Raw genomic sequence first — 236,373 nt, 5'->3', positions numbered from 1 at the left:
TATCTTGTTACTGCTTTCTTAGACTGCTAGAAACTTCGGAGCTTGCAGTCATCACTGGCAGTTGTCACGATTGTGTAGCCTTTGGAATGGTTCTTACCATCACGCTGCTGTCTGATCAGGTGTGGCACAAGTTGGTTGGGTTCTGAGGGAAGCAGACCAATTCATCACACTGTGCTTTTACTGATCATGTCTGCTTACTGTCACCTACTTTTTACAGGCATCATAATAAAAAAAAGCTAGACAATTTCTTTGGGGGAAAAGAGAATTATTTAATGTAATTTAAAGACTTTTCCTATAGAAAATGAAATATTATGAAAATAATATCTATTTTTTAGCTTTCAGCATTTGATGGTGCTTGTCGTGGTGTCTGCTGGAAGTCTCTGCCATTATATGGATTTTCATTAGCCTCACTTTGAAAGAACCTTGCTTGTTAGCTTCTTTAGATCTCCAAACAGTTTGTTAGTGATGGTAAATTCTGTAGGAGGGTCTACTCTGAGCCATTCACTTCTTGTAAGGGGAAAATGGGATGGTTACCAGAAATACCATTGAAGCAGGGTGGGCTGTGGGAGGAGGGGCTGGGTGTCTGTCTTGAGAATTAAAAACTACGAAACACTTTTGTATACAACTGAATTTTTAAAAAATAAACACATTTTTAAAGATGTTGAATTTTCCCCCTTATTGGGAATTCTTAAAAATAAATGCATGCACATTTCCCCCGGCACATGTTTTTATATCTTATTTCTGGGTCTTATGTTTAGGCAGGGAATTAATTCATCACATTAAACAAGCAGGTAGATGCCCTTGGCAGCCTCAGTGATGGTTCGGGTGCTAATAGTTTCTGTGAATTGCGTCAGTTTGCGAAGGGTTTAGATGTGTAGTCACCTGCTTTGTACTGGAACACTGTTGAGCTGAGAGTCCTGAGCCAATGATTAAGTTCTCCACTCCCTTGTGTTTGAGGCAACATTATTCAGTTTTCATGCTTGCACACAAGTTACGGAAAGTTCGTTTTGGACCATGAAAACCCTCAATGCTCTTGAAGTGTCATGGATTAATCTTAGCTTTAGTTTAAGATGACTAAACTGGCACTAGGTGTGGTGGTGGATATGATTTCAGTTATCGTGAGGCAGAGATCTGAGGCTACCCCTGTCTGTGTGTCCAGTTCGAGGTTTACCAAGCTACATAGGTAGACTATCATAAACAAAAAGCCAGTTTTGTTCTGACTCTGTACTTCATGTAGGTAAGTAGTCTTTTACTGTATTTGTAAAAATCAGATGAAAAGAGGCTACTGCTCCAATTTCAGCACTAGGGAACCTGAGGCCGCAGGATCAAGAGTCCCTGTATGTGCTTCGTACCTTAATTTGAACACCAATTCTTGGCCAAACAGATTCCTTTGTGTTCAAGCCCAACACAGCAGCAAGGTGTCATATTTAAAACTTTGTGGGTGGGGCCTTGGTAAAGTAGATTGACATAACCTGGTAAAACTGATGGTGGGGTTGGGGAGTCTAGCTCAGTAGCAGAGCACTTGCCTAAGCTGTCAATCACAGGACTGCAAAATCAGGTGTAACCAGCAACAAAACTGTTGCCTGGAGAGGGACTGGAGTGAGGAGAGGAAGTGCTTTTCCAGAGATCAAGGCTGCTGCTTTAAGTTACAAAGCAAGCTCTCATTCAGAGTAAGGTGGTCAAAAATTAAGGGTGTTTGTTTTGATCTTAGAGTAGTTCTCCACTGCATAACATGAAGGCAGGGCTATATTTGGGTGGGGTACTCTGCCCAGTGGTATAACCCTTGAGTATACTTGAGTCCCTAGTACTGACTGTGAAAGGTAACCAAACTAAGAAGAGTATATACCTGTAATGCTGACAACTGGGGGAGCCTGAGGCAGGAGAATTGCTATGATTGAGCTTAATGAGTTACATAGATCCTACATAGGGAGTAGGGCTTATAGTCTAAGATGAAAAAGTCAACTGCTCAAAAGCAAAATTCAGAAGAGCCTATTATATAACACTCTCACAGTTGTGTTTGCTCATGAAAGTTATTCCAAATGTTCACTTTTAGTTTTGAGAATCAGTAATAGGGTACTTGTGTATACTCTATCTCAGTACTCAGTAGCCTCAAGCATGAGGATTTTTTAACAAAAGATCTGACGGAAGTAACAATTTTCATTTTCAAATTCATAGGCGCTTGTGAGTGCGCCTATGAATATCAGAGGATACCAAGTGTCTTTCTCCTTTGGTCTTGGGTTTACTCCCATGAGAATGGGTCTTATGCTGCCTGTTAACTCAAGTGCTGAGATTACAGCTATGTGTGTCCTGCCTGTTTTGAGATGATCACGAGAGAGCATGCACTTTTGTCTGAACTATTCCCAGTATCACCATAGCTTTGTCTTCACACTTAAAGGAGGGCTTCAACGCTTAAATGAAGTGCCTTTAGTACTGGGGATCAGAAAAATACCAGTCACCTGGAGCAAGGGGTAAATTAGACACCCGAGGCAAGGAGATGCTGCACATGCCAGGCCCTGCAGGGAGGAGCGGAAGTGGGCAGGCGGCAGCAGGCATCCTGTGGAGCACGCGGAAACTTCCCAGCCCTTAGGTCATTTCTAAATTCGAAAATCCTACCTTTTGTCCCCAACCCTGTTCATGATTCATGAGCAAAGCTGGTCTGTGAGCTCAGGTGGGTGTGGCATGCTTGAGGCTGGATCCCACTGCCAGTGGTGTGCACCCCCAGCACTGTCCTCAGCGCATCACTTCACTAAGCACCTCTCTGGCCCGTGGCACTTGTGGGCTGTACTGGTGTCTGTACTTGAATTCACTTTCTGATTCATTATGCTGGCGCCCATCCTCAGTAATGGTCCCGTTTGAACATTTGAAGAGATCATTTTCATGGAGGGCAGCAATGGAGCGCTAGCGTGGGTCCTACATGAAGTGATACTGTACTGCCCATGTGCGAGGTTGCCAGCGGCACCCTTGCCAGTTCCCAGCACCAGGCTTCTTAGATAATTTTAAAGAGAAAATGTGCTCAATTACAGAAATATACCTCCTACAACTTACCGGTGTGGCTTTAAGATTATACTGTACAGTTGCTAATGTTCATGTTTTTATTTTAGTTTTTGTTCACATAGGGTTTCACTGGCCTGGAATATACTATAATGAAAAGGCTTGCTTCAAATTTGGGGGACATTTTACAGATTTCCACATCTACAGTAATCAAATTTGAAAAGTTTCATTATTCATTACATGGCCCTCGGAAGTCATGTTATTCGTTAATCATGACAAGCTCTAATGAAGTGTAGTTATGACTGTACTCCAGTGCTGCACAGTACAGGGTGTGGTGGCACAGACCTATAATCCTAGGTATATCCATTCATAGCTATATAGCCAGTTTATTTTTTTAAAGATTTATTATTAGCCGGGTGGTGGTGGTGCACACCTGTAATCCTAGCACTCTGGGAGGCAGAGGCAGGCGGATTTATGAGTTCGAAGCCAGTCTGGTCTACAAAGTGAGTTTCAGGACAGCCAGGGCTACACAGAGAAACCCTGTCGCATAAAATCCAAAAAAAAAAAAAAAAAAAAAAAATTTGTTATTATGTGTAACTACATTGCAGCTGTCTTCAGACACATCAGATCCCATTACAGGTGCTTGTGAGCCTCCATGTGGTTGCTGGGAATTGAACTCAGAACCTCTGGAAGAGCAGTCAGTACTTAGCTGCTGGGCCATGTCTCCAGCCCACATAGCTAGTTTATTATCAGTCGATACATGAGATCCTGTATTAAATAAGTGTGATTTCTGATACTCCTCACCCACATTGCTGTCCCACATGCTCAGATGCTCATCTTGTATTATTTAGCTTCTGCTGCTTATCTTCCATACAGCAATCATGCTATTTAATACAACAGGTGCCTGCACAAAATAGCTTTTAAAGAAATTGAGAATAAGCTCTATGTTCTTAATTATGATAGTATAAAAGACTTCACATTCCCACCAGCTCTCAGCTATCTCTCTCCCCTTTGTCATAGTGGAGAACTGTGTAGCCCTGAGTGGTCTTGAACTTCCTGCATAGACCTGGATGACCTAGAACTCAGAGGTCACCCAGCCTCAGCTTCCTGGGATTAATGGGTATGAGCCACTATGTGTACTAGGCTGCTCTTGCAGGTAAGACTACCTCTAGTTAGTTCTTTCATGCTTCCCCAGAAAAAAAGAAATAAAATACAATGCTGTTTACAGGATGACTTTGGCTTAATATAGTCTTTGCTAGATAATTGCAGGAGCAATAAGAGAACATGATCTGTACCTCACGTGAAATCTTGACCCTTGGACAAGCACCTTGAGAAATGAGACACTGCTCTCCTGTGCTAGAATTTGCACAGGAAAGAAGACAAGCAACCAGGTTATTTTTCTTATGGAAGTGTGCGGCTGTGTGCACATGCGCTATCTTGAAGCTCTGGGTTTTTTTTCCAGGTATAAGGCAAAAGCTTGTGTGAAGCTAGGAATTCCAACTCTTCAGGGGTAGAGTCATGAGGATTAGGTGTTCAAGTTCATCTGTAATTACACAGTGCCTTCAAGGACAACTTTGGCACGAGACCCTTCCTTAAAAAAAAAAAAAAAAACCTCTTAACTACATGGGATGGGGGTATAGGAGAGTTTAGAGAGTAAGAATACTTATTTTTGCAGAGGACCTGGGGTCAATTCCTGGGACCCACATGGGGGTTCACAATCAACTGTGCTTCCAGGGTATTCAACACTCTTGTCCTAACCTCCAAGGGAACCAGGCATACATGTAGTATACATGTGTAGGCAGTCAAAACACTCATAAATTCAAACAAATCTTAATAAAACAACAACAACAAAAAAATACAGGAAAAAAACAATGGGATGAGTGACAGAGGCTTGGCACCCTCCATTACCTGAGCAGCCAGCATGTTCAGTTGTCAAAGCTGTAAGAGACTTGAAGTAAAGACAGAGAAAGAAGTCTGGTCAATACACTGGTCCCTCACCATGGATATTGGTTGAGGCCTATTGGAGATATCCTCCCTATGTAAATGTTCTAGTCCCATATGAATGAGAGTAGTGATCACATAAGCCTGACTTATACTTCATCCTGAGAGTGCTGGTCTACAGTTTATATTAAAACTGCTAGAGACTAATGTGTAAAAAAAAACACAGTACAAATACAGACCTCCCCCCCAATATTTTCTGCCTTTAGCCTGTATTTGAGCCAAGTTATAGAAATCATGACAACCAAGAGGTCAACTTTGGGGAGCCTCAGACACAGAATGGCAAACCTATTAATGGTAAAATATAAAGCTGTCTCTTATACATCCATTATGTGACTGCAACTAGTGTATGATGTCCACCATTTTTGACACATCACACAACAGTAGGAAACAAAGATCACTTAAGTTCCTAATTTAAAGAACAGATTCGAAACTTTCCCAAAGGTCCATCACAATTGATCCCCTAGTATTGTGTGTTTCTGTGTGTCACTGTGATCTACATCAGAGGCCTGAAAACAGACCGTACACAATGGCGCTGTCTCAGCCAGCCTTGGACGTGGGGACATGAATATTCAGGTTTCCACACTTCTACATAATGCTGCATTTCTTGGTTTTATTTGAAACAGTGCATATTTTTAAGCATTTTATGGAAGGATTTTACACTTGTCATTTACACAAATTACAAGGTTCGGCTTAAAGTCTTTAAAAAAATTCTAAAAATCCAGCCCATGTGCAGCACAAGAATATGCAAAACTACTTTACATTATACACACTTTTTATCAAAGGAGATACAAAATTCTGGCTTGTAGTTTTAGACAAATACAAGAAGCTTCAAACTAGACACAAAGGGTTAACATTAATTCTCAAATATAAGTCTGCACTTTTGTGTTGTATTTCTCTGAGATGTAAATACCATATTCCTAACAGATTTTACATTTTCTTTTTCAAAGAAAACCTGGCACATTTCCAGTAAACAAGTCCCTGTCTCTTTGCTCAATCCCCAACCAGTTTACTCTTTCCTCTTAGTGCAGAGACCATGCGCCCATGAGGAACAGACCCTGACAGCAACTGTTTCAATGCAAAACTCCTAAGAGCTGTAGCGGACGGGATGGTTCTGCTCTATTATGATGAGTACTCTCAACACCTAGGAACCTCCTTCCTTACACTTTGTGACTAACTGCTCAACATAGAGTTCACTGGATTCCAGCAATGAAGTCTTGGTGGTGACAAACTGGTGGCCCTAAGTCAAACTTGTAAATAGAATATAGCACTGATTGAATGAGGGACCTGACTGACTGTATGCATAGATGCTCTGTCAGCAGATTGGAGGCAACAGGAAGAGCGGGGCTTTTATGCCCTTTCAAGAAAGGCATAAGTTTCCTTGTTTCTGTCATTGGTATTCACTGTTCTCTAGCCATCTTCTGACACCTAGACATGTACATGTAAAAATACTTAAAAGAACCCACCTTTCACCTAGAGTCAATTTATAGCCAACTCTCAATTATCTATGAGAATTTCATTCTGGAGAATTTTGATACTTCAATGATTTTACATATCCCATCAAGACCAAGTCATACTGCTAAGAGAGCGCAGCACATCCTACTGGGATTTTGGGTACAAGCCAAGTGGCAACAGTGGATACAGGTAAAACACCTGAAGAAGACAAGAGGAAATTAATTTTAAACATCTCCTCATTCTTGCACATGCCTCATTGATCTTAGGTCTACAGTCACTGAGCACCTGAGGCACAAGCAGTATTTGACAGAGAAGGGAGAGTTGGCTGTAGTCGGTCCTTCTGGGACATTAGCCCTTTCACAGAAAAATTCCTCAGGAATTAAAGTATGATAAAAAGATAAGACTTCCGGAAATAAGACATCTAAAAGCATTTATTTTATGCAAAAAATTAAATAGGATTATGTGCACAGAAAGTGTACACATTATCTATGCTGAACAATGAATGCCAAGGAATTCAACATTGTTGTAACAGTTATCTGTAACTTAAAAATAAAAACTGAGCCCCAATTATCAGACCAAACTAAAATGGCTGTTTCCCAGCAGCACGGTGGCAGGTGCTGCGAGCAGCTCTGCGTATCTCCGCTCCTCACAGAGCTGCCAGTGTCCATCCACTTACAGTTCTAAAAAAACAAACCAAAACAAACCCTAAAAACAAAACCAACCTCTTCTTACATTTATAATAAAAATCTGGTGACAAAAATTATAAAACCAAATCTGGATAGCCTTTACTCCCTGAAAACCCCAATTATTCTATTCCATCATAATCATAGGAGTAAAAACCATTTTAAAGTGATATGCCTTATGAAACAGTATGTACATTTATTGCAAATTATATTAAACTAAAATGGGAGAAATCATAATATGAAGTGTTTACTACTTGCAGATCAATAATAATTTTAATTATTTTCTCATTCTGATAAAAATCAGAAAGCAACATTTATAAAATTGCCACATTACTTTTCATAGCAGGGAACAGAAATCTGTACATCTCGTTTTTTTGCAGAAAAGTAGACAGGCAGAAAGAATAATACATAAGTTTCCAAAAGGAAAACAAAGAAATATGTCATCTGCTCTCTCTCTCTCTCGTAAAGCCTCAGTTCAGCAGACACCTGCTCTCCTGTGGCGGGGGTTCTTGGCTCTAGGATGGATCAGTTCTCAGCGTCAGTGTAAGGACACCCTGTTCCTCTCTAAAATGAAATCTGCAGCATGGAAAAAATGGTTACTATGCCTTTAAGTTCCAGAGATGCAGGACCTGGAACCAAGGGTTAAGCAATTTGCTTAATTATTGACTTTTCACAGGAAAAGTCTGGGGGAGGGGAGAACAGAGATGCTCTTAGCCTCTCCAGAGTCTGCTGTACATTTATTTCACCAGAGGACTGTGGCTGTGTAAAAAGGAAGGCTAGCTTCTTTCAGTTTTCAAGGCAGAAAGTGTGTATTTGAAGTGAGCTTCGTTTTCTGTTTGGGGACATTGGAATCCAAGTTTTTACAGAACCTGGAATCTGCTTCTGTTTGGCCTTCATTTTCTCCTTTTACCTTGGGAACAGAAGAACACAAGGTTAGAACCATCTAAGTTTGTGAAATAAAGCGTTCCTTTTCTCACCCTTCACTAAGTTTCAGGGGATCACCCATTAAGCTATATAAAACAACAATCTATCCCACAAGAAAGGGAGGGAGGGAGGGAGGACGGACAGAAGGACAGATGGACGGACGAAAAACCCCTCAAACCCAGCAGCAGAACATGCAGTCAGTTGGGTCTGTTACCAGGTGGGCAGAGTTAATGCTTCTGACTCACACAATCAGATCTCTAACCACATGGGGTGGGAACAATGTGTCTCTGGGAGAAAGAAGTGACCACCCATCTGGTAAGTGACCCATGGGACCTAATGATGACTATGCCCTGATGGGGACCTGTTCTTTTTCCCTGTGGGGAGCAGATTCCTCTGCTGAGCCACTGCATTCATTGTAGCTGATATAGATGGTTAAGCAGTCCAAGTGATGAACACAGGGCTTTGCACATTCCTGCCCATTACTCCCTCATATTTTTAATCCATTTAAAAGTCTATGCCTCCTTACACCTTGGAAATCAGATAGAGTCCTAACCTGTTAACTTTACAAAAGTGGATGCTAAAAGGCACCACAAGAATTCCCAGAAGCTTAGAGATTAATGTCGTGCTATTCAAGAGCCCCGTGTAAGCTCCCTTTACTATCCTGAATTTCCTGGGCTCTTGGGCCCTCGCTTTTGCAGTGACTTATGACATGAATCATTGGGGACTCCACCCAGTCTGTGTCCTAAATCCAAAATGTTCATGCTATTTTGATAAGATTATCTGTTATTGAATGTCTATTTATATCAAACTAATAAGCCTGGCATGGTACAACAAGCCTATCTGACATAAGTTTGAAGACAACCTGGGGTTGTATCTGGCATCACTGACTCCAATAAACAACTACTTAACAGGAGGTTATGCCATCTTCTCATTGCAAAGCAAATCAGTAAATCCTTCTGTTTAAGACAGACAGAAATTCCAGATCCTTGAACTAAGACCTATATTAAGCATGCCAGGCAGAAATGGATCTAAACAAAACTTCTCTTTATCTTTAAGTTCAAGTCTCCTGCAGATACTGTTCACCACTGTAGATACTATGAAGCCTGTTCACCACTGCAGATACTGACTATGAAGACTGGTCACCACTGCAGATACTGACTATGAAGAATGTTCACCACTGTGGTTACTGACTATGAAGACTGTTCACCACTGCGGATACTGACTATGAAGACTGTTCACCACTGCGGATACTGACTATGAAGCCTGTTCACCACTGTGGATACTGACTATGAAGCCTGTTCACCACTGTGGATACTGACTATGAAGCCTGTTCACCACTGTGGATACTGACTATGAAGACTGTTCACCACTGTAGATACTGACTATAAAGACTGTTCACCACTGTGGATACTGACTATGAAGCCTGTTCACCACTGCGGATACTGACTATGAAGACTGTTCACCACTGCGGATACTATGAAGCCTATTCACCACTGCAGATACTGACTATGAAGACTGTTCACCACTGCAGATACTGACTATGAAGCCTGTTCACCACTGCAGATACTGACTATGAAGACTGGTCACCACTGCAGATACTGACTATGAAGCCTGTTCACCACTGCAGATACTGACTATGAAGACTGTTCACCACTGCAGATACTGACTATGAAGCCTGTTCACCACTGCGGATACTGACTATGAAGACTGTTTACCACTGCAGATACTGACTATGAAGACTGTTCACCACTGCCTTGCCCACTATTGAACTTCTGCTACTCCTCCATCCAGGAGGACCACAGGGGTGGCGCTGTGACTCCTTAACTCAATGCCGAGCATCAGCTAGACCGCCGTGAATGCAGGTGATCATCTGTCAGTGAGGCTGGTGCTAGGCTCCTCCAATGATATTAATAACTTCTCCCTTAATGAAAGAATCTGGACTTGAGTGTAAGTACTACACTCAAAGGTTTACATTTTAAAATGCATCCTAACGGCTAGTGGGAGCTCTGTGAATAGGAGCACTGATTACTCTTCTAGAGGACCCAGGCTTGACTCCCAGCACCTAAATCGCATCCTCAAACATTATTCAGTTCTCGTACTATGTGGGATTTGGAGTCACAACTCAGTTGTCAGAGTTGGCAGGAAGTGCCTTTATAGGCTGAGGCATTAGCCTCATATTCACCAGTACCTTTTCTCTGAATTAAAAAAAGTTTTGAGTATGAGCCAGCCTTGAACTCTGAGCTCTGTCTACCTCTGCATCTCAGGTGTAGGAATAAAGGTATGAGCCAGTACCCAATGGCTTTGTTTTTGTTTATTTTTCAGAGAGGGTTTTGTGATGTAGCTCAGGCTGACCTAGAACTCACATTATTTTCAATGCAGAACTTACCGAACAGCTTGCCTTTTTAGTACCAGTACGTAAAAGAAAGTAATTCAACTAAAGAAACATAGTTCTTCAAGCAATTAAACTTAGAGCCAAGACAAACATCCAGCTGTTAAGATACTGTTGCCTTGCCAGACAGCAGTGCTGATTGGAAAGAGCCTGCTCAGAGTACAAACTATTCTAAATGCAGAATAAAATGACAGGACACTTACTCATTTACAGAGTGCTGTTGGAAAACCCTCTTCTGACCTATGTGCACACACGTGCATGCGAACACATGAACACATGAACACACACACACAGGCACGCACGCACGCACACACACGCCCCACAGAGACAAGCACACATGCACTCAAAAATGCAGAATGGCTAAAGAGATGGCTCAAAGATTATGGGTACTTCCTGCTCTTCTAGAGGACCTAACCTCACACCCACAGCATACAGCTTAAAAATGCCAACTTAAAAAACTCCAGCTCCAAGGAATTAGATACTTTAAAAAAAAAAGATTTATTTATTTTATGTATATGAATATACTGTGGCTGTCTTCGGACACACCAGAAGAGAGTGTTGAATTTCATTACAGATGGTCGTGAGCCATCATGTGGCTGCTGGGAATTGAACTCGGGACCTCTAGGAGAGCAGTCAGAGCTCTTCTGCCCCTTCTCTCCAGCCCGATTAGATACTTTTTTCCCTGACAGTTGTAGGCACCCCTACATGCATGGCATATAGATACATCCAGGTCAAGGTCAGGCCAGGCAATGAGAGTCTTAAAATAAAATAGGGCTGGAGAGAAGGCTCAGCAGTTAAGAGAGACCACTGACTGCTCTTCCAGAAGTTCTGAGTTCAATTCCCAGCACACATAATCAATCAATCAATCAATCAATCAATCAATCAACCAGCCAACCAATTAATCAATCAATAGAGAACTCTTTCAGGTGAGTAAGATGACCTGCTTATGCACTCAGCACTTAGTGAGGTTTGAAAGATGAGATTCAGAGTCATTCTAGATCACACAATGAGTTTGAGGGCATATTTGTTTTCTCCTAAATAAAAAGTTGGACATGGTTAGTCCTGTCTGAAAGTCTAGCATTTGAGATGCAGAGAAAGGCAAAGTGCTATGAACTAGAAGCTAGCTTGTCTACACAGGGATTTCCAAGTTAGCCAGTGCTACAAAGGGAGACCTGTTTCAGTAAGCTAAGTAAAATCAAGGGCGTGGGAAACAGCACAGGGAGAAGTAACAGAGCACCAAATACAGACAGGGGAAAAGGTTTTTCAAAGCAACTATCTGTAGTTACCACTGTGGGCAGCCTACTAAGGTGGGTTGAACTAATGGCCTCACTTCCTTATTCCTATGGTAAGGCTGGACTAATACACTTACAAAAACTTTTCTTATCATTAGTATTATTATTAATATATATTATGCATATTTATTTACATCAGGAAGGTACCCTTTATACCAGTGGTTTTCAACTTTCCTAATGCTGCAACCCTTTAATACAGTTCCTTCTTCCTTGTGACCCCCCCCCCATAAAATGATTTTGTTACTATTTCCTAACCGTAATTTTGCTATTGTTATGAGTTGTAGTGCCACTATTTTAGGGCAGGGGCCACCACCCGGCCCGCAGGCTGACAGCCCCACTGTACAGGTGACTAGTCGGTCTTACCACTGCTCGTTTCTTAGCTACTCTAGTTTGCCACGTCCCTGCTTTCCTTTGGTTCTGTTCACTGAACCTTAAATGGGGTTGTGTATGCTCAGAAGGAAACTGGCAACGTGCTGAGAGTCTAGTTTAATATATGATTATGTTAAATTCTTGATATTTTTTCTTAACAGTTACTAAACCTTCAAAGGACAGTAACTTAGATTACCACCCTGGAGCCACACTGTGTTCCATCCTGCGTCTTCACTTGTAAGCAAAGGATGGAAGGCTACTCTGGCCCTCTCAGCCTGAGAGAAGTCTCGAGAGCACCTGCCTATGGACAACTGTGCCATTTCAATGCACTAATACATACACGGAACTCAGCACCAGGCTTCTCTCACAGAAGAATTCTACTGGCATTTTAACAGGTTACACAATCCTGATCACAAAACCAAAACTATGGGGGGGGGGGCTAGAGAGATGGCTCAGCGGTTAAGAGCACTGACTGCTCTTCCGAAGGTCATGAGTTCAAATCCCAGCAACCACATGATGGCTTATAACCATCCATAATGAAATCTGATGCCCTCTTCTGGTGTGTCTGGAGACAGCTACAGTGTACTTACATATAATAAATAAATAAATAAATATTTTAAAAACCAAAACAAAACTATGAAGTGCTAAAAAGAACGCTGGCTATGGCAGATTATACACCAGCTCTAGGGGGAAAATGTGATCCAGAATACAGACCCATTAGAAACATCATAGGAAATTACCTTCTTTTTCTCTCTACCATGACTCTCTGTCTCTGTCTCTTGTTTTTCAAGGCTTATGTATGTAGCAGAGACTGGCCTCAAACCAGGCCCGGGTGACCTTGTCACAGTTAGGAAGGTGCCAGGAACAAAGCTAAGGATGCTGTGCCTAACAGGAAACCAGGCTCTCAAAGTATGGTGTCCCCCTCCCCCCATGTCTATAAGCCCAGCACTCGTGACCATACCCAAAAGACCGCCGAGAGTTAAAGGTCAGTTTTGACTAAAAGGTGATCTCCAGGACAGCATAGTTTAGAGTAAGACTATGTATCAAAAACCCCCCAGACAAGAGCAGCAACAACCACAGATCCAAAAGCAAACAAAGAAAAAAATCCAACCAAACATCCAATTAAAAGAAATCATCATCAACATCAACAACAGAAACCCTGAATTTTGTCCTTTCAATACTGGTTTATTTTTTAAAGACAAGGTCTTAGCTACTCAGCCCAGGGTGGCTTTAAACTCATGACCCCCTTCTGCCTGCAAAGGCTGGGATTCGAGGTATGCACCACACTTAGTCTTTACACATTTACTCTAACGATGCGCATAATGGCAAAGCTTTCACGTTCCTATGAAGTGGTACCGGGGAAGCATGCTCCTTCAGAGCAAGACCCCATCCTCCTTTCAATGTTTTACTATTGCCAACCTCCTCCATCCCCGACAAGATGAGGATGCGTAGCGTACATTACCTTTGTAAATCAATTTGTCTCTCTGCTGGAACTGCCTTTTTGGCTCCATCTTGTAGCTTGGGCGCTTTGGCATTCCCCGCCTCCAGACTTTCCTGGCTGCCTGCAGCTCTCTTCCTTCCCTTGCTAACTGGTTTATTTAGATCATCGTTTTTGGTTGCATTGCCCTGAGACTCAGATTTGGGGCGACGTCCTCTCCGGGGTTTGGAAGGGGCAGGGGGTCCTGTCTCATCTACTTTCTCATCTGGTTTTTGTTGGATATTCTCAGCACCAGCTGCTGTTACAATTCTTTTCTTTCCTCGGTCACTGCTGATGTTGCCTTGGGTAGATTGATCAGAATTAATTTCCTAAAAGAGCACAAAAACAAATTTGTAACCATAAATCCCTCAAATATTATAGTAAAAAAGATTATGAATTAAAAATGTAAACTGATACTCTTAATTTTGCATGTTTGTATGTGATTTAATTCATGTGTGTGGAGCCAAAGGTCACTGTGGTGTCTTCCCCAATTCTCAGCCATATTCCAAGTCTCTCCTGAACCTGAACACTGGTAGGTAGCAAATCCCCGTGATTCTACCATCTTCCCCTCTGCTGGGGTTTTACAGGTACACATGAAACCTGTGGATACTAGCTAAGTTTTTGTTGTGCAACAAATGCTCTTTACCCTTCTAGCTCTTAGAAAGTTCTTTAAACATCTCACTACATTTTGTCTCTCTATCCTGTGTGCGCACTGCATTCCACTGCACTTGTGTGGAGGTCAGAGAAGCACTTGCAGTAGTTGGTTCTCCTCCTGACCACAGGGACCTGGGACTCAAGTCAGATCAAGCTAAGGTGTTAATCAACGCTGTGAGTAGAGCCATGACAACAACTACCAGAGGATGCGAATTGTACCTGCAGCCTACCTTAGTTGTGTGTGAATTCACTGACACTGTGAGTTCACTGCACAGGCACAAGATCACGCAGACAAGATGAGAGCATACAGGTGAGCAGCACGGACTGGACTGAAAAGGTTGCAAACAAAACACTCCACTCCATGAAAGACAACATCTCTGATTCTACACACACACACTCCAGTAAACCTTAGAAAGACAATCTACTTGATTTTCCCATTATACTCCTTAGTTCCTTGTTTACTAAGGACATTCTCTAAATGTATCACTTTTAATGAAAGGGGTATTTTCATAACGCAACATGGCTTTATTATATTGCCTGTAGATAACCCTTATTATTAGCTTCTGCTCCATTACTGAGGCTTTTAAAGATGTGAAATCCATATTTAACCCAGTATTGTTACATTTTAAAATTTAACATTAGCCCATGTATAATTTTACAAGTAACAAAATCCTATTTCATCAGAACAGATGTAATGGGCTTCAGACAAAGCACTAACAGACAGCATGAAGTTGGCCTTCCCACAGTAACTTTAGGAACAAATAATTTTAGTTGTTCTAATTCTATTTAATTAAAAGAGAAGAGAAGCTTGACTTGACACACACTATATAATCCTAGCATGTCAAAGGATGTGCCAGGGAATGTCTATAAATCTGAAGACAGCATCAATTAGAAAGCAAGTAGCAGATAAACTCAGATTACAAACTGAGACAACAAAGCAAAAATCAACAACCAACAAAACAAAACAACAAATAGAAGAGAATGGTCACTCTGCAAAAAAATACACAGCTTTTCAAAACTTCATTTTTCCCAGAAAAACATTTCTAGAATGGGTGACATAAGTAATTTGAAGAAACAGAGAGATTCCTGGGGAAAACAAAATATGTCAGTCACACAGCCAAAGTTTCTATTAACTGGGGACTTCGAGTCCTATACCTGGGTAGGTCCTCTACTGCTGAGCTAAGCCCAAAACCAATCAATATGGTTACCTGTGTGGAATCTCAACACTTGGGAGGCTGAGACACAAAGATTTCATGTTTCAAGTCAATCTAGGCTATAAAGCAAATAGCCCCATAAGGCCACATTCACTTATGCAAATTAGGTGCACAAGCGTGTGTGAGGAAAGCAAGTCAGTAAAAAGGGAAATGTGGAGGGAGGCCGTTCTGACAATGCCCTCACCTGAGCCCATGTGATCGCGTTCTTTCGATACAGCCTGCCTCACCTTTATGTTACTATGTGCCGCACAGAGCAGATAACAAGAGCAAATACGATGAGTTGTAAATATGCACAGCTAAGTTGGATGTGTAGCATGTAAGCATGTACCCATAATCTCAGCATTTGAGAGACTGAGGCATGAAAATGGCCACGACCTCAAGGAGTTTGAATAGTGAGTACCTGGTCCGCTGGGACTATGAATTCAGACTGTCTCAAAAAAATCCTTCACCAAAACAAATAATAACATAACAACTCATCACAACTAGCCCCTCCCCCACACACAGGAAGGGATAGAGGGAGGGAGCACGATGTATAAAAAATTCACTTAAAGTAGAGGGTAATGAAATCACAAGGCCCCATGACTGTACTATGGCGGCCCTACTGTATGCGTGTGACTCAGTCTGCCGCAGTGTATGTACCTTCATGTTTTATGCCCAGCCTACTTAATTCTCTATAGGTTTGCCACAGTTAGCAGATCTATTTGTTTCTGTATTGCAAGAATTATGGCAGTGAGACAGTCCTGACTTTTATCTAGAAATATTCTCTTTCAAGCCATTCCTATCTGTAGTAGGAGATGAGCTACTTCTCATTAAACAAAATAATGGAAAGTTAATAAAGTCAGGCAATCGAAATCAAGTCAGCGAGCGGCAGAGCACATACTAACACAATATCTGATTCATCTGCTACTCTTTAGCTTCACTGCTTTCTTTCCTGTTAAAACATTGGTAAGGAAATGAGAGAGGGGCTGGAAGAGATAGGGCTTAAGAGCACTTGTTACTCCTGCAAACCATGTGAAATTCCAAGTCCAGAGGATCTGATACCCTTTTCTGATCACTGTGGGCACTTGTCACACATGTGGTACATTGACATATGCAGCAAAACAATCATACCCACAAACAAGATTAAATTTTTAACAAAAGGAAACAAGGAAGTGGGATTAATGCTTCTGCAGAGGACTTAAGTCCATTCCTGGCACCAACATGGAAACTCACAACCGTAAATTCAAAGCTCCAGGGATCCAAATTTTTCTCCCCAAAACTCCAAATCATTCGTACATACATCCTAAGTAACATACAATGAATGGATGGATGGGCTTACAGACGATGGAAAGCGAGTGAGTGTATTGGGTGCTGCAGTTTGAACGGCATGGTAGAACGCGTCCGTAATCCCAGTTAACTGGGTGGTGTGGCAGGAGGATCACAGGTCAGAAGCCCGCTGTGCCCATAGGAAGACTAAGGCCATGACTCAGCACTGCTCAGAATGAGTCCCGTGTCCAGAACATAAGCTGGAGAAGTCTTACCGCATGGCGGGCATCTGTAACCCTGGACGCAGAGACAGGCTAGAGCGCAGGTCCTGCCAGCCCGGAGTAAGCTGGGCAGCACAAATAAAAGGAGACTTTGCCTCCACAATGTGGAAGTGGAGAAAGGAGTAATGAACACAACCCCTGCCACGTAGCAGAGGAGTCCTGTGACAGACCAGCTAGTGCGTAACTGCTGCGCCGGATCTCCAGCCCTGCCTGTGCAGACCTCAGAAATCTAAATAATTGAATAACATTTACCTTATTCTTTACCGTATCAATATTCTTTACAGGTGTGACAGAAATTATTCTCACAGGATTCTCCTCATTTTCACTAACTCCAGTTTCTGATGCCTCTGAACTCTGTTCCCTACTAAAAAAACAGAAAAATAAATAAACAAAAACAAAACCAAGGCCTTTTCTTTTCAGAAATGAAATAAGCAGTTTTATTTATTGATTGGTTATATTACTACATATCCACTTGCCTGGGAGACCTCATTGGTGCTCTAGAATTTATTTTGGGGGTGTGCTGTAATGTAGTATTTAGGGTTGTAATTCCAGTATTCTAGAGGCTGAAGCCAGAGGCCTGCTATAAGCACAAAGCCTGAATACATTACAAGGCACTGGCTCATTGAAGCAAGGCATAGGATATATACCTATAATCCCAGAACCTGGGAAGCAAATGCAGAGGCAGATGAACCTGAGGCTAACAAAGCCTAAATATCAAGTTTCAGGCTAGACAGGGTTATATGGTGAGACCCTGTCTCAGAAAACATACACTATACTTGAGTCTCATTAAAAAATCCTGGGCGGCGGCGGCGGCGGCGGCGGCGGCGGCGGCGGCGGCGGCGGCGGCGGCGCACACCTTTAATCCCAGCTCTTGGGAGATAGAGGCAGGTGGATTTCTGAGTTCGAGGCCAGCCTGGTCTACAGAGGGAGTTCTAGGATAGCCGGGAATACACAGACAAACCCTGTCTCGAAAAAACCAGATAGATAGATAGATAGATAGATAGACAGACAGATAGATAGATAATCCTAAACGCATGAATAGTACCATACTTTTACACAAGTCCACTCAATGATACAATGCCTTGAAATTAAGGCATTAAATGGTAAACTGTTAAGCTAAGCAGTGAGTAAGAAAACAAGATGTAGTCAGAGAAAAATAAATTGCCTTGAACGACTTCCAGATGAAGGACTCAGCTCTGAATTGGCATTTATATTGCTTCCAGTCTCTGTGCCGGCGCTTCTAACGTAAGGCTTCCTTCCCGTTGCTGATAAAGGCTTGTTTACTGTACCTAGTACTCCAGTAGGCTTTGGCTGGGAAAAAAAAAAAAAGGGAAAGGAAAGGAAAAAGGAAGAAAAGAAAAACCACACTCTTGTTATTTCACACCTATGAGAAAGGAATATGAAAAAAAATTAGAGAGTTAAGCTATGTGCTTTAGTGTTGCGTAGTTCTGTTTGAGTGTTATCAGAAATGATAATTCTGAAAAAAGTATGCTTGGCTCTTTGAATAAAAGCAAATCCATTACCTTCTCTTAATAATGAAGAAATATTTGCTATCTATCTTTCTTTTTTCAAATCTATTTCTTAATTGAAACAAAGCATATACCTCCAAAATACACATAAAAATTAATGATACACTTAACTTAGAAGTAGACTATAGAATATATACTTTTACATCACTTTACTTTTATGAAATATGATCTTCCTATCATTTTAGCCTTTCCTACCCCCCATCCCCAAGACTACATAGCCCTGGCTATTCTAGAACTGACTCTGTAGATCAGGATGGCATCAAACTGACGGAGATAAATCTACCTCCCGAGTGCTCGGATTAAACTCATAAGCCACCAATGCCTGGCTTATTTGTCTTTCTTATCTACTTCTACTTATAAAATATGCCCTATGAATTTTAAATAAATTTGATATTCTCACTGCTTTTAAGACTAAGTGGGATTGATTCTGAACAGTGGTTAATTGCAAAGATTATCTGAGAATACTAATACTATAGGAATGCAAAATGCATGCCCACAAATCTGGGGACATATCGCAGAAAAAATACACATTAAACAAAAACTCCAAGCAAAAAGTACAATACAGTACCTTTCCTGTTAACAGAAGAACTCTGGTCTCTTCTGAAATATAGCTTTTGTCGTTACAGAAGTCCTATTAAAAAAGAAAAAAGAAAGAACAAAGCCAAGAGAAGGGAGCGGTGTTATCATGTCAGTGTCTCCAGGCTCTGCCTGAGCGGCAGTGCCCTCTGCTCACAACAGAGACTGAACAGAGGCGAGAGGGGTCCTTTCCAACCCATGGTGGCACTACCGTCCAGGAGAACTGCACAGCCTTGGCAAGCACTTTCCCGAGACCTTTCAACATTTTAATCCTTTATTCATTTTGAGACATGGTTTCTTTATATAGTCCTGACTATGTAGATCAGGCAGGCCTCAAACTCATTGTTGTGCCTTCAACTTGATGGGAGTAAAGGACTAGGCCTCCGCACCAGCAACACCTATTTTATTTTTATGTGTATGAGTATTTTGCCTGCATCTGTGTTAAATGCACTATGTGTTTATTGTGCCTGAGAAAAATCTCTTAAAAGTATGATTAACCCCCTCTAATATATTATAAAATCTACATTTCAGCTGATAAAATAGACAATACTTATTTATTAACACCTTAAATTTTTATTTTTCAGGCAATCCCCTGTAGACCAGCTGTGGGATTTCAGATCTTTCTGCCACACCATGCCAGGCTTATCCTAGGAACTTTTATTCATTAAACAACTCAATAATCAATACTTTTTTAAAAAAAGAAAATATTTGTAACCATAATTGTGTCTGGTGCTATAGTGTATAGTGACATTACTAGATTAAAAGCAATATGTTAAAAAAAGGTAAGAAAGCGGCATATAACAGAATCCGAGGGGCAGACAAGATGGATTAGTGGGTGGGGTTGGTGGTCAAGAGACCTTCAATCTTGAGTCCGATTCCTGAAACCCACTCGGGGGAAGGAGAGGGCTGATTCAAATCGTTCATTAACTAACATTTATTTAATAGATTCAAGTGAGAACTATAAATATTTTAATATCATTTCTTCCCCTCCATCTATCCACCCATCCATGCTCTGGCCTGGATGCTCCTGCCTCAGCCTTCCGAGTGCTGTCATCCCAGTGAGCAGCTCGCCTTGCCTGGAGACAGTCGAGTCTACACACAGGCTCTCTCGCCAGCTTGGACCAGCTTCTTGCCAAGCATATACAAGGCCACACATAGACACAATAAAAACTAACACAAAGCTGGGCGGTGGTGGCACATGCCTGTAATCCCAGCACTCTGCGAGGCAGAGGCAGGCGGATTTCTGAGTTCGAGGCCAGCCTGGTCTACAGAGTGAGTTCCAGGACAGCCAGGGCTACACAGAGAAACCCTGTCTCGAAAAAACCAAATCCCAAAAACACAAGTAGTATTCATTATAGTGAAAAAAGGATAAATTTAAAAGTCTAAAAGCTTCTTCTTACATGCAGAATGAACATCAGAACAACAGAAAGTTTGCCTGTCTTCCATTCCTCAATAAATTTAGAGGATTTTTTTTTTTACTCTGACCTTAAAACTATCTGACATTCATCACCCATATTAATTGATATATGAGTCACTTTTACTATGACAGAGTAATTATGTGAGGAAAATTACCTTTTCGGGTTGTGTAAAGAATTTCATTGGTAGGACGGGGTCCTTTGGTGAGTCTGCATTGCACAAAGCACTTTTACTATTTATAACACACAGAGCCACATCACAAACTGTATAAAGTTTCTAAAGAGTAAGAAAGAAAAATTACATAACAATCAAAGTACCAATTCCATCACATGTATAAATTCAAGTTGTAAAACACAAGTGAATACTTGTTTCTTAACAGTCCATTTCTGCTCAATATTCTTTAGATTACCAGTAAAGGTAATCCAAAAGTATCCATTTTCTCTCCCTAGAAGGAAGTTTCTACCAGAAAGTGCAATGTTTTATCAGTATGTATCTTGCTGTCTTTAAGTGTTAAAGCCTTTCTAGAATGTTAAGGGTTTCCAGAAAAACAAATTTTGTGGGTATAGACATTAGAAAGATTCAAAATCAGAAATGGAGATAAGGCTTAACAGCACTTGTTGCTGCAGTAGATATTGTGAGTTTGGTTACCAACACCTACATGATAACTCACAACCATCCATACTTCCATTTCTAGGGTATCTGTTCCTTCTTCTGACCTCCATGGGCACAAGAAACACACTTGGTACACATTCACACATGCAAACCACTCATATACACCAAGAGAAAAAAGAAAAAATATCTGAAAAAATTTAAGTTACAGAAATATATTTTTAAAAATCACTCTAATTTGAACTATTATATAATTGTGAAGAAAAAAGGGTTGGTTGGTGTATTCCCTAACACACCCATTGACGTACTTCGTTTGTCTTGGATTCGTCTGGAGACTGGGCATCCCTGGTGAGCTTGATATTTTCTGCCATCTTTTTCATAAAAGCATGGCTGTTGTTTTCATTCTTTGTCATTAAGACTTCAAGCATAAACCACAGGCACCTTTGTAGAAAACACATTAAAGAGGATAAATAAAGATGATTTTTTTTGCTCAATGGATTAAATCTTTAATGAAAAGTTTGGCTGTCAGCATAAAATAATAGCAAAAAATCAATATATCATTTCATTAATGATATCAATTCAACTGGATTTAAAGAAAAAAAAAGATATGGTCTCCTGTAACACAAACTGGCATGAAGACATAAGTTTCTTCTCTGGCAATACACAAACCAGGCGTGATGGTACACACAGGAAAGGTGCAGATTTAAGGTCATCCTCATTACACAGCTGATTTGAGCCAAGGCTAGGCTAAAATAAGCTAGTTTTGTTGTGGTTGTTTTTTTTTTGTTGTTTGTTTTTTTTTTTTTAAGAAGGTTTTAGATTTTAAATATGGGCTGGAGAGATGGCTCAGCAATTAAGAGCACTAACTGTTCTTCCAGAGGTCCTGAGTTCAATTCCCAGCAACCACATGGTGGCTCACAACCAACTGTAATGAGGACTAATGCCCATTTCTGGTGTGTTTGGAAAGGGCAGAGCTGTACTCATATACATGAAATAAATCAATCTTTAAAAAACAAACAAACAAACAAAACCCCAAAATTTGGATATAGCCAGGTATTGGTGGTGCACACTTTAGTCCTAGCATTTGAGAGGCAAAGGCAGGCAGATCTCTGAGTTCAAGGCTAGCCTGGTACAGAGAAACACAGTCTACTGCCTCAGCCTCCTAAGAACTAGAATTACAGGTGTTGAGCCATGCTCAGCAAGCACACATCTTGTACAAAATCGAACTGCTATTTATTGTATTCCTCAAAGCACATTTTTCTTTCCAAATCTTTTCACTGAGTTCCCTGAAATATACTATTTTAAGAAACTAGACATGCGTTGTTTCAAGCTCACAAAGCACTGGGATTAATGGTCTATATTACCAGCTACAAGGAGCCAAAACTTTTTTTTTTACTGTAGGCTTAATTTCATACATTTTACAAATAGAGGTATTATTACTATGGTGACATTGCAACAGAATGATGAACTAACAGGCCAATGCTTAAAGGTAATATAGAACATCTTTTCTGTTAAAAGTTTGACAGTATTTAAGTGACCAAAGCTGTAAGAGACAGATCAATGTCGAGTTCAATTTTGGCATAAGATTTGCTTATTGACATATAAAATTATAATAGTTTTAATACAAGCAAATGATATTAATTTACAAATGCAAAAGAAATTATAGCGATGGCAGTTCAGAGAGATGGCTCAATGTTTAGGGGAAATGGTTGTTCTTCCTGAAGACCCTTGTTCCAGTCCCAGGTCCCACATCAGAGCTGCCAAATATCACCAATTCTAGTTCCAGGGAATTCAACACCCTCTTCCAACCTTCATAGGCACTAAGAAATACACACATTTTTCCATGAAAGCCCGCAGAACAATGGGAAAAGTACACATTGCTACAAAGTTTCTTAAACTCTTTAGACACAATTCTAAGCCTCCTTAAATCCATTCTTCCTACAGTACATATGAAACATACCTAGAGATAAGAAAATATTTTGATAATGAACACATTTGAGACTATAATTACATCATGCCCCACTCCCTTTACCCCCTTCAAATTTTTTTTTAATGTGCAAACAACGATTACTTTTTTAATTTTAACCCATTGTATTTATGAGATGGTAAGTAGTCTAGCCTGGCGAGAATCTGACCCTTCTGCTTCTACTTTCAGTGGCAGGACCATAGGTACATGCTGGCTAGTGACCTTGGCTTCAGTGGGCCTGGGCTCCACCCCAGAGCCCCATGCACACGAAGCTAAAGCACCGCCTGAGCCATGTCCGTGTAGTAAAGATTACTATTTAGAAAAGGTGTGGTTTTATTTTTTAAAAAAAGTTATGTAAATGAACAAATAAGATCCCTAATCCGTGAAGAGAAATTTTCATCACGGACTTTTACCAAACTAAAGTCCATTGTAATATGAAAAGCAAAAAATATAAAACACAAAATATCTTATTAATCTATTTCAATACTTAGATAAGTATAAATAGTAAACAGAGAGCTAAGAACAAGATGGTCAAATGGGAATGGTTCTGAAAAAAATTTTAAAAACTTAAGAGTAAATTAAAAAATTCAGAATCCTAAGAAAAATTATAATGAGAATAAAAATTAAAAAAAATTAAGACTGAACACAATTTGTAGAATTCCTGAAACACATGACTTACTCTTTTATATCACGAAGTTGATCAACATCTTGTGATCTTGTAAAATCAGGATCGTGGGCTAGCAGGTGAATCATGTATGGAACCACATATTCAGGCAGCAATGACAATAATTTCTCTAAATGAAAACATCAGAGTTAACAAGAATAGCCTCTATAAATGCTGTCCTTGTTTGAGTTGAACCATTTGCTTCTATTTGCCTTAGCTATTAATACTTGTGCTATTACACAGCAGCTGATGGAAAAGCTAGGGGTGGATACTCCAACATCTGAGTAATGTACATATATTAAAGCACACCAATGCACACATAAGGAAACACAATTACCCAAAACATTTAAGCTAAATAAATGACTCTAATACAAGATTTCAGTTTCTACATATACTACAACTTCTAATACAAGGTTTCAGTTTCTACATATACTACAACTCTAATATCTTACAGAGTTAACCAGTTTAGTATAAACTACAGTATAAATCCAAATGCCCCTCTCTCTGACATACACTGTGAGTTATCAAGTCCTCACCAGTAGCCATAGGGTTCTGTTTAATGTACTCCCTGCGTATGCTGATGTTCTTCAGTAAACACTGCCGAGCGTGTGCTCTTCTTTCCTTCACAGGGTCTTTGGCACACAAAGCAAAGATCGCCATATACTCCAACGGGAGAAGCAACTTCACAAGGGCCTTATGAAGCTTTTGGGCAAATATCTGCCTTACTTGGTAGCACTCGTCCTGCATCGGCACAAAAACAAAGATGAATAAACAAAGATTGGCACAAATACAAAGATGCATAAACGTTTGCTTAAACACATACAAATACACATGCACTTTCTTTGGTAAAAAAAATTATATTGGAGGATAGGAAACAGTAATCTCTTGTGTGTATATTTATGTATCAAATGCATCTGTATTCAAAGAAAATACAATCAAACTGAAAAAAACCAGTTGAAGTAAGTTTTCCACTTACATTAATAACCAGTGCGCAGAGCTGGAACTGCTCTGGGGTAATAATCTCATGGTAGCAAGGCTCCTGAGCAAGCTTCATTATGGCACTACCAGCAGCTAATCGCAAGCGAGACATATCAGATTTACTATAAATAAACAAAAAGAAATAAACATTTCCTGTAACCATTATTACACATAAAATTCTGATTGCTTTTGAGTGTGAGATTGGTAGTAGGTAACTTAGTGTCAAACAAAGGCAGCTACTTTGTGCTTGCTGACTCAACTGAGAGAAAAGGTTCCAGTCACTGTGGCTCCTAACCAAGCTCTACCTCCAACCGAGCGAGTCGCCTTACTTACCCATCAAACTACTGACAGTGCTAAGGAAAGCCAGTTTCATCACAATCTTTATTCCCTAAGTCACTGTGGAGAATTAACAAACCAAAGCAAAAGCCAACCATCACGTTCAATCTAGTTTGTACATCATATACATTTATACCCATAATTTAGACTCTACATTAATTCTACAGATTTTATGAATGTCAGTGAAACAATTTAAAACAAAGAACCAGATATAGGAAAGGTCACAGAGATTAGAATATTGGTATATGTGTATTTTTAAAGGACTTTATCATGTTTCATGAATGTGGATGAATCAGAATTAACAGGGCAGATATAATAAACTATTTCACAGTCCTACAAAGATGGGACCAACTCCTATGGAGAATAAGGACAGAATTCATTTTATTTGCCAGTGAATAAACAAAAATTCCCTATGTTTTCTTTTCAATTTGATAAGAAAAAGATATTACTTAAGCTTAGATCACATCACTTCATTTACAACAAATAGATAAATATTTTCCCCAGGTCAAGTGATAATAGTATTTAGTCTTGAACTGCATCATGGATTGTGCACTAGGTACCACCAAGTTGAAAGACTTCATTACAAAGCACTTCAGTACACAGTTAAGACATGCTAAATAAGTTTTCATTACTGCCAAGCCAACTCTAATCATTTTGTTGACATTAAACTTCTGTTGCAGCCGGGCAATGGTGGTGCATGCCTGTAATCCCAGCACTCTAGGAGGCAGAGGCAGGCAGGATTTCTGAGTTTGAGGCCAGTCTGGTCTACAGAGTGAGTTCCAGGACAGCCAGGGCTATACAGAGAAAGCCTGTCACAAAAAAACCAAATCAAAAACAAACAAACAAACAAACAAAAACCAAAAAATTAACTTGTTCCTTACTCAACATAAAAATGTGGGTTTTGTTTATTTTTTGCTTATCTCTTCAATTTATCAAAGCATTAAGCATAATGAACTATAATTGCCTATTTATCTTTTCAAGTAGTTTTTTTTTCCTTTGAGGAAATAATGTTATCTTTAAATAACACAATAGTACCTAGAATCTAACAGTACTCAATAAATAAAAAAATAAGATTTTGTGTCCTCTTACATAAATTTAAGTAGAGATCATGATTTATTATTGCTGGTGCTCTGAATGTCAAGGATTTGAAAAAAACAAGGATTTTGACAATTTCTTCATGTAAGAAACAAAAGGGAGACAGTAATTTCACTACACTGAAAAGTGGAAATCAATTTATCAACGTTTTCTCTTTGCTTGCATGAACATTCCTTGAAATTCCTGCCCCCTTTTTGAGCAACCACTGTGAACCATTCCATTTGTTCAATCTGATCATGGGATGATCTTACTGCGTTACACTTCTCATAATGTTACAGAGTAGAAATTCAACAACTAATTGCTTATAAAGCAAATGTGGATTTTAGTAACTTATTTTAAGTAAAAATTTATTAGCAGCAGTTCATAATTTTTAGAAATGACAAAAACATACCAATATTCTTCAATGCATTCAATAGAGATAAATCCACAGCTTACAGTGCAATTAAAGCACTCAATATTAGAACCAAGCTTGGGTACAAGGAAACTAGAAGTCAGAGAACTCACCTGATCCTCTTTTGCTCTGTCAGGTCACCCTCACTAACCAACATTGCTGATAATAGCCGAAGAGTTGAGTTGGCAGACTTAGACTGGTTGTTTTTCATACCCAACAGCCACCTTACCAGAAGTTTAATTGCCTGTACCTATAAAATATTAACATGCTAAAAATGAAAGCAATGTAAAATTCTAGTTAAAAGGAAGACTAATTTAAATGAACGTGATTAGTGGAACAAGGCAAGGGGATAAGCAGAGTACCAATCAGAATGTTATCTCGGCCATGAGGTGGTGGCGCACGCCTCTGATCCCAGCACTTGGGAGGCAGAGGCAGGTGGATTTCTGAGTTCGAGGCCAGCCTGGTCTACAAAGTGAGTTCCAGGACAGCCAGGACTATACAGAGAAACCCTGTCTCGAAAGAACAACAACAACAACAAACCAAAAAAAAAAAAAAAAAAAAAAAAAAAAAAAGACTGATACTCTCCGTTCACCTGGCATGCACTTGTTCCATAGCACATTCTTATTCCCAACAGAGAAGCAAAAGGAATAAACATTCCATGCTTCATAACTCAATCAAGTCTTGCTCTCCAGATTTTTGATACAATAAGACTTTTGTAATTACTTAAAATACATAATTTAAAAATAAAAATTTAAACTACTAATTTTTAGATATCAGATAGGTGGGAGGAGGAAGAAATGGATGCTAACTGGTATAGCAGCATACATGTACAGATGAGGTAACTTTTATTTATTCATTTGTTTGCATATTGTTTGGGTTTGTTTGTTTAAAGACAGTGACTCTCTACAAAGCCCTGGCTTTCCTGAAAATCACTATGAAGACAAGGCTGGACTACAACTTAGAGAGACCCACCTGCCTGTGCCTCCTGAGGGGTGGCATTAAAGACATGCACCACCAGCTGGCCAAATAGCAACTTTAAATAAAGTCACAATTAATAATTACATTTTAATAATGATTACATTTCAAAGTAGCAAGTAGAGATAACTATGGACATTTTCAATAAAAAGAATGATATGCACTAATTATCCTGATCTAATCATACATTTTAATGTAACTCCAGAAATCTACACTATCTTCAAAACTCTTCAAAAATTTAAAAATAGCCACTATGCTGATTAAAAACAATTATTTAGATGAAATATAGTATCATATTTATTATGGAATAAATCAAGCCTGGCACATCTTGACTAAAATGTGGGAGATTACATAAGTATCTGTGGTTTTAATTATCTGAAAGATTGTTATCAATATATATGATGAGCTAAAGATCTAAGTATTATTTCATATATTTACTGAGAATCTGACAAAAATATATGAGGCTCCTATATTAGGATAGTGTACTCAGTGGAGGACCACTGACTGAGCATGTGGTTAAATCCTTAGTATCCCAGGTCATACCACCAAACAAAATGTAGCAAAATTCCAGAAACAACAAGAGCACCTGCAATTCCTTAGAGAAGTATTAATTTACAATGAATTTTAAAATAAAGCACACTGAGGCTGAGGACAAGGCTCAGCAGTTTGGGGCCCTCCTTACTCTTCCAGAGGACACACATGTGCCCCAACCCACATAAGGTGACGCAAAGTCATTTGTAACTCCAGCCTGAGATCTGACTACCTCTAGCCTGAGATCTGACTACCTCTAGCCCGAGGGATATATAACATATAACCTCCACGCATATGTGCACACACACACACATACACTTGATAAGTAATAAATCAAGGAGTCCACTAGAAAATGCTAATTAACTATAACATTAAAAAGTCCAGGATACCTACAAGCATTCCCTTTTTTCAACATAAAGGTCATTAATACCTAAGCAAATATACCTTTGCTAGTACTTCAGGAGAAACTTCCTCATCTGGAGACCATAATTTTCCATTCTTCTCACCTGTTGACTATAGATAATAGAAGAAATTTAGTTTTCCATCCTGATTACTACACAGTGTAAAAATATACAGGTAAAAGAACTTAGAAACAGAGAACAAAATTAGAGGAGTCACATTTCCCAACCTCAAAACATACTACAGACCTACAGTAACCAAGACTCTGAAGCAACAATGGAAATACACGACAATGGAATAGAAGAGGGGGGAAAACCCTTTTAATAAAAAAACAAAAAACAAAAAACAAAACACCAAAAATAACCCTTTCATTATATGGGTCGATTTATTTTGTCAAGAACACTAATACCACGATCTGGGAAAAGAGAAAACTAGGTGCCAACAAATGAATGTTGCTAGAAAGGAAAACCATCTACAAACATCACCTGAAAAGGAAAACCAATCATCTTTCAGCAGACAACACAGGACGAGATCTCCACTACTTTGCACTCAGAACATACTAAACAAGTGTTCACAACCCAGAATATACAAATGAACTTTGCTGGTACAGTAATGAATGCCTTTAATCCCAGAATTTAGGAAAGAGGAAGAGATGTAAGACCCAAAGACCAGCATACATAAGAGTTCAAATCCAACACAGGCTACAAAACCTCAAAACCATCAAGTTGAACCTCAACAGTAACAAACAAAAGTACTAAAGGATCTGAACAGTCCACTCTCCACAGACACACAGAAGGCAAATAAGCACCTAGAAAATGATTCTAATTAAAAAGGAGAGAAAAAAAAGAATACCACTCCCATTATACAATATCATTTTATATTTATTCTCTCAAAAAGGTATGGAGAAACGAACCTACACACTTGTTTGGTAAAAAGGTTAAAAAGGGACAGACACAATGTTAACCTGTTTGGTGGTTATCTAAAAAAATGTTCAATAATCATATGAATCAGAGATTTTACTTTTAGTACAAATTAACATTAACTACAATTGCCAAAACCCAAACTGTTAATGAACAGACAAAAAAAAAAGTGGAATATACAAAGGAGTATTTCTCAGCAGGGAAGAAAAATACATGAAATTTTCATCAATAATACAATAAAATGAATCTGGGAAACATGCCAAATAAGAGAAGTTATATTATAAAAGAACAAGACAATAAGATATGCAGAGTTCTGAGGGCATATATTAAGGGAATTTGAATACATTGCTTAGTGGGTAGAAGATTCTTTCAATTTGGGAATGTATCTCTCCTGAGTGTCAGGAAAGAGAGCTCAGGAGAAAAAGCATTCACTAGCAAGCCTGACAACCTGACTTCACCAGGATCCACATGGTAGAAGGGAGAGCCGACTCTATACAGATGTCCTCTGACAGTCACAAGCAAGCTGTCATGCATCCCCTACACTAAATAAATAAATAAATAAACTTTTTAAAAGGACTGGGCACAGTGGTGCATGTCTTTAGTATCGCACTCAGGATGAAGAGGCTGGCAGGTCTCCGAGATTTAGGCCAGACTGGCCTACAGAGTGAGTTCTAGAATAGCCAAGCAGAGGTAGGGAGGCAGGGAGGAAGGGGAGAATCAGGTTGGATATGGTGGCTCACTTATTCTAGTAACAGCAGTTGAGAGGCAGAGACTGCTGGGTCACTAAAGTGTTTAAGGCCAGCATGGGTTGCACACCCAGTTTCAGGCCAGACCAAGAAGACCCTGGCTTGGGGGGAGGGGGGCAGGGGAGGAAGGAAGGAAGAAGCATAGCCAGCTGAGGGCTGGTATGGTAGCTCACTCAGCTTCCTGAACAAGAACATAAACCAGGGACGGCTGTGAATGATTTGGTGTCAATTCAACCCCATCTTCTCTAACTTCATAAAAGAGGAGTGGAGAATGCTCAATGTAACACTAAAAATAAAGAAATTCATAGATGTGCCTTGTGTCTGCACCCTAATTCTAGATTGTGATATCCTTTTAAAAATACACTGTAGGGACTATAAAGATGGCTCAGTATTTAAGAAAAATTGCTATAACCTAGTTGATATTCTCAGCACTCATATGGGGCTCTCTGTAAGTCGAGATCCAGGTGATCCAATGACTTTTTCTAGCCTCCACAAACACGGTGCACAGAAAAACATGCAAGAAATACACTCATACAGATAAAATAAAAAGAATCTACAAAAAAAAAAGAAAGTATAATTTTAAAGTGACAGCAATATTAATAGGATGTAGTGTGGTCTTTCAAAACTTGTACAAAGGGACGAAAAGTTAGCCCCTACTGGGCCCATCAGTCACCTCGGACCTAATACGTGAAGCTTAAAACACACACACATAAACATACACATACACACACCCTCGATACTAAAAAAGAGATGCTTCCATGATAAAGATATAGGCAGTCTTAAACTAAAGACTCTAGATATAATTAATTTAGAAACTTACCCGGTCATTCATTAGAAGATCTTTAACAATAAAGTTTGCCACTACAGATTTCATTGGGGAGGCAAACTGATCTGGTGCTAACATGGAAATGTGGCCCAGGGAAACTAATGGAGTTATAAGTTGCTCTGGTACATCAGCATTCAGACTCCTACTGAGTGGCTATGAAAAGAAAACAATTATCAATGGCTTTGCAAGCATTTAGATATTCTACAATCCTAGTAATTTTAGCATTTTCAAGTGGATCTGTTTTACTTATACGATCATAATTAATTTTAACCATCTTAGATATTATTATTCCACCTACTGAAATATAATTGTGGTGATTCAAATGAGAAAGGCTCCATTAGGTTTCAATGTTAGGTCCCAGTTACTGGAACAGTTTGGGAAGATTAGAAGATGTGGTCTTTTTGGAAAGTCACTGGAAATGGCCTTTGAGGTTTCAAAAGCCCACATCAGACCGAGTGTATGTCTCTATTCACAACTCGTGGGACAGATGTGAGCTCTCAGCTACTTATGTCTGCCAGCTGCCATACTCCCTAACATGATCTTTGACACTATAAGCAAGCCTCCAATGAAATGCTTTCTTTTTAAGTTCTTTGGTCATAATGTCTTATCACAGTGATAAGAGTAACAAAGATAATAATAAAATTGAAAAGATATAGAAAACAGATAAAGCCCAAGTAAAACAAGCAGAAATGAGGACATCTGCATTATTCTCCATCTCTCTTCTTCTAATTTGGTGGATATAATTTTTTATGCTGAGAAGACACAGCTTAAATAACCTTGAATTGTAAAAATAAAAGTCTGTGGAAATATATCACTAGGAATGCCTTTCAAGAAGCGGACTCTGTCCAAAGATCATACACAGAGAACTGACGAGAAGAGTAGTATTCAGGGATAGTTGTAGGTACTCAAGCAAGGGCAGTTCCGTTGTCTAGTAATAAGTTAGTGACGAAAGCTAAAGAGAATCTCATATAGAACACAGGACTAACAGTGAGTATAGAGTGCTGAGCAGACAAGTGCTCGGGAATTACACATGCATGGAAGAAGGCATACGAACAGCCTTAAAACGCAGGCTCTAGCTTTACCAAAGCAAGAGCCTGACACACCAATGGAAACACACCTCAAAAATCTGTGCCAGCTGGACTTCCTTGTTGGAGAAGATGGCGTGGATGCAGTGCACAGCCTGCTTGGCTTGGTGTGGGGTGCCCCGCTTGGCTTTCTGATGTAAAATGGGGATCAGGGTTCTGCAGAAGTAATAATACAGTTGTCTTTTTCTGAAGCATGCAAATCCCTAAGTTTCTTCTTATCCTCATTGACCGTACTTAAATAAGCGCTGGTAGTGAAGGCTTTCCCAGAAATTATTTGATAGGTACAAAGATTTATTAAAGTTCCTTCTCTATCTCATAAACCAAGACATACAACAGTAAAGAATTTTCATTTTAAAACTAAATCATGAATATAAAAAAAAATTGCAGCCGGGCGGTGGTGGCACACGCCTGTAATCCTAGCACTCTGGGAGGCAGAGACAGGCGGATTTCTGAGTTCGAGGCCAGCCTGGTCTACAAAGTGAGTTCCAGGACAGCCAGGGCTATACAGAGAAACCCTGTCTTGAAAAAAGCAAATCCAAAAAACCAAAAAAAAAAAAAAAAAAAAAAAAAAAAAAAAAAAAAAATTGCAAACAAGCCACCCTTAGTTAATAACTTATGACTTGCTCTAAGGCATATATTTACATTTACATTCTAAGTAGACATTCCTAATTTTTCAGTTCCCTTTTAGAATTCCCTTCCATTATTTCAAAGTAGCCAAGGAAAAAAGTAGCAAAGGTCACATGTTATTAAACAGTTGCAATGATCCCAGCAAGCAGAGCACACTGGAATAGTTACATACAGTTTCGTAAAATCAAACTAAACGTTTCTTATAAGAATCTAGGATTTGTGTAGTTACTATTCTATGTATTTTTAAAATTGGATTAATTTGACTAATAAATATTAATACCTGAAAATATTATATATATAGCATAGCAAAGATAAGAAAGCAAAACATAAGAATGAGCTAAAACTGCCAAAGATTACATGAGTAATAGAAGGTGAAGCTGCATTTTCAAAGTTATAAAAATAAGGTAAAATAATTGCATTTAATCACTATACTATGATGAAAGATAAACTAAAAGTATATCTACAGAACAATCTGAAAATAAGTATCCGGTGGTGGCTCACGCCTGTAATCCCAGCACTCTGGGAGGCAGAAGCAGGCGGATTTCTGAGTTCCAGGCCAGCCTGGTCTACAGAGTGAGTTCCAGGACAGCTAGGGCTATATGGAGAAACCCTGTCTCGAAAAACCAAATCCAAAAAACCAAACAAAAAAAACCTCAAGTATCTTATCAAAGCAATAAATGCTGGCTATATAGCAAAAGATGTATTTGAAGGACATATATTCACAATGAACCAACAAAATAAGTACACATATCAAGAAGGAACGAAAGCATTCATAAAACAGTAGTAACAACTCTCTTCCTTTTATTCTCCTAGGCTCACACATATACCCCCACCTCTAAAACTCAGGCCTTTTATGTATACAATGGCCACACCACCATGGAGCCCACATACCCCCACCCTTGGTTTCAACTTTTCATGATAAGTATAAACATTTATAATCAGACAAAATCTGTACAGCAATGAAACTCTACAGCAATTATTGGTTATACCTTCAATACAGAGAACAGGGTTCTATTTTATTTTATTTTATTTTATTTTATTTTATTTTATTTATTTTGTTTTGTTTTGGAGACAGGGTTTCTCTGTGTAGCCCTGGCTGTCCTGGAACTCATTCTGTAGACCAGGCTGGTCTCGAACTCAGAAATCCGCCTGCCTCTGCCTCCCAGAGTGGCCTGCCTCTGCCTCCCAGAGTGATGGGATTACAGGCGTGCACCACCACGCCCGGCTCTCTATTTTATTTTTTAAGACAAAAAGTTGATGTCATCAAATGCAAAGGCCTATAGTACAACAATAAAAAACCCAAATCTAAAAGTAGACCTTAATAGCAATATTCAAGACCACAAGACATATACCTCAACCAAAACCCAAAAAGAAGTCTGAAACATGCTTCAGTTCAATTCTGACATGTATGTAAATGTCTACAGCCCGTCTTGGGGGAGATCTGAACTACAGGGTAGGGATTTCCAAATTTACTAGTTTAGGTAGCCCTGAGCACCATGTGGTCTTTTGTTCATAAGCTCATCACTATTAACAGTGGGGATACACTTAGTGAGATAATCACTGCAGCTCTCTGTTACAAAGCAGGTAGTAAATTTTTTATGAGAAACACTATTTAACTGTGCTATTTGTCTTTGTTGCAACAGGAAAGTGGTAACTACTGGCTTTATAACCAACTTAAAAGTCAGAGATTAGATGAATACATTAAACATAAATAAAATAAAACATTTAATTTGTTTATATGTCTGCATGTAGGCATGTACACTTGAGTACAGGTGCCTGTGATGGTCAAGTGTCAGATCCCCGGGAGTTGGAATTAAAGTTATTCTGAGTGCTGGAAACCAAACTAGGGTCTTCTGTAAGAACAGAGCAGTATGTGATTTTAGCTGCTGAGTCATCACTCCAGTCTCAGAAGATACAATTTAGATCAAGCTGTAGGCATATGTAATATTTTTTAAGCAAGTCTGAAATAATGCAAAAACAAAGGAAGATCTCTCCATTCTATTTTGTTTTTTTCTATAACATTTTTGTTTTTTCCAGAGGCACAATCAGGGTTGTTATTGAGGTCTTTAATGTTTCTAAACTTTTCTCTGATTATTTCTTTTATCCTCAACTATTCTTAAGGAAAGGTTTCCAACTTTGATTCTAAAGTTAACTATTCCATGTATATCTATTTTTTCTAATGTTTATTTTGATAGAGCATTCTTTTAAAATTAGCACTCTTGTCTTAAAATGTAAAAATATTCCAAGCTTAGAAGAAAATGTCAAACTTTAGCCTTCAATGTTAATTATCTTTTTCCTCTTATGTGCACAGGGGTTTGAACAAGGCCTTGTGTGTGCCAAGCAAGTGCTCTCCCACTGAGAATCCTTAGCCCACTACGTCCCTATGAAAACAATTCTGAGTGAAAGTCATTCTTGCCTTGTTTGTGACCTTTCCACCAAGCCTGGCCCTAATGATATTTCTAATTTGTATGTACAGATATATAAGCAATTAAATTTTTAGACCACAAAGCTCTTTGAAGACAAAGACTGACCAGATAATCCTTTTGTTCTACATAAATTCTATTTAATAAAACCTATAGGGGTCCATTTGATCTATTTTTATTATATTATGAGATAAATACTGTTTCTCTTAGATTTACCATGAATTTTTCATGATTATGTTACCAATGAACATATACAATAGACATATGAATGTATTCATGTTTCCCTTACCACAAGTATAATCCCAAAATGTTAAATGCAACTATAAAATTGCATTTTATTCTTATGATCTCTGTTACCAGTTCAATTACAAAGCAACTATTAAATATTTTATGATGAACACTACTATTTAAGTCCCCTGGGTTTTGTTTGGGGGGGGGACAGGAAGGAGGTCACTACTAAATTTATAGTCAGTTTGAAAGGAAAAAATACACAAATCAGAAAGATATATTAATCATAAATATAATATTAAGATCTGTGATTACTAAATTGTTCATTTCTTTTTCTTTCTATATAGACGGTGCTGTTTGTCCCACTGCATTTATCTTAACTGGTAAGATGGGGCAGGAGACAGAGAGACCAAAGCAAGCAGCATGAAAGCAGTTTTCTTCCTGCTGCCATTCTCTTCCACAAGAGAGAAATCATGATCTTATCACTTCCCCACACAGAAATGTTTATGTTTACCATGTTAAAAAGAAATACTCACGAGCGTATCTGGGGAAGGTCAGTTTCTATTTTGTGGCCTGTGTTCCTAAAAATTTGTATTGCAGCTTCTGCTACCTTGTCATCCTCCATTCTTAGGCACTGTAACAAGGACTCATACGTCTCTGCAGAGTGGAACGAGGTAGGATGTGTGAAAGACAGAACCTGGAGGAACAGATACACCTTTAGGAGTACAAACAACAGCTCTACTCTATTTAAAAAGGACATTTCTTTCATTGAATAAAATGTAAAGTTCTGGTGTACAAATGCAGCTACAACACTTGGAACTATAAATTACACATTTAGCCACCATTGCTGTTACTTTTACTCAAGAGACTTTAACAGGAACACTGAGTAGTACATTCCAGTCTCTTTCCCAAGATAGTTAATATGCTATCTTTTCCCTAATCTTTCCATCACCTATTGATTTTACTAAACTTAGAATAAAGTTTTTTTAAATTACATATTTATTTTTAATCTTCTGGGCACTGGTGTTGCCTGCACCTATCGTGTGTAAGGGTGTTGGATCTGGAGCTGGTGTTACACAAACAGTGGTCAGCAGCCATATGAATGCTGGAAATTGAACCTGGGTCCTCTGGAAGAACAATCATTAAGTACTCTTACTTAACTGTTGGGCTTTCTCTTTTGCAAATATTTTCTCTAGCACCACTTAATCTCTTCTTCAGTTTACCTCACTGTGATTTCAGTGCACTTTTGCCTCAATTTCTCCCTCTTTTTAGTCGATTCAACAAGAGTTCCACCCAGTATTGTGGTTGGACAATGGTTCCATGCCACTCTGTAATGTGGGACCCTGATTGTGTTCCCTACTTCTGAAAGCAACCCTTCTCTGCAGTATTATGGCAAAGTCTGAGTCACACCTGCCTCTTATTTATAGGTAATATGAATTCATTTGCGTTTATTAAAATCATGAATAGCTTTAAAATGTCCATTTATAATGATGGTATCATATAACCTGTCAGTCAAGCACTTCAGATACAGTCTCTTTGAAAGCTTGGATTATTTAGCATACATGGTCACAAGTATAGCAGAAATAAAAAAGATAATCACTAACATTTTTTAGAACGCCACTGTATGCTGTAAAATAATTACATTATGATTAAAGTCATTTTTATAAGATCTGATTTTTAGCCACGCATGTTACCAGACATCAGTAATCATAGTATGTGAAAGGCTATGAGGCAGATGGATAGATGATTCTGGGCTATAGAATGAGACTCTTGTTTTTAAACAAAACAAAATAAATAGATGTAACTCTTATCAGAAAAATTTAATCTTTTGAATAATCTAACTTGAAATAAGCCCCCTCATGCACACCATAAAGGGAATGTCCTTAATTATCTTTGGAAGTTGATGGTGATAAAAAGAAATACCTTAAGAAGCTCAAGCCCTGAGCGGATGGCTGAGTCTGGACTGACACCCTCCTCTTCATCGTCCGCTGACCCCTCTATTGACTTATTCATCAGTTTCACTAGTGCACTAGCAAATGAAGAAATGTTAAGTAAGCAAGACTACTTAAATTAGTAATGTATCCTAACTAAAATATGAAAATCAGAGAATATAAAAAGACCATGGTCAAAGAAAATGTCTGTAGCACGAGGATCAGTGTTGACTACACTACAGGCGAGCTTACTGTTATGTTACCCTCCCGCAAACTTAATGTATTTGTTTTGATGAAAACAATATGAAAATAGTTGAAAATTGGGCAAATGGCCATTCAGAACAAAATTCAGATAGAAAGGGGGCAGGTAAGATGGCTCAGAGGGTAAAGGTACTTGCTGCAGTAGGTGTGCGTCCTGGAGCCCACACAACGGAAGGCGAGGATTCCGAGCCTTGCTCACTGACCTCCAAGTGTGTGCCACAGGTATGTGTGCACACACACAATGAGCAAGTGTGATACAAAAACTTTTCAGTGAACATATAAAGGGGAAGTAGTATCAATTACAGTAGCAAATTAATCTATAGAATCAGTAATTCCATCCTATGTAATTACTAGCAGAACCAATTAATAAAAAAATAAGATTTATTTACAAATTTGCAATTAGAATCTGTGTAGTGTAAGAAATTAGTTATCTTTTCAATATATTTACTACCACAGAACATTACATGATCAATAAGATCAAACTGCCTAACAGATCAGACTTGTTTGCTTGTTTCTCAGACAAGGTCTCAGATGCACGCCAGGCTGATTTCCCTTGGTCTGCTTGACTCAGGCCTTGAGTGGTAGGATTGCCCAGGACTACAACTGCAGGGGTCTAGCTACTTCCCCTGGCTAAATTGAGAGCATTTAAAACAAAAACAGATATGAGATTGGGAATGTAGTTTGTAGGGAGAAGGACTGCCTAGTTTAGTCAAGCTCTGGGTTTAATCTTGATGCCACACAACTGGGTGTGGTGGTGCACACCAGTAATTCTGACATAATTAAGGCTAAAGTAGAAGGATTATCATTAGGTCAAGGCTAGTATGGGATACTGGGCATAGCAAGCGGTATGTGGGAATAGCAAGATGCCTCGGGTGATACAGCAAGATTTGGTCTCAAAAAACAGGGTGAGATAAGTATGTGTGTGTGAGAGGGGGGGTAAGAGAAATTTTCTCCTTTGTTGGCATTATGGCTTTGATCAAATTAACATGATTTGTTTAGAGGATACAGTCTTTGTATATTGCCGCGACTCTTTTAATTTCCTCTTACTGATCATCAATCTGAGGAGCTGTGAAAATCAAGGGTCTTACATAGCTCCATCGAGCCTTAAAGTCAACACATAGTAGACTCTATTTGCTATGACCTGGGTTGCAGACATGTTACCATAAAGGATATTTTTTTTTTAAATTTCAAGTATAAGCCTGAATTGTGTAACGGATAATTGTAATATTAGCACTTGGGAAGATGAAGGAAGAAAAATGTAAGTTCAAAAAGCCAGCATGAACTACAAAAAACAAAATAAAATCATGAGGGTGCGGAGAGATGGCTCAATGAGTGGGTTCATCACATACTACCTGTAGACAAACAAGGTTTGATTCCTAGCACCAATATCAGTTGGTTCCAGATCAACTCATTTCTTTTATTCGAAAGAGTCTGTGTTTACTGTCTTGTATTCCAGCCTAGCTCCTAAAGCAATTATGAAAAAATATTTATACCTCAGATTTCTCAAGCCATAGTGTAGTTGAGGGGGACCAGGGCTCTACAGTCTTCTGTGTTCAAAATCTACAATTTGTTTTGGGTAGCACAGTGCAGGTCGTGCTGGGAGCAAGTCCTGAGTCTTTGTAATAGCAGAGCCCAGAGAATCTGCACTGGCCATGATACTTTCCCCTTCTTTCCTAAGCTATCTGTTAGTGTTTATTTAACTTGCAGGCAACCTGTTGAGTCCTCTACTGTTTAGTCTCTTTTCTCATTTTCTTTCTTAAAAAAAAAAAAAAAAAAAAAAAAAAAAAAAAAAAAAAAAGAACAAACAAAAAACCAAAAGATTGATTGATTTAATGTAAATTTGCTGTAGCTGTCTTCAGACACCAGAAGAGGGCACGAACCTTACGAATCGTTGTTGGCTCAGCTATGTGGGTGCTGGGATTTGAACTCATGACCTTCGGAAGCTGTCAGTGATCTTACCCACTGAGCCATCTCTCGAGTCCTCTCATTTTCTTTAAAGATTAGTTTTTATTTTTGTGTGTATATGTGGTGCCAACAGAAGGCAGAAGATAGCATTAAATGTCTAAGAGATACAGGTGAGTATTAGCTGCCTGATATGGGCAATAGGAACTGAACATGGGGCCCCTGAAAGGACAGTACATGCTCAAAACTTGGTGTGACAGTGCTACCCTTCAACCCAGGAGAAACAGGCATATCTCTGTGAGTTAGAGGCCAGCCAGGTCTACATAGTGAGTGCCAGGACAGCCAGGTCTATGTAGAGAAGCCATCTCAGTAAGGAAGGGAGGAAGGGCGGAATACTGTATCCACCTAAGTGCACAATGGCCTTCCAATCCCCTTGCCTTTACATGTACTTATTTATCAAGTATCTCCGAGTGCATACAGGGCCAATGCACACTCAGGGCGTTGAGGGCTCAGCTCTCTTCTTCAGGCATGCGGGTTGTTCTGGGGAATCACACTGCGGATCATTAGGGTTGGGGCATGCACGTTTATGTGCTCTGCCAGCATGTACCCCTAACCTTTATGGTAACACAGAAGTCAATCATAATTTTCTAAGTGTGGCCATTCCTCGTAAAAAAAATATTTTCAAATTTTCATGTCATCATTGTTCCCTCAGGATCCAGTTCTTTTCCTGACCTCTGTCTACTCTAATTTACTGCCATTCCTAAATTTCAACCATTATCACAGTGATCATTGCAGTGTAACACATTTTTAAGTAATTTCAGTATGAATAATCTTGTGATATTCAATCTTTTCTTTTTCTTTCTTTTTGTTTGTATCTGAAACAGGGTGTAAATAAACCCCAACTACCCTGGAACTGATCATGTAGATCAGGTTAGCCCTGAAATAACAGAGATCTACCTGCCTCTGTTTCCCTAGTTCTGGGATGAAAGGAATGCAAACAAACAAACAAACAAACACCCATGTCTGCCACCAATGTTTTCTCTCAAAAATCTGGATTATAAACTATTCAAGATGGGTGGTCTGAGCCTATAACCGTAACACCCAGGAGACAGAGGCAGGAAGCTAACAAGTTCAGGACTAGCCTGGTCTATATATAAGCAACTTCTAGGTCAGTCATAGACATATAGTGAGACTCTGGCTCAAAACACCAGAGTTATAGCTCTGGCCTATCTAAATATTTCTTAATCTCTTTATCCCTTTATCTTGTTTGCTATTTTTACCTAAAACAACTGTAAATATTAATCATTATGTATGTGTGTGTATATATATATAGAAATATATATATATGTATATATATAAAACACATGTTAAATTGTGTTAAATTAATGTTTTATCTATTGTTTAATATAGATGTTATTTACATACATATAAATTCAATAATTTTAATGTGGTAATCATCATGACTGCAATTTTCAGTGGTAAACTGAAGCTCAGAGCACCTAAGTAACCCAGACTCGAGGCCAGGGACCTGGACTTTACCCCAGTAGTCCTCACTTAGCTAATTACAGTAATGTCTACTTCCTTTTAATGCTCATCAGATACATAGCTTATTTTTGAAGTCTTCTATAACAATACACACACACACACACAGTTCAAGTTATATAACTTATTCTTCACAAAGTATGCAATGCACTTTTCACAAAACCACTAAGTTAAAAAAAAATAACCCTTCATTTATAATAATAGTATTTTGCGAAGATTTGGATAAATATAAAGATATGGCTTTTACTTCTTGTGAAACAGGATTTCCCCATGTATCCCAGGTTGGCCTGCATATCACTATTATGGATCAGGTTGGCCATAAACTAAAATATCCATTTGCCTCTACTTTAAACGTGCTGACATTAAAGGCTACTACTCCAAGACGTACAACATATATTTTTCTCATAAAAATTAATAAACACATTATTACAAATTTACAGTCTGGTAGAAATATTAACCAAGATGTTCTTTGAGATCAAATAATTCATGATGAGATTTCAGAGGAGTTTGAACACTGGGAATCAAACAGGAGTAATTTGCTGATATGATGAACCCCTGTGAGACATCTTGATGTCACAGCACATCCCTCTCAAAGTTAACATGCAAACTCAATTGTTCCTATTTCTATTACATTGTAACTTTAACCAATTAAATGTGATGTAGGGGTGACCTGACTAATAAGAACATACATTTAGCATTCAAAAGGTCCAGAATTAAATCCCAGCACACATGCATGTGTGCTCATGACTGCACATATACACAGCTGCACTCAAGGCAGGGGACGTGGAAGGTAAAGGTACTGACCAAAAGATACTGACAAGAAATAATATGCCAAAAAAAAAAAAAAAAAGAAAAAGAAAAGAAAAAGGAATAATATGCCTACATTCAAAAACTAACGAAAAACAAACATTCTGACCCAAAATTTTTTAGTTTACTTTTTGTTTTAATTTGCAAAGTAGAAAACTAGATCAGGAAGTCTTAACTCATGTATAAGCTGGCCCGTTGTTCAATAATTCATAGATTCTAGCTACCAGTGCCTCAGAATGTGACTATATCTGGAGATAGGGCAGTAAAGAATAATTATGTAAGGTGAAATCACATGGATTGGATGGGTGAGCCTAATCTTGGATGAGCACTATTTTCTTAAGAAGAGTAGGACACAGAGTTATCCTGGGCATGAAGAGGAAAGAGCATTTGCAAACACACGGAGAAGATGGTAGTTGTCTAGAAGACAAGGAGAATGACTTCAGAAAAAAATGCTAATATCTTGATCTTGAAAGTTTTAGTTTCTACAACTAAAAAAAATTAGTATTCTCTAACTTGCCAGCCAACAGGATTCAGTTAGGGTAACCCTTGAACACTAGTATAAAGTGCTTTCTCATATAACCCCAATAATGATTCACAAAGGTGATATGACTAGTGCTTCTATGTGGGTGCTAGGTCCTGGACTAGGTCTAAATCTGTATCTATTTGGATTAAGAATCAGTGAGTGCTACAAAGTATTTCAACAGGAAAAACAATTATCACTACAAGGCAAAAATCACCCCCAAAATTTACAATATGAAATCACTAGAAATAAAATGTCAAGGTTGTTTTAAAAATATAAGTCCTCGTTTTCAATAAGCCATTCTGTTCTCACACAAAAACTGAAAGGTGATAAAAGAGAGATAACAGAGTATCATCAAATACTGAATGCTTAAGAAAACTCAGCTCTTAGTAAATAATCATACAGAACTAAAACTTTCTCTTTTTTGGTATGTTGTGTTCTGAAGATTTTTCAAATTAGCATAAGTCTAAATGTAAGTAGTCATTAAAAAAAAAAAACACCTTAAATAATACTGCAGTCTATTAGAATGGCAGGTACCCTCTGCCATTAAAGAAAGCTTTAAACAGATGGCTTCCAGACTTCTAGGGTCCAGCACTTAAGTTTACAGCCATGCACTTTGAATGAGCATCTATTTATTCTACATACACTTCCTATCTTACCTTATGGCTTCTGAATCAATGTGCACAGGAGCGATTCTTTCCAACAGAAACTTGACCATCTCTAGAAAAGGGTTGGTTGGCTGCTTAGGATTTGCAAGTTTACGAGCTATTTCCCTCTATAAAAGAAAAAGGTTTTACTGTTGAGCTTGAAACATTTAGTATTTTTCACAATTAGCTTAACTAAAGGAAGAGGATTCACTGCAAAATTCAAAACTCAGAAAAAGTGGAAACAATGTCTGTTTTAGGCACCGATTAAAATATACACAATACGCAGTCACTATAAAATCCAGACAGTGAAGAGTAGAAAAGCGATAGGTGACTTCTATTTTTTGCCTTACACTTATGCTACAGAATTTTTATTTAGTTTAATATCATAATGCTTTATTGAAAAAGTTTTATTTATAAGTATGGATAAATGGCTTTATTATTTTATGATTTAATAGGATATTGGGCTTTCTTTCAGTTAATTTCCCTGAAAAGCATATTCTTAATATTATGTGTACGTGTATATGTGCCTGTGGGTTTGTCCACATGAATGTAATGGCAACAATCCAAAGGACAGTATCAGAGCTACTTATCTCTATAAAAGAAAAATGTAGCCGGGCGGTGGTGGCGCACACCTTTAACTGTAGCACTTGGGAGGCAGAGGCAGGTGGATTTCTGAGTTCGAGGCCAGCCTGCTCTACAGAGTGAGTTCCAGGACAGCCAGCGCTATACAGAGAAACCTTTTCTCAAAAGCAAAACAAAACAAAACAAACAAACAAACATTTTGAGGCTGGAGAGATGAGATGGCTCAGTGGTTTAGTTGTTGCTATGAAAGCTCTCAAAGGCGGCTGTATTATATACCAGCTACCTTTGACAAAGAGTGGCAATCTTGCTGGAAATCTCATTTTTTTTCTAGACTTCCCAGGTGACTTAACAGTGTTAATAAATTTTCAACCAGGTCCAAATCTCAGATTTCCAATCACAAGCCACAGACCATATGTACTTCTATTTTGCAATCTAAACTTTATTTATTATTACTAGTATGTGTCTTTTATGTGGGTGCACATATTGCATGACTTCTATGTGGAGAACAACCTTCAGCAGCCAGTTCTATCCTTCCATTGAAGGTTTCATTTTGAACTCAGGTGGGAGATTGCCACTGAAAATAGCACTGAACATGGCTGGTTCTCACTTATTATATACAGATATGATTCCCAGGAATTAGAAGTGCAGTAGCCATTTCTGAAATGCTACTCCGTTTAGACGCTGTTCCATTTAGAGGCTGGCCTGTAACAACTCTTTTTTTTTTTTTTTCAGACCTACATAAGCACAATGTATAACCCCACAGGGTTATAATTTACAGGGTCTTGTAATTATAGTTTATATTAAAAAACATAGGTAATTTAAATAATATATACAAGTTACACTGTGCTTATAATAGAAAGGTGAGAAAAGCAGGAACTAATAACGTCCTCTTAAAATTACATCTATTGGCTGGGCGGTAGTGGCGCACGCCTGTAATCCCAGCACTCTGGGAGGCAGAGGCAGGCGGATTTCTGAGTTCGAGGCCAGCCTGGTCTACAGAGTGAGTTCCAGGACAGCCAGGACTACACAGAGAAACCCTGTCTCGGAAAAACGAAATCCAAAAAACAAACAAACAAACAAAAAATTACATCTATCTTTTTCTCTTGTGTATATAGGCACATGTACAGGCAATGAAGGGCTTGCGAAAGTCAGAGATAGTTTAAGAGATTCTATTTTCTACTTCCACCACATGGGTACAGGACCAAACTCTTTTGGCTTCACAGGAAGTCCCTTTATCTACCAAGCTATTTGATTGGCTGTTTTGTTTACTAACAGCAAACAAGCAAATAGCAGGATCTCGCTATTGATCACACACTGGTCATGAACTCGTGGTGATTTTCTTGCCCTGTCTCCTGAAGGCTAAGACTGCAGACAAGAACCACCATGCCTAGTTATCATGCTTTTTCAGTACAAATACAGTATTTAAGTCCAACTAGGTGATTCATAAAACCAGCAACATTGATCGCATACATTTCTTGCCCACTGAATTCATTCCAGGATATTTTAATTACAAACACCTAGATTAATCTTTAAGATTTAATTTACATGTAACTACTTATTTCCCCACAGTGAATAAAAACTGTTTTATGTTCCAGGACCATTTTGTAAGAACATCTATTATAATCTTTAATGCCTCATTGCATATTTAAATTATCAATCCTCTTCAGAATAAGGGTAAAAAGTAAATAACCAAACTGCTGTTTTCTTATTCATGTTTAAACCTAGTCTCAGTATAATGTGTCACAGCTTCATAGGAACATAAATGCTGAAGACAGGAACAAAATGAGCTTTTCCCCTGAGTTTTTATAATGATGCTGGCTGGCTGGCTGGCTGCTGCTGCTGCTACTACTACTACTACTACTAATAATAATAATAATCATAATCATAATCATAATCATAATAATTGCAAGACAGAAATCTACCTAGGAATTTCCTCCTTTCAAATGAAACCTCACATGCTGACATAACTACAACTAAGTTATTATCAGGTTTTGCTCCTATGCTCAGAGAGAAAAGGAGGAAATGCAAGCATACAAACATTCCGAATTCTTCACATTTCTTAAGTGAATTAATTAGAAATGTTTAATTCATTAATTAGAACACACATTAATTAGAAGTGTTTTATCGCCAGGCAGTGGTGGCGCACGCCTTTGATCCCAGCACTTGAGAGGCAGAGGCAGGCGGATCTGAGTTTGAGGCCAGCCTGGTCTAAAGAGTGAGTTCCAGGACAGCCAGGGCTACACAGAGAAACCCTGTCTCGGAAAAAAACCAAATCCAAAAAGAAAAAAAAAAGAAAAAAAAAAAAAAAAAAAGAAATTTGTTCCATTTGAATAGAGTTCTAAATAATTTAACATCTACCATACAGTTAAAAGTTACACAAAAAATAAATATTTGTAATAAAATACAGATTTCTGAGAGTTAAGAAAATATAAAATCCTGATTCACTAACCACACAAATGTCAGCCTGCTTGCACGAACAGGTTGGGCTGATTAATAATTCCAACTGAGACCTCAGCTTCTCGTCATCACCAAGAACCTGGTTAAATTTCTTTACAAAATCTTGTGCTTTCCCAGGGTCAGGCAAATTCTCTATGACATGAAGAAAATAAATATTAGACAAAAAAAATAACTACATTATAACTGTCTTTAAGACACTAGGTAAGGGGCTGGAGAGATGTCTTAGCAGTAAAGAATACTTGTACTCCTACAAAGGACTCAGTACCTTTGTCAAGTAGTTCACAACTGCCTATAACAACAGCTGCAGGAGCTCTGACATCTCTGGACCCTGCCGGACATGTACCCACCCACACACAGACACACATGCTTACACATTATTAAAAATAAAAACAAAGTAAAACTAAAAAGTACATTTAAAAAGTAAATAAATATTGATGAGCCAATAAGAGAAAATCTGACAAATGGTACTTATAAACAAAATTAACAATTATCTTTTACCACTCTATGATACCATAGTATCATTAGCTAAATTAATAACTTGTTTTGAGTGGGCTGAAGAGATGGCTCAGCAGATAAGAGAACTTGCTGCTCTTAGAAAGGACCCAGATTTGATTTCCTAGCGCTTCATGTTGGCCTACAAGCATCTGTAAGTCCAATTCCAGAAAAATGGACAGGCAAGCATATCACGCATATATGCAAAATATTCATACACTTAAATTAACATAAATATGAGAAGGCCTGTTTTGACATTAATACTCATTGGATAAATAAACATACTTACTTGCTATGGTCATCAGTTTCCCAAACATGGCAGAGCAGTTTGCCTCTGACTGAAATTTAAAACATAAGCAAAGTATTAGTCATTCATATTAATAAATTCTCTAACAATACAGACACTGTACAATGTGTTCCTTAGCTTTAAATAAAATCACTATAATCTCATTAGAAAATGGCTCACCTCCACGTGTGAGTGTGTGTGTGTGTGTGTGTGAGAGAGAGAGAGAGAGAGAGAGAGAGAGAGAGAGAGAGAGAGAGAGAGAGAGAGAGGACTAGCAAAGAAGAGTAGAGAGTAAACATTAAGATACAAATAAGGTCAAAGAGGGTGTGTCAGGAGAGGGCTGAAAGCTCATGGTGAGGAGTGGCTGAGATTTGATTTCCTAGCGCTACATGTTGGCCTACAAGCATCTGTAAGTCCAATTCCAGAAAAATGGACAGGCAAGCATATCACGCATATATGCAAAATATTCATACACTTAAATTAACATAAATATGAGAAGGCCTGTTTTGATATTAATACTCATTGGAGCCTGTCAGCTCAGCTCATCATCGGCTAAGGGAGGCCCCACTGCTTGGAGGTAGGAGTTCAGTCAGCCTAGGCCACATGACAAACAAGCTGGCTTAGGCTCTTGCTGCCATGCCTTCCTGCTGTGGTGGACTGTGCCCTAACACTGTGAGCCAAAACACACCCTCCTCCTCCCTTAAGTTCTTTTGCTCTTGTCTCGTATTCTGTCACCATCGCAAGGAAAGTAACTAACATATGACTACAATCCCACCTAGCAAACGCTGAGAAGGGAAGGCTGTCGGGGAGTTTGCAGCTAACCTGGTTAACAGTGATTTCTAGTCCGGATTGAGCTAAAAAACCAGAAAACCAACCAATCAAACAAACAAGAATGCTTAAGAAACTAATAAAAAAGGCAATTTAGATATGAAAACAGCTTAACTGACATTTAAAAATTAAAACCCCTTGAGATACTTTAATTACATTATACCACAGAAAAATTAACCACTGATTTGCAATCTATGAATTAAAACAAAAATCATAAACCTACTGTTGGCTGCTTGTGTAAGTCCAATAGTTCGCGCACGTGACTCCGAAGCATGTTCTGACACTTCCACATTTCATTGAGAGCTCTGTATGTAGGGATACATATGAAAAGATACATCATTTAACAATACTACAACCTGTTCAACTATTTAAAACTTTTGTTTGTTTGAAACAGGGTTTCTCTGTGTAGTCCTGGAACTCACTTTGTAGACTCGGCTGGCCACACGGGAGAGCTCTGCCTGCCTCTGCCTCCCGAGTGTTGGAATTAAAGGTGTGCACCACTATACCTGGCTTTGTGAGTCTTAACGTGTGTTATTCCTATATTCATACATGAAAAATTTAAACAATTTATTAGAACTTAAGGAAGTTTAATATAATGCTTACCATAATAGGCATTACAATTTTTTTGTAATGCTAGTGATAAATCTGGAATTTTAAGCATGTTAGGATGGCATTTTATCTCTGAGAAGGAATGGTTAAGCTCCAAAGGATCAATGTGATGTCTCGGGGGAGGTTAAAAATTGACTAAAAGACTATTTAATCCTAAACAGGTGAAGCTACAGAGTTCTGTGTAATGAAAGATTAAAAAAAAAAAAAAAAAAGGAAAATGAAGGGTATTAAAAAGCCTGGTAGAGAGTGCATGGAAATTGGAGAATAACTGGGAATAAAGAACTAAGGAGTATGGCATGCCAGGAAAAGAGAGCTATGAAGGATGGGAATGCTCATGAAGTCAGCAGGAAGCGTCCTCCCTAAGGATTTTCACAGTACCAAAAAGTGCTGCAGGGAAGCAATCAAGAGCACGCCCTCCCCAGCACGGGCAGGCGGCCTAGGACCCACTAGCACAGCACAGCAACTCCAGGGAGTAACAGCTCACTCTTATGTTGCTTGTTACTAACACCTAATTATCATTATCCTGCAATAGGAGGGAAAATAATGCCTGTTATTAGAAACCTAGCCAATACCCTGAACTAGGGAGAGCATGGATCTTAGAGATGAACCTAACACCATTTATTAAACCAGTACAATTACTAATTATTTTTCACTAAAGAAGCTTCTCTTTATAACAGATGAAAATAACAACAATCAAAATGCAGAGGGCAAGTGCCTCTTTCATAATCATCCCTAATCCACACGTCTACTACACAGTGAAGGCAACTAAGACTTAGGGAACCTCACAGACAAGGGAGCCGAAATGTTTTAGGAAGCAGAGGGCCAGAAAAATCTGCTAAGCCTCTCTCTCTAGGAAAGGGGAGGGGAAATGCTACTGGATATAAAGGGAAACTATAACCTTACTATTACAGATGCCTAATCCAGAACAAGAACAATACCAAGAGACATGGAAGGGAAAAATCTCATGAGGCCCAAAACCTAGACAACACTGTATGCAACTAAGGAAATGCAGAGAGGGGAGAAATAGTCTTCCACAGGGATGAGCCCTCAAATTCATTATCTAACACCACGTGGATAGCTCTAAAACCATATACATATAAACAACACTAAAGAGACTCAGGTCTATTTGTCTATTTTAGCACATACCACCCCTAATAAGAAGCAAATAAAAAGATGCCATGACATCAAGAGGGAACAAGGAAGGTATGATTCATGAGAGGCTGGAGAGAGAAAAGGGAAGGAAATCATGTGATCGTGATTAAAATGTGTTGGGTTTTGTTTAGTTCTCTGAGACACAGTCTCTCCACACAACTATGGATCAGGCTAGACTTGAGTGCAGAGAGAGATTCACCTAGCCTTCCAAATGCTAGGACTAAAGGCATGGGCCATCAAGCCAGACATTCTGGTCCACTTGCATGTGTCTTTTTAGTCAAGATCTTGCACATCCAGGTTAGGATTAGAATAACTATGTAACCAAGGCTGGTAGTTTAACTTATTGGCTGGATACCTGAGACCATTTACTAACACCATTACCATAACTGTGTGTGTGAACAGGTGATCAAAAACACATGCAGACATCACCTCGCTTGTGCAGCAGGGTAGGGCTGGCCTTGGCAACGGGTTGCCGGTGAGCAACCACGGACACAAGAGTAGGAGAGCCATCTGCCTGGCCAATTCAGATATCTTTCAGACCCAGATCCGGGACTTTGAATTGGCTCAAGCTAACATCTACTCGATCAATGAACTGATGGAGTGCATGAAGGGGCCAGCCAGTCCTACAAATCCAAAACTACAGGATCTCCATGGCACAGGGCAACAGCAGGATATCTGAGAAGAGTCCTAGTGAGGGTCCAGAACTGATAGTGTAGCAGAAACCAGAGGCCTCATACCAGACCAATAAACTATCGCAATGAACATCTATCTGCAAATAAACAAGTATGCACAAAAGGGTATACTGTGGGCCACACTATTACACATTACTGCAGCTTCCACAATATTTTTTTCCTTTGTTGAGGGGGAGGTTTCAAAAGTAGAAGAGATGAGAAGGCTTGGGGTACATGATGTGAAATTCATAAAGTTCCAATAAAAAGTTAATAAACAAACAAGCCCACCTAGGAAATATATGAAGCATTGAAAAGTAACTTACTTTACAGCATTTGGATCCAAGCTAGCATATAAATAATATAAGCACTTCATTCTTTCTTCTGTTTCCAGGTTATGGGGAACAAGATACTGAGCAAAAATTTTCTCTACCAACAGTCTATAAACAAACACACAAAAATAATTATGCTATTTAAGAGGTGAAGTAAATTTAACTATTTTGTATAAAGTGGTTATACACCAACAATTGTGTCACTAATGGTGTGGTTTATTTCATTACATGTCATAAAACATTTGTTCTAGAATGCCTAAATGATATCTCAAATTGTAGCAAGGCTCAAGCTCCTACTGATTCAGCCCTTCTTAGTGCTGGGATTATAGGTATGAGCACTGGTTCTGCTTACTCTTTCTGTCAGATTGGTGATTCCCTTTTTTGGGGGGAGACCAAGTCTCACAAATCCAAAGCTGGTCTCAAACTTGCTAATGTGTATAACAAGGTTCCCTTGAACCTCTAAAGTGCTGGGATTACAGGTGTGTATCAACACACCCTGTTTTCTTAAATGTCATTCTTAAATACAGGCGATTGGCTGCCCCGGCTAATCTTCTGAAGGCTGAAAACTACAGATTAAATTAAGTAACACTACACAGAAAGCTCTACACCAAGGACAGCTAATTTTCAAAAAGCTTATTAGCTTCCTCCAACTGTAGTTCAGCTCCTTTCCCATGTTCCCATGCAGTAAAGACAGGAGGATCTCCCACCATTACTTCCTGAGAAAGTGCACATCTCACTTTTCTTCTCCCCAATTTAAATTCCTATTACTCGGTATCGAATAAAAAGGACACAAGATCTCTTCATTAACCAATACATCTATGATATGATACGGAAGACATCATTCTCATTCAACAAAATACTACAGAGTACTCTACAAGAGCCAGAAAATAACAAATAACAAAAAAGAACTATCAGTTAACAAATGCAATACATATTTAGCTATGCAAAAGTTAATTACTCTAATTCAACAAAACATTGAGAAATATTTTACAAAAAGCACAAGTATTGGCATAATAATAAGTAGCATTAAGAAAATGAGAAAAATTTCTATACAGGTTTTAACAGTATTATAAAAACTAACAAACAAACAAAACCCCCATTGATGAGAGGGGCTCCCAAGAGTGCTTTACTCAGATTCTGGGCACACACACTTAATACCTATGTGCACATGAAAATCCGAGGAGTAATGCATTATTATTCTTCCTTACTTTATGAAGCGGAAATACACGTATATAAAAATGACAAGAGACAAATGACTTGTCTCCGCCCTGCCACACTCTCAAGTCCACGTTTATTTCACGACTGTTATACTACTTTATAATCTTGCAAAGTGGCTTATGTAAGCACCATATGTATGCAGAAAAATTATTTCCAAATTTAGAAATAAATGTGTAAAACTTAAATAAGAATATTTAAAAATGAAAAGCAGTTTTACCAAAATATTAGACTCACTTGTCATCAATGCTATTCTGGTAATAGATGTGTAGAAGTTTGTCCTTTATCCAGCTGACTTTCTCTGCAGCTTCCTTTCCTGCTTCGCCATGAAGACAGTATTTCTTATAGAGTTGAGCCAAGCCCATCATGGCTTCTTTTCTTACTCGCCACTAGAAAATATATCACTTATGAGAAGGGCAAGACATCAAAACTCTATTCAAATCTACAACCTGCAAAGGCTGCACTGGCTGTGCAGTAGTTTTGTGTGCATGCACAGCAGCATGTTGGATCCTCTCCTAAGCAGCTTGCCAAACTGTTCTCTTAACCATTTTGCACCTATTTCTGGTAAGACAGCAGATCACTTTATACACTTTCTAGTGCTGTACTGCTAAATGACCTACCAACTTTTTAGCTCCCCTTAAGCAAAATATACTACAGATTTCATTCAGTTCAGTTCTTTAAATAGATATAGATGAATAAAATGTATAAATGAAAATGATACATTATATAATTTTCTCTGTACAGAAAAAGGCTACAGTGCTTTACTTATATACCCTTCACAATGCTGTGAAAAATAACAACATTCAGTATCAAGAATTCTGGTCAGCCTGGTCGACAAAGTGAGTTCCAGGACAGCCAGGGCTACACAGAGAAACCCTGTTTTGGGGGGGCGGGGGGGGGGGGGGGAGGGAATTCTGGGAAAAGCAAAGTTGGTGAGAACCTTTTTGTATAACTTAGGTGAACTCCCTTCCTTTGCAGACTTACAAATAATGGGACTGGTGAGTTGTTTCAGCAAGTAAAGGCAATTGCTGCCAAACCTGGTGACCCATATCAAATTCCTTCTACATGGAATCCTCAGACTTCACAGCATGTGTGTGACACACACACCAATAATCATATTCTACAATGAAATTGTTGTTTAGGGCCCGGGAATATAGCTCAATTAGAAAAATGCCTGCCTAGCATGCATAGAACCCTGAATTTGATCCCCAGCATTACACACATGGAATTCTAACACCTAGGGATTATAAACTGGACAATTAGAAGTTCTAAGTCATTTTTATCTATGATATTAAGTTAGAAGCTAGCCTGGGCTACAGAAGAGCCTCTCTTTATTTATGTACCTAGATGGTGTTTTGTCTGCATATACATCTGATCACCAGGAAAAAGGCATCAGATCTCAGAGGACTACAGTTATAGACAGTTTTGGAGCTGCCATGTGGTTGCTAGAAACTGAACTCAGAACTTCTGGAAGAGCAACCAATGCCCTTAAACACTGAGCCATCTCTCCAGCCCCAAGACTGGAGATATTTATATATCTATATATACATATAAATATAGATATATAGATGACAGGAGTCGGGAGGTTTGGGGGGGAGAACATGGTAGGAATACATTTAATTGCAATATTCAAGGGACAAAGGCAGACTAATGTCTATAGGTTTGAAGCCAGCCTAGATTACAGAAAGCTACAGGTCAGCCAGGGATATAAGACCATATCTCAAAAACATAAACAATAAACAAGAGAAATGTTTATCTTGAAAAGAGGTAGAGAATAAAAACATTCTAGTTGATTTAAGTCAGTACTTTCTTTAAAGTTTTTGAATCATTTTATCCTGTTCCCTTATCTTCCAGAATAGAAAACAGTTAAACTAGATGTAAAAAACTAAGCAAATAGGCCAAAATGCTGAACTAAAATTATATAATAAATAATATGGCCAGTGTTTTTCTCAAACCATCCATTGCCTTAATAGGCAATTATCAAGGGGAGGAGTAGATTTAGTAATTCAAACTCACCACTATATGGGAATTTAAATTGAGACAAAAACTAAAAAAGGAAAAACACCTCATAAACTTTAATTACTAACACTGTTAAACAAGTTAGTACTGTCCTGTTCTTTTTTCAACAACTGCCACATACCTATTTTAAAAATAAGACAGTCTGGTAGTATGTCAAAACATACTGATAACCCCTAAAATTACACCAATATCATGCATTTCTAGGAAATAGTAGTTTTTCAACGATGTCAAATGAACAAATACACGGTAAAGCAATTGCTGTTAAAAACAAGTCCGGCTCAGAGCTAAAGAGACGGCTTAGGGATTAAGAGTACTGGCTGCTCTTTCCAAGGACCTAGGTTCAATTCCCAGAACATATATAGCAGCTCACACTGTAACTCCAGTTCCAAGGCACTCCCTTATTACATACAAACATGCCGGCAAAACACCAATGCACACTAAAAAAAAAAAACAGAAAAAAGGTCTGGCTCTTGCTTATGGTTGATTCACCTCTCCTTTCTTTATCAACTCATGTTTCTAACTGCATCCAGTGACAGAAACAGCAAAATAAGGTACCTTAGCCAAAGCAAACAATATAGAAACAGTACTTTATTAGGAAGTATGATATTCTTTTAACTGAATGTATGACAGATCCAGCTAAATTATACAAAATACAAATAAGTAAATATATATATAACCAGTGATTGCCTTTTGCAAACTAAAATGTACAGGAAAAAAAATCCAACTATCTCATTTCCCTATTTTTTTTTATATATAGAAATACACTCCCATAATAAGATCTCTGCCTGTTCTACACAGTAAGTTAAAGGACAGCCAGAGCTGAGTGTGTGTGCCTGAAACATAAACATGAACAGTTCTACATTTAGTGTTACTCTGGAATCCATCAGTAGCACCTGCTATTATAATACCAGACTTACACAACAATTTCAACACAGAAAGCCAGGAAGAACAAAACCCCAGATCTTACCCGTTTATCCAATGTCCTTTCCCTGACAAAGCCAAGCAACTGATCATTTACTAAGGCAAGGTCTCTTTTGGCAGCTGTTATTATAGTAACAATGACATCATGACGAATGGCTTCTTCTGGATCATGTGACCTAACTTTCAAATATTCTGTAATTGGAAAAGTTAAGCTAAATGTTAGTTATATAAATTATCATGATTCTGAATGATAAAAAAGAAAAGCTTTGAGTTTTGTCCACATTAATATTTATAAATTATAGGACAAATTAAAATCATCTATAAGACAGCAGTAAGTACATCTTACTACCCATAAAACTACACTGATTACTTCAGAGCATACCTAATTATTTTAGTGGAAGATCAAATGACAACATAGTTTTACAGTCTAAAATGCCATTTATAAATTAAAAACTTAAAAAAAAACAACAACAGTACAAATAACAAAGGTAATAGAGGTTCTTCCTAAAGCTGAGGCCTGACTGTGGCATCTATACCCTAACAGGGCTGCCCTGTCTGGTCTCAGTGAGAAGGATGTACCTACTCCAGCAGACTTGATGTGGAGGAATACCCAGGAAGGGCCCCCACCGTCTCAGAGGAGGAGAGGGGGCTAGGGGAGGGTCTCTATAACGGGGGCACTGAGAGGAGGGGTAGTGCTTGATAGAAATATGTACATAAATAGATCAGAGATCTTTTAAAACATATATACAAATGCTCATGAGGAAAAAATGGCATATAATTACATAATATAAAATATAAACACTGGGATGCAGAGGCAGGCAGATTTCTGAATTCGAGGCCAGCCTGGTCTACAGAGTGAGTTCCAGGACAGCCAGGGCTATACAGAGAAACCCTATCTCGGGGGTGGGGAGTGGGGGGTTAGGGGGTGGGGGGGGGGGTGCGGACCACACACACAAAGAAAACAAACAAACAAAAAATAGAATAGAATATGACCTTTAAAAAATTATGATATAAATAAAATCAAAACAATTTTTTCTATTTCTAATAACAGTAGGATGTTAACAAAAGTGTTCCATTTGCTACTGTCAAATTGATAGGTTTAAATACTTTAAACTGAATAATAAAAGCCAGGTGGTAGCCTCAGAGGCAGCTGTGGAGGTAGCTCACAGTTCTTGGCTAGCCGGATCTACAGGGTGAACTGCAGAACAGCCTGGGCTATGCAGAGAAACACTGCTTTGAAAACCCACCCTGCCCTCCCCCAAAACTTAATATATCAAAGGTCACAATCTAATCTAGAATATAGACACATTTTCTACACATATTAGGTAAGTTACTATATTTAGTAATGTAGAAGTAATTTGTTTGTATGTATGTATGTATGTATGTATGTATGTATGTATGTATATGTACATATGTATTTATTTATTAAGTTTGAGATAGGGTCTTATTGTGCAGCACTAGCTGTCTTGGAACTCACTGCGTAGAACAGGCTGACCTTGAACTCACAGAGATCCATCTGCCTCTGCCTCCGAAGTACTAGAATCAATGGAGTGTCAAACTAAGACCAGGTGTGATTCCTTTCTGAATCTAATGTCATAAGGATTACATTATCTCAATTTATGATTTCTAAAAAAAAATATTCCCAAGAATAATACATGAATACTTCAGGGGCAGTTTTATTTTAAAAATGGGAAATAAAATGAAGCCATCTTGCAGTCAAATCTTTTTCAGAACTAGAATTGGACACAGCCACATCTAAAATGTTTGTGTGGTTACTATGTGTAACAAACTAAGGAGCTTACCTGTGAGATCCTTTGCTAAATCTGGGTGATTCATCAAACAGTGACTGGCAAACTTCACACTTTCTAATCTCACAGGAACATGAATGTCATTAAATCTAAACAGAAAGTGATTGTTAAATATTAATAAGACAAAACAGTTATTTTCAAATAAATATCACAAAAATACTTATAAACAAAAATGGTTATTGAATAGATACTATGTTGATTATTCTGACAGTAGAAGCATTCTATGAAAAATATAAAGACCAAGAAACGGTGGGCCATGCCTTTAAATGCAGCACCCAGGAGGCAGAGGCAACAGTTCAAGGATAGCCTCATCTTGTCTACACAGTGAATTTAAGACAGCAAGAGCTATGGAAGAGATCCTGTGTCAAAAAGACAGGGAGAGCTTGGGGGGGGGGGGGGGGGGGATATGCAATTCTATAAAAACATTTTTGCAAAGAGTTATGTGATCAGGATTATGAAACCAAAACGAGCATAAATATGTTATCTAATTCAAAATCACATTTTGTAGACCTAAAATTACTAAAGCTTCAAGTTTTACTAGAAATAAAGAATACTCAGAACACAGTCATACATTCATGCACAAAGTATAACAACAAATGAGTGAACTTTCTTCATAAATACTTTGGTCCACAATTTATTCTAAAAGGAAAATTATAACACAGATGTCAGCAAAGCCAATAAGTACCAATTAATATTTTGGTATATGTAGTCTTAATCCCATAGACTCTATAATCACATAGAGCATACAAAATTCCTAAAAACATGCTTTCTTACCGTCCAAGAAAGCACTGCCAAAGAGGCCGATTCTGTGTTGCTAAATCTGAATCTTTAGAGCCGAACAATTTTGCCAGGAGTCGAACCACAGCTAGCCGTTCTTCACCATCGTTGCTCTACAAAGAGAAGATACAACGAGGGTCTGCTTTCACTTCTGACCCAAACAATGAACAACGTAAGTTATTACATGCTCCTCTTTACTATGGAAATACTTTCCTGATTTCATGTTAGGTCACCTGGTTTTTTGACTTTATCTCACATCTTCCCTATTACTAATTCATACCTACTTTACAACTTATTTACAAATTGCACATTGATTATATATAGACACTTTGTTAAAATAGAAGCATTTTACAAGAGTTTAAAAATAGTACACAAACTTTCTACCCTAGTAAGTGTCCTTCATAAAAATTATTTGCTGCAACAGAAAACTACCTATGAATAGCGGTGACTTAAGGTTCCGGTATAAGACTTTAGCCATGACCCTGCTCTGACTGGAAAACATAGCAGGAAAGGAGAATGGGAATTCAAAATTCAAGTTAATCACTCTAAGAAAGCTTTTCGGTGGTGGAAGTAAAATATGCACATTTGTATAAAACAATGAAAAATGACAAAAAATTGACACATAGTAACAAAATGGAAACTTTAAAACTTTTTCTCAACCAAAAAACAATGCTCAGCACTGTAAACATTTAGTATATCTAAAATATACTAGTTAATCCAATTTACTCTTTAAAGAAATATTAATGTCTTAAGTGTCAAACAGTAGACTTTATGAAAATTTTCTTCTTATGAGTGACTATATTTGCAGACCCGTGATTATTTGAAGTAATGTGAAGTTTCACATCTACAAACTACTAAAACAAAACTAATTTGATCTAAAGCCCTGCTACTATCACTGCCAAACATGCTGTCATGTTTCCCTAGTAGAGCTGAGACTGCCTGCAGAGGTACAATGGTCTGCCACTGCTGATAGATAAGTGTGCTGATTTAAGTCACAAGGAAGTATTATGATATAAATATGCTGAACTGACAATATCTATCTTAATGAGTGGAAAGACCAAAAATTTTAAAATTCTACATTCATAGTTTATCAATTATTTTTTCTAATATTACATTTATTTAGTGTATGACTAGATGTACAACCTAATATGCTATATCGGCATAAGAATGATTAAACCCATTACTTATACAATAAGTTGCTTAAATATATGAATATTCTTTAATATTAATACTGAATATTGTAAATTTCAAAGATGACACCAATTTTACATCTCCTGTCACTGTTTATCAGCAGGTAACAACTAGGCATATAACGGTTCATATGTTACATGAGATAAATGAGATAAACTTAACTCATATTCCATTCCTATATAATTAGAGAAAAAACATCTTAGATTTTTTTTTCCTGTACAGCTTAAAGAGTACCTTCAGTTTGAATTCAAGCTGTGGCATGACAGATAACAATAATTGAGGATCTATAGCAAAAAGTTCCTGAATCAGGTCAAATACATGTTCAGACAAATCACTGACTGATGATCTTCCCAGTACCAGCACTTGATTGAAAAACTGTAAGAGACATTAAAATAAAAAAATGTGTTATTTTATTTAAAAACCTAAACAATTTTCTATAAACCTAAATGTAAAGATTGATTGAGCATTAATGCATATAATTGAAAGATATAAATTAGCTACTGAATTTCTAACATGTAAGAGGATAATTGTCTAAACAGAAGAAACAAACTTTCAAATATCTAATCATGAATGTTAAAGTGAGAAATTAAAACACATGTTGTAGTGAGAATTTTGGTTTCTTTCAAAGCCCAGTTATACATGTGACTATGTTTTATTTTAGTCTCAGGTGTGGGGTAAGAAGCTGCTTCACAGCAGCTGGTTAGGATTTGCCTCATGCACAGGAAGGGCCATGAGTTTTGCCAGCAGTGGACAGTTGGACTCTGGGGACTGTGGGAGGGTGTGAATAGGAGATCCCAGAGAGAGCCTGTGGAGGCTGCCCCTACTGCTGAGTGGTGCAGTCTGTCAAGTGGTCCTGGGCAAAGAGACTAGAGGGAGAGAAATTCTGACAAAGCCGAGCTTGCCCCAAGAACGCTACACCTTAATCAGCAGACAGCAGTCAAGAGGGCCACGCTTCTTTCCCCTCTAATTGCTTCCCCTCCTTCCTAGTGCTGGGGGTTGGAAGGGATTAGAGTGGAGCAAGGGTTGGAAGAGAGGTAGAGGTATAAGAACCCAATAAAGTAGAGCCAAAAAAAAAAAAAAAAAAAAAGCCAATGGGTTGCGCTTCAAGTAAGAATGACATAATGAAATTTCTGAAAACCTTAATTTTCATTAAAGGACAACAATTTAGACAGCGTGTATAATTTATTATATAGACATTTCCACTATGTAGAAAAAATGTTAAAGTCCCTATCTGATTTCTATTTAAAAATTACAGTTTTTTTTTCTGAGTTTAGTGATAAATATTACTTTAAGGTATTTATATTCATATTAATCACAGGGTCTTTAAAAAGAATGAAGACAGTTTTCAAATATACACAAATGGGGTGAGAGACAGCTCAACAGTCAAGAGCACTGGCTGTCCCTCCAGCAGACTCAGGACCCACAAGGCAGCTCTGTAACTCCAGTCCCAGGAGATAGGATACCTATTCTGAACCCTATGGACACCAGATACACATATAGTACTCAGAAATACATTTAGCTGAAAATACCTATACAAATAAAATAAGTTGAAAGAATACATGTATACACATAAATAAGGATGAGATACCTATGGAAGCATATCTGAAGTTAATTCCAAAATTTTTTCTGAAAACACCAATAAAACCTTTAAAACAATTCAATAAGGAAAAAGAGTGTGTCAACTTATAATCATTTGTATTATTAGCAAAAAGTTAAAACATAGAACTAGACATGAGACATACACATGAGTATATCTGTAAACAACTGCTATGTGAAGGTTGTAAATTCATAAATTTTTACCATTCTACTTCTTACAAAGATAACAGATTTATGTTCAATTAATTTTTTTCTATTATATGAATTAATTTATTAATTTATGCACATGTTTGCAAATGTTGAGGGGTTTTTAAGACAATGTTACTTTGTATATCTTTAGCTGTCTCAGAAAAAGCTCTGCAGGCCAGGCTGGCCATAAACTCAGAGAGGTCCGGCCTGCCTCTGTCTCCTGAATACTGGGAATAAAAGCATGTACAACTATTTCATGTCCATGAAATACTGAAAGACACTATTTATAAAGCTGCAGAGATAGCTCAGCACAAAGAGCCACCTGTTCCCTCCCAAACCTGATGAGCTTATTTTGATCCCTAAGACAGGGTAGAAGAGAACTAACAGAATGTAGTATCAATTCTGCAATTTTGATTTCTTTCAAAAAACAGAGAAATATTTAAGAATATATTTCCCCTTTGATCCCAGGTATAGGATCTGACACTGCTCTGGGCTGCCTCAGCAGCTGACTATGATTTGCTTCCTGCTCCAGCAGAAGTGTGGTTTTTTGCCAGCTACAAGTAGCTTCTATGACTGTGAAATCTGGAATTCTGTGAACTTTGCAGAGGGTATATAAATGCAATATAGCCCCCATAGTTGGGATCGATGGTTGGTCCTTTAGGAAGGCTGTTTTCGGTTTGTTAGCCATGGTCAAAGAAAAAAACAAAAGGAAAGAAAACAGATTCAGTAATATTCTCCCCTCTATCCATCTTTCGCTCCTATCTAGTGAGAGGAAGTAAAAGGGGGAGGGACCACCACAAAGAGTGGGAAACGAACAACCCACAAAACAAAAACCAGCTACACCTACCAGTTTATCTACTTACCCCTAGCTCCCCACACACAAACTCTGTTAAAATATATATATTTATAAATATCTACTAAAGAAGAAACAGAAGTTTTCAGAAGAACAGCCTAGAAGACATAAAGAGGAAAATGTATACAGAGAAATAAGAGACAGGCAATCTCTGAGGCCAACCTGCTAAGTCCCCCAGTCAGTCAGGGCTACACTCTTGAGACCCTTTTTCAAAGGAGGGGCAAGATACATGGACAAAGTCAAAGAGATTTGATTATTCGGAAGGTAATATGGCAAGCACAGACGCAGAAGGAGTGGGAAGTGCTGTTATATTTTTAAGTCAAATCCATCACTTGTGTCAGTTTGAAGACATTTTAAAATGTTACACTGCATTTCTCCAATTTTGGTCATAATCATGTTTCATATTTTTCTGAATAAAACTGTTTAGGTAAGAAATATATCTGTGTGTGAATGTTTCTAATGAATTTATATAATACCTCAAGAATCACAGAGTTATGAAATGTATATAGAAATACATACATTGGCAATGCATGCTTCAATAGTCTGGACTGTCCTTTTCAATAGGACTTTTGCAAGGTCAAAGGACTGTTTATTTAAGTTCTGAAAAACAAAAACATGAAAAATTCAAATGAATTGGTGAACTGATGAGACAACATCATTTGAACAATAACTATTCAAATCTACCAAAGTATGAAAAAAGTTAAGGGAATTCCATTCATGGTTTTACACAGATGATGCCAATGAACTCAACAAATCAAATACTACGTTACATTAGACAGGCAGCCAAAAGTCCAACCTATATAAAACAGATGTCAAGGTTTCTGAGTCTAAATGTTAACCACCATAAACTTACAACACACATTATTCTAAATACACTCTCTCCTAAACCCAATCCATCATGCTAAATATTTCATTCTTTTATCAATGTGTGCTTGAAGAAAAATCTTGGAGATGTCACTCAGTGGTATAATTGATCAATTACATAACATTTATGAGGCCCTAGATTCTAATTCCTGAACCGCAAACAGGAAGAAGTTGGGAAGGCCTTTAACTGTATTTGTATGATCTTCCCACGCTTTTTTGAGACAGGATCCTCACTATTTAGTACTGGCTGGCTAGGCAGTTACTAAACAGGTCAGCTGGCCTCACAGATTTGCCTGCCTCTGTCTCCTAGGTGTCTGTAGTAAAGCTGTGAGCCATCACACTCACGTTACTTGTTTCTGAAATGAGGAATACTATGTTAGTGGAAGTCCCAAGGCACTATAGCAAATTAAGAATATAAGAAAGATGGTACCAGCTGGGTGGTGGTGGCGCACGCCTGTAATCCCAGCACTCTGGAAGGCAGAGGCAGGCGGATTTCTGAGTTTTAGGCCAGCCTGGTCTACAGAGTGAGTTCCAGGATAGCCATGGCTACACAGAGAAACCTTGTCTCAAAAAAGCCAAATCTTAAAAAACAAAACAAAACAAAACAAAAACCAAAGTACCCACTGCATATATTGAAATTTTAAAAACTTATTGAGAAAAAAAATTTAAGTATACCTGTTAACACCTATGTTAACACAGATTCTACTAAATCTATGAAATAGATTCAATCTTATTCATCTTATACATCTCAAAAAGAAGCTAGAAAGCACAACAGGCCAGTGGTTGAGAGCACTGGCTGCTTTTGCAGAAGATAGGAGTTGTATTCCCAGCACTCACATAGTGCCTCCTAACTGTCTGTGACTCCATACCCTCTGCAGGCCTCTGCAGCACTGCATACACATAGTTCATAGACATATATGTAAGTAAACACCCATATACACTAAACAAACAAAAACTTTTTAAAGTACTTAAATCAATGTATCTTCTAAAAATAATAGTTATAAGAGTAATATGACTAATTGTAGGGACAGAATAGGAATTACGATATAAAATTGTAAATGGGCAAAACCAGCAACTGATTTCTTTAAGTAAGCTTATCTTTTAATACTGTGATTCCATACAGACCTTGTGTGCAGGAATGAGGTTGATAAGAATGGAATCCAATAATTCTTGAGTAACTCCATCACCTTCCATGATGATAGAGCTCATCAAGTCTAACATGTGCATTTGTACCTTCGTATTGTGGCTATTGCTAAAAAAGAAGAAAAAATTAAGGCATATAGAAAAGACAAACTTCCCAGGTTTTTTCTTTCATGTACTTGTTTGTTTACTGGTGACAAAGTCTTGTTATATAACCCAGGTTGATCTCAAACTCTAACCCAGGTGATGTTGCACCTCCTGGCAAGTCCTAAGTGCCAACTGTTAAAATTTCCAATTTAAAGCAATAATCCTGGAACCTAGAGGCACGGACCTGTAACCTTAGCTACTCAGGAGACTGAGAAGAGTAAATCACAGTTTAAGGACGGATGAACTTATTAGGCAAGAGTCTCCCTAGGGGAGAGAACAAAGTTGGGACATACAGTCCAACAGCAGAGCATTTGCCTAGCACATATAAAGCCCAAAACCCAATCACAATACAACATAAACAATCTCAAGTGTAAAGAGACTTTTACTTAAGGGATTCGTGCTGACAATGGCAAAAATTTCAACTGTCATATTTACTCCCCCCACCAACGCCTATTGTGTGCAATAACTGAACCATGTTATTATACTCTACCAGAACAAATACCACTCTAATTTGTAATAAAATATCCCCAACAACTAACTTATCTGTATATACTCACACACAATAAGAAAATAAAATGTATAGTCTACAGAACAATGTAACCTGTATCTATAGTATAAATACAGACTTAAAGCAAAATTGAAAGACTGAATATCTAAAGGGTTTTAAATGTTTTTCCTGAAATTAAAAACAAAAACCAGACCCATCTAGCATTTAACAATTAATGAAAACAGAAACTTTTAAAAGTTGGGGGGGGGGGGGCCTGCCACAGTTACAGTTTCCACAACTCTAAGAAAGGCATGTGCAGTCCAAATTACATTATACACTTTACAAAATGTCATCTATGAAGGACTGTTGAGTGCAGTTCTCAACCTGTGTATCTGTGTGTGTGGCAGAGGAAATGAGTTGGATATTTAGCTTGATACAAAACAACACAAAACAAAATTCCGAGTACTTGGTTCTCAGATATAAGTATATGAAGAGAAAGAAGAGTGCAGAGAAGAAACATGGAAGAGACCTTCAAGTCATTCCAGGCCAAGCTTAGTGGTGCACAGCTTTAATCTCAGTGCTCAGGAGGCAGAGGTACAGGCAGAAGTGGATGCGAGGCCAACCTGATCTACATAGACCAGCATCACAGTGAGATTCTGTCTCAAAAACAAATGTTTTTCAAAGATCTCACCAATCTAAATCAGTAAACTTAAAAAGACTTTCTCTTCCAGCTAGATGTAGTAACAAGACTATATTTGACCTGTATTTGAAACAATTAAAAACCGAGCAAAATACAAAAACAATCCTGTTCTGATATGGGGTAGCAAGCACACACTGGTGTGAGAAAAAAAATCAGCAGCTTACAACTTTCATAGTTCTGAGCTATGAAAGCTAACAGGCTATAGCCCAAGGAAGACAGCCATAGTGGACTGACAGTTCTCCCCAGAGTCCACACAGAATAAAGTTGCAGAGCTGAGTATCAGAGGGCAAAGAAATACTGATAAATCAAAATCAAAGAATCAAGGGCTTAATGATCAGCATATGCACGTGGGAAAGTTCCTTGCAAACAGAATGAATTGGACTCCTTATGAGAGTCTGGAAGAGGAATCAGAAGAGGATAAGCCCAGAGTCTAGAGACTCAAGGAGCTCCAAGGATAAAATCAAAGTTCTACCATATATCATAATCAAGTTTCCTGAAATGAATTAACAAAGAAAAAGGCTTCAAAGTATAGAGTAAATTTGTGTAGATAAGGTTAAAGGAAGAACAAAATCAGTACTTTCACAAATTGCTGAGGTTAGTAACCATAAATTTCAAAGTGGAAGCCTATGAAATGGTGGTACAAGGCAAACAGTAGTTACGAATTGTTCATTTTAATTAATTTATTTTTGGTATTTATGTGTTGATCTATGTGTACCATGGTGTGTACAAATACTCATTTGAGCATGTGTAAAAGATGGAACAAACTCTACAGTCAATCTTCACAAGCCACCAACTATTTACGTGGGAGGGTCTCATGATGACTCACCAAGAAGGCTGTCTGGCTATAGAACCCCAAATTTGGTCTGTTTTCATTTAGCCAGCATTGGGATTACTAGCATGTGCTTACCTGGCTTTTCTGTGGCTCAAACTCAGTTCTTCATGTTTGTGATTACTTTACCAACTGAGTAATCTCCCCATCCACTGTTCCTGTATGCCACATTACAATGATGTTCCATCCATGAAGACATGGAATCTATCTGACCAATCCTTTATTCTGGGCTTGCCTATATATCTACAAAAGCACTCTTTCATAAGCAACCACACAGAACTACATGCTGAAAGGTTTCTTTTGGATATAATTAATAAAAGTATCTGCTTCTTCCTACATGTTTTAATGTGGTAGAAAATTCAAAATTAATACAAGACATTTGCCACAATACTTTAAGACACATCTCATAGATGTTTTGTATAAACAATAAAACTACTAGATGAAAATCAGTTTGGTCTCTCCTAACTGCTAACTATAGTGATCTTCTACTAGTTTCTCTATTCTATGAAAAGCTGACTTAAGCGATGTTTATGACTTAATAGAGTCGGGATATAGTTCAATGGTAGAGCACTTGCCTAATATCTAGCAAGTGTGAGTCCCTGGATCTCATCTCAACAGTTTGACAATACAAATATTACTTACTTACATACAAATATACATTCAAACATGCACACATAACTAATTCCAAAATAAGCATAGATTATCAAAGTCAGCAAGTGAATGGACTTACCTGTTCTGCTCCACAGTACTTTGTTTCATGTCTTATGACTTTTATACAGCAATGCTATTGCTTGTACCAGTTGTTTCTCCCAAAGGGTGAAACAGGAGGGGTGAGATACCTCCTTCTGAGTTATTGGTTAGGGAAGCCCTAGAGCCATGTCCAACAACAGAGTATTTCCATTGCTCCTGACTGCCCATTATAACTAGATGATAAGAGTCTACCACTCAATATACCTTGGTTGAAGGGCAAAAAGAAATCCAGGTTGGAACTGATGTGAAAACTTCCCTCCTCATAGCTAGCTTTCATAGTGCCAGAAGGTTCTATGCGCACAGTTTGGAGAGAACAGTGTCATGAAAATTATGAGAACAGTCAGCTTGGATCTGAGGCCTGTCCCAAGGAGAAAACACATGTCCAGTATAATAAATCTGGTCTAAAGCACATGGCTCAGAAATTCATAACCCCTGAGGATGATAGGTGATAAGAACCCACTCTTGTTGTTTTGCTAAATAGACATGTGGTCAAACTGTGGCCTTAGTCTTTATGTTTATACCCACAGATCAATGCTGCTCTGAACCTTGCCCAGAGAAGCTTCTAAAGTAGGCAACAGTTAAATGCAGAGTCATAACTAGTCAAAGTACTGAGACTAAGTGATGGTTGCATGCCCAGCTCTAAGTGAAACACTTTTAGCGTTCACCGCTCTCTCAAACCAACACCTGAGGAACATCAAGGAAGAGGGATAGAAAGCATTTAGGGGGGTGTGGCTGGGGAGGGGGAGGTGCTGTCGACGCTATCTTCTGAATATGGTGTGCCTACTGTACTACACTATGGTTACCTACACAAGATCAAACCAACAGTAACATTCAATATTCTAGCAGGAAGGACTATAGGACCCAGTGGATCACTGGGGTGGGAGTGGGGGTGGGGTGTGAAAAAGAAGGACATAGGGTGTGTATCCTGTAGGTAAATATGACCTGTATGTGTGAAATTGTGAAATTAAAATTAAATTTTAAAAACTCCAAGGACTCTTAATTTATTTAGTTCCTCTAATATTATTTAGCCTCAAATGTACAAAAAGACTCAGAAAACACAAAAAATTAATCTATACCATAAATTTAAAGAAGCAATGTAAAGCCTGGTGTGCTGGCTCAATCCAAATAATCCCATCACTCAGGAGGCTGACAGGAGACTGCTGCAAACTTAAGGCCAGCCTAGCTATTTAAAGTCCCAATTCTCTCAGTTATAAAGTAGGCATTATCTCAGGGAAATAAATAATTAATTAAAACAATGTCAAAAACAGCTCTCAAGCAACAGGGTTTCTTTACCTCTTTGCAATCAATTTTCTATAAATCTAGAAAGTTTTATATATTGAGTAATGACACATTAATACATAAAGAAAAAGCTTAAAAGAAACTTACTTGATTACTGAGAAGAGAGTTCTAAAAAGTTGAATAAAAATTTCATTGCAGTCTTCCAACTCAAAGCAGATGTTATATGATTTAACCCAAGCTAAATTCTTAAATCAATAAATAAAAATAATTGGTTAATCACATATATGTAGAACGGTTGTTAATCAAAAGCACACTCGTGCAATTTAATTTTAACAAGTAGGATTCTTTATAGTAAAGTCTACGAAGACTCAATGTACACAATTATAAGTCATTTTAATCTTTAAATACATGGCTGGTTGGCTGGTGGCAAACTTTCAAGCTGAAAAGTACTAAATAGGGCTGGAGAGATGGCTCAGCAGTTAGTTAAGGGCACTGACTACTCTTCCGGAAGTCCTGATTTTAAATCCCAGCAACCACATGGTGGCTCACAACCATCCATAATGCGATCTGATGCCATCTTCTGGGGTGTCTGAAGACAGTTACAGTGTGTACTTACTTACATATAATAAATAAATAAATCTTTTTTAAAAAGTACTAAATAGTTAGGAACACATATATATATATAAATATATATATACCTACACATACATATAAATTGGAATTAACTATAAATCCATTTATAAATTGGAATTAAAAATATCAAATTATTTTTTTCAGAAATTATACAGTTAACTTTTTAAAATACAAGAAAACTGATTATTTTATTTTCCTTATGAAACATAAGACAGTTATTAAGTAAGCTATATATAAAACAATTTCACTTTACATCATAGTTATACAAATATTTAACATGGAATTATATTTATTAAATAAAGTTATTTTACCTCTAATAAATAAAAATATCTATTAAACTGTGGACTCTTTGTATCCTCCAAACCTTTTAATTGTCTGGTAATAAAGAGAAATATGTCCTGTTAAATAAAAAAATGAAAAGAATATTAACTTAGACATTATTACTTGTCATTCTGTAATATCTACATGTACACAGAGGTATAGATATAAAAAAGTAATTATAAACTACAATAAAGAATGTTCTCCTTTGTTTGAATGTTGTGGGACTGCCTATTCCATGCCTAAATGGATGAAAAAGATTAGCATAAACAAAATATCCTTCGGAAATAACACTAAAGACTGTTACTTCTACCATACGGTAGGGCTTCTCATTTAAGAAAATGATCTTACTACATGCGTGTCTATAATAAAGCTTCTGGTCACCCTCTGCCTGTGCTTTCATCATGGCAAACACTTTCTCCATTTTTAATGTATTTAATGAGTCTTTTCATTACTACGCCTAATAGTTAAGCAAGTAGCTTTCAGCCCATGGTTCTGAATGTATGTGTGACAACAAAGTTGTACTGAACAAACCCAAGGCATTGACCTGAGAGCTGATGATAGTGTTTTATTCCTTCATTTTTTAAAGGTATTTTCATTGAAAATAGCATTAGTATGGTACAAAATGACTTATTGTGATCCTTACAGTGGAAACTGGTAATGTATTTTGTGGTTTTCCTTATATACATACTCATGATAAAGTTTATTCTATGAACCAGGCACAGTAAGAAATGAACAAAAGTAACCACAAATTAAAAAAAAAATGTCATTAAGGTTATAAAAGGGGTCATCATTAAAATAAGTATGACCTGAATATGCACAACACTAAGACACTACTCCAGTTCTCAGGTATCCAAGGCAGCCTGCCATATGACTGACAAGCAGATGGCTTATGTCTCATGAGGAATAAAACATGACTTTCATGATAGTCCTCAAGACACTATTCAACTGAAACTTCATGGAATGTTATTTCTGGACTTTCCCAGCTAATATTCTGGAGTATGGTTGATCACAAGTGATTGAAAGTATCGAAGGAGAAACCAAACGGACAGAAGGGCAATACTGACTGTACTTAAAAGGAGAGACAACAGCTTGGCATTCACTGTTCTTCCTAGAGAATTTGAGTTTAACTCCCAGCACCTACATCTGATGGCTCACAACCAACTGCAACTCATTTCACAATATCTAACACCCTCTTCTTATCTCTGTGGGAAATCTATGTATGCAATGCACATAAACTCATGCAGGCACATACATATACATAAATAATAAATAAAACTTTTAAAAAGTCACTCCAAGGTTTCCAATTTCCCTAATAATTATTGAAAAATAATATATAAATACAGTTCAATAAATCGATTTAAAAATCATTTTAACTATTTTGAACAAAGAAAGACCACCAAACGAGCAGTTTCAGATATTTAATATTCAGCATTTAACAACCTGTAAGGGAGACATTATGCGAGTGGGTAATCCTAGAATATTACTGTTTTGCAAATTATCATTAAACCATTCCTTATCCTTTGTAACTATCCAACTGGGCCTTCTGATAGTCTATCAGGAGGGTTAGATATGAACAGACCAGGACAAGCTACCTTCAAAGCCTCATTCTAAACCAGTCATTTCTATAGATAATAAATAATTAAAGAAAACTATGATCACAACTCACAAAAATAAAAGTAAAGTTATTTTGTAAGCATTCTATTTACCTTAAGTTTATCATGGGAAGTATATGGAGCTTCTGGGGCATAGATTCGAAAGATATCAGCCAAACAACATGCTACAAGAAGGCGCACATCTTTATTAGGGTTCCTGAGAAAGAATTCAGATGCAAGATGCAAGGCTAGTGGGAGATACTGCTGCTTTTCTTCTTCTGAATCCTGGTCCATATCCATAAAAGTTTTCACGACCATCTGTAACAACATCACATCAGCCTGTAACACTCAGTGATCAGTTAACAGACACCCTCCTCCCCTGTGTTCTGTAACCTAGGAAAAGGGAGCTGCAGTTGTGTAGGTTAGTGGCAGAGCACAGAAAGTCTTGGGTTCACTCCCAACCACCACAAGCATGCGCCCACACACGCACCCTAAAAAATAAAAGTATAGTCATACAAAGCATGGCCACAAAGAACCCTATAAAAACCAAGCATCAACCTGTGGATTACCAAACACCTATCTGTGTTTACACCACATTTTCTTAACAAGAACTTAAAGGCGTGTACTAGGGACTGTCCTGAGCATTTCCTTGCTAAGTAATCAGCACCCTCCTCCCAGCTTCTTTGGATTCTCATGCAGTGGAAACTAGATGTATGTCCACATGCTTGGCTTTCACCATTCACACCTAACTTAACTACAAAGGTTTTGATACCATATACTTAACTAATCTGACATATAGCATCTTTTATATCATTTTTACTTTATAATCAAAGTTGCATTACACAGGCTCCTTCAACCTACTTCGTTTGAAATTGTATTAGCCTTTATATAATAAAAATCCATATTTAAATGTCTCATGTAATTGTATTTTTGATAGAAAATTTGCATTGTAAATACCTTCTGCTGAGTTTAAGGCCAACCTGAGCTACAGAGCTAGCTGCAAGCCCGTCTGAAATACATAGCAAGACTCAATCTTATTTCTACTTTTCAAAGCACACATGAAAGGTATATACTTGCTAGCTAACAAACCCACCCTCAATGAAGCACCTTGAAACAATAATTATGTATTCATCACACAGTTAACATTGGGAACGTGGTTTAAGCCAAGCTTGGAATTTCTCAAGAGGCTGCACTATGACAGAGATAATGCTGTCTGAAGCCTCGAGTGAGTCTGCAGGGCATTTCAGTAGTAGCTCCCAATTTGTGACTCTAATTTGCATTAATGTGTGAAAATAGTGATGTCCTCTCCATGGCCTCTCTAAGCAGCTACAAACTAAGCAAGTGGCATGACTTCTGCAATGTCCTCATAGTGAAGTCAGACCTACTCTGTGCTAGAAAGAACTTCACAAGGAACATAAGAAAACAGATAGCTGGGGGCTGGAGAGATGGCTCAGAGGTTAAGAGCATTGACTGTTCTTCCAAAGGTCCTGAGTTCAAATCCCAGAAACTACATGGTGGCTCACAACCATCCTTAATGAGATCTGATGCCCTCTTCAGGTGTATCTAAAGACAGCTACAGTGTACTTACATATAATAAATAAATCTTTAAAAAAAAAAAAAAGAAGAAGAAGAAGAAAAGAAAACAGATACCATTTGAAGGAACCTTCTCCTCCCCACCCCAGAAGACAGGGTTTCTCTGTGTAGCCCTGGCTGTCCTGGAATTCATTCACTCTGTAGACCAGGCTGGCCTAGATCTCAGAAATCCACCTGCCTCTGCCTCCCAAGTGCTGGAATTAAAGGCAAATGCCACCACTGCCCGGCTTGAGGCAACCTTTAAGACTATTATAATATACTGGTTATATTTAAGTCAACTTGACACAAACTAGGTTCATCCAGGAAGAGTCTTATAATTTTTTTTAACTTTTAAAATTTATTTTTTTGTGTGTATTAGTGTTTGACCACATATGTCTTTGCTGCCTTTGGAGGCCAGAAGAGGGCACTGGATTCCTAGAAATTGCAGTTACAGGTGATTGTGAGCTGCCGCTTGGGTGCTGGGAACTAACCTAGGTCTTTTGCAAGAACAGCCACTGTTCTTAACTGCTAAATCATCTCTCCAACCCAGGGAACAAAATCTTTTTCTTTGTTTCTCTTTAATCCACATAGTGAGTAACAGCAAGGACTATGTAAAGAGATCCTACCTCAACCTCCCACCCCCAAAAGAAACATACATAGGTGGGAAAAATATAAAAGATATTATCGCAGATAATTTCCATAAGCTGAAGACTCGGGTGCTAGAAAGATGGTATGGTGGTTAGGAATACTTACTGTTCCTGCAGAAGGTCTGAGTTAGGTTCCTAGCAACCATGCTGGTCAGCACATAAGCATGTATAAACTCTAGTTCCAGGAAATGCAGTGCCCACTTCAGACCTTTGCAGGCACCAGACACATGGTATACATAGATGCATGCACACAGTAAAACATATAAACACGTAAGAAAACTTAAAAGAGAATGATGAAAATACAGTTGAGGAGGAGAAAAGAAATGGAGCGAGAACATTTTGTGTGTTGCATGAATGAATCACTTGTTAATAGAAGGTGGGACATCAAGGTGGAAAAAAGATTCTGAAAGCCAGGTGCAGAGGATTTGCCTGGAAACGTGGAAAACAGAAGCATGGGAATTGAGCAGAGGTAAACAACTAGGCACATGGCAGAACCTAGACTAGACTAAATGGAATATTAAGTTATGATCTAATTGGAAAACCAACCAAAACATAATTATGGCCAAGGTGCTTGAAAATACATTTTGAGTATCAAGAGTCGTTATTCTGGCAGCTTGGAACTGGGAGGAAAACTCATATCTAACAAAGGAGAAAAGCTGGGCAGAGGTGGCGCACACCTTTAATCCCAGCACTTGGGAAGCAGAGGCAGGAGGATCGCTGAGTTCAAGGCCAGCCTGGTCTACAGAGTGTGTTCCCGGACAGCCAGTGCTACACAGAGAAACCCTGTCTTGAAAACCCAAAGGGGCGGGGAGGGGAGAAAGAAAAGGAGGGCAGCATCAGGCTAGAGATGTACATAGATAGCTCAGCAGCTTACAGAGAGCTTGCCTAGCATGCACAAGCCCTAGTTCAATCCCCAGTACCATGTAATCAGATAACCAGATAAAGTGGTGCACACCTGTAATTCCAACTCTTGGGAGGCAGAAGCAAGGGGATCATTAGTTGAAAGCCATCCTTGACTAGCATAACCAGTTAGTGCTATGCCAGCCAGGGGTACATGACACCCTACCTCAAAACTAAAATATGGAGTCTTGTCCAGTCTGTCCTGAATACTTTGCTAAGCCATTGTTCTGTCTCAGACTCCTAAGTATCTGTAACTACAAGGTCATCTTACTGTACCCAGGGTATTTTTAAATACTTAACTGAAAATATCACATAAAAATTCATGAACAAGCCCAGGATGGTAGAGTACCCCTTTAATATCAGCACTAAGGAGGTAGATGCAGGTGGTACTGTGTACCACCATCTGAGGAAGAACTCATAGATCTCTGTGAGTTCAAGGCCAGTCTGGTCTATAAATTATATTAAGACTACCTTAAAATTAAAGCTGGAAAGATGGTTCACTGGTTAAGATACTGCGTGCTCTTTGAAAGAACCTGTGTTCAATCCCCTGCATCCACATAGTGGCTCACAACTATCTGTAACTCAATTTAGGGGATCCAATGTCCTCTACAAGCCTCCAAAGGCTTTGCACACAAAACACTCTACTCATAATTTTAAAAAATAAAAATTGGAAATATCTATTCATCAAAAAGTAAATGAAAAGTGGGCATGGTGGTGCATGCCTTTAATTCCAGAACTCCAGAGGCAGATGTATCTCCATGAGTTCAAGGCTGCCCTAGTATACATCTCCAAACCAAGGCTACACAGTAAGACTTTATCATGAAACAAATAGATAAAAATCTGACAACTCATTCATATGGTATACTCATATAAATGAATGCCAGCTAGCAATTAAAAGAATGATGGAAGCCGGGCGGTGGTAGCGCACACCTGTAATCCCAGCACTCTGGGAGGCAGAGGCAGGCGGATTTCTGAGTTTGAGGCCAGCCTGGTCTACAGAGTGAGTTCCAGGACAGCCAGGGCTACACAGAGAAACCCTGTCTCGAAAAAACCAAATCCAAAGAAACAAAAAGATGGAGATAATTACATGTATTAATCTTTAAAATATGATGCAATGACACCTGACACAGTGAACAGAAAAAGATTAAAAGGAGAAGGGCATAAAACTCTTGGGTATGACAGGTCTTCATCATCGTGACCATAGTAGTGATGTTAAGAATGACTATACACACACACACACACACACACACACACACACACACACACTCTGAATAAATATATACATCAAAGCTTATTAAGTAGATGTCATGACATCAATTCTCTGACACCAAGTGAGTGACTGTCCTGCAACACCCAAAAGCTTTCCAGAGTTAGTGTAGATCATCTCACCATTTAAAAGGTAAACTTCTGGGGTTAGAGAGATGGCTCAGCTGTTAAGAGCAACTGACTGTTCTTTCAGAGGTCCAGTCCAATTCAATTTCTAGCAACAACATAGTAACTCACAACCTTATATAATGGGATTTGATTCCCTCTTCTGGTGTGCAAGAAGCCAGAACACTCATATACATAAAATATGTGACTAAAGGAATGCTTAAAAGGTAAATTCTTCACCAGACTCCCCTCAGCCACTTCAGATACCAGCCAAAAGTCTTGTGGAAACACAGTACTTCTGATAAACAGAAGTACTGTGTTTCTGGAACAGCTATGAATCTAGGCTTTGCTACAACTCTTTCAGGTTCAATAATTTGCTAGAAGAATAAACAATATGTATCATTTACAAGATATAACTCAGAAATAGTCAAACTGAAGGGGCAGTGCACTTAAACTGAAAATTACTTTTAAGAAAACATATAGGCCTGTATCTGTAATTTTAGTACCTGGGATTATGAGGTGTTCACTATAAATTGAAGGATAGCCTGATCTACCTAGTGAATTCCCAGTCAGACACCAAGGTTTTGTCTTAAAATTAAGCAAAAGAGCTCTTACTCTCTTATTCAGTTTCCTGCTTGCTTCTCCCTTGCCCCCTCTTGGGCTCGTCTCCCTTCCCCCATCTCCACGTGGTCATGGCCGACCTATAATTCTCTACTCTCTTCTCTCTGGCTCTACTCTCTCTGCCTCTTCTCTCTCTCTCTCTCTCTCTCTCTCTCTCTCTCTCTCTCTCTCTCTCTCTCTCTTGTTTTTGAGACAGGGTTTCTCTGTGTAGCCCTGGCCGTCCTCGAACTCAGAAATCCACCTGCCTCTACCTCCCAAGTGCTGGGATTAAAGGCATGCACCACCACTGCCCGGCTCTACTACTCTCTTAACTCGCCTCTCTATGCCCTAAATAAACTCTATTCTATGCTTTAAAAAAAAAAGTCTCCCAGAGTGAAGCTAATAGCCTAGTATTCATTTGCTTCTCTGTCGCTAACATGACGCACTCACCACACCAACTTGGAGGGAAGAGTTTATTTGTCTTACATTTCCAAGTCACAGTCCATGGGTAAGGAAGTCAGGACAGAAGCAAGAGCAAGAAAGAATGATGCTTACTGGCTTGCTCAGTTTCCTCCCAACTTCCTTTTCTTTCTTGTGACAAGATCACACTATAAAGCCCTGGCTGGCCTAGAACTCACTATATATAGCTCATGCTGACCTCAAACTCAAAAGATCTCCTCTTCACTCTGTCTCCCAAGTACTGGGAGTCTGCTAGCTTTCTGAGAGTCAACTGTCTTGTCCTTGACATTGATCTATCGTTTGTTCTATTTGTAAAGTGAATAATCATTATTTAAAGTCTTTTTGCTTGTACATGAAATGAAAACATTGGTTGGTTTCTTTCTCTTTAATTTCTTTTGTTGTTAAATGGATTAAGACTGAGAGGATGGTTGAAATGTAAGTAAATAAAATATCCAATAGGATTTTTTTTTCTTAAAAAAAAGTAATGAGAGGATGGGGAAAAAAAGAGTCTAGAAAACATGTATAACTCTAAAAAAGAAGGATGGAATTCATTATGGTGTAAAACTGTGAGAGCCCAAGGAAAATCAACAGAGAAATTCCCTAGAAACAAGACGAAAAGGAGACTATCAAGGAAGACAGGACAATGGCCAAGAACCAGAAGCAAGGCTTTCCTAACACCAGGTCTCGCTCCATTAAGTAGCCAGTTCTTTGAATAGCTCAACAAAACTAACAACTCTAGCTAAATTAACCAAGAAGAGATGACCACATTCAAATTCAAATGAAATATATTTCTGACTGTACAAAAATAAAAGATTATAAAATACCAACAAGTTACATAACAGATAAAAATTCCTATGAAGCCAAAATCTACTAAGTTAACAAGAAAAACAGAAAAATGTGAACAGATAGTAATGAAAAAACTACACAAGCCAAAGCCCAGGTTTCATTCTTGCTAAGTATTATTTACTAAGTGGTTAAAGAGTACTAATTCTGCCAAAAAAGTAAAGGACAGTTTCAGATCAATTTGAGAAATTAACCTTATTTAAACAAGACACGAATATCACAAAAAGTTACTATCTCTCATAAATATAAAAATCTCTAACAAAAATACTGACAAACCAAATTCAGCAACTGTTTGCTAGTTGGATTTTGTTTTTTGTTTGTTTTCCTTTTGTTTTGTTTTTTTCTTCAAGACAGGGTTTCTCTGTGTAGCCCTGACTGTCTTAGAACTCAATTTGTAGACCAAGCTGGCCTTAAACTCAGAAATTGCCTTCAGAGTCTTGGAATTAAAGGTGTAAACCACTACCACCAGGCTATTGGTTATTTTTTTGTCACCTTGATACAAGCTAGGGTAATCAATGGGGAAAATGCCTCTATCAGATTGGCCTGAAGGGCAAATCTGTGGGGGCATTTTCTTGATGATGATTTAGGAAGCTCTAGCCCACTGTAAGGAAATCCTCAGGATAAGAAGTCCTAAGTTGTATAAGCAGAGAATGCAGAGAGCCAGGCACACTGTTGCATGCCTTTGGTCCCTGTACTTGGGAGATAGGGACAAACAGATTTGAGTTCCAAGCCAGCCTGGCCTACACAGTAAATCCCAGGACAATTAGAGCTACATACTGAGATCCTGAGTAAACCATGAAGTACAAGACAGCACACAGCACTGCCCTATGGTCCCTGCTTCAGACTCCTCCCCTACTGGAGTTAAGACTTCCTACCTTGCCTTCCCTCAATGATGGACATGGAAGTCAAATAAACCTGTTCTCGCCAAGCTGGTTTTGGTTGTAGAGTTTACCACAGCAATAGAAAGCAAACCAGAACACAAATATATAAAATTATTTACAAGGACAAAGTGGGATTTATATCAGGAATGCAAGGTTAGTTAATATCTGAACATCACGCAACAAAGTACATATTATTACAATATAAAACAAAACATGAAAAGATGCAGAAAAAGTATTTCACAAAATCTAAAATTTATTGATGAAAACAAAAATACACATACTCAATAAGTATGAGGGTGAAGATGTTTCCTTTATGGGATTCTGTGAGAGAGAAGAATCAAAGAAAAAAAGGAGAAACTATGTTCTGAGGAATATATTGGAATCAACATGGAAGTGACAAGACAGCTAAAAGGCATGGGAACCAGAAAAGCAGCCTAAGAAATGTAGGACGCAGTCTGTAAATTACTCCTCCAATTCTATCAATCCAGGGTGAGGGGCTGAAGACAAAACCAAAAGCTAAAACTTGCAGCTCTGATAGTCTTAACGACCAGAGAGACCCACACTTCTCAGAAAGCTTAAATCCAGTGTAGAGATGTACGTGTGACAGCGATTCCTCCTGCAATAACAGACAAGCACTGGACAAGAAAATGACTTACTGCTGCCCCCATAGCTCAGAATGTGCTGGCTCAGCACCATCATCACAGAGGGACCTTCTGTTTTTGCTTTAGTTTGTTTTTGAGGACTGAGCTATTCTAGAAACCTAGAAACAAGTCAGGTAACCTAAGGACATCAGGCCACAATTTACAGATGAAGAAAAACCAGAGAGGCAGCTATGAAGAGGGAAAGGATTGGCTGTGGGTCTACGGAGAAGCTGGAACACCAGAGAGCTCAGGCTATGGAGCTTAGGTTATTGGTGATCCTAGCCTTGGAATCAAAGAGCAATCGCCCGTGCTCTGAGCCATGTCAACACTGCCCTGCTTCTGGCACTACCTCACTACCAAGTAGAGTGTGCTGCAAGGCTGGACTAAGAGCATAAGCCCAAACCTGGAGAATCTGGATCACTGCATTTCTGTGGCTTCCTCCCTTAAAAGAATGTCTTTTTTTTTTTAAATTTATCAGTTAGATTTATATTAGTAAATTCTCAACCAACAAAATGCCTGCATAATGAACTCAAAACTCAATTGATACAAACATAAGAATCACAGGTAGATGGGGCAGATGCACCCCACTTAATATTTAACCATCTAAGAAATCGGCAATACATATGGCTTCCAGGACTGCATAGTTCTGGCCCCTCTTCCTCTCCTATAGGTTCCATCTTATCTCTTCCTTTTCTGTTTCTCCTAAAAGGATGTCTTAGAACTGCACAAGATCTGAAAGCACTAGATCAGCAGACTTAGTGGTTTCCTCGGATCTGCTCCTGAGTAAAGCTCAATGCGGTCTGCTTCCAACACTCATATGTACGCAGAGGACATCCCTCAACTTGGATATCTGCTGCCCCACCCCATCTATCCCCACCCCTACATATGAAAAAGCTAGTAGACTTCATGAGAACCTGACCAGCACACAAGCCTATAGCTTGTTGGAACAAAAAGTGGCAAAGAAATTTCTAAAGTTAATAGTCCCTAAAGATTATAACCAAAAAGTGCATAGGCATTGTACTCAATTTTTTTCTTCCTTTTTCAGTCAAGTAGACACTAAGTAGAGTCACCTGGGAAGAGAGAAATTCAGATGAGGAATTTTCTCCATTAGACTGGCCGAGGGGCTATTTTCTCAGGTGGTAACTACTATAGGCTAGCCCACTGTGCATATTTCTAGGCAGCTAAGCCAACCAGGGGAGCAAAGCCATAAGCAGCGCTCCTCTGTGACTTGAGTTTGTACCCCGATTTTCCTCCGTGAAGAATTGTGATCAGGATATGTGAGACAAGTAACTAACTCCTTTCTTCCTCAAGTTGCTTTTGGTCAACAGTGTTTATCAGAGTACCAAAAGCAATCTAGAAAAAAAATGTCTTATCTACTTTTAGCAAAGTAGCAGCATTAATTAACAACAACAACAAAAAAGCAGGATGTGGTGGTACACACCTTTAATCCCAGCACTTGGGAGGTAAAGATAGAAGGACTAGCAGCTCAGGTCATTCCTGGCAAAACAGTTAAAAGGCCAGTCTGCACTACAAAACCAAATAAATGAGTGAATGAGTGAATGAGATGCAGGGGCTGAAGAGACAGCACAGTGGTTATGAGATTATGAGCACCTGTTGCTCTTACACATTTGGATCCCAACATCCAAGTGGTAGCTCACAAGCATCTGTAATTCCAATTCCAGGGACTTAAAGCCCTTGTCTGACCTCAGGGGACATCAAGCACACATATGGTGCATATAGATAGTAGACAAAACAGTCAACATAAAAATTTTAAAATATATTTAAAAGAAAAAGAAAAAATTCCTAAAAGTAGGAGGCATTAAGATAGACTGGTAAAACAACCCTGAGATTTCACCTCACACCAGTCAGAATGGCTAAGATCAAAAACTCAGGAGATAACAGGTGCTGGCGAGGATGTAGAGAAAGAGGGACACTCCTCCATTGCTGGTGGGGTTGCAAGCTGGTACAACGACTCTGGAAATCACTCTGGCGGTTCCTCAGAAAACTGGGCATGACACTTCCGGAGGACCCTGCTATACCAGAGGATTCCCCGGCATGCAATAAGGACACATGCTCCACTATGTTCATAGCAGTCTTATTTATAATAGCCAGAAGCTGGAAAGAACCCAGGTGTCCCTCAACAGAGGAATGGATACAGAAAATGTGGTATATTTAACACTATAGGATACAACTCAGCAATTAAAAACAATGAATTCATGAAATTCTTAGGCAAATGGGTGGAACTAGAAAATATCATCCTAAGTGAGGTAACACAATCACAAAAGAACACACATGGAATGCAGTCACTGATAAGTGGATATTAGCCCAGAAGCTCGAAATACCTACGACACAATTCACATAGCAAATGATGCCCAAAAAGAAGGAAGGAGAGGCAGGCCCTGGTCCTGGAAAGGCTCAGTGCAGCAGTGTAGGAGATTACCAGGACAGAGAAGTGGGAGGGGGGTGATTGGGGAACAGGGGGAGGGAAGAGGGCTTATGGGACATTCGGGGAGGGGGGAACCAGGAAAGGGGAAATCATTTGAAATGTAAATAAAAAACCATATCTAATAAAAAAACCATTAAGAAAATATATAGGGGGCATAAAATAAAAGAGAGTTAAAAAAAAAAAGATGGATTGATAGGTAAAAGCATGTGCTGTTAAGCTGGGGACATGAGTATGATCTCTGGGATCAATGTGGAAGGGGGGGAGTCCAAGTTGTCCTTACCATCCATGAACACACAGCTTAAATAAGGAAAAAAATGAAAAAAAAAAAACCCTACAAATCCTACAAATAAACATAATAAAAAAAAAAAGCAAAAGACTTTAACAATAAAAACTATTAAAACTGTGAAGAAAAATATGTGAGAAAACAATGTAAGCCTGGAAGGCTGTTCACGCTTAGGACTCAGCAGAGAGTGCTGTGAAACAGTCATGTTACTCAAAGTGACCTACATAGTCAATGCAATCCAAAACTCCAATGACTCATTTTACAGAAACAGGGAAAACAATCCTAAAATTCATATGAAACCTTAAAAGACCCTGAACAGCCAAAGCAAGTCTAAGGAAAAAAAAAGAAAAATTTAATTGATTTTAAATTATACTTCAAAATCACAAACAAACAAAAAGCAGTTTACTGACACAAAACAGATAAGATAACCAATGGAACAGAACAGAGGAGCCAAACATACATCAGTCCACTAACAGTGACCTAATTCTTGACTTTTGACAATGGTGCCAAAAGAATACACTCAAGAAAAAAGATCTTTTTGCTGGGCTTAGTTGTGCATGCCTTTATTTCCAGTACACCAGGGGCAGAGGCAGGAAGCTCTCTGTAGGGAGAATCCCTTGTGCAATGAGTTAAAGGTCAGCCTGGTTGTTGAGTTCTGGACCAGTAGAGCTATACAGTGAGAATCTGTCTCAAACAAATCAAGCCAAAACAAAACAAAGCAAAACAAAGACCTTAATATCCTCCCAATCTACAGATTCAATAGTCATCATCAGAACCTGAGCCATGGTCTGCAGAAGCTGACACACTGACCATAAACTGGGAGGGGCAGACCCGGGAAAGACAAAAGAACTCTGGAAAAAGGGAAAGTACAAGGACTCAACTGACTTCAAAACATTACAATAGTGTGGTATGATGAAAAACATAGAAATTAATGGAAATGGATGAGAATTCTCTTCAATAGAAACTAATTTTCTCTTTTTTTAAAGATGTTATTTGTTTATTTATTCATTTGAAGTGTAGCTGTCTTTGGACACACCAGAAGGCAGCATCGGATTCCATTACAGATGGTTGTGAGCTACCACGTGGTTACTGGGAATTGAACTCAGGACCTCTGGAAGAGCAGTCAGTGTTCTTAACTGCTGAGTCATCTCTCCAACCCTAGAAACTAAGTTTCAACAACAGGCCAAAACAATGGAGAAAAAAAAAAAGGCTTTTTAATAAATGGCCTAAAAGAAGGAAAAATAATGATCTTTAAAATGGTGTAAGGAGCTGGGGAGGCAGATTGGCAAGCAGATCTCTGAGTGCGAGGCCAGCCTGGTCTACAAAGTGAGCAGGGCCTCACAACACAGTCAAGCCTGTTACATAGAGAAACCCTGTCTAGTGGGGAAGGGGGAGAGAATTGAATGTTCACATGCAAAAAAATTAAATTAGGCCCTTACTTTGAAATACAGAAAAATGGATTAAGGATTTGAGAATTTAAACTGGGGCTGGAAAGATGGTTCAGCAGTTACGAGTGCTTGTTCTTGGAGGACTCAGGTTTGATTCAACACCCACGTGGTGGTTCACAAGCATTCTGTAATTCTAGTTCTCTTCTGACCTCCTTGGGCTCCAGACAAACACACACATACATGGTGCACATATATACATGCAGGCATACAAACATACATTCACATATATAAAATACGTTTTTTAAAAAGAGGAATTAAGGGGCTGGAGAGATGGCTCAGCGGGTAAGAGCACCGACTGCTCTTCCAAAGGTCGTGAGTTCAAATCCCAGCATCCACATGGTGGCTCACAACCATCTGTAAAGAGATCTGACACCCTATTCTGGTGTCTGAAGACAGCTACAGTGTACTTATATATAATAAATAAATAAATATTTAAAAAAAAAGAGGAATTAAAACTGTAAAAACATTATTAAAAATACAAAGTCATAAATCTTTGTGATCAGGCTGGAGAGATGACTTGGCCGTTTAAGAGCACTGGCTGCTCTTCTAAAGGTCCTGAGTTCAATTCCGAGCAACCACATGGTTGCTCACAACCATCAGTAATGGGATCTGATGCCCTCTTCGGGTGTGTCTGAAGACAGCTACAGTGCATAAATAAATAAATTTTTAAAAAGAAAAATCTTTGTGATCTTAATTAAAGTGATGGATTCTTGGCTATAATACCAATAAAGCAAGTAACAACAACAACAAAACAAAACAAAACAAAAACCAGAGAAACTAATTAATTAAAAAAGAAACCAGACTAGTGGGCAGTGGTGGCGCACGCCTGTAATCCCAGCACTCTGGGAGGAAGAGACAGGCGGATTTCTGAGTTTGAGGCCAGCCTGGTCTACAGAGTGAGTTCAGGACAGCCAGGGCTATACAGAGAAACCCTGTCTCGGAAAAAAAAAAACAAAAACAAAAACAAAAAAAAAAAAACAAATCCAAAATAACCCCCCCCCCCAAAAAAAAGGAAAAAAAAAAAAAAAGAAACCAGACTATCAGCTAATTGGAAAAAAACCAACCCAAACATGGACAAAATTTTTTTTTTTAAATCGTGTTTCTATTAAGGTGTTTGAATTGTATATGTGTTGTTGTTACTATTGGGGGGGGTGTACATTCTTACAACAAAATAATGAAAAGATTTTAAAAAACCATCCTTACAAATGGGTAAGGAGGGCTTACAAAGAAATACTCACAAGGAAGGCAGCACGAGGTGTAAGGGCATTTGCCTGCGGACCTGAAGAAAGTCCCAGGGCTCGCTTGGTAGGAGAGAACAAACTTCAAGTCGTCCTCTGACCTCCACATGTATGTGTTCTAACACATGTATACTTTTCCTTAGCACCACACAAATAAGTGTGATTTTTTTAAATTTTGCTAATAGTCAAAGATTTTAAATTTTTTCCCCAAGAAAGACGTACAAGTTGCTAATCAACACATGAAAAGATTTATCAGAAAAAAAGCAAACCAAAACTACAAGGAAGCCAGGCATAGGCTGTTTAAGTGGAAATTTAAGGGTTCTTTGGAGGGTCAGTTGTGTTTGATGATGTTTTTTACTGGGGCAAATTTGTGAAAGAGTGTTTAGCTGAAGCAGACACAGTGAAAGAATGCTCTGCTAACACAATCAAGTGAAAGAACAGGCGATGAAAAGTTGTTTGCTAAGACAGGCATGTACTGGTCTACCTTACATTGCGTAGTTGAGCTGCATTTGTTGGGACTCCTTATCAAGAAAGGCATCAAAAACTTTCTAATGATATGCTGTAGTTTTTGTTTGTTTGTTTTTGGGGTTTTTTTTTTTTTTTTTTTTTTTTTTTGCCACTTCTGAGGACTCAGGCCAATTTGGCAGGGTGATGACAGTTGAGACAGACTCCCATCGAGTTTTGCTAAGTCAAACTCACATGTGGCAAGGCAAGACCCATAGAGGACATGTGATGTTTGGAGGGAGTATAAATAGGACTCAACGGACTGTGAGAACAGTTTGAGTTGACTGTGGAGCTAGCTGCTGCGCTTTGCTAAGAGAGACATAGCTGAGAACTTCTGCTGGCCCTGGTCCCTCCTGTTGACTCATGCCAATAATGCAGCTAAGGTCTGGCTGTTCGTGCTAGGTCATGCCACTGTTTCGGATTGGTGTTTGCTATCCTAACTCTACCGAATGGACTGCTGGTGCATCCACGAAGTGTTTGCAAGTGGATCAAGCTGCCACTGCTGACTGAACTGAACTGCTAATTTCCTGATACACAGACAGGATCTGTTCCAAAGAACCTTTGGTTCCAAAAAACAGGTCCACTTCCCTCATATCCTTTCTTTTCCACTATCTCTGGTGGGTAGTGGGCTAGAAAGGAGGTTAAAGCATTTAAGAACCATCATTAAAAATAGGGTTTGAAAAAAATTAAGTTATAGGATGTGATGGTAATCCCAGAACTTGGAAGAAAAGATGTAGAAGCAGTTACATCTCTCATCTATGCGGGACATAGAAACTGAATAGAATTCTTCTCTATAAGAGAAGAGAACTCAAGGAAAGAGATTTTTATCTACATCTTCTATTGCTGATAAATATTAAATCCAGGAGTAGATACAAATCCTCAGTAAATTTCTAAATCCAGATTTCCCAACTAAGAATTCAGACTTGCAATTAATTAGAGATTAAGGACCCAATTAATCTTTGGTTTTCATAACTCTTCACAGAATGACCATGTGCCTCAATATGCTCCAGAAAGATCAAATTCATACTTGTAATCTTAGTTTAATTATTGAAAGCAGCTCTCATTAATTTGTCTCATCAGTGTTGATCTTTGTAAAACCTTAGTAGCACCTAGAACTCTCATTTCAAAAATGTTTTACCTCCAGCATCTTTAATTGTACAATTTCCTGCCAAAACTATCTATGAACTCTTCTCTCTTTTTTTCTTTTTTGTCCTTAGTGACTCTATTTAAATCTCCAATCAAATTGTGTCTTCACTCTTGCCTCACTTAGTTCCTAATGATGTGAAACTAAACAGCCGTCTCAATCATGCTTTAACATTATCCTAGATCACCACCCTGAAGGTTATGAGTCTTCAGCCTGGATAGTTCCTACTGTTAATATATGTCATGCCAACCAGGGCACTGTGCAACACAGACACTCATTCTACTCCAATCTCCAAAACTAACCTCTCATAGCAGTAGAAGGACACATTATATTTTGGGCTTGCTCAGATACCAGATGACCTCAATTAAATGCTATTCTTTCTGTGACTGGAAAATAAAGACAGAAACTTAAACTTGTGATGTTAGACATGATAGGAAAAGTGTCAGTTCTACTAACAGCCGACAAAAATCCCATACTTCATCAATTCTAAGGCTATAATTTCTACACCTATTGAGCCGAGATGTGTCTTACAATAACTGGCAGCAGAGACAAGGATGAGAAAACTAGCAACTTATCATTGTACAAATTACACTATGAAAACGCTGTGATGCTAAGCATAGCATTTACATGTAATCCAAGCACTTCAAGCAGGGGGGGATCAAGAGCTCAAGGTCATCCTCAGTTATACGGGAAGTTTGAGATCTGATAGTATTAACTGAAGCACTATCTCAAAGAAATAAAGCAAAAAAAAGAGAAAAATCTGAACCTGTTAACACAACTGATAACATTATGTGCAAAATAAGAACTAGGTTTTAAAAACATGAAAAAAACTGGGCAGACAAGTGTGTGCCTGTAAGCCAGGGGCAGTGGATGGGAGGTCTGCCTAGTTGGCAGACAGAGCTCCAGGACAGCCAGTGCCATACAGACAGACACTGTCTCAAAAAACAAAAACAAAAACAAAAATCTAAGGAGATCAGCAAGATGGCTAGTTGGTAAAGGTGCTTGCTTCCAAGCCCAGATATGAACTCAATTCGTAAAACATACACGGTAAAAGGAAAGACAATGTGTCTCCACAGGTATACATACATATACAATCAATCAATCAATCAATAGAATTTTAGGTGAAAAAACAAGTGAATGGTGCAAGCTTATAATTCCAATTCTTGGGAGGTAGAGGCAGGAGGATCATGAATGTAAAGAAATCCTTGACTGTACAGAATGTACAAAATTAGCCTGGGTTATAAGAGACCCTGACTCAAAAGTTCTCAAGATCCAAATGTGAACAGCTTTAAGAATAATAACCAGGGGCTAGAGAAATGGCTCAGCAGTTAAGAGCACTGACTGCTCTTCAAGAGGTCTTGAGTTCAATTCCCAGCAATTACATGGTAGCTCATAAGCATCTATAATGGGATCCAATGCCATTTTCTGGTATTTCTGAAGACAGCTATGGCATATTGATATACATAAAATAATTCTTAAAAAAAAAAAAGAATCACCAGTTACTTCAATTTTATCCTATATAGGAAAACTAACAAGAAAAAAAAATCAATCTAAGTAAATTATTTACAAGTGTTTTTTAACAAGTACTTAACAAAAAAATTTTTTGGCCAGCCAGCAGTGGTGCAAGTCTTTAATACCAACACAAGAGAGGCAAAAACAGGTGGGTCTCTAAGTTCAAGGCCAGCCTGATCTACAGTGAGTTCCAAGATAGCCAAGACTACACAAAAAACCCTGTCTTGAAAATTTTTTTAGTTAATTAGTTAATTGAAGGGCATGATAGGCATACCTACCAAGTTCAGTATCAAGTAGGTCAAGTCAAGCCCTAGGCAAGACTCTTAAAAACAAGCAAACAAACAAACAACCCTAGAAAACCAAACTAAAAAAAGAATGTCTACCCAGGCAGTGGTGGCACACACCTTTGATCCCAGTGCTTGGGAGGCAGAGGTAGGCGGATTTCTGAGGATTTCTGAGTTCGAGGCCAGCCTGGTCTACAGAGTGAGTTCCAGGTCAGTCAGGATTACACAGAGAAGCTCTGTCTCGAAAAACCAAAAAATGTTTTTTCCATTACAGATGGTTGTGAGCCACCATATGGTTGCCGGGAATTGAACTCAGGACCTCTGGAAGAGCAGTTAGTGCTCTTAACCAATGGGCCATCTCTCCAGCACTTGTTTCTAATTTTAACACACTTATTTAAAAAAAAAAGAAAGAAAGAAAAAATGTCTAGCTATCATAATTCACCAGGTTAGAATTTAATTGTTGTGCAGCTCTAGGTCTTAGCGCCCCACGATCTCTGCAACTACCCCAGAGTAAACATCAGTGAAATGGTTACAGTCAGGTATGTGACCTCACCCGTCAAACAGTAAGGCTCTATTTTTAAACTGTAATATATGCTCTGGACTAGTGACAAGCTGCTATTTTTATCACTGAACACAGGTCTAACAACTGAAGGTAGAAATCAGAGGGCCCCTTTAACTATCATACTTAAGACCATAGTCATTTTTTTTTTTTTGCTATAGTCAATTTTTTTGCTTTCACCTTAACTTTGGTCAGCTAATTTATGGTTTGGATTTTCATGAGAAAAATGTATCCAATAACCTTAGAATACAGCATTAGTTCTACACTCTGTAACTGAGATTGTCACCCAACCACTTTGAGCCCTTCAGCCAGATGAAGCAGCTGAGGATTTCAGTGTGGGTTCAGTTAAATGATCCCAAGTGCTGTAAGAAAACCAGTTAGCTCTGAAAGAAGAGAAGAGGAAATCTGAACCTGGAAATTAGATGGTCTAGACGGTTTCTCAAAACCTAAGTGGCATAGAGTCAGGTGAGGTATTTTGTTTTTAATTTCTTTTAAAAGACTTATTTATTTTATGTATGTGAGCACACTGTCATTGCCTTCAGACACACCAGAAGAGGACATCAGATCCCATTACAGATGGTTGTGAGCCATCATATGGTTGCCGGGAATTGAACTCAGGACCTCTGGAAGAGCAGTCAGTGCTCTTAACCACTGGGCCATCTCTCCAGCCCTTGTTTCTAATTTTAACACACTTATAAAATAAAAAATAATGCACCTGATCAGATACTATTACACTGGGAAACAACCTATAAACAGAAACTCAACACCCAATACACAGTACTAAAAGCTCATAGGGGCTGGAGAGATGACTCGGTGATAAAGAGCACTTGATGCTCTTCCACAGAATCTGGGATTGGCCCCCTACAAACACACAGGAGCACACAACTATCTATTAAGTCCAGTTCCAGGGTATACCCTCTACTGGCACCAAGCACACACAACAAGTACAGATACATACGGACAAAATACCTGTACACATTAAATAAATATGTAAAATTGTAAAGAAACAAAATAGCTCATAGAGGATGCCAGGTATAGTGGTGCATGCCTTCTACCTCAGCAATCAGGATGCAAAGGTTATGGGTAACAGGGCCTATTTAAAAAAAAAAGTGGGGGTCAAGGAGAAGAAGAGGGACAGGGACAGGACCTAGAAAGATGGCTCAGTTGGCAAAGCACTTACTGTATAGGCATAGGACCTACATTCAGATTCCCAGAGCCCGTGAACAAGTCAGGGATGTGGTGACTTATACCTATAATCCCAGGAAGAAAAGGGGAAACTGGTAGAGACAAGCATCTGAAGGGTTTGGCATCCAGCCAGTCAAACCAAAAAGATAAGTCTCAAATCCAATGAGAGACCAAGAAATAAAGTGGATGTCAGAAGAGGAAGATACAGAACAGTGCCCTCTGGCCCCCACTCCTGTGTGTATACAGGAGTTCAGCATTCCAGTGTCATGTGCATATAAATGCAAACACACCAAAAAATGAAGTGAACGATGAATTAAAACAACAAACATTAACAAGGTTAATTTGGGCAGAGAAGTGGAACTGATAGTAAACTGTCAGACAACATTAATTAGAGAAGGGGGGGGAATAAGAAACATTTGAAGAGTTAACTGTTGAATGTTTCTCAAAACTAACAAAAGATAGGCTAGGCATGGTGGCACATGCCTTTGATCCCAGCACTTCAGAGGCAGAGGCAGGACTGAGTTCAAAGCCAGCCTGGTCTACACAGCAAATCCCAGGACAGTGAGGACTACATAGAGAAACTGTATGCAAACACGTATACTAATAATAGTAAAAGATAAATTACAGAAATAATAACTGAATACCCCAAACAAACTAAATACAAAGAAGAAAATCTTGGAAACAACCAGAGGTTCCAACAACAAAGGTCTCCTTTCTTTCCTTGTCTGTTTTTGCTATGCGTAGCCCAGTACAGCCTCAAAGCCAAGTTTCCTCAATTTCTGCTTCCTTAGTGCTGGAATTACAGACATATCCTACCATCCTTGGCTGTAACTGCTCTCATTTGAGTAACTTGCAATCATAAATATTATGTTAAATAACATTAAGTATTTCCAGTTTGCAAATGAATCAAAAATAAACTCATATAAAGGTTTCATTTTTGATGACTCAGAAGTATTAACTGAGATCACATCTAATATGTAAATAAAAATTATTAGCTGGGTGTCGTGGCACATCCCTTTAATCCAGCACTTGGTAGGCTGGATTAGATAGCCAGGTGAAATCTCTGTAAATTTGAGGCCACACTGCTCTAGAGAGCAAGTGCCAGGATAGCCAGGGCTATTACACAGAGAAAAAATATCTTCAAACAAACAAACAATCAGTTTTGGGTTGTCACGTGCTAAAGAAAAACAGGGCAGTCTTTATTGACCCTCCTGTTTTAGGAAAGATGAAACAAAGACAAGCATAGTGTTCCCACTTTTAATCTCAACCCAAATAATATAATTAGTAGGTTAAGGCAGGAGGATTGCTCAGTTTAAAGCCAGTCTGCACCACAGTATCAAACTCTATGTCAAATAAACAAAACCAAAAAAGCAAAGCTCTCTTTAGTAAAGTGTCTGAAAACTGCCACTTCTACTTAACAACTTTTAAATGCTAAGGTACTGTACTTGTAGCCATCAGTTCAAATGAGGATGAACAGGATGTCATGAAATACATTTAGAAATCTAGAATGTCTGTCTTTACAAGGAAATACATGAAGACTACTTTTGTTAAATTACACTTTTTAAATCACCAGTAGTTGGGCGTGGTGGCGCACGCCTGTAATCCCAGCACTTGGGAGGCAGAGGCAGGCAGGTTTCTGAGTTCGAGGCCAGTCTGGTCTACAGAGTGAGTTTCAGGACAGCCAGGACTACACAGAGAAACCCTGTATGGAAAAACCAAAAAACAAAACAAAACAAAAATCACCAGTAAAATACTAAAATTAATAATTGTGAGTTCCAGGTGACCCTGGGCTACATAATCATTAAAAAATTAATAATAAAATTAATGATTATAATAGTAATATATTTTAGGCAGAGGTAGGCAGGTCTGAATTTAAGACCAGCCTGATCTGTAGAGTGAGTTCCAAAATAGTGAGAGCTACCTAGAGAAACCACATCTTGGAAAAACAAATATACAGAAACTTTTAAAATAAAAGTCCTCTAATATCCATTTAAAATGCTCACTTTGGCCACATAAGCAAAAACTAATAATATTAAGAGGCCAATTTAGGGCTGGCAAGATGATTCCGTAGGTCAAAGAACTTGCTGTCTGTCAGGTCTGCCCGTTGAGGTCAATCCTGGACTGCTTTTGGGTAGAGAGAACTGACTCACTCCTTCAAGTTGTCCTTTGACGTACGTCCACAAGTGCACTCACACTTACAGGGACAATAAATAAATGTAAATTTTAAACTTAGGTGATAAACTCCACTTAGTTAGATTTTTAAAGAAAGTGTAACACATGGAATGCAATCTCTGATAAGTGGATATTAATTAGCCCAGAAGCTCTGAATACCCAAGGCACAAATAGCATAACAAATGACTCCCATGTAGAAGTATGGAGAGGGTCCTGATCCTGGAAAGGATTGATCTAGCGTTGGAGGGGAGTATCAGGACAGAGGAAAAAGGAAAGAGGTGATTGGAGAATGAGTGGAGAGAAGGTTTATGGGACATATGGGGAGGGGGGATCTGGGAAAGGGGAAATCATTTGGAATGTAAACAAAGAATATAGAAAATAAAAATATATATTGAAAAAAAGAAAGAAAGTATAAACAACATTTAAGTGTATAGTGTTCAGGATCTACCATGTTAAGAAACAGAACCAAAGCTGGGTGGTGGAGCACCTCTCAGTTCAAAGCCAGCCTAGTCTACAGAGTGAGTTGCAGGACAGCCATGGCTACATAGAGAAACCCTGTCTCAAAACCAAAAACCAAGAAGGAAGGAAGGAAGGAAGGAAGGAAGGAAGGGAGGGAGGGAGGGAGGGAGGGAGGGAGGGAGGGAGGGAGGGAGGGAGGGAGGGAAGGAGGAAAGGAGGGAGGGAGGGAGGGAGGGACGGAGGGAGAAAAAGGCATGCAGGCAGGCAGAACAAGACAAGAGAAAATAACCCAAAGAAACAGAATGGAAAGAGCCAAAAGATGGCTCAATGACTACCGTAACTGCTATATAAGCATGAAAACTCCAATTTGGATCCTCAGCATTCATACTGAAAACAAAAACAACAGGTGGTGGGAAGTGAAGAGAGGACTGAAGAGAACATGATGAACTCTTAAGGTTGATTTCCAGCATCCATGTCAGGCAGCTCCTAACAACTCTTTCTGGCCTCTAAAGGGGGTTCATACTCGTGGCATACTCTCAGACAGACAGGCACACATAAACAAAAAATACATCTTGAATTAAAAAGAAAAAAGGACTGGTTGGAAGTAAGTGAGGTAAAACCCCCCCAAGGCCAGCTTGGTCTACATAAAGACAGACTTAAAAAAAATTAAAATGAGGGGCATGCAGTCCACACCTGTAACCACAGAGGTAAGAAGAGTGTGCCTGGGTAACCAGGCAATCTTTCTGTTTGGTGAACTCCAGGTCTAGAGAGAAAGCAAGTCAAAGAGGAGGAGAGAGGAGGGATAGGAAGAAAAGGACAAAGGAAAAAAGGGAGGGAAGGATAGGAGAGGAAGAGAGTAGGAGAGAGGGAGGGAGGAAATTTGGAGTGACACAAGACACCTAATACCTACCGTCTTCTGGTCTTCATATACAGGTGTGTGTGTGTGTGTGTGTGTGTGTGTGTGTGTGTGTGTGTGTGTGTGTGTACAGGGTCACACAGACACACGCCATCACACAGCACTCACAGCTGCAGGTTTCTATGGCTATGGTAAGCACATGATGAAAATAGCCTTGGCCATAAAAGGGTTAATATGGTCTTACAGCTTACAGGAAGCTTTCAAGAAAGGCAGGGCCACTCAAGGTGGGAGCCTGGAAGAGAAGCTGAAACAGGCCACAGAGGAGAGGAGCCTACCGTCTTGCTCAGCCTGCCTGCTCAAGCCTTCCTGCCCAGAGGTGGAATCATCCCGTAGGCTAGGTCCTCCCACATCAATCAGGAATCAAGAAAATACTCACAAACTTGCCCACATACAATCTGATGGAGACATTTTCTCAAATTAGGTTTCTCTTTCCAGATAACTCTAGTCTGTGTTAAAATGACAAAAATAAACAAAACAAAATCTAGCCAAGACAAACATACACACAAAAAATTAGTGAACAGCAGCAATGCATACCTATGATCCTAGCACCTGGAAGGTGGAATCAGACACAGGAAGATCAAGTTCAAATTCACCCCCGGATACATAAACTAGTTGGGAGGCCAGCCTGGGCAGCGTCAGACTGTCTCAAACTTTTTGGAAAAGAGAAGTACACAGGAAGGTTGGCCTGGTGACTCTAACTGTAATCCTAGCACTGTGGTAAGAACCTAAGAGAGCCTGAAGTCAGAGCTAGCACAGGGCTGCATGATCAGACTGTCTCCAATAATTACATTTAAAAATCAAATAAAATGCTAGGGAAAATTGGCTCTGTGGCTAAGTGCCTTTGCTGCCAACCCAGGCCATCTGAGTTCAAATGCTAAAACCCACAGTAGAAAGACAGCAAACTCCCATAAGATATCTTCTATCTACACACAAATGCTGTGGCATGTGCACATATATACACATACAAAAGAAGCATAACAACTATTTTAAAGGAGTAAACACATGACTAAATATTTAGGGACCAAGGAAAGATAAAGCAAAAATAGGAATATGAACTTCAGTGATAACAGTGTACTAATTTGGACAAAGGTATCACATTAAGGTAGACTGTGATGAGGGATTAGCTGGGAACTACCTTTCAGTTGATTTTGCTGTGAACCTAAAACTACTCTAAAAATGTAATCTATTTAAAAGGTAAACCATAAGCCAGGGCTGGTGGCCCATGACTTTATTCCCAGCATTCAGGAGTAGAGTAAACCTCTGAGTTCAAGGCTAGCCTAGTCTACACAGTGAGTTCCAGAACAACCAGGACTACAAAAGAAACCCTGTCTTAAAAAAACCAAATCCAAGAAAAAAAGAGAAGTGATAAGACTGAATAAACAAAATGATATATATAATTATTCTACAAGGATCTAAAAGCAATTTAATTTTATTATTGCCTAATTTTTTTTTTTTTTTTTTGGGGGGGATTTGGTTTTTTTGAGACAGGGTTTCTCTGTATAGCCCTGGCTGTCCTGGAACTCACTCTGTAGACCAGGCTGACCTCAAACTCAGAAATTCACCTGCCTCTGCCTCCCAGAGTGCTGGGATTACAGATGTGCGCCGCCACCACCACCCGGCTTATTGCCTAATTTTTACCACTTTCTTTAAAGATATTTACAAATATTTAAGACATAGTCTAAGTAACTTTCGACAAACGCAAGCACATATACACACCAGAAAGCAGCTACAATTAGTTTCAGGTAACTAACAAACATTGTACTTTATATGCCCTTCAATGGGAAAACAAAACTGCAGAGCCAGCAAGACACCTCAGTGAGTAAAGGTGCTTGCCATGAAAACCCTACAACCTGTGTTCAATTCCAGGAAATCACATAAATGTCAAAGTGAACCAACTCCACACAGTTGTCTTCTGACACATGCCATGGACATAAATCATACAGATATATACACAGTAATAACAAAACTTTAAAACAAAAACTGCAGGGAAACTTTGTAGGCAGGTGTTTGAGGCATAGCATAAGCCTGAGACCCTAACACCTCAACTTTTAACAAAAGGAAGAAACCTTATAAATGGTACTGATAAAAAAGATGTGAATTGAAAAAAACAAAAAACAACAACAACAAAAGATGTGAATTTACTTTGTCCTTAAGTAAAATGACTAAATTTATCAATGTTATTGAAAACAGGCCTACCCCATAAAGAAAAAACTAAATATGCATGGAGAAAGCTTAGAAATAACTTTATATAATTAGTCTCTGTGTATTCAGAGTACCTGAAGGAATTATATCTTATAGGCAAACATATGCCTAGATTTTGATTTATAAACACCATCTTCTAGTAAAACTGGAAATAGGATCACCAGAATAAAAAAGCTACCAAAATCTGGGCCAGGAAGTATAAGATAAATAACACCTTATACAAGAAAAAGTAAAAGGGGCTGGAGAGATGGCTCAGCGATTAAGAGCACTGACTGCAATTCTGAAGGTCCTGAGTTCAAATCCCAGCAACCACATGTTGGCTCACAACCATCTGTAATGAGATCTGATACCCTCTTCTGGTGTGTCTGAAGACAGTTACAGCATACTTATATATAATAAATAAATCTTAAAAAAAAAAAGAAAAGTAAAAGACCTACACCTACAAAGACAGCTGCAGGTAATGCATTCTTTTCTGAGTACCTGGCAAGATGGCAGAAGTAGAGTAAAAGAAACAGAATTCCTCAAGTTCACCTACTACGACATGGACCTGAACCTGCTGCTAGACATCTCCTATGAGTAGCTGATGCAGTTGTATAGCACCTGCCAAGGTGGTACCTGAATGGAGGCCTGCAGTGGACACTGCGCTCACTACCCAGTAGCTTGTACACAGCCAAGGAAATGCTGCATGGAGAAGCCAGAAGTGGGGAGACTCACCTGAGACCTATCATCCTGCAGGAGATGACAGGAAGCACAGTGGGCTTATACAAGGCCTTCAGCCACACCTATGCAGGCCACCCAAGCCTCCCACTTTGTTCCCCTCAAGGAGCTGTGACCAATAGGGAAGGTAGGAAGCTGGTACTGGGAAAAGCAGCCCAGTAGTCAGTAGAGCTCTTGCCTTAGTTCAACCCTCAGTTTGGAGAGGGGAGATTCTTTGGCTGGACAGTGGTTCATGAAATCTAAGAGGCAGGAGAATTAGAACAAATTCCAGGACCAATTAAGGTTGCACAGCAAGACCCTAGTATTAAAAAGGATACTAGAATCCATACACTCATTTCAGACAGTCCGAACGTCAACTGAAAATGGAGTTTGACATTTGTTTCTAAAGATGGTTAATTGTAAGTTTTTGTCAACTGGACACAAATTAAGAGTCACCCGAGAAGAAAGCCCTTGATTAAGGAACTGCCTTCATCAGACTGGCGGGTGAACATATCTGTAGAGCATTTTATTTTCTCTGCTCTTGCTTTTTGTTTGTTTTTCAAGAAAGGGTCTCACTGTGCAACTCTGGTTGGCCTGGAAATTGCTAGGCAGAGTGGACTGACCTTGAAGAGATTTGCCCACCTCTGGCTCAGGAGAGTTGGGGGTATGTTTTTGGTTAATGATTTAAAGCCCTCTATGGGCAGTGCCACTCCTAGACAGATAGTCCTGGGTTATAGATGAAAACTGAGCAAGCCATAGAGAACTCTGTAAGTCAAGTTAGTTCCTCCTTGGTCTCTGCTTAGTTTCTGCCTTGGCTTCCCTAAATGAACTGTAACCTACAATCCAAACAAACCCTTTCCTTCCCTAGTTCCTTTGGGTCAGTCATTTAACACAGCCACAGAAAAGCAAAGTAGGACTACTGGAAAACAAGCTATTCCAATAATCTCCAAAAGCATTGCTTGTTCTAACAACTTTCTTCACAATGGAGAACTGACCACCTATGAACTATCATTAAACAGCATAATTAGAAGGACAAATGTCATGTTTCTCAATGGACTCAGCTCTAACCAAATAGTGTACTTGCCATTAACACCCAACTAAAACTGGGCGGTGGTGGTGCATGCCTGTAATCCTAGCACTCTGGGAGGCAGAGGCAGGTGGATTTCTGAGTTCAAGGCCAGCCTGGTCTAGAGAGTGAGTTCCAGGACAGCCAGGGCTACACAGAGAAACCCTGTCTCCAAAAAACCAAAAAACCAAAAAAGAAAGAAAAAAACCAAATCAAAACAAACAAACAAACAAAAAAAACCACTTAACTAAGTCTAAGCAAAAGGAGATAAGAGAACCAGATTATAGAAGTTTAAGATACACTGCATGAATGCATTAAAAAGATTATGCTGGGCTGGAAAGATGGGTCAGCAGTTAAGAACACTGGATATTCTTCCAGAGGAGCATTGTTCAATTCCCAGTACCAACACAGCAGTTCACAAGTATCTGTAACCCCAGTTCCAGGAGATACATGTGCCCTCTTCTGACCTATGAGCACACAAAGCACACACATGGTACACAGACATACATGCAAGCAAAAGACTCATACACATAAAATAGTTATACCTAAAAATAAAAAAAAGTTTACGTCAGAGCTGAGGCTTTAGTTTAGTGTTGCAACACTGGCCAACAATGAGCAACTCCCCAAACTCATACACAGTACGTAGACAAAAAGACATAAAACAAATATTAAAGGCTGGGCAATGATGGCGCATGCCTTTAAATTCCAGCACCCTGGAAGCGAAGACAGCAGATCTGTAAGTTTGAGGGCAGCCTGGTCTACAGAGTGAGTTCAGGGCTACACAGAGAAACCCTGTCTCAAAAAACAAACAAAACAAACTACCCCTCCAAAAGAAAGAGAAGCGACCAAAATTCAAACAGATTAAAGAAAAATTACAAATGTTTATAATCCTATATTAGAATTAGAAAAGAGTGGGAAAAATGAAATTTTAACATTTTAAATTTCCTCCAAAACCAACATTTTTAGTATTCTTAATGCAAAACAGGAGAAAAATTGTCTATAAGTTGCAGGCCAGCTAGTTGGGAGGAACAGGGAGGGATAGCATAAACAAGAGAGACCTTGCCTCAACACGGTGGGAGAGAACTGACTCCCACGAGTATTCTCTAACGTTGGCAAGCATGCACACATACATACATTCTTTTTAATGTAGGTCAAGAAAGAGTAGGAGGAATTTAAAATACTTAACCATGAAAGTATTTAATCATTTAACAAGTATTTGTTGTATATCCATGTACCGGGTATTATGATGGAAAAAATATGCTATAAGAACCAAAAGTGAACAAATCTGATCTAGTACCTATATCTATCTGTAAAGCTTGCACAGAGGACAAATCAAAGAAACAAATGGACCAACATAAAATCAAAACTTTGTGTGTATGACCTGAAGGACTTAAAACTACCTAATATGAGCCGGGCGGTGGTGGCGCATGCCTGTAATCCCAGCACTCTGGGAGGCAGAGGCAGGCGGATTTCTGAGTTCGGGGCCAGCCTGGGCTACAGAGTGAGTTCCAGGACAGCCAGGGCTATACAGAGAAACCCTGTCTCGAAAAAAGAAAAAAAAACAAACAAAAAAACTATCTAATATGAAATCTAAGACACTTCCCTTAGTAAGAAATAAAGCAGAAATGATCCTGATACATTCAAGGGGACAAAAGCAACTGTAACCAAACCTTGCAAAATACATAGTTTTCCAGAAACAAAAATTAAAATTGTACTATGACCAGCCACTATGGTGTACGATTTCAATTTAGTACTTCAGAGGTAGGCAAATCTCTCTGAGTTTGAGGCCAGCCTGGTAGAAAGACATATGGCTATGTAGACCCGTTTTGTTTTTCACTATGCTAGCATGAACATGTTCTGGGTACATAAACCCAGCAAAGAGTGTAATGGCAGTACTTGGAAGGTAGAGGCAGGAGAATGAATCCAAGGTCACCCTCATCTATACAGCAAGCTTGGGCCAGCTTCGTACTGTATCAATCAACCTACTTACTTACCCACCCTCTCCCCGCCATCTCGAATCAAAACTCATGAGCTGTTGATACTAGCTCAGAGACTAAAGGGAACAGCCAAACCTAACAAACAAATTTGAGTTTGATTCCCCAGAACACAGAAAGGTAGAAGAGAACCAACTGTACAAAAATTGTCCTCCTGCCTCTCCAACTCACGTGCTGTAGACATGCACTACCATACAAAAACCTTTAAATGTAATATGTTGCCAGGCAGTGGTGGCACACGCCTTTAATCCCAGCAACTTGGGAGGCAGAAGCAGGTAGATTTCTGAGTTGGAGGCCAGCCTGGTCTACAGAGTGAGTTCCAGGACAGCCGGGGCTTCACAGAGAAACCCTTACTCAAAAAAGCAAACAAACAAAAATGTAATATGTTTTCATCACGAATCTTTATATGTAGTAAAGATGCCTTAGAAGTAAGCCATATCAGCCAAAACAAAAATGACACCAGTGCCCTGGATCTGCTACTAGTCAGCTTTTAATGGTCCTGATGAATGCTACTTGGTCATTTAAGTACTATGTATGTATGTATGCATGTATGTGTGTGTGTATATATATATATATATATATATAGAGAGAGAGAGAGAGAGAGCACAAAATTTGCTTTAAAAAAAAAGTCACAGAAATTATAAGAATATGTTTTAGCCATGCAGTGGTGGCACATGCCTTTAATCCCAGCACTTAGGCGGCAGAGGCAGGTGAATTTCTAAGTTCAAGACTAGCCTGGTCTACAGAGTGAATTCCAGGACAGGCTGGGCTACACAGAGAAACCCTGTCTCAAAAAAACCAAAAAATAAGATAATAATAATAATATGTTTAATCCCAGGTGTGAGGACATGAGGCTGCTTCACAGCAGCTACCTAATGACAAGAGGCAGGGTTTTGCCAGCTGCAGATAGCTGCTGCGTCTGTGTTATTTGGAATTCTGGGAACTTTTCAGAGGGTATATAAACACTAGGAGTCTGAGAGGCGGGGTCAGGGATTGTTGTCCTTTAGTGGGGTTGGTTGCAGTTTGTTAAGTCATGCTCAAAGAAACAAGGAGAAAAAAATTAGATTCAGGGACCTTTCTCTCTCCCCTCTACCCTTCTCTACCTAGTGTCGGGGTGAAACTGGGGGATAAAGGGTGGGAAAAAGAACCCACAAAGTATCAAAGACCAGCTACCAAACATGCATGTACACACACAAAAACACAACAGTCTCACATTAAAAACAAAGCTTTAGCCGGGCGGTGGTGGCGCACGCCTGTAATCCCAGTACTCTGGGAGGCAGAGGCAGGCGGATTTCTGAGTTCGAGGCCAGCCTAGTCTACAGAGTGAATTCCAGGACAGCCAAGGCTATACAGAGAAACCCTGTCTCCAAAAAACCAAATCCAAAAAACAAAAAAACAAAAAAAAAAAACCAAAAAAACAAAAAAACAAAAACAAAGCTTTAGTTGAGCTTGATGACACAGTCCCAACACTTCAAAAGCAGAGAGAACGGAGAGAAGTTGAGACCAGCCTTGTCTACAGAGCAAGTTTTGGGCCAGAACCAGGCTTGAAAACCACAAAGCCGGGCGTGGTGGCGCACACCTGTAATCCCAGCACTTGGAAGGCAGAGGCAGGTGGATTTCTGAGTTTGCAGCCAACTTGGTCTACAGAGTGAGTTCCGGGACAGCCAGAGCTACACAGAGAAACCCTGTCTCCAAAAACAAAAAGCAAAAAAAAAAACAAAACAAAAGGGCTGCCCCCCGCGCCCCCTCCGCCCCCCCCCCACCCCACCCCCCCCACCCCCCACCCCACCCCCCGCCCTGGAGAGACTACAGCTCAGAGGTTAAGAGCCCTGGCTGCTCTTCCAGAGGTCCAGAATTCAAATCCCTGCAACCACATGGTGGCTTATAACCGTCAGTAATGAGATCCCTCTTCAGGTATGTCTGAACACAGCTACAGTGTACTTATATATAATAAATAAATAAGTCGTTTTAAAAAATCGTTTAAAAAAGAAAACAACAAAGATTCATCTGCTTTAGACTGAGGTATAGTCAGTGGCAGAGCGGGGCCTGAGTTTAACATGCACTGCCCGCACATGTCCCTACCTCTACCCCTGGAAAAAGAAATGGAAAGAAAAAGGAAAAAGATACCTTTTAATTAAAGAAACTGGGTCTTTCAAAAAGGCAACAAATGGAAACTAAAACACAGGAACACTTTAAACACATAACATTTACTAGGCACTATACTCAATTCCAAGATCAGGCCCTAAAAATACATTTTATAAAGTTTCATAAGACAGAAACATTGTCAGCAGTGTTCACTGCCTAGCCTTCCACCATGTCTGACCTCACTCTGAAGCAGGCCTTTTAGCACAATGGCTCTCAACCTTCCTATTGCGTCCTCATGTTGTAGTGACCCCAAACAAAATAATTCCATTGCTACTTCATAACTGTAATTTTGCTGGTATGCATTATGAATACCTAACACACAGGATATCATAGTTGACCAGTGTGAAAGGGATCTCAACCACGGGGTGAGAACCACTGTTGTTAGCAGGGTGTGATCATAACTCTAGTGTTTTGGGAAGTAGAGACAGGGAGATGGTTAAGTTCAAGAGCAGCTGGGTTATGAGTCCTGTCTTAAACAAGTCATCTAACCCATTCTGTCTCTCCCTCTGTCAACTCCCTACTTCATTCAATAGTTTAAGATCTTTCTCCTCCACAACTGTTAAGTTTCCTCACAGGGCTCACTGCCTATTCCACCCAAGCCAACCAACTATGACAACCAAAATGACTCTGATTGCCTATAATACCTCCTGGTGCATCAAAGTTGTCCAAAGTGACAATCACTGCCCGAAACTGATTCCATAACAAACACTGCCCTCATTCAGTAGCAGAAAAGTTAAGTACAAAACTGACAATGCAAGATTAAAACAGACAGACAACACTGATATTAAGGACCACACTTATACCAAGAAAAATGATGTAACACACTTACACACACACACACACACACACACACACACACACACACACAAATATCAACAATCCAGTCCTCAACTTTCTTAGGTATGTGTACTAAAATCATCATTTCTCTTTAAGCTCAAATTCTGAAAAGTCTGTACACTGTATGAAGTTTAGCCCACTGTACAGTTAGTTAGGGGAAAATATGACTGCTTCTGCTCAAATCAGTCTTTTTTGGGGTCGATTAAAAAAAAACTGTCTACACTTAAGGGTACCAGCCACTTAAACAATATTCATTAAATAAAGTAACCACAAGGGAAGCAACTCAACATGCATTCTTATGCATCATAAACTGGACAGAAAATGATCACGCTCTTTACATTTCCCATGCTACTTGTGTCCTTTCAGAACTTATCCAAAGATATTGCCAAGTAAGAACAATACTTTTCCGGAGCAGTTAAGATATCTTTAAAAACTTATTACTAAAAACTCCAAAGGCCAGGTTAAGTAGTCCAATGAAACACGAGTCACAAAGCCATCCAGAGCATAGATCATCGACCCAGACCCTTACCTTCAGACGTTTGATCATTTCGTCGGTGGTGATCTTGTCGGTGATCTCTTTTACTCCCGGAGGGTAAGCGATCTTCCCGTCCGCACTCACGACGCCACAGAGGGCAGTGGCAGGCTTCGGCTGCGTGAAGTCCATCCTGGGGGATAACTTTTCTTTCACAGTCCTCTACCGGCCTCTATCGGTCAGAAAACCAAAGTTCAGCGGGAAAGGGGCGACTTTGTAACCTCTTTTTCATTTCAAAAATCTCTAATCTGGAAAGGGCCCTTTCATTCCCCCCCTCCCCGAGGCCAGGGACCCCGCCACTCGCTCCTTCCCTGGGGGTAGGACCCGGCTAGGCGTCCGCCACCCCCACCCGAGCCAGCCCTGGTGCCACAGGGTTCTCGGCTGCAGCAGCCCCGGCCGCGAGAGGCGCCGAGCAGCTCCCGGAGTTTCCTAGCCCTCTTTTCACAATGAAATGTACCCCCGAGCACCTAGGTCGGAAGTTTGGTGGCCTCGGGGGGCCAGCGAGGACCCAAGGCCCCACTCGGCTCGAGAGAAGCGGCTGGGTCCCCGCCTGGCCGGTCACCTCAGGGAAAGGAGACTCGAGGCCTAGAGGGTTCAGCTTAGGCCGCAAAACTAGGTACCCAAGAGGACCCACGCGCGGCGCCGGCTCCCGGGAGCAGAACGCCATAGCCGTGCCTAGCCCCGGGCCCCCGGCGTCCTCGCCGCGCGGCCGCCCCTCCCCGGCCAGTCCGCCACCCCAGCCAGCCGCCCGCGGCCCGAGCCCCTCGCCAGGAAGCGGAGGACCCGGCTCCGCACTTCACATTTTGTTCCGTAACTTCAGCAACCGAGCCCGGCGGCGTCTCAAGCCCCTCGGTCGCCCGGCGCTACTCGGCACCGCGGAGGCCTGAGCCACCGCTCCGGGCAACCCCGCCGGGCCTCCGCGCGCGCCCTCCCCTGCGGTCTCCCCTTCCGTCCCTCCCTCGCCGCCGCCGAGGGCGCGAGCCCGGCCGCCGCTTTACCTCCTCCTCATGCGGGCGGACGGTGCAGCGAGCGCCGGGCCTCTGTCAGGTGGTTGCGCCGCCGCCGCCGCCCCTCGTCGGGCTGCACACAAAGCGGCTCCGTCGGTCCCGCCGCCGCCGCCGCCGCCCGCCCGCCCCGGAGCGGCGCTGGGGCTGGCGGTGCCGAGGAGCAGCCGCCGCGGGGGGAGAAGCGGGCCGAGCGTGCGCCGGCCGGGGCGACACTGCCGCTCTCCGTCGGGCTGAGGAAGCGCAGCCTCGGCCGCGGCTCCTCCGAGAGCCCGCGCGCGGGTGCACGCCCGCGCGTCCCCCCCGCGCTCGCCCGCACCTCGCGCCCACCCGCACCAGACGCCCTCTCGCCGCGGCGCGCTCCCGGACGCCCGTGCCCCGCGCAGCCGGAGCGTCGCGCACACCCAGAGCCCGTCACGCGAGCGGCGCGAGAGCCCGCGAGAGCACCGCGCGCCTCGCTCCCGCCCCTTCTCGCTTCCGCCGGCCGAGCCCCCGCCTCCCTCGAGCCCGACGCGGCCGCGCGCTTGGTGGACAGCGCCGCCACCCGTTTGGCGCCAAGACCTGCCCGCGCGGGCGCCTCCGGGAGGCCGGCAGCCGAGCGGGCGCGCGGAGGAGGAGCCCCGGTGGCGGGAAGCGGACCCCGGGAGGCGCCGGTTTGCGACGCTCCTTGCCCCCCGCGGAGTCCGGGGCTCCTGAGGTTGTGTGGTGGGGAATGGGACCGGACTGGTTGAGAAACGGTTAAGTCCTCGGAGAAACCGCTGGTTTCCCCTCCAAACAGAGCCGAGGCAAAGTTTTACAACTCGGCACGACGTGGGCTGCTCATTCTCGTGTCTTCGAGAGTCGCCCGAGGTCGCAGCCTACGACCTTAGTAAGACTCCTACCATGAAGATTTTCAAAGCTGCAAAATAGGAAGTTGGCATTCGATCTCAAGCTGTGGTTCCCGGGCTTCTGGCCTCCCAGTCGTTTTGGGTACAGGCTGGAAACACAGATCAGGGTTCCTGATAGTGTAACCCAGAAAAGGAAAGAGCTAGGGTGCTTTTAGAGATTTACAAATTACCTAAGCGAATCTGAGACCTCTTTTTTTTTTTTAAGTTGTGAATACACCAAAGATTTACTTTTTCTTTTCTCCAAAAGAAAGGATTGCCAAGGAAAACTCAGTGCAGCAGTGTTTGAGCAATTTAAGGTAAATATTGAAACGATTGAACCTGAACAATACACGCATAATTTCAGGAAACGACTTTTAAAATAAGCAGTAGGAGGTGGTGGTGGCTCACGCCTTTAGCACTCTGGAGACAGAGGATCTCTTGAGTCTCTTGAGTTCAAGGCACCTCGTCAATCAAGCTAGCTCCAGGACAGCAGACAGCCAGGGCAACAAAGAAGCACTCTCTCAAAAAAAAAAATTAATAATAATAATAATAAGCTGGGTAGTCATGGTTCACGCCTTTCATCAAGAGGCAGAGGCAGGCAAATCTTTGAGTTGGAGGCTAGCCTGGTCTACAGAACAAGTTCCAGGATGGCCAGGGAAACCCTGTCTCAAAAAAGTGCAAAGAAGAAACTGGGCAGTGATTGAATTTATGCATTGTTCTTTAAAATACCCACCTTTTAACTGGCCTATGGTTGCAGCTATTCAAGAGATTTAGGCAAGAAGATTTGTTGAGCTCAAGATTTCTGGACCAGCTAGTTAGTGTGTGGCAGGGACGAGGCAGGTCTTCTCTGATATGCCAGTGGTCCCAGTACTTGGGAGACTGAGGTAGAAGGTTTGGAAGACCTAAAGAATAAAAACAGGAAGGGAAAAAATGTATTGTGTTTCTGAGGCAGGGTCCAACCATATCCTGAGGCCAGCCTGGAACTTACTATATAGCCCAGGCTGGCTCCTCAATCCTCCTGACTCTGGAGTACGGGGATTGCAGATAGGCCCTCTTCTGTCCCATTACTCCCAACAACTTCCCATTGTTGAAAGGTATTCTTGTATATGGAGGTAAAATATAACTTACAATGTATTACTTTGTTATTATTTGTCTAACCCATTGTTTTACCTTTGTGGAGAGAAACCATCACCAAGGCAACTCTTATAAAAGAAAACATTTAATTAGGGCCTTGCTTACAGTTTCAGAGCTTAGTCCACTCTCATCCGAAAGCATGGAGGGAGGCAGAAGAGAGACACTGGGCCTAGCACAACCGCAGAGCTAACAAGGCTGATCCTTTCAAATGGCACCATTCCCTGGGGACCAAGCATTCACACCTGCAAACCCACAGCAGCCATTCTTATGCAAACTTCATACTAGGGTATAATTTTGTAAGCTTTCAAAAGATAGTAACCCCTGAGATTGGTAACATAATTGAAACCGATTGCAATACTCTTTAGAGTCTGTAGCCAAGCCAATTTGCAGCAATGCTCCTCTCAATGACTACACCATATTTACTTTGTATTTTTATTTTTTTTAAGATTTTTTTAAATTTATTATGTGTAAGTACATTGTTGCTATCTTCAGACACTCCAGAAGAGGGTGTCAGATCTTGTTAGGGATGGTTGTGAGTCACCATGTAGTTGCTGGGATTTGAACTCAGGACCTTCGGAAGAGCAGTTGGTGCTCTTAACCGCTGAGCCATCTCTCCAGCCCTATTTTTTTAATTTTAATTTTCTTTTTTATTGATTAATCTTGCTATTTGACCATTTCATTTGTGTATATAATTTATTTTGTTTTGTTGTGGTTTGTTAGTTTATTTGTTGAAACAGCGTATCAAATGGCTGGCTTGGAACTCACTTTGTAGACGTGGCTGGCCTTTTGTTTGTTTATTTGGGTTTTTTTTTTTTTTTTTTTTTTCTCTGTGTAGCCCTGGCTGTCCTGGAATTCACTCTGTAGACCAGGCTGGTCTCGAACTCATTAATCTGCCTGCCTCTGTCTTCCAAGTGCTGGGATTAAAGGCTTACACCACCACCACCCAGCTTATTTTTCCTTTTTATATTAAAAGTTTATTGGGTTACTTATAAGAATTTGGATGAAAAAAAAAAACTTTAAGCCGGGCTACTTATAAGAATTTGGATGAGTAGCTATCTATAGGAACATGAGAGATCCCAGGAGGACTGTTCAATAGCAACTGACAATAAGAAGTTCTGCCTTTGCATTATTCAGTATAGTGGCCACTAGCTATGATCCTAGAGAAATAATGACTTTTAATTTATTTATTTATTTATTTATTTTATTTATTTATTTTTGGTTTTTTCGAGACAGGGTTTCTCTGTGTAACCCTGGCTGTCCTGGAACTCACTCTGTAGACCAAGCTGGCCTCCAACTCAGAAATCCGCCTGCCTCTGCCTCCCAAGTGCTGGGATTAAAGGTGTGCGCCACTACCTCCCGGCATGACTTTTTTTTTTTTTTTTTTTTTTTTTTTTTTTTTGGTTTTTTTGAGACAGGGTTTCTCTGTGTAGTCCTGGCTGTCCTGGAATTCACTCTGTAGACCAGGCTGGCCTCGAACTCAGAAATCCACCTGCCTCTGCCTCCCAAGTGCTGGGATTACAGGTGTGCGCCACCACGCCCGGCTCCGGCATGACTTTTAATTTTAAAAAAATTTAAGAGACAGGATCTCACATATTATCCAAACAGACATTGGAATCCTAGGTTCAAATAATCCCTCTTGTCTCTGCCTCTTTAGCAGCCTGGACTACAAAATGATTTACTGATTATTTTAAAATATTTTTATTATAAAGTGCTGAGGATGACAGTTGATACAGTGTTTGACATGCCCAGCACCACATAAAATTGAGACTGGTGGTGAGGCCTATAATCCGATCACTCTAGCAGGAAGGTCAGAAGTTCAAAGTCATCCTCAGACACATATCTAATTATAGGCCAACCTGAGCTTCACAAGATAAAAACAAGTCAAAACAAGACAAAAAGACAAACAGAAAAGGAAACCCAACAGTGTGTGTGTGTGTGTGTGTGTGTGTGTGTGTGTATGTTTATGCATATACACCTATACCCCTGTATTATTGGTTCTCAACCTTCCTAACGCTGAGAACCTTTAATACGTTTCCTCATGTTATGGTGACCCCCCCACCCATAAAATTATTTTGTTGCTACATTATTGTAATTTTGCTACTGTTATGAGTTGTGCTTGTCTGATAATGCAACTCCAAAGGGGTTGTGACCCACAGGTTGAGAATGACCTGTATATACCTAATGAGTTTAATTAGGGCTGTTTACAGGAGCATAGATGAGGGATTGTTTGTGGGAGCAAGGGAACCTTCTCAGTGGCTCCACCCCTCTCGTCATCCCCCAGCAACGATTAACCATCTGTATAGATCATGGGGAAGTGTGGGGCTTCGTGAGCACCTCTCCCTAAAACAGGATGGTTGCTGCTGCTGCTAATGCTGGGTTTCAGTCACTGCAGTTGCTAGTGCTGGGTTTCAGTCACTGCAGTCTTGTCAAGTGGTCATAAGCAAAGAAATTGAAGATGTCCTGACTACAGAAGATTGTCCTTGCCCCAAGGGAGCTCACCACCCCTAATCAGCAAGAAGTGGCAAGGAATTAGGGCAGAATAAGGATGGGAAGAGAGGGAGACATATAAGGACCCAATAACATAGCCCAAAACAGCAGACCTGCATATGCACATGCCCATAGATGTGTACATATACCCATGGGAGTGTTTGCACATGTGCATTTGCCATGTGTGTAAGCCTCTCAGGTCTCCACTTGTGTTACTGATGGAAGGTCTCTCACTGAACCTGGAGTTTGCTGCTTCGGGGAGGCTGGCTAGACACCTGCCTCTGCCACCCAGTGTGGACGGTCTGGGGATCTGGATGCAGGCCCTGGTACTTGCACCACAGGGACCTTACCAGCTGAAGCAGCACTCCAGCCACTCTCCTCCTCCATCTGTTCCCTTTCTTCCTCCCCTTCCCCAGGACTTGAGATAAACCTAGGGCTTTAGACATACATCTGCCCTTGAGCGCCACTGCCCCTTCTGAAAAATATGGTAGATGCCTGTGCCGGGCAGACTACCTGTCTTCCATGACACTTACTCTTCCAGTTCACTAGCCAATGTCTCACTGGCAAGATGTCTGCTACTGTTGTTGTTTTGTTTTGTTTTGAGACTGACTGACCCAGTGTCCCTGTATAGTCCTGGCTGACTTTGAACTCTTGGCAATCCACAGTCTCCCAAGTGTCGTATTTCTAAATGTAAGCCTCATCCCTATGTGTATTTGCTTTTCTAAGGTGTCTTGCTATCTAACTGCATCTGCGTTAGAGTTCTGGAATTGTAAGATTGTAGGTGTGCCCCATGACAACTGTCAGAAAATCTCTTTGAAATCTCATACACATAAATGTAGCCTAGGCTACAGAGTGAATTCTAGGCTAGCCTGTGCTACAGAGTGAGAGCCTGCCTCAAGCAAAACAAAATATAGCTAAACTCAAATCCTTGCAGTCGCTAATAGGAATTGCTGTACTTTTATCCTATTGATTGGAGCCTGCCCCAATCTGTGAGTCAAAATTTTCAAGAAATCACAAAGTCATATGATCTTAACAAATTTGTTGTAATTTTGTCCTTTGATAATGCTAGTGTCAGTAAGTGATCTGAATGCTAATGTCTTCTGGGATACTTTGAGCAATGCTAGAGGCACACTACTGATTCCTGTTGAGGTCTCCTGTCCTCACAGAACGCAAGTAAGTTTCTGTGGGGTCAGTCTGCTGTTTTTGCTTCAAAACCTCAATCCTTTTTTGGCTCTCAAAACCAGAATTGGGTTATGCCCTAAGAAAACATCATAGCTGAGCGGTGGTGGCACACACCTTTAATCCCAGCACTTGGGAGGCAGAGGCAGGTAGATTTCTGAGTTTGAGGCCAACCTGGTCTACAAAGTGAGTTCCAGGACAGCCAGGGCTACACAGAGAAACCCTGTCTTGAAAACAAACAAACAAACAAACAAACAAAGAGAAAGAAAGAAAGAAAGAAAGAAAGAAAGAAAGAAAGAAAGAAAGAAAGAAAGAAAAACATCATGGTCTTGGGATGGATCCACGGTTACTTTGTGCTGTGAGGACTTTAGGGTGGCTGACAAGTCAGGTAAAAAACAAAAAGGACAACAGGAGTGGGAATTATTGGCAGAATCAGATGTCTAAACAGGATGGATAGTAAAGAAACTGACAGTACATTGCATTGCTCTTGCAGCTCAAGACTCTTGTCTTCTGTCTGACCTCGGCCAAAAGGCTGAAAAGTAATTCTTTTCTCTCCTCTCCTTCTCTCCCTCTCCTTCTCTCCTTCCCTCCCCATCTTTCCTCATCTCTTGTCTTTTCTTCCTCTTCCTCCTCTTCTTCCTCTTCCTCCTCCTCCTGTTCCTCCTCCTCTTCTCTTCTATGTGCTCAGGTCAGGGGAAATTATCTAAGTTGGTCAAGAATATCTCAGAGCCAAAGCAATAATTTGACTGGTGGTAGACCAGCTCTAAGAGCTAAAGTACAGCTCTAAGGGATGTTAACCTGCCAGGAAAAACCAAGGCTGCTGTTCGCTCTAGTCCCTCCAGCACACTGTGGTCAGTCTAAAGCAGGGGATTCTGGCTTTTTTTTCCCCCCAGTTTTCTATTGCCCAGAACAATGCCCTGCCCGTTGCCCTGCCCATTGCCCTGTGAGGAGCTCAGTAACTATTTGGTTAACCTTTAACTATGTATCTTGGATGTCCTACTGTGTTCTACACACAGCCCTCCCCCCCTCACCACCCTCACTAGTGACTTTATTGCTTTTTATTCTCCTTCCCGGCCTCTCCTCCCTTCTCTCCTCCTTACCTCTCTTCTCTCTTCTCCTCTTCTCCTCTTCTCCTCTTCTCTTCTCTCTCTCTCTCTCTCTCTCTCTCTCTCTCTCTCTCTGTTTTGTTTTTGGAGAGTTTGTTTTCTTTTCAAGGTTTATTTTTATTTTATGTGTATGTGTGAGTTCCTGTGCAGGTTACAGATGTGCACCAGAAGCTGGCTAGCCAGCAGGGAGAGGCAGCTGCATGGCTGGCTGCTGAGGGCTGATGCAACAGCAGAGCTGCCTTACAGTAGGACGTCAGGTAATCACACTAACTCAGAAACAAGATCTTGCCAAAACCAGCTGACACCAATGGAGCAGTCAACTACTATTATTTGCTTCATTATAATAGTGTCTGCATTTAGTATTAGCATAACAGCTTTGAATGTTCCCATGTGTGTCTGAGTCATGAAACATCTGAAACCCCCATATAAAGAAAGACAAGAGAGGAATACTCTGTACCAAGGAAGTATACTACCTTTTCGCCACCTTCACTGATGAATCCACTCAGCCATCAAGATGACCTATGAAAATGTTGCTTCAAGCCAGGTAGGGTGGCATATGACTGTAATTCCAGCAGAACTTGGGAGGCAGAAGGAACGACATAGCACATCAATGTCCCGGTCTGCCAGCGCTGCAAAGTGAGACCCTGTTAAAAAACAAAAAACAAACAAACAAAAAAACCTAGTGCCACATTTCTTTAATCCCAGCTCTTGGGAGACAGAGGCAGGCAGATCTCTGTGAGCTCAAGGCCAGCAGGTCTATAAAGTGACTTCCAGAACAAGCAGAGCTACACAGAGAAACCCTATCTTTCAAAACAAAAAACAAACAAACAAACAAATAAAAAAAAGATAAGCGATGGCTCTGTTTGCGCTCCCTGAGTCTGTAACTCCCTTTCCAGGAGCTCTAATGCCCTCTTCTGGCCTCTGCAGGCACCACTGGGAGCACAGACACATATCCAACACTGGAGTAGGTGTAAGGGCCAGGAGTGCATGCAGTTCGGTGGCGGAGTGAACACTCACCTAGCCTGCAGGAAACCCTGAGTTTGATCCCAGCGCCATAGAAATCGAACATGGTGGCATAGGCTTGTAATCCTAGCACTCTGGAGGTAGAAGGAGAATCAGAAGTTCAAGGTTAAGAGTACTTGCTTCAGCCGGGAGGTGGTAGCGCACACCTGTAACCCCAGCACTCTGGGAGGCAGAAGCAGGCAGATTTCTGAGTTTGAGGCCAGCCTGGCCTACAGAGTGAGTTCCAGGACAGCTAGGGCTACACAGAGAAACCCTGTCTCCAAAAAGACCAAAATCCAAAAAGAAACCAAAAAAAAAAAAAAAAAAAAAAGTGTTCTTGCTTCGGGCTGGAGAGATGGCTCAGAGGTTAAGAACTCTGACTGCTCTTTCAGAGGTTCTGAGTTCAAATCCCAGCAACCTCATGGTGGCTCACAGCCATTTGTAATGGGATCTGATGCCCTCTTCTGGTGTGTCTGAAGACAGTAACAGTGTACTCATATACGTTAAATAAATAAATAAATAGTACTTTAACACAGAGAGAGAAAGGGAGAGAGAGAGAAGGAGGGAGACAAACAGACAGACATGTACAATGTACATCAATTCCTCTGGTCATGCAGATGTTTCGGAGACTTCCGTGCTGAGTCTAGAACATCCTTTGTGCGGCCTATTCCTGAATGGACTCCATCCACAATGAACTCAGTAATAATTCAGTTAACAGAAGCCAAATTGGAAAGCTGCATAGCTAACTAAATTGGTCTCCAAAATATGCCTTCACAGCTGGTTTCTTTGAACAGGCTTTTGAATTTTCTCAGAAGCCCATCTGTGCTCTTCCTTGTAAAAATTGTAGTGAGGTTGATTTCTGTTGTCTCTGTGTCCATTTTGAACTCTCTCTTGTGGCTGGCCTGATGAAACTAAACACAAACTAAACTCTCTTCCTCCTCCTCCTGGAAACTCTCCTAGAGTGTGGTTTTCACAACAGGAACAAATTAGACACAGGCGTCCACACAAGGACACCTGCCAGCAGAAACAACTGCCCTGTGAGAGGAGCACTGGCCGTGGGCTCAGCTTCAGGCTGGCCACGTAAATTACCACCATGATGAAGAAGCGATCTGTGGAGGCCTCTGTAAACCCATACCCAATTCTCAGATACTCTTCAAGGAAGGGCTGGAGCTTAGAGCCCTTCCCTAGAAAGAAACCTCAAGGAAATTCACCTGATTCAGTGTGAGTGGAAGTGGGCATTTTGTCCACCAGGTGACCTTCGGGTCACTTAGATCTACGACTTAGTGCTGCAGCCTATGTCAGGCTGAGCTGCGGTAACAGGCAAGGGGCCCTGGACTTTTGTTGGCGAGGACTTGAATTGTGTCTCTGTGTTGACGTGTAGGTGGTCTCTACCTAGGCGTCACCCCCGTGGAGGCACATTTAGACTTGCCTAGCTAACAGTTTCTTAAGTGAGTGAGCAGGCGACCGGAAGACTGATTCTCTGAAAGGTGAAGAGAAACTATTGGAGAAGTGGTGAATGGAAACCCCCAATGCATGCTGGGAAAGAGCTGCCTGTCTGCTCTGATATGTCTATATATGTGTGTTACAGAGATGATATTTTTCTACTTAATGATGGAAAACTGTATTTTAAGGGATGGAGAGATGGCTTAGTGGTTAAGAGCACCAGCTGCTTTTCCAAAGGACTCAGGTTTGATTCCCAGCACCCTGGAAGCTTACAGCATCTGTAGCTCCATTCTGACACCCTGTGTGTCCTCGGACGGCAGCCCCAGCACACAGTATATACGTGCAGGCAAAACACACAACATAGAATAAAATAATAAAGTAAATAAGAATTTTTAAAAAAGAACTGGGAGAGTCAGCTCAGTTAAGGGCACAGACTGCTCTTCTAGAGGACCCAGGTCCAAATCCCAGCACCCGTGTGGCAGCTCACAACCGTCCCTATAACTCCAAGACAAACATATGCAGGCAAAATACCAACGCACTCAAGGGTAAATAAATTAAAACATTGTATTTATTAAAGGGGGAGCTGGGGCTGGAGAGATGGGTCAGCGGTTAAGAGCACTGACTACTCTTTCCAAGGTCCTGAGTTCAAATCTCAGCAACCACATGGTGGCTCACAACCATCCATAAAGAGATCTGACACTCTCTTCTGGTGTGTCTGAAGACAGCTACTGTGTACTTAAATACAATAATAAATAAAATCTTTGGGCCAGAGCTGACCGGAGGGAGCAGAGGTCCTGAATTCAAATTCTCAGAAACCACATGATGGCTCACAAACATCAGTACAGCTATAGTGTACTCATATACAATAAATGAAGGGAGGAAGGAAGGAAGGGAGAAAGGGAGGGAGGAAGGGAGGAAGAAAGGGGGAGAGCTGGAAGATGGCTCAGTGGTTAAGAGCACTGTCCTGTTCTCTCAGAGGACCAGAGTCATTTCTAATGTTTAGAGACTCACAACAGCCTGAAACTCTAGCTCCAGGGGATCAAATGCCCTCTTCTAGCTTCCAAGGGTCAGACTCAATGTCTGGTTCCTATTGCTGATATCACCAGAGGGCTAGAGTTACAGTCTACCCCAGCCTGTGGCTGCAGGAATGTTGTTACAGAACATGGCGTCGACTTGCCACTCTGGTCCAATGTAGCCCATAGATACACAGCCCATATGTACCTTCTTGAATGTAGACACACATACACACAAGTAAAAAAAAAAAAGTAAACCTTAAAAAAAGCTGGTATTTGGACTAGAGAGATGGCTCAGAGGTTAAGAGCACTGTCTATTCTTCCAGAGGTCCTGAGTTCAATTCCCAGCAACCACATGGCTCATAACCATCTATAATGAGATCTGGTGCCCTCTTCTGGCCCGCAGGCATACATGCAGGCAGAATCTTGTATACATGATAAATAAATTAAGGGAGGAAAAACTGTATTTGATTGGATTTAAATGAAATTTAAGCAGATTCATAAGTATCTCAGTGGAAGAATTCCTGCCTAGCATCCTGAGGCCCTGGGTTTTAGCTCCGATAATGCCAAACAAAACATCTACGTTTCATGAGACCCTGTAACACTGCCTCCACCTCCACTGAAAAAACAAAACAAAACCAAAACTAAGTGGAGTAAGATATAGTTGAAGAAAAATAAGTAATTATCCCAAAGAAATAGAAATAGACTAAATTTCATTACAATTCCTGTGACTTCATTAAATCTTTGGTATGTAAATTATAACCACATGTCACTTATTAATAAGGATGACTTTCCTGATAAATGAATTGTTAAATGTTTATTGAAGCACGGGATATTTGCACAAACCCAGATGGTATAGGTCAGTCATTCCACTTGGACGTTTTTATTGTCTGACCATGTACAGCATGCCCATCTCGTGGACATCAGAGGACAACTTTTAAGCATAAGTTCTTTCCTTCCAGCACGTGGGCTCCAGGGACTAAACTCTGTTCCTCGGACTTGGCAGGGAACACCTTTACATACGACTAAGCCGTCTTACTGCTGCGGTGGCTTCTTGATTTAGTTACGACGTCCGGTCAATGTGAGATCTGTGGGATCCCAGCCAGGGTAACATGAGCTACACTGCAAACTTGTTGATAATGGATGAGTGTAAACACCTAGCACTTCTGCAGTGGAAGCTGGAGGATTAGGCATTCAAGAGCAACATAGGCTAAATGAGATCCTGTCCAAAAAAAAAAAAAAAAGTAAAATAAAATGAATAAGTTAGAACATACTCTAAGATAATGATGCAAAAGTATAATTTAATAATAAAAACGATAGCATAGTAGATATGTAAACTAATAACAGTTATTGATTATCAGGTGTTATGGGTGGTGAGAATTTTGACTTCTTAAAAAACCCAGTTATGTGAATGTTTGTTTTTAAAAGATTTATTTATTTTATGTATATGAGCGCTCTATCTGCATGTATACCCGCATGCAAGAAGAGGGCATCAGAACTCACTACAGATGCTATAAATCACCATGTTGCTTGCTGGGAATTGAACTCAAGAGCTTTGGAAGAGCAGCTGGTGCTCTTAATCACTGAGTCATCTCTCCAATCCCCGAACATGTTTCTGTTTTAATCCCAGGTGTGGTATATGGCACTGTTTTAGATTGTCCATGGCGGGATATAAAAATGCCAGAGCCCTAAGAGGCTTCAGCAGTTGATGCTGCCCCTGCTGCCCCTGCTGCTGCTGCTGCTGCTGCTGGTACTGGTTCTTGCTGGTTCCTGCTGCTGCTGGTTCCTGCTGGTTTCTGCTGCTGCTTTTGCTGGTTGCAGTTGCTGATTGGAGATATCCTGACAGTAAAGATTGGATTCGCCCCCAAGGAACTTGGTGCGCCCAATCAGCAGGAAGAAGTCTAGAGAGATCTGTGCACCCCTCCCCTCTAATCTTCTTCTAGCCTACCTAGTCTTGGGGGTTGGAAGGGATAAGGGTGGAGAAGGGCGGTAGATGTAAGAAGCAAACAAAGTAGCCCAAAAGTGCTGCACATAATTATGTGTTCAAACCTTTCACATGACTTAGAGCAATAACTCTTATACCAGCATTACCATAAACATGTAAGAATGTGTTATGCTGCAGTGTCACAATGGCTTTGCTGTCACTGACCGCAGTGATGGGACATTTTCTGTTCCATTGTTAACCTTTTGTGACTTTTTGTTAGATTGTATTTATTTTATGTGTATGAGTGTTTTGCCTACATGAATATCTTATACCACATGTTTGCGGTACCTAACAAGGCCAGAAGTAGATTTCAGATCCTCTAGAACTGGAGTTCCAGGGGTCAGTTGGCTGCCCTGTGGGTACGGGGAGCCTTCTGGAAGAACCACCAGTGGAGCCATCTCCCCAGCCCCTTCCTGTTGCTTTGTGGAGACAAGGTTTCTCTATGTGACCCTGGCTGTCCTGGAACTCCCTATGTTTCAAACTCTCATAAATCCTCCTGCCTCTGCCTCCAAGTACTGGAGCTGAACGAGTGTGCCACCAGCCACAGCACCCAGCTCTCTTGGTTTTTGTTTTGTTTTTTTTAAAGATTTATTTACTTTATGTATATGGGTACACTGTCATCTTCAGACACACCAGAAGAGGGCATCAGATCCCATTATAGATGGTTGTGAGCCACCATGTGGTTACTAAGATTTGAACTCAGGATGTTCGGAAGAGCAGTCAGTGCTGAGCCATCTCACCAGCCCCTATACAGTGATTTACAAGTCACCTGGACTGCACATGTAAACAATAAATAAGTAAACAAGTAAATAAGTAAGAAAATAATTAAAAAATATATATCAAAGAATTTTTGAAATTTATCATGAACTATTATGAGTAAATGTTTGATTTAGATAGTTATTTTATATACTTAGACACTTGGGTCATTTAAAAATTTCCTGGATGAGCCCAGTGTGGTGGCACACACCTTTAATCTCAGCACTCAGGAAGATCTCTGGGAGTTCAAGTCTGTTCTACTACCAAGTTCCAGGGCAGTCAAGGCTATACAAAGAGACCCTTTAAAATTAATTTTTAAAAGTAATTAATTTCTTGAATTAAAAAGGGATCACAAGCCAGGTGGTGATGACCCATGCCTTTCGTCCCAGCACTCAGGAGTAAGTAAGTAGATCTCTGAGCACTCAAGGCCAGCCTGGTCTACAGAGCTAGTTCCAGGACAGCCAGAGTTACACAGTGAGACCCTGTCTCAAAAAAGGAGAGAGAGAGAGAGAGAGAGAGAGAGAGAGAGAGAGAGAGAGAGAGATCATAAGAAGAAAAAGTTTAAGAAGTCCTACCCTACACCCTCAGATACACCCCAAATCACTGTCCCAAATCACTGTACAGCTCAGATTAGTCACAAATTGTGATCTTCCTGCCTTAGCCCCTCTGAATGCTGAGGTTACACATATGTACTTCCATGCCTGGATGCAAACCTGAGATGTGTCCCAAGGCTCTGTCTCAAAAAAGGAGGCATTAGGGGCTGGAGAGATGACTCAGCGGTTAAGAGCACTGACTGCTCTTTCAGAGGTCCTGAGTTCTATTCCCAGCAACCACATGGTGACTCACAACCATCTGTAATGGGATCCGATGCCCTCTTCTGGTGTGTCTGAAAACAGCAACAGTATACTCTCATACAAGAAGTAAATAAATGAATAAATAAGTAAATCTGAAGAAGAAGAAGACGAAGAAGAAGACGAAGAAGAAGACGAAGAAGAAGAAGAAGAAGAAGAAGAAGAAGAAGAAGAAGAAGAAGAAGAAGAAGAAGAAGAAGAAGAAGAAGAAGAAGAAGAAGAAGAAAAGAAGACGACTTGGAAGCAAGCAATCTGGTGATTACTTCTTTCTGGTGGTGCCTCTCTTCAAAGCCCAGAGGCAGTGCAGGGCCTCTGTGGTTAAACAGAGCATCTTTTTATAAAGGCCTCATTTAACTTTAATTACCTCCCAGAGGTCTCCCAAGCAGAAGGCGATTAGTACTGCACCCTCTCCCCTCCCCCAGGTTTCTGTGTGTATGTGTGTTGAACATGTTTGCATGCCTGTTTTCGTATGGTGGTGCACTGTGGGAGCTCACATACACATTGTGTGGGTAATGCTAGCTTTCTTCCTTCACTGGTCTCCTTTTACTGAGGCAGGGGTTCTCAATTTCTCAATGAACCAGGAAAGGTCAACTAGTCTAGCTAGCCATTTGCCTCAGTCCCTCAGAAGCACTGGAATTAGAGGTGGATCTACATGTCCTCTGCTCTCTCTCTCTCTCTCTCTCTCTCTCTCTCTCTCTCTCTCTCTCATAAACTTAAGAACAAGTCCATCTTTCTCTTCTCCCCAAATCAACTAATACTAAGAAAAAGAGAGCACATGATGGCCGGGGTAAAGGGGCAAAGGAGTCATACTCCTCTTCATCCTGTGCCTCAGATGCTGAGGGGCCAGGGGGTGCTGGGGCGAGGGCAGAGGAGAGGTGAAGGGCATCAAGGGAGTTGGAGGGCTCTCAGAGTGGGCAGGAGGCTGACTGGCTTAGGGTGGAGGCTGTGGCATCTCCTCTTTCCCATCGGTATCTGTGAATTCCAGCTTCCTGTTGCGAGGCTGTCCGGGACAGCTTCTTGTCTTTGCCTTTGCTTCTTGTGCTGTCTGGTTTCCGGTCCCTTTGAGGACCCTCAAGAAGTCAAATTGCTTGCTGCTCAAGCTCAATGCAGTGCTTCGGGTGGGACGTGGTCATGGTTTTGTAATTTGAGACCGGGTCACCTGGCAAGCCTTCTTCAACAGGGACTCCAGGAAGAGCTCAAGTGCCCGGGAGATGATGACGGGCACAGCTGCCGCCACCTTCCCAATCTCTTCGTCCGTCTGCATGATCTTCTTGAAACTGCAGGTTGTATTTCTTGCTTGGCCTCTCCGGGCCTCTCACTGCGCCTGGCCCAGCACCGCCACCACCCGCAGCCTGTTTGCCACCACCCCGCCGCCCCGCTGCCCCGCCCCTCCGGACTTTTACATGAGTGCCGGAGATCTGAACCCTGGTCCTCATGCTCATCCAATTAGTAGTCCCATCCACTGAACTATCCCCGTAGCCCAGTATCTACCCCCTTAACACCTCACAATGCTTTTCAAGACTGCTTTTCAAGACGGGTTTTGGTGTGAACATTCAAACCATAGAAAGCAGGAATTATCTTCATGCTTGGTTTATTCAGTTTTAGTCGCGTTGGTTCATGGAGACCCTGGTTACAAAGACTTCACATTCTTGATATTTGATAGGTAGAGTGGAACACACCAGAATAGTCATGCAGCCATGACTGTTCTGGTGTCTGAGACAGGAGGATCACTCTAGCTTGAGGCCAGCCTGTCTATTCAAAACAAAATATAGTACAAGCCAGTTAGGTGACTCAGGCCTGTAATCCAGGAACGAGGGAGGTAGAGGCAGGAAGATCCGGTCTGAGAATAGCTTGGAGCTACACAGGGAGACCAGATCCCAGCTGGGTATGGTGATGCAAGCCTGTTAAGCCAACACTTGGATAGCCCAACACTGCTCAAGGGTCAGCCTCAGCTACATAAACAGGTTTAGAGATCAGTTTGGGCTGTTCAAGACTCTCTCAAAAACAACACATTGAGACAAGCAACTTTTGGTTGCTGTAGCACTTAGTGGGGGGTGTTCCTTTTATTTTGTAGAATGAAAGCTGCCTCAATTCCTAAATCTCTCTCTCTCTCACACACACACACACACACACACACACAAAGCCGTTCATTCTAAAGGCCTAAAATAAAAACTGTTGTGCTTTTCACTTTTGACAAAGATAAACTGTTCTTACAGGATGCCATGGAAAACATCAGGAAAGTTTAAGTAGATGAATTAAGGAAATAGGAGACCGTCACAGGGAACATGAACTGACTGAGATAAGATACAGCCAAGTAACTAACACAAACTGCTCAAGATGCCCAGAGCAGCTCTGAATTATTTATTTATTCTGTTTATTTGAAGTTACTTGAAATATACCCAATTAAATCTACCCTATATACTTTCACAAATATAAATAGGAATCACCCTTAAATCTCTAGTTATATAGAAATTTTAATAATATGTAACATATCATAAAACTGAAAAAAGTGAGACTTTAATGTCTTTTCAGATATTTTTAAAATCTTGGCTTAGATCTTAAAAACACAGGGGCTGGAGACACAGCTCAGTTGTTAAGGTTCTTGCCTGGCTTGTGGGTTCCATCCATGATACCACTAAGCAAATCAAATAGGGGACTGATCATTGCAGCTATAACATCTGTGAATGTCAAACCTTTGTATAAAATGCTATAATGTTTGCATACACCTTGTGTACATTCTCTTGCATACTTTAGTGTTATCTTAATTTATTTTGTGTGTGTGTGAGTGCAGACATGCCTGTGCTACATGAGATAAGAGGACAACTTGCTGGGAGTGGCTTCTCTCCTTCTCTCTTGTTTTGAGACCATCTTTGTTGTTTCTGCCCCTGCACTGTGTTCTGCAGGCTGTCTAGTCCAGGAATTTCTTCAAGATTCTGTCTCCAGCTCCCACCTCAAGTAAGAGTGATAGGATTATAGATGAAAACCGTCACATCTAATTGTCTTTAGGTTCCATTTATTTATTTTTTTATTTTATGTGTATGGATGTATTGCTGCATGTGTGTCTGTACACTATAGACATGTAGTAAGTACTTAAGGAAGCCAGAAGAGAACACTGGGTCCTCTGGGACTGGAGTTACAGATGCTTGTGAGCTGCGATGTGGGTAGTGGGAATTGAACCCAGGTCCTCTGGAAGAGCAGCCAGTGCTCTTTACTGCTGAGTCAGCTCTCCAGGCTCCCTGTGTTTTAATGGTTCTCTTAGGGATTTAACTTAGATCATAAGGCTTGTGTGGCTCTGGCTTTAACCTTCTGAGCTGTTCCTTGGTCCTCTTCTTCTGAAACAGGGTTTCACTGTGTAGCCCTGGCTGGGCTGGAACTCACAGTGTGGACCAGGCTGGCCTTGAACACAATAAACAATCTGCTTTTACCTTGAAACTAGGGGTCACCCTGCCTGGCCTGAACTTTCACTGATTCTCTAGCCTCTGCCTGTCTCCCCAGTGCTGAGATTACAAATGTTTATCACCATGTCTGTCTCTCGGGTACTTTGGCATGTTTACATTGCCTAACATATCTAAGATAATGTGAGTGTTATACAAATACCTGTTGTGTTGATTAGGCAATAATAAAAAAAAGAAGTAGACTACACATTTGGTGCAGACACCATTTTGCCGCTCCTGTTGTGTTTTTTTGGGGGGGGGGGGGTTGAAGACAGAGTTTCTCTATGTAGCCCAGATTGGCCTGGAACTTGCTGCCATCCTCCTGCCTCACCCCCACCCCTGCAGGTGTGTGTCTCTATCATATCCTTTTCCTTCTCTTCTCCTTTTCACATATTTTTCTGACTATTACAGACTACATTTTTGAATATAAAAGGCTGCAAGTATAGAGAGCCAACTGTGTATTAAAACATAGCATTGTAGTGTGCCTGTGTTTCAATGGTGACTCATAAAGACAGAGAGTCTGAATTATTTGGGCTTCCTATGACTGACTACACCTTTTTTTGCTTTTGTTTGCTTAGCATTAATTTGTTATTTGTTAATAACACATGATGAGACATGTTATAACAACACATGTGCATATACTACAGTGCTTCTGCAAGGTCAGAGGCTAAGCTTTGGGAATCAATTCTATCTTTCAACATTGCATGGGCTCCAGGGATCAACACAGGTCACCAGGTTTGCATGACAAGTTCCCTTACCCTCTGAGCCATCTTTCTGGCTTTGTTTTTCTAGGTATGTAACACAGAAAAATTCTGGGTTTTTTGTTTGGTTGGTTTTGTTTTGTTTTTTCGAGACAGGGTTAAAGATTTATTTATTTAGTATATGTAAGTAGCTGTCTTCAGACACCCCAGAAGAGGGCGTCAGATCTCATTATAGATGGTTGAGGCACCATGTGGTTGCTGGGATTTGAACTCAGGACCTTTAGAAGAGCAGTCAGTGCTAGGATGAATGGTAACTAATGGTGTGGCCCACAGTGCCAGGTGTGTATACCTGGGGATCAAGCTCAAAGGTAGCTCTGTTTTTGTTGTTTTTTGAGACAAAGTCTCATTATGTAGCATTGGCTCAGCTAGAATTGGCCATACAGACCAGGCTGCCCCCAGCTCCAGACAGCATGTGTCCCTGTCCCTGGTATGACCATGCTTTTCCAAATTAAATTGTTTGTCATAGTAATTTAAAGACTATATGAATTGTACCCAGTGGTGTTTGGTCTGTGTACATCTCTCCCTTAAAATGTAGAGTAAGACATGGTGTTTTACTCCTGTAACTCCAGCTTGGGGTGTGTGTGACAAGATTGAAGTTTTGAGGGGACTTGTCCCAAAAACATTATGAAGTCTCCCTGCGACAGTGTGGATGTGCTGTGTCCTCCAAGATTCATGTGTTAAAGGCATAGTTCTCCATATGGTGAGGAGCCCTTCAGGAGGCGCCGTCCAGTGAGAGGCTGTGATGCACCACTGCTCAGGGGGTTGAGTAGTTCTTGTAGCCTTAGCTAGAGTTTGCGAGAATAGGCTGTTAATAAGAGCCAGCAGGGGCAACATGGATGAATCAGACTGACAAGAGTTCCTTTCAGTAAAGTTCAGAAGACAAGATTAAAGAATGGTACGTCAGGGCTGGAGAGATGGCTCAGCGGTTAAGAGCACTGACTGCAATTCTGAAGGTCCTGAGTTCAAATCCCAGCAACTACATGGTGGCTCACAACCATCTGTAATGAGATCTGATGTCCTCTTCTGGGGTGTCTGAAGACAGCTACTGTAGGTACCCGAGGCCTGCAAAGCTTGTGACGCCATACAAGCGACAATTAAGACAATGTATAGGTCTGTTGCCAAGGCAACAGCTGCCGTTTACCCAGAATTCCATAGCCTACCTTTACCTGTAATTATGTCACCACAGGTATATAACCAGGCAGCGCGTCTTCCCCGTTCTCTTTTTCTCTTCTCTCTTTCTCTCCTTCCTTCCCACCCGCTACCCCTTCCCCATCTTAAATAAAGTCCCACGTGGAACTGTTTGGCCTGGTGTATCTCATTGCAGCCCATGGCTCCACCGCATCCCTGCGCGTGGTGCGGCGCGCGCTGTGAGCAGACTGGACATTTGCGCAGAAACCAACAGCTACAGTGTACTTACATATAATAAATAAATAAATAAATAAATAAATAAATAAATAAATAAATAGTGGTATGCTGCCAGGCCCGGAACCTTAGCACTTATAAGGTCGATGCTAGAGGATCAGAGGTTCAAGACCATCCTCAGCTACAAATTGAGGTCAAGGCAAGCCTGAGCTATTATGAAACGTTGTCTCAAAAGCCAAAAGAAGGGATGGGGAAGGCAGTGGTGGCACATGCCTTTAATCCCAGCACTCGGGAGGCAGAGGCAGGCGGATTTCTGAGTTCGAGGCCAGCCTGGTCCACAGAGTGAGTTCCAGGACAGCCAGGGCTACACAGAGAAACCCTGTCTCGAAAAACCAAAAAAAAAAAAAAAAAAAAAAAAAGTTTCATTGTTAGGGGCTGGAGAGATGACTCAGTGGTTAAGAGCACTGACTGCTATTCTGAAGGTTGTGAGTTCAAATCCCAGCAACTACATGATGGCTTACAACCATCCATAGTGAGATCTGATGCCCTCTTCCGGGGTGTCTGAAGACAGCTACATCGAGCGGGCCCGAGCCAGAAGAAAAAGTATTTGAAGAGAGCTACAGTGTACTTACATATAATAAATAAATAAATCTTTTTTTTTTTTAAAGAAGGGATGGGGAGATGGATTAGTAAATAGGAATGCTTTCTGTGGAAGCATGAAGATCTTAGTTCCAGTTCTCAGCACCCAAGTAAAGTGGACCAGGCCTTGAGCACCCACCCGACCCACCTGCAACTGCAGTGTGGGGTAAGGGCTGCAGAGGCACACAGCACACTTATAAAAGAGTGGCAAGACCTCTGGCATAATTCAATAGTTTCAAAAATAATGTCCACATACAAAGTAAAGGAGATTTTTATTTTAAAAATTAAAAATTCTATCTTGCTCAAGTTAAAGACACGTCGTCACTGTGTGATTTCTTTTTCTCAATAATGCTTGCGACCATGAGACTGTGGGGGATTTCTGGAATGGTGCTGGTTCCATGAGACCCTGAGGGGTTACTCAAAGCTTTTCTTTTGGTTTCTTTTCTTTGTTTTTCTCAAGCTCTGGGACAATGTTTTTAGAGTTTGAGAGAAAGCAACAGGGAAGACAAGCTGTGAATCTTGTCACAGCTCACAGTGGAGGTCAGCAAGCAGGGCCTGGTGCGGGCAGTTTCAAAGGAAGCCCAGAGTGTGGGGGACACCGTGCCTGACGTTGGCCAGTGTTGAAAAGAAAACGATAAAGAGGAAAAGGAGCTAACAGGCTTAGCTGAGAAACGGCTTCTTAGTGAGAGGAACTTGGAATCAAGACTCCACGACAATGGAACTTTTAGTGAAGGCTTGCTGGTTTCAGCCTGTAACTGCAGCTACTGAGAAGCTGAGGCAGGGGGGGTGGGGGTCACAAGTTCAAGCCCAGCCTGAGCTACAAAGTAAATTAGTTTAAAGCCTGTTTGGGCAGCTTAGCGAAATTCTATCTCAAAATAGCAAAAAAGCATAAAACAGGCCTGTTGCAGCACATGCGCAGGCCCCGAGATGTGGAGATGGGAGGACCTGGGGTTCGAGTTCAGCCTCCGCTACATAGAGAGTTGGAGGCCAGGCTGGGCTAAATGAGGCCCTATCTCAAGAACTCCGATCAGGCTAACAAGGAGAGTAACTTAGGCATACGCCTAACTTCTGGATGCTTTGTGATGCAGCTTTTCATCAGACTAGCTTGCACCTGGTATGACAACGCTTAAAATATGAATCAAAATAAATGTTTCATGACTAAACCAAAGAAAAGTAAAAAGGAGCACTCTGGGGGCGGGGGGCAGAGGCAGGTGGATTTCTGAGTTTGAGGCCAGCCTGGTCTACAGAGTAAGTTCCAGGACAGCCACGGCTATACAGAGAAACCCTGTCTCGAATAAACCAAATCCAAAAAACCAGAAAGAAAGAAAGAAAGAAAGAAAGAAAGAAAGAAAGAAAGAAAGAAAGAAAGAAAGAAAGAAAGAGAAAAAGAAAAAGAAAAGGTGAAAAGGTGCGGGGGGAATGTAGCTCAGTGGTCTGGCTCATCTAGACAGCTTGAGGCATTGGAGTCCATTCAGACCCCTTTATGACAAGCAAAACTGCAGCCGAATCACAGCCGGTCAGCCAGGCTCTCCCGCTTACTCAGAATCTGCAGCCTACTGAACCCGAGGCCCTTCATTTTGTTTTGTTCCCGCTCTCCTTAGATTCAGCGGGAGCCGTCCCCTTCTTATTATTTGCTTATCTAATTATTTAGATAAGGTTGCACAGTGGTGCGACCATGGGCTTCGAGCTCCCAATCTCAAGTTTTCTCCCTTTCAGCCTCCTTTGTAGCTGAGACTACAGTGAGTAGTCCCATGCCTAGCCTGAGCTAACTTACGTAGATTCTGATTTTTTTCTTTTTCTCTTCTTAATCAGTCATTTTTTTAAAAAAAAGATTAACTATTTACTTAAGATTTGTTTATTTTATGTGTCTAAATGTTTTGTCTTCATGTATGTACGGTGCCACTTGTATATCTGGAGCCTGTGGAAGTCAGAAGAGCGCTCCTGGAGCGGGAGTCATAATCAGTTGTTAGTCACACAGACAAGTTCTTCCTCTGCAAGAGCAGAAAGTGTCCCTAACCACTGAGCCACCTCTCCAGCTTCCTGTGGTTCCAGGGTTGCTGTTTTGTTTTAAAAGGAAGAGTTTGTTTTGACTTGTGAAATTTCTAATCTGTTCTTTTTTTTTTAATCTATTCATCATTTTATGTATGTTACACGCAAATAGTTAAGTGAAAAAGTTCACTTTCCTCGAGTACAACTTTGTAGAGTTGGGTCTTTCCACCTCTGTGTGGGTTGTGGAAATCAAGCTCCCGTCTCTCAGCTAGGCCAGTGTCTTAGTTAGGGTTTCCATTGCTGCGAAGAGACACGACCAGGGAAATTCTAATACAGGAAAACATTTCATTAGGGCTGGCTTGCTGGTTCTGAGCTTCAGTCCATTATCATCAAGGCAGGAAGCATGACAGCATCCCGGCAGGCCTGGCGCGGGAGATGCTGAGAGGTCCACATCTTGTTCCAAAAGTAAACAAGAGAAAAACTATCTTCCCGGCAGCCTGGATGAGGGTCTCAAAGCCCACCTCCACAGTGACACATTTCCTCGGGGGGGGGGGGGGGGGAAAGCCATGCTTCCTAATAATGCCTCTCTCCTGAGCCAAGCATTTTTTTTTTTTTGGATTTGGTTTTTTCAAGACAGGGTTTCTCTGTGTAGCCCTGGCTGTCCTGGAACTCACTCTGTAGACCAGGCTGGCCTCGAACTCAGAAATCCGCCTGCCTCTGCCTCCCAGAGTGCTGGGATTACAGGCGTGCACCACCACCGCCCAGCCCCTGTGCCAAGCATCTTCACCTGCTGAGCCAACTCTCTGGGCCTCTTTTTTGCTTAGTTGAGAGAGGGTCTCAAGTAGCTCAGACTGTCCTCAAGCTTATAGAGTTGACAATGGTGGTTTGTCTTCACTAGGAGCTCCCACCTGAATGCTGACATTAGAGGCACACACCAGCACAAAGCCTCTGCTTTTGAAGGAGGCTTATAGAATACTTAAACCATATCTTGGGAAAACAGGAAATAGAGCAAAACAAAACAAAAATCTAAAAAGTAGACTTATAAATAAACAAACAATAATTTACCATTAAACAATTGCACAATTAACACAAAGAAACTGCAGAAACAGAGCCAATGGTGAACAGCTTCCACCAAAGTGTGGCTCAAAGTACATGTCAACTGATGGGCAAAAGTCCAAAGTAGGATTTTTAAGGCAACAACAAAAGCAGGTGAAATATATAATGTGGGGCTTGGAAAGATGGCTCAGTGGTTAAGAGCACTGACTCTTCTTCCCGAGGACCGAAGTTTAACTCCAAGCACCCACATGGTGACTTTCGAATATCTGTAATTATAACTCAGTGGATCCAATGCCCTCTTCTGGCCTCCGGGCACACAGGTGCACAGACATGGATGCATGCAAAATACCTATAAAATAATACAATGAATTTAACTGATTCGGCTGGGTGGTGTTGACCCACTTTTAAACAAAGCACTTGGGAAACAGAAGTGGGCAGATCTATGAGGCTGAGGCTTCAGAATTCATTTGTTGGAGATTTGTCTAGAAGCTAAAGAAATTAAATAGAGCCGGGCGGTAGTGGTGCACTCCTGGGAGGCAGAGGCAGGCTGATTTCTGAGTTTGAGGCCAGCCTGGTCTACAGAGTAAGTTCCAGGACAGCCAGGGCTATACAGAGAAACCCTGTCTCGGAAAAAAAACCAAATCCAAAAAACCAAAAAAAAAAAAAAAAAAAAAACCCCAAAAAAGAAAAAAGGGGGCTGGAGAGATGGCTCAGTGCTTAAGAGCGCCGACTGCTCTTCTGAAGGTCCTGAGTTCAAATCCCAGCAACCACATGGTGGCTTACAACCATCCCTAACAAGATCTGACTCCCTCTGCTGGTATGTCTGAAGACAGCTACAGTGTATTCACATATAATAAATAAATCTTTAAAAAAAAAAAAAGAAAAAAGAAAAAAGAAAAAAAGAAATGAAATAGAGCAGGAAACGTAGCAAGGACTATTGAGCCTTTTAGGAGTTGGGATCTATAACTCTTTTCTTTTCCCTTTTTATTTTGATGTGTTGGATGCACTGCTCCGCAAATATTAATTAGAGCACACTGGCTGGCGATATGGTGGGAGTCTTTTGTTTACGAGCCAGGGTCTCTCTGGGTAGCTCTGGCTGTCCTGGACCGCTGCACTAGGCTGGCCTCAGTGATGTGCTTGCCTCTGCCTCTTGAGTACTGGGACTAAAGGTGTAGACCACCACCAATGTCAGCATCTGTCTGAACTCCACCCACAGTTACCTGGCAACAGCCAGGTAGGCCTGACTCCTTATAAAGGGGCTGCTCGACTCCTCCTCCCTCTCTAACTCTCCTGCTCTTCTCTTCTTGCTCCTGCTCTGTCCCCACCCTACCCCACCCCACCCCACCCCACCCCCCGCCCCCACGTGCTCATAGCCGGCTCTACTTCTCTACTTCTTCTTTCTCTTCCTGCCTTTTTCTGTCTCTACTACCCTCTTAACTCCCCTCCCCATGCCCTGAATAAACTCTATTCTATACTAGACTGGTCCTTCAGGGGGAAGGGATGCCCACTGAGACATTCCCTTCCCCCATACCTCACTACACCCCATAGAACAGATACCTCCTTCTCTTTTTATTTTTTATTTTTTATTTTTTTAATATTTTTTGAGGATGAACTACTTTTTTTTAAAAGATTTATTTATTTTGTTATATACTACTATAGTAGTAGCAGTATATAGTACACACTATAGCTGTCTTTAGACACTCCAGAAGAGGGAGTCAGATCTCATTATGGATGGCTGTGAGGCACCATGTGGTTGCTGGGATTTGAACTCAGGACCTTCGGAAGAGTATCCAGTGCTCTTACCTGCTGAACCATCTCTCCAGTCCCTCTCTTTATCTTTTTATAAACACAACAACCACCACCACCACAACCATCTATCTCCATTATTGGAGTCTTTAACATTCTCTTTTTTAAAAAAATTACATTTAGCAATTGATTGATCGGGGTGGAGGCTCATATCACAGCATGAATGTGGAGATCAGAGGACAACTTTGGGGAGCTAATTCTTTCTTTCCACAACATGGGTCCCAGAGATGGAAAACAGGTTGTCAACCTCAATAGCAATTGCTTTTACTTTCTGATCTGTCTTGCTGGCTGTGTAGTGAAGTCTAAAATAAATTAAGTTCTCCGTTTTAGTTTTTTTCATTACTAATTTGACAAGTGTCCGGTATCCAGCTGGCCCTGAATTCATTATGTAGTAGAGGGTGGTCTTGAACTTGTGATCCTTCTGCCTCTGCCTCTCCCTTGTTAGATTTTATGCTGTGCTGGAGATCAGACCCAGGACTTTGTACACAGTAGGCAAGCACTAGCACTCTGCCAGCTGAGCTTTACACCCAGCTCTCTGTATTTGGTTTTGGTAAAAGATCTTTCTATGTAGCCAGGGCTAGCCTGAAATACACTATGTCAATCAGGCTGACTTCCAGTTTAGGGTAATCCCACATCTGCCTCGGCGCTAGCGGGGTTACGGGTATTTGCATTCTACCTACCCACGAGATTTAGGATATTTTTTTTAAAAAAAGATTTATTATTTTATATATGCAAGTACATTGTTGCTGTCTTCAGACACACCAGAAGAGGGTATTGGATCTCATTACAGATGGTTGTGAGCCACCATGTGGTTGATGGGAATTGAACTCAGGACCTCTGGAAGAGCAGTCAGTGCTCTTAACCACTGAGCCATTTCTACAGCCCCTTAGGATGATTTTTAAAAAGTGACAGACTAATCCTTTAATCCCAGCACTTGGGAGGCAGAGGCAGGCGGATTTCTGAGTTCAAGGCCAGCCTGGTCTACAAAGTGAGTTCCAGGACAGCTAGGGCTACACAGAAACCCTTTCTCAGGGGAAAAAAAAAAGTGACAGACTAGCTGGATGGACTCCTCTGATCCCAACACTCAGGAAGCAGAGCCGGACAGATCTCTGTGAGTTTGAGTTCAGCGTGGTCTGGAGTTCTAGAACAGCCTAGAGGTATATAGGAAAGACACTGTTGAAAGACAGACAGACAGACAGACAGACAGACAGAAGCTGGGTGTGGTTGACGAGGCCTGTGACCTCAGTATTAGGAAGCACAGGCAGGAAGACTGTTTGCTGCAAGTTCATGTTTGCTGCAAGTTCATAATGGCCCGGGTCTTCATGGACTGTTTTCAGACCTGCCTGTGAAGTGAGACCCTGTCTTAAAACAGAAAATAAAATAAAAAAGGGGTTAGGGAGATGGCACAGCTAAGAGTACTAGATGTTCTTCCAAAGGACCCAGGTTCAATTCCCAACGCCCATATGGCAGCTCACGACTGTCTATAACTCCAGTGGATAGGGATTCAGACACCCTCACACAGACATACATGCAGGCAAAACACCATTGGACATAAAATAAAAATAAGTAAATAAAATGTGACATCCAGGTGTCACAGAACCTGTCTATGAAGATAGAAGGATTGTAAATTAGAGGCCATCCTGAACTACATCTGAAATCAAGGCTAGCCTGAGCTGCATGGCAAAACCTCTCTCTAAAAAAAAAAAAAGAAAAAAAAGAAAAAAGAAAAGAAAGGAAGAAAGAAAGAAAGAAAGAAAGAAAAGAAAGAAAGACAAGAGAAGTTGGATAAAAAAGTAATTGGGTAGTGGTAGCCCACACCTTTTAATCTGGCACTCAGGGGGAATCTCTGAGTTTGAGGGCAGCCTGGTCTATGGAGTGAATTTCTGGACAGCTAGGGCTACACATAGAAACCCTGTCTCGGAAAACAAACAAACAAACAAAAGTAACAATGGACTGAGGAGGTAGCTGAGTGGCAGATCATTTACCTAGCATCTCTGAGGTCCTGAGTTAAATTCCCAACACCACAAAAACAGTCGAAAGAAAAATGATAGACAACGTCTACATCTAATGAGATAAAGCACCTAGTCACTAGTGTGAGCAAACAGCTGAGATACACAGGTAGACAGCAAGAGGTAGACAGTGATAGACTCCCTGGCGCCTCCTGGACACCCCCCTGGTGGGGCGGATAAAATTACAGCTCAACAGGGAACCAAGAAAGACCTGAAAGACCATCCCTTTTCCTGGAGCTGCTTCCTCCTCTTTTTTAAAGAGACCTCCGGAAACTGTCGTTCCCCCCCCCAACCCCCATCTGTGCCCCCAACCACCCACCCCCTGCACAAAACATGAATGAGACTGGGTGGAAAGACCCTGGAGACAGCCGCTCAGGGCTTTGGGTTTTCCCATTCTGCCAGTAAGAGATCTCTGCATCCTCGGTGGGACTCCCTAACCCAGCCCCACTCAGGCCCCGTCCCACCCCCGCCCCACCCTCAGCCCCACCCCACCCCACCCCGCAACACACACCTCAAGAAAATTGTTCTTTCTCTCCAAGAAAATTGTTCTTTCTCTCCAAGGCAAAAGCCAGGAACGAACTTAAGACCCACCTCTACTGGTAACCGCTCTTTGCTTCTAGATCTGTAGCCAGATTCAAGTCCCAGCAGGCCTCTAAGGAGGTACCAACTGAAACCTGCGAAGAAGAGGTAGACCGGGTTGGAAAGAATCGTTTGCATAGACACGTTTATATCATTGGAGATCCAGGGAACGTTTGTGAGAAAGGCTTGGGTAATGGTGAAAAGAACATGAGTCACCACAGCCTGGCTCACACTTGTCTTTTTAGGTGGATTCCGGAGACCCTAACTCAGGTCCTTTTGTTTAAGTGGCAGGTACTTTCCCCACTGAGTCATCTCCCAATCCCTTTTCTCCCAATCTGAACTGCTAATACTAACTCTCATCTCACACATTACATAGCATGAAGTAATTATATACATACATATGTTGGTTACAAGAGTTAGAGAGGCCATGGTCAAGTTTAAGGAGTTCAAAAAGGCTTTACCGCCGGGCGGTGGTGGCGCGCGCCTTTAATCCCAGCACTTGGGAGGCAGAGGCAGGCGGATTTCTGAGGTCGAGGCCAGCCTGGTCTACAGAGTGAGTTCCAGGACAGCCAGGGCTACACAGAGAAACCCTGTCTCAAAAAACAAACAAACAAACAAACAAACAAACAAACAGGCTTTACTGTAGGCAAAGGCGGAGAGAGACGAGAGAGGCTTCTCAGGCCTGGGAGGCTAACAGATAACAAAGTCTATTGAACAGCTGCTGGAGGTCTCCACACAGAGCAGGCAGGCATAGGTGGAAGCCAAGACTCAATTTTGAGCTGGGCATGGTGATGTACTTTAATCCCAGCACTTAGGAGACTGAGGCAGGCAGATCTCTGAGTCCCAGACCAACTACATAGTAAGTTCCAGGACAGCCAAGATAGCACCAAGAGACCCTGTCTCAAAAAATAAACAAGATTCATGGGTGGGTAGAGCTACTCAAGTGACCTGTAGGACTGAGTTCAGGGGGACAAACAAGCAGACACAGGTATGGCTGTTTGACTAGGCCGTGTCAGCAGTGGAGACCAAGCTGAGCCGAGCTGAAGATACTGGGCAGTCAGGTCTTGTCCGTCAGTCTTCTGCCTACTGGTCCCTTGACAAGACATATATAGCTGAGTAGGACTGTCACCATCATAGTACTAGGTTTCCTCGTGTGTGTGTGTGTGTGTGTGTGTGTGTGTGTGTGTGTGTTCAGGCATGTCTGAGTGTGTACACTAAAAGTTGATGTCAGGTGTTTACCTCAGTTGCTTTTCTCCTCTTCCTCTCCTCTTCTTCCTTCTCTTTCTCCTCTTCCTCCTCCTCATCATCATTACTATTAGTATTGGTATTAGTATTATCTTTTTTGTTTTGTTTTGTTTCCTGAGACAGGGTTCCTCTGTGTAGCCCTGGCTGTCCTGGAACTCACTCTGTAGACCAGGCTAGCCTCGAACTCAGAAATCCGCCTGCTTCTGCCTCCCAGAGTGCTGGGATTACAGGCATGCACCCCCACTGCCTGGCTTCTTCCTTTTTAAAATCCTAGGATGTTTATTACAAAGGTAAACCCTGATCCTTGAGATGGGCTTATTGGTAGGATTTCTGCTGTCGGGAACAGGCACCAGAACCTCTAAACTTTTTGGCTTCGCAGCGACAAGGGGTGGGGTGTATGTATGGGTGAAGGGTGTGGGGGTGTGGGGGGCATAAGGGGGGATGGTCAGCTACAAGCAGGGTCAGATCGTACTAGATGAAAACATCTTTGATCTTCTTAGAGGCTTCATCCACATATTTTTTGGTAATAAGCCTCCAGGGCTTTTGAGATCATCTCCAGCTTGATCATCTCCAGGGGACGAACTTTCACCTTGATGAGCCCGTGTACTCGCTTGCAGTGGGCCACAGCTGTCTTGCAGCCACTGCAGCGGACCCTTGGAAGGCATGACTACAAGTACGAAGAAGCCGAGCTCCTCACTGTGCAGCACCGCCCCCGGAAAAGGGTGCAGCACCAAGGAATGAAGATATTCTAAAGAAACACTATACCTTTCCCTCTGGCTAATGGTCTGTTAAAAGAACACTCCCCAAATAATTGGAATTTCTCCAGGAATCTCACGCTGGGATAAGGAAAAGTCCCTGAAGCCTGGTGATAGCCATGGAGACACTTGTCTTCAGGAAGATGTCACTCAACCTGACAACTAATCAGGTCACTTTGTAGGAGAGACTGGAGCTGGCAGGTGGTGTTGAGGTCACACCTTGAGGTCACTGCTAAATTACACTTCTTGTCCTCCATTTAAACCTAAGCCTGGGCTAGAGAGAGATCTCAGTGGGCAGGGCCCCTGCCAAACCTGATGACCTGAGTCAATCACCAGCATGTAAATGGTTGATGGGATGAAACCACCCGCTAACCAACCTCCATGAGCACTCGTGCTTCCTCTCACAAGTAAATAAGTAATAGCAGCAGCAGCAGCAGCAGCAGCAGCAGCAGAGAGGAGTACATTGGCCTGAGACAGGCTGACTCCATGACAGGCTGCAAACTGGCAGTTCAGGAGACCAGGCCTGAGTTTCTTTCTTTCTTTCTTTCTTTCTTTCTTTCTTTCTTTCTTTCTTTCTTTCTTTCTTTCTTTCTTTCTTTCTTTCTTTCTTTCTTTCTTTCTTTTTTCTCAAGACAGGGTTTCTCTGTGTAGCCCTGGCTGTCCTGGAACTCACTCTATAGACCAGGCTGGCCTTGAACTCAGAAATCCACCTGCCTCTGCTTCCCAAGTGCTGGGATTAAAAGCATGTGCCACCACTGCCTGGCCAGGCCTGAGTTTCTACTTCCCAGAACTGAGCAAGACCATTACCGGAAAAACCCGTTTTGTAAAAGGGACCCCTCCCCAGCTTGTGAAAGGACAGTTAGCCAAATTTGTCACCAAGCGGTCATGAGCTACCCCCTCATTGGCATGAAGCAAGAGGAGTTAGTCTGAACCATACATAGCATCACCCAGAACCCACCAATCAAGATGTACATCACCTACCCCTCCCTAATGTGCCTCTTTTTGGGTTTACAACTGAAACTGCAAATTCAGTCGAGGTCCTTCATCCCGACGGAATTGGGCCCCTGCATGCACGAACAAACACTCTTTGCTTTTGGATACTCTCTGAATCTGGGCCACTCTTCAGCGATTCATGGACCCTAACGCAGCAACAACAGTGTAACTCAGTGGGTGGAGCATTTACCTTGTAAGTACAAATCACTGGGTTCTATTCCTTTTTTTTTTTTGATTGTTTTTGGATTTGTGGGTTTTTTTTTTTTTTTTTTTCCGAGACAGGGTTTCTCTGTATAGCCCTGGCTGTCCTGGAACTTACTCTGTAGACCAGGCTAGCCTCGAACTCAGAAATCTGCCTGCTTCTGCCTCCCAGAGTGCTGAGATTACAGGCATGTGCCACCACCACCCAGCAACTGGGTTCTATTCCCAGCACTGCACAAATGGGGGGGGGGGTGCTCGCTTCTAATATCAACACTGGGAAGGTGGAGAATCGGAAGGTGAAGGTTATTTATGGCTACATAACCACTTGAGGCCAACCTGAATACATGAGACCCTGTCTCCAAAAGTATTAATTAAAATAGAACAAAAATAAATGTAAAACTCATGTCAGGACCCCAAAGATAGACGTACAGTGTTTGTGCATGCTTGCTGTGTGTGTGTGTGTGTGTGTGTGTATGTGGTGTGTATGAGAGGGAACCTCTTAGGTTTGTTTTTTTTTTTTTACAGTGTGTTCACAATAAATAGATTTCCTTTCTCTGATTTTCACTATTTTTTATCCATTTAATCAGGCTATTCAGAAGGAAGAGCTATCTTAGAATTTCCTTTGTTGTGATAACTCAGCATGACCAACGCCAGGGGTGATGGTGCACACCTTTAATCCTAGCACTTGGGAAGCAGCCGCAGGTGGAACTCTGGGATCTCCTTGAGCTAGAGGTCAGATATTCTGGGTCTACATAATAGCTCTAAAAAAAAAAGCTGGGGAGATGGCTCAGCAGTTAAGAGCACTGACTGCTCTTCCAGAGGTCCTGAGTTCAATTCCCAGCAACCACATGGCGGCTCACAACCATCTGTAATGGAATCTGATACCCTCTTCTGGTGTGTCTGAAGACAGCTACGGTATACTCATATAAATAAAATAAATCTTAAAAAAAAAATAGCTCTAGTATAGCCAAAGCTATACAGTGAGACAATGGGTCAAAAACAAACAAACATAAACCAAAACAAGACAGCATGACCAAAATCAGCTTGTGGAGTAAAAGATTTATTTCATCTCACATCTTATAATCTATCATCCAGGAAAATTAAGGCAAAAACCTCAAACCAGAAACTGAAACCGGGTGGTGGTGGGGGTGGTGGGGGTGGTGAGGGTGGGGGGTAGGGGTGGGGTGAGGGGGCGGCGGTGCCCGTCTGTAATCCCAGCACTTTGGGAGGCAGAGGCGGGCGGATTTCTGAGTTCGAGGCCAGCCTGGTCTACAGAGTGAGTTCCAGGACAGCCAGGGCTATACAGAGAAACCCTGTCTTGAAAAAACCAAATCCAAAAAATAAAGAGAAAAAAGAAAGAAAAACTGAAACAGAAGCCATGGAGGATGTCAGTTTATAGGCCTGTACCCCAGAGATGCTCAGTCTGCACCGGGGACAACCTGCCCAGGGGTGGCACCACCCTCCATGGGCTGGGTCTTCCCACATCAATCATTTATTAGGAAAATGAACTGCAGGGTATTTGGTGTGTGTGTGTGGGGGGGGGGGGGGCGCTTTCCTTAACTGAGGTTCCCTTTTCCCAAATGAATCTAGTTTGTGTTAAGTTGACTTAAAAGCAGCCAGCAGCGGCCAAGCCCAGCCAGTCTCACTCCAGAGACATTCCTTTGCACTGGGAAAGCCATGAAAACATACTGAAAACACCAAACCTAATATGCATGTAAGTTCCAAAATGCCACCCCCCAGCCCCCCCGCCTTTAGCTGCCTTCCTTTGTGTCTTAGCTGAACGGAAAAGTACTGAGTTCACCCTGAAACCTCTGTCTGCTCAGCCAGATAAGAGACAAAGGAGGGAAATCCTACCACCCTGCAGGCAGCTTCTTGGAACCAGCCCAGCACCTGCACTGCGGGTGACTTCTAGGAAGCAGCTGCTAGCTTCATTCAACCTTATACAAACTCTGGCCCTTAGCAATCGAGGGCCAATGTTTTTCCTTAGTGTCGGCCATCTCTGTGAAGGAGAGTGAACACGTCTTTGCTTATGATATCTTGATACCAATCTTTGTTGCATGTAGTCTCAGCCTAGGTTTCCCCATAACACATACTTTCTTGAGAAACGAAATTCTTTGGGAATTACATTTGCGTGGGAGGAGCCCCAGCATCTTCTGCGAGCTCTGTGATCAGTCTTCCTGCAGGTCAGTCCTTAGTTCAGGAATGGCGGTCACACAATTAAATTAGAAAAACCAAATACAGTGGGAGTGACTGGATGCTAATCCTAGCAGGGGTCAAAGGTGAGGCAGGTTGAGCTATGGACCTAAATAGAAGAGTCGAACAGGCAGTCAAAATAGTCCTTTGTCCCCCCACACTCCCAGCAAGATGGCTGGTATCAAAACAAACAAATAAAAAAAACCAGAAGACACTAAATTCTGGTGAGTATATGGACATGTAAGAACATCATTGGTGGGAATGTAAATTAAATCAGTACAGCCATATGGAAAACAGTATGGGAGTTCCTCAAAACATTAAAAATAGAACTGCTGCCGGTTGGTAGTGGCGTATGCCTGTAATCCTAGCACTCTGGGAGGCAGAGGCAGGAGGATTTCTGAGTTCGAGGCCAGCCTGGTCTACAGAGGGAGTTCCAGGACAGCCACAGCTACACAGAGAAACCCTGTCTCGGAAAAACCAAATACAAAAAAACCAAAAAAAACAAAAACAAAAACAAAAAACAACAAAAAAAAATAGAACTGCTACTTAATCCAATTATCCCACTACTGGATGTATATGAAATCACTATATTGAGACATCTACACCCCAGTGTTCGCTGCAGCCCTATTCAGGAGAGCAGAGAGCTGTAAACTACTGAACTGAAGAATGGAGAGGGGGGAAAAGCAGTACACAGGATAGATTACACTGCAGCTATAGAAAAGATGCTGTCCAGTTATTTATAACAGCTAGGCAGTACTGTGGGGTTTTTGCTTGTTTTGTTTTGATTTTTTTTTTTTTTTGAGACAAGGTTTCAAAAAACCTCTGTGTAACTGTAATCCTGGATGTCCTGGATCTCACTTGTAAACCAGGCTGGCCCAATTTAGAGATCTGCCTGCCTCTGCTTCCTGAGCACTGGGATTAAAGGTGTGCATCACCACTGCACTGTTTACTGTTGCGGTATAGCTCAGGCTACTCCCAAATTGTGATCATCCTGCCTCAGCCTCCCAAGTGCTAGGATTACAGAGATGCTTGGCAGAGATGCCACCACTACTGATAACTTCATGTTTTTATTATGAAGAAAGGACAGCTGGGCCTATTTACTAAGTGACTTAAAAAGGTATACACTTAGAACACCTCCCCACCCCTCTGCAAAGACTCTGCAACAGGATTCTATACAACCTTTCCCTCATGACGGACAGCACAATAAAGCCCTTAGACATTTGTGGATTTAGCTGTACATAACTGGAATTTAGGGTACATTTATTTGCGATTTAATTGAGTTTACATTTGTGCAGTTTACATTTATTTTTCTGCTTCATTGTGGCATTATAATTTATCCCAGCATAGGAATGGCTTCCAGAAACTATGCTGCGGCAGCTCACTAAGGAACATTCAGAGAACAGTGCTGGCTTAGCATACACAGGGAGTGAGACCTCGGGTTTGCTCACTCCAGCATCACAAATACAAAACAAAACAGTCCTTAGTATTTTAGCTCTGTTACTTCCTGAGAGATTTTGAAACATACACTTTTTTTTATAGGCTTTATGGTTGTCACCACCATTGTCATCATCGTTGCTATCATCATTGGTTTGAGACAATGTCTCTTATAACCCTGGCTGTCTTGGGACTCTCCATGTAGACCAAACTGAGTGCTGGGATTAAATGTGTGACCCACTCTGCCTGGTTGTTTTGTTTTTTCAAAAAGATTTCTTTCTCTCTCTCTCTCTCTCTCTCTCTCTCTCTCTCTCTCTGTGTGTGTGTGTGTGTGTGTGTGTGTGTGCATGTGTGTACAGGACCCTTGGTGGCCCACAGACATCAGATCACATACAACTGGAGATATAGACATTTATGAGTAGCCCAGTGTGGGTGCTTAGATTAGAAATCTGGTTTTCTGACAAAGCAGTATATGCTCCTAACTCTGGCCCCTGTGAAGGGCTTCTTTTTTTCTCAATGTAACATTTTCTTGTTTCTTTCTGTTTTTTTTAAAGATTTATTTATTATATGTAAGTACACTGTAGTTGTCTTCAGACACTTTTTCTTCTAGCTCCAGGCCTGCTTGCTCACTGCAGCTGTCTTCAGACACCCCAGAAAAGAGCATCAGATTTCATTACGGATGGTTGTGAGCCTTCATGTGGTTGCTGGGATTTGAACTCAGGATCCCTGGAAGAGCAGTAGGCACTCTTAACCACTGAGCCATCTCTCCAGCCCCATTTTCTTGTTTCTTAAATTATAAAAAAGCTGACAGTCTGTGTTCTGCTTGAGACAGCTTTCTGAAGATTGACAGCTCATCCTGACAGCTCAGCTCTCACAGACCAGAGCCGTCTTTTATTTACTTCTCCGTTCAGTTGTTCACTCGGGTTCCCTGGTGATCATCCCACCAATCAGATTTCTTTTGCCTTTATTCCTTGACTCCTAGGAAAAGTCAGCAAGCACAGCTTGCTTTCTTCCTTCCTTTCTTCCTTTCTTTCTTTCTTTCTTTCTTTCTTTCTTTCTTTCTTTCTTTCTTTCTTTCTTTCTTTCTTTCTTTCTTTTCTCTTTCTCTATCCCCCCCCCCAAACATTCTCTGTCTGCTGAGATGGCTCAGTAGTTAAGAGCACTGACTATTCTTCCAGAGGTCCTGAGTTCAGTTCCCAGGTGTGGTGGAAGCAGTGATCTCAGATTCGACCCAGCTAGCTTATATCTGTGCCCCCCCCCCCCCAAGGGCTGTTCTGGAGGTCTCAGTGTTTACTGTTTTGCTGAGAAACAGACAAGCTCTCACCTCCCAGTCTCTGTCTCTGACTAACATGGAGTCATTGATCTTGGCAGAGAGGGCATTCCTCGAAGGACATGAAAATATATACACTATTATACAAACAAGCCTTACTCCCACAGCAACTACCGACATTGTGGAGGCCCATGGCCTGCTGGCCCTGTTCCAGGGGCAGGAAGCCATGTCATACTGTTCCTTACATGGTCGTGCCAGACATAGCATTGACTCTTGTTTTTTTTGTTATATTTCTTTATCTGGTTGGGTTTCTTTGAGACAAGAGCTTGCTATATAGCATTGGCTGGCCTCTAACTCAGTGAGATCCACGTGCTTCTGCCTCTTGTGTACTGAGATTAAGGGTTTGTGTCACCATGCCTGACAGTCGAATTGCAAGATCTTAAAGTAAAGTGGAAATGGTAAGTAGACAGATTACAGATTTACTTAGAAAGCAGGATTTCAGGTAAGTGAGTTTTAGTCAAGGGCATTTGCTTCACAATCCTAGTGCCCTGAGTTTGATTCCCAGATCCCACTGAAAGATGGAAGGAGAGAACTGACACCATAAAGTTGTCCAGTAGAACACACATACACATGTACGCACCATATACACGCAGACAATGCTAATAAATAAAGAAGTTGAGATTAAAGGGATGATAATGTAGCCTAGTTTGTAGAGTGTTTACCTAGCCCACATGAAAGCCTGCGTTGGATTCTAGCACCATCATTCAAGCATGATGATGTAAACCTATAATTCCAGCATTCAAAAGGTGGAGGTGGGGCTGGAGAGATGGTTCAGCGGTTAAGAGCACTGACTGTTCTCCCAGAGGTCCTGAGTTCAATCCCCAGCAATCAGATGGTGGCTCACAACCATCTGAAATGAAATCCTATGTCCTCTTCTGGTGTGTCTGAAGACAGCGACAGTGTATTCATAAATATAAAATAAATAAATATTTAAAAAAGAAAGATGTGGGGCTGGAGAGATGGCTCAGTGGGTAAGAGCACCGACTGTTCTTCCAAAGGTCATGAGTTCAAATCCTAGCACCCGCATGGTGGCTCACAACCATCCTTAAAGAGATCTGATGCCCTCTTCTGGTGTGTCTGAAGACAGCTACAGTGTTCTTACATATAATAAATAAATCTTTAAAAAAAAAAAAAAAAGAAAGAGGTGGAGGCAAGAGGATCAAAAGTTGAGGTCATTGTCATCTGCCACATGATGGCTCTCAGGCCAGACAGAGCTACATAAGACCGCCCCATCTCATAAAGAAGCAAATAACTAATAAAACCAAGCAAGACTTACAAGATGGACATACAAGAAGGCATTATGAAGTAGAATCTCACATTCTAGTATGAACAGTGACTTTGTGAGGTTGTGGGTCAAAGAAGGCAGCCTCATTTTGCAAGGCAGTACATGTTTGATAATACTAAGTTTTGAGAAGTCCAAATGTGTGGCATTGGAGGAGAGGAGTTGAGATTAGAGTTAGAGATAAAGATCTGGAAAGCTGAAGATAAATCTTGTGTGTACAGATACATTTGACATCTTGAAGCTGGGCAAGTGAAGAACAAAAAGTTATCCATACCTACAATCCAAGCCCAGCACTTGGATGCAAAACCAGGAGGATTAGGAGTTAAAGTCCATCATCAACTCTATAGGAAGTTCAAGGCCAGCCTAGGATGTGTGGGACACTGTCATAGAAACCTAAAATAAATAAATCGAAAGTGAATGGAGCAGACCAGCTGTTGGGACAGGAATGTGACAATTTTGAAAGGCTGGATAAGGAAGTGCAGGAGAGGAGTTCAAAAGAGTGGCCAGAAGTGTGTGTTGTAATGGAAGTCCAAGAGGAAAAAATGTCCCCCTGGAAACCTGTCCCTGAGTCAAAAGTTCCTGAGTGATCAAGTCATGGAAAAGTGGAAAGCAATGATTCAGGCTGATAAGAGCGGGTCGGGGGATGACTTGAGATGAGTGGCGAGCACAAAATGGCATCTCATTAAGTGACGTGAGCAGAGTGGACTATGGAAGCGCTGCTTATGGAAATCATCCGACCATTTCTCAGAGACAGCAAAAGATAAACACACTATGGCCAATCATAGAAGGGGATGCTAGCCAGGTCCCAGATACCAAAATAAATATGCAAGGATTAATGCAAAGTAAGTTCTCTGCACCCCAAGTCCAAATGGAAATCGCTTTGGGGGAGGGGGAATGTGGGAGCAGACCTTCCTATCTGACTGAAGTCTTTGAACCCTAAGAAATTATATTTGAGCTGAGTATAGTGAATTTTATTTTATCTCATGTTTGAGACTACGTCTCCTTGAGGTCTAAGCTGACCTGGAACTCACCATGTAAGCTGGCTTTGAATTCAGTTCTCCTGCTTCAGGCTCTCAAGTGCTTGGGATTACAGGTACGAATTTGACAGCTTCTTTAAAGAAAAAGAATCTAATCGTCTAGCCAGTTGTGGTGACCTTTAATGCTGACACTTGGGAGGCAGAGGCAGGCAGATTCCTGAGTTGAAGGCCATCCTGGTCTACAGAGGGAGCTCCAGGACAGCCAGAGTTACACAGAGAAACCCTGTCTCAAAATACAAAGGGACCCAAAGCAAAACAGATAAACAAACCAAAAATCCAAGCACTTAGAAGTAGAGGCAGGAGGATTAGTTCAAGCCATCCTCCGCTCCATAGAGAATTTAAAACCAGTATGGGCTACGTAAGACTCTGCTAAAAAAAAAAAAAAAATGGGAGAAAGAACATTTATATTCACATCTTAGCTACATAGAAATGTTTGTAATGATTTTATTTGAAATAGCTGTAATCGGGAAACCACCAAAAATGAGCCTAATAGGTGACACGTGGAAATCCATGGACTGGATTAAACACAACTGCCCCACCCCATCCCCAAGCCTAAGGCTGTGAACTGTCAGTTTAGCCCAGGCTAGCCTCAAACTCACATCAATCTTCCTGACTCAGTTTTGAACATGAGCCACCTCTCCTGGATAGGACAATTATTACTACTTACTATGATTAGCAGATATGATTATAACACCTTGTATTAGTGTATACACGTGTATGCACACATGTGCCACAATGCACATGGAGGACAACGGTATGTGGTAGTTTCTCAAGTCACCAGGCTTGCTCAGCAACGTTGAGCCTGCAGAGCTGTTTTGCCAGCCCTGGAAGAATTATGGATACACGCAATGACTTGGGGGACCCTCAAGACATTGTGTAGAATGAAAGCCAATTTAAAAAAGATACACACTGGATTCTTTGATTTATAAAATGTTCTCAAAATGGCAGGCTTTCAATGACATTTTATTTATTTTGTGGTTTGAGGAAATGTGAGTGGGTCAGAGAAACAGCATGCAGAATTTGCTTCTCTCCTTTCACAGAGTGGGTCCTGGAGACTGAACTGTCCTAGTCAGAATTGGTGGCAGGCACCTTTATCTGCTGAGTCACATCTATGTCCCCTCAAATAACAAATTTTAGAGAAGGAAAATGGATCTATAATTTAAGGGTTATGTATATTTACGTTAAATTGTATGAAGTGGGCTTGTTTTTAGTTCCAGGTGATTAAATATTAAAACACTGTATAGCTAAATCTACTGGTAAAGCTGAAATCCATTTGAGGATGGCGTAACAGTTGCTTTTCTCAATGCTGTCACAAAATATCTGAGCAAACACATCTCTAAGGAGACTGGGCTTATTGAGACTCAGACATTAAAATGGAACACAGTCGGCCGGGCAGTGGTGGCACACGCCTTTAATCCCAGCACTTAGGGGGCAGAGACAGGTGGATTTCTGAGTTCGAGGCCAGCCTGGTCTACAGAGTGAGTTCTGGGGTGGGGGGGGGGAAGATGGAACACAGTCAGTCTACCATGACAGGAAGACATGATGGCAGGCAGCCGTGAGGCATCTGCTCACATTGTCTACAACCAGGAAACAGATATGGATGCCAGTACTTCATTAGATTGCATTTCATGTTCTCAGTGCAGGACTGCAAGACCTCAGCCCATGAGGTGGCACACAGAAAAAGATATGCATCAGTTTTAAAACAGTGACTGCCCTAAAGGAGAAAGAAGAAAGTAATTAGATTTCTGGTACACCCACAACTGAAAACATGTATAGACAAATTAAGATTTATGAGATAGGCTAAATCCTATTTGCACACTGAAGAAAAAAATCTAATAAAGATGAGCCCAGGTATAGAAGATCTAATGAGGAGAAGGTGAGGCTAGACATGGAGAACTAGAAAAAAAAATCATTAAAATAGGAAATAGTCTACTGTAAGGAATCACTCAGTGGGAACAATTACACAAGCAAAGTGAAAAACCTCACATTCATGGCCAATAAAGAGTAAACATTGAGTATGCATTGGCCAAAGCAAACACAATGGCCCGGCGGTGGTGGCGCACGCCTGTGATCCCAGCACTCTGGGAGGCAGAGGCAGGTGGATTTCTGAGTTCGAGGACAGCCTGGTCTACAGAGTGAGTTCAGGACAGCCAGGACTACACAGAGAAACCCTGTCTCGAAAAAAAACAAATCCAAAAAACCTAAACAAACAAACAAACAAACAAACAAATAAACAAAACAGAATGATAGAAAGTTGAACCACGTCTGTAGCAATTTGGTCCGAGTGGGCCAGGGTTTCTGTCAATAACTTCTAGTCTTCCTTTCTCTCTATTCAAATTCAAGATAAGACCAAACTAACCTCTCTGTCGTGGTTTGATAGGAATGTCTCCCATAGACTCAGGTGTTTGAATGCTTGGCCACAGGGAGTGAGTGGCACTGTTAGAAGGTGTGGCCTTGTTGGAGGAAGTGTGTCACTGTGGGGGCGGCTTCAGATCAAGATATGCTCAAACTGTACCCAGTGTGGCACACAGTCTCCTGTGGTCTGCAGATTAAGATGTAGAATGTACAGCTCCTTCTCCAGCACCATGCCCACCTGCATGTTTCCCTGCACGCCATGTTTATCACCATGACAATGAACTAAAGCTCTGAACTGTAAGCCAGCCCTAGTTCAATGCTTTCCTTTGAGAGTAGCTGTGGTTAGGAACTCTCTTCTTGGTAATAAAACTCTAAGTAAGATACTCTCTATGCCAACCATATAAGATGTCACCCCATCCCCAGCCTCCTCATGTGCCTCGTGTTCTCTGAATCTCTGATGCCTTCTCATGCTTGCAGTAGATAACTTTCTGCTCCCCTTCAGCCTCTGCCAGAAGCAATTGGTGACAGCCAGCTCTAGCGCTTGGCAGGGGCTGTGCACAGTAAATGACTTCTGTTTTCATTCCAACAAGCTTCATTTACTTCCAAATGAGAATGGTTGACTGCGTGGTTATGAAGGTAGATCTAGGGAATGACCCTCTGAAGAGATGCAGAGGTGAATTCAGGCGGCCTGTTTGAAGACAGAGAGGTCAAGAACCTGGAGCCAGAAGTGGTGGGGGAGAGGGTAAATAGAATCAGAAGATTGTGAAGGGAAGTATCTTTAAAAGATTTCTGGGTGGTAACTTTGATGCCAGCATCTGAAAGGCCACCCCAAACTTACACAGAAGACTGTACTTCTTCAGGGACATCTGCCCACCAACTGCTTGTTCAACCTGGGACTACGACTACTCCTAAGATTCATCGTGAAGATGGGTTTTTGTAGCACACACCTGTAATCCCAGTACTCACGGGGCTGAAGGGAAGGACCTTAAGTTCGAAGTCAGTCTGAAACATATAGTGAATTCTAGATCAACGTGGGATACATAATGGACTCTGTTTTAAAAAAAAATTAAGGGGATGGCTCTCATTATCCAGATAGTGACTCACAGTAGTCCGTAACTCCAGTTCTAGGGGACCTAACACCCTTTTCTGACCTCTGTGGAGTGCACATGGTAAATAAACATATATGTAGGCAAAACACTCATAAATGTAAAATAAAAATAAACATAAGATATTAAAAACAAATAAAATGACCCCCCCTCCACACAATGAGGATCACATCAAGCATTTAAAAAAACAACACTTGGATATTTATGATTTATTTTACTTACATTTTATTTATTTATGAGGCAGGAGAGCCCAACTGGGGATGAGCTGAACTTCTGACACTCCGACTTCTACCTGTTGTGAACAGACATCTGCTTTTATACAGTGCTGGGGATTAAACTCCAGGCTGAGCCAACTGAGCTACATCACCAGCCCTTATGTATTTATTTGATGTTGTATGTCATAACACTCAAGCCTCAAACTTGCCATGTAGCTGAGGCTGACCTTAAACTTCTGACTTGGGTCGTGTTGGCGCACGCCTTTAATCCCAGCACTTGGGAGACAGAGGCAGGTGGATTTCTGGGTTTGAGGCCAGCCTGGTCTATAGAGTGAGTTCCAGGACAGCCAGGGCTACACAGAGAAGTCCTGTCTCAGGGAAAACAACAACAACAACAACATCAACAAATTTCTGACTCCTTTCTTTTACCTCCTAAATGCTAGGGTTACAAGTGTGCACCACCGCCGGGTGGTGGTGGCGGCGCACGCCTGTAATCCCAGCACTCTGGGCGGCAGAGGCAGGCGGATTTCTGAGTTCGAGGCCAGCCTGGTCTACAGAGTGAGTTTCAGGACAGCCAGGGCTATACAGAGAAACCCTGTCTTGAAAAAAACCAAATCCAAAAAAAACAAAAAAACCCCAAAAAAACCAAAAAAAACAAGTGTGCACCACCATGCCTGGTGTAAGTGGCATTGGAGATCAAACGCAGGGTTTTGCACACGACAGGCAATCATTTTATTGATTTATGTCATCAGCTCCCTTAAAATCTATTTTACAGCATCTTGATATGCAGCCTTTTCTGGTCTATAATTTCCTCAACAGTACAAGGATGGCCTGGGATGATCCTCTTGCCTCTGATTCCTAAACGTTGGCACAATAGATAGCTGCTACCATGCTTGATTTCCTTCCCAGTTTACCTTTAAAACTTTTTCCTTAGCTGGGTGGTGGTGGCGCACGCCTTTAATTCCAGTACTTGGGAGGCAGAGGCAGGAGGATTTCTGAGTTCAAGGTCAGCCTGGACTACAGAGTGAGTTCCAGGACAGCCAGGGCTACACAGAGAAACCCTGTCTGGGGGGGGGGGGGGGAACAAAAAAAACAACAACAAAAAAAAAAACCACCTTTTTCCTTGGTGGGCCATCCAAGGCTACTTAGTGAAACCCTGTCTCAAAAACAAGCAAAGAAAAACAAAAATAGATGTAAAACTATTAGAATTAAAAAAAAAAAAAAAGCTGTCCCTGCCTCAATCACTTTGAATGTGCCTACAGTTTATGGTGACATGCATTGTCATAGACATAATGCTTTAATGTTCCAAACTAAGTGCATAATATCTCTGGACAGCTTTTCTGTCTCTCTCTCTCTCTTTTTTTTTAAAGATTTATTTATTTATATATTTATTAATTATATGTAAGGACGCTGTAGCTGTCTTCAGACACACCAGAAGAGGGCATCAAGGGCATCAGATTTCATGATAGATGATTGTGAGCCACCATGTGGGTGCTGGGATTCAAACTCCGGAACTCCAGAAGAGCAGTCAGTGCTCTTAACCACTGAGCCATCGCTCTAGCCCCCAGCCTTTCTCTCTTGATTGACAGTCACTTACTTATTTATTCTTTGCTTTACATGTATGAGTGTCTTGTTTATATGTATGTGTGTGCAGGTGATAGAACCCTGGTCCTCTGGGCACCTCTGGGTGCTCTTAACCACTGAGCCGCCCCTCCAGCCTCTAGATGATAGTGCTGTACAGGACAAGTAGGAGTGTATCGAAGCCCTGTCGCAAGAAACCAAGCAAGGTCCCGAGGAAGTGGCTGGTGCTCTCCTGTGGCAGTGGTATTCACGCTGTGCCCTGTGGGATGAGTGGGGAAGGTAAGCAAAGGAAGTAAAGTTTCCCACTGCTTTGGGTTGACGTCTGTATCCAAGAGCGTGACTGGCTTTCATGTCTGTCCGAGAGAAAAGGGGGCAGGGATGAATTTATTTTGGCTTGTGGTCCGGATGCTGCAAGGTTGAGGGTATGCATCTGGTGATAATCTTCTTGCTGGCAGTCTTAAGCAGAGGACATCACATTACCAGAGTCAGGAGGTGAGCATGTGTATGTGTTATGAGCATATTAGCTAGTGCTGGGGGTGGAACTCTGTAGTAGAGTGTTTGCTTAGGATACAGGAGGCCTGGGTTTAATTCCCAGCACCAAAAGTTTTACCACCACCACCACCATCACCCCCTCCAAGCATAAGGTGGTTTTTTGGGGGGGAGGTGTCTTTTTTTTGTTTTGTTTTGTTTTTGTTTTTTTGAGACAGGGTTTCTCTGTGTAGCCCTGGCTGTCCTGGAACTCACTCTGTAGACCAGGCTGGCCTCGAACTCAGAAATTCACCTGCCTCTGCCTCCCAAGTGCTGGGATTACAAGCGTGCGCCACCTCGCCCGGCTTCGGGTGTCTTTTTTTTTATTAAAGTTCTTTTGTTTCTTCTGTCTTTCTCTCTTTGAAAGACATGGTCTCACTATGTAGCTCTAGCCAACCTGGACCCCAGAGAAATCCGATTGGCTTTGCTTCATGTCTGTCATATCAGCCCTGAGGCAGGAGGCTGGGACCAGCCTGGGTGATGGCTGTTCTCAGTTGCCAACTTGACTCTATCTGGGATGATGAACTACAATCCAGAAATGGAGGGCTCACCTGTAATCCAGATCCAGAGGCTGAAAGACACAGGCTTTGGATCCGGATCTTGGCATGGGTGACATAAGCGTTTGGCCTGGATCTTGAGGCATAGTGGCCATGAAAAGCTTAGACCCAGAAAAGCTGGTACACATTTTTTTAAAAAGATGTATCTACTTATAATAATATTATTATAATATAATATATACTATATATAGTATATAATATATAACATAGTATATATTATATACTATATATAGTATATATTATATACTATATATAGCATAGTATATATTATTATATATACTATATATATTATTACTATAATAATATTCTTCACATGGGATGAATGCAGAATTGGAGAAGGGGTTTGCTTTTAAAGAAAGGCCAACTGAATAGCAGATATATTCTTAGGGCTTATTAATAGCTAAGAGAAGAAAACTGCTGTCAAAAAAGTAAGGGAGGACTGGGTGGTGGTGGCGCACACCTTTAATCCCAGCACAGAGACAGAGGCAGGCAGATTTCTGAGTTCGAGGCCAGCCTGGTCTACAGAGTGAGTTCCAGGACAGCCAGGGCTTACACAGAGAAACCCTGTCTCAAAAAAAATCAAATCCAAAAAAAAAAAAAAGTAAGGGAGGGCTGGGGACACCGCCGTGGTGAAAGGGACTGAGGCTTGTGTGACAGCTGTCCTCTGTAGGCTTGGCATCTTGGGGAGGTGCGACTCAGGGAGTTGACTGCACTTATCCCACACTGTTGCTGGGCAGGCCTTGGGCTGTAGAGAAGTCCCGGGACACAGCTCCGGAGGTGGGGAAGCACAATCTGAGGCACAGGACAGTCGGAGATGGCTGAGGGTTCCCGGGCCTGCGAAGAGGCCAGGGCGGCTCCCGGGCTCTTGGACATGCAGGCGCCACTGGAAGTCGCAGAAGAGCGAGAATGAAATCTGGGCCCTCAGGCTGGATCTAACCCGGGGTGGGGGGCGGGATGGGGCGGGGAGGGGAAGGGGGAGCTTCGGCTGGCCTCTGAGGGAGAGTCCTTGGTTTGACTGCAGGCGGCAGGCTTGGCTTGGGCTTGGTGGTGGTCGAGGTTGAAAGAGGCCTTCTACTGGAGACTATAGGTGAAGGCATTCACCATGCCCGGCATTTATTATCATGGTGAAAGAGGGATCTTAAAACCATCCCTTCTCAGGGTCGGCCTGAGATTAAATACCTTTTGCTGGGAGGAATGTCTGGGAAGGAAAGTTTATTGCCTAAGCCCTCCAGGCCTCTGTGTACCTCATTAACATGGAGATCTGTCTTCAGCCTACGTGACCACAGGTTGCATCCTTTTCTACGTGTGGGGGCTTGGGTGTTGCCCTTACGTAGCTGATGGCCACAGATCTATGGGTGGGCTGTGGCTAGTGACCGGGGCCTGGTGCCTGGGAGCAGACAAAGCTCCTACTGTCCTTTCAGCACTTCCAGCCTTAGCGCAACCAGGAACCAAGCTACTTTTCACGGTCCCACAATCCTCTGCTGCTGCGGAGAATCCCCCTTATCCTTAGAGTGATTTCATGCGGAGGCTGGTGGGAACTGGAACTGCTTGTGTTTCTAATAGTTGTAACTAAGAAAAGGAAATTAGACATAGGGGATGGGGTTATGGTTTGGTTCATAGAGTACTTGGCTAGCACACACAAGACCCTGGTTTTAATTCCCAGCATAGCATAAACCAGGCAAGATGATGCCCAGCTGTAATCTCAGCAACTGGGTGGTAAAGGCAGTAGGGTCAGAAGTGAAGACTATTTTAATCTTCAGAGCAAAGGCCAGCCTGGGCTACAGGCTGTCTCAAGTATTAAAAAAAAAAAAAAGCTGGGCTTGGTGACACATACATCTCAGCTCTTGGTAGGCAAAGGCAAACAGGCAGGTAGAGGCAGGCAGATCTCTATGAGTTTGAGGCCAGTCCCTGGTCTACGGAGTTCTAGGACAGGAAGGGCTACATAGGGCTAACACACACACACACACACACACACACACGAGGGGAAAGAAGTGAGGATGTTGGCTTTTATGTTCGCCTTGTATTTGGTTTGTCTTGTTTGGGATGGGGTAAGTTAGACCCAAAGTTGACCAGTTCTTTGAGCACTAAGGCATAGTTACACAAGCACCTGACAGCCCTGTCGATCAGGTTTAACTTGTTGGCTTATGGCTTCAGAGCCTGTGGGCTTCGGGCTGTTAGCAGTTCCCCTGGGTTCCTGCCTCTTACCTCACTGACCCCCCTTCAGAAGCCTTCAGGGCTTCATGCTTGTAGTTGCTGGGAACAGCAAGGCGCTGTCGCTGATTGGCTGATGCGTTTGGCCTATGAAAGGTGTTACCTAGAGTACTGCCTAGGTGACCGACCCTACTGTTATCTTTGGGGCCAGGATGCCTGGAGGCCAGAAGTTGCTGTTCTGGAGAATGAGCCAGAGGGGCTGGGAGCTAAGATGGCTGCCAGAGCATCTGCCAGACAATCTCAAGCCTCACCATTTCACCTACAGGCTAGATGACACATCCTCTAGTGCTAGGCCAGTTGCCATGGTTACCACCAGGCTCGTAAAGACAGGAGAAGGATACAAAGTTCAAATTCCCAGAGAAATCCCCACTCTTTTCCACAGCAGACGTGACTATTCCGTCCAGTGATTGGCACATTCTTCCCAAAATTACTGTACTCTGCGTTTGTTACCTCAGAGTATCAAGAGCTGAGAAGTTGATTTGTAAGCGAGGGGGAAAAGACTCGGGTCACTCTGGAGACTTGTCCTCATGGCCTGTCCTAGCCACCCTGCTTGCTGACTCACAGATACACTGAGAACTCAGGCTCATGAACCAAAACAGTTTAGGCCATAGATGGTTCTGACTTTCTTTGTCATTGTAGAGTAAGGTGACACAGGATGAGTGATTGAGGTCTACTGTTGTCGGCCTATAATCCTAGCTTCTCCAGAACTTTCCTAGGTGGAAAGTTCAAGGCCTGCCCAGACCAGATTGTAAAATGGAAGGCAGGGGATACAGCTCAGTCAGAGGACTTACCTAGCATGCAAGAGGCCGTGTGTTCAGACCCTAGGGCTAAATACAAAGAGTGGGAAGAAAGAGAGTCCCTGTGGTCTGACAAGAGGACACTGGTTTTGTAGACGAAGAAAGATTCAAACAGAAACAATCCTTGCGGATTATCATTTCAAAGTTCTCAATGGTTTGTACCTCGCCAGGGAAACTGGCCCGTTTGGAAAATGTGGCCGTCACCTCTCCAATCTAGACTTCTCAGGGGTCTGAATGGCTTTTTCAATTAATAACCTGGGCTTACGGATTTCTTCCTTTCTTTTCCTTGAGATATAGCTCAGGCTGTTAGGAACTCTCTATGTGACTCAGGCTGGCCTAGAACTGGAGGCAATCTTCCTGCCATAGGCTTCCTAGAAATTGGCAAGGGGATTGGCATTTTGGTTTTGTTTGTTTTTGTATGGTCTATCAAGAAGCTTGCTCTAAAATAATAGCTCTGCCATGAGCCAGAACTCTGTATCCAAGGCTGGCCCCCTTACCCTCCCACCTGCCCCTCCCTAGTGCTGAGAGTGTTAGCACCTTAACATTTCTTCTAGGCTCCACCCAACAGTTACCTAGCAACAGTTTGGGTTGATATAAAAGGTCCAAGTTTGCCTCTTTCATGCTCTCTGACCTTTTCCTCTCTCTCTCTGACCCCTCTCCCTCTTTTTATCCCCCACTCCATGTTCCTGGCCAGCCTCTTTTCTCTTTTCTTCCTTCCTTCCTTCCTTCCTTCCTTCCTTCCTTCCTTCCTTCCTTCCTTCCTTCCTTATTCCCTCCCTTCTGTGTGTGTGTGTGTGTGTGTGTGTGTGTGTGTGTGTGTGTCTGCCTGCCTCTACTCTCTTCTTAACCTAAACTCCATTTTATAGTAGACGGGTCCTCTGGCTGATCCCTGGAGTATGGGGGAGGGGATGGTTGCCTCAGCATGGGCCTGCTAAGGCCCCCCCTCCCACCACACCATTCTGCATTTTACAAAATATGTAGGGATGGCAGGCATGAGTTACCACATGTGGGGTGTTGGGGTTTTGTCTAAGCTCCACCCCACACCTACCTGGCTATAGCCAGGTATGCCCCGCCCCAGAGATCTGGCCCACTATAAGAGGGGCTACTTGCTCCTCCTCTCCCTCTTTTGCTCTCTGCTCTCCCACACTCTCTCACCTCTCTGCCCCTGGGGCTCTTCCCCCACTCCACGTGGTCATGGCCGGCCTCCACTCTCTATTCTCTCTCTCTCTCTCTCTCTCTCTCTCTCTCTCTCTACCTCTCTCTCTCTACCACTAACTCCCATCCCCTATTCTGAATAAACTCTATTCTATACTATGTCTGTGTGTGTGTGGTCCCTCAGGGGCAGAGGTGCCCAGGCAAGGGCCGGCCTGGACACCTTCCCCCACGCCGCCTAGCCACACTCACCTAACCCCCTATACTCCCCCTTTTAAGCCTCATCATCCTGTTGCTGAAAGTCCTTTCATGGGGGTCTGAATGAAATTGGCCCCAAAGGCCCGTAGGGAGTGGCACTATTAGGAGGTGTGGCCTTGTTGGAGCAGGTGTGGCCTTGTTAGAGGAAGTGTGTCACTGGGGATGTGTGCTGAGGTCTCAGAAGCTCAAGGCAGGAGCAGTGTGTCACTTTACATTCTCCTGCCGTGACATAATGGACTAAAGCTCTGAAACTGTAAGTCAGCCCCAGTTAAATGCTTGCCTTTATTAGAGTTGTGGTCATGGTGACTCTTTACTGAGATAGAAACCCTAACAAAGATAATGCACTTGACTCTTCTGACTTTGATTTAAAAACATTATTTCTGGCCTTGAGTTGTTCTTCACAAAGTCATCAGACACTGACTTTCTAAAACACCAGCCTCTCACAGACACCACTCACTAAACCAATGAGGTAGCGCTCTGAGGCTGTCTGTTTTAAAGTCTCCTAATTGATATTTCTATAAAACATCCAGTTTGGTCCCAAAACAGTAGGTTAGTGCAACTCCCATTCTCCCTTCTAGGCCTCCGGTTGATTTTAAAAATTGCTCCCAAGGTGGGGCCTAGAATTTGTCCTTGGTGTACAGATATGACTGTAATGTTATCCAGAGTCATGACTGCTGGGGATTCCAGTACTCTGGAGACTGAGGTAGAACAGTGTGAACTGGGGGGCAGCCTGGGCTACCCAGTAAGAAGCTAGGACAAAAGTTCAGATCCTAGCACCCACTTGGGGGGGGGCTCACGCCCACCTGTAACTCTAGCCCTGGGACAGGCTACACCCTCTGCTGCCCTTTGTAAACCACCCATGCGTGTGTATGCAAACACACAGACACAAATAAAGGTAAAATAAATACATAAAAAAGCCCATTTCACAAAAGGGGAGAGAGTGGAGTTACTTTTGACTAGCCCATTCCACTTCTAAGACTCTGTCCTAAATAAATGCAGGTACTATACACGGCATATGTACAAATAATTAAGAGAGACGAAGCGGGGCATGGTAGAGACCAGAGGGTCAGGAGCATAGAGTCGTCCTCTGGTGCACAGGATATTCTGGGCCACACGAGACCCTGATTTTATAATTTATTGCTGTACAAGGTATTTTAATTTTTTGTTTTTTTGTTCTTTGAGACAGGGTTTCTCTGTGTAGCCCTTGCTGTCCTGGAACTCACTCTGTAGACCAGGCTGGCCTTGAACTCAGAAATCCGCCTGCCTCTGCCTCCCAAGTGCTGGGATTAAAGGCGTGCGCCACCACTGCCCAGCTGTACAAGGTATTTTAATCTGTAGATTTTCCCCCCTGAATTTGAAAACTGGGCTACCTCCTTGAATTTCAGGAACATATACCAATTCCAAAAAAAGATTCTTAACTATTGTTTGTTCCTGAGCCTCAGATAATAGAGTGATAGCCACTGTCTCCTGTCCTTACTGGCCCGCTGACCAGACTCGGACGTCTTCTCCACCCTGCAGTTCCTGAGAACTCCATCTCCACACCATTCCGTCCACAGAGCTCCAGCTCGTGGCCGTGCGTGTCCCGCTCAGCTGGCTGGAGACTGTAGTACGTTTATGTACGCACTCCTATGTGCCTTGTGTGTGAGCATGGAGGCTGAAGCCCGCAGGAGTCAGCCCTCTCCTTTACCCTCTTAAGCTGGTTTGCTGGCCCTGTCTTGGCTTCTGCTAGGACTTGCACAGATGGCGTTGGCGCCTCTGGCACTCGGTCCTGGTTTGACGACGACTTTCCCTTTGCTTTTTGTTCTCTTACTTTGCTTGGTTGTATCCTTCAGCATCATCTTGACACAGAAGTGAAATCTTGGGATGTTACATATCCTAAGTTTAAATTTATTATTATTATTATTAGTAGTAGTATTTTGGCAGTGTTTCTCTGTAGCCTTGGCTGTCCTGGAACTCATTCTGTTGCACCACGGGTGGTGGACACCTTTAATCCCAGCACTTGGGAGGCAGAGGCAGGCAGATTTCTGAGTTTGAGGCCAGCCTGGTCTACAGAGTGAGTTCCAGGACAGCCAGGACTTCGCAGAGAAACCCTGTCTGGGGGAGGGGGAGAAGTATGCACCACCACTGCTTAGTGTTAAAATCATTCTTAATTCCAAAGTTTATGAACAATAAATCGTTCATGGTCTTCTGTCATGGAGAAGCTCAATAATGCCCTTGAACATACACAGTCTTCTGTATGAGGCTTGCTCTCTCTCTCTTCCTTCCTAGTCTCTCTACATCTCTCCTTTCACCCAGTTTTAGAAAGTTTAAACTGGGGCCCGAGAGATGGCTCAGTGGTCAAGAGCACTGACTGCTCTCCCAGAGGTCCTGAGTTTAACTCCCAGCAACCACATCACAGCCATCTGTAATGAGATCCTATGTCCTCTTTGGGTGTGTCTGAAGACAGCTACAGTGTACTCACATACATAAAATAAATAAAACTGGCTCACAACCATCTGTAATGGAATCTAGTGCCCTCTTCTGGTGTGTCTGAAGAAAGCAATGGTGTACTCTTATATACATAAAATAAATAAATAAATTTTTGAAAATAAATAAAATATTGAAAGAAAGAAAGTTTGAACTGGATAAAACCAGGAAGGGAGAATCAGGAGGACTGTCAAGAGTTTAGGACCACCTTGGCCTACATAGTGAGTTTTAGGTCAGTTTAGCCTATAGAGTGAGACCCCGCTTAAAAATGAGAGGAGGAAGAGGAGGGGGAGAAGGGGGAAGAAGAAGAAGAAATAACAACTTTGACTCTTCAAATAAAATTTCAAGGTATCTTTTTTCCTCTAAGACTATTTTCTTCCCGACATACTGTTTCGTGTAGCCCAGGCTGGCCTCCATCTCTGTTGCTGAGGATGACCTAAGTACTTCTGATCCTCCTCCCTCTACTTCCCTGAGAGCCAAGATTTCCGGTGTGCGCCTCCACACCCAGTTTATGTTGCTGAGCTTTTCTCAGAGCCGCATCTATCCACTGAACTGACAACCCCGGCCCGCTTCCTCCTTCCCCCCTTTCCTCATTTCACTCTCTCTTCATTTCTTCCTCCTGCTGGGTTCCCCCACTCCTTACACGGTTTGAGTCCTCTGGTATAAAATCTTACCTCCCGGAGGAGATTACTTTTCAAATTTTTTTCTCCTCTGCCGGGATTATCTTTGTTATCTCTACCATTTTTTCCCCTCCTCCTCCAGTTTGCTTCTTTTGGTGCCAGTCTTTACTGTGGAAAGCTTTCCTCTAAGCCTTAGGGCTCAGTTGGTCTGAATGTTCCGGTTCTTAGTGGATTCTGCAAATCTGATTAGAAGCTGGGTGTGAATGGGCTGGGCCCGTTGCTCTGGAGCAGAGTTTTAGATTGGTGAGCTTGGGTGGAGGTATTTTCCCAAGTGCCTGTTTATGTAGGTATTTTCTCTGTAGCAGTTTAGATTCTGGAAGAAAGAGAGTCTCTAATTTCCTGCCAGAAAGAGTAAAGCTCACTTCTGGGGTTGTAGGAGAGTGAACGGGGGAGGATTTGGGGATCTGCCCACTCTGCCTCAGGCCACACGTTTGGTTCTCCATGGATTTGTGGGGGAAGGAAGATGGGTTAACCGATGCACGTCTCTGTCTCTGTCTCTCTCACCTACCCTTTTACCCCCTCTTCTTATCTCTCCCTTTCTTTCTCTTTTCTCCCTGACTCCTCTCTCCTAGACTTCCTCTGTTCCCTTCCTTCTTTAGTGGCCAGTGCTTGAATTTACTATATAGCCCAGGCTATCCTCAATGTCTCAGTGCCTCAGACTCCCCAGTGTTGGTTCACAAATCTACCCACCATGCTCAGTGAACCCCTTGCTGTTTGCAGTGTCCCAGTGTTTCCAAGGATGATTGGTGAAGTGCTTCTGACTCTCCTGCCTCTACTTCCCAGAATGCTACCTCCATGCTTTTTTTCCCCCTTTCCTGAGACAGGGTTTCTCTGTAGCTCTGGAACTCACTCTGTAGACCATGCTGGTTTCTCTGGAACTACTCACTGGACCGTTCACGAGATCCATCTGCCTCTGCCTCTGCCTCTGCCTCCTAAGTGCTGGGATTAAAAGTGTGTGCCTGCTGGGCGCACGCCTGTAATCCCAGCACTCTGGGAGGCAGAAGCAGGCAGATTTCTGAGTTCAAGGCCAGCCTGGTCTACAGAGTGAGTTCCAGGACAGCCAGGGCTACACAGAGAAACCCTGTCTCGAAAAAGCCAAAATCAAAAAAAAAAAAAAAAAAAAAGTGTACCCACCTCTCTTTCCCGCACACATAACCTAAAATGAAGCAGGGTGTGGTAGCAAAGGCCTTTAACGTCAGCCCTTCGAAGGCAGAGGTTGTGTGATCTCTGAGTAGAGGCTAGCCTGGTGTATAGGGCATGTTCTAGTACAGCCAGGGCTATACAGAGAAACCCTGTCTTGAAACACACACGCACACACATTCTACAGTTTTCCTTTTGCTGTTGATGGGTTTTAGTGCTAGGGTAGTGCTGCCTTGACAGTCTTATTTCCCTTTCTATTTTGTGGAACAGTTTGAGAAGCATTGACATTAATTCTTCTTTAAAGTCTGGTTAGTTGGCCTGGCACTCAACTGCATATCAAGCTGCTCTTAAGTTTGAGGCAATGTTCTTGTCTCAGACTACTCAGTGTTGCTATTAAGAGTGAGAGCCACACCATCCAACATGACTGAAATATAAATGTGAGTATGTGTGGACTATGCAGGTATATAACTCATTATTTCTGTTCACTAGGAAGGTGTTGGAATGCTGAGACCTTGTAGCAATGAGCAGGCCTAGAGCCTGGATCTTAGTTCTCAGTACTATTCTTTGATAAACGGGACCAGGAGTGTCTTAGAGAAGTCCTTGATTTTAGGGCTGGGACATGTTAACCTAGAATATCCTGAGGTACAGGAAAGGAAAAAGTGTTTAAAAGAGGAGTAGAGTATCCAAAGGACTTCCGAACTAATGAACTTTTAAGTTCCAACTGCCAAATCTGGAACGATTTGAGAAAAATAATAAATAATTATAATGTGCAGAATAAAATCAATGTCCATGAACCCATACTGACATCAATATAATTAAATGAATAAATAGGAGTAAGGAAAAACTATCATTGAAGATTCCAGTTAACAGACGCAAAATGGACGAGGAATGAGTAGTGCTCTTCCTTAGACAAGTACAGCGGGAGTAACACTTGCAGGCAAGAGTTGGTGATGCGTGCTAACTCGGGCTGCGACACTGAAGAAAAGTGACATGTCTGCATGCTGTGCAAGCATCGCACGTGTGTTAGCCCGCCACAATGAAATGCACTATTTTGCACAATTAACATATGCTAATAAAAGAAACAATATGTCTTACCTAAGATACTATCAATGCAAAAGAGAAAACAGTTAACTTTATTATTGTCTGGCATATACCAGTTTAACGATTCTATCAAGGTCAATGCCAACAATAGGAAGATATTAATAGCATGCACTGAGAAGATAGGATCTCTTAAATGGTGTTTTTGCCAAAGATCCATTACTTTAGTCAGATGATGAGAAAAATATAAGAGCAACTAAATTCAGAGTCATTTTACAAAGTGACAAAAGATGACACTCAACTTATGAGGGGGCTGCATTTGAATTAAAGCCATCTGTGATGGTTCATTGAGGGCGCCATGTTCCCTGAGAACGTTGGCCCTTGGGTTATCCCTCTGGCCAGACTCTCGATGTGATAGGCATAAGCCAGCTAGGGCCCAGAGAAGAGGAAGGTTCAAGACATGGGTCCATGACCTCTGACTTTCCTTGGTGGAGTGGGCCAAGCCTTCTGGGCCATTCTCCTGGACATCAGACTCCAGGTTCTTAGCATCAAACTTCAGTTTGCATTAGCTGTTCCCTTTGGTTCCTTGGCCTTTGGTCTCACACTCGGGGCTGCGTGACCTGACTTACTGGTTCTGAGACATCCTGTTTCCTGGGCTAATCAACTTCTCTGACATTTTAGCTTGCACACAGCCATTGTGGAAAATAGTCAACTTCTCTGTATGAACCAGTCTCTCAATAAGTCACACACACACACACACAAGAACCTTAGAACCTCTTACGCATCATTATAAGTTGAAAATATAATAATATAAAATGCTTATTTTTTTAAAGATGTATTTATTTATGTAAGTACACTGTAGCTGTCTTCAGACACCCAGAAGAGGGCATCAGATCTCATTGCGGATGGTTATGAGCCACCATGTGGTTGCTGGAATTTGAACTCAGGACCTCTGGCAGAGCAGCCAGTGCTCTTAACCTCTGAGCCATCTCTCCTGCCCCTGTAAAATGCTTATTATGTTTTGGTGTGTATGATATATTTGTTATATGGAGATAAGACTTTGACTTGTGGGGGTTGTCTCTCTCTCCCTCTCCCTCTCTCTCTCTCTCTCCTCCCACTATGTCCAGTGATTTAGGATATCAGGTGTGGTAACAAGCACCTTTATCTGCTGAGCCACCCTTACCCTTTACTGTATCTATGCTCACTGTAGAGTGTCTGGCTTTGTCATCCCCTGGCTGACTGGGAGCTGCAATTTAGCTGCTGTCTAGCATCACAGAGGGGAATCTCACCACCTACTGCCAGCTCCAAGTTCAAAAGTCCAAGTAAAATGTCTTCTGAGTATTTGCCATGTTTACATCTTCTTTAAAATTATTTATTTTTTTAAAGATTTATTTATTTATTATATGTAAATACACTGTAGCTGTCTTCAGATATACAAGAAGAGGGCATCAGATCTCATTATGGATGGGATGGTTGTGAGCCACCATGTGGTTGCTGGGATTTGAACTCAGGACCTTTGGAAGAACAGTCAGTGCTCTTAACCTCTGAGCCATCTCTCCAGCCCCCTTCTTTAAAATTATTTATTTGCTGGGCGGTGGTGGCACCTTTAATCCCAGAACTCTCAGGAGGCAGAGAGGTAGGCAGATTTCTGATGTTTTTTTTTTTTTTTTTTGGTTTTTCGAGACAGGGTTTCTCTGTATAGCCCTGGCTGTCCTGGAACTCACTCTGTAGACCAGGCTGGCCTCGAACTCAGAAATCCGCCTGCCTCTGCTTTCCAAGTACTGGGATTACAGGCGTGCGCCACCACACCTGGCATCAGATTTCTGATGTTTGAGGCCAGTCTGGTCTACAGAGCGAGTTCCAGGACAGCCGGGGCTATACAGAGAAACCCTGTCTTGAAAAACTAGAAAAAAAAAACACCAAAAACCCAATTATTTATTTATTTTATGTATATAAGTACATTGTAGCTGTCTTCAGACACACCAGAAGAAGGCATCTGACTGATTTACAGATGGTTGTAAGCCACCATGTGGTTGCTGGGAATTGAACTCAGGACCTCTGGAAGAATAATCAGTGTTCCTAATCACTGAGCCATCTCTCCAGCCCTCCTTTACAGCTTCTTAAACACTAGAAATTAAGCAATTATAAATTGGGGACTATTCAAAATCTGATCAAATGTACCAAGATCAAAGGATGGGAAGGAGACCGAGGGCACAGGGCCAGTCTGGACTGGATCCTAGAACAGGAAAAAGTACATTAGGAGAAAAGGTAATGTTAAGTGTGAGTAAAGCGTTGTTTTGCCAAATATGAAATTTCTCCCACAAGTTCATATGCTGAAGATGGGGTCACCAGCTGGTGGTACTATTTTGGGAAGTTCTGTTTTATACAGGGGTGGAATGGGGTGGGGTGGGGGTGATGCTGCGAAGAGTGGGAGGAGAGGAGGGATAGGGGTGAGGTAAATTAATTAGAACAAAAACTTGTAGAAGATAGGCCTAATTGGAGTGAGTAGGTCACCTGAGACATGTCCTTGGAGGCTATTTCTCTTCCCAGACCCTTCTCATCCTCTTGGCTGCCATGAGGCACACAGTCTCTTTCACACACTCCTGACGGATGCCAAGTGAAGGACCAGTGTACCTTGAACTGAAACTTGTGAACGAAGGCTGGAGAGACGGCTTAGTGGAGAGCACGGGCTCCTCTCCCAGAGGACCCGAGCTCCAGCCCCAGCATCCGCATCCACACGGCAGCTCACAACTTGCTTTTTTGGGGGGCTTTTGGATTTTTTTTTTTTTTTTGAGACATGGTTTCTCTGTGTAGCCCTGGCTGTCCCGGAACTCACTCTGTAGACCAGGCCGGCCCCGAACTCAGAAATCCGCCTGCCTCTGCCTCCCAGAGTGCTGGGATTACAGGCATGCGCCACCACCGCCGGCTAGCTCACAACTTCTATAACACTCGTCCCAGGAGATGGGATACCCTCTTCTGGTGTGCAGACAAACACCTATACATATAAGATAAAGAAAGGAAAAAAAACCTGAAAGAGACAATAGTAAACAGTTTCATACTTCTGTCACAGTGCCGAGATACACAGAACCATAGTTTTTTTTTTTTTTAAATATATTTATTTAATGTACATGAGTAACACAGCAGCTGTCCTCAGAAGAGGGCATCAGATCCTATTACAGATGCTTGTGAGCTACTATGTAGGTGCTGGGAATTGAACTCAGGACCTCTGGAAGAGCAGTTAGTGCTCTTAACCGCTGAGCCATCTCTCCAATCCCAGAATCATAATTCCCATACTGTTAACAAGGTGGTTCTGAGGACTAGTTATGGAGTTAAAACTATGGGAAGCTGGGGGGAGTGTATTCAAACTCTCTCTCTCTCTCTCTCTTTGTAAGTTTTGTTTGTGTGAAATGGTCTCAAAATAAAAAGGTTGTGGATGTGGCTCGGGCTCAGTGTGTAGAGTGCTTATGTAGGATGCATAAAACCTTGGGCTTTGGATGGGCAGTGGTGGCACACGTCTTTAATCCTGGCACTCGGGAGGCAGGGTGATTTCTAAGTTTCTGGCCAGTCTGGTCTACAGAGCAAGTTCTAGAGCAGACAAGCTACACAGAAAAAAATCCTGTCTAGAAAAACAAACAAACAAAAACCCAAACAAACAAAAAGGAAATCTTATTGAGCCACGTAGGTGGCTAAGACGAAATGAAAAGTCCCGCCAGACAGTTTGTCAGGGAGGATGGATTGAGAGCTGACCTGTGAGGCTTGCCCTAATTTTTTCTGTTCTTTGGTTAAGAACAAAGGGCATGACTTGTTTTACATAGAAATAACTGCTAATGACTAATCCTTTCCCAATTAGGAGCCACAAGGGGAAAAAAACATGCATTTTTAATTCCCTCTCATTGGATAGAACTGTAGGAAAATAATGGCTGTGGAAAACTTTGCTGGCATGGTTCTTTCTCCACCCCTTGGCTAGTCTGAAGACAGGCGATTATGAGAGGCAGCTTAGGGATAACAAGATAGGTTGTGCTTAGAAAATGGGAAAACTGAACTCCAGCTAATAAAAACTTGCTACAAGATTGAGTCTTGTAGGGCTGTAGGAACTCCGTTCAACCCTTCAGGGCTCAGATGCCAAACCTGAATTTCTCTGACTCAATAATGTAGAAAAAAAAATCAGTTGAAAATTTTGTTGCACGAATCCATAGGTTTTCCTGATATTGCTCATAGAACAACTTGTAAACGAGACACCTGATTTGTTATAAGACCCTAACACAGATTGCTTATTTTATCACCCACCTGAGACACTCTTTGTCTTGTAGGGAAATCTTCACGGAAGGCTTAGTCATAGACTACTGTCTGATTGGCGGGAAGCTGGAGCAGGGTGGTAGGATCAGGGAGAGCAAATGATCAAAACTGAGCACGGCCATCTCAGTAATAGGGATACAATTCCTAAGAAATGCTGGTTTTTTTTCTTTACTTTCTTTTGAGACATACTCTTATAGCTCGCTGGTCTCAAATTTGATGTACAGGCTAGCCCTGGACTCTTGATCTTCCTGCCTCTGCCTCTCAAGTGCAAGGATTACACATGGTGAGCTGATTCTTTTCTGCTGATCTTATCTTTCCTGAGGGTTGAGCTGAAGTGGTGCACGTGCTGTGTCTTCCTACCTCTTCACGGATTCCTCTTGAGGGGAAAGAGAGAGGCTTACCAAACTGACAGACCCTGGATAGATTCCTAGGCTGACAGCCTAGGGCTGCTACTCTGAGCTCTTCTTTCTCTTGAGTCAGTCTGCTCTCAGAGTACACATTTCCTCCAGGGTGCCGGACAGCTTCTCCATCCTCCAGAGTTAGTATTTAGGGTTATTGTCATTCTGTGGTAATCTCTGTGATGGTCATTCCTGGTTAACAAGCTGTCTGCATCTGAGATGAACTTCCACCCAGAAATAGAAGGACGGACACACCTGTGATCCAGATCTTGAGGCTGGAAGACACAGGCTATGAGCTGGATCTTGAGGCACAGTGGCCATGAAAACCTTTGGCAGTGGTGGCGCACACCTTTAATCTCAGCACTTGGGAGGCAGAGGCAGGCGGATTTCTGAGTTTGAGGCCATCGAGGCTGGTCTACAGGACAGCCAGGGCTACACAAGAGAAACCCTGTCCCAGAAAAAACAAACAAACAAACAAACAAACAAACAAACAACAAAAACAAAAAAAAGGAAAAGAAAACTTTAGGCCCAGGCAACCTAGCACAGGCCTTAATTCTAGGAGACAAAGGCAAACAATCTCTGAGTTCAAGGCCAGGCTGAGTCAGAGTAAGTTCCAAGTGCAGGCGTGGTGGTGCAGGCATGGTGGTGCACACCATTAATCTGGGCCGTCCCTTCTGCTGGAGGCCTACAAAAGGGCAATGGAGGAAGGAAAGCTCTTCTCTCTCTCTGCCTGCACTTAGCCGTCAGCACATCCGTTGGAACCCGCTGCTCCAGGATTCCAGCTTACACAGACGGCCAGCTCAAACACCCAGCTTCATGGGATTGAGTGACTACTAGACTCTTGGACTTCCCGTTCCCAGCTTGCCCATTGTTGGGTTTGTTGGACTGCAGACTCTGTCATTCCAATACATCCCCTTAACATAGAGACATTTCCTAAGTTCTATGACTCTCAAGAACCCTAATACAGCCTATTTTATCACCATTTATTTTAGTTTCCTTATTATTTCTACATATTTTCTCATAACTTTGAGAAAAGCTGGCACAGCAGTCAGGGTCATGCTTCTGAGAGGAGAGAGACATACTGAGTTTAGTTTTGTCCATGAAAACTTCACTCATGTCATGCTTACTCCTTATTGGTAAGTTATCCATCTGGCTGGGTGGGGTGCTTTGCACCCGGGACCCCAACACTCAAGGGGCAGAGATACAGGAACAGGAATTCCAGGCCTGCTCGGGTTAATAATTATTGAGAACTTATCTCAAAATGAAGACAAAAACACGGGGCTGGATGTGAGGGATGGCTCATTCTTGGAGGACTACTTATTGCTTTTCAGAGGTGACCTGGGTCATGTCTGGTGGTTCACAGAACAGTGACTCTGGTTCCTGAGACTCCAACACCAGCTTCAGTCCTGCAAGTACCTGACATAGATGAACAAGCAAAAAAATATATCTTAAAAATAAAAGAAACAAGAATAAACAAAATCTCTTCTGGTAGATGTTCTCTGTTGCAGTAGTTGATTAATCTACTTTAATCTTCTCTGAGTTCCTCACTACCTGGCCCAATGCTCTGGATTCCTGAATCTCACACACACACACACACACACACACACACACACACACACTCACACTCACACACAACTTCCATATTGCTAATGCCTCCCCTCCAATATTCTTTTTTGTTTTTGGATTTTTTGGTTTTTTCGAGACAAGGTTTCTCTGTATAGCCCTGACTGTCCTGGAACTCACTCTGTAGACCAGGCTGGCCTCCAACTCAGAAATCTGCCTGCCTCTGCCTCCCAGAGTGCTGGGATTACAGGTGTGTGCCACCACCGCCCGGTTTCCCCTCCAATATTCTTGATTACTTACTAAATTCTATATTCCATCTTTGTTACCCCAGATCCAATTTGGGGATGGGGGTCCTTGGGGCTGCTCTCCCCTGGTTCTTACATGATTGGTACACCTCTCTTCCTTCAACTGGCAATTCTGTTTCTTCCTCAGTCCCCTTACCCTGAAATCCTAAAGTCCCCCTTTGTCTCCCTGCCCAGCCATTGGCAATTTTATTTGCCAATCAGAACCAGCTGGGGACAGGGACCCTCAGTGCCTCACATGTGGGATTCTAGGGCAATTTTGGGAACTCATAATGCAAGCATTAAACCAAATCCACAATAGTTCTCTACTGCTTAGGAAATTTGTTTTGGTTTTTCTTTTTCTTTTTTTACTTTGCTCTATGTAGTGTGTGTGTGTGTGTGTGTATACAGAACCAAAATTGATGTTGGGCTAGCCTGGACCTGCAGATGCTGGGTACTGGGATCAGTCACAGAGGGATGCCACATCTTCCCAGCTTTTTTATATAGATTCCAGGAACCTGAACTACATTTTTTCACACTGGCAACTCAAAGAAGCCTCTCTTTACTGAATTTTCAAAGTCAATTGGTTTCATCATACACAGTCTTTCTGATTTGTATGTGTGTACATGCATGTTTGTGGCTAGAAGCTGACTGACACAAGGTATCTTCATTCTTGTCACTTTACATATTAAGCAATTTACTTGAAAACACAGCCAGTCTAGCTAGCTGATTTGCAGGAGATCTCCACCTTCCAAGGGTTCTGATCACAGGGAGGTACACTTACCATTTACACACTACTTGGGGGATTTGAAATCTGGCCCTCACACTTTCAAGGCAAACACGTCATCTGATGGATTGCACATATCTGCAACCCTGAACATCTTAAGTGTTAATACCTGCTTTTTATAGATGAGTAATTGTAGGAAATTACACTTTCTGCATGATTGAGCCCACTGATATCTGTAATTTGAGTTTCTAGCATGCGTTCATAACTTATCACAGAATAGATTATGAGTGTCACCTGAAAGATGTAACTGAGCTTGGAGTACTGAAGCAATGCTGAGGGCACAGAACACCACTGTGTGGTAAGGACATCTGATACAATCCACTGAACCGTGTTTACTTAGGTAACCGCAGTGGCACCTACTAGCACATTTCCACGGGACTTGTTTAGTTTTTGTAATCCCAGGCTTCAACAGTCTGCTCTTGTGTCACTAAGGAGAGAAGCAGATGGATTTTCTTTTGATTTGCCATCCCTGTCATAGGGCGTGTTTATTCCATCTTTAACACAGCACACTGCTTATTTTGTACAAGTTTTGTACAAGTTTCTGGGTTTGGCAGTGAGGACTACAAGGCTGAGCAGGAAACAACCTATCTTTCCAGGAGTTGGTAACCCAGGAAGAGAGATCATACATATGTAAAAACTATCATTAAGCAGAGTAAGGCAGAGGAAAATAAAGGTGTCACAGATTACTTTTTGTTGCAATGAAATCATACTTAGGCTCCAAATGCAAATATAAACAAACAGGTTTAGAATTTATACATTAAATATATTCCAAACGTTCCAAAAATGTTTACAAATCACTATTTCCTTAAGGGCCAGTTTCTTAACTAAAATTTAAATAGTCACCTCATTATTAAAAGTATTAGCTGGTAGCATTTTGCCATTCTTCATATTCATCTGGTATCTTAAATACTACTTTCACACAATTAATTATAACCAATTATACTGAAGTGAACTGGAAGACTGCAGAGGTGGAGTAGCCCCCATGTCCAGATATTCAGATTCTTACATGTCTCCTTTGAAATTCCAGGACCTAAGCTCGAAAGAGAATGAATGTGATAAACAATCCATTTATTCCAATGCTGTCTCCTCCTTTGAAAGATGTGCTGTACTTTTCCTATTGGCTTAGAATGTGAGCCAATAAGGAAAGAGGAGTCCTTGTAACTATTCAGAAAGCAAGCCAGGCTTTGTGAACACTGGTAAAGATGGTGGCTTTGTTCTTTACATCTGTGAGAATTTTATGGGGATATTTTTCTTTTGACATAGTAAGCAAAAATAATTCAGACTGGGTGGTGTTGTGCCTTGAAATATATTCTCTAATGTTTAAGAATCCCTTTTTTATTATTCAGACTTAAGATGTGATAAATCCTTAACAGATGTTCAAAAGAAATTCAAGAACTTAAATACAAGTTTTTATTATCATGCTGAACATATTTCAGGTGAACAAAATTAATATAAATTTACTAGGTTTGAAGTCTATAATTACTAAGTTTCTTTCATTTCAAAAGTGGCTATATTACAGTTATTAGCCTCCTAATAGCTGCTTAGAAACAGATTAATGTTAGGTTTTCAGCAGTAGCTACTTGCACTTGGGATTTTGGATTATTACATTTCTTTTGTTTACCATATTTAGAATAAGCCTTACTAAAGGTGTTTATATAGTATATCTTTTTAAATACTGAAACTCAACAGATTTCTAAAAAGATAAAAAAATGGAATTTCTGTGTGGTAGATTTCATCAGAAAATTTATTTGCTTAAATACATTAGTTTCTAGAAAAAGCCCACTAGAACATTTTCTCATTGGGTGTGAAAGTGTTCAGACCTGATCTAAAGGGATTTTTTTTTTCACTTGTATTCTTTCCAAATCTACATTCACTTTAAGTAATTGGCATAACAATTGGCAGATAATCTGTTTCTCTAATGTAGATGAATACCTAATCAAGTGGTTATTTTACTACAGCAGTGTGTGTGTGTGTGTGGGGGGGGGCAGAGAAAGAATACAAAGTAATTGCAAAGAGAGAGGAAACTCCGGGAGAAAACAGACACCAAAACAAAAACAAAACAAAACTGAAACCCCGAAACTACCAGTAGCATCATTAATCAGAAGGCTAGGGTGAGGCACTTTTGTACTCTGATCGCTTCATGTCAGGACAGAACAAATTAAAACAGGGAAGTCAGAGTCCAACAGGAAAACATGGAGCGAGTTTAGGGGACGGGCTAATAATCCCGGATCGTTAACAGGGAAGGGAACACTGTTGCTTTTTCTTGGCACCTGAAAACTCCAGCTCCACACTGGCAAAGGCCGCAGCTCTTTTGGGCTCAGGCCAGCGAGTTCCGACCGCACGTTGGCGGCGCGGGCTGAGTCCCGGCAGCCTGCGTCCGGGTTGCTGGGGCCGCGGGCCCTTTGTTCCCGCGGGGCGCCGCCGCCCGTCCGCCCCGAGTGAGCGGCCCCCGTGGGGGACAGCGCGGGGCCCATCGCCTCGCCCCGCCGACCTCGCAGCTGCAGTCCCGCCCGCCCGCCCCAGCTCCTAGTTCCTCCCTCGCTGCCCCGGGCCAGAACGACCTTGTTTTGCTTTTCGGGCTCGGGAGAGAGGTGAGGGCTTGACCCGGCCGCGGCTCACCGGGGCGCTTACACGGGCGGCAGTAGGGAGCCCCGCGTCCGCACGAAGGGACCCGCGCCAGCCTTTCCCCGGAGCCCTCGGGGGAGAGCGACGGGCCGCAAGCTTCCGGGAGAGCCTCGGGTGGCCGAGGGTCCCAGGCTGCGCCTCCCGCCAGGCCCGGGACTCACTTCTCTTAACGGAGCCGGCGAGGCGCCAGCAGCGGTGGGCTCGGGTCTCCGGGCCGGCGCATCCTGGAGAGCCCGGGGTGGGGGTGCGGAGCGGCAGAGGTCGCGGCCCCGGGGCGGGGGCGGAGACCCACCTGGCTACGTGGCAGCCATTGCAGCGGCCGCGAGACCCCTCCCCACGCGGCCGCCCACCCGCCCTCTCGCGGCGGGCTCCTGCGCGGCTGCTCTTCCCCGGTCGGACGGAGAGCGGCAGTGTGTCCTCGCTCCGCACGCTCGCTGCGTCTCCCCCCCGCGGACACAGCTGCTCGCCAGCCCCGCGCCGCGCCGCTCCGCGCCGGAGAGCGTAGTGGCGGCGGCGGGAAAGGGTTGCGGACCCGCGGCGCTCACTCGACGACACGGCCCGGGCCTCGACGCCCCGCTCCCGCAGCAGGTAAAGGTGGACGGTGGAGAGGCAGGCGGCGGGACCCGGGGAGAAGGGGACGGGCGAGGAAAAGAGCAGGGGGGAATCCCGGGAGCGCGGAGTCCCAGAGGAGGAGGGCCCGAGGCGGGCGGCGAGAGACGCGGCAGCCCGGGCAGGCGCGGGCCGGGCGCCGGGCGGAAGGGGAGTGAGGCGTCGCGGGAGGCGGGCCCTGGCGCGGGGCCCGAGGCCGAGCGAAGGCGGGCGCCACGGCAGCTTCCCCGGCCTCCAGCGCCTGGCGGGCCTCCAGGCCCCGACACACCCCTCCCGCCCCCGGACTCTCCGGGTGCCTTCCCGCCCCGACTTGACCTCGCACCAGTGTGAGCGCCCCGCCGTTTCCCAGGCCGAGCCTTGTGGGAACTTGGGCCGCCTGCCCGGGCTCGTAGTGTTAGTAGAGCTGTTTATTTACTCACTTCCAAACCACACGCACGCTCCCTCCACACCGGCAGGCTTGCCTCCCTCGGGGCGTGTGCGCCTGCGACCCTCGCCCCTTCCCATCCATAACTTTCCCTCGTGCTCTCCGAAAACCGGGCTTCGAGAGAGTGAGCCAGACCGGGAGCAGAGTTTTATCCCTCTTGCGCTTTTGGTTACAACACTTTCTTTATTTCCCCCCAAAAAGAGAGCGGGAAGAATTTTTTCTTTTTTTAGGTCGATGCCAGATCGGAGGCAGAGCCGGCTGGCTTTAGGGAATCCTTCCGCTCATGGCTTTAGGAGTAGGAGGTGATTTTGCTGCACCGACAGGTTTGTACACACTCTTGCCATGCAGTGGTTGTAACGTCTCCCTCCGTAGCACAGGTTTGACTTGAGAAGGATTGGATGCTTTTTCTACTTGGTATCTCCGAGCCAATCAGCAAGCGCGGCTTGCCTGGAGACTGGTTAACTCAGAAAAGGTGGGGATTGGTTGAGCCCCTAGGAAAAAATCCCGGAGACAACCTGGCCTTTTAGAAAACAATGACTGATCTGCAGCTGCCTCTCCGCTCCCAGTTAATTTCTTTTAATACATTATTACCCTTTGATAGCAATATTTGCCTTTTCATCCTTAAAAAAAAAAACCAATCACTTCCACCGTCGGCTTTCAAATTAACTCTCAGATACAACTCATTCGAACTCCTTTGGTTCAGTTCTTACAGAAATAATTCTTATGTTTATTAAGAAACATAAACATGCGTTTTTGTGTGTTGATAAGTGTGGGTCGGGTTTTTTTTCAGCCGATTTTTTTTTTTTTTTGTTAAAGGTCAGTCAATTTTCAGTTACTATGCCAACGTATTATTTAAATGTTCTGTGGAGATGGGGGTGTGTGTGTGCTACAGAGGTGGAGATATTGGGAAGAATTAGAAAGAAATGGCTGCTGCTTTTCTGTAGAGAGACAATGACTTAGTTAAGGAGGAAACAAAACAAAACAAAAAACCAAATCAAAACAGCAGCAGCAGCAGCAGCAACAACAACAACCACCCCAACCTGGAAAGCAGTAACAGACCTCCCTTCCCTGCAGATCAGTGTACTGTACTCAGACTGAGCTTTCTGTTCACCTGTTGGCTTTAGTCGCTGTCAAATGGCAGTACTGAATAGAACAGCGTGCTTAAGTCATGGTAAAGGCATTTATCTTACAAACAATTAGAGGCTAACTCCTATCAACGTAGGTGTGCTTTAAAAATACATTTGTCTTTTAAAATGCCATGATTTAATCCTGTTTATCCGTGTGTGTGTGTGTGTGTGTGTGTGTGTGTGTGTGTGTGTGAGATATACAAAGGAAACTTTATTTTTTCCGAGGTATGGTCTCCATATGTATTCCTGGTTGGCCTCAATTCAGATATCCACCTGCCTCTGCTTCTCAAGTGTTTTAAAGGTATGATTAACTATATCCAGCAGAGCCCTTTATTAATCAGTTTGCATTTTAGAAGTGCGTGCCTGCCTATCCTCTTCCCTTCCCTTCAGCTTTTCATACACAGAGTCATGTAAGTCTGAGGCAGAGCCAGCTCTCAGGCTGGCAGTGGGTGTCCACGCAGATCCGTTAGGTTCCCTTTAGGGTAGTTTATATAGAAGTTGAGATTGAAGTTCTCTTGATACTCCTCTTTGCAGATTAATACATTTTTATTCATCTGCATGGTAATGACATCACACACTTACTGATGCCCAGCCTGTTTTAAGCACTTTAGTATTCCTTTAGTGTTTAATTTGCTTCACTCTGAAATTTGCACTCACTGTTGTCAGCTTTGTTTTACAGATAAGAAGAGATTGAGAAATATTCAAGTAGCTAAAAGTCACCCAAGCGAAGTATACATGAGATTCAGGAAAACCTATATTTTTATGATCTAAACCTCCCTCCCTCTCCCTCTCTCCTCCACTCTTCCTTAAAGATTTATTTATTTTATGTATGTGAGCACACTGTCGCTGTCTTCAGACATACCAGAAGAGGTTATCAGATCCCATTACAGATGGTTGTGCGTCACCATGTGGCTGCTGGGAGTTGAACTCGACCTCTGGAAGAGCAGTCTGTGCTCCTAACCACTGAGCTATCTCTCCAGTCCCAAACCTCTCTCTCAATATATTTCCATGGCCCTTTTTAGTTTTTGTTCTTTTTTTTTCTCTTTTGAGATAGGGTCTGACTATATAGGCTGCCCTGAACTCTATGTAGACCATCATGCTGGCCCCAGACTCATATAGAAGTCCCTTTGCCTCTACCTCCCAAATGAGTATACACTCCACCATATCTGGCCTTCTGATACCGGGAGAATGACTCCATTTTCAAAAATGTGTTCAGCCCATCAGTTACATAAGATATTATTCCTATTTTATGTGCCAGTATAAAAAATTACTCCAAGTGAGCTGATTGTAGGGTCAGCACCAACATGCACATGGATGTACATGGATGTACACATGGATGTACATGGATGTACACATGGATGTACATGGACGAACTGTGACTGCTGGATTCTCACCTGGACGCTTTTCCTTCTGGTAATTTAGTTTTCTTATATGTAAGGATGTATACTTTTTAAAACGATGAAGGATTTTGGTTATTGGATTTGCTTGTATCTGCTGGCCTTTCCTTCCTGAGGCCTCCAGCCTAGCATAGGTTTTGTGACTTGAGAAGGAAGGCCACAGAAATGCTGGGAACACCTTTCCTTCTCATCCCACAGCTCGGAGCTCATTGCCTTCCAGGGATTATTGGTGCTCCTAGACAGCAGTTAATTGGCTCTCTGAACACACATAACTTAACATCGTAAAAGAACGCTTCATTGATTCCTATGAGTTATTACACTGATAAGTCAGCTGGATTCTTATGATTACTAATTGGTAGAATTACCGGTCAGAAGTTGCACATTGTTCTTACTGAAGCTGGTTCACTAAAAGTCCCCAGACTGCCCCCGCCAGCCTCTGCCCCCGCCAGCCTCTGCCCCTGCCAGCCTCTGTTCTTGGTGTGGATTGTCAGCTCCAGCTCTGCTTCCCCCTGGACTTGGCATCCAGGCCCGCATTGACCTTGAGTTCATGATGTGGCAGAGGATGGTTCTAGGCCTGGCTCCTGATAAAAAGTGCAGAGTATTGAATGTACCTGCCAAAGTCCAATAGATGACAACTACAGCGAGAAGTCTGAAGCTTAGAAATACTTCTGTTTCAGAACCTTTATTGTGGCAGCTCTGGCTTGTAATCTCAGGATTTGGGAAGCGGAGGCAGGAAGACTGTTGCAAATAAACTCAGGGTGGATCTGGGCTATTGGTTATGTAATGAGTTCCAGGCAAGTCTGAGCTAGAAATCCTACCTCAAAAAGTCAAAAAAGGGGGTTAGAGAGATGCCTCTGCAGTTAGGAGCACTGTCTCTTTCCAGAGGACCTGGGTTCCATTTCCAACACCCACATGGTTGCTGACTGCTGTCTGTAAGTCTGGTCTCAGGAAATCCAACATCCTCCTCTTGTCTCCATAGTTACCAAGTGTATGTGTGGTACACGCACATGAATGCAGGAAAAACATCCATACACATTTTTTAAAAAAGTGGATAGAAGGATGGATGGAGGGAGAAAGGCAATAAATAGATTATCAAAAAAATTGATACAGTTGCCCTGTACATTGCCCTGGATATCCAGCTGGCCTCTAGCTCACAAATATCCCTCTGCCTCTGCCTCCCAAGTGCAGGCATTAAAGGTCCAGTATCCTTAATCCATATATTTTAGGAAGGATATTTAATAAGTATTTCTGCTAATTAAATTTAAGAATGAGTTTGGGAGATTGGGGATAGAACTTAATTTTTTGTTTGTTTCAAAGTGGGCACTAAACCCTCTTTTCTAGGTGGGCATGGTATCTCATTTCTGTAATCCTAGTACCGGGAAGGCAGGGGCTGGGGGGGGGGGTCGGGACTGGGGGTGCGGGTGTCACTACACATCCAAGCCGGTCTAGTCTAGTGATTTCCAGGTCAGCTGGGGCTCTATAGTAAGATCCTGTCTCAAAACAAAAACAAATCACCACCCCCCATCCTAAACCCAAACAACAATAAAACCCCACCAAAAATCTTGTCTTGAATTTCTGAGTCTGCCTGGAATTCCTTCCATTCTGACCCTCTTTCCCCTGGACCTTCAGCGTTGGGATGTAGGTGGCAGCTGCTGTAAAGTCGTCGGCATTCTTTCCTGTGCACTTACCCCTGACTGAGTCCCAGTCTCCATAGACTAGGGATCTCCGGAAGGCTGGTGTTGAGTCTTAGCATTCTGGCTGAATGTCATTTCCAGCACCCTAGAGCAGTGGTTCTCTGCTGTCCTAATGCTGCGACCCTTTAATACAGCTCCTCAAGGTGGGACAACTACCAGCCCTAAGATGATGTTTGTTGCTTCTTTGTAACTGTGATTTTGTTATATATTTGTTTGTGATAATGTGAATATCTGATATTTATGCAGGCTTTCTGATATGTGATCCCTGTGAAAGGGTTATTCAACCCCAGAGGGATTACCACCTACAGGTTGAGAATGGCTGCACTAGAACAATTGGGATATTAAATAACTTTTGGTGTTGATGATAGATACTTGATTTAAAAAGGTATTTTGTGCTGTCAGCACATAATGTTCTGATAATTTTGTAAATTGTTAGCCCAGGAATTTTTTCTGGTAACTGGGCATCTGTTTTAATGACATGCCCATTTGGATAGTTTTTGTTTTTTTTTTTTTTTGGTTTTTCAAGGCAGGGTTTCTCTGTGTGTAACCCCTCTGTAGACCAGGCTGGCCTCAAACTCAGAAATCCGCCTGCCTCTGTCTCCCAGTTGCTGGGATTAAAGGCGTGTACCACCACTGCCCGGCCCATTTGGATATTCTTTCTGATAATTCAGAATCTTCATATTCCAAAACTAGTTATCATCAACTGTCCCATCCTCAAACCAAAAAGTACACAGGGCTCTCCCTTTTGCATCGTTTTTCCTGGAAAGATAAAACTAGGTAGTGCATGTGCTTATACTGCTTGGCAGTACATAGGCCATTCCTGTGTTCCTTCCCATTTTACTTGTAATGGGTGACTGAGCCTCACTGGATTATTTCTCACACACATCTCTTGGATGTGTTTGCTGTCCTTAGTGTTGCCATTGCAGTCCACTGTTGGCATGGCCGCAGCGCGGTTGCTCTAATAGCCTCCTCACTGCTCGTCCAGGGCCTTTAGTCTTTCCTTCCGTATAATTTGACTTCAACTTTACTTCCGTATAATTTGACTTCAACTTTACTTCGTCCTCCTGTGCCTTCCCCCTTCCTCAGTGAGCTAGTCTTCGAGATTTGCATTTCTTCTTTAACATGCCCAGTTCTTTAAATCTAGGCAGTCTTAGAGAAACCTCTGGCTGTCTTGAGTGCCTCTTTACTTCCATGGCTACCTGTACTTTGTTTGCTAAGTCATACTTGTTTGCCATGTCTCAAGTGTGGGCGATATTCTACTAAAAATCTTTTGACACGAAACTGGGTTACTCAAGCCGTGTGTTTCCTTAGTACTCTGTGTTCTCATAATAATCACACTAATTGCTTTCTTATTCGTCATTTTACCATGTACCTTTTAAGGTATAACAAAGTGTCTGAAAAATATGATCTGGTTTGCATTGAAGCATAATAAAAAGGCAATTAAATTGTAATTTGGGAGTTTACTTAGAAGAGAAAGAACAGAGATATTGGATTTGATAGATGAAAAATTTCTAAGCCTGAATGAAAAACATTCTTTGACATCTAATTTCTATCTTTTCAGTTTTCTTGTTATTGGGGCATTTTGGAGTGAAGTGGCCTGTGTGGGTGGGTGGGATGTTGTTGGCTCATATGACAATATAATAGAAACTGTATGATGGAGGTAGTCACGAGGGTGGGAATTTGACCATAGGCAAATTTCCTGTACATAGAGCACATCCGGGCCTCATTCCTCTTTCTGCTAAGGATAGGACGTCGTTCCCATCAGCACAGGCTCATCTATTAGAGTTTCATGTTAGTGCCTCTCTGTGTTATTTGATGACATTTTAGCCTGGGTTCTCTTAATGGGAAAGAGACCCCTGATGGAGCAAGGGATGGGGAAGGAGTTCTGGGTGGGTACAAAGGCTATCATTGCTATCCATAGTGTCTTGTATGATTTTGCAATGGTTCTTGTAGGTACTTTATTTGTGGGAAAGAGATTATAGAACTGAATATTGCAGGTGCTGAGATGGTAAATCTTTTTTGTTTTTTTGGTTTGTTTGTTTGTTTGTTTTTGAGACAGGGTTTCTCTGTATAGCCTTGGCTGTCCTGGAACTCGCTCTGTAGACCAGGCTGGCCTTGAACTCAGAAATCTGCCTGCCTCTGCCTCCCAAGTGCTGGGATTACAGGCGTGCGCCACCAGTGCCTGGCTCATAAGGCTTTCATAATAGTCTAAAGTGAATTCAAAGGTGCTAAGGTAAAGGTATACCCAGAATGCAATGGGAGTTGAGTTGAAATCAGACTTCGGGATTGTGGGTGACATTTTTTTTTTTTTTTTTGGTTTTTAGTTTTTTTCAAGACAGGGTTTCTCTGTGTAGCCCTGGCTGTCCTGGAACTCACTCTGTAGACCAGGCTGCCCTCGAACTCAGAAATCTGCCTGCCTCTGCCTCCTCAAGGGCTGGGATTATAGGCGTGCGCTCCACCACCACTGCCGCCCGGCTACAGTTGACGGAGCTCGGGAATATTGCTTCGGTGTGATGTAGGGCATGCGAGCTGAGCAGGCATGGCTCAGAGATGCGTTATGCTGACTTCCCTCCTTTCAGAAGCACCTGATGGATGCCGTTGGAGTAGAGAGAAGTGAAGTATAGGAAGAAGATGCTGTTAAGTCGAGGGACCAGGTCGCCATTGAAAGTCCTTGAATGTATTACCAAGGGAATGGACCATGATTCTGAAAACCATAGAGTTAAGACAGATTTTTTTTAAAACTATTTTATTAGCCGGGTGGTGGTGGTGCACGCCTGTAATCCCAGCACTCTAGGAGGCAGAGGCAGGCGGATTTCTGAGTTCGAGGCCAGCCTGGTCTACAGAGTGAGTTTCAGGACAGCCAGGGCTATACAGAGAAACCCTATTTTCAAAAAATCAAATCCAAAAAACCCTGTTTTATTTATTTTATGTATATGAGTATACTGTAGCTGTCTTCAGACACACCACAAGAGGGCATCAGATCCCATGACAGATGGTTGTGAGCCACCATGTGGGTGCTGGGATTTGAACTCAGGACCTCTGGAAGAGCAGTCAGTGCTCTTAACTGCTGAGCTATCTCCCCAGCCCAAAAGATTTTTTTCTTTTTAACATTGATGCACACTGGAATAGCCATGTGGCAGTGTGTCAGGCATTTTACTCTTGGATTTTGGAGAGAATTCCATAATAGAGTCAGTTACATTGCTGTTGAAATCATGAGCTTGGGTGAACCTAGAAAAGGTGAGTAGAACAAAGGCTGGTTATGTGACAGCCCAGGAGGAACAGTGACATGAGATAAGTGACAGAAGGTGAATGAGGCTGAGGGTGCCAGCTAGAGAAACCCAGTGGGAGTCCTTGCTGTCCCCTGGGGATGCATTCCAAGATCCTAAACGCAAGCTGGGAACTGCGAATAGTACCAGACCTTGCATGTATTATGTTTACCTTTTTTCTTCCCTCCATATTTATTAAAAGTTGACATGTACAAAGCACTGTATTGGTGCTTCGGTCTGTATACAATATGCTTTGTTTTCATGATGTCCAAGTCTAATTAGAAAATACATAATAGATGAATAAAAAGAAAGGGGCCAGTAAGGTGGTTTAGGGGGTAACAGCACTTCGTGCCAAGGTTGACAAGGAGTTTAACACCAGATCCTGTGTGATAGAAAGAAAGAATAGATTGCTGCTGCCAGTTGTCTTCTGACCCACATGTACAGCATCGCCTGCACATGCTCACACACATGCATCACACATCACATGAAATAAATAGAAAAAAATCTCAAGGAGGAGAAGAAAAGTTAGAGATAGGGCTTGAAGGTGATGGTGGAGGAAATAGAGATATGTCAGTATGAGAGAAGACAAGGTAAAATGATGGCGTCAGAGAGGGTCACAGTCAGTGTAAGGAATCAGGATTATGTCTGCCAAATATGTGGCTCTGGCAACTGTATTTATGGGATGGAGGGACTTTATGAGATTAAGAATATTATTGAGTATAGAGATGTAAATATGCATCGTGAAACAAACGTAGAGATGGTTTTAGATATATAGCACATCAAGACTCTTAACTGGAGGCAGGTGTTGTGGAATGCAATTCTAGCAAATTGGGCTGTGGAGGCAGGAAGATCATCTCTGCTACAAGCAGAGTTTAGGCCAGCCTGAACTCTGTAAAGTGTTGTCATGGGGAGAGGAGAGGGAATCAGAGTAGATAACTGACTGGAAATATGTTGAATAGCACATAGAAAATTCTGGGTTCAGTCCTCAGTACCACTAAAAATAAAAACAAACAAAAACCTAAGTTGGGGTATAAATATAGATACCCAGGATGAAATAATAATACTATTTTAAGAAAAGAGGACTTGGACTGGGGGTCTGGCTTTAAGGTAGAATACTTCCTAGCATATTTGCCCCTGTATCTATAAACACTATGATAAAGTGTAATTTACCGGACTGGAGAAATGGCTCAGTGTTTTACGATCTTCCAGAGGTCCTGAGTTTCAATTCCCAGCAACTACGTGGTGGCTCACAACCATCTGATGCCCTTTTCTGGTGTGTCTGAAGACAGCTACATTGCACTCATATAAATAAATCTTTTTTTTTTGTTTTGTTTTGTTTTTCAAGACAGGGTTTCTCTGAGTAGCCTTGGCCATATAAATAAATCTTTAAAAAAGTGTAACTTATGAATACAGTAGGAGATGACAATAGCGAATAGTTAATAGGAAATGGTGGACAGTACTAGCAATATACTGTAATAAAAGTTAGATGCATGTGGTCTCAGATTATACTGTTGTGTCTATAGAGACAGCTCAATGGCCCTGCTCTTCTGGAGAACCTAGGTTCAATTCCCAGCACTCACACGGCAGCTCCCAACTGTAACTCCAGTTCCAGGAGATTCAGTGCCCTTGTTGGTCCTCTGTGGACACCAGACATGCATGTGGCACACAAACATAATAATAAACATAAAAACATTTGTATTTATTAAAAAACTATTGAAGGAGTATACGCATACGTGTTTTGTGATATGAGGTCACACAGTCACAGGGACCTTATAAGATGAAGTGAGGAAGTTGTTGCTCTTGACGAAGCAGCAGGTTGCTTTGTTCCCTGAATGTGGAAGAGCTGGTCATACGCACATATGAATATATATATATATACGAGACAGAGTCTTGCTATGTAGCTCTGACTTGTCTTGGAATCTATTTTTGAGCAGTTTGGATTTAAACTTGCAGTGATCTACTGGTGTAGTGTCATCTCTGGCTTCCGGAGGACTGTTGTGAGCAGGGAGGAGGACTTATTACATTTGACTCGTTTCTAAGGTTTTGTCTGGCCCGGTTGCTGTGGGCTTATGGTGAGGCATGGCATCACATTGGCTGGAGTTTGGGGTAGAATGTGATTGCTCATTTCATCTCAGTAGGAGACAGAAAGAGACAGGGGCTAGAGACAACATACCCTTTATATGCCATGCTTCCATTGAGTTGCTTTCTAAAGTTCCTACCAAAATAGCCCCAGCCGGGGACCAACCCTTCAACATATAAACCCTCGGGGGCATATTTTCTATTCAGAGCCCAGTAGTGCTCCTTGTAAGGTTTTAAGTTTCATTGGTTCTGGGGATCAAATTTAGGCCTTGTTCTACCACTAAGTCCTTTGAAATAAGGTTATGGTAATAGTACCGGAAATAAACCTATCACCCTGTCATGTTTACTCCTCTCCTTCCTTTTCTTTGATAAAGATTTGAGAGAGTGTCTCACCATGTAGCTCAGTCTGGCCTCAAACTTGCTGTGAACCCCAAGCTGGTCTCAGACTTTTGCCACTCTGCCTTAGCTCCTGTGTGTTGGAGTTACAGGCAGGAACCACTACACCTGGTTATATAATGGCAATTTTTATTAACACTTCACCTAATAATGATTTTTAATATTGATTTGTGATTTTAGTTTTAGTTTTTTAAATCATTTATTTGTGAAGTAAAAATGAGATTCAGAATTAAAATAGGCTGGAGAGATGGCTCCATTCTTAAGAGTACTTACTGCTCTTGCAGAGGACCTGGGTTCTATTTACAATACCAACATGGCAGTTTATAACCATTTACAACTTTAGTTTTAGGGGATCTGATGCCCTCTTCTGGCGTCTGTGGACACCAGGCATGTATGTAGTGAACAGACATACATGTAGGAAAAACACTCATACATGCATACATAAAAAAAAAAAAAAGAACGGGCGGTGGTGGTGCATACCTTTAATCCCTGCACTTTGGAGGCAGAGGCAGGCAGATTTCTGAGTTCGAGGCCAGCCTGGTCTACAGATTGAATTCCAGCACAGCCAGGGCTACACAGAAAAACCCTGTCTCAAAAAAACCAAAAACAAACAAACAAAAAACAATTAAAAAAAAAAAACCCCAAAAAAGAACTTAAAAGCAAATTTGATTTTTTTTTTGTTTTTGTTTTTTGGATTTGTTTTTTTTCCGAGACAGGGTTTCTCTGTATAGCCCTGGCTGTCCTGGAACTCACTCTGTAGACCAGGCTGGCCTCGAACTCAGAAATCCGTCTGCCTCTGCCTCCCAGAGTGCTGGGATTACAGGCGTGCGCCACCACCGCCCAGCTGCAAATTTGATTTTTAAAGGTAAAAACTGGAACACATTAAAAAATTGATTTGTTTTAATTTTGTTTTCAATCTCTTGGCTTATGTAAAGATAATAGCTAGCTAGGCAAGTCATGAATAGGCTTAGGGCGCAGGTTGGACTATGGACTAGGGTAGAAGGGGTGTCAGAGAAGGAAACTCAAGGTCTTGGATGCAGCATGGGGAAAGGGTAATCAATACCATTATCTGGTCTAAGGAACAGTCCAAATCAAACTCAAACAAGCAAAATGTTTGATCGCGTTTTTAACTCGATTCTCTGTTATAGTATCCTACTTACAATAAATGCTTAGTTTTTGTCTTTTATTAAAAATATTTTCAAACTGTAGTGGTCACTTACAGTAGTGTCAAATGAAGTCTTTCTTTTTTTTCAGTAGCTTTCAACTAACAATATCATGTACTCCTAAATGTTTAATCTATTTAAGATTTTTATTGGTTTAAAATTATAATTTGAGGCCTGGGCATGGTGGCACACACATGCCTTTAATCCTAGCACTTGGGAGGCAGAGGCAGGTGGATCTCTGTGAGTTCCAGGCTAGTCTAGTCAACAGTAAGTCTCAGGGCTACATAGTGAGACCCCATGCCCCCAAAAGATTGTCATCTGATTTAACTGTGCCTTATAAGTATATTTAACATTGTGTTTTATTATATTTTCTAGTAAGAAGACTGCCGTAGAGTCGCAGACGACCATCTGAGTCCTTCCTAAGTACATGGGTAGTGTCAATGCCAACCAGACAGTAAGTACTACTGAGATTGTAGTGGGGGGATATTTTACACATAGGTTTTCAAACTTTGATTTACATATCTGAGTGATTAAAATTAAAATCATGAGAAAGCAGGTCTCATATTTATTCCTAGGTATTTGGAAGAGCTGGTGTTATGAACATTGGTGTGTGGAGCATTGATAGTGACAGCTTAACTATTGGTACCATAGTTTTTCCATTTAGTGACTGTTTTAGTCTCTCCTTAAGACCACCCACCCCTTGGCTATTTGAGAGAGGGTTTCTCTGTCTAGCCCTGGCTGTCCTGGACTTCTCTTTGTACACCCAAGATCTGCCTGCCTGGCTCTGCCTCCTGAGTGTCGGGGTCAAGGCCCCTCCTGGCACGTCACTTCTTTATTTTTTATATTTTATATGCTAGCCATCTATACATTTTTCATGTGTCTTTTTATGCGTGGAACCATGTGAACAGTTTCAGGGTATGATCCATGCTCTCAAAAAAACATTGTTATTTTCAGTTCAGGTTTCATTGCTGTGAAGAGACACCATGACCAAGGCAACTCTTATAAAGGCTAACATTTAATTGGAGGCTGGCTTACAGTTTAGAGATTCAGTCCATTATGGTCATAGCTGGAAGCATGGTAGCATATGGGATAGCATGAGACCGAGCTGAGACTTGTACATCTTGCAGAGAGCAGAGGGGGATGGAATTCCACACTGAGTGGAGCTTGCCCATAAGCGACGTCAGTGCTTGCCCCACACAGTGACATACTTCTTCCAGTAAGGCCATGCCTACTCCAGTAAGGCCACACCTTCTGATAGTGGCCCTCCTCATGGGCCAAACATTCAAATACATGAGTTCACAGGGCCATTCCTATTCAAACCACAGACATGGTGGTCAAGGAGATGAACATCTGTCGATGAAACCGAAAGTTGCCTTTTGAGTGGATACCTGTAGGTGTATTCCCCCCAACTGTTTTATTTGGATTCTTTTATCTACACCTCCCTTCCAACCCTTATCTACCCTAATCTTTTCCAAGTCCCCCCAGCACTAGGTAGGAGAGAAAGATGGTTAGAGAGGAAAGGGGCTGTCGGTCCCTTTAAACTACTTCTGCTGAATAAGGGCATTTGAGTTCCTTGGGTCAAGTCTGATCTACATAGTCAGGATTTCTCCAACTTCTTATCAAACTACAGCCACAGAGACCAGCAGTAGCTTCCTCCTCCTTCTTCAGAACTCCTCAGAATTAAACTGTCTGTAGCTGGTAGAATCAATCACACCCCTCTCAGTGCACAAAAATAGTCAGCTGCTGTGGATAATCTGAAGCAGCCCCATAGCCTACACCTGGGATTAAAACAAAAACATGCTTACATAACACAACTGGGTTTTTACAGAAACCCAAATCTCCCTCTGGTTACCCTGGTCAGTCAGTCACCTTCTCCAGGTTCTGCCCAAGTGGTGTAGGAAGCATGGTGCCCTCTGCTGCTTGGTACACAGCCCCTTTCCAGTGTTCAAGATGAAGAGCTGTGCCAGCGCTGGGTATCGAGCTAGCTACTCTGGGTCCTATGGGACAGTGACCGGGAAGACTAATCATGTCTAAATCATGTCTAAATATATTTATTGCAGAGAATACAGGTTAGTGAGCGAACAATGGAGGGGCCTGAGGTAGGCAAGATGGATATTACAGTAAGTAGGGAAGGATGTGAAGATGCCAGACTGCAGAGACCCGAGCAAGAGCTGCTCAACCGCTGCCTTTACCTGACAGGGCAGGCGGCTCAGCTCTGCTGTCTCCAGAACTCCTTCTCTTCAGTGGCTGCATAATACTTAAAGGGTACTGCTGTTGCCGTAATATAACTGTTCTGTTTTCCACTGAGATTCAAGGGGTCTTCACTTATTAATTATTGTAGTTTTATAGTATATATGTTAAAGATAATTGGTTTCTTTTCTATAAATCGTGTCTGTTTTGGTGACTTTGTCTTGGTGTCTCTATGAGACTTTAGTATCTGTCTTTTTTTTTTTTTTTTTTTGGTTTTTCGAGACAGGGTTTCTCTGTGTAGCCCTGGCTGTCCTAGAACTCACTTTGTAGACCAGGCTGGCCTCGAACTCAGAAATCCGCCTGCCTCTGCCTCCTAAGTGCTGGAATTAAAGGCATGCGCCACCACCACCCAGCATTTCTGTCTTATCTTTATCATCTGGTACATGTGTTTTTTTGGAAAGGATTTGCCTGGTAGCCCAGGTTGGATTTGAGTTCACAAGCTTGCCTTAGCTTCTTTGAGTCCTGGGATTCTGAGGTTGCAGATATATGTCATATAGTATGCTTGAAATGAACTTTTACATGATTTAATCTTAAAGGTTGGGTTGCATAGATGGCTCAACCTTAAAGGCTAGGCTCACAACCAAAAATACTAAAAAAAAAAAAAAAATTATATTCTCTTTTTTTTCCAAGACAGGATCTCATTGTGTATCCCTGGCTGTCCTGGAACTTAACTATGCTCGAAGAGGCTGGCCTCGAACCCTCCGAGATCTACCTGCCTCTACCTCCTGCGTGCTGGGGTTATAGGCATGTGCCACCATGCCACTGACCTTCTGAGCCTCCTTCTTCCATCTCCTGAGTGCTGGGATTAAAGGTATGTGCCACAACCCCGGGTGAATCTGTGATCCTCCTGCCACTACCTCCCTAGAGCTGGGGTTGCAGGCACATGTCACTGCACCGGTTGGAGTGCCAGGCCTCGAGACGCATCATGCACATCAAGTATTGAGTGCTAGGTGAGCACTCTGTCAACCCAGCTACATCCCGAGTCCAGTGCTTTAGCTCCTTAAAACCATTAAAAAAGGGATATCTGAGAGCATGGTATAGGATGATGCAAGACAAGTTCAAGGCCAGCTTCCTCTGTAGAGCAAGCTCAGGCTAACCAAGTTGATTATTAAGGTACAGGTTTTGGGGATGGTTATGAAATTATGTTTATAGCATTATTAATAATTGTTTATTTGATCCAATCTTTTCACATTTTCTCTTAGTATGTTTAACTTTATCTGCCCTTATTTTCTGAATCATTTTAGAATATATTCTCTTATTTAACATAGGTCTGTATGCAGAGATTTAAGAGGCTTTCATGGAGAAGGATGACACAAGATTAGATGCTAATGAGTTAAATATAAATCACTTATAGTACAAAAATGAGACTGTAAATTGGATACATAAAGAAATTGAGATGTTTAGCTGTGTTTTTATGCACTGGAATTTCCCAACTGTATTAAAGATTGTTTGGACACTTGTTACATGATATATGATGTCTTTCACGTCACCACACATCTGGACATAAAGCAGGAAAAGAGACAGTTTGTAACCTGGGGAGGGTTAGAGGGAAGTTAAGATTTACTTTTGGCTGGGCAGTGGTGGCACATGCCTGTAATCCCAGCACTCTGGGAGGCAGAGGCAGGTGGGTTTCTGAGTTGGAGGCCAGCCTGATCTACAAAGTGAGTTCCAGGACAGCCAGGGCTATACAGAGAAATGCTGTCTCCAGAGGGGGGTTGGGAGGGACAAACCAAAGCAAAAAAAAGATTTACTTTTTTGGGGGGGGGGGGAAAGATTTACTTTTATAGTGCTAGGTGTGGTGGCACACACCTTTAATCCCAGCACTAAGGAGGCAGAGGCACCTGGATCTCTGTGAGTTCAAGGCCAGCCTGGTCTACAAAGCCAGGGCTTGCTTGTCACATGGAGAAACCCTGTCTAACAAAACAAACAAAAAAATTTGCTTTGCTTTTGTATGAGATAATAGTAATTTTCCCCCCTGATTCTGAAAAATGCAGATATTATATTTGGAAAATATAAAAGTGTATTCAGTAGTAGAGACTTGCTTAGCTCTAGTTCTTAGGGTCTAGGCTCAATTTCTGGTTGGTCTCTCTCTTTCTCTCTTTCTCTGTATGTGAAGCATTTAAAGATTTACTTTAGATGTTCCTTGCTGTGTTGCCAATGCTGGTCTTGAACATCTTTCTCTACTTAAGCAGTCTTTGTGCTTTGTGTCCACAGTAACCTGGACTAAACCCTCACACATTGACCTCAAAACAGTTTTTACTGACTGCCTATCTTAGTCACTGTCCTACTGTTGTGAAGAAACACCATGGCCAAGACAACTCTTATCAAAGAAAACATTCAGTTGAGTCTTGCTTGCAGTTTGAGAGCCTTAGTCCATTATGGTAGGGAGCATGTGTGTAGCTAGTGGGAATCACAGTGGTGTATCTCTTGAAAAGTAGTCTTGATGGTTCCTCAAAGGGTTAAATGGTTATATGACTTAAGAGTTCCATCTGAGAGATATGACAACGTGTCTACTTAAAGTTCGCTTAGGAGTGTTTAGAATCGGCCTGGAGAGATGGCTCAGTGCTTAGGAGTGAAGCACCCACATGATGGCTCCCAACTGTCCGTAACTCCAGTTCCAGGGGTCCAGTGTCCTCTTCTGGCCTTCTTGGGCATTGTGCACATGTGGTGCACTTACATTTAAGCAGGCAAAATACTCATGCATATAAGATGAAATAAATATTTAAAAAAGAATGATTACAGTAAGATTATTATAATAAAAGTAAATATTAAATTTTCCATTATTTGGAAAGTTGTTTAATAATGATGTGTTGGTACCATAGCTTTCTGGTTAGTAACAAAGTGAATGAAGTGTTGCCACAGGCTATATCTTAGTCTGAAAAGGTTCAGTGAAGCAAAGCAAACACCAGGGATAAAAAGCCTCATTGAATGGTTCGATTACACAGAGGCCGAGTAGGCCCTCTGCAGACAGCGGCTGTGTGGTGCCAGGGATGAGGGGAAGGATGGGGATGAAGTGCTTATTTTACATAAGAGGATGTGTCAGGAATGTTCTGGAGTTAGATTGTGGTGATGGTTGTACTGTGTGGCTGGTCTTTCTACTTTGTGGGTTCTTTTTCCCATCATTTATTCTCCCCCTCCATCTCACCCCCTATCACCAGATAGGAGAGAAAGGATAGAGGGGGAGAGATTAGAGATCCTTGAATCTAATTTCCTCTTGTTTCTTCATTGAGCATGACTCCCCCCCCACCCCCCCAGGGTTTCTCTGTGTAGCCCTGGCTGTCTTGGAACTCTGTAGACCAGGCTGGCCTCAAACTCAGAAATCAGCCTGCCTCTGCCTCCCAAGTGCTGGAATTACAGGCGTGTGCCACCATGCCCGGCTCTGAGCATGACTTTTAACCTACTACAACCAACCTCCCTGAACGCATTGACAATCACCCTGCCTCTCGGGGCCCTAACATAAACCCTCTGAAAATTTCCCAGAATTCCAAACATCACACAATCATAGGAATTATCTGCAGCTGGCAAAATCACACCTCTGCCAGAGCTAATCATAATTAACTGCTTTGGACAGTCCAAAGCAGTCCTACATACATACCCACACCTGGGATTAAAACAAAAACATTCTTATAATATTTCTGTGTTTTTCTAAAGATACAAAAATTCTAGAATTGTATTACAGTACAGCTCTGTAAATATACTGGAAAACCCCTGAATTGTGTACTTCAAAATGGAGAATTTTGGACTTGGAGAGTCTCACACTTCTTAGCATGTATGAGGCCCCAGGTTTACTCCTTTGAGCCACAGATACCAAACAAACAAATAAGCCAACACCCAAGCAGTGAGTAAATATGAAAACGGAGGAAGGGGCTAGAGAGGCGGCCAGAGGGTCTGAGCGCTCGCTCGCTGCTGTTGCAGAAGGCCTGGGTCTGGCTCCTAGCCACCCACACTGGGCAGCTTACTGCCACCTGTAACTCTGGCACCCTCTTCTGACTTTTGAGGGTACCTGCACGTATGTCACCATATAGACAACCTAGTACATGCATATATACACATAAATAAAGAGAAAGAAAAATACCCCTAAATAAGTGGCTTATCATGAGGCTTGTGACCACTTTGGGGTCAAATAAGCCTTTCACAGGAGACACCTAAGGCCATTGAAAAACAGATAGTTACATTACAATTCATAACAGCAAACTTAGACTTAGGAGGTAGCAAAAATAATTTTATGGTTTGGTGCCACCACAATATGAAGAAGTGTATTAAGGTGATTAAGGGAGGTTGGGAACTGCTGCCCAAAATAGTGAATTTTATGATATGCTTGTTATGTTTTAATAAAAATGAAATAAAAATAGATGATTAGGAGCCTATACACTTATGTTCAGATGAGAGAGGATGCTATCTCTAATCCAGGTGGAGGTAATAAGAATTGGTTGGATTACCAAATGTATTTTTTTTTTTTTTGATTTTTTTTTCCCCCAAGACCAGAGTCTCACTATGTAGCTTTGGCTCTCCTGGAATTCTCTATGTAAACTGGGCTGCCTTTAAACTCTCAGAGATCTGCCTGTTTCTGCCTCCCAGAGTGCTGGTATTAAAGGTATGAGCCACTGTGCCTGGCTAACAAATGTATTTTGAATTTAGAACTAGTAGGTTTTGTAAGATAAGAGGTGTAAGGGGAGAAAAAGGGTCAAGAGCTGCTGCTGAGGTCCCAGCTCCCAGTGCCAGGTGACAGCCAGCTTGGCCTGCAGTGAGACCTTGTCTCAAAAACAGTAACAACAAAGTGACTCTTGTAGGTTGGTCTCAGCAACTGGAAATTGCCTATCAGGTGAGATTTTATACATGCAGGGCTGGCTTGCACATTTATTGACTACAGTGTATCTCTGAACAAGCACTAGAGAAAGAATTATTCAGCTCCTAGTTTCAGAGGTTTTTTTATCTGAGCTCCTTTGCTTCTGGGCACTTCTGTGGTGAGACAGAACAGCATGGTGGGAGCATGTGGGGGCAACGCAGTTTCCTCCCTGGAGTGTAGGGACAGACAGGACTCGGGAAGAATCGGGGTAGGACAGACGCTGTGTCACACCTCCAGTGGCAGTGGGCTACTTATACGTCTTCCACCCAGGCTAGTTAGGTCAGAGCCTTCAGCGCCGCCTCTCATCTCCATGTTTGGATCTGCCAGCCGGAGATCAAGCTCAGAGGGGAGTTTGATGTCCGGCCAGGAAGAGTTATTGGTTGAGATATTAATGTTAGCATGTTGCTTGGCTTTTAAAGCTATTAATGAAACCACCAAAGAGTAGATGAGACACAAACAAAAAGAGGTCTTAAGACTAAATAAAACCTAGAACACTCCGTGTTTCACGGTGAGATGAGACCCCCGAGAGTGGCGCTCCCCTCAGGAGACCATGGTCTCCAGTGTGGGTCACCTGGGGAAAGGTATGCACTGAGAGATGAACTTGTCTCGATTTTCTTTCTTCTCCTCCCTCTCCCTTTGCTCATGACCCCTCTCCTCCTCTTCATTCTCACTCCCAGAGCAGCCTCGTGCTTGCTGGATAAGTGTTAGGCTACCGAGCTGTGTCCCTAGCTAAATCCATTTCTAATATACAGAAATATAGATTGGGGCCAGGGGAGAGCACTTGTGCAAGCTGGAAGACTGAATCCAGTGTGCGGAACTCATGTGAAGGTGGAGGGAGCGAGACAGGAACTCAAGTACTGACCTGCCCACAAGTACCGTGGACCACCTCATGCTGCTCCCACCTCTCAGGCATTCAGATTAGTAGCCAGCAATAAACATATTCAAACATGACGTCAACCTTGCAAAGTTACCCGATGAATTCAGTACTCAATAGATTCTTTTGGATTTTTGTATGCACACAAAATATATAAATTATAGTTTTGTATATGTATTAATTTTTTCTTAGAAACACCCCCCCCCTTCCCCTTTACAGCTGCTCTAGAACTCAAAGAGATCTGTCCTGTTACACCTGGCTTTTTCTCTTAGAACTTTGATTTCCTTTTTCAGCCTTATATGCTGCCTGTGACCTCTGGTACAGCGTAGTAGGGGAGTGGTTGTAGCAAAATCTGCTTTTCTCTTTGTGCAGGGAAAGCTTTCGGCGGCTAACAGCTCAGTGTGAGGCACTTCATACACAGTGCCTCCATCACTTCCTGTCCATCTCCAGGTTGGGAGAGTGCTGTGAGCCCGTGGGTGCTTGCTTGCTCTGGGGACACTGAGTTGATGTGTCATTCTTTCCTCTGTTTTATTAATACCTGGAATTGTATTGACTGACTTTTCAAATATTAAGACTTCATGTTCTTAATGAATGGATGCATTGGATCCTTTGTGGCACTTCAGTGGTTAAAGCTTAGATATGAAGTGTCCAGAGGGCTCTAGGGTAAAGGCTTGGCCTTTAGTCGGTGGCCATGGACTTTGAGAGGTGATTGGATCACAAGGGCTTTGGTGTAATCAATGGATTAATTCACTGATGAATTAATAATTTGGCATTAATAAAAAAGGTTGGAAACTAGGAAGTGGGGCCTGGTTAGGTAGAGTAGGCAGACGGCACTCTGTCGAGACATCCCCTGTGCTTCTCCTCAGCTCCTCCCTTCAGATGCAGCCTCTTCTGCCAGTTACTGCTGTTGGATATGCCTCATCTTAGCTCCATGGCAACGGAGCCATGTGACCAAACTTAGACTAGAACTTTGACCAAGTAATTACTCTTCAATAGTTTATTGCAAGGATTTTGCCACAGTGAGAAAAAGTGTACGGGCTGTGTTGGAACATACCTTAACCTTTAAGCCCACCCCTTGGGGGACAGAGGCAGGTGGATCTCTTGAGTTTGAGGCCAGCCTGGTCTACAGAGGTTACACAGAGAAACCCCCACCTTGAAAAACCAGAAAGGGGGGGGGTGAGGAAAAGTATAGCATGTATTATTGTTTTAGTATGTTCTCATTAGTGAGATTTTTTTCTATAATTTAAAATGTAAAGCGTTAGAGTCTTGGCAGGTTTCATGGCTTGGCTGGCTAGCCAGTGACCCCGGGTTCTCTTGTCTCTCCTTCATGGCTTGGCTGGCTGGCTGGCCAGAGACCTCGGAGTTCTCCTGTCTCTCCTTCCCTGCGGTGGGATTCTTGGCAACTGCACTCTGCCTACCGAGCTCTTTCTGGGTTCTCAGGCCCAAAGGCAAGTCTTCATGCTGGTGCCACCTGCATTGACAGACTGATGTCTCCCTAGCCCTAAAATGTGCTCTTTTTGACCTAGGGATCAGCTTTTGCTCAGGTTCCAAGGGTTTGAAGATGTCCTCTTGTCTTTCTGTTACTGACTTCTAGTTGTCTCTCTGGTTGCAGAGCATACATTGTGTGCCTACGGTTCTTTGAAGCTCATTAAGATTTTTGCTGTCATGTGGGTTGTGTTTATTATGGCAAACTCCTGTATGCATTTGAAAGAGTGTCTTCTGCCTGCGGAGAGGACTGTTCCATAAGTGTTGACTAGACCTTTAATTGTTGCTAGTGTTGAGTTCTGTATTCTTGGGGTTTGGCATAGTTGTTCTCCAAGTTGCTGATGGTATAGTATTGAGATTTTGACTATAGTGAAATTTGTTTACTTTTTATTTTTGTTTTGTTTTTTCCTGTTTGTAGTTATGTTTTTGATGCATAGACATTTAGTGTTGTTATTTTTTTTTCCTGGTGGATTGGTTCTTATTATGACCTCTCTTTCCCTCCTTTGATAATCTTTGCTCTAAATTCTACTTCTATCTGCTATAATAAATAAAAAATAATTTTCTTTAATTTTAATTAATTTAAATTTAGGCACATGTGGCTGGTGGCTGTCATTACTGGAAGGTGGAGGGAGCTATGACCCAAATTTAATTGAAAGGTAAATTTTATAGTATGTTAAGAGATGCCAAGGACAATCAGTGATTAGCCTGAAAGTGGAGATTGGGACAGAGGGAGTGGGATACTTGACTTTGAATTGGGTAGTCAGGGAAGCAATTCTTGAATATAACACTTGAAAAGAGAACAAAATTTTAGAGTGAGAATTATCTGTGCTGACTTCTTGTGGGAAGACCCATCAAGGGCTGACAGAGGGCTGGCCAGTATGTAGACTTGAGCCTTTACTCTGATGACCTGCTCAAAAGCTTAGAGCTGACCCTGATCCAGTCAGAGTGAGTTTTGCAAAGATGACTGTGGCTGGTCTGTTGAAAATAGACTCTAGGGACTCTGGTGCAGTGGGAACAAGTTGGGGGATAGGATGTAGGTGTGTGATTCATGGCTATCAGGCCAAGTGCTAAGGTAGATGTGGGGGAAAATGTAAAGATGTTTTCAGAGCTTTTTAAGAAATTATTAATTTTAGAGATGCTAAGTTGGAGATATTAGATGTATCCAATAGAGAAAGCAAGAGACTGCGGTCTTCTCCAGGCCGGCAAATCTCTGCACGTGTGGAGCTTACATCCTACTGCACATGGGTAAGGGACACCTAGCTAAGTAAGTGTGACTGACACAGTAGGAGGTAACAAATGTTCACAGAGAGCACCCAGGCAGGACTTGAGGTATGGGTTTTTTTTTTTTTTTTTTTTTTTTTTTTTTTTTTGGATTTGGTTTTTTTGAGACATGGTTTCTCTGTATAGCCGTGGCTGTCCTGGAGCTCACTCTGTAGACCAGGCTGGCCTCGAACTCAGAAATCCGCCTGCCTCTGCCTCCCAGAGTGCTGGGATTACAAGCGTGAGCCACCACCACTTGGCATGAGGTATGTTTGTGGGGAGTGCGCTCAGTTAGTGGAGGGCTTGCCTATCATACATGAAGCCTGGGTTTAAGTCATTTCTTGGATACCTAGGGAGTTGAAGGCCAGCTGGGCTACATGAGACCCTGTCTAAGAAAAAAAGGAAAGGAAAAGGGTTTGTACTGGATTAGCAGTATTAGGCATATTTGAGTAATAATGAGGTGGTGGGAAAGTCCATCGTAGAGGTAGAGAAGTAGGTAGAGGGAGCCAGAGTGCAAAGGGTCCGAATGGGAACATGGCGGGATGATGGGGAGGAGCAGAAGCACAAGGGGATGATTAGATTAGGGGACTGCTCTCCATCCTGAGTGGGAAGGGAGTGGCTTGGTTGTGACTGCCTGTTTGCTAAGCGTACTGCAGGAGCAAGAGCGGGAGCCGGGTGATTGGTAGGTTAGTGTGACCTCATACAAAGGCTCGATGATTAAGTCTGGGGGATAGCAGTGGGGGATAAGGAGCGATCATATTCTGCCCTCACGTTAGGAATTGTATCACCAAATTGACTTACTACTTGGATGAGAGGAGGCAAGGGTTAATGACAGTAGCTCAGATGGAACTTCCCAGGAGAGCAGGTTTGAAGGGAGAGGTCAGGGGCTCAGTCTTGGACATGTTAAGTTTATGATGCCTATTAAATATCTGAATATAGGTGTTCAATAGGCATTCTGATAATGTTTATGGGTCCTTTTATGTTAAAAAATGAATAATGGTATTAAAACAGTATATTTGCTATTTTGAAATATGTTATGTTGTATTATCGTAATTTTTAACATGTTCAATCCTGGCTGACTTGTTTTTGGCATTGCTGCTATAGTTGATGGCACTTTCTTAGAGTTACACAGAGATGTCATTCCACTGTAGAAGTGGAAATGTAATTATGTAGTCTGAGTATTTTTACTTGCTTTCTATTTTAGGTTCTATTACTACTGGATTTTCAAGATTTTTTAATACAATTTTCTTTTGAATTATGATTTAAATATCAAAAATCTTTAAAATTTTTTTAAAAAAGGGAAATATTTTAGTTTTGGAAGTCAGAATGCCAAGGAAAAGGAAAAATCTTGGGGGAAATCCTTTGCGGAAGACTGCAAACTCTAAGGAGATTGTCGTGTCCCGTGTTGCTGGTCGCGAGGAGCCGGCCACTACTCTTCCTTCCATGTGTGAGAAAAAAATTGAGCAGGAAGAACTCTTCACCAGTATCTCAGAGATGTTCTCTGCTCTGGATCCTGATGTAGTTTATTTGATGCTTTCTGAATGTGATTTTAAAGGTGAGAAAAGTTTAGTTTGACTCTTTGCGTCTTGTAAGAAGACCTCATATTCTGTGCCACAGTGAATGCCAATGTAGAAAATGATATTATTATTTTGTTTATCACATGTTAAGTATCTCCCAGGGACAAAGGTCCTGTTTGTATCACTAGGGATACGAAACATAAAGTGGTTTCTACTATAAGAAAATGTACACTGTAGGTGTAAGATTCACGAATATAAATATAGTCTATATTTTACCCTCTCTTCTCTAGACAGGTTGGTGCTATTGACATCTTTAAGTTGTTTTTCTAACTTGTTAATGAAAAAATAATAATATGTATCTTACAGGTAGGACTTTTTGGGGAGGATTGAAAGTTTATTTTCTTGTTTGATATTGGTACGGACTTCAGTATAGTATGCTATAAACTACCAGTAATAAATTGTTTAGAAGTGTCTTTTCAGGATCATCACTTGGTTGGTATAGTTTTTGGCTATGGTTATTATAAGATAAAATCATTCTAGATTTTAATGTCTTGATAATGCCAGATAAGCTTCTGATCTCAGTCACCATGTGAGCTGTGCTGTGAGCATTTCTAGCCTGTCATGATAGATACCCAGGTATCAGTACTGCATGATGCTCAGAATTGGTAGTAGTAATCTGATGAACATATGTGCATAAAGCAGTTGGGGAGTTACAGCCATGTCGTCTATGTCCTAACACACTCATTTCTGGTTTTCAGGATCTTCTGTATACCTTCTTTGTAAATACTTGATGTAATGAATAGTTTGAGTGATAGCATTGATGGCACTAAGGCATACATTCTGCTCTTGAAGGCTTACCCCAGTGAAGGCACTGTCAGTGCTCTTACAGGCTTCCCTTTAGAGCCAGCTGTCTGTCTCTCTGTGGTGTTTCCCTAGTGGTCCAGGGAGTTGTATTTAATTATTCATTTCTGTTAAGTTTCTCGTGGGTACAGAGAGAAACATTTCAGTGAACATAGCTGTTTTCTTCTGGCTTGTCTTCTTAGTCCCAAGGCTTTACTGTCTGCAGCACAGGTTACGAATAGTTCTCCAGCCTTGAAAAGACACTGCAGTTTACCCAGCAGGGAGGTGAGCGGTTTGTAATACCCGCAGCTTTCTGCATTGCGGATCATTATTTAAGATTTTAAAAGGAATAACTTGTGCCTTTTCTTTTTAAAATAGAGAATAATGTTGAGTATTTTTATATTTGAGTTTTCTTGTATTTTATAAATTACTCATTTAGTTTTTAAGGTCATTTTTATGTCATAGTTTTAATTCACCCCCCCCCCCCAATCTGTTTAAGACTTCCTTTTTATAATAATTACCTTTGTATTTTTACTTATACTGCTTTTCATTATAAATATGCTGGTTCTTTAGTTGATCACTTCATATTTTTCTGCGATGTAGCTTTTCTTCCTTCTTCTGTTTGCATTTTCCCTTCACTTTGTTTCAGCGTTTAGGGCTTCTTGCCTCTGCAGTTTTGCTCTGTTCTCCTGACTGACCACTCTGCCAGGCCTGCCCCTCCAACCCTCTTTATGTTTCTCTTAAGGGAACGTTAACTGGGTCTCACTAGGTGCCAGTCCCTGTACACGGCCTTTCTCATGGACTCTCTCATTTAACCCACATCAGCCTCTCCTCTGAGGTAGGTACTTTTAGTATCCCCCCCCATATTACAAACAAGGAGGTCTGCTTAGGGAAGTTAGCTCATTTGTTTGAATCCAAACAAGCAAGAAGATATTTAATGATGGTGTTTGACTCCAGAACAGAACTGTGTCCTACAGTGCTGTGCCTTTTCCATGTTTATCTTCCTTAAAACAAAAACAGTACACAACAAAAACAAAATGAAAACAGGCATCCAAATTTCAAATGCTTAAAAATTCCTTTCTTTTCTTGTGGTGCCCATTATCAGATCCAGGGCCTGAAGCAGGCAGGTCACGGCCCATGCACTGAGCAGCACCCAGCTCTCCATGCCTGAGACCCAGTGGCTCTCTGTCGTGTGTGCAGCCAGAGTCAGCATGGCGGCAGACGCACCGGCCCTGTGTCTGGGACTTGGGTCCAGTTCCTATGCCTTTTTTGAGCTTCATTTTCTTTTATGTTTTCTAGGATGATTGTTCTCTTGGTATGCATTACTTGAGGATTCAGTGAGGTTATCTATGTAATGCTCCCAGCCCACATGCTAAGGGCGGCAGTTTTCCACCCTTTACATTCCCTTAGAAAACAGTGTGACCTATCAGACCTGTCAGTTACACCTAGTGTCTTCCAGTTTTTTTCTTCCTTCTGTCCATCACACAGAACCCTGGGAGCTAACTCTCCAACCAACTTCTCTAAATACGTTAAACAGGTTCCTCTCCTCTCCCCTCCTCTCTCCTCCCCTCTCCTCTCCTCTCCTCTCCTCTCCTCTCCTCTCCTCTCCTCTCCTCTCCTCTCCTCTCCTCTCCTCTCCTCTCCTCTCCTCTCCTCTCCTCTCCTCTCCTCTCCCCTCCCCCTCCCCTCCCCTCCCCTCCTCCCCCTCCCCTCCCCCCTCCCATTCCCCTCCCCCTCCCCCCTCCCCTCCCCTCCCCTCCTCTTTTTGAGACAAATCTCACTGTGTACCTCTGCCTGTCCTGGATCTCACTGTGTAGACCAAACTGGCTTTGAATTGGACTCACAGGTCTACCTGCTTTTCCTTTCCATGTGCTGGGGATTAAAGGCAGTTTTGTATTTTCAAGCTTGGCTTTAACTTTTGTCCTATTGGCAACTTGATTTTTAGTCTTTTTAGTGCCAGATCATGTATATTACTTTATGTGAAATCTTTATTCTCCTTTCCTCCGCCTAGCATTTGCACATTATTAAAAAGTACATTGTTTAATTTATATTATGTAACTATATTTTAATGTACATGTCTTTATATTTGATTTAAACTTTACAAAATCCTTCATATCAAAAATTTGTCTTCATTTTTATATGAAGCATTTCTGATGCATATATTTTTCATACTGTGAAATTCATGGTGTGGACTGTGTAAATGAACACATTTACTAAGAGAATACCTACTTAAAATACTTAATCCTTAAAAGGATATCCAATAGATAAGTAATTGTTGAATATATCAACTGGCTTTAGGATCTTTATATATGACCCTATCATTACAGTCTATATGTATACTCATTAAATTGTTAAGTTTGTACTTGGCAATAGTTTATTACAATTGAAAAGAACACCATTCCATGGCTCTGTCATTAATACTTCACTAATGTAGATTTTTGATATATTACAGTAGTGTCAGTTTTTAAAAGATGACCTGGATACTAATACATTTTCAATGTGTATATATATATATATTTTTCTGTTACTGTTATTGTTCTCATGCAGTTGAAAATGCCATGGATTGTCTGTTAGAATTATCTGCCACTGATACCAAGAAGGAAGAATCGTCTGCACAAACTTCTGTTGATTGTGAGAGCAAGCCAGGGGCATCAGGAAGCACAGTAATGGAGTCGTGCCGTCCCGAAGACGAGAGCGAAGATTCAAAACTGGATTCATTTTTGGATATGCAGCTAACCGAAGACTTGGATTCCTTAATACAGAATGCTTTTGAGAAATTAAACCCTCCTCCTGATGACCAAGTATACCCATTCTCACCTCTGCAGGATGCTAATAGTTTTAATGACCCTTCTACCTTTATGAGTTCAGACTCAAGTGGTGTGACTTCTCTTCTTTCTGTACAAAATACGAGCTCAGACAGAGAGATTCTCAAACGTTCTGCTTCTTTGCTAGGTACAAACCCACCGACTTCATCCTCAGTTTCGAATGGGCCTGAGACTGGTCCACAGAGTGGTCCACTGGCCCTGGCAGGGCGCCACCCGGAAGACGCTCCTCTCAGCAGCTCTGCAAAGCCAGCAAAGGACTCTGTTATGGGTTGTGGCAATTTTAGCCAAAGACAAAAAGATCCTTTAGAATCTGAGTATCCTAGTGTGCAGCATTCTCAAGCCCTTGTAGATTTGGGCAACAGTGAACCTCAGGTTCCTACAAATCTCCCTCTGCACAATTCAGGGACCGATTTACCAGGTACAGGTGGGGATCAAAAGTCTGCTTCTGCTCCTGACATTTTTGTGCCCTCTGAAGGGTTCAATTTCAAGCCGCACAAACATCCGGAGCTGCCGCCGAAGGGGAAGGACATGAACTACTGCCCGGTGCTCACCCCTCTCCCGTTACTCCTTCCACCCCCACCCCCACCCCCAATCTGGAACCCAATGATCCCTGCTTTTGATCTCTTTCAAGGGAACCATGGTTTCGTAGCCCCTGTTGTGACCACAGCTGCACACTGGAGACCAGTCAACTATACGTTCCCAACCCCCATCATCTCCCACAACTCTCCAACCACAGTGTGGAGAGGCAGCGAGGGAGCAAGTGCTTACCAGGTGCAGGAGGCCCCAGCCTCACAGCCTGCGAGGAAGAAGACCTCCTTCGTTGGCTTAGTTCTCGTCCTCCTCAGAGGGCTGCCGGGCTCAGGGAAGTCCTTTCTGGCAAGGTAGGAAGTTTTGTTGACATTTGTTAGAAAGTATAGTGCGAGGATTTGTACAGCTAATGTGAATATCCAGAACTCATGGTTAATAGCTCAATTTTTTTTTTTTTTTTTTTTTTTTTTTTTTTGCGATTGTTTGTTTCTCTGTGTAGTCCTGGCTGTCCTAGAACTCACTCTGTAGACCAGGCTGGCCTTGAACTCAGAAATCCGCTTGCCTCTGCCTCCTAAGTGCTGGGATTAAAGGCATGCACCACCACTGCACAACTCTTTGTTATCTTTTAACAGTTTTGACAGACAGTTAAAAAAAATATTAAAGATAGTTTCAAGATACTGAGACTGTGAAATACTTTCTGTGGATGAAAGCTAATTTGATTAGGAGAAAGATGAGGTTAACTTTGTTTATGGAGTGTAAAAACCAGACTTGAAAAATAAGAAAAATCAGAACAGGAGATCCACAGTTTATTTTGAATTCAGGAAAAGAAAATGGTGAATACATGAATTCTACTGATGACTAGAAGTTGAGAGTTTTAGTATGTTGTTAAATAGTGCTTTAGAAACATGATTTCAAACTGGGCATGGTGGTACATGTCTTTAATACGAGCACTGGCAAGACAGAGATAGGCAGATCCGTGGGTTCTAGGACAGCCAGGACTACACAGGGAAACCCTGTCTTAAACCACAGAAAACAAGCGAACAAAAGAAACATAATTATAAGGAAGAGAGATGAATAGTAGTAATTATAGAACTAACGATTTCAAACTATCTGTTTATTTTTGATGTTTTGAGACAGCGTCTCACTGCATAGTCTGGACCTTAGTATATAGACCAGGCTGGTTGTTCTCTTCGCCTGCATTGGGATTAAAGGGCCTTATTACCACTCATGGCCCACACAGTTCCTTTGTTTGTTTTTTATGCCAAATCAGTTGTCAGTGCTTTGATGGGGGAAACAGAACAGGGTTAGAATGTCCTACGATGGTGGCTTCAAGGGTGTTTTTCAAGAGGGCCTTCTTGCCTCCTTAGTTTCTCTCTAGAGCCCCTGGCTATTACATTTTTTTTTTCTGATACAAAAGGAAGAGGTTTATTACATTTCTTTCTTTCTTTCTTTCTTTCTTTCTTTCTTTCTTTCTTTCTTTCTTTCTTTCTTTCTTTCTTTCTTTCTTTTTTTAAAGATTTATTTATGTAAGTGTACTGTAGCTGTCTTCAGACACACCAGAAGGAGTCAGATCCTATTACAGATGGTTTGAGCCACCATGTGGTTGCTGGGAATTGAACTCAGGACCTCTGGAAGAGCAGTCAGTGTTCTTAACCGCTGAGCCATCTCTCCAGCCCGGCCATGACATTTCAAGATGCATTTATTTGTTTTTTTTTTTCCTCCTGAATTTGAATATATTTTTGTAGCCATAGGCTGTGTGTGTGCTTTGAGATAGGAGATCTTGTATCCCAATCTGTTCTTACAGTCACTATGTAGCCAGATTCATGCATTTTCTATACCTCCCGCCTCTAAATCCCCAAGTGCTGGGATTACAAGTGTGTGCCATCATAGCTGATTTATGTGGTAATAGTGATCAAGCCCTGGACCCTGAGCATGGTAGAAATGTATTCTACCAATTGAACTCTATCCTTAGCCCCAGTAATATGACAGTTGTGTTTGTAAAATTAATGGGAACGACAGGAGTATACAAGGTAATAGATGTGTCAGGCTAGGTCTCGGGGCCTCAGAGTCAAAGTCAAATGCAGTTTTGCCACAAAATAGGAGCTATGTTTTCATAGAAATATGTGGCTAGATAGACATGAGCTGAGTATGGTCCATAACATTAAATTAGCATGTGACATGAGGAAAATCTGATGTAAAAACAAGGCTTTTGGACTTACTGGAAAAGTCATGGATGGGTACCGTTTTAAAATGTAAGTTGGTAATCTCCTGCTCCCCCTTCCACTGGGATCCTGGTGGGCTGCTATACCCACACAGTGTCTTTGCACGAGTCCTGGAGACCTGAGAGTCTTCGTGCTTACATGTCACGTGATCTAGCTATACCTGTGCGTTAACCATCTCCCTGGCCTGTGATTACAGTCTTGTTTACAGAGAGCTCAGCTATATGCATGTTTGAAAGGAACCGAACACCAGGTATGGCAGTCATGCCTGTAGTCTCAGACACGGAGATGTGAAGGCTGAAAGATCAAGAGTTCAAGGCCATCCTGGGCTAGATAGTAAGTTTGAAGCCAGCTCAGGCTGTATGAGACTGTTTCATAAAACAAAGCAAAACTATTGCTGACCATTCCGTATGAAGCAAAATAGACTATCTTGGATTAGTTCCTTTGAAGAGTTGAACTTTTTGCTTAGAGAATTTCCAGAGAATTTGTTTGAATTTTATTGCTCCTTTAAATACTATTACTTGAGTTTTTAGTTGAATTATGACTACAAAAGGAGAGAATTTTGGAAAGAAAATTAATGATAATAATTCCTTTTGTCATTCATAGGACTTTGCAAGAGGATAATCCAGGTGGTGTCATCCTCAGCACTGATGACTATTTTTATATAAACGGACAGTACCAATTTGACGTAAAGTACTTAGGGGAAGCCCACGAGTGGAACCAGAATCGAGGTAAGAGCAGCTGCAGGGTCTGCGCAATGTTATCAGTGGTCTAAAGAGAAAAGTTTTCTTCAGTATTTGTGGTTTTTGAGGGACAGAGAACTTTGTTTACTTGTTTTGTGGTACTCACACATGCCACACAGATGTGCTGCTGCAGAGCTATGTCTGGCCCCAGCCCTAAGAATCATCCTAAATAATCCCAGCAGGTAGGAGGCAGAGACAGATGAGCCTGATCTACAGAGGGTGTCCCAGGACAGCCAAGGCTACGCAGAGGAACTCTGTTTTATTTTTTTAAAAAAGAAATTGTAATTCAGTAAGCTGTGAGAATTAAAAGTTAAGTTTGAGGAAAAGGGACATGTGTTCAATTCCCAGCACCCACATAAAAATTAGACATGGCACCGTGTGTGTGTGTGTGTGTGTGTGTGTGTGTGTGTGTATGTGTAACTGCTGGGGAGGCAGAGGCAAGTGGGTCTCTGTGAGGCTCAGGCCATCTTGATCTACATAGAGAGTTCCAGGATGGCCAGCTCTACATAGTAAGACCCTAACTCCAACACACACGCACACATGCACGCACGCAAGTACACACAGAGAGAGATTTCTATAAAGTAATAAAACAGTTTTTCAAGTTAATTTTTGTAAGAGGATTAGAATATATGACAGTGTTTAGGTTTTATTTAATCAGCAAGGATTCTATAAGAACTAAATCTTTTCTACTAGTGTCTCAATAGCTAAAGAAAGTTATAGTTGTCTGGTTGTCGGGTGAGCTCTAGTTTTTTCCTTCTCTTCCCTTCCCTTCCTTTCCCTCCTCTCCCCTCCCATCCTACAAGGCCTTTGTTTTAAGCTGCCAGGCTTTTGTTTTAAGGTAGGAGGGTAAAGAAGCTGGCCATCTTGGAAATTAGCCCCCTTGATTACCTAGCCACGGGCCCCTCTCTGTTATATCAGCCTGCAGGGAGTCTAACTCCTAATGCTTCACCACCGTGCCTGGCCTGTATTTAATGTTATTAAGATTATGTCCTTTTGTATTGTATTTTTCAGCAAAAGAAGCATTTGAGAAGAAGGTTTCTCCAGTAATCATAGATAATACCAACCTCCAAGCGTGGGAAATGAAGCCATATGTTGCTTTGGTTTGTACCTGAGTTTATAATGCTGAGTTTGGAGTCATTGAGAGGATGTCTGTTCACAAGTGACTCTCAAGCACTTGAGAATATCTTGGTTTGCCTTGAACTGAGTTTCTCTGGTGTTGAGTGAGATGAGAAGAGTGAGACGACAGTACGGCTGGGCAGAAGATGCTCACGTGTCACCTTCCTTTCCCTCCCTCCCCTCCAGTGCTCTTCTGTCCTCTCCTCTTTTCTTTCCTCTTTACATAAAAGCGAGTTTTAGTTGCCAGGTTATATCATAAGGGCTGTTGGGTTGTATTTGGCTTTAAACCAAGTATCTACTCTTGAGTGCAGGACTCTTGTTTTATCTACCATTGAGTCTTCTGGGTGTATCCCTGTGCATGGTATATAATAACTGTGTGTGTGTGTGTGTGTGTGTGTGTTTGTGTGTGTTTTGCCATCTTCCATTATTTCCATTATCCCAACATTTATGCTTGCATGAGCACAGCATGAATTTATGCTTCCTTAGTTGAATGCACATCAGAGTCTTTTTTTTTTTTTTTTGGTTTTTTTTTTTTTTTTTTTTTTTTTCCGAGACAGGGTTTCTCTGTGTAGCCCTGGCTGTCCTGGAACTCACTCTGTAGACCAGGCTGGCCTTGAACTCAGAAATCCGCCTGCCTCTGCCTCCCAGAGTGCTGGGATTACAGGCATGTGCCACCACTGCCCGACCGCATATCAGATTCTTTATGTCTTGAGCACATCCAGGCTGTGGTTTATCTCATTTGTTTTACTATTGTTATGGCTCTGGGGGTCACTCAGATTGACCTCTCACAATAAGTGTTAACAAATAGAGGCTTTATTAAATACTGTCCAGGACCGTGGACACTGGCCAGATCCGTACCTGAGACTCCTGCTCAGAGCCTGGCTCCATGAGGACAAGACCCAAGGCTGTGTACTCCTGCCTTCCAGCAGTCAGAGGCAAGCACACATCCTGGCATATGTGCTGCCTCCATGCGATCACGCACACATCCTGTGCACTTGGGGAAACCAAGCTTGTTTAGAGGAGCAAACACAGGTGGTTTGTTATCTCACATGAACAGAAGGCCCCAGCACCCCATGAAGTGATCTGTCCTTAGGCAAGTAGGGCTTACAGGTAAAGGCATTTTGTTTTATAGATCTCTTAAGCATAGTAAACTTAAAGCATAATATTAGCCATCACATTTACTGTACTTGAACTATTTTTTAAGTTTAATTCTTTACCTTTCTGGGGGAAAAATACACCTTTTGAAAGCTGTGCATGGTGCTGCACACCTTTAACTCCAGAGCTAGGGAAGCAGAGGTAGGTTGATCTCTGTGAGTGAGTTCAGGGCCATAGGCTGTTCCCGGTGAGCCACGGCTACATAGCGACCCATCTCAGCCTCCCCCTGTGCCCCCGCTCCATGTACTTTACTACAGGAGCAATAGATTTTACTTTAGTTCATTGGAACCTGGAGTCTACTTTGCTTTCCAGCCGTCACTAACATACTCAGCTCTGGGGTAGGCTGTCTGAGTCCTGTGAGACTGCTCTGTACGACTTCACATAGTTTTCTTGTTTTCTTCGAGAGTTTTGTGATGTCTTTTCTTATTTTCATGTGTGTGTGTGTGTTTGTGTTTGCATATTATGTTCCAGTGCATCATTTGCATGCAGCAGTCCACAGAGGCCAGAAGTAGGTATTGAATCATGGCACTGGAGTTGGAAGTGGTTGTGAGCTGCCCTGTGGGTATTGAACTGACCCGAGTCCTCTGCTAGACAGCTGGTGTCTGAGCTGCCACAGCACTTTCCAAAGTAGAAAATAAAGAGTTCCGATTGTTTTGTTTCTGATCTCCAACTCTTTTGTAGTCTGTAATTTCTTTCTTTCTTTCTTTCTTTCTTTCTTTCTTTCTTTCTTTCTTTCTTTCTTTCTTCCTTCCTTCCTTCCTTCCTTCCTTCCTTCCTTCCTTCCTTCCTTCCTTCCTTCCTTCCTTTCTTTCTTCCTTTCTTTCTTCCTTTCTTTCCTTTCTTTCTTTTTTTCCCCCAAAGCTAGGATATCATTTCATAACCCAGACTGGCCTTGAACTTGTGATCTGTTTTGTCTGTTTTAGCCTCTTGAGTATTGTAAGTACAGAATGCTATGCTATATCCAAATTTTTTTCTTATATGACAGAAAATATACAACTACTTTTCCACTATTGATTTCTTGGTTCTTCCTAACTTTACTCAAGAAATATCTAAGAGACTCCTGCATCTCACAGTGTGTCAAACTTGCTATTTCTTCGTACAGACTTGGATAAAAGGAGTTGAGGCTAGGTCAAAGAGTTAAGTCAGATCAAAGGCAGCTGGGCGGTGGTGACGCACGCCTTTAATCCCAGCACTTGGGAGGCAGAGGCAGGTGGATTTGAGTTCAAGGCCAGCCTGGTCTACAGAGTGAGTTCCTGGACAGCCAGGACTATACAGAGAAACCCAGTCTCAAAAAAAACAAAACAAAACAAAACAAAAAACCACCCAACAAAACAACAACAACAAAAAAGTTAGATCAAAGAGCGAGTCTCAGGCACTGCATTTTGAGCAGAGGTGTGGATGAAAAGGAAGGTCTAGCTAGCATTGCAAAACAACATTGGAGAAAACAACCCTCGAGTCTGCCTGCCTGCTTGATGGGAGGAAGGCAAGCATGCAGAGTGGAGAAAGGAGGGGAAAGGAGGTCAGGGCTGCCAGGTGCTCTGCCTCCTGAGGGCTGGGACGCCACCATCTCCTCCAGACTTTTTTATTTTTTTAAACAAAGGAGTTCTGGCTCGTAGCTGGTGTATGGAAAGTAGAATACAGTGGGACAAATAAATGTTGAAGAGAAGGATCATGAAGCCAGAGGTGGGATTCCTGAGGAAGGACTAAAAGGTGGCTGGAGTCGGCACACTAGGCTCTGAGGCATGGAATGAGCAGCTGCTGGCAGGTGAATGAGAAGGAGGGCCTGACTGCTCCTAGGTTTATGGTTTTGTGAGGTGTGAGGAGAGAGCAGCCGGAGGCCTGGGAGTTAGCTGTGGCCCGTTCTGGGTGGAGCTTTCTGCCTTGGTTCCCTGTGTGTGTTTGCTCTCCATTGCTCAGAGCCCAGTGTGCCCAGCCCCCTGCTCGATCTTGGGCTAGAATCTCCTGCCTTACAAAATCAGTGTGTCCCCTTCCTCTGCTTGGGTGTTTCCCACAGGAGACAGAACTGCTCAGTAAGCCCGGGTGTGGTGGTGCATGCTTGTAATTCCAGCTTTTCTACAACGCAAGTTCAAGGCCAGTCTAGTCTACTTGACACTTTATCTCAAATGCAGCTGCAGCAGGGGTAGCAACTAGCTACCCCTTGCAGTAACATTTGTAGTTTCTTTAAAGAGAGCTGAGAACAGAAGCTTAGTCAGTTGAGCCTGCTGACCAGCTCACCAGTGAGGGGGTTTCATTTTTAATGTGATAGTCTATAAAATTGCATTTAATTTTACGGGAAATCATTTACATTCTTTTTTTGTCTTTTCTGTAGTCTCAAAAGCATAAGTATAAGGTCCTTTTCCGGGAACCAGACACATGGTGGAAGTTCAAACCGAAGGAACTTGCAAGGTAAAGCCCGGAGGTTTTTTGAGCTGGCTTCTTTCTCTATAGCAGTGATCCAGAGTTTGTAGTAAGATTTTTTTTTCTTTATAAATGATGAATGAAGCAAAGCTGATTAGATTTTGGCTTGTCTACTTAAAAGTTGATAACATTATGTACTGTGAATGTTTTCGACAGTTTTAAATAATTATTTTTAAAATGCTTACTTATTGTGTGTGTGTGTGTGCACGAGTGCATGCGTGCGCCAATTGAACCCTACCATCAGGTCCCCTAGCAAGCATTTATGCCCGGTCAGCCATCTTGATGGCACTTCCTTGTCCTTGCTTTTATGAAGAGTTGGGAAATTTACTATATTTTATAATAATAGCCAAGGAATTTCAATTGTCTTATGTTGTCAGTTGTATACTTCCTTGTGTTAATATTTAAAACTGAAAAGACCCTAGGAGTTGGTACTCTTGAGCCATGTGTCTCTTAAAGGCAAGGACTTGTAGTTTCTAGAGTCCTAGAGAGAGGAAGGACGGAGGGAGGAAAAGTCGTAGGTATTTCAGTCTCCTGCCCTACTCTTTATTTGGTTGCTTGTCTTGAATTTAAAAATGTTATTTTTAAGAGATGAACATAGATTGTTTTTTCTTTAGTGCTCTGAAGATTTAATTTTGGATAGTTTCTTTGTAATACTTTGAACTAAATCAATACAAATTAAAGGGCAATCTGACTTTAATATATTCACAGTGTTGTATGACTATCACCACTGTGATAGTCATATATTATCATATATTTCTAATTCTGAAATATTTTCACCTTTTCACAAAGAAGTCATACCCCAGTAGTTCCTCCCTCTTTGGCAGTCTGCTGTTTTTCTCTGTAGGGTTTTTTCTAGTCTGGACAGTATGTAGACGGTGAATAGGTGGAGTCTTTTTCCCTGGCATCCTGCACTGAAAGCGTTTTCAGGGTTTATTATCTGTGTTGCAGCATGTCGCATCCAGTATCCCTTAATTGTCTTCTCATGTTCCTGGGTTTGGTTTCCTGTATCTGTTTGGGATTTTTGCATTTGTGTAGATGAGTGGGGGTCCTCCTACCCCCCACTCCCCACCCCTGTACCTTGCCTGCTATTGGTATTATAAACTAACTGAGAAGTATTTCCTCTCAGTTGGAATTTCCCCCATTCCTGTAACAAAGTTAGATTTCTCTGGCATTTGCGTGTCCATGGTGTAAGCAGTCGAGGTCTCTTTTCGGGCGCGATGCGTTCAGTGTGCTCCTCCTTAGGACTCACTGGTGATATGTGTGCTTTGGCTTGACTTTCATGTTTCCCAACAAAGTGACCCTCGTAAGGAAGCAGCTCTGCTGATTGGCCTTCTTTTCTGTTGTATTCTGTTTTGCTTAATTCATTTATGGTTTTCTTTATTCTACCTTCTTTGTTTTAAAATATATGTTTTGCTTATTTCTATTGTTTTTGAAGTCTTTACTTGAAGGTATAGATCATTTTTATAATATGAGCATTCGATGCGCAAACTCTCCTTGCTAGTTTATTTGCCTCATGGTTGAGTGTGTACAATGCTTCCTTTTGCATGTAATTAAAGTTGCATTATAATTAAATATTATCTTTTAGCTTTTGGGTTACTAAGAATTCTGTTTTACAATTTCTTGTGGATTTTCAGTTCACCTGCAGTAGGCTACATTGTGTGACACGTGTGTGATAGTTTTCACTCTTCTCTCCACTGTCTCACCGTGCTGTCCTTGAGGCCCTGTTACTATAGTGCTCTGCCCACCACTGCCTCCTGAGTGCCTGTGTCATTGCAGCCAGCTTCAATAGTTTCTTCTTGAATGTTCCATACTTGCCTAGTGAGCATGTGTATTGGGGGCTCGTGAGAGAGTTCAGTGGGCAGTCACCTGTGGCTTTGAGGGTTTGAGTTTGATCCCTAGGGCTCACATGGTGGGAAGAGAGAACCAGCTCCTGTAGGTTGTCTTCTGACCTCCACCTGCATGCTGTGGCATACAACACATCCGTGCATGCGGAAGCGTCCCCACCCTGACGTGGTTGTGTTGTGTTTAGATGCTCTCCAGCGGTACTTAGCAGTTCTGCTGGCCAGAGTGTTCCGTACCTTTCTCTGCTTGCTTTTCTTTTGTTTAGTCTTGTGGGTTAATTTTTGGACGTGGTTGCAAACTCTTCCAATGTGAGAGAGACGGTGTGTGAGTCCCTCTGCTAGCATGCCCGTCAGTCTCTGTCATATCACCGTGTCTACCTTATATATTTGAAGGGTAGTTAATGAACTTTCTAAGAGTGTATCGTTTGTTTGACATTACCCTAATTAACTGGACTTTATCACTTCCCAGTGATTTTTCTTTTGTCTTTAAGAATAGCTTTTGCTAGAAAGTCTGGTTTGTTTAATTAATAGAACTGTACCAGCATCCTTTTAGTTAACATTGGAGAGTGTTTCTCTTTTCATGCTTTTACTGTCAAGCTTTTAATATCCTTGATGTTTATGTATTTATTGCACCTAGTGTGGCTTGTTTCTCTCTCTGTGTGTATGTGTGTGTGTGTGTGTTTGTGTTAGGGGACAGAAGTTTGGAGGTGGTCTCCTGTGGCCCAGGCTAGTCTTGAACTCGTGATCCTCCTGCCTCCACTTTCAGGTGTTAGGATGTCAGGCAGAGGCCAGGTTTCTCAGTCCTGTCCTGACTTCAGATGCTGAGCTGCTCTCAGGATGTTTTGTGCTCACACAGCTGCCTTCCCAGTGCTCACTGCGCTTGGTACTCATTGGCCCTCTTTATGATGAGTGCTCTGTTTGTTTCTGTTTTTTTGAGACGAGGTCTCACTGTGTAGCCTTGGCTGACCTAGAACTTAACCATGTAGACCAGGCTGTCCTCAAACTCAACAGAAATCCGCCTGCCTCTGCCTACCAAGTGATGGGATTAAAGTCATATGCCACCAGGCCTGACTTCTATGATTGTTATTAGAAAAAAATATATATGTGAAGTTTTTTCTCACATCATATTTTAGAAAATTTAGGTAACATTTAAGTCTGTTTTCTTCTATACCAATTTCTAAATTCTGTGCACTTTGTTTATATTTTTTACTGGCCACCTTCCATGTTTCACTCTGCAAAGCTTAACTCTAAAGTAAAATCATTTTCTTTGCCTTCCTACTTACAAACACAAGGGCTCGATGACACTCACTGATAGTTCCTCATGAGTGGACATGATGTTATGTGGCCTACACACAGCTGCTTGTTGTGTGTGACTTACACACAGCTGCTTGTTGTGTGTGACTTACACACAGCTGCTTGTTGTGCTCAAATCTTCCCTTTTGTGAGTCATGTTCCCATTGCAGCAGAGACCCTTCCTTAATCCGAGAGTTTGTCCGCCTGATATTTACCTTTAAACTTTGTTTACAGTAAGAGTTTGTTTATGTGAAACTATTTCTTAAGTTTTCCTTTGAAAATATTTTTAACATCTTCATTCTTTTTTTTGTTTGTTTTGTTTTTTGTTTGTTTGTTTGTTTTTTGAGACAGGGTTTCTCTGTGTAGCCCTGGCTGTCCTAGAACTCACTCTGTAGACCAGGCTGGCCTCGAACTCAGAAATCTGCCTGCCTCTGCCTCCCAAGTGCTGGGATTACAGGCGTGCGCCACCACTGCCCAGCTCAACATTTTCATTCTTGTAAGACACTTATTTTATATATTCTGGGCTGTCAGCTAGTTTCTGTTGCTGAAAGTAACATTTATGTTTTATTTTTATTACGGTTGCTAAGTCCTCTTATTCTAATCATTTGTTTTTATCTATATGACTAGCCATATATTTTAATTTCTATCTTAATATCATCTCCTTTATCTTTGAGTGACAATTTTAGCAGATGTTTCTAGTTATGGATTTTTTATTCTGTTACCTTGCTGGACTCCTGAAATCAGGACATGGGTGTCATTCAACAGTTCTAGAAAGTTCTCAGCATTTATCTTTAAACTGCCTTTGTCCCATCTCTCTCTTCTCTTCTTCAGACTTGGAACGGTGGTATACTAGACCTTTTTTTTTTTTTTTGCTTTGGCCTCTGTGTCTATGTTTCTTAACCTCTCTCATATTTTCTATCTCTTTGCTTCTCTGTGATATGAAACCAGACAAGATCGAGGTAGGTAAATATGAAAACCATATTTACCCAAGAGGCAAACGCTAATATTAGCTCTGGAATTCAGATAGAAAGCCTTGAATCCAGACTAAGTTGAGAGAGTTACAACTGAGATGCTTTCACTAAGAAGCAAACCCAGGGGGTTAAAGCGTATTATCCTGCTTCCTGGCAGTGCAACTCCAGAAAATGCCTTCAGTCTGACTTAAGGATTTCCATGTTAGGGTTAACTAACTGTGAGTTCACTAGCAAAACCACAGATGAACAAGCAGGACTGGAAATGCAAATAATAAGCTTCATATTTGGACATCCAGAGACTTAATATGCTAGGAATTCAAAAATATTGTTTGAACCTAAAATGTAATAAAATGTGTTTGTTTTAATTTAGTTGGGATCTGGTTTTATTATAACAGGAAGGCACTTTGGGATATTTACTCAGAGTCTCTATAGTGGGATACTTACTGCTCAGAGTTAATACTTAATTAAAACCTTTAAGCGACGACAATCATTGTTTTATGAATTTTTTCCCCAGAGTTTTAGAACAATTTCTTTTAAGGTCATTGAATCCTTTCTCCTGAGTTAATAAAGAATATCTGCAAAAAAATTATATAGTATATTTAATAGAATGGCGATTTAAAAGAGCCTGACTAGGTTGGGTGTGGTGGTATAATCCCAGCACTTAAAAATCTGAGGCAGGAGGATCCCAAGTTTCAGGTCGTCATCAGCCTAGGCTTCATAGAAAGACCACATCTTAAAACAAATGAAAACAAACCTTCCAAAACAAAATGAGATGGAAATGAACTTAGGACTAGATAGCACACATTGTGTAAAGGCAAGGTCTTCTGTTCGCCTATCTCACATGAGATGTGTCATTGATGGTGTTAGGGATGTAGCTCAGTGGTGACGTGCTTGCCTTGCATGCACACGGCCCTGAGTTCAGTCCCCAGCACCGCAGAAAAGAAAAGGCTTTCTGGACTTTGTGTGTTCTTTTTTTTTTTTTTTTCTTTCCTTTTTGGTTGTCAACCTTCTTCCCACCTTTCTCTCCCCTGGACTTTTCAGACGTAATATTCATGGAGTAAGCAAAGAGAAAATATCAAGAATGCTGGAGCACTATCAGCGTTTTGTTTCTGTGCCGATAATCATGAGTTCTTCAGATCCAGAGAAAACAGAGCAGATTGAGTTGTGTGCATATGCTTGTGAAGACAGAAATCCTAGGTGGGTTAAACTCTATTACATGCAAAAAATGCAGTATGGGGCTATGGTTTCTTTTTTAATGATAGCTTTGAAGACTTGAAATCACTGCTGATAAACTGAAAATAAAGAGGTTTTCTTTTTTATTTAAATTAAACAGTTTCCCCTGAAGTCAGCTGAGGATGCTAGCAAGAGAAGGAAGAATCCATTTGAAGGGTGCTTTTTTTCCCTTTGAGCTGAGAGTTTGTGATCTGCAGTTATACAGTGAATATACTTGTCTTTTTTGAGTGTTTTTCTTTTCTCTTAATTGTTTTTGTGTATATCCATGTTACTTTTATTTTTTATTTTTAATTTTTTTAAGGTTTTAGTGAATGTACTCTTAAGTTTTCACATAGAGAATTCAGTTAGTATTAGATGTGATTTTACTTGGAAAAGCTTAATGGGAGAGTTGTGTCTTAGAGAATTCCTCAGATAAAGGAAAATTACCTGATAAACTGAATAAGAAAAAATGGTTGAAGTTGAAAGTATAATTCTATGAGTTGGAAACTAACATCCAGAATGATTTTAAAACATTTAATAAATGACATCTTAAATGAGAGCTCCTTCTCTTTTTCTCCTCTCCTCCCCTCCCCTTTTTCCTTTCCTTTTTCCTTTTTCCTTTCCTTTTTCTTTTCCTTTTCCCCTTTTCCTTTTTCCTCTGTCCTCTGTCCTCTCCTCTCCTCTTTCCTCTCCTCCCTTCCCCTCCCCCTCATTTCTCCAAGATAGGGTTTCACTGTGTGTCTCTGGCTGTTCTAGAACTTGCTTTGTAAACCAGGAGGCCTTGAACTCACAGAGACTGTCTCTGCCTCCAAGTTTGGAGGTTAAAGGCCTGTGCCACCACTGCTTGGCTTCTTTAGTTTTTCTTAATCATGTAAATTATGTTGTGTTACTGCTCTAGTTAGTAACTTGACCCTGGGAGTGCAGACTAGAGTCTCATGTAGTAGCTAGTATTCAGGGCATCAGGTAATTTATATTCTGAGGGGGTTAAGCAAAGTTCACTTGAGTTCAAGTTGCATAGAGTAAACCTATTCTTGGATAATAATTACAGAAACATGATGGGTAAGCCCACTCCTGTTTACCACATTCCAAATGCAGCCCATGTGCTGAGGAAGAGAGGTCACAAGACTGTTGTTTGCTTGTTCTCACAGGCTCACAGGGATCTCATATAGCTTGACTCGTGGACCATGTTCTGACAGCATTGGTTTTGAGATCCTGTAAATAGGTGATTCTCAATTTACCCAGTGCTTCTACATTTTAGTTCATTTCATGTGGTTACCCCAACCATAAAGTTATTATTGTTGCTACTTCATAATAGCAATTTTGCTTCTGTTATGAATGTAATGTAAATATATGTTTCCCAATGGTGAAACCCTGTGGAAGGGTCTACAGAGGTTGCGACCTACAGGTTGAGAAATAAAACTTTCTTTCTAGGAAATGTAGACCCACTGTAACATATGCTAAGCTATGGATGTGAAGGCAAGCCAGCAGGTATTGTCCTCCCCTGTGAGCACATTAGAGCCTTCACTGATGACCAACATGTCTCACCTCACGTGACTGATAGCTGAAGGGTACTGTTCAACCTGAAGTTTGCTTGTCTGTTTCACATGGTGATCCATGTTGCTAAAGAATTGTGTTTGTGCTATTTCAGGGAAAGGTTAAGATTAGTTCTTAGGTTATTTCTTCCACCAGTCTAGGGATTGAACTCACGGCCCCGTTTGTTGGGCTAGTGTTCTGCCTCTAAGTTCTGCTGTTGAGTTTTATATATATATATATATATATATATCCCCATCCCAGCTTTGATAATTTTTGTGTAATCTAATTATAAATATTTAGAATAAGTGCTAAGTGTTGTTTGGCTGCATGTTCTTTAATTTAAATCATAGTATTAATCACACTGAGGAAACTTTCTTACCACACTTGAAATGTCTTGTAGCCCAAGAGACAGTGAAGCTGTTATCTCTGCAAAAGAAGACAGTGTCTCATCTGCATCTCCGAAGCACTTAGAGTTAACTGAAGAGAAGACCCTTGAAGTAGGCACACAAGGAGTGTTGCCTGCGAGTGATCCCCCACTCCCTCATCCCGGCTTAAAGAGAGGAGGAAAGGAGTTGAGTGACATGAGTCATGGCAGTCATAGCCACTTCTTTCAGGACACTCCGAGCACCTATTTTCCTAACCCTGAAAGCAAAGTTCAAGCCACAGATAGAAGTGAGAAAGAACAAGAGACCATGTCTGAAAAGGAGCCTTCTGAAGCAGATGCGTGGAGTCCCGCAGAGGGCGCGTCCCCAAATGGCTCCTGCGCTGAGGACAGTCAGGAAGCCTGTGAGCTTGCAGGTGCCGCTACACTTGCAAGTGAAAAGCCCTCGCCTCCTGACACCCTGGAAGAAAGGACGGCAGGAAAGACAAAGACCATTGGTAAACAAAAAAGCAAATCATCTTTGGAAAAATTCCCCAAACATGAGCTATCAAATTTTGTTGGTGACTGGCCAGTTGATAAGACAATTAGCCAGAGAACCAAAAAGAACCGGAAAACTGAAAAAGGTTTATCTGTACAAAGTGACAAAAAATGTAATCGCTCACAGTCCCACAAAGTATTAGATACTAGGGTATCTGTGAATACAGATCCTATCCAGCCCCAAGGATCTCCACATGGAAATGATGATCTTTCAGAAGCACCCAGTAGCTATCACTACGATCCTTTCAAAAGTACTGAGCAAACCTCATTCAGCACTGTGAGCGACTGGCCCGCATCTGCTTCATTAGCTCAGAGAGAGCACAGGTCGAGAATGCCAAAAGCTGGCTTAAGTGAACCCAGCGTGGAATTTGGACCGAATGACAACCTGGGTGAAATACCCTTATATCCGGCACACGAGGCATGCTGGGGGACAAGCCCCGAAGAACTGAAGACGCTGAGTTCCAGCCTTCGGAGTTCTGAAATGCTGCCCAGTAAACCAGCTCGTGAGCAACACCAGGCAGCTCTGAGTCAGGTGGGCCACGGCCAGCACACACTGCCTCTTCCCTTTCCTGGCAGTACAGCAGGTCTTCCTGGAGTAGTGGGTCCCCGATCTCTAACAGAATTTCCAGTGGGGTTGTCTGGAATTGTCTCTGGAATAGATACAGGCATTTGTACCCAGACTGAGCCCCAAGATTTTGCTCTCTTGTGGAAAATAGAAAAGAATAAAATCAATGTTTCAGATTCTGTCAGAGTGTTGACAGGAAGATTAGATGGGTTTAAGCCAAAAGATTTCACTCTTAATAGAAAATTAAATGTTCAGGAAACAATTCCATATAGAGTAATGCATGATAAAAGTACATTCGTTGAGGAAAGTGAGCTTACCAGTGCTGATGAATCTGAAAATCTTAACATCCTTTGCAAACTGTTTGGATCCTTTTCCTTAGAAGCCCTGAAAGATTTATATGAGAGATGTAATAAAGACATCATTTGGGCCACAAGCCTCTTGTTGGACTCGGAGACTAAACTATGTGAGGACACTGCGGTTGAGAATCCCCCCAGGGCACACAGCGAGTCACAGGTCAGCCCGTTTTCTATGGGCTTGGATTTGAAGGAAATTATTAGCCACCGAGGAACCTCAGAAGATTGCAATTCTTCTGTATCAGAATTTAGTGCGGGAATTGGTATCAGGAACACCTGTGCACAGTCTGCAGGTGACCTAGAAAGGGGGAACTCACAGCAGGAAGGGATAAGAGCTATAAATCCTGAAAGCCCTGAATTAATGACCAGAATATTCCCCAGTACCGCTGTAAAGAGTAATAACGAAGCAGTGCCCGGCCGCCGGGCTGACCTGTCGGGCGCGTGCGCCTTCCAGCAGCCGCGTCCACTCACTCCACAGTCTTATGTCCCCAAAGATGTGAGTGCAGTGGAAAAAAATCTAGCAGTGACAGAGACCAGAGACAATATTCATTCTTTTCTAAATTTATCTGATATTATAAACTCAGCAACAAGCACTTCAAATCTTGAATTAAATGAAGATGTTTATCTTACTGGCTCTTTGGAAGTAAAGACAAATGAAAATCTTCCTAAGGATTATATGAAATTTGCAAACATGGAAGAATTTACCAATGAAGATAAACAGGAAATGGAGAAAAATCTAATGCCAGGAACTGGTTGGTCAGCAGGAGTTAGTGAAGAGGGTAAAACTGAGGTATTGACTCCTGCACCAGTGACAGCCAAATCTCTGACCATAGACTGCCTGGAGCTGGCATTACCCCCTGAGCTGGCTTTCCAACTTAACGAGCTATTTGGCCCAGTTGGTATTGATTCAGGTAAGGAAAAAGTAAATTATCTCTGTGTATGTGTGTGTGTAAATAGCATATACTTTCTATCTCAGTTGAAATTTTTGTAGGCTGAATGTATCTGATTTATGTCACATAATTTTACATAGTGCCTTATTTTTGACATAACAAGTTTTTAAAGTATTTAAAACAATTTGAAGTAGAGAATATTTACATAGAATTTTAAAATTCAATATATCCATGAACATGTTGCAAGTTTTCTTGGTACGTACCTTATACGTATTTGCAAAAGTGAACTTTTGGAAAAAGAGTTCCTTGGTGCTGTTTCTGATAGATTAAGGCAGGAATTAATTTCCACTTACTGTTATGGGAAGACTCATCTAGAGGAATATATTAAGTTATTGGGACATGTAATAACTTAACATGTTGTACCAATTAAGTATGAAAACAATGGCATAGAACATAAAAATATCCCAAGTAAATAGAAATGTGATAGTAATTAATGACAAAGTTTAACATGGTCTGTTAACATCTGCAATGTGCAATGAGTAATGGTTGTATTTTTTTCTTTTTGTTCCTTCACAAGGGTCTCTAACAGTTGAGGACTGTGTGGTTCATATAGATCTGAATCTGGCTAAAGTGATTCATGAGAAATGGAAAGACTCTGTAATGGTTGGTAACTTCCTTGTATGAAGACCCCATCCCCCATCTCTCCATCCCCCTTTCCCCATTCCCCCATGTCATTTCACTCATACACACATACAGATTTATACACATGCTGAAAATCTTGAAAAACAGAGCTCTGTTAGTAGGATATATATGTATATATATGCATGCATGCAGATGTTCTTTTTTTTTTTAATATTTTTATTTTCTATATTCTTTGTTTACATTCCAAATGATTTCCCCTTTCTCGGATCCCCCCTCCCCATATGTCCCATAAACCTTCTTCTCTCCACTTCTTCTTTTTTTTTTAATATTTTTATTTTCTATATTCTTTGTCTTTTTGTTTTTTTTTTTACTCTTTACATACAATAGTGTTTTGCCTACATGTAGATCCCCTGGACTAGAGTTACAGACAGTTTGCATTTGGGTTCTGGGAGTTGAACCAAGGTCCTCAGGAAGAGCAGCTAATGCTCTTACCACTGAGCCATCTCTCCAGCCAACATCGCTATTCTTAGTAATTTTATTGATATAGTTTGATTATTTTACTTAATTTTCATAGTGATTCAGTTCACAGGAAGAACAATAGCCTGCAGGCTTGTTTGCCATTGCCCCTCTTTTGCTAACCCTTGGTCTCTCTCTGCCTTTGTGTTCAGGAGCGGCAGAGACAGGAGGAGGTTTCTCGAGGCAAGCGCGCGCAAGGTGAGGACATCTTTGGCTTACACTTTGCCTTGATGTTGAAATGTTGACTGCATAGTTTTAATTCATTCTAAATGTACTTCCATAAAATATGTTACCCAAAGATTTAAAAAAGTGTGTGTGTTTTTTGTGAGTGTATGTGTGTGATGGAGAGTGTATATGTCATGGTGTTTGTATAGAGGTCAGAGGGAGGTCTCCAGGTTTCTCCTTCTACCATGTGGATTCTGGGCATTGAACTCAGGTAGTCAGGTTTGGCAGCAGATGCCTTTACTCACTATGTCCCCAAGAATTTTGGTTTACAAATGAAAAAATAACCTCGTGTGTGTGTGTGTGTGTGTGTGTGTGTGTGTGTGTGTGTGTGTATGTGTGTGTGTGTGTGAGAGAGAGAGAGAGAGAGAGAGAGAGAGAGACAGGGTTTTTTTGTTTTTTTTGTTTTTTTTTGTTTTTGTTTTTTTGTGTAGCTCTGGCTATCCTAGAACTTGCTTTAGACCAGACAGGCTGGCCTTGAACTCACAGAGATTGTCCGGCTTTTAGGGCTAGAATTAAAGGAGTGTGTTGCCACTGCCCAGCAAGAAATCCTTTTTTTTTTTTTTTTTTTTTAAAGATTTATTTTAGGTGAGTACACTGTGATTGTCTTTATACACATCAGAAGAAGACATTGGATCCCATTGCAGATGGTTGTGAGCTACCATGTGGTTGCTGGGAATTGTACTCAGGTTCTCTGGAAGAGCAGTCAGTGCTCTTAACCTCTGAGCCATCTCTCCAGCCCAAGAAATCCTTTTTAAAAAAACTTGCCTTTTTGTGTATTTATTGAGGCAGTTTGTAGCCAAGGCTGGTCTTAAATTTGTAATACTTTTGTTTTTAAAGCTTTTGGACTACTGGGACCACACCGTGCCCAGCTACAAATAAATGTTATCTCCCCCCCCCCCAAAAAAAAGATTAACACTGAATCTTGATGCAGAATAGAAACCTAGAAGAAAATAAGGCTGTGCACTGTATGTTTATCATGACTGCTGCAGTAGCTCATGTTGTCAAAGTACGTAAGGTTTTGAAAAACTTCTGGTTTATTTTCTTGATAGCATTATAGAGTTATTACTTGGCTATTCACATCTTTATTAATATCAGTGTCTTAGATTACAAAGATGAACCTGCTTTTTTGATAAATCCTGTTGACTTGAAGGTCCTTGATTCCAGATAACTTCTTACCCAATGTAGTTTCCAGTCATTTCTGTCATGCAGGCCTGGTAAGAAAGGCTTCCTTTTGTAAAGCCACACCTTGAGTACTTCAGGGCACTCCACCCTGCAACTAAGGCGAGGAACTGTAGGTTTGGAAGATTCTTGGACTCCTCTTTACTTCAGACTTGTGTTTGTCATGGCTTCAGCAGAGACTTGGTCTCTCCTAGAGTATAAGCAGCACTGTTCGGAGCCCTGGGCTGAGAACAAAAGACAAATCCGACAGTCTGGGAGGAGACAGGGAGAGAGAGGTGAATATGATCAAAACTCAAAGTGGGAAATTTTTAAGAATTAATAAAAAAGAGAGAGAGAGAGCTGTCTAAGGGCAGAAGTGACTGGACTGCATTGTGGTTCCGTGACTGCTATGGCTGCAGTAGCTGCAGTTTCTTCACTCCCCACAGAGACAGGAATCTATCAGAATGTGCCTGTCCTCCTTAGAGATGCTGGGCTGCATGTTAACTCCTGTTCCTGTGAACCTCATGCTTCCTTCTCTAGTTTGATTGTAACTTGCTGTTTATAGTCTCCTCTGGTCTGTGAGCTTGTCAGCATGTTGCTGTCCTCACTTTAGGAGGCAAAGAGCCAGGCTGAGCAGGGCTCTCCCTGCTTCTCCCCCCCCTGCAGGACTGCTTTGTTGGGGGAGGGAGGGAGGGAGGGAGGGAGGGAGGGAGGGAGGGAAGGAGTTAAAGTGACATGGGAAAGAACAGGGAAGCATTGAGCTGATTGATGGCTATACCTAGGTCACTGCTCACGTGAACTATTTGCTTGTAGTTATGGGAAGGCTTATTTTGAAATTTCAGAGTCATTATAAATTGAAAAGGACCTTAAAATCCCATGTTTCTTTTGTCTTGTGACTAATGTTTAGTTTGTATATTAATTGCCGAATCTGTGATACTTCTTTATATTACCCATGTAGATCCTTTGCTGGCTGGATATGCTGTTTCTGATAATTCTGAGCAAAAATCATCTCAGAAAACAGGCAAAAGATTATTGAAGACTTTAGCAGCACCTGAGACCCTGGATCACTGGAACATTCAAACAAAAAAAGTTTCTCTTCGAGAAATAATGTCAGAAGAAATTGCCTTACAGGAGAAACATGACTTGGTATGGCACAGATACTACCCGTGGTCTCTGACTGCAGTGTTATGTACACGTGATTTTCATTTAATTCTGTGTTTCTCATATTTAACCTGGTTGATGGCAATATTAAAACTGAAGAGTGTATAGATGGAATCTGAAGTTGAGGCTCTGCTTCTAGTTGATCCTCTGATATGCGTGAGCTGCCCAGTGTGTGTGTGTGTGTGTGTGTGTGTGTGTGTGCGTGTGCGTGTGTGTGCGTGTGCGTGTGCGTGTGTGTGTGTGTGTGTGTGTGTGTGTGTGTGTGTGTGCGCGTGCGTGCGCGAGTGCTATCTCAGGGTTAGTTATTTCAGGCTGTCATGTTGTGTCATTGGTAATTTTGTTTGTTTAGTTTCATTTTATTTTTGAGACAGGGTTACTTTGTGTAACCTTGGCTTTCCTGGAACTCACTTTATAGAGTAGGCTGTCTCCTATGTGCTGGGATTAAAGGTGTGAGCCACCATCGACTGGCTTCATTGGTAATTTTTAATATTTACTTCAGAAATTTTTTACTTATAGAAAAATATGAAATCTTTTATTTAAAGATAATATCATACATTGTCACAATAACTGTATTGCTTTTTTAAGATGTGTCTTCCTCACAGGATGATAAGATCCTAAGTTTATAGTCCAGCTGTGTTAGGATTTGTAGTTTAGAAACATGACCCGTTAAGTCATTAGTACTCTTAGCATTGTAGATTATTTGTGGGGCGTTAATTCAGATTATAAAGCATATGGGAAATATTTGGTCTGTCTCTTTTGAGGCAGGCCTTCATGCACTCGGGTGTGCCTGCCCTGCTTGTCTCATTGCTCTGCCGTCGTGTTCACTTAGTTCCTGGGCAGAGCTTTACAGCTTCCCTTCTTACCGCTGTTTGGTGCTATAAACGGGTTCAACGCAACTAAACTTTAAACACATAATTCTAGGATTGTTATTATTAAAATTTATTTATTTATTTTTTGTTTTGTTTTTGTTTTTTGAGACAGGGTTTCTCTGTGTAGCCCTAGCTGTCCTGGCCCTCACTTTGTAGACCAGGCTGGCCTGGAACTCAGAGATGCGCCTGCCTCTGCCTCTGCCTCTGCCTCTGCCTCCCAAGTGCTGGGACTACAGACGTGCACCGCCACCGCCCTGGTTTGTTTTTATTTTATGAACACCTTTGCTTGTGCTACTCAGGTCTCAGACTAAATTTGTAGCAATTTACAGAATTAGCATGGACTTATATATTAATTTTACTTGCTAGCTAATCTTTGACTTTGTGTCTTTTTAATAGTTACATTGACTAATGATAGATAATGTCCCAAGTAAAGCATCATTATATGATTTGTTGTATGAATATCATAGCATTTCTACCAGCCTGGTATGGTCCTCTCCACACTTGGGCTACAGCATACACCAGTATATGTGGTCTGTGTTTACTGAAGTATTGTTATGTATGTACGACTGTATATGTAGCTTCATCCTAGCTGGACTTTATAATGCACTGTATGTATATGTATGTAGGTGTATGTATGTGATTATATGTATTTATTTTATTTTATTTTTTATTTTTTTATTTTTTATTTTTTTTATTTTTTATTTTTTTGTTTTTTGGAGACAGGGTTTCTCTGTGTAGCCCTGGCTGTCCTGGAACTCACTCTATAGACCAGGCTGGCCTCAAACTCAGAAATCTGCCTGCCTCTGCCTCCCAGAGTGCTGGGATTAAAGGCGTGTACCACCACCGCCCAGCCTCTTCTCTGATATGTATTTATCATATTCTCTGATATGTATTTATCAGCCTCTTCAAATGATTGTCAAAAATGGGATAGAAATAATGTAAAAATACTTATATTACTCACTTCATCCTATGATTAGTGAAGAAAGTTTGTGATTGCTTATAAATCATTGGTCTTTTTGCAACAAAATAATTAGGCCTTTGTTCAGTATTGTCTGGCTTATACATTTCATCTTATAAATTTTCATCTTATGGGTGATTGTTTTCTGTTTTGTTTCAGAAAAGGGAGACACTTATGTTTGAAAAGGACTGTGCCACAAAACTAAAGGAGAAGCAGCTCTTTAAAATATTTCCAGCCATTAATCAAAATTTCCTGGTGGACATTTTCAAAGATCACAAGTGAGTGGGTGCTGAAAGGGCTAGATAGTGCCCTGGACACATTCCAGATGGGCACTAGTGCTCATTTAACAAATTGATGAATTTGATATATATAATTCAGAAACTGACAATTTCTAGCAACTGTCTTGTATTCCTTGTTAATTAAAAAAAAAAAAATGTTACTCTTTCACCATGGGAAACCCCCAATCTCGGAGAGGTAGACAGTGTTTTACTTCTATTTAAAATTAGAATCTCATGGTGTTAAGTGGAGTTTGTTACAATACAAATATCAGCATGGAATTGTGTTATCTGTGTTTGATTTTGGAAGGAAACTGAAATTATGTATAGATTCTCAAAAGAATCATATAATACAGATGCTGCAATTAAAAGAAACTTTGAGCTAATGTGCATGAAATATGCAGGAACTCAGCTTGGTATGCCTTAAGTTCTAGACAAGCAAGGACTATGTAGCCTATCTCTAAAATAAATAATTTAAAAAAGTTAGAAATCCATTCATTAATGTTACCCTCTACTATTATTTTGGTGTTAGGGAGTGAGCCCAGGTCCTCCATCTTTGTTTTGTTTGTCATGTAATAGTCTCATGGATTCAGGCTGTCCGTAAACCTGCTGTGTAGCTAAGGATGACCTTGAACTCCTGACCTTGCGCCTCCACCTCTCAAACTTTAGGCTTATAGATATCTGCTGTCATGGTCAATTCTATGTGGTTATAGGGATCAAACCCCGGATTCCCTGTATGTTAGCCAGGTACTCTACCAACTAGGCTACATCCCCAGCCCAGTTAGGTTAACTTTGACTGTATATAAAACACAAAAATTGTTTGTATTAATGAGTGATAAAATGTTTTGACCTATGTATACATGTGTAGTGTTTAATTATGTTAGCATGTTTTTTTCCAAAGTGCTGGCTATTCTGAACATTCTTTATAGACCAGGCTGGCGTCGAACTCAGAGAGATCCTTCTGTCTCTGCCCCCTGAGTGTTGGGATTAAAGGCATGCACACCATACATGGCAACATTGTTTTTTTTTTGTTTTGTTTTGCTTTGTTTTGTTTTTTTTTTGGATTTGGTTTTTTCCAGACAGGGTTTCTCTGAATAGTCCTGGCTGTCCTGGAACTCACTCTGTAGACCAGGCTGGCCTCAAACTTAGAAATCGCCTGCCTCTGCCTCCCAGAATGCTGGGATTACAGACGTGTGCCACAACCACTCGGCAACATGGTTCTCCCCCCCCCCCCCACAGGGTTTCTCTGTGTAGCCCTGGCTGCCCTAGCACTCACTTTGTAGACCAAGCCGGCCTCGAACTCAGAAATCCGCCTGCCTCTGCCTCCTAGAGTGCTGGGATTACAGGAGTGTGCCACCACCTCCTGGCCCGGGCGACATGTTTTTTTAAACACCTGAGTTTTTTTACTCATTCAAGCATTCATTTGTTTATTTATTGTGTGTGCAAGCAGCAAGGTGTGAGTGTGGAGGTCAGAGGGCAACTCTTGAGACTTGGCTCTCCTTTCAGTATGTGGATTCTGGGGGTCAGACTCCGGTCATTAGGTGTGGGAGCTATACTACCTCTTGAGCTATTGCACCTGCCCATTTGCTGCTGCTGCCTTTCAAAGTTTGGGACTGAGAGATGGCTCAGTCACTGAGCATTCACACACTTCTCCAGAGTGCTAGGATTACAGGCGTGTACCACCACTGCCCGGCTTCCCAACCCATTTTTATTTTTATCTTAAGATAGGATTTTGCTCTGTATCCAAGACTGGCCTTAAACTTGTGATCCTCCTGCCCCAGGTACATGAGTAGCTAGAACTGTGGAATGTGCCATTGTGCCTGACTTGGTAGCACTTTTGAGGCTGGGGCTAAAGTGCTTAGCTGGAGTGAACAGGCCTTGGGGTTGATCCTCATCATTAGCAGCAGTAGGAGGCAGAGGCAGGCAGGTCTCTGAGTTTAGACCAACTTGATCTCTGTAGCAAGTCCCTGAGCATCCAGGGCTGCACTGAGACCTATCTTAAAAACAGTCGAGACCTGATAACATTTTATTTTCCCTGAGAGCATTCTTGAGTCTTTGAGCATGTTACATTTCATACATTTAAGTATTAAAAACTTAAAACTAAGCCAATTTCTTATACTTTTTAAAGTTGAAAATATCTATTACTATTGTATGGATGTGAGTGTTTTCCCACATGCATGTGTGTGTGCCTAGTGCTCATGGAGTCACAGAGCTGTGAGCAGTCATGTTGCTGCTGGGAACCAAACCTGAGTTCTCTGCAAAAGCAGCCTGTGCTCTTAGAACATGCTGAAGATGCTTTATGGTGACTATGCCACAGAACTTTCATTTTCCTTTATTTAAATATATTTAAACAGCTATTCACTGGAAAACACTGTACAGTTTTTAAACTGTGTTCTTGAAGGAGACCCTGTGAAAACAGTTGTAGCCCAAGAGTGTGTTCACCAGAACGAGACTAGCACTTCTCATACTGCACAGAAATCGAAAGAGAAGAAGGTACGAGTGATTTCATCTGTTACCCTGTTGGCAAATAAATGTATATAAAAATATGGTTTGTTTATTGAGTATAATAATTTAAAGATTATTTCTCACCATTTCGAGTAGATTGAAAGTTTAATGACCAATAACATACTTTTTAAGAATATCTATGTATTCAGAGAATGAATTTATACCTAAATATGTTCGTATTTCATATTGGTATACAATGATAAGCATCTAAATTTAAATTTCTGTAGATTCTGTATAGACTTTTCTTTCTTTCTTTTTTCCTTAGGCAGGGTTTGTATCCCTGGCTGCTCTGGAACTTGCTGTATGTAGATCAGGCTGGACTCAAACTCAGGTCCATCTGCCTCTGCTTCTGTGTAGATGTTTCTGTGTAGACACAGTAGCTTATGAGGCAGAGTTGAACAGCAGTGGTTTTTATAATATCATAGATCTTAGAATTTGAATATGTGGGCAGAAATATTTAACTTCTTTCCTAAGTGGTTTCTCTGTTTTACCTTGAAAATGCCTTGTTCTGTGTTTGGCTAACTCATTATAAATCAATAGAATTGTTGATTTGTTTTATTAGATATTTTCTCTATTTACATTTCAAATGTTGTCCCCTTTCCTCGTTACCCTCCGCAAACCCCGTCCCATCCCCCTCCCTGTAGTTGATTTTTACTTGTACTCTTGTTCAGCATCAGAACTCTTACTGTTGCCTTAATTTGTTTTATGTATTTGGGTGTTTTACCCGCATGCATGCATGTATCTGTGTGTGCAGGGCTGATGGAGGCCAGAAAAGGAATCACATCCCTTCAGAATTCCAGTTAGAAGTTGTGAGACTCCATGTAGGTACTGAGAACCGAACCCCAGGTCATCTGTAAGAACAGCAAGTGCTCTTAACATTGAGCGTCTCTACAGCCCCCTTCTCTGTTTTGTTTTTGAGACAGGGTTTCAACTTATAGCACTGACTGGCCTAGAACTCTGTGTAGCCCTGACTGGCCTAGAACTCTGTGTAGACCTGAGTGCCCTTGAACTCAGAGGTCCTCTTGTCTCTGTCTCTCAAGTACTGTGATTAAAGTTCTGGGTCACCATGCCTGAATTAAGTTTTTTTTTGTAGAGCATGGTGATGTCTGTTATTTTAAACCTCTACAGTTCCAGGGTCTAAGCAAAATTTAATGAGATTATATAACTATTATTATATAGTAGGCTAGTTTTTCTTTATATTTTTACCAGTTAGAAATATATATAACAATGCATACAATGTTTTTATAGTACTTACATGTATACAGTATATACAGTATTATATATAATACTGTTAAGGTTTCCGTAAGTCAATTAAAACCATACATATCTTAAGATAAGACATAGATTGCTATTTGTAAATAGTTCTCTGCAAAAAATAACTTTGGAAAAAAAAAGAATTAATGAAAAGACAGTTTGACTTAGATTACTATATTTCAGTTTTTAAAAATTAGCTTTTGGTATTCTAAAGCAGTGGTTCTTAACCTTCCTAATGCTGTGACCCTTTAACAAGGTTGTCATGTTGTGGTAACTTCCCCAGCCATAAAATTATTTTGTTGCTACTTCATGACTGTAGTCATGCTATTGCTATAAATCATAATGTGACAAAGGGTTTGTGACCCACAGGTTGACAAACACTGTTTGAAAAGTATTTGGATACACTGTGTGAAAATATTACCCAAAATACAACTTTCTTATTTTATGGAAAGCATATGGACAGTTTGTATAATTATTATTTTCACTATCATATGCTTTACATAAAAGGATCTGTTTCTTTAAGGATCTGTTTTGGATAACAATTACATCACATGCACATGTGGGTGCACACACATACAAAGACACCCTTGGTTGCTGTGTTTGGTTTCTGAGAGAGGATCCTGATATGTAGCTTATATTGTTCTCAGTCCAACTGCTTGGCCTCCATGATACTGGGATTGCGAGGGTCCAGGCTTCATCGTAAAAGGCTCTGGAAACTCTCTACCTGACCACAGTGACTGATGGTACACAGTAGGTTGAAATCTACCCAGAAAGGTGTTTATGATCTTTATTATCAGCCATGTTAACTACATGAGGTATTCTGATTTTTTAAAATTATTTATTTTTAATTGGCTTTTAAAAACTGTAAGTTGAAATGTCTCATTGCTTCCTTGAAACTTTATGTTTGTTTGTTTAAAGCAAGACACCATATACCCCAAGCTGACTTCATACTCCCTATATAGTCAAGAATGACCTGAACCCCTGCCTTTGTCCTTAGTACTAAGAAGATAGACTAGTGCAACACTAGCTAAGGCTTGAAACTTTGAATAGGTTTAAACACAAACCAAAGCTTGGATTTCTGTGCTGAGTACATTCGTATTGCTTCCTATTCTACCTTCTATCTTTTGGCTTAATTTTATGACCTAATTCTGTTTTCATAATTGTGAAGTACAGCTGGTAGCGGCAGCTCCGGCACACACCTTTTATCCCAGTACTTAGGGAGGAAACAGGTAGGTGGATCTCTGAGTTTGAGGCCAGCCTGGTCTACAGAGTGAGTTCCAGGATAGCCAGGACTACACAGAGAAACCCTGTTTCAACCCTCTTCCCTCACCAGAAAGGAAATAATAATTTTGAAGAACATTTCTATGTCTCTTAAAAGCAGCTAAAGAAGGGGTGCTGTCACAGCATGAGAGGGCTGGTGGGAGGAAGTTCCTGACTGACTGCAAAGACACTGAGGAGAAGGATGGCTCCAGCCTTTCATTTGCTTTTCTTCCTTGCCCGCTTCCTCCCAACTCTCAAGGCAGGGTCTCTCTGTGTAGCCCTGACTTCCTGGAACTCCCTCTGTAGACCAGGCTCTGTCAGGCTGGCTTTGAACTCAGATCCACCTACCTCTGCCTTCCAATTGCTGGGATTAAAGGGAGTCTTATATAGTCCAGGGTAGCTTCCAATTGCTGTGTAGCCAGGCTGTTGTGATCTTCCTGTCCACTTATGCCCAAATCACGCTGAACACATCAAATTCCTCGTCTTCCTGCTTTTGTGTGATAGCTAAATACTAGGATTACAGACACGTACCACCATGCCTGGCTCAGGCCTAGTTTGTGCATATATTTTCTGACAAGAAGACATTCATTCAGAATCAGACATCTATTCCAAACTTTCATTGTGTATTACACATTGTGTTCTTCTAGGCGAAGAAACCAAAAGAGGCTGAGGACAGCCCAGGCGAGCCGTCTTTCCAGGATTTTGAGTACCCTGAGTACGATGACTACAGGGCAGAGGCCTTCCTGCACCAGCAGAAGAGGATGGAGTGCTACAGCAAGGCCAAGGAGGCCTACCGCATGGGCAAGAAGAACGTGGCCACCTTCTACGCTCAGCAGGTGAAGTGGAACACTGCTTCAGGTCGTTCATCAGTTGTGGTGTTTAAGTACTCTTAAGTGCACCAAGTTTTGGCTTAACAATTGGGGAAGAATTTGGAGGTTATATAAGTGACATATAGAATGACCTAATATAAAAGAATGCACGATTGTGAACTTTTGTCCACCTTGTTGGGTTTGTCATTGCTTTTGTCTGTGTAGCATCATGAGTGCAGTTGTTCTTCAAGCCTCAGTGTGAACTTGCTCTCACACAACATTAGAACAAGTGCTCCACCACTGAGCTGCATTTCCCTCTCCTCCCTTCCCCTCTCCTCTCTTTCTTTCTCTTCCCTCCCCTCCCCTCCCTCCCTCCCTCCTTCCCTCCCCTCTCCTCTCCTCATTTTTATTTATTTATTTGTTTGTTTGTTTGTTTGTTTTGAGACTGGGTTTCTCTGTATAGCCTTGGCTGTCCTGGAACTCACTCTGTAGACCAGGCTGGCCTTGAACTCAGAAATCTACCTGCCTTTGCCTCCCAGAGTGCTGGGATTACAGGTGTGCGCCACCACCCGCCTAGTTTATCTTAATCTCACTAAATTATCTAGGCTGCCCTTGAACTTCTGGTTCTGTTTCCAAGGTGTGTGGCCATGTACCACTAGGCCTGGGAATTGTGGTTTGGTTTCCTAGATCTTCCTTTAGGTAAATTGAATCATCTGATGGTTTCCTGAGCAGTTTATCATTCACTAGTATGAACAGGTAGAAGTTTCCTGGAAGAAAGAAAGCAGGAAAGGATGTGTTAGATTGCAGTTACGGTGGGCCTTATGTCGTCTGTGATATTTCAATTTTTAGTAAAGCATTTATTTACTTATTTACTTATTTATTTATTTATGTGTGTATGTTTGTGTATATTTGGTACATGCACATTAGTATGTGAGTGCATGTTCCTGTAGATACAGAGGCCAGAAGAAGACACCAAATATCTTCCACTATCACATTCCCATTAATGCCTTAAGACAGGCAATAAGGTAGTACTGAGCTGGGAGTTCAACCTTTCAGCGAGTGTGGCTCGCCAGTGAGCTTCTGGGATCCACCTGATGCTGGGGTTAGGGCGTATACAGATATGCCCAGTGTTTTACATCGCCTTGAACTCAGGTTGTCATGAACAGAAGGTGTCAAACTGGGATAGCCCTTAGAGCCCTAACAACAGTCCTTCGGCAGGGGTAACTAGAGACTGTTTTAAAGGGATCATCAAGGTGAGAGGCCCACAGTTCTCACAGAGTGCACTTTATTAATTAAGTCAAACATTAAACCTATTGGTTCTTTGTTTTTTTGTTTTGTTTTGTTTTGTTTTGTTTTTTCGAGAAAGGGTTTCTTTGTGTAGCCCTGGCTGTCCTGGAACTTACTTTGTAGACCAGGCTGTCCTCTGCTTCCGCCTCCCTAGTGCTGGGATTACAGGCGTGCACCACCACCGCCTAGCTCTATTGGTTCTTTCTTGAGCTAAATATTGTTGTTTTCTTTTATGAATTTTGCTTAAGGGTTTTTTTAATTGTACTACTATGGGCAGTTTAGAAACAGTATTATTAACTGGGCGGTGGTGGTGCACACCTGTAATCCCAGTACCCTGGGAGGCAGAGGCAGGTGGATTTCTGAGTCTGAGGCCAGCCTGGGCTACAGAGTGAGCTCCAGGACAGCCAGGGCTATACAGAGAAATCCTGTGTCGAAAAACCAAATCCAAAAAACCAAAAAACCAAAAAACCAAAAACCAAAAAAAAAGAAGCTGTATTATTCACTTACTCAATTTCTCCAAAGTCTGGTTCATCATCTTTTGGCCTGTTACGTCAAGATACTAAATTTAGTGTTCTGGAGTTTGTTTAGGGCACTTGTACTTCTTTGCTTGTCTTAAGTGGTAATTATGAAAAGCTTCTGTTGGTGATGTGTTTATGATTACAGGGCAGTCTTCATGAGCAGAAGATGAAAGAAGCCAATCACCTCGCTGCTGTGGAGATCTTTGAGAAAGTCAATGCTTCTCTGCTACCTCAGAACGTCTTAGACCTGCATGGGCTGCACGTGGATGAGGCTGTAGAGCATTTGACGGCCGTTCTGCAGCAGAAAACAGAAGGTAGGGCGTGCTCATGACATGCACTGACGGGGCGCCAGGCACAGTCTGTCCCCAAGGGCTAGGATTAAAGGCATGTGTCACCATACCTGTCACACACAAATGCTGTTGTGTGACACTGGGGAGATAGAAACAAGTGTGTGCTTAGCCCAGATAGAGAGTCCATGGCAGAAGGACTCCATGCCACTGGAGTCTGACTTGAGATTGTTGAGTTCATTGCCCGCTCTTACAGGGCTATGGTTTGCGTGAGAATGGCTCCCTACAAGCTCAGCTGTGAGGACTGCTTGGGAAGGATTAGGAGGTGCACCTTTGTTGGAGGAGGTGTGTCACTGGGCGTGGGCTTTGAGGATTCAAAAGCCAGGCCCATTCTGAGTTAGCCTCACGCTCTCGGGTAATGACGTAAGCGCTTATAAGGTGCTACTGAGCACCGTGCGTCTGTGGCTGTGCTCCTTGTCATGACGGGCATGGGCTGTAAGCTCCCAGTAAACTATTTCAACAGTAGAAAAGTGAGCATAGCAGACCTTAGTGCAGGGATGACTTAGCAGTCACACAGTGCTGCACTACTGAGGGCTGCTGTGCTGGACTTCAGATCGCAGAACCTACTCCTACAGTAGAAAATGCTTGCCTTTGACCCCCAGCATCCCAGTGCTGATCCTCTCTCCTGTTCTGAGCCACTCTACTGTCTCTCTGAGTTTCAGCTTTGAGATTCCATATGTACGTGACATACATACAGTACAGTCTTTTCTTTCAGTCTGGCTAATTTCACTTAGCATAATGCCTTTTAGCTCAACCATGTTTTCCCCTTCCTTCCTTCCTTCCTTCCTTCCTTCCTTCCTTCCTTCCTTCCTTCCTTCCTTCCTTCCTGTGTGTATAAACAATGTAGTAGATCTATTTAATGGGTTGTCCATGCAGATGAGGTTCTCATACATGGATGGATTTGTAAGAATGCTACTTAAAAAGAAGGCGAGTACAGAAGGTGTCATTTATGTGAAATGTCCTTAGCAGATTAGTTATTGCTTGGGCTGGAAGTAACTGCTGAACTGATGACAGCCACTTGGCTTCTCTTTTGAGTGGAGGGGGTATTGAAGCAAGTGTTGATAGTGTTGCTGAAGCAGTTAATATGCTAAAAAAAAACAACTCCAAAAACCTCAAACAACAAACACTGCTGAATTATAAGGGAGTTGTTTTGTTTTGGGAGACAATGTACCACTAAGTTGCCCAGGCTGGGGTAGCCCAGGCTGGCATTGAACCTAACTCTTTAACAACAGGTTATGATTCTGCCTCAGCACAAGGCTCAGCAGTAGCTTGCCCGGGATAGCATATTGTCAGACCCAAGGTGCAAAGAGCCATCTTGTGCAAGCTTGCGGTAGCTTGTCTACTGCTTACCACCAGATGGCAGAACTGCTGAATAGAAGTGTTTGGGTAGGGGAGGAAGCTGTGGGGTATCCCGCATTATGTTTTAGTCATAATATAAATTTTCAAAATCAAGACTAAATAGAGATACCTGGGTCCTCTGTGCCCTGTGAGTGACGTACACACATACCTGTGAAGTTCTTTTGTCCTCAGATAAACCAGAAACTCAAGATTTGGATGCGATTAGTTACAGGGATTCACGGGGGACAGAGGAACAAGTTAAACATCAACACGTAGATGCAGTCAGAAAATAAAGACTGGAAAGAGAGGAGCAATAGCTCTATTTTTAAAAAGTAAACATAAAGGAAAATAAAGGGAAGGAAAACATTTGATTTATAGCTCCCTAAAAAGAATACATCAGATTGGGCACAGTGGCACACACCCTTTAGTCCCAACACTCAGAAGACAGAGGCAGGTGAGGCTCTGTGAATTTGAGGAGAATCTAGTCAACAGTTCGAGTTCCAAGTCAGCCGGAGCTGTATAGTGAAATGTTTAATCTGTGTGTGTGTACATACACATGTATATGTAAAATATTATGCTAAAGATAAAAACTTAGGCTATTTAGGAATGAGGACATAAACTTTTTATATTAATCACTTTATTATTAATAGGACTTTTTTGTTTTTATTGTTGTTGTTACTCTATTAGAGCTATTGTTGATCTCAGAATTTATGTATCTACCTTCCCAAGATCAAATACGAAGTAGCAGCTGCATATTACAAGAGATGAGTGTCATTCAGTTTTTAAAAAAATTCTCTCCTGGGAAGAATTTAACAGTTAATTATCTTTGATAGACCATGTTAAAAATAGATTTGCTAATAGCTAGGTGTTCTTAAAATAGTAGCTGTTATTATCCATCCTTCCTTCCTTCCTTCCTTCCTTCCTTTCTTTCTTTCTTTCTTTCTTTCTTTCTTCTTTTTTTTTTTTTTTTTTTTTTTTTGAGACAGGGTTTCTCTGTGTAGCCCTGGCTGTCTTGGAACTCTGTAGACCAGGTTGGCCTCGAACTCAGAAATCTGCCTGCCTCTGCCTCCCAAGTGCTGGGATTACAGGCGTGCGCCACCACCGCCCGGCATTATTATCCTTTCTTAATGCCAAGAAATACACACCAAGAAGCCAATGAATTTGCCCATGGACATTTACAGTTGATTTGTGGTAGCACTGAGATTCATTCTAAATAAAGCTTTAGAGTGTTTCATTAATAGGGTTGATTCTAATTTGCAAAGAATATGTCATGTAAAGCAATGTCTGAGTCAAGGTGTGTAGCAAGTTTTGGATATAATTAATATTGCTGTTAGTATTCAGAAAGGTTTGTAGAGGCTGGAAGTCTCTCTCCTCAGTTTAGCCTATTTTTCCGTCCTGGTACAGAGTCTCACCGTGCCCCTCGGACTGACTTCAGCCTCCCCTTGTAACCCTGGCTGCCTTCTTACTCCACATCCTCTGTCTCAGCCCCTGCTACCAAGGGTGTGCTCAGAGCCGAGTTCTGCTCAAGTCTTTAGATGGATCAGCTGCTTCAAGGCTCTGTATACTTTAAATCATAAAACCCCCTTGAGTTTTAAATCTTTAGAATATCATGAAAATAATTTCATATACTTTTGAATAGTCAGATTTTCTGTTAAGAATGTAAAAAATGATTTTATTGTTCTAATTCCCATTTTAACAGAATTTAAGCAGAGTGGAGGTAAACCCTATCTGTCAGTGATTACTGGGAGAGGAAACCACAGCCAGGGAGGAGTTGCTCGAATCAAACCAGCTGTCATTAAATACCTCACAAGCCACAGCTTCAGGTGAGTGTAGGCTTCTGCCACCAGTATGTACAAAACTATTCAGTCACCTCAGTTCAGCTATCTGATTTCAGTCACAAATTGGTGGTTAAAGGATAACTTTTCTTGCTAGGTTTATATTGTCTGGTAATGAGAAACAAGAGGAAAAGATGGCTTTGTCAGTGACAATCTGTTAAGACTTTCTATTGTAAATTTAAAATTAAAAAAAAAAAAAAGATAATTTTGAATCCTTTGTGACTGCACTCCTGAGCAGAACTAGAGGACATGCGAGGGTTTAGGCCTTGCTGGTTTTGCAGGACAAAGTGCATTTGTGAAACTTTGGCTAAAATAGGTAGAATTTTGGATGTGTTTAAACTGTAGCTGAAGTTCTAACTGAATTTGTATGTTTTCTAAGTTAAATGAACAATTGGTTCTTATTGACAGGTTTGGAGTGTCCTTTTCCAATGTAGTCATTAGCCAGCAATAGAAACAGACAAGGAAAACCCCAAGGGTAGAGCTTTGCTACACCATAGATTCTCCAAGAACACCAGTCATTAAAGCTCTCCTCCTTGGAATCTTCCAATTGCAGTTAGCCTAAGACTTTTTATGCCACACAATGAAATATCACTTGTTTACCTTTAGAAAACAGTAGTATTATTTTTGTACATAAAAGTTAGAAGCCTTTTGGGTCTAGTTTTACTATTGGGTTGGTTATATTAGAACTTTATCGAGTTGAGGTAATATAAGGTCTTATCTTTCATACAACAGAATCATCTTCATGAAGGGCAAATTCAGGCTTGAGAAGTTTTGGAAAACCCTAAGTTATATTAACTAGGAATCTAGGAATAACTTGTAGCTTTAGAATTGTGTTTTCTTTGACAATAACTCAGGGGGATTGCAACAGAGATAGATATTGGTTCAAGATGTTAATAAAGGAGGCAGTGTTGGTAACAAATACTAACTATAGACAATTCAAATGGATTACAAGATAGGTTTTTAAGTAGTTTAAAATTTTTATATTTAAATAACTCATTTCTCATTTCTACAGGTTCTCTGAAATTAAACCAGGGTGCCTGAAAGTCATGCTAAAGTGAAACTTAAAGCCCTGGACTTAGAAGCGTGAGGTTTGTGGGCTGATGTTGGTTTTACTTGTAGTAATTCAGTCAATTCTATTTTCAAATGTATTTTATTAGGAATGTAAAACAAGAAAAATGTTTTTCAGAATTCAAGGAAAATTTTTTTCTACTTGATCAAATTCCAGTCTGTTACTTGTTGAAACATTAAAGGGAATTTTTATTAATTACAAAATGTCTAAAAAATGATCACCTGCAGTTTAAAGTCTTAAGTGCTATATTGTTGTTAGGCAAACAAACAAAGCGGCCAACCAACAAACACTGCCTCTGTGTTCTGGTTCATACTTAGAGCGTCCTGAGGGGCTGTGAGGGCAGCAGGCTCCAGCCTCTCGAAGAGTTTGTTAAGTAGTGAAGGCGGAAGGGGAGCAGCAAAAACACCAGAGTTTTTTCTGCTTTCAAAACTTAACACAAAAATCACTTGATTTTGCTGTTCATATAGGCAGACATTTGATTGTATTTCCTCTGTATCTCTCATCCCTTCCCTTCTGTGCTGGTTTGTGTGTTTTTCTGGGAGGAAAGTTGGGTCCGAGAGTAACTTATAGTCTCATAGGTACAATAGGTACAATAGCGGTGCTGGGTGTCCCCTGTGTGTCCTGGACTGTCTGCAGTGACACGGAGCCTAAATGGCTGCTTTAGACTCAAGACATTATTTCTAAGCTGCAGGGAGTCAGTCCTACTGACTTAAGTGCAAAACCATTTTAGCTATAACTGTAAAAGAAACCCTCGTAATTAGAAAGACTTTTTAACCTTTATTTTGAAAAGGAGCCAACTTTCTGAAAGAAGAGTCTCATTGACGTCCTTGAGCTGGTGTCCTGTTTGTGTGTAAATTCTGGTTTCCTTTCTACAGACTTAGTGTGGCAAAGTGTAATTTTTCTAGAATGACACAGTAGTTAAAATAAATCTAACTTTGGACATACAGAGTATTTTCAACATAGACGGTATTCACAAACAATTCTGTTGCATTTATGACCTTCATAAGGAATGCGGCAGTGCCCTCCCCTGAAAGATTCTGACAGAGTGAGCTCCCAAAGAGCATTTTAATGGGAATAAAACTTAACCACATTTTTAAAAAGTCTTGTAAATCATGCTTTTAAAAAAGAGCCTTACCATTGAACTTTATTTCCATAAAAACAAAAATCTATGTTTGTTACCAACAAATTGTGATTACTGATACTCAACTATTTATATTTTTAGACTTGTAATAATTTGTTTTAAAAATTGCAGTAGTGTAGCATACCGTTTTTGGTAATGCTTAGAAATGTTTTATATATATTACAAATAAAGCAGTTCCCTTTTACAGCTTAGTACAAAAACCATAATCAGTAGTTAATAAAGTAAGCATATTCCTGTGTTCAAGTTAATATGATACAAAAAACGAGACAATTTAAAATTATTGGAGTGTGTGCAGCTGCATACTCATTTTCTGTGTTTTATATTTTTTAATGTTTTAAAACACATTTGAATATTTCAGACAGATTTATATCGTTACTGTGACTCTAATTAATAATAGAGCAGGGAGACACGCTAGTGCGCTGGTGGCTGGAGGCTCTGGCTTGAGGCCCCGGAAAGCGGAGGCCCGGCAGTAGCTGTGCAGTGGAGTAGACCCGATGGAGACCTCAGGACTGCGATGATGACCGAGTCCATAGGCCGCAGACGCGCAATCCTGCCTCGCCTTCTAAGTATCGAGACTAGAGATGTGTTTTGCCATGCTTGGCTTCATATTCTTTAATTATTATCTATAAATACACAAAGTTTGAACATCATATATTTATAGTCCCAGATTTCCTTCCCCATCTTCCTATCTGGTATCACTGAAGCAGTTACAATTATGAAAGATTATTTTTCTGAACTTTAATTTGCTGATCTCTAAATCTTGTGTCCCAGCCAGAGGTAGAGATACTTTGGGGATCAAAGATTTTTCTTTTGCTCACTTCTGAATTTTGTATGTCCATTTTGTATGTCAGAGGGAAAGATGGTTTAGAGATGACCCAGGTTAGAAGAGCTCTTTGTAAACCTAGTATTTGAAAACATTTTAAAACTATAGCATTTCTTCCTCCAAACTTGGAAGATCTTGGTAGCAGTTATATATATTTAAAATTCGTTACTGGTATCAACCCAACAAAAGCAGAAAATTGATAGGAATCACATGACAGTCAGTGTGAGGGCCAGGCCCTCACGACCATTTTCAGTCTCTTTACTTATCCTGTGAGACAGTTGGAGCATGTTTTCTGATGTTTATTTGCTGTTAACATATTGGTGTTGTTTTTGAGTTGAAGTTTTCTTCTGTTTATTAGTATTTCCATACTATTTGTATACTGTGACATTTAAGTCTCATCCATATTATGTAGTGGAAACTGTGACTGAAACAATAGGTATTAGAACAGATTTTGAGAAGAAACAGCTTCCAGTTCTTTGGGGTGGTTTCCTGTCCTTTGTTTTGGTCTTTTTCTTTATAAATTCAAGTGCTCTGTTTGCTTTAGAAGGCCATGTGTAAGGACAAGGTTAGTTAGTTCTGAGCTGGCGATTGGAAATGTTTGAACTCAAGAAATTGCTCTGACAGTGTTCTAACTGCTCTCAAGAAAATGTAAGAAATGGACAAAAATAATGTGTGCTTTTTTTCTGAGTGCTTTCCAGTGTGCAATGAGGTGACACTGATGATGTTCTGTGCCGTGCGTAAGTGTTGCTTATGTTTAAATACTTGTAAAGAAAACAGACTCAAATGTCTGTGTGGCCAAAACCAAGTGCCATTTTAAAGGAAAAGGAAGTTGATGTAGAATGTATGTTAATGGTGCTTCTTTTTAAAGTGTGATTTAAGTTTACAGTATTACTTGATGCCTCTTTACAGAAGCGAATAGAGAAACGAGGCTCAAACACACTGTGTCCTGAAGCCTTCGTGACCTCGGTTAGAGGATGCCGGAGTTCATTCCCTGTCCTCACATTTGAGCTTGACTTCCTTGGTCAGGTGATGAACCTGCTTTGTTGAATTACCCCTCTTCGTCTCATTAAAGTGCCCCATTGCAGCTAGCAGTTGAAGAATAGACTATAAGATTTTCAGACGGTATATCAGAAACAAAATGTTTTTATTTGTACTATAAAAATGTGATTTTTGCTGTCAACTCTGTACTTTTTTATTGAAAATGTTTATAATGTTGCTTTTAAAATTTCTTATGAAACCATTTACAAATTACACACTTAATTTAATAAAATGCTTTCATCACAGTCCAGTGTGAAGAAATCCTTCGTTTGATGTGGTCAATTTAGTGGCTTAAATATTAAAGATGTGTCTTTGTGATTCTGTGGGAACAGTGTCGTAAAGTCTCCACTTCTGTAGATTCTCCACTTCTGCCAGCTTGTGTTGCTTTTGCACGTGGGTTAGCTTCTCTCTTCATCTCTCTTCACACCCTTGCGTCCTTTGACTGACTTCAGAATTTGGAGTTGTTATTTGTTCCCCTTAGGAATACAAACAATACTCTAATTTCAGCTTCATTCAGCTCAAAAAAAAAAAAGGAATAATTTATCAAAGATGTTAGCATATTTATTCAACAAATATTTACTGAGCACTTGTTATTGAAGATACAGTATAATATAGTTTCTACTCACAGTTGTCTTATAGTCTCACCAATTAATATGTGTAGAGTGACTCATATTGCCTAATCCTTTTGTATCTGTTTACTTGTGGGTCTCTAGGGGATCTTCTTACACCGCTGCTGCTTCCCTCGTTCGATGGATAGAGACATACAGCACTGTAGAAGTTACCTGGCCTGCCAGTTAGTGGCAGAGGCACAACACCAGCCTAGACTATCTGATTCCTAGTGTGTAACAGCTACGTATGTCCTTAAAGAGAGACATGACATGAGAGAGTGACATGTCCTTAGAGGTATGGTGGTGCAGAGACAGGAGGGTCTCTGAATTTGAGGCTAGACTGGTCTACATAGTGAGTTCCAGAACAGCTAGACCTGTATAGTCAGACCCTGTCTCAAATAAGAATAATTTAAAAAGGAAAAGAAAAGGAAAAAAAAAAAAACCAAGAGGGGTGGGGATGGCTGGTTAACATGTCTGAAAATTTCTCATTTATTATTTTTTGTTTGTTTGTTATTTTGGGGGTTGGTTTTTTTAAGACAGGGTTTCTCTGTATAGCCCTGGCTGTCCTGGAACTCACTCTGTAGACCAGGCTGGCCTCGAACTCAGAAATCCGCCTGCCTCTGCCTCCCAGAGTGCTGGAGTTTACTGCTTTACAAAGTGCGTGCAAAGAATGGCGCGGTGGCTGGGATGAACTAATGCTGCAGCCCAGGGTCTTATGGATTCAAGCACGGATTGGCAGAGTCAGGCGGGTCATGAATTTGGAATTACTCTAGACGGTATGGGGAGATCTTGCCACAAAACCAAAATCAGTTTGGATGTAAGTTAGTAACTGTTAAAGATGGCATGGATATTGAATGTCTACTTTTGAGTACCTTAAAACTGTACAGACAGTGTTTGGTTGTGGGATTTTGGTTTGTTCTCTCTTATGAGACTTGGTCTTGTGAGGTGGCCTAGACTTACGTTCCTCTCATTTCTGCCTTCCACATGTAGGAACTGCAGATGTGCCACTGTGTCCAACTAAAAACTCTTTTTCTTTTCTTTTTTCACTAAAGTCAGCGGGTTATTTAAAGAAGTGGTAGATGGTAGGTAGGCTTGTGTCTGGAATGGATTCCTGCAGAATTAACCTGCCTAGTAGCTACCAGCTCTGCTAGATTTAAAGGTGAGGCACCAGGAAGGAAGCCACCACCACAGATGTTTCTAGCCTACCCTGAGTACATAGCAGAAAAGCTTTGCAGAGGACAGAGCTATCTCTGCCACGTGGTTGCTCAACAGAGTGGGCAAGAGCGGTTTAGAGGTGCCCTGTAGCTCACGACATCCAGACCTCAGCAGGGTCTGTTCTCCACAGAACTGCATCTGCAGACATGGTCTGGGAAACAGGCTTTGCAGGCCTGCAGTACAGCGAGCTCGTTAGAAGTGGAACAGCATGCGAGGATGGCCATATTTGCTACACTGGGGAGACTAGATAGATGGACTGGGGCAGTTGTGTCTCGCCCCAGCTACTTGGGGATCTTGGGAAAACACTTGTTCACAAAGTTTAAGAGTTTTCTTTGCAGCGTGACAAGACCCTGGAAAACCAGACATTTGGTATGTAGCTGTTACTTTTCCTGCTGCTGTGATAAAATGCTTACCAAAAGCAGGCTAAGGGAGGAAGGACATACTTTGGCTCGCATTCTGAAGGTGCAGTTCATCATGGCGGGGAAGGCGTGGCATTGGGCTTGGTTACTGCATCCATAGTGAAGAAACCGAGAGAGCTGAATGCTGTACCTCAGAACCTTGGGATGTAGCCATGGGGAGGGGCTGCCCAGTTAAAGGGAGACTTTAGTTCTTGGTTGAATCTCCACACCCTCACAGACAGTCCCAGAAGTGGTGTTTCCTTGGCAGTTGCAATCAAGTTGACAATGGAGATTAATAATGGCCCCGGGGCTGTATAGGAGTATACCAGGGAATTGGGTGAGGTAGTGCACACTGGATATTCCAGCATTCAGAGGCTGGGTGGAGGCAGGAGGATTAGGAACTCAAGTTCGTCTTTGCCTTCATTATGAGTCCATGGTCTCAAGCGAAAACATTCAAGGAAGTGGCCCAGCTCCATGATCTGTTTAAAGTTCCTCCTCCCATCCTTTTATCCGGCAGCAAATGGTACACATTATCATCTGATGTAGCTTTTTCTTTTTGTACATGGAAACAAAGATGGGTATGTTAGGAAGAACTGTAAAATTTACTTTTTTTTTTAGTGTAAAAGAGTAGGATTCTAGTCATATATATATATATATATATATATATATATATATATATATATATATATATATAGTAGTTTTCAAACTGTATACACAGGAACTGTTCATAAAATATGTAGTTAAAAATACAGATTTCTGGCTGGGCAGTGGTGGCACATGCCTGTAATCCCAACACTCTGGGAGGCAGAAGCAGGTGGATTTCTGAGTTCGAGGTCTGGTCTACAGAGTGAGTTCCAGGACAGCCAGGGCTATACAGAGAAACCCTGACTCGAAAAAACCAAATCCAAAAAACAAACAAGCAAAAAACCCAACAAAAACCCCAGATTTCTACCTTCAAGATTGGACCCTGAATTTTAAGTGAGATTGCTAGACATGTAAGATGAACAGTCCCCACCAAAGACTTCATCCTTGGCTCCTACCGTGCTCCTGGTCTCTGTACCCTTTTTACGTTTGTGTGCACTAGCTTGCTTAGTCCGCAGAACAGTTAGAATCAGCCAGGCTCACAGCCTGGGCCCTGGACCGGCATGGCCACACACACACACACACACACACACACACACACACACACACACACACATGCACTCGAAAGGCAGACGACATTGTCTTCCTTGGTCAC

General features: G+C 41.6%; 2 protein-coding genes, 1 long non-coding RNA gene and 2 pseudogenes across 10 annotated transcripts; 1 reads left to right on the top strand and 4 right to left on the bottom strand.

Annotated features, from left to right (window-relative positions):
• Positions 1 to 5,582: 5,582 nt before the first annotated feature.
• Pds5a (PDS5 cohesin associated factor A) lies at positions 5,583 to 102,292 on the bottom strand. Of its 2 annotated transcripts, none has more exons than XM_052199725.1 (33): positions 102,114 to 102,292; positions 101,113 to 101,287; positions 69,694 to 69,897; positions 67,978 to 68,064; positions 67,181 to 67,278; positions 62,867 to 62,993; positions 61,397 to 61,477; positions 58,474 to 58,614; positions 57,046 to 57,161; positions 56,266 to 56,360; positions 54,510 to 54,655; positions 51,761 to 51,912; positions 50,303 to 50,416; positions 47,771 to 47,852; positions 46,723 to 46,771; positions 45,934 to 46,073; positions 42,915 to 43,030; positions 37,216 to 37,321; positions 35,829 to 35,989; positions 32,047 to 32,170; positions 30,924 to 31,082; positions 28,483 to 28,551; positions 26,646 to 26,782; positions 24,709 to 24,832; positions 24,269 to 24,473; positions 23,748 to 23,862; positions 21,411 to 21,543; positions 20,650 to 20,769; positions 19,070 to 19,132; positions 18,138 to 18,283; positions 17,225 to 17,336; positions 13,564 to 13,907; positions 5,583 to 8,037 (listed from the first exon to the last, which is right to left on the bottom strand). In XM_052199725.1, exons 2-33 carry the CDS (start codon positions 101,245 to 101,247, stop codon positions 8,034 to 8,036), a joined length of 4,005 nt encoding a protein of 1,334 aa, XP_052055685.1. In that variant the 5' UTR covers positions 101,248 to 101,287; positions 102,114 to 102,292; the 3' UTR covers positions 5,583 to 8,033. The 2 variants fall into 2 exon arrangements, with proteins under 2 accessions (XP_052055685.1, XP_052055686.1); XM_052199726.1 differs by having other exon boundaries at positions 17,225 to 17,333.
• A 1,034-nt stretch (positions 102,293 to 103,326) lies between these two features.
• LOC127696454 (uncharacterized) lies at positions 103,327 to 108,935 on the bottom strand. Its single transcript, XR_007980227.1, has 3 exons — positions 108,886 to 108,935; positions 103,719 to 103,887; positions 103,327 to 103,503 (listed from the first exon to the last, which is right to left on the bottom strand). It is a non-coding gene; the product is annotated as an uncharacterized LOC127696454 (long non-coding RNA).
• Positions 108,936 to 116,653: 7,718 nt separating this feature from the next.
• On the bottom strand, positions 116,654 to 119,601 carry LOC127696746 (dr1-associated corepressor-like; annotated as a pseudogene).
• An 11,534-nt stretch (positions 119,602 to 131,135) lies between these two features.
• Positions 131,136 to 131,485, bottom strand: LOC127695982 (40S ribosomal protein S16-like; annotated as a pseudogene).
• Positions 131,486 to 166,583: 35,098 nt separating this feature from the next.
• Positions 166,584 to 233,160, top strand: N4bp2 (NEDD4 binding protein 2). 7 transcript variants are annotated; one of them, XM_052199512.1, is made up of 20 exons: positions 166,584 to 166,667; positions 178,610 to 178,688; positions 181,115 to 181,295; positions 188,279 to 188,345; positions 190,154 to 190,504; positions 193,854 to 195,012; positions 197,485 to 197,609; positions 198,633 to 198,721; positions 202,222 to 202,298; positions 207,457 to 207,612; positions 209,561 to 211,908; positions 212,465 to 212,550; positions 213,198 to 213,243; positions 215,387 to 215,574; positions 217,576 to 217,694; positions 220,046 to 220,184; positions 223,358 to 223,546; positions 225,470 to 225,638; positions 228,709 to 228,832; positions 229,857 to 233,160. In XM_052199512.1, exons 5-20 carry the CDS (start codon positions 190,276 to 190,278, stop codon positions 229,900 to 229,902), a joined length of 5,289 nt encoding a protein of 1,762 aa, XP_052055472.1. In that variant the 5' UTR covers positions 166,584 to 166,667; positions 178,610 to 178,688; positions 181,115 to 181,295; positions 188,279 to 188,345; positions 190,154 to 190,275; the 3' UTR covers positions 229,903 to 233,160. The 7 variants fall into 7 exon arrangements, with proteins under 7 accessions (XP_052055472.1, XP_052055473.1, XP_052055471.1 ...); XM_052199513.1 differs by lacking the exon at positions 181,115 to 181,295 and having other exon boundaries at positions 190,249 to 190,504; XM_052199511.1 differs by lacking the exon at positions 181,115 to 181,295.
• Positions 233,161 to 236,373: the final 3,213 nt, after the last annotated feature.

Source organism: Apodemus sylvaticus, chromosome 11 (assembly GCF_947179515.1).
Source record: "Apodemus sylvaticus chromosome 11, mApoSyl1.1, whole genome shotgun sequence".
NCBI lineage: Eukaryota > Metazoa > Chordata > Mammalia > Rodentia > Muridae > Apodemus > Apodemus sylvaticus.
The sequence above is the reverse complement of the archived record's forward strand: the minus strand, read 5'-3'. Positions and strand labels throughout refer to the sequence as shown.

What these genes read in the sequence shown, in the direction of transcription:
- N4bp2 (XM_052199515.1), top strand. Translation starts at nt 190,276, where the DNA reads ATGCCAAGGAAAAGGAAAAATCTTGGGGGAAATCCTTTGCGGAAGACT. An exon ending in TACAGGAGAAACATGACTTG is followed by an intron (nt 215,575 to 217,575) that starts GTATGGCACAGA and finishes GTTTTGTTTCAG; the next exon opens with AAAAGGGAGACACTTATGTT. An exon ending in AGAAATCGAAAGAGAAGAAG is followed by an intron (nt 220,185 to 223,357) that starts GTACGAGTGATT and finishes GTGTTCTTCTAG; the next exon opens with GCGAAGAAACCAAAAGAGGC.
- Pds5a (XM_052199725.1), bottom strand. Translation starts at nt 101,247, where the DNA reads ATGGACTTCACGCAGCCGAAGCCTGCCACTGCCCTCTGTGGCGTCGTG. An exon ending in CTCCTGAAGTACTAGCAAAG is followed by an intron (nt 26,783 to 28,482) that starts GTATATTTGCTT and finishes AATATTTTATAG; the next exon opens with GTACAGGCAATTAAACTTCT. An exon ending in TCTTTACACAACCCGAAAAG is followed by an intron (nt 19,133 to 20,649) that starts GTAATTTTCCTC and finishes CTTTTTTAATAG; the next exon opens with GACTTCTGTAACGACAAAAG.